The sequence below is a fragment of the Eretmochelys imbricata genome, chromosome 1 (assembly GCF_965152235.1).
Source record: "Eretmochelys imbricata isolate rEreImb1 chromosome 1, rEreImb1.hap1, whole genome shotgun sequence".
NCBI classification, from domain to species: Eukaryota; Metazoa; Chordata; order Testudines; family Cheloniidae; genus Eretmochelys; species Eretmochelys imbricata.
Window position 1 is genome coordinate 171,659,479 of NC_135572.1, and position 288,358 is coordinate 171,947,836.

Consider the following 288,358-nt stretch of genomic DNA (forward strand, 5'->3'; position numbering starts at 1 on the left):
TAATGCAGTGTGATTTGACCTGTTACATATACAACTAATGTATTATCATTGTTCACAGTGACTGAATTTCCTTCAAAATGGACAGTGATAAATAAGTATTGGAAATAACATGATTATGATTACATCTTACATTAGTCTTCTTTTTTTTTTAAAGGTCTGGTTCCTTCCTCTTTAAAATTTCAAGTTTTAAATTATTACTGCATAGGCTGAATCCTAATTTTCCATGTAAAGCATACAGCCATTTCCCCACTTGCAGTCACTTGAAAAATGCAGTTAACTTTATCAGCTGAAATGTCAGACATTTCCTGTCCTTTGTTCTCATATGCCGTCATGTTTTCCATCCTTTTAGTAAAGCTTGTGTCAAAGTAAATACATTTGAAGTATTAAGCACAAGAGATGGGGGCTGATCTGTCATTCACAATCAGCTATTCAGAAGCTTACTGAGTAAAATCAAGTCACATCCATCTAGTCCCTGACATATTAGACACTTTTGCTTTGATAACTTGGCCCTTTACAATTTTCTGTTATCGCTCAGTGCAGTAGGTTCACTGCTTTCTTTTTAAAGGGGGATAGAGGGTGAGTGAAGACACAATCTTCCAGGTAAATTGTAAAAAGGAGGTTTTGCCCACTTATGATCAAAAAAGGCCTGAACCAATATGGTACTGAGCACCCTCCAGTCCCATTCAAATACATGTTCCTAGTGATATGCTCTCTTAAGCTTGCAGGTGTTTATTAGGTGGGGAAAAGTTAAAGTTGGGTGGGAAAGTATAACTTACATCTGTGATACTAAATGACAGCATTGTCAACCCTAAGGTTTCAAAAATCATAGTCCAACCCCCGAAATCTTGAAACTGGTTTAAAAATCATGAGATTTTTAACAAAAATAATTATTATAAATGTATAGTTGTCAATGCTACCTTGTCTGTCCTATGTATATGTATTACAATACAGTCTATAATTACATGATCATGATATTTTTCATGGGACTCCTGCCTCTTTCAGGGCAAACATCGGATAAGTGAATAGAATGAAGGTTGCATAGGCAGCCATAAATCCGACATTTCCTAACTTTTGAGTATGTAACTTTGCAACCTAAACTTTATTTTAAATGCAGTTCTTTTGTATGTAATACCTATTATTTGAAAGTCTCTGGTTTAGTTAAGTGGTAAGAGATGATTTAGCAATAATTCCAAGGAGATAAAATGCCATAAAAAGGGTTAAATAGGATCAGAGTACATTTTACTATTTGTTTAAATTGAATCAGAGTTACGCTGGGTGAATTAAAAAAAAGTAGAGATGAGAGCCCAAACCTAAATCAGGAAACAAATATCGACAAATGTTGAGGAATATTGGGTCTAGTTCTGAACTTTATGCTTGGTTCCTGGTCTTCGAAATGTAGATCATAGAATCATAGAATATGAGGGTTGGAAGGGACCTCAGGAGGTCATCTAGTCCAACCCCCTGCTCAAAAGCAGGACCCATCCCCAATTAAATCATCCCAGCCAGGGCTTTGTCAAGCCTGACCTTAAAAACTTCTAAGGAAGGAGATTCCACCACCTCCCTAGGCAACTCATTCCAGTGTTTCACCACCCTCCTAGTGAAAAAGTTTTTCCTAATATCCAACCTAAACCTCCCCCACTGGTGGATCCTTATCCAGACATTTTGAGAATCATTGTGGTCTATTTAAAATATAGTCAATCCTTTCGGTAAAGATAAGTTTATTTAGAAAAGGAAACTGGAAAGGTTTGTTTGGCATTCTGGGTCAGCCATTATGTAGGAGAGAAGAAAGAGGAACTAATTTTTCACTTACGAAAGATCTTGACTCACATACACTAACCAATAGACATCCAATATAGCAGATGGAGTGGGGGGGGGGCACTGCTATCTTTCACAAGGAGAAATCCTTGAGCAAAGTTGTTGTAATGTTAGTGCCAATGGTCAAAGAAACATTTCAGAGGACCGAAGAACAATATATTTAGCAACTAGTGCATCAACCACATCACAGAGAGGCCTATAGAAACGTCTGAATTTAAAAGTAAAAGATCTAGTTCAGGTCAGTAGAAACAAACCTATTACCTTTTCATTTGCTAGGAACTGGACTCAGAAAAACTAATTCATTTCACTTATTAATAGACAGATGTTCACATCCCAAAAACAAACACAATGCCACCATAAATTATTGGAACGCTGTTTGGAAATCTCTACAGCCTGGACATGGAGACTGAACTGGCTGCTTATCCTTAATGGCAGTTCCCTCCAGGGCAGTGTGAGGAAATCTGCACTGCTACTATCTGTTCTGTACTTGTGCCAGTATTATGGTTAAATTCTCCAGAGCTGTCAATCTAGGAACATTTGCAAACACTTAAATTAATGGGTAAGAAAAGGACAAGATGAAAATGCAATGGTTTCTGCTCACACAATAGTGGACTCTGTAGTAACTGCATAATTTTGGAATTTGAGAATAACTTTCAAGTTTAAACTTCTTGAATACTAGAAATTGAAACAAACTATTCAGCTAAGAAAGCACTTGAAGGCCCTCATGCTTCACTGCTTATGTTCTCTCAGACACAACATGCAAGTAAAATGCATGGAGCAGTACAATTGTGTGACTAGAAAGGCAAAGCATCAGATCACAAAAGTTAGAGATAGGAAAAAGACTTTAGTCATATCTTCATTCAACATCAAACATTCTCCTTGATGTTGGTGAGAGTTTCGGGTATTCAAAGATCATAGTGCTGGCATGCTAAGAAGGTCTGTAAGTCTATTCCTGCTAGTGCAAAATATAGCCAAGCTGTTGATGTGAAAACTGAAGTTATTTGATACTTGCATGTGTGTCTGAGAGAACATAAGCAGTGAAGCATGAGGGCCTTCAAGTGCTTTCTTAGCTGAATAGTTTGTTTGTACTTGTATGTGTAGCTGAATAGTTTGTTTGTAGGTGTATGTAGTTATGTTGCTATCAGGCTCTTTTCTATATGCTCAGTCTTTGAGAAACTTCTTATACGTTCAGCCATTTCAGACTCTGTTACAGAGTGAGTCAAACATAACTGTGCCCTCTCATTGAGACTTCATATTAGTTTCTTTTCTGAACTCTAAAATAAGTAATCCTGACTTAAATTTTTTGCTCATGCCTCTAGAAAAATAGAGGAGCAGCATGATTTCAGGTTCATAAACAAATTGGCAAAAGTGGATGGATTTTTTTTTCTCTATCAGGATAGGTACAAATATTTGAAAGCTGATTTATTCAGGTGTCTCTTGCACTTCAGTAGGGTTGTTTGTAAAAAGTTATGATATAGTTCTTCTGGGTCTCTGCATAGTTGAGCCTACCACAATGTGATCAGAAGAGCCTAGTGTGTTACAACATATATGATCACGAGAGGAAAAAGAAAAGGAGTACTTGTGGCACCTTAGAGACTAACCAATTTATTTGAGCATAAGCTTTCGTGAGCTACATCAGATGAAGTGAGCTGTAGCTCACGAAAGCTTATGCTCAGATAAATTGGTTAGTCTAAGGTGCCACAAGTACTACTTTTCTTTTTGCAAATACAGACTAACACATCTGTTACTCTGAAACCGATCACGAGAGGCTGTATTTAGTTGGACTCAGGAATTCTAGTTTCTAAAAGCACAAAAATAATTATTTTTTATCATGAACGCTGCATATTTCTAGTTTGACAAGCATAGAGGTAAAGATGGAGATTAGGATTGTTGAAAATTTTGCTAGAGGCAAAGTATGTACAAAAATGAAATCATGTCCATATGGAAAGTACTGTTTCACAGGCCACAGTTCTCTAGCTGTTATGTTGTGCCTCCTACACATACACAAAAAGCCTAAAGACATTTCAGTTCCTTTATGTGTGGACTGGTTATTACTTATACCAAGTGCAATGTGTTTACCAACACACCATTTTCTTAGTTCCCACTTTCAAAGAAAGGTAACAGCCATATTGCCATCCCAAGTGTCCAAAAATCATGAGTCAGACCATTTAAAATCATGAGATTGGCTTAAAACAGATAATTTATTTATAAAATCTGGGGGTTTCATTTGCCTTCTGGTGTTCTGAGTCTTTCAATCTTTTCCTCCTAATAAGCATGGAAACTAGTACTGATCAAAAACTGAAATAATTGTTCCATGGATCATTGTGAAATTTAAACAAGATTTAAATCAGGATGAAAATTCAAAATAATAAAATTTTGATACAGCAAAAAGTTGCAGAAAATCTGACTGAGAAATGTCAAAATGTTTGGTTTCAGTTTAGTTCACATTAAACTGCATCTGGCTGAGTCACCACAGTGCCTCATGGGGATTGCCGTCTGAGTGCCTCATGCCCCCATTCACCTCTGTGGATCAGGCTTCCCAGCGATTTCTGATTAAAAACATGAAAGTTGGCAACTCTCTAATAGGCACATTCCATTGTGCAAAATTCCCTTACTGTGTTCCTCACAAAGATGCAGGATTTTCAATGAGTTGTAGAAACATATGGAAATGGTACTGTAAGGGCAGCAAAGCATCCTCCTCATCATTGTCCAACTCTCAAACAAGAAGTTCTGTCTTCAAGGTTGAGTCTAAGCAATTGGGGATTACAGCGTGGGTTCTGCACAGTTTACCTGAGATGATTCCAAAATCTATCAATCCTAAGGTGTAGGCCCACAGACATTGTCCTTTGGGTGAAGGAATTCATGTTCAAGTATGAACACACCTAAATGTGAGTTCCTCTGAACTCTAGGAAACAGATGTGGGGACCTGCATGAAAACCTCCTAAGCTTACTTTTACCAGCTTAGGTTAAAACTTCCTCAAGGTACAAATTAATTTTACCCTTTGCCCTTAGAATTTCCACTGCCACCACCAAACTTTAACTGGGTTTACTGGGAAACGTAGTTTGGACACATCTTTCCCCCCCAAATCCTCCCAACCCTTGCACCCCACTTCCTGGGGAAGTTTTGGTAAAAATCCTCACCAATTTGCATAGGTGACCACAGACCCAAACCCTTGGATCTTAGAACAATGAAAAAGCATTCAGTTTTCTTACAAGAAGACTTTTAATAGAAGTAAAGGAATCACTTCTGTAAAATCAGGATGGTAGATTCCTTACAGGGTAATTAGATTCAAAACATAGAGAATCCCTCTAGGCAAAACCTTAAGTTACAAAAAAGACACACAGACAGAAATAGTTATTCTATTCAGCACAGTTCTTTTCTCAGCCATTTAAAGAAATCATAATCTAACACATACCTAGCTAGATTACTTACTAAAAGTTCTAAGACTCCATTCCTGTTCTGTCCCTGGCAAAAGCAGCATACAGACAGACACAGACCCTTTGTTTCTCTCCCTCCTCCCAGTTTTTGAAAGTATCTTGTCTCCTCATTGGTCATTTTGGTCAGGTGCCAGCGAGGTTACCTTTAGCTTCTTAACCCTTCACAGGTGAGAGGATTTTTCCTCTGGCCAGGAGGGATTTTAAAGGGGTTTACCCTTCCCTTTATATTTATGACATGTTGTTTCATGTAAAAATTATCATAATTTTAAGGAAGCAAATTAAGCTCCAATTAGAATTGCATCTAATTCATCCTTGTTTCTGAGAAACCATGAGGCTGCATTATCTTCTTTATCTCCAGATTAATTAGGTTTGGTTCCATTCAAGTTCTAGTGTGAACAAACTCTATCTGTTCGGTAATAATGGCAAATATAGCAAATGTGTCATGCTTTTAATATTGCATGCTCTTATATTAAAATGAATTTCTGTAATATGGATGGTAGGTGATAAAAGGGTATGAGAGATGTTAGTCAAGAGATTATCTGAGATTAAAAAAAAACCACACAGGGGAACAAAAGGAGCCTTGCATCCATAATAGTTTGATATGACTAAATGTAGCAGTTTATTTAAGGGTTTCTTAAGACACCAAACAAGATATATGAAAAAAAAAATAAAAATGTCAGCACCTAGGAAAAGATACTTGATGAATGAACATTCATGAGAAAATGAATATTTTAAACACATATTTTTCTAAGATGAAAAGCTGTCTGAGAATCTCAAACATCAAAAGGGAAGGAAATCCTCAGAAACTAAAGATAATGGGGAGATAAAAAGAATTGAAAGCCCTAAACCGTCTTTTTGCTTTGTGGACTTTCTCTTTTAATGTATTTTGGCTCATGGCCTTCCTCCTTCCTAATTGTGGAGGCACAAGAATTAGATGTTCTTCAGGTGTATCCACTGAACTTCTCTGATCCACACACTCCATAATCAGCACATAATAATGAGTGGTTTCTTTTTCCTTCTCAGCAAAGTTTTAATAGCACAGACTGGGAGTGAGGTCTTATGTTTCTAGGCTTCATTACTTTTATGAGGTAAACTACAGTAAACTTACTAGGATGCTTATTACATTTATATCAGTTACAACTGAATTATAACTATGACAACAAAAGAACAAGTTTTTATGCTTGTGTGTGTGCATGTGTATTCACTTATGTGCTAAATGTATGTCCTGATCCTTCAAATGTGAGTTACTTAACACACTTCAGTAATTAATTGAATGGGACTGTTCGGATGAATGTTTGCAGGATGGATATCTTAATAATTTAGTGGGTCTCCCTGTCCATTAAAATGATCATGCTTTGACTAAAACAGTGGTTCCCAAACTTGTTCTGCCGCTTGTGCAGGGAAAGCCCCTGGTAGGCTGGTCTGGTTTGTTTACCTGTCGCGTCCGCAGGTTCAGCTAATCGCAGCTCCCAGTGGCCGCGGTTCACTGCTCCAGGCCAATGGGAGACGCTGGAAGCGGTGGCCAGTATGTCCCTCGGCTGGCACCGCTTCCAGCAGCTCTCATTGGCCTGGAGCAGTGAACCGCGGCCACTGGGAGCCACGATTGGCCAAACCTGTGGACGCGGCAGGTAAACAAACCGGCCCGGCCCATCAGGGGCTTTCCCTGCACAAGCGGCGGAACAAGTTTGGACTGGACTAAAAGAACGAGGAGTACTTGTGGCACCTTAGAGACTAACAAATTTATTGGAGCATAAGTTTTCGTGGGCTAAAACCCACTTCATTGGATGCATGCAGTGGAAAATACAGTAGGAAGAGCACTTAAAAATGGGTGTTGCCATACTAACTATAATGAGACTAATCAATTAAGGTGGGGTACTACCATCAGGAGAAAAAAAAAAACTTTTGTAGTGATAATCAGGATGACCCATTTCCAACAGTTGACAAGAAGTGTGAGTAACTGTAGGGGAAAAATTAGCTTGGGGAAATAGCTTTTACTTTGTGTAATGACCCACCCACTTCCACTCTTTATTCAAGCCTAATTTAATGGTGTCCAGTTTGCAAATTAATTAATCAGTTCTGCAGGGTCTCATTGGAGTCTGTTTTTGAAGTTTTTTTGTTGGAGTACTGCACCTTTTCGGCCTGTAATTGAGCCAGCAATGCCCCTCTTCCAAGTACATTGGACAAACCGGACAGTTTCTATGCAAAAGAATAAATAGACACAAATCAGACTTCAAGAATTATAACATTCAAAAACCAGTCGGAGAACACTTCAACCTCTCTGGTCACTGGAATTTGTGTTTGTGTTTCTTGACACTCATTCTTCACCATAACAGACTGAACACTTGAATCAGAGCCATTTGTTTTTCTGTTGTTCTTCAAGTGGAATATTTTTCTTTGTAACTGATTAGGAAGTTATCTTGGTTGGAATAAGATGCTCCTAAGGGAGAAAGTAAAAAGTTAGTTGCCCCATTGCATAACTGCTGTTGTTTTACATAAATTTCAGTGCCACTCCATAGATCTCAGTCTCTTAAGAGTCATTTATTTGTGATATATGGAAGAAGTCATATTCCAAAGGGAATAGTGCAAATACAACAAGTGCTCTTTTCTTTTGATAGACAGTGCACTAAATATGCAAAATATTATTATAATACTTGGAGTCATGGAGGATGAAAATATCATCATGATACTACCAGCTATTTGTTTCCTGGGTGCTACATGGTATATTAAGTCCTGTGAATGCTTTCCATTCACACACCTCTCATTTTCACTGGTGACTATTGTGGCAATTACCATCCACTTCCCTCCCACATGAAATTCTGACATTTCAATATTTGTTTTCATCCCAAATCAGGATGAAAAACTGAAATTTATCATGTAATGGAAATTCTGAGAACCTTAATTTGGAAATGTCAAACCAAACTGAATTGAAACAAAGCACTTTGACATTCTTGAAATCAAAATATTTTTTGTCTGGCTATACCAAAAGGAGGAGAGGAGACATTTGACATGGATTTAATCAGGCTGCAACTTTTGTTATTAGATGTCTGGAACTACCCAGCAGATAACAGTGTACAGTGCAGGTAACCCCATGTTTATTCTGGACTTACCCCGGGGGCTTTCACCAGCTCCTCCTCTTTTTCCATCCAGGTCCCTCCAGCACATCCATTACTGGGACCTCACCATCCCCCCACATCTTAGGAGGGTTAAGGTGGGGTATAAGAATGCAGGTTGGCTCCCTGCCATACCAACCATAGGAGTCCCCAACTTCCCCCCGTTTGCTCCTTTACTGAACACCTCTTTTTAAGTCCTTTTCCAAGCCATTTATCTGGTCACTGTATACCTTTCCTATGGAGTACGCCCTGGACATCTGCCCTACACTTAAATAATGAATTGAGACATATAGCCTACCACAGGGATCGGCAATGTTTGGCACGCAGCCCGCCCGGGTAAGCTCCCTGACAGGCCGGGCCGGTTTGTTTACCTGCCACGTCCACAGGTTCAGCTGATCGCGGCTCCCACTGGCTGCGGTTCACTGTTCCAGGCCAATGGGGGCTGCGAGAAGCGGCGCGGGCCGAAGGATATGCTGTCATCTTCTCATGACATAACCATTCTTCTGCCACTTTAGCTCCAGTTTTCATCTTCAGTATTGCTCCAATCTTCAGACCCTAAGTAAACATTTTCTAGTGCTTTCTTATCCACCTTTTAACTCTTTATATTACTGATAATTTGTAAAAGGCTCATAAAAAGTGCTCAGTTGATACCAGTGGAGACTGCAAGTCTTTTGGACCAAAAAATAGTTAGAGATCATGGATTAACAGTGCAAATTTCTTCATGCTGTCCTCATTGTTCTTCCACCTATGGAAGCTTTAGCATTTCACCTCTCTTGCATGACGTTTCGTACGCTGCAAGATGAATTCCTTTGCATAACATTAATTCCCATTAAAATGGTGTGCTGTTCCTGCAAGACAGGTGGGGTTTCAATGTTCCTGCATTGTAAAGGGGATAATTGTCTCCATATTCCTTCATTCCATGGTGACACTGCTGAGCCTGTCAACAAGGATACCAATTAGTGTCACTTGTTTTGGTTTATTATATGCCTGTAATGTTCTTAGCAGACTGTTGGATGCTATATAAATAATAAATGATAATGCACTATAATAATAATGAAGCATTTTAAAAGCCATTTAAACCTCTCTAAGGATATTTAGCTTTGTCAGTAATACACATTCTCCCTTTGCAACCTATAAATATTGAGAATATCCAAAGCATCATGCTATATAATAATATTAGCCTTCTAACATTCCATGGCCGCATGAACCATACTTTGCTCTTTATTTGAATGTTTTCCAGCAATCTGAGATGATGGCTGGAATTCCTGCCCAGATAATTTTTAGTCTATGTGGAACAATTTTCCAACCACATGTTTTTTTGTTTTTTTTTTCTGATAGTCCAAAATTTTTCACTAGATCTTTGTTTTGGGCCAAATAGGATTTCCACGGAGAAAATCATTGGAGAGTTGAAGCATATCAGTTTCACTGTATACAACCTACAACTGCTCATAGCCCATCTGCACTATATTTCATGTCTCGCCCACTTCAAGGGCTACAGTCAGGAAGGAACACCATTTGTTGGCTAATGCTCTTACACTGAACTGTGCTCTTATTAGAGTTGATGTCTGTGAACTAAATACAGCATCAGTTCCTGTCATTGTCTCATGGACAATGAGGTATTGCTCTGATTGATCTGCATAGTTGCCAACTGCTTAACACTTCTCAGCTTTTCCCTGTGCTTTGAATGAATTCAAGCCATCAATCAACACGGATGTGACAAACTCTTCATCTGGAAAGTCTGTGGTATTAATATCGCTGAGCCTATTGTGGACTGAGCCAACTGTGATGTCTTTGGTTCCAGTTTACTTCTCATTCAATTTGAAGGAGAGAGATTTGTGTTGCAAGCCTATATTTCACAATTTGTATCTGTCAGATAAACAGTTCGGTCAGGTGTTTCAGTTAATGGTGTAGGGATTGCTGAAAACACAAAATGGATAGAGATTAGCGTTATTTGTCACTGCCCTCTAATATGGAGTTTTATAGTGGGATGATGGTGTGTGATCCAAATAGAGCTGGGCTTTCTCCCCACACCTTATTTCTGTTTCGGCAAATAATTTATTTTCTAAAAAAATGCAATTTCAGTCAATCCCAATCTATTCATGGATTTGTGTGGAGTTTGCCTAATACTTTTGACCAAACCCAAAACATTGAAATGATTCAGAAATGCTGACATAAAACATTCCAGTTTGACCTGACTCACTTTTTTGACTTTTGGTTTTAGCCAAAAAAATCATTTTCAGTTTGACTTTTTTAATTATTTTTTGGAATGGTCAGTGAACTGAAAAAATCTATTTTCCACAAAACTCTAGATCCAAACCATAAGCAAATATTTTGAGAACTGTTCTTGGATAATTTAAAATTATCCAGGGCCTGATCCAGCACCTATCAACGTCAATGGGACTCGTTATTTAGAGGGGTTCTGGATCAAGCCAAAGATATTTTTTTAGGGTTTTTTTTGAGCAGCCATGACTTAGATTAAATGACATACACAGACATAGTTATATTACCTTTGAACCACAACCTTTTGCTGAGAACATCTTGATGTAAATGTGGGTAAAACTCAGCATCTGTACTTCACAGTATGTCACTTTCAATACTTTAAATCAGTTACTCCATTATCAAAGCCAAGTTTTTGTTTGACTAAAGCATATATTTCAGAAAGGCATCTCGTCTTGATCTGAAAACCTCAAGAGATGAGGAATCTACCACTTCCCTTGATAGTTAGCTCCAATGGTTAATCACCCTGTGCATAAAAAATAATAATAATTAAAAAAGGGATAGTCTCGTAATGGGTCTCTAGGCTGCCATGGTGGCTTCTTTTCTGATTTAGGAGAAACAATTTTGAATACTTTAGCTAGGGAGCAACATGTCACATTTGTTTTGTTTTGTTTTGTTTTGTATCCACTTACTGGAAATGAAAAAAGAACAAGTGTAGGAGGAACTTTATATGACCGGAAGGTATTGCTTTGTTTCAGATACTTCCCATTGTAACACAAAGATCAGCACTCCATTTCTCTATAGTTGATGACGATAAGTGAGGAGGCAAAACAGCTATTGTGTTGCAAATTAAGACAGAGTAAAATTTCCCCAAACCCATAAGGGATTTAGAAGCCTACATCTTATACTTTTCAAAAGTGGCATAGGCTCCAAGGTACCTAAATACTATTGACTTTTGGTGACAATTTGGCTCCCAAGCAATTTTGTGTCAATTTTGAAAATGGGACTTAGGCTCCCAAATCACTTAGGTGATTTGGAAATTTCCCCCAATACAGTTTCTCGACCTTGGGGTGGCAGTGGGGATTGGGGCGGGGGGAGTGCTGAGTGTACAGCAGTCTTGTGAGGAAGGATTGTCTTATATGTAAACTTATGGTTAGAGGCTAAAGAGATGAGGGTTCAATTCCTGGGTCTGCCACATCTAGTGTGACCTTGGACAAGTCCTTAATCCACCCTATGCCTCAGTTCCTCGTCTTTGAAATAAGTTAAATACTAACCTATTGTGTAGGGATGTTCAAAGATATATCCATTAGTGAATGTGTAATTCGCAGAAAAGCTGGTGATGGGAGAAAACATACTAAAAGATAAATGTGGGGCAGGAGGGGAAGAGGGACAAGGAATAGCCCCTTCAGGCAAAAGACTAGCAGGATGAAGGAGTTGCAGGCGTGACCCAATAAGTGGTTGAGGATGAATATGGCTTGGGGATGAATGAAGTTTTACAGCTATGTACCAGCCAGAAGCTCGGCCCAGGTTCATGATCCTTTCCTGAGGTTGAACTTCTGGGGAGTCCCAAGTGAAATAGAAGACTACGTGAGTTCTACCAATAAAATACACACGTTGAAAAAAATCCTTAAACATCATCTTTCTTGAAACCAAAGTATAGTATTTGTGATGAGAGTATTTGTGATGATGTAATTCTGACAACTTCAGAGCAGTAATTTCAAAATCTCGATTGAGGAGAGGGACAATATGTGGTATAGTGTAGGGTGAAATGAAGCACAAAGGCAAATACCACCCTACCTTTTTTAAGGACAAGTTTAATTTGCTAAAAATATTTAAGAGGCACTGACATGATACTAAACCTCTAGAGATAATTTGACTAATAAGGATGTTTATTACTAGTTTTAACCTAGCATATTAGGCCAGTATGAAAGGAGTCATTGGATGGGTAAAGCCCTGGTGTATGCTCAAACCTATATTGTAATGCTAAATAGTTATGTACCATATTTTACCTCTCTTACTTGCATTGAAAAGTTCCTTAGATAATGCCAGTGATTTTAATGAGGCTGATTGAAGGCTAAAGCACCCCTCTCCATGGGTTAGAGTGGTAGAATCTGGCCTTATGTGATTGGGGACACACAAGTGGACTTAAAGACTAGGGAAACTGGTGAAGGAGGAGACTTACGTGAAGGCAACACCTTCTCTGGGCCTCCATTTGTGTCTTGTCTTAGGTGTGTATGTCTGTTATGGCTTATACAATGTACAAAAAGGACATGTCCTGTTCCAAGGAGCTTACAACCTCAGTTTCCAATTTGTAATATATTCTGTATATTCAGACCTTAACTGAAAAATCATCCTTCCTTTCTAAATGTTTTGGGCCAGATTCAAGATTGTTAGGGACCAGGACATGGTGCTCCCACCTAGTAGTTGGGCAAGAGTCAGTGGGGAGGAATAGGAGCCCAGTGTGAAAGCTGAAGTCAAAGGTCAGATGCCAGATCCAAAAGTCAGAGCTTAAGTCAGAGCTCAGTGTCAAAATAGATTACCTTGGGCTAGGCTGTGCTGGGCTGGACACAAGATGGCACAGAAGCTATCTAAGCCAATGCTTTGAACAACCGGCAAACTGCTGCTGGACTTAAGAGCAAGCTGGCTAGCTTCCTCAATCTATCAGACAGGACACTCCATCAGGCAGTCTAGCTGTTGCAGCCCAGTGGTGCACATTAGGCTGTCAGGAGACTGAGCAGACGCAGCTGCAGGGCCTTATTTCTGATGAAAATATGACATACGCCATCTGCACCATGTCAACCGGGTTTCAGGAGATCATTAATTTCCGGCTCTGAAACCGTTCTTGAGTGACGTTGGGCAAATAACGTACAGTCTCTGTGGCAAGTTAACATACTAAGTCAGTTTCCCATCTGTAAAATGAGAAATTCTTTCTCCCACTGTTGGTTTGTTTCTTGTCCTTTTACATTGTAAGCTCCTTGAAGCAGGGAGTCTCTCTTACTATAGATTTGTTTTTCTGTACCTATCACAATGCATCTCCAATCTTGGTTGTGGTTTCTAGGCACTGCACAATACAAATAATAAAGTAATTTCATATACTGTACAATTTCTTTAACACAAAGGGTAAATTGTGAATATACTCCACAGTCTTAACATATACATTAATACATTGCTTTCACACAATAGGAAAAGCCATCAAATTTTAGAGGGGCGAACTCAACATACATTGTCTGTAAGAGATAATATATTCAAACAGAAGTTATAAAAATAGATGTAGAAATGTATTTAATCAGAATGAAACTTTTCCTCCTTACCTAAAACTACAAAATACTGTTTTTATCTACAATAGCCACAGTTCCTTCCAGTTAAATAAAACTACTTTTTCATTCGCTGAAGCTGTTTTATTGTATTGAAAAATGTTTTCACATTAAATAAATAACTACTTTACATTGTTTTGTAAAATACATTTTATGAAAGTTTCTTTCAACTTTCAGATTTGTGTAATTAGATTTGTCACTTAAACATATTTTTAGTATAAAGCTATATAGGAATTGTAGGGAAAAGATGGTGCATGTTTTAATTGTCTGCTTGGAATATAGTGTATGTATTCATTATGACGAAATTTTCATCAACATTTCATCTTTAGAATCTTTTAGACAATAGTCTCATTTTGACAGACTTTACCATAATTTTTACTGCAAACATTTGAAGTGGGGAATTTATCATTTCCTGTAATAAGAAATGTTTTAGAACCATTCCAGCATTTGTTTACAAAGCCCTGGTCTACACTAGGAGTTGAGGTCGAATTTAGCAGTGTTAAATCGATTTAACCCTGCACCCGTCCACACGACGAAGCCCTTTTTTCCAACTTAAAGGGCTCTTAAAATCGATTTCCCTACTCCACCCCTGACAATGGGATTAGCGCTGAAATTGGCCTTGCTGGGTCAAATTTGGGGTACTGTGGACACAATTAGATGGTATTGGCCTCCGTGAGCTATCCCAGAGTGCTCCATTGTGACCGCTCTGGACAGCACTCTCAACTCAGATGCACTGGCCAGGTAGACAGGAAAAGAACCGCAAACTTTTGAATCTCATTTCCTGTTTGACCAGCGTGGCAAGCTGCAGGTGACCATGCAGAGCTCATCAGCAGAGGTGACCATGATGGAGTCCCAGAATCGCAAAAGAGCTCCAGCATGGACTGAACGGGAGGTACGGGATCTGATCACTGTATGGGGAGAGGAATCCGTGCTATCAGAACTCCGTTCCAGTTTTCGAAATGCCAAAACATTTGTCAAAATCTCCCAGGGCATGAAGGACAGAGGCCATAACAGGGACCCGAAGCAGTGCTGTGTGAAACTTAAGGAGCTGAGGCAAGCCTACCAGAAAACCAGAGAGGCAAACGGCCGCTCTGGGTCAGAGCCCCAAACATGCCGCTTCTATGATGAGCTGCATGCCATTTTATGGGGTTCAGCCACCACTACCCCAGCCGTGTTGTTCAACTCCTTCAGTGGAGGTGGAGGCAGAGGCAACAGGGAAGCAGGTTTTGGGGACAAGGAAGATGATGATGATGATGAGGTTGTAGAAAGCTCACAGCAAGCAAGCGGAGAAACCGGTTTTCCCGACAGCCAGGAACAGTTTCTCACCCTGGACCTGGAGCCAGTACCCCCTGAACCCACCCCAGGCTGCCTCCTGGACCCGCCGGGGGAGAAGGGACCTCTGGTGAGTGTACCTTTTAAAATACTATACATGGTTTAAAAGCAAGCATGTTTAATGATTAATTTGCCCTGGCATTCCTGGCTCTCCTGGATGTACTCCCAAAGCCTTTGCAAAAGGTTTCTGGGGAGGGCGGCCTTACTCCGTCCACCATGGTAGGACACTTTACCACACCAGGCCAGTAGCACGTACTCGGGAATCATTGTAGAACAAAGCATTGCAGGGTATGTTTGGTGGCATTCAAACAACATCCGTTCTTTATCTCTCTGTGTTATCCTCCGGAGAGTGATATCATTCATGGTCACCTGGTTGAAATAGGGTGCTTTTCTTAAGGGGACATTCAGAGGTGCCCGTTCCTGCTGCACTGTTTGCCTGTGGCTGAACAGAAATGTTCCCCGCTGTTAGCCACGGGGAGGGGGGAGGGTTGAGGGGGTAGCCACGCGGTGGGGGAGGCAAAATGCGACCTTGTAACGAAAGCACATGTGCTATGTATGTAATGTTAACAGCAAGGTTTACCGTGAAAGAGTGTACCCATTGTTCTATAAAATGTGTCTTTTTAAATACCACTGTCCCCCTTTTTTTTCTCCACCAGCTGCATGTGTTTCAAGGATCACAGGATCTTCTCCTTCCCCGAGGCTAGCAAAGATCAGAAGGCGAAAAAAATGCACTCGCAATGAAATGTTCTCCGAGCTCATGCTGTCCTCCCACACTGACAGAGCACAGACAAATGCATGGAGGCAGACAATGTGAGAGTGCAGGAAAGCACAGAATGAACGGGAGGAGAGGTGGCGGGCTGAAGAGAGTAAGTGGTGGGCTGAAGCTGAAAGGTGGCGGCAGCGTGATGGGAGGAGGCAGGATTCAATGCTGAGGCTGCTGGATGATCAAACTAATGTGTTCCCAGCATATGGTTGAGCTGCAGGAAAGGCAGCTGGAGCACAGACTGCCAGTACAGCCCCTGTGTAACCAACTGCCCCTCCCCCCCCAAGTTCCATAGCCTCCTCACCCAGACGCCCAAGAATGTGGTGGTGGGGGGGCTCCGGCCACCCAGCCACTCCAACCCAGAGGATTGCCCAAGCAATAGAAGGTTGGCATTCAATAAGTTTTAAAGTTTAAAACTTTTAAAGTGCTGTGTGGCCTTGTCCTTCCCTCCTCCACCACCCCTCCTGGTGCTTCTCTCCTCCACCACCCCTCCTGGGTTACCTTGGTAGTTATCCCCATATTTGTGTGATGAATTAATAAAGAATGCATGAATGTGAAGCAACAATGACTTTATTGCTTCTGCAAGCAGTGATCGAAGGGAGGAGAGGAGGGTGGTTAGCTTACAGGGAAGTAGAGTGAACCAAGGGGCGGGGGGTTTCATCAAGGAGAAACAAACAGAATTTTCACACCGTAGCCTGGACAGTCATGAAACTGGTTTTCAAAGCTTCTCTGATGCGCACCGTGCCCTCCTGTGCTCTTCTAACTGCCCTGGTGTCTGGCTGTGCGTAACCAGCAGCCAGGCAATTTGCCTCAACCTCCCACCCCGCCGTATATGTCTCCCCCTTACTCTCACAGATATTGTGGAGCGCACAGCAAACAGTAATAACAGAATATTGGTTTTGCTGAGGTCTAACCGAGTCAGTAAACTGTGCCAGCGTGCTTTTAAACGTCCAAATGCACATTCTACCACCATTCTACACTTGCTCAGCCTGTAGTTGAACAGCTCCTGACTACTGTCCAGGCTGCCTGTGTACGGCTTCATGAGCCATGGCATTAAGGGGTAGGCTGGGTCCCCAAGGATAACTATAGGCATTTCAACATCCCCAATGGTTATTTTCTGGTTTGGGAATAAAGTCCCTTCTTGCAGCTTTTGAAACAGACCAGAGTTCCTGAAGATGCGAGCATCATGTATCTTTCCTGGCCATCCCACGTTGATGTTGGTGAAACGTCCCTTGTGGTCCACCAGTGCTTGCAGCACTATTGAAAAGTACCACTTGCAGTTTATGTACTCACAGGCTTGGTGCTCCAGTGCCAAGATAGGGATATGGGTTCTGTCTATGGCCCCACCACAGTTAGGGAATCCCATTGCAGCAAAGCCATCCACTATGACCTGCACATTCCCCGGGGTCACTACCCTTGCTATCAGCAGATCTTTGATTGCGTTGGCTATTTGCATCACAGCAGCCCCCACAGTAGATTTGCCCACTCCAAATTTATTCCTGACTGACTGGTAGCTGTCTGGCGTTGCAAGCTTCACAGGGCTATTGCCACTCGCTTCTCAAGGGCTGCTCTCATCTTGGTATTATTGCGCCTCAGGACAGGGGAAAGCAAGTCACAAAGTTCCATGAAAGTGCCCTTATGCATGCAAAAGTTTCGCAGCCACTGGGAGTCGTCCCAGACCTGCAACACTATGTGGTCCCACCAGTCTGTGCTTGTTTCCCGAGCCCAGAATTGGTGTTCCACCGCATAAACCTGCCCCATTAGCACCATGATGCCCACATTGCGAGGGCCCGTGCTTTGAGAGAAGTCTGTGTCCATGTCCTCATCACTCTCGTCACCGCGCTGACATCGCCTACTCGCCTGGTTTCTCTTTGCCAGTTTCTGGTGCTGCATATGGTGCTGGATAATGCATGTGGTGTTTAATGTGCTCCTAATTGCCAAACTGATCTGAGCGGGCTCCATGCTTGCCGTGGTGTGGCGTCTGCACAGAAAAAAGGTGCAGAACGATTGTCTGCCGTTGCCCTGACGGAGGGAGGGGCAACTGACGACATGGTTTACAGGATTGTCTTACAAGGAATTAAAATCAACAAAGGGAATGGCTTTGCAAGAAACTGAATGGCCACCTCAAGGATAGAACTCAAAACTGGGTTTAGCAGGTCGTTGATTTCACAGAGGGAGGGAGGAGAAAATGAATACAAAACAAATCTGGTCTATTTCTTGTTTTGAGCCACTTCATCTATCTTTATACATCTTGCTGGCAGCAGACTGTGCAGTATGACTGCTAGCCATTGTCATCTCCTGGGTGCTCAGCAGAAGATGGTGCAGTATGACTACTGGCCATCGTCTTTTGCTGGCTGCTGATTAAAAGACAGTGCACTGCCGGTAGGACTCAATCTCCATGAGATGAAACTTAAAAGGGAAATGACCTGGCTGAGTCACTCCCATGTTGGCCCAGGCGCCCCTGACCTCATCGAGGTCTGTTAAAAGAGCACCCAGGACTACGTCGATGACAGCTACCAGTCATACTGCACTGTCTGCTGCCAAAAGGCAATAAAGTGCTGCTGTGTAGCAATGCAGTACCGTGTCTGCCAGCACCCAGGAGACATACGGTGACGGTTAGCTGAGCAGGCTCCATGCTTGCCATGGTATGGCGTCTGCACAGGTAACTCAAGAAAAAAGGTGCGAAACAATTGTCTGCCCTTGCTTTCACGGAAGGTGGGAGGGAAGGGGGGCCTGATGATATGTACTCAGAACCACCCGCAACAATGTTTTAGCCCCATCAGGCACTGAGATTTCTACCCAGAATTCAAATGGGCGGTGGAGACTGTGGGATAGCTACCCACAGTGCAACGCTCTGGAAGTCGATGGTTGCCGCGGTACTGTGGACACACTCCGCCGACTACATGCACTTAAAGCATTTGTGTGGGGACACGCACAATCGACTGTATAAAAATGCTTTCCACAAAACCGACTTCTATAAATTCAACCTAATTTTGTAGCGTAGACATACCCTTAGACTTATACAAACACTAAAAAGAGGGCAATTAACCATATACTCTGGGTGACCTTCTGGGTAATCAGAATGAAAATCTTTCAGTGTTTCTTAAATAGGTTTTGGTGTCTCCATTGTCTCTGTTTGGTTTTAGTAATAAAACTAAGACAACTTCTTATGTTACCATGATAATCAACATCCTGGTTTAATTTAGTCAATGAACAATTAATTCTCATTCCTATTCACAATACTAAATATTTATTCTTTGTGTCACACTAACATTTGTGCTTAAAGTATCAAGTTAAGACACTTACTCTATTGCAGTAACATCCAGAAGACTCAATTATGAATTAGGGCTTTCTTGTGCTAGGCGCTGTATACACAAAAGCCCTTTACCAGAGAGTTTACAATCTCTACAATCAGAAGACAACAGATGGATACAACAAACAAATGAGCAAGAGGACCAGGTGCAAAGTGATTAGTTTAATAAGTAGAGGTGCTTTCAAACCCGTGTTTATATTAAGTGTGGAAGTGGTTTTACATTTCTATAAGGACAAGTCCATATGTTAAGTTTCATGTCAACTTATGTTCTTCCATTCATATAATACTGTACAACACACATGACACATTTGCTGTTTGACAGCTTAACCCGATGGGCATGGACATTATATATAAAACACTAAATCCTCCAGCTAGAGTTCTTGCTATACTCAGCATGTGTAAAGGAAAATTTTGCAGTTCTTAATGATTCAGTTTTACCCTCTCTTCTAAATTTGATGGCTTTGATCCAGCAAAGCACTTAAACGTGTTCTTGATTTAAGCATATGACTAGTCCCAAATGAGGAGCGTGCTTAAGTGCTTTCCTGGATTGGGCCCAATTTCATGGTCTTTATTTGGAGAAGACAAACTGTTTCCTAAACTCTTTCTATCTTGGTTCCTAAACTCTGAATCTTGGGAGAGTTTTCATGGTATTAGAAAGAGAGTCTAAATGGAATGCTACTAACAAAACTATTGCACTGGAACAGTTAAATTTATCACAGTGTGACTCTTTGACTGCCAACAATATGGTTACAGGTCACTGGACTCAGGAGATCTGTGTTCTGTTCTTGGCTCTGTCACTTAACTTCTCGGTGAACTTGGATATGTCACTTCACCTCCTTGGTGCCTCAGTACCGCAAAATGGGGATACTGATGCTGATCTCCTTTGTAAAGTGCTTGGAGATCTACTGATGAGAAGTGCTTTAAGAGAGATGGGTATTAGTATAGACACTTTAAGTAGAGTATGGGTGTTTGGTTTCTGTTTTTAAAGCTGAACTCAGGAGAACAAGCTGCACTGTAGATACCTGGAATTTTCTGTCAAAATGATTTTTTTTTAATAGAAAGTGCAGTTTCTGCAAAATTGAAATATGGGGAAAATGTGGGTTTTTTGCTGTATATTTTTTTTCAATTTTCAATCAGAATAAATAATGAAATATTTCATTTTGGGTTGGTTTGACCTGAATCCAAATATTCTTGACCTTTTGGACTGAACCAAATATTCTATCTTGAATCAGTGCAACATTAAACTGTATCTGCCTGTGTTGTGTTATGGGAGCTGTAGTTTGGCTGCCTCAAGTCCCCATTTTTCCCTATAGGTTGGGCTGCTTGGCCAGGTTCTTTGCCTGCATTAGGACTCTCATGGTGCACTGTGATCTCTCTCTCTGATCGAACCACATGATGTATTGTGACTGTTGGAACAGATTTGGTACCGTGGCGGGGTTCACTCATCACTATGGTGCCTCCTGCTGGCTGTCCCAGGGATTAGCTCTATTTGCCAGTGTGCCCTCCTCTGGTGGTGCCTCACCACCATCACTTTTGTTCCAGGACTCGCACCACTTCCAGGACTGCTGCATCCTCTTCAGTGACACTGCCCTCTGGCTGTGCCACACACTGTGTTCCCCCCTTCCGGGGACCTGCAATCTCTGTCCAGCCACTTCCCTCAGTGGTAACTGACATCCATTGTCCCAGGGCTGCTTCCCATGTGGCTCCAGCACCCTCTTCTGCCCTTACCTCAGGACCTCAGCCTGCATGCCCTAGCAGCCACCCAGGAGCTCTCTCTAGCTCCCCCAGTCCCTGCTTGCAGCACTGCTTTGCCTCAGGTGCTTGCACTCCTCCCCCTGCTCTTCTCCTCTCAAGATCCAGTCAGCTACTGCCCTTTGCTCTGCCCTTAAGCCCTTCTTATATAAGCCTGCTGGGACATGACTGGCTGCTCCTTTCAGCACCATTCTAATTGGCTACCTCCAGCACAGCCTCCCTAGGGCTGCTTTTAACTCCTTTTCTGCCACTGAGGGTCAGCTGCCCTATCACAGGGACAAAAACAAACATTGAAATATTGGAATTTCCTGAGGGATGGAAATTGAGATTTTTCACTCACACTGAGGTCAAGTGCCCTTCTTGATAAAATATGTTCAGCTATACAGATTGTTGTAAAGGGGTTATTTTTATTTACAGGTGTTATACACTCAGAGAAAGAATTCACAGTTCAACCACTGTCATTTGCAAGACATCTTTGTAAATATCTAAATATTTACATAACAGGTCAGCACCTGATTTTATTGAGGGTGGGAAAAGCATTGCGTGCTTAAAGATTTCAGTGACTCGTGTTCTGAAATATATCTTTTTTATTTCTGACAGAGCTGGCAGTGATCAATACAGCAATGAGTCAGTTCCATTGCAAAAATAACCCATTAAAGTGATCAGACAATAAATATGAATAATTTCAGAAGCATAAAATAATTACTATCTTGGCTACACTTTCTCTTGGCTACACAATCTAGTACCAGATTGAAATACTCCTTTATATTTCTGTGGCTGACCCAAAGATATGTTTGATAATTCATATTTTCCACCATACTTTTTGAGAGTTGCAAAATAACCATGACTAATGTTAATTATTCTTTAATCATAGACATCTCTGACAGCTGTGCATCACACCTGTTCTGAGAGTAAATTGACAGACACACTGTTTTTTGGGAGACTGTTAGAAAACTGACATTGGCAGTGACTTGAAGAGCTCCATTCAGATAATTTGAAGACTCCTGGAATTGTTTGTCTCATAGGTATGATTTATTTTTCCTCTTTTAAAGGCTTGAGTGTCTCTCATCATGAGTGGGTCAGAGGTATTCCTCTAAACCCCAGGAATTAGGATGACAGTATAGCTCTGATTTTATTGAGACACTGAAAGACATCTGAACCTTTTGTAAAATAGGGAAAATACGAATACCTAAATCAAAGGTTGTAGCCTTCATGAGCTGCCATTTTCTAGACAGGCCTTTCTCAAAATATTGAATTGCCTTAGAATCTGTTGGAAATACTCTTTTTTAGACTTTTTTTCTCCTCTTCTTTTGTCATTCTTTTGTCTTTTCAAGAGCAGTCCTTATCCTCCAGAAGTTGACAAGATCTTGTTGGTTTCATCTCCAAACCCTCTTAATTCTTTATCTATTTCCTTAGTTCAAGAGCTCTCAGCCATTCCATACTATGACCCTCTTTTCTATACCAGGAGCTCCCTCCCATCTAGCCAGTATCCCCCCTCTAATTTAGTAATATGGCAAAGGCAGGGTGGCCATAACCCTTCTGACACATGAACCTCTGTCTTTGTTGTACAAATGTAATGGTGGCTACTTCTTTTTCTATTCTTGTTGTTATGATTTCTTCAAAATCTATTGCCCTCAGTCTCACTTAATAGCACTTGATGAGTAGTCCAATAGGTGATAGTATTTTCAAATTAATTAGGTATTCATTGAGAATCAGATTGGCAGAATCACTCTTACTTAACTCAGCAGACTTGCCAGCCCAAGTAAGGATCATGCAATTGATCACTCAAAAGGCTTGTTGGGTACAATATTTGTATTTGTTTGCTTGCCTTTATTTTCATAGTTATGTACATTGCTTGAAGAACACCTAGTTGTCTGGTCCAAGAATATAAGAATTACTGCCCCATTGCAAACCCCTGTCATGGGGTGGCCCTCTGTGAGTCTCTCTCACCTTTGGTAGAGACCACATTCACTCCAGGCCACCGTCACCACCACCATACTTTATTAAACTATTCTAACAGGCCTTTGGCTGTAGTGCTATTTCCATATTTACAAGTCCCAGTCAGCTCCCCATCTTCCTTCAGGCTCTCCAGCACCCCACCAGGACATCCTTTCTCTTCATTTATCTGATTTCAGCTGCTGTGGTTGTGTCCCCCTCTAATTTGCCCTTCAGTTGCAGCTCCCCTTGTTAATCAGCCCTCCATTTAGATTCCAATTAACATATATTGGTGGAGATTAAAATGACAGGGTACTGTGTCTGTTCTTGATTCAGAACCCCTGTCACACACCCCTTAAGATATTGTTATTGTACAAATGAAATGTCCTGTAAATAGACACCCTTTTATGGTACTTATAGCTATAGTTGGCAGTATAAATCCTAAGTAAAATGTACTTGGGGGGGGTCTCATTCTGGTTTCTAGTGAATAATACCACCTATCATTATACTTTAAATCTTTAGGAATTACAGATGCATATTCTTTATTTGATGTTTTTATGCATAAACTTACTTTTTTCTAATTAAAATATTAAGAGCCAGAATCTCAGCTGCTGTAAACTTGTGAAGTGCCATTTACTTCACTGAAAGAGGGAAAGCAAGGGAAAAGACCAATGCACATTAAGAAATTTAGGGTCTTGGGTATAAACATTACTGGGCCATATTCATGCTTTTGAAACACACACATCTCTCAGCAACATAGAACAGCATTAAAAAGACAACTTTCTCCATCTCAGGTACCTGCAATAACAATAGGATCTTCTTCCACTTGGAATAGAAAATAACAGGGTACTACAAATACTTCAGACTTATGTTAAATTTAATTTTTAAGGGCACCTGTCACATAATATGCCTCTGTATTCACACCCTGCACACTAGTATAATAATCTTTGTACAAAGTATTCCTTGTAAGGTATAATTTGAAAACTCATAATTTTCTGGTCATTATTGTCCTAATAAAATATGAGTGGCAACATTGTAAGTAAAATTATAAGATTTCCTTGTATGATTTTTATTAACACGTTTCAAAACCCACAGCACTGCCCAAACTGAAGTTAGCAAACAGGTCTGGCCTAAATAAATATATAAAGGGGACTGAAAAGAGGGGCAAGCACCCCAAGAGAGCCCTCTGTCCCTCCCTGCCCCCATATTCACTGCACCTGAAGTAATGAAGAAAGTCTTCGTTGGACTCTGGGAGAAGGGGTCCTGACCTACAAGGTTTAGGCAGTAAGAAAGCTGAAAGCATATGGTGAGAAACTTTGCTTGGACCTGATAGTTTGTTAGGTATTAGTGAAAATCTTATTTTTGGTTTTCTTGCAACCATTTATGAATTTTATGCTTCATTACTTGTACTCACTTAAAATCTACCTCTTTGTTGGTAGTAAACTTGTTTTATCAAATCCACTGTGTTTAAATGAAGTATCTGGGAAACTCCATTTGGGGTGTCAAGGTGTGTGCATATTATCCTTTTAAAAGAAATAACTAACTTAATATTACTTTTATTGTCCAGGAGAGGGTTGGGCAATACAGAACACACATTTCTGGTGGAAAATCTAAGATTGGGAGTGTATTGGGGTCATCATGTAGTATAAACAAGTGAGAGCCAAAGTGTAATCCAAAAATGGCTGGCAGGCTGCAGTTACACACAGACACTCAGGGTATGGCTTACATGCTGGAAGGCTGTTTGTGAGTGGCCTTGGTGGGAGCAAAGCTTATAAGGCACCTAAGGTTGCAGGGAAGGGGTGATACAGCCCCCTCTTGGTAAGTATTGTACCCTGATATGTCACAGCGCCCACTGTATCTGAAGTTAACAAGTGATTCTCTGATTAAAAATAATTTTATTTTACAGTGCCTAGTATTGTGCTGCCTCATGGTACATCTATGGCCTTGTGCTATCAGAGTTTGCAATCCAAGGCCCTGATCTTGTAATCACTTATGACTGTACTTACCGTCATTCATGTGAGTAGACCCATTTTAGACTACATGGTACTGCACACATGCTTAAAGCTAAGCATGTATGCAAGTGCTTCCTGGATCAGAGTCTAACTTCAGAGCCTGATCCAGGACACACTTGCACACATGCTTAGCTTTACATGATAACATACCACTCGGGAAAATAATGAAATCAAATATTTGTTTATAAATATGGATTGTAATGTGCTAAATAAATATCTCACACAAGAAGAGTAGCAAACAATATTTTTTATCAGCAAACCTCTTCAGGGTGTTGGTCTTGATTTAGTTTTTATAGAGCAATAAGATAATAAGTAGGTCCTTTCCCTCCCCCCTTCCCCCCCCCCCCCCGATGTAGGTTTCCCTCAATATTAGGATCCATTAAATGCAGCATTAAAATATTCATGAAAGTGCCACCTTCTTGAAATAGGGTCAGTTACACAGTCTATTCATTTAAAAATACTTTTAATTTACATATAGGTGTCATCCATTAGAGAGGGAATTAACATTTTGACCAATGGCCTTTGTCAAGATGATTGTGAAGAGGTCTTCAAAAAAGCTATTGGTCAAAATGTCAATTACCTCACATACTGGGGGACACTGGTAAGTACAATAACCCTATTTTAAAATGAACACACTGTCTGTCTCAACAAGACAGCACTTTCATGAATATTTAATTTTCTAATTGCAGTAAATTATTTCATTATACAGTATATCTAAAGTGATCTTTTTGTGGTTCCCAGAAAATGGACAATGGGACAAATTGATTATACTGAAAAAGTTTAAGGGCTTTTATGCAACGAGGTTAAATAAATATAAGTAGTTTTATATATTCTTGTGGAAATTATAATAATTAGTTAATTCTGCCTTTCCAGTTTAAAAATAGGTTTAAAAGCAGCCACAGAGCCTTACTTCCTAGATGTTGTGACTAATAGTTGCTGGGATTGTGTGGTGCCTTCATGAACAACTGGTCCTGCAAATCTCTGCCACTTTTAAAATAATAGCTTTGTTTATGTGTATGTCCCAGCTCACTAAAACTGGAAAGAAACTCTTGTATCACTCCTTATTGCTTACCGTAAACTCTTTCAGTCATATACCATTAAACGTCAAACTGTCCCCAGAAGCTAGTAGGAAGGGAACATACTACAATTCTTCTAGTCAAAGAAACAAACTTCACTTTTGTTTATTGTTGGAGTTTTTGTGGCTGTTGGGAGCTGTAATAAATGTTTTCACTTGTCTGGGCACCCACTAAGGAGAGGTAGACTCCAGATAATGCAAGAATGGATAAATGCAAGATAGAAAAGAAGACCTGGCTTCCTAGTCTCTTAAAGGGAAGCACTGACTATATGAAGGAACAATGGGCTACTTTCTTCCTGGTAATAGCAAAAGTGTCCTCTTCCTTTCCTTCCACCATCTAGAACAGGTCTACAGTTTGACTGGTATTTTACAGATGATGTGTTAAATATAAGAAATCTCTTCTTTGGTTCCTGCACCAAGACTGCACGTGATATGAAAAATTCTGAAACAGTCAGTTGGGACAAGAGCAAGACTTTCCCCATGGCTTTCTATCCATCTATTTGATGTGTCTTAGGCCACATCTACCAAGATGATTTATGAAGATGAAGACAAGGAAGAGGGTAAATGGGAGCCAAGTATCAATAATCATAGACAAGAGTAGTAATGATACTATATCGCTATATATAATACATACATAAAAATGGATAATACTTGGCTGGAGAGGGGGCAGTCCTGCAATACAATTTGCTAGTTTTTTAAAGAGATGAGTTTATACTGTACTAACTTTCATGTTCTCACATCTTCAACATTCTCAGATGTATTTTCTGAAATTTTAATGGATAAGAATCAGAAGTTGAAACACCAATGCTGAAAAATTCATTTTCAGAAAGCAAAGTTAGGGGCAATATGAAATCACAAAAAGTGTTTTCTTCTTTTATAACGAATGTGAGGGTATGCTGTCTGAATTATTGATTCAGATTTGTGCCCTATGTGCTCATCTATCAGAGGGAAGCAGACAGTTTGAACAGACTTCCCCAGAGGCAGATACAGCTGGCTGAATGGGTCTATTTATCCAAACAATGGAGCAAATTCTATAGGGGACATTCTCCTAGATGGCCTGTTGGCAGACTGGGAAAAGTCAGTCTGAGGCAGAAGACTTCACACATGAGTCCTGTAAAAAAAGACCATTGAACAATATAGCAATTGGGCCTAGACACACACAGAGTGGGAGCTTTCAGAAAACTCAGCTTCCTGTACGGGAGAGGGGAACAGATTGGCTTAAAAACTGGTGCCAGCCTGGGTCTCAAATGCAACCTGGCTTTCTAAAAGAGCATACATTGGCTATGTTCTTGTAGTTTAAGAGGAAAGCCTGTCTTACTTAGTATATAGTGAAGTATAAAATTGGATGAAACTAAAGGTACATGTAGGCTGTCAGGTTTTAAATAATTTTTTCTTCAATGCTTTCTTCCAACTGCTAAATAAAAATATTTTGTTTGAGGAAGGTCACTGTATCAGTGGTCACAGATTCCTGAAGGGAGAAAACACAGGTACCTGAAAACCAGTCAGACCAGCTGTGTTCTAAGTGACTGATACACACACCGTACTGTAGTCAGATCTGGTCTAAGAGTGGAAGAGTAATGTGCTTCATCCCTGAGACAGGTAAAGGGCAAGAGGCCTCAGAGCACCTGAGCTGGGTGCAGTCAGAGACCAGAAAGCAGACAGAGCTATAGCTAGTCCTGCAACCATGACAAATAGCAAAGACTAGAGGGTCAGGTCATTAGCGTGGCAGCATTTATCTTTCTGAACTCTTGCATTAAAATATGAATTTGAACCATGGATAATAAAATGTGGCTTCTAAGATAAAAATTTTAAGAAAAAATGATCATTCTAAGTATTATATATCAGTTGCACTGTTAGGTGATTTATATTCATTAACAATTCCATCAGCTACTGACAAGTGTTAGAGGCACCACAATTAATAGTAATTTAATATACTGTTGTTTATGATCAAGTATCAGAGGGGTAGCCGTGGTAGTCTGGATCTGTAAAAGCGGCAAAGAGTCCTGTGGCACCTTGAAGACTAACAGACGTATCGGAGCATGAGCTTTCGTGGGTGAATACCCACTTCGTCGAATGCATGTAATTTCCAGAGGCAGGTATAACTATGCAAGCAAGAATCAGGCTAGGGATAACAAGGTTAGTTCAGTCAAGGAGGATGAGGCCCTCCTCTAGCAGTTGAGGTGTGAACGCCAAGGGAGGAGAAACTGCTTTTGTAGTTGGCTAGCCAATCACAGTCTTTGTTTAATCCTGAGCTGATGGTGTCAAATTTGCAAATGAACTGAAGCTCAGCAGTTTCTCTTTGAAGTCTGGTCCTGAATTTTTTTTGCTGCAGCATGGCTACCTTTAAATCTGCTATTGTGTGTCCAGGGAGGTAGAAGTGTTCTCCTATAGGTTTTTGTATATTGCCATTCCTAGTATCTGATTTGTGTCCATTTATCCTTTTACGTAGGGACTGTCCAGTTTGGCCGATGTACATAGCAGAGGGGCATTGCTGGCACATGATGGCATAAATTACATTGGTGGACATGCAAGTGAAGGAACTGGTGATGGTGTGACTGATCTGGTTTGGTCCTGTGATGGTGTCGCTGGTGTAGATATGTGGGCAGAGTTGGCATCGAGGATTGTTGCATGGATTGGTTCCTGAGTTACAGTTACTATGGTGCGGTGGTTAGCTGCTGGTGAGAATATGCTTCAGGTTGGCGGGTTGTATATGGGCGAGGACTGGCCTGCCTCCCGAGGCCTGTGAAAGCGAGGGATCGTTGTCCAAGATGGGACACACCGCACCATAGTAACTCTAACTCAGGAACCAGGATAAGTTTTGCATTTTTGTGAATGGGACAAAAGAGTATGGAGGTATATTTACATTTAAAGATGTACAAAATTTCAAAGATATTGGCTCATAAGATAACAAATACTGAAGTACTTGGGAATTTGTGGAAAATAGAGATTTAATTTTTTACAAATGGTAAAAGATTGTATGTCTGTTAGCTGAAGTGAGCTACATACTTAATGCAAAACCTGCATATTTTTAATGCACAATATGTTTATATGACTTTGTTAATTTACTTGTATTAAAGTAAAGTGTTCAGGGCACTGCAATCAAAGTCCACAAAGCATTAGATAAATAGAATCACACACATATACATACATACACAAACTGATATGGGGAGGAAACCCATCAATGGGTGCTCTGTGGACATATTGAATGTGGAAAAGTGCTCTTACAACATGAAGAAAAGGTGACAATAAGAAGGGGAGCAAGAGGCAGAGTTATGAAGAAGTGTGAAAAAGATAGGTAAAAAAAAACCTCTTGCATGTTTTAACTAGAGACACTGGATGCCCACGAATGGAAAATAAAACATATTGGCATAATTAATCCTATTTTTGTCAAGCAAATACATTATTGTTCTGATCTCGTATGACATATTTTTTCTTAACCAATCCTCTAGATAGAAGACCGGGGATGATTTGAACATCTACCAGCCCGAGGAAATAATATTGCCAGTTTTATATTGACCTTATTCCAATCATCTGCCTCAAGACAGCCCTGAAGAACTTCAGTAATACCAAGCACTATTTTCATTACTGATCTCCATTGGACATATGAAGACTTCTCAAGCTGAGTCAGGAGTAAAATCTGTTTCAGACGCTCTACTCCAGCAATTGTAATTTAGAATTCCCCAGTTTAAATAATCTCACTTAGTCAGATTAGTTGTGTATTTCACTTTGCAATGGACTTCTTTCATTTCAAGGAAATAACTACTCTGTCTGAACAAGAGTTTTGCTGCTGTTACTCAGCCTGAGTAGTACCATGCTCTTGTAGTCCCACTGAAGAAAAAAAGGTAACTCAGAGTACAGCTCAGCAAAAGTAAGGGTGTTAGAATGCTCCGTGAGTAAGCAATACATGTATTTTCATAAAAGAACATTTCTGCAAAGATGCTCTGTCATTTGAAGTCCTACCTCTTTCCCAAAAATCTTTTTTTCTTTTAATATATTTTAATTTTCTATAAAAAAGACAGACTTAATGGGCCACATTTAAATGTCTTGGATGCCTACTGAAGTTACACAGGAATACATTTGTTCCAAAGTGTTTACAAAATGCCATTTAACTCACGTTCAGGCAGAAGTAAATACATACTTATGCAATTTAACATAAACATTGTTGTATTTGAATAAAAATATAGATTTGACTTAGCAAGTCCCCTATATTCAAAGTTGTTTTGTCTGCTATTTCTATAGAAATTAATCCCCTAATAGTGATGCAATTAAAATTAATTAGGAGAGCACATACCCTAATATTGCTAGGTAGCATTCCCCAGGAAGCAACTTCTTTTCCTTCCCACCTGTTCCATAAACTAGAGTCTTCAACAATATTTCTGTGTAATGCTATCTTCTGTGGCTTTGCAATTATGACCAAATCCAACTGTATCTAAAGTGGGTGAGAAGCACTTCCAAAGTGAGAAAAGTATCAAATATTGAAGGCTACAAATTTTGTTTTGAGGTCCTCTTATACACAAAACAAGGCCTATGAATTAAATTATAGAACTTCTCTGAAAGGTGTTGAAGCAGCCTTTTCTTTCTCTTCCTCCCTCTCAGAGCAGTAGGATGTCTATAAGACAAACAGTTTCACACAAACATAATCAAGGAAAATACTGAAGACTACTATATTCAATAAGGTCCTGATCCAAACCCTGGTCTATTGACTTCACTGGGTGTGGACCATGTGCTAAATACACTGGGTGTACATCTGGAATACCCAAATCATTTCTTCTTTAATGTATTTTAATTTACTATAACAAACCCAGCCTCAGTAATCCACATTTAAATGAAATGTAAGCCTACTGAAGAATGACCAGATCCAAAAGTCCACTGAAGTCAAATGGATTGTATAGGTATCTGAAATATTTTTCTATATGGGATGGGACAAATGCTTAACAACAGTAAAACACCATGACTAGAGCTGTATTCCCAACATCCCAGATGAGAGTGCTAGCATTAATGCAATTAAGCAAGATGGACATGGGTATGTGTCCAGGCCTTTCACAAAATCCCCAGCCAAATTTCTAACACATCAGTAATTAAATAAGTCAGAGAGGGCCCCATATCAGTTTGTGCATGTTTCACCCTTCATGACTACAATCACTTGTGCAGATGCCACATAAAATTGGTTTGAATGAATGTGACAAGTAGGGTGACCAGACAGCAAATGTGAAAAATCGGGACCGGAGTGGAGGGTAATAGGAGTCTATATTAAAAAAAAGACCCAAAAATTGGGACTGTCCCTATAAAATCCCCAGTGATGAGAGAATTCAAAGAATCAGAAGTATAACTGTGTTTAAAAAAAGAGCAGGATAAGTTCATGGAGTATAGGCCCATCAATGGCTATTAGCCAAGATGGTCAGGGATTCAACCCCATTCTGATTTATTTACATACATATACAAATAGAAAATAGATCTGAAAAAGCTATCAATGTCTCCTCTTAACAAAGAAGTAAACATGATTAAGAATTAGAAGCAGCACAATGAGATGATCTAGTATGACATTAAAATAGAAAAAGGAAGAGTTCAAACTGTTATGGATTCAGATGGCTACCATAACTCAAAAGATTTTTCATTATTATCAAGGCAAAGGATTAATCAGGGAGGAAATTAAAACTCTGGAGGATGAAATGGGAGACGAGATGGCAGAGGATGGTAAAATTAATGAAGTATTAAATTAATACTTGCTTAATGTATTTACAAAGGATCAAACTAATGGTTCAGTGTCTGGCAATGGCTTCAAACTTGCTTTAGTAAATGTTGAGCCAGATTTTGATCTCAGCTACAAAAGCATAACTGGCTCACATTCTTCAAGACTTTATAACAGTAGGATCTCTTGAGGACTGTGATGCTTATTAAATGTGTGGGTTATTTCTATTTGAAATTTGGTAATCCAAATGCCAAGAAATAGATACTGTCACTTTCCATATACTGTAACTCATTTACTTCCTTACATGCAGTACAGTGATTAGTATATTTCAAAGCATCACAGTCTTTATATATCTCTATCATCATCATCATCATTTAACAGTCTGACTCTGACTGCTTTCAGTGGCCTTTGGTCAGACCCTAAAACGGGAGAGGTTTACAAAATGACTTCTACCTATTCCCTACTTAGCAAGAGAGAAATCAAAACATGTTTTCTGAAACACCTTTTCAAAAATATTTGTGGGGGAACAAAGTCACATTAAATAAAGTTTTAATTAAGCTGATATTTAAAGATTACAGCTCTTGTTTGGAATGATTACAGGTTTCAGAGTAGCACTCGTGTTAATCTGTATTCGCAAAAAGAAAATGAGTACTTGTGGCATCTTAGAGACTAACAAATGTATTTGAGCATAAGCTTTTGTGAGCTACAGCTCACTTCATCGGATGCATTCAGTGGAAAATACAGCAGAGAGATTTATATACACAGAGAACATGAAACAATGGGTGGTACCATACACACTGTAAGGAGAGTGATCACTTAAGGTGAGCTATTACCAGCAGGAGACCGGGGGTGGGGTGGGGGAGCCAAATTTGTTAGTCTCTAAGGTGCCACAAGTACTCCTTTTCTTTTTAATTAATTATATAGTTATTTAGATGGGAAACAATTATTTAAAGTATATCTGACAAAATTTATAACCCAATTTAATATGGCAATTATCAATTTCTCTAGTCTTCTCTACAGATTTTATTGTTTGTAGTGTACGTGGACAATAGGAAGGGCAGGTACAATCTTTGTATACCAGCTGAATAAAAAAGCAGATGCAAGTGAGTTAGGGTTTCAGTTTTCACAGCCTAGAATTTTAATCAGTTTAATATGTATGTATCTAAGGAACTGTTTTTTTTTTTTCAGATAGCTAATTTTAGAAATATATCTCCACTCTCATCAGTCAGATCAGATATTTAATCTTTAAACAGGCCAATCAAATTTTAATTAACCTTTTAGTTTAGTATTGGCCCAATATGCAGATCTGGCTGAGCTGCACTTGGCACAGGATCCTCCACATGAGGATCTGATCCTCTACTGGGAAAAGTAGAGACTCCCTCTCCAAGGCACCATCACACTCCTGAACCCCCCCTCTGAGGCATATTTACACGGAGATTGGAAAGGTCTGGCATGCACTGCAGGGGATACACTTTCTTTCCCTATCTGGCTCAACACAGTTTAGTCAAAACAAAAGATAAAACATCTCCAGGTTTTATTATCTCTTACATTAAGCCTCCTGTTATGATCTTGAGGGCAGCTACAATCAAGGAAAGCCCCCTGCCAGTGCCAATGGAGATACATTGTCAGGGAGCAGCAGGGGGTGCAAGGGACCAGATTCAATATGGAGGCACAGAGCCTTTGGGAGGATGGCCTCGTGCTGATCCTTGGGGATATTCAGAGTTTGAGATGGGACGAACTGCCTTTTGTGTCGGCAAACCTTCTGACAGGGGACTGGGTTGGTGTGGCAGGATGGAGATCTAGAAAAGGAGATGCTCATGGAGATTCCTTCTTCTTCTGTTGTGTGAGGGTGTGTATAGGGGGAGGGGTGTTTTATAAAGGCGGTAAACTTTTTCAATTAAAAAAAATCATTTATATTTTGAAAACAACTTTTATTTTTCCTTTTTGTCTGCCCAGCTCTAGAGAAAAATATGTTCTGGCTCAGTATTCAAACCCTTCAAATATTTGTAGACTGTTTATCATGTCCTACACTCCTTACTTGTCTCATTTTTAATATATTTCCCCATAAATTAATCTCTTCATTTCTGAAGTAAATGGGATGTTCTTCCTTGAACACTTCCACACAACATTTCAGCTATGGTAACATTAAAACTGGAAAGGGTGGTGTTATGCCCTGCTCCGTAATACAATGCGTCTGTGGAAGAAGTCCTAACTAGCACTGATCTTTGCTGTCATATTATACTGCTCATACCTACTCTCAGCCTAAGTCTCTTTAAAAAAAAATCACATTGTCCCTTTCATGAACAAAATGCCTTATCTAAATTTCTTAGGCAAAGACGAAGTTGTGACTATATGACAGTAGTCTAAAGAAGTCTTGGTACCTTCCTGTTAGTCACTAAATGAAACATACAGGAACCTGATTCCCCAGCATACTCCTTAGTCAGTGTGTCAAATCTAATCCCTGCCTTTTTGACACTGGAGGCCACATTCTCCACTATGCTCCACTTTCACTGTACACAGTTGAGCATGGAGCTGCAAAGCAGCTAGTTGTTGGTTCCCAGCCAGGGAACATTTCTAAGCCTCTCCAGGCCCCTTTGTACTTTATGGTGGCCTAGGTGCTGCTCCAACATTGGCTAGTTATGGTCCCTGAAGGGGCATCTGCCAGCCTGGGTGCTGCTGAGTGCAGTGCTTGGTGTTGTGGTGCTTACAATGCCCACTAAGAGCAACGAGACAATCTCTCCTATGCTCTTGACGCATCCTGGCTGGATTGGTGAGGAGCTGAGACTTTTGTGGGGGAGGAGATGAAAGGGAGACTGGCACACATAGCTAAGGAAGTGGGAGCGGGAAAGGAAAATGGATTGGAGGTTCGTGGGGACTGAGATGAGGAGTGCAGGGGGAGGGGCCAGACGGCACAAACCTGATCTATCCCCAGAGTATGTTCCAGTCGGTGCACTGAATGAGGCAGGGGTCCTGTGGAAACATAGTATGTTATCATGTAATTACTGACTGTATCATAATGCAAACACACGAGGAGGCCAATCTAAATTCTAGCATTTCCTAACTTTTGAGTGCCTGACTTTGCAACTTTAATAATTTTTAAATATATTTATGTATGTAATATAATAGTAAAATAATCCAACATGATGAGATAAATTGTTTATTTTATTTTTTTATTTTTATTTTTGGACTCACACACATTTTTAATCCTAAAAGACCCAATTTTAACTGGTGGGTGAATTTTACTTTGAGATTCCTGAAAGTGAATCTCTAAGAGATTGGTGGGAGAGGGGCAGAGTGAGAAAATAAACAGTAACATTCATGTTGCATTTCAAAATAACAATTTGTCTGCTAACTACACGGTGTCAAAAATATGAAACTTGTAGATGTATTGTTATCACATATCTTATCTGGACTAAAGCTTTCCATCGGATGGCGTTAACAGCCAATGTATACACATCTGGCCAAGTCATGAATTGTTATTTGGTGAACACTAAATGAAAATTAAAGGTGTTTTCAAATTTGATGGGAGGCTATCAGATGATTTTTGATGCTTTGGGCTAGATCCTCAGCTGGTGCAAACAGGTGTACCTCTACTGAGGCCTACAGTAAAATTTCCAAAAACTAGCCAATTGCACACTTCATTGGCTATCATGAGACACCTGACATTTTTGTTGCTGAGAACTGTAGGAGAAAGAGTTCAGTTGAGGTTCTGAGTAGAGCTGAATGAATACTTGATTTTTCAGTTGGGTAGGTGTACTGAAAAAAATAGAAAAAAATGCTTTGTTGAACTGACTTTTTTAATGCCAGTACAAAACAAAGTAAAATTATTCTAGTCAAACACAGTGAAACATTGATTTGAATCAACATGTTCCATTTTAACCATTTGCCAAATTTAACCAAAATCACAAATAGTTTGTCACCCCAAAACTGCATTCTTTGGTGAATTCACTGAAAAAAATTCACCCAGCTTTAGTTTTGAGGGCCAATAAAGAGTGAGGGAAGGTAGGTTTTGTGTGAAGGCTGCATGTAAGGAGCAGATTGGTGAAAATTCAACTTCATTTTGTAAGCATTGCATTTTGCCAGGATTTGCTTCAGGTTCACACACTCCAATTTTGTTAGACATGGCCCTGGCAAGCTTATGGGCTCAAAGAGAGCTATAATGTTATTCCTTACTCAAGTGAATAAAGGATCAGGATTCCTCAGGGTCTAGATGCCTGTGAATGCATGGGACACAGTAGCCAAATTTAATTCCAATGTACGTAATTGAAGTCAGTGCTTAGTGGATGGTGAATGGTTGAAAGTGTCAAACATTTTTCATAGAATCAAAGAACTGGAAGGGACTTTGAGAGGTCATCTAGTCCAGTCCTCTGCACTCGTGGCAGGACTAATTATCTAGACCATTCCTGACAGGTGTTTGTCTAACGTGCTCTTAAAAATCTCAAATGATGGAGATTCCACAACCTCCCTAAGCAATTTATTCCAGTGCTTAACCATCCTGACAGTTAGGACGTTTTTCCTAATGCCCAACCTTGCTGCAATTTAAGCCCATTACTTCTCCTATCTTCAGGTTAAGAAAAACAATTTTTCCCCCTCCTCCTTGTAACAACCTTTTACAGACTTGAAAACTGTTATCATGTATTTTAGACAGTTGATCATTTTTGTTGCTCTTCTCTGGACTCTCTCCAATTTCTTCACATTCTTCCTGAAATGTGGTGCCCAGAACTGGACGCAATACTCCAGTTGAGGCCTAATTAAAGCAGAGTAGAGTGGAAGAATTACTTCTCATGTCTTGCTTACAACACTCTTGCTAATACATCGCATAATGATGTTTGCTCTTTTTGCAACAGCATCACACTGTTGACTCATATTTAGCTTGTGGTCAACTATGACCCCCAGATCCCTTTCCGCAGTACTCCTTCCTAGGCAGTAATTTCCCATTTTGTATGTGTGCAACTGATTGTTCCTTCCTAAATGGAGTACTTTACATTTGTCCTTATTGAATTTCATCCTATTTACTTCATACCATTTCTCCAGTTTGTCCAGATCATTTTGAATTTTAATCCTATTCTCCAAAGCACTTACAACCCCTCCCAGCCTGATATTGTCCACAAACTTTATACGTGTACTCTGTATGCCATTATCTAAATCATTGATGAAGATATTGAACAGAACCAGACAAAGAACTGATCTCTGCAGGATCTCGCTTGTTATGCCCTTCCAGCTTGACTGTGAACTACTGATAACTACTTTCTGGGAATGGTTTTCCAACCAATTTTGTACCCACCTTATAGTAGCTCCATCTAGGTTGCATTTCCCTAGTTTGTTTATGAGACAGTCATGCAGGACAGTATTAAAAGCTTTACTAAAATCAAAATATGCCATGTCTACCACTTCACCCTTATCCACAAGGCTTGCTACCCTGTCAAAGAAAGCTATCAGGTTGGTTTGACATGATTTGTTTTTGATGAATCCATGCAGACTGTTACTTATCACCTTATTATATCCTAGATGTTTGCAAATTGATTGGTTAATTATTTGCTCCATTATCTTTCCGTGTATGGAAGTTAAGATACTGGTCTATAATTCCCTGTGTTATCTGTATTTCCAGGAAATACTTAGCACCTTGCAAGATCAGGCTCCCAAAACAATAGCTCAGCTCTGCTGCTCCCTGAAGTCTTTGATTTTAATAACTCAGGGCAAGTCTACACTTAAAATGCTGCATCTGTGCTGCTGTAGCACTTCAGTTAAGATGCTACTACACTGAGTGGAGATCTTTTCCCAACAGCATAGTTAATCAACCTCTGTGAGATGCAGTTGCTATGTTGATGGGAACCCTCCCGTCAACATAGCACTGTCTACATCAGGGGCTAGGTTGGTATAACTGCGTTACTTAGGGGAATGACGTAGTTATACTGATGTAAGTTTATAGTGTAGACCTAGCCTTGCTCTTAGGTATTACTAGTAGTATGGGTAAAGAAATACAGGCCAGATTCTCAGATGGTATAACTTGATGTACATCCATTGATTTTAATGGAGCGATGCCAACTTATACCAGCTGAAAATCTGGCCTTATGCTTTTCAGTAACATGACTTTAACCCAACAATATTTCCTAAGTAGTTTTAGAAGAATTCGTATTTGAAATTCTAAATATCTTATGTTAAGCATATCTTTTGAGCTTCATATTGCTACCGGGTCTAATCAGGATGACAAGCACTTTACTGGAAGAATTAAAGGGTTTTTTTATTCTTTCCATCCTCACCCCTATGAAAAAAGACCCTATCTTTTTTTTTTACTTCTAAACTAAACAGATCACCAGATTGTTAGCTGTTGGAATGGATTATATTTTTCTAATTTAAATCCACAGAATGGAGGAGTCTGTAATAAACCTCTTTGTCAAATCTTGAGCCATCTGATGTAACCACAGAATAGGTATCAGACTTATCTGCTACAGCCAATGTGATAGACAGATGCCTTTTTAAAACACATGTAGAGAAATGAGGGTGAATTTATGAAGTCTTTGTTTTAATAAAGAACCAAATTGAATGCTGCTGCTAAATGTCAGTTATAAAATATATTGAGTCGTCTCAAGTAAAAGTGTTTAATACTGACTTCTCATTTTCAGTACTTAGTGGAATGTGATTGATTACAGAACAGTGGTGGTTCTTGCAGATGTGGAATTATATATCAGAATAAACAACAGGTGTTCTGTATTTTTTTTCTTTATGAAATATATTTAGAAAGTGTGAGCCTGTGAGAGACATTAAAGAAAAATGATCAAGAACTGATTATATATGAATGAAATGAGGTAATGTAGATTACTATGTGGCATTTTAAATACTTTAAAAAAAAAAAAACTGTGGAAGGCTTAGAAACTATTCTTCCTGGGAAAGCAGTTAAATGGGAACTGTCTTTGAAATTTGCAACAGATTAAATTACTCAAAAGTAAGAGGGCTCCATTATAGTTTATAGTACCTGGTGTGTGAGCCATTAGCGTTTGCACATTTAAACATATGCATTGTTACAATTGTGAAGAGTTAGCAAATGCAGCTGCACAACATTAATCCATCCTATTCACAAATATTGTAATGGAAATAGTATATTTTAGGGGCAGATTATCCCCTCAGTGTGTGTGCTACATATAAAAGCAATTAATATTGATAGATATATGCACTGAGAGAAGCATATGTCCATAATCAGTTTAGTATTTAAGATTGTAATTTCAAATCTGTACCCAACCTAAAATTGTGACAATATGTATCATTGTCTTCCATTAATCTCAGAATGGGAAATGAAGACCTTTTTGTACTGTGTGTTCCATTACAGATGTGGATCTAATGTTCCAGAAAATGCATTTTTTCAAGGTGATATTACACATGAGGCTAGATCCACAGGATTTATACTCAGTGTAGCAATGTCTAAATTTTAGGTGGCCTCATAGACTTTAAGGTCAGAAGGGACCATTATGATCATCTAGCCTGACCTCCTGCACAACAAAGGCCACAGAATCTCACCCACCCAGTTCTGCAATAAACCTCTCACCTATGTCTGAGCTATTAAAGTCCTCAAATCATGGTTTAAAGACTTCAAGGTGCAGAGAATCCTCCAGCAAGAGGCCCATGCCCCACGCTGCAGAGGAAGGCAAAAACCCCCCAGGGCCTCTGCCAATCTGCCCTGGAGGAAAACTCCTTCCCGACCCCAAATTTGGTGATCAGCTGAACCCTGAGCATGTGGGCAAGACTCACCAGCCAGATACCCAGGAAAGAATTCTCTGTAGTAACTCAGATCCCACCCCATCTAACATCCCATCACAGGCCATTGGGCCTGTCATAAATATAAAGGAAAGGGTAACAACCTTCCTATATACAGTTGTCATAAATATAAAGGGAAGGGTAAACCCCTTTGAAATCCCTCCTGGCCAGGGGAAAGCTCCTCTCACCTGTAAAGGGTTAAGAAGCTAAAGGTAACCTCGCTGGCACCTGACCAAAATGACCAATGAGGAGACAAGATACTTTCAAAAGCTGGGAGGAGGGAGAGAAACAAAGGGTCTGTGTCAGTCTGTATGCTGGTCTTTGCCAGGGATAGACCAGGAATGGAGTCTTAGAACTTTTAGCAAGTAATCTAGCTAGGTATGTGTTAGATTATGATTTCTTTAAATGGCTGAGAAAAGAATTGTGCTGAATAGAATAACTATTTCTGTCTGTGTATCTTTTTTGTAACTTAAGGTTTTGCCTAGAGGGGTTCTCTATGTTTTTGAATCTAATTACCCTGTAAGATATCTACCATCCTGATTTTACAGGGGGGATTTCTTTATTTCTATTTACTTCTATTTTCTATTAAAAGTCTTCTTGTAAAAAACTGAATGCTTTTTCATTGTTCTCAGATCCAAGGGTTTGGGTCTGTGGTCACCTATGCAAATTGGTGAGGCTTTTTATCCAACATTTCCCAGGAAAGGTGGGGTGCAAGTGTTGGGAGGATTGTTCATTGTTCTTAAGATCCAAGGGTCTGGGTCTGTAGTCACCTAGGCAAATTGGTGAGGCTTTTTACCAAACCTTGTCCAGGAAGTGGGGTGCAGGGTTTTGGGAAGTATTTTGGGGGGAAGGACGCGTCCAAACAGCTCTTCCCCAGTAACCAGTATTAGTTTAGTGGTGGTAGCGGCCAGTCCAAGGACAACGGGGGAAATATTTTGTACCTTGGGGAAGTTTTTGACCTAAGCTGGTAAAGATAAGCTTAGGAGGTTTTTCATGCAGGTCCCCACATCTGTACCCTAGAGTTCAGAGTGGGGGAGGAACCTTGACAACAGTACTATAAAATCCCTCCTGGCCAGAAGCACAAAATCCTTTTACCTGTAAAGGGTTAAGAAGCTTAGGTAACCTGGCTGGCACGTGACCAAAAGAACCAATAAGGGGACAAGATTCTTGCAAATCTGGGGTTGGGGGATGGTTTTGGTCTGTCTGTTCTGTGTGCTTGTCGGACACCAATCAAGGAAGCAAGCAATCCAACTCCATTAGAATTAGTAAGTACTAGCAAGGGACTGTGTTACCTTATTTTTGTTTTAGCTTGTCATTTTCTCTGTGCTGAGAGGAAGGTGTATTCCTGATTTTCTTTTTGTAACTTTAAAGTTTGGCCCAGAGGGAAATCCTCTGTGTTTTTTAATCTGATTGCCCTGTAAGATTATCTGCCATTCTAATTTTGCAGAAGTGCTTCTTTTACCTTTTTTCTTTCTAATTAAGTTATGTTTCTTTTAGAATCTGAATGGGTTGTTTTCTTTTAGTGTCCTAAAAAACCCCAAGGTTGGTCTGTGCTCATCTTGTTTGTTCTCAAGCCTCCCCAGGAAAGGTGTGGGGACTTGGGGGAATACTAAGGAACTCCAAGTGGTCCTTTCCCTGAGTTTGTCCAAATCACTTGGTGGTGGCAGTGTTACTTAATCCAAGGTACAAGGGAGAATTTGTGCCTTGGGGAGTTTTTAACCGAAATTGGTAGAAATAAGCTTAGGGGGTCTTTCATGTGGGGCCCCACGTCTGTACCCTAGAGTTCAGAGGAAACCCTAACAGGGCCTATTTACCACTAATATTCAAAGCTCAATTAATTGCCAAAATCATGTTATCCCATCATACCATTTCCTCCATAAACTTATCAAGCTTAATCTTGAGGCCAGATAGGTCTTTTGGCCCCACTGCTTGCTTTGGAAGGCTATTCCAGAACTTCACTCCTCTGATGGTTAGAAACCTTCATCTAATTTCAAGTCTAAACTTCCTGGTGGCCGGTTTACATCCATTTGTTCTTGTGTCCACATTTGAGCTAAAATAATTCCTCTCCCTTCCTACCTTAACCTACTGGAACCTACAGCCCTGACTTAGGCTTCCTATACTGTGCACGGGGAGAATTAGGTGCCTAAGAAAGGGGTCCACAAAAGACATCATGATGAGTGAGGAGCTCCCAAAGGTAGCCAGTAGAAAATGCAGAGGAGAAAGATGTATCCTAAGCTCCACCCATCAAATGGACTTTGATGCCTAACTTATTTCCACTTGGGAGTCACAACAGTGAACTCTCTGCTGGAGTTAGGCACTAAGACAGGTCAGTCCTTTCTCCCAAAAAACCTTAGGAGGATATTCTCTTATTATAAGCCTTATCCCAGTGTTTAGCACATTTACCTATCATGTGGGAGAACCTAGTTCAGGGATCAGCAACCTTTGGCACGTGGCCCACCAGGGTAAGCCTTCTGGCGGGCCGGGGCGGTTTGTTTACCTGATGCGTTCATAGGTTCGGCCGATCACAGATCCCACTGGCCACAGTTTGCGGCTCCAGGCCAATGGGGGCTGTGGTAAGTGGCGTGGGCCGAGGGATGTGCTAGCCGCTGCTTCCCGCAGCCCCTGTTGGCCTGGAATGGCAAACCGTGGCCAGTGGGAGCTGATGCAGCAGGTAAGCAAACCAGCCTGGCCCGCCAGGGGGCTCAGCCTGGCCCGCCAGGGGGCTCAGCCTGGCCCGCCAGGGGGCTCAGCCTGGCCCGCCAGGGGGCCGCATGCCAAACGTTTCCGGTCCATGGCCTAGTTCAATCCCCACTCTGCCTAAATTTGAGGAGACACTCTAACCCAGTTCTCCCACCTCCTCTTACCATACCCTAACAACTAAGGTATGGGTTATTGTGGGGCAAGTTTCTCCTTTATAAAATAGTCTTAGGGCCGGAGAAAGAGTGTATGTGAGGATGGAGGGGAATGACTTTATAACCAGTGGTTAGGTCACTGACCTAGGATGTGAGAGACCCAAGTTCAAGTCCTGCCTGAAATCAGACAAAGTGAGAACTGAACCTGGATCTGCCCAATCCCATGTAAGTGTTCTAACTACTCGGCTAAAGTTTATAAGAGGGGCATCCTCCCAGTGTAGCTTTTTCTTGTAGGTGACCTCTGAGCAACCTGCCAAATCAGGCCTCACAGGCAAGATAGGTGGTGGAATGCCTACTCCAAGGATCCTCCTGTGAGTTAAGTGCTAGGTTTCAGGACTGAGGCAGCTGGGCACATGCCCAGCTGAAGATACTTAGGAACACTGGGGACTATACCAGTGGAAATTTAGGTGTCTAGGGACTTTAGGCACCTCCAGGGTTAGGCAGCAGCTAAGCAGGGGTTTTGAGGATCTAAATTTTGGATCCAAGTGCTCAAAGTGGCAGTTAGGCCAAATCTCTTTGTGGATCTAGTCTCTGTTGTTTTTAACTGTAGGGCAAGCTACTCAGCTTATGCACATTAGCATAGCCCTTTGAAGTCAGCGGAGCTGTGCCAATTACACAAACTGAGGATTTGGCCCATGTGTTTTAACTATTAAATATATTAGATAAAATTAATGCAGGTGTAGAAGGCTCGTGCAAGACTTCTATACCATTTAAGTGCTGTGATGCCCTGTGAACGGTTATACTTCTCGTAGAATGGCCATATAAGGAGGGCATAGGCTCATTCTCCCTCACAAGTACCCTGCCCTTTTCTCCTACAGGATCTATATTGTTCCCCAACCTTACTTGCTGCTTTCTTCTGAGGGCTTCACCACCTCCCTTCCTGATATCTTCTGGTGTGGGGGTAGGTGGCTAACTCATCACATTTTCTATCATCAGTGGGAATGGCAAAGATCAATTATCCCCTGAGACAGAGTTAACACAGCAGGTAGGAGATCCAAGCAAGCTGAGATGAGTTATATTACTTCATCAATTAGTCATGGTTTTCTAGCAGGTGTTTGTGATTGCCTGCTGTCACAGTGAGAGAACTTGTCAGACTGCATTTACTCAGACTTCACAAATTGTGTGGCCTCGTGAGAAAGATAGTTTGGGCACCATGTGAGGCAGAGCGAGAGCAGGAGGTAGGAATAGTTAATGTGTGACACCACCACTACCGGCACCACCTCCATTTTGTGCAGTGTCTGATCCAATGGGCAAGCTCTACAGCAGACTCAGACTCACTTGAGCTCCACAAGTGAGATAGGCAGCAGAACATCTAGTATGAGAATCCGTCCGTAGCTTAGGCATGAGCAAGGTGCCAGGCATCAGGATTCGGTGGCTGTACACTGATGCCTGATGGCTGTGATTTCCCACAAGCAGATTTTAGGTGCCTAAGGGACTTTATCTTTCGAAACTTAGGCACCTAGGGCATTTAGGCTTCTACAGGGAAGCTGAACAGGGATTTTGAGGACCTAAATTTTGGAATTTAGCCAACTAAATCTCTTTGGGGACTTAGCCCCTGGGGTGAAATCCTGACTTCACTCAAGTCAGTAACAGTTTTGTCATTGACTTCGAATGGGTCAGAATTTCAATAAAGGTCTTCAGGTGCTATTGCTAATATATTAATGTAAGCCAGTAGTTCCCAAACTTGTTCCGCTGCTTGTGCAGGGAAAGCCCCTGGTGGGCTGGGCTGGTTTGTTTACCTGCTGTGTCCACAGGTTCAGTCGATCGCGGCTCCCAGTGGCCACGGTTCATTGCTCCAGGCCAATGGGAGCTGCTGGAAGCAGCGCGGGCCTAGGGACGTACTGGCTGCTGCTTCCAGAAGCTCCCATTGGCCTGGAGCAATACACCACAGCCACTGAGAGCCACGATCAGCCGAACCTGTGGACGCAGCAGGTAAACAAACCAGGCTTTCCCTGCACAAGCGGCGGAACAAGTTTGGGAACCACTGATCTATGATATTGAAGGAATAGCATACATTACCTGTTCCTTTTTTTATGAAGATGCTTTCCAAATATACTTCTTTTGGTATGTTTTTTAGGGAAAGGATATTCTCCTTTTGATCTCTCATGCAGCTGTAGTAGAAATTCTTATAAGAGCATTTGTTTTGATTTAGATGTTCTTTCTGCTTGGGCCTCCTGTTTTCCCTCTATCACTTACTCTCCTGCCTCTTTTGTAGAATGCTACTTTATTACATACTAATCTGTTTGTATGGTTTTGAAATCTCAGGACAGATGACTTTTCATGAAATTTCATGAAGAGGGAAGTTAGCACACTTCGATAACTCCTATTTCGAACTAGGATGTAAAATATAAATTGTCAATGGAGAAGTAATTTTTTATTCATTGAGGATGAATGGAAGACAAGGCCTGGAAAGCCTGTAAGCTGCACATCATTCTTAACTCACAAATCTTAAGTGGGTTAAGAATTATGCAAAATGTAGTAATTGATCCTTACATAAAAGAAACATGTTCTAAATGTCTTATTAGAATGCATGCTACCCACAACAATATTCAAGTTCAATTTTAATGGTTTGAATTTTTCAGTGGATAAAAGAACTGTGAAGATGGATTAATAATTCCATTTTTAAGTACCATTTCCTAAACAACAGTGCAAGAATAATGTTTCCTAGCTGTTTTAAGAAAATCTTAAGGGGAATACAATATTTCCAATCCCAAACATTCAAATATCATGAGTCAGGACTAAAAAAAAAATAGCACTCTGATAATGGCTTAAAAATATGAGGTTTCAAACCAATGTTATAATACATTTTTTATTTTTTTATTAGCCTTCTGGTTTCTAAACCTTCAGGGTACACTCAGGTCAAATTTCAAACTCTTCTCCTCAACCACAAGGATAGAAGTGTATTTTCTTTTTAAAAAAACCCACACCTTCAAATCACAGGACTCACAAGGACTCACAGGACTTATGGGGCTTTATGAAAAAAAAAAACAACACTAGACTCAAGGTAAATTCACAAGAGTTAGCTACCATAATAATGTACCCGTGTAGGAATTCCTATATTGATGTACAACATAGATATTTAATAAATGTATGTTAGGGCAGTAGGGTTTCTGTTGATCCACCCATTAGCAAGTGGCAGAACCCTGCCTTAGAACTGTAATGTTACTAACTCATTATGACTGGTGTGGCTAATTAACTGTACCAGGACATAAGAGAGGTGAAAATGGTTTCGTAAGGATCTAGGCCAGAGGAGGTCCTCAGGGAAAATCACAGGCAAAGCAAAATCAGGGAGGGAATGTAACCTCTGATTTGTGGTGGGGTGATACTAGTAAAGTCACATCTCAGGAAGGTAGTGAGTTTGGATGCTAACTCAGGGTCTGTATGATGTTTTTTTAAGCAAGGGGCAGAGACTCAGTTTGTTCATAAGACCAAAGTAGCACTATCCATATAGGTACTTCCCTGCTCCCTCTGCACATTTGCATCTAAGGCTCTGATCTTCATATTACATGTGTTTAACTTTACATATGGAAGTAGTCCCTTTTGACTTCAACTGACAGCAGACCTAAATACTTCCCAATCCTAAATGTGCTCTTGCTCTCTCGCTCTCTCTCTCCTCCCCACACCTCACCCTATCAGCTTTAATAGGAATAGTCTGAACATAGTGCGGGTGTGAATACATTGCTTTCCACAGTGAAGAACTTAATGAGGGGGAACTAATTTTTTTTGCGCAGATATAGTGTCACATAACTTTTTCACAGCTAATTTATGAATAATATGTTCGAAGAGCCCTGTTTCCTTAAAATATTCATCCAGCTGCATTTGGAAATTAAAAGCACAGAAGCAACATTTTTTTTTTTTTAAGATGTAAGCTTTTAGGAAGATGATTTTATTTCAGTTCCATTATAATGTGAATGCATGAAAATAAGCCTTTCTGGATACTGAGTCCCCCCACCCTCATTGTTGCTGTTGAATAAGTACAGTACTCAGTGATTCTGAAGATTGTGCTGGTTTTGTACCCCTAATTTAACATCAAAGATTTCTAAAAGTTTAGAATATAGTATAAAAAAACCCTGCACAAATGACTGGACAGCCTATTGAACTGAATCCTGACATTCATCATTTAGGATTACAATGTAACTGAAGTTCTACACAAAGCCCTAATTGAAATGAGTTGGACAATCTGTGTTTTATTCTCTCTAGGCTATATGACATATCTCAAACCCACATTGTACAATTTGGTACAAATTGCAGTTTACTGGGACTATGATGGATGACAGAGTAAGTTGGAATAAGTTACATCTGGCATCTAAACATGATTGCTAGTCCAGGGTGATATAGTAGGAGTCTGAGATCCTAACTGCATCAGATCTGTCAAGTAGGCAAACACAGTTAGATTCCAGGATTATTTAACTGTTTCACGTGACAATTTTGACACCAAAACTTTGATAATTATTCATTCCATTGCTTTTGAAATACTTGGATATGGAGGTCTGACCCCAAAAAAGAGCAGGGAGCCAGGGATTCCTCAGTTCTCATTGTATCTTTGAAAGCAAGTCCTTTTGTAACCTTCAAGGGAAGTATTAAAAAGCTGGAAGGATGTTTTATGGGCATATTTGCCCTCGCATTTTTGCATCTTCAATAAAGTGTTCTACATGCAAATCTGAGTTTTTGCACTTCTATCTGATTTTCTCCAGCAGTCAATTAGTTAAAGGTGCAAGAATTCTGATTGTGTCTGAGACTGCCTGGAAGGCACAAAGTGTACCCATAAAGGGAGTCTACCCTTTTGAAAAATTAGCCCTTAATCTACATGACTTCATTTCACTATCCCTGGAATGGGAATAACAACTCCTATAGAGGTTGTGAGGATGAAGGCATAGGGTGTGTCTTGGTCTATCCAGCTGAGCAAGGGATTCACTGAGAGTAAGAACAGTCCTTACATGTCTAACAGGGTCACCTGGATCTTGCTACGTAAGAGTGAATGGTGCTACATATCTGCTTATTCTCCCAGAGTGGGCAGCTAGAGGTAGGGAATGAGCAGAGCAAAGGTTCTATTACCAGTTGTTGGTCAGAATATCTGAGTCAGTGAGTGTGGGGGGGCAGGAAGGGAGTATTTGCTCTAAAAGTGCCACAGAAATGCTCTGTATTATCTATGAACTTATATTTGGTCAGTAAGTAGGGCATTTGGTGATATACAGCCAGCCTTACAGGCACTGGAAGCCAACAGCTGTGTGAGGGACCATGTTGGAAATACACCAATATACAGCAGGTAGCGGTTTGTGCTACCTAAATACAATTAGTAAACATTTTGTGCAATTTAAAATAAATTAGTAAATAAAAAAAAAACACTACAGGTTCTGAACAGCAGATATTCATGGAAACCGATCCTGATAAAATTCAGAGACACAGAACAATGCTTTAGAGCAGTTGCTTTTGAATTTTTTAGGCTGCATAGCCCTTTCCACATAATGTAGCATACTACGTACTCCCATCTGAGATTGGGTCATAACATACCTCTGAAAACAAGATAAAAAGGTCTATAAGGGATAACATGATGCGTTGTCCACCATTACAGGATTGCTCTCGGTTACCCCCGATGAGCACTCACATACCCCAGTCTGAAAACCACGGCCTTATATCTTCTCAGCTGCACTTTCAAAAGGCAGTGACAATATAAAAATGTCAGGGAGGTACACTGATTGGGAGCCCAAGTAACTACTCCTGGGACACAAAAACCCTCGCTTGCCTCAGAGAGAGATTTTTAAACTATTATTCAAATAAAATATATTAAAAGTCTGCAGAGTGGTGTCAGGCTGATAAGTTACTTACTGCAGGTAATTTTCAGTGAAGTTTTCTCTGTATTTCACATATTCAATGTAGGTTAAGTATGTTTACTAAGGTTAAGTGGTCAGACACTTTGTTGGTGATCTTGAATAGCTTCCACAAATTAACAATAGGCCACATACATTTACTATTGTCTTGAGTTGAAACTAAAATGTATAAGTCCTTGGGAGTGAGGAAGGAAAAAAAGCAGAGCTCAATGAAATGGTATCTCCAGTTTAGCAGACTGTGCTGCAGATACATAATTTGTCAATACAGATGAAGGAGAAACGGCAGTCGTATAGAGAAGTGTTTAATGAATCACAAAATTGCAGTGAATTCTATAAGTTTATGTATTAATAGAAACCAACATACCATGCTCTGTGTATACTGCATAAATGTTTCTTTCTCTGTTATTAAAGGGGATTTTTATGACATTTGAATGTCTCCTTCCCCACCCCAGATATGCTAGAAACAGTGAATTAAAAAAATGTTATTTTAGATAAAGGTATTAAAAGGAATCATTTATCACAATTCCCAACAGAAGTAACTCTAAGTTATGGTATCCAGCTAATTTGAACAACCTTTGATGTACATGAAAGAGGTGATCAAGCTGTGGGGGAAAAAAATCAAATTCATGAAAAGTTTCCTTTAATGCATTCATATAATTCCATGAGAATTCAAGTTTGTACAATGGGATCTGTATTGCTTTAAAATAAAGAGGTTTACAAACTCCCTGAAAGTTTGAAGTAATTAGTAGGTGGAACAGAGTGATTTACTTTGTCCTTTGGAATATTTTTTTTTCTTTTTCTAGAAAACAAGGCAATCTGATCCTTAACCTTGAGCCAGAATTATAAACCATTCTTTTAAATTTTGCAGATAGAAATACTGTCTAGGCTATAATTTCATGCCTTGGTGGAGTACTTTTAAGCTACCTGAGAGCAGGGAAGACATTGACATTAATCTTAAATGTTACTGCAGCAATATTTTATAGGAAACCTTTTCTTAGGTTCTTAACTCTGGAACTAAACATACTGGATGCTATTATGAAATGGACTAGTAAATACTCTTTCTGTAGACTTAATTAACTTAGTTTAAATAGGTCTTTGAAAAACAGGCAGTCATTAGAGCCTAATTACTTAAATATTATACTTAATTTGTTTGAGTAAAAGAAATTTAAAAAAATCTGTTTAATATCCTTTCAGTTTAGTCATTTTGACTGGTAAGAAAAAAATCACTAGTCATGCATATTGCCTACAATTTAAAATATGACAAGTCTAACTGAGATTCCCATCAAGTGAAATTGTGCAGGAAGAAGAAATGGTAAATGTAAAAACTTCTTAACCTATTGGTAGAGTGCAAGAATATAGACTTAAATCTTCAAGATGTAAACTCCCTGTGTCTCAAGCTATGTTTCTCAGACACTGTCATCCACAGGAGAGTTAAGAGGATGGAATAGGCTTTGCTTGAACTTGAGCTGAAAACAGCGATGACTATGCTCTTTGCAGGAAGGATTTTATAATTCTGTTTTTGCCTTAGCTGACCCTAGAATTATGAAGAAAGCTACTAAGAAAAAAAGTAAACAATTTATTACATTTGTTATAGCATTGAATATTCTCTCTGTATACCCATGCAACAAGCCGAGTTAAGAAACATCATGTAGGAAAAAATGTCTGACCTTCACATCATCCTCTGACCCACCCTATTTTCAGATGTGAAGATCCTGAACTTCCCAACGCAGTTTGTAGAAGAGTTGGTAATCCTTCCATTACTGTATAGAGCTGGACAAAATATTTTTTGACAAACAGTTTATTCTTCAAAAAAAAAAAATGCAGTTTTGGGTTGACCAATACTATTTGTGAATTCAACACCAATTCACTGAATAGTTTCTTGGAGAGAAAACTGGAGATAGATTCACAACAGGTCTTAGGTGCTTTTCACAAATCTCATGGTACTGCCCCCTCTTTATACCCAAAACTCTAGTGGTTAGGGCTGTGCCCTGGGATGTAGGAGACCCAGGCTCAAACACCTGATCTATAGCAGGGACTTAAACATGGTTTCCCCACTCCTAGGTGAGTGCCCTAGTCACCAGGGTATTGGCTATTCTGGGATGGGTCTCTCTCATTCTCTCCTGCTGAAGTTGTTCCACTTTGTATAAATAATAACTGAGGCAGGGACGGGAACCCCCCGACCCTGGGTGAGTGCCTCACCACTGGATACAGAGCCATTCTCATGCTTTCTATGGCCCAATAATTATTTTCAAGTATTCTCTACAAAGCAGAACAGCTTCAAAAGGAAAGTCTGAGAAAGACCCACCCTGGAACAGCCAATGGCCTGGTGGTTAGGGCACTCAGCTGGGAGGATGGAGACACCTGCCTTGAAGTTCCTGCTCCTGAGCAGGGATTTGAACCTCCACATTCCAGGTAAGTCCTAACCACCAGGCTTTGGGATGTAAGGGGGGAGGCACACCATCTCACTTTGTGAAGCTAGCCTTTTATTTCCAAAGGTTTAAAATGTCAAGTCAAACTAAACATTTCATTTGGGAAACAATGACAAAACCAAAAGAAAAAGTGGGGAGGAGGGAAGAATCTGATTCTTTTGATAAACTTAAAAAAATATATCTGATTTTGGGTCCATCTGAACTGAGTTTTTGTTTTTCAATTTTTTTTTCAGCTCCACCAACGAACCAAAAATTCAGTTATAAATGCTGTGCAAATAACTCTAGAGTTCCAGCCAAAAAATACTGTCGTTGTGCATGGCATATTTATCAGAGGGGTGGCCGTGTTAGTCTGGATCTGTAAGAGCGGCAAAGAGTCCTGTGGCACCTTATAGACTAACAGACGTATTGGAGCATAAACTTTCCTCTTTGCCGCTATGGCATATTTAGTTAGTCTAGAAGGTAAAGAGCCACAAAGCCTGATTCTGATCTTGCACCAGTATAAATCTGGAGCAAAATAACTTGAGTCAATGTAATTGACACAGTTGTAAAAACAGGGTAGATTAGTTCAGAATCAGGCAGGAGAGAATTATAGAATCCTGCATGCATTCAATGTCTTCAGTAAAGAATAGGTCAGATTTTCAAAAGCAGCTAAATAATTTCAGCACCCAAGTCCCATTGATTTTTAATTTGGACTCATGCTTCTAAATTGCTTACGGTATGTCTACACTGCAATTAAAAACCCATGGCTGGCTTGTGCCAGCTGACTCGGGCTAAGGAGCTAGGGCTAAGGGGCTGTAGATATTTGGGTTCAGGTTTGTGCTAGAGCCTACGCTATAGGATGTGGGAGGGTCCCAGAGCTCAGGCTGCAGACTAAGCCGGAATATCTACATCACAATTAAACAGCCTCTCAGGTGATTTCAATTCAGCTGGCACAGGCCAGCTATGGGTTTTTAACTGCAGAGTAGCCATACTCTTAGGCACTTTGGAAAAATCCCACCCAGCACCTATCATATTTGGTAGTCCTGAGTCCTGCATCTCTTCCACCAGGAGTGACTCTACACAGTGTAGCATATTCTTAGTTTTGCACTTAAATTCCTTCAGTGTGAAGTATTATCTGGAAGAAAAAAAAACAGACATTCTTCTGTCTCTTTTAAATGAATGACATATAAATGCAGAATCGAAGCAGCTTTGTATTCCTTCCTTGTGCCCTCCAAAAACAAGTTGTTTTTTTTTAACTTCTCCTGGAGCTCTTATCAAGTTTTTTATCCACTACTATCGCTTCATGTCCTACATTACAACTGGAGATGAGTCAAGATTGGGAGTGGAATCTGAACTTTCCCAAAGTTCAGAGGTTTTTGGATCTGTTTTAGTTAAGCTGAAAAATTCTGATTAAGGTAAGAATTTCCCCAAATATTGGAAGCTGGAAGTAGGCTTTATTGGTCTGACCCTTCTCTCATCATAACTGAGTGAACTAGTACTATCACTGAAACGCTCCTGTACATGAGAGGAAATGTGATTCTCAGAGCTAACACCATGAATTTGTCCAGTATATTACAACCAGGGAAAAAAGCACATGTGAAATAATGTGTGCTCACCCACTATGAAAATTTGGTGAATGCAATATCTGTCTCAATTTCTCAATGATGCCTGGGTTTTGGCATACAATAAAGAATGAAGTGTGTGGTAAAGCGAGATGAAAGATTAATATCTTGTATCATATTTTCAGGTTCTTCCTCAGTTATTGAGAGGGAAAAAACCTGTCATTCACAATATAGTGTTATTTTTCTTGTGCTTGTTTCTCACAGAAATAGATCTTTTAGGACTGCAAGTCATTACATTCTCATAAGAAACAGAAAAGTTACATAAATAACAGAGTAGAGCAAAGTTGATAAGAAAAAAAGTGCATTGTTGAAATACTATCCACATAAAAGCACTCAAATGAAGTTGAAGATGAGATATTTTAAATAACCAGTATAGAATGATTTTACACCTTCTGTTTCAAACATGCATGACCCCCATGGACATTCTAAATTGTATTATTAACTCAGGGTAACCCCTATAAAATAACAAGAACAAAATCAGCTATAATAGATTTCTCAGAAATTTGTCCAGCATTATGTGTCACTCAGGAACTCAAAGGTGTCTTTCTGTGTGGAATTGCAGAAAAAAATTGACTCATCTTGACTCATCTTCTTTTTCTGCAGGATGGAAGAGCTTCTTATCAGTCACTATTATCTTTCCATTTTTTTTAAATGAAGCCGTGACTGTGTTTAGTTGAAAATGCAAAGCTTTAGGAATCACAGTGTGCTGCTGCTGCCTTAGCTACTTTTGTTTTTATCTTCAGATCTATTTTAAGTTGCTACCAGATATTGTAGCTTTATTACTTTAGAAAAAGCCGTTGACAAAATATAAATGATCTAAATAGTTAGATGAAAACTGTTTCTGAATATTTATAAAAGGTTTCTCTGACTGAAATATAAACAGCTTTTGCCTAATTGTCTTCCTTGCCAAAAACAAAAGGATCAACAGAAGAGGTTAGCCCAGAAACTACTAACATTTACGCCAATGTTCAAGATCTGTTTTTTATCCTTCCAAATTAAGAGCCTAGTCCTGTAATCCTTTAACTCAAAAACTCTTAAAGTATTTGTACACTGCAATTAGACTCCCACAGCTGGCCCATGCCAGCTGATTCAGGCTTGTGGGTTTAGGGCTAAGGGGCTGTTTAATTGCTGTGAAGGTGTTCGGGCTCAGGCTGGGGCTGGAGCCCAAGCTCTATAACGCTTACATTGCAGGGTCCTGGAGCCTGGCCTCCAGTTTGACCCCAAAAGTCAACACCACAATTAAACAGGCCCTTATCCTGAGCCCCATAAAACTAATTCAGCTGTCATAGGCCAGCCACAGTTTTTAATTGGAATATAGACATAGCCTCAGTAACTAAGGGAGAGTTGCATTAAATACTGAAGCATTGGGGCCTTTCCGTTTTAAACAATGTGTGTGTGTATACTGTATTACATACAACAGATATTAAAAGAATGTTTAAATGTGCAAAGGCAAGCACTCAGATTATAATGCTTTATGCATATATATTGATACATTAGTGATTATGAGATCATATTATTTCACAGACCCCTGCCTCAATCATTGCAGAGTAATATCACTGCAAAACTATCCCAATGCCAAATTTCAAGTTCCAACTCTAAGCCATAAAGACATACTTCAGCTGTCAATGAAACAATCAAAAGAATGGATTAATTCAGTTAAATTTCCTAATCTTCCCCTAATCTTCATCCCAAAACCAGCAGAACCATTTTTTCTGAAGTGTTTTAAAAAATCAGCATGAGGTAGAGAGTAAACATGGAAAATTTCAGTCCAAATGGATTGCCAGGCAAATTATAAGTGATTAAAACAGATGCTTATATTGAAAAGTGATGGCAACCTTTAAGTACATGTCACCCATGCATACCCTATAATGTACTCTTATAATAGGAACTTGACTTATTCCTTTGAAAGACCATGGGAGAGAAAAAAGGAGGGTTATATGTTCAATTACTTCATAAATTAAAGAAGCCTTTTAGATCTAGAATGGGACAAAGGTCCTTCTCACTGTCTGTCAAAGAAAGGGGAAGGTTGGGAGAGGGTTTTGATGGAGGACCTGGGAGATTGGATGAAGAAAGAAGAAAAAAGCATTCCTGCTCTTCCTCTTCTGACCAGCCTCTCTCTCCAGGAATGAAAGCTTGGGATATTTCTAGAGCTGTTTGGAAGATGGAATTCCATCCAGTGGAAAATTCAGATATTTGGACACTTGTCTCCATCACAAAATGGGACAAAATATGAAAATATCAATTTTGACAGAATAAAAAGTTCTGAAAACTTAGAAATGTCAAAATAAAAATAACATTTTTAATCAAAGCACAACATTTAATTTGTAAGTGCCCCCCCCTATATTCTGTCCCCCTGATTCTTCCCTCCATTTCCCCAAATCTGTGACTTCTATCCTTGTGCCTGAGGGAAGTGGCCCCATCCCACAATAGCTGTCATCATCTATTATTCCACTGAGAAGATGCAGTAGGAATAACAAAGTAGAAGTCTCCCCGCCAGTCTGCCTCCATGGTAACAGGTGAATTTTGTGATATGGAAACCTGCCTTCTGGCAATTGCATGAACTTCTTTTATATAGGCCACCCAACCCAACACCTCTTATCAGATAGTAACAACTTTTGGTTATTAATGCCATGGCCTGGATTTGAACTGGTGACCTAGAGCACAAAAGCCTGTATTGCCTTTTACAAATCACCTGAGAGAGATTTAGCTTCTAAAAATGGGATTCACAAAAGCCAGCATGCTGACTGAGGAGCCACGTAAGCAAGCCAATAGAAAATTTTAAGGAGAGAGGTGTGCCCTAAGCCCTGCTCCTCAAAGGGATTTTAGATGCCCAGCAGGGGGCTTTTCCCTCCTTCCCTTAACAACTGTGAACCCTCTTATGGAGTTAGGCACCTAAGTCGTGTCGTGTTGTGTCGTGTCAGCCCTTTTTGTACCCACCCTCCACCAAAAAATGGGGAGAGAAAGGGCGGGGGGAAATGATGAAATATTTAAATATTCATTAAGACAAAGAGACAGTTAGAGACTTGGCCACATACTGTGTTTGTCTGCATCAGAGGGAAGTAAATTTTAGTGGGCACCAGAATGTTTTACACTATCCCATATGGACCCTGCTGGCATGCACTAAAAGTTCCCTGGAATGTATTACTATTGTTTGAAATGGAACTAACAGGCACTCGGGAACTTTTCGTGCATACCAGCAGAGTCCACACAGGCCAGTTAGTGTGTGACACATTAGTGTGCATGAAATTACATCTCTTGGTGAAGCATGTGGACAAGCCCTAACACTGACTCAATACTCTAGTGTTTTGCTCTAGGGAGATCCAGGTTCTAGTCCCTACTCCAATTAATTTTTAAGTATTTTATACAAAGTAGAACAAGTTAAACAAGAGAGACTCTCTCCAGGATGCTCTATAGCTCAGTGATTATGACACTCACCTGGGTAGTCAGAGACCTGAATTGAAGCCCTTGCTCCAAATCAGGATTTGAACCTGGGTCTCCCACATCCATGATGAGTGCACCAAGCGTAGGGCTGTTGATGTTCAGGGGTGATAGTCCTAGCACAGCATGTTTTGGACAGAGCCCAATCTGGTCAGTGTATTCTAAGTTGAACTCTGAGCACATCTACTAGATCAGGCCTCATATGCCAGATAGATGGGGGCGGGGAACTTGGTTTAAAGATCCCACTCAGGCTTAGGCTGGAGCTAGGTACCAAGAAGCTCAGTGCCAACAGGTCTTAGGGGTCCTTGTGTGTGCATACCAGCAGAAATGTAGACGTCATGAGGACTTTACTGGAGGAAACTTAGGTGCCTACAGGGTTAAGCAGCAGCTGAGCAGGGGGATTGAATATCTCAATTTTGGACTTAGGTGCCTACATCCCTTTGGTTTAGCTCATGCTTTATACATCCGAGTCATAAATATAAAGGGAAGGATAAACACCTTTAAAATCCCTCCTGGCCAGAGGAAAAACCCTTTCACCTGTAAAGGGTTAAGAAGCTAGGATAATCTCGCTGGCACCTGACCAAAATGACCAGCGAGGAGACAAGATACTTTCAAAAGCAGGGGGAGAGAGAAACAAAGCCTCTCTCTCTGTCTGTGTGATGCTTTTGCCGGGGACAGAACAGGAATGGAGTCTTAGAATTTAGTAATCTAGTTTGATATGCATTAGATTATGATTTCTTTAAATGGCTGAGAAATTAAGCTGTGCTGAATAGAATGGATATTCCTGTTTGTGTGTCTTTTTGTAACTTAAGGTTTTGCCTAGAGGGATTCTCTATGTTTTGAATCTAATTACCCTGTAAGGTATTTACCATCCTGATTTTACAGAGGTGATTCTTTTTACTTTTTCTTCTATTAAAATTCTTCTTTTAAGAAACTGAACGCTTTTTCATTGTTCTTAAGATCCAAGGGTTTGGGTCTCTGGTCACCTATGCAAATTGGTGAGGATTTTTATCAAACCTTCCCCAGAAAGGGGGGGGGTAACATTTGGGAGGATTTTTTCGGGGGGAAGATGTTTCCAAATGGACTCTTTCCGAATAACAATAATACTGGTTAGACGTTTGGTGGTGGCAGCAAAAGTCCAAGGACAAAAGGTAAAATCGTTTGTACCTTGGGGAAGTTTTAACCTAAGCTGGTAAAAGTAAGCTCAGGAGGTTTTCATGCAGGTCCCCACATCTATACCCTAGAGTTCAGAGTGGGGAAGGAACCTTGACAACCCCAATGTCATTTGTTTATGTCTGTGTGTTTATGAATGAAAGTCTGGTAAGGTTATACTATATTTGAAGACAGCAATGAATTTTTATTCAATTTAGCATTCATTGTATATGTGCTAGTGAGCACTTAGTAGAGTTTAATAAGCAAATGATAGATTAATCTAATTGCTCTGCCCTTAACTCAGTTTTATATACTAAATGCAGATTTAAATTCCTATGAGCACATTAAATTGTTAGTGAATGGTTCAGGCACTTAATTAGTGTGTGTGTATATATATATATATATATATATATATATATATATATATATATATATATCAAGAAAGGTAGAGTAATTATTAGATAATTATTGCTACATATTTTTAAAGTGTGCAGTTGTCTACCTTGTAATCTTACTTTTATGCCAGTACCTACTCTCTTTCTCTGTGTAATAATTCTATTTGTAAAATTATTATCCTTTCAAATACATTTTGTAAAATAAAAATGTGGCACATTAATCAGAATACTATTGCATATTTATAGTTGACTAGATCAAGCATTTAAGTGAAATTATTTTGCTAAAAGCATAAAGCCAAAAAGTAATTAATCATGTAGTATCATGAGCGGGCCCTCTGTGAGTGATGTATTTCCTGTGTCTTTTGTTGAACCTTTCCTTGCTTTCTCTCTTTTGTTTTTAACATATTGTACGTACAAAGCACTCAGGGCAGAACACCCATAACACACAAGATATGGGTCTGCCTCTGTCCACATCTGGACATGGAGCACTGTTCAACATTGTAGAACTTCTAAAAATGGCCTCCCCTACAGGAAATAGGAATGGATAATACGACTGAGAATGTTGCACTGAGCTTGAGTTCAAGAAAATTGCCACCCTTCAGTGAGTGCTTTGAATCCCAGGAACAACAAGGACAGAACAGTACCTATTCAAAGAAGGTACATCTACATTTGAGTTGGGAGATGTGACTCCCAGCTCCTGTAGACGTACCCATGCTAACATTGTTTGAGCTAGTGTATACATATAGCAGGGTGTTTACAGCAGCATGGGCATCCAGTCTGTCCTCAGTACAATCCCGCTTGACCCCCTGGGTACATACGTGGGTTCCAAGCCTGAGCCACCGCCTGTGCTGTTGCAAACACTATTTTTAGGTGCTCGCTTGAGCACATGTACACGAGCTGGGGTCCGCACCACCCAGCTCAAATGTCGATGTACCCACTGACTATTGTTATGATCCTCCCTTTGGAGGGATGCAAGGTGGCGGCTCCTTGCTTGCCTCCTGCCATCTCCTGTGCATCCATGTAAGGGCAGATCATGGCAGTTGAGTTGGTATGAGCCCTGGTGACTGAGCCCTGAGGATGCCCTAAATGTGTAGCACACTATAGTTTATTTAAAACATAAGGACATTGTGATATTTATTATTAAATATTGGTTATTTGTATTATGGTAGCGCTTGGAAAACCAAGTCAAGATCAGGGCCCCATTGTGCTAGGCTGTGGGCAAACACATAGGAAGAGACAGACCCTGCCATACGTAGCTCATAGTCTAACTAGAAAACAAAGGCAGAAGGTGGAAGAGGAAAGAGAAGCCCACAAATGGAAGTGACTTGCTCAGCATTACACAAAACATAAGTGGGAAATAGGATCAAGGTCTCTTGAGTCCCAGTGCCATGGGGTATCCACTGGACCATACCCCCTCTTTTGGCTCTCAGATAACTTCCTAGGTAATGTTTTGGCTTGAGTGTCTACAAAGAAAGTTTTAAGTCATTTGAGCAAATAGAGCTGAACCAGCTTTAATACACTAAATGTATTTCTGAGCATGTGGATTCCTGCCAATCCTGTACATAGAAGGTTGTGATATTTTCTTTCGATAAAACAAATGGGGTATTGAATGCTTGACCTTGCTTGTGTCTATTTTGTTAGCAATTCCTGATTTCAAAACATCAACAACAAAGATCTGTCCAAAGCCAAACTAAGCAGTACTTCTTCAAGCAACATTTTTTCTGTGACTATTGTTGTAGAAAATATTCTCAGTCTAATGCATCATTTTTATTGCTCTGAAGAGTTAAGCATTAACATCAGTTAAAGCAAAATAAAGAGTGTATATTTTAAACAGGGAAATTCAAGGACTCTTATTTTTAAAAGATGTCACTTTCAAATGGGAATATATTCTGGTTGTCCTCTGCCCCCGCATAAATCTTTGTTCGCAGAATTTTTCTGGATATGTGGTTGGCATATACTCAATTTGACATATTTCGTCCTAGATTAATGTAAAACACCTCTATACCATAATATGGAAAGTAATGCATGAATAGCAATTAGGTTTCTGTGATTTGGGGCTCTGGAATAGTATGTGTTAACAGGTTTTCACTTTACCCATATTTATCATTTGTGTCTTTAGTTCCCTGGTATGCAAGTGATTTCCAAATGATAGTTTGTCATTTTCATTAATTCCACCACAAAGAGTTGAATAAGGCTCCCACAGACACCACTTCAGGCTCCCAGCATCGGAAGTTCCTGCTTTGGACCTTGTTCAGGTTTCTAAACACGGAGAAATGCATTTAGGCACTGATCAAGCATGAGTTCAGTGTAGATGGATCCCTGCAAATTTAGTGCTTGTGAACCATATTGGAATGATATCTCTAGATATTAAGGGTAAATTTTTCAAAAGCTAAGTCCCTTTTACAAAAGCACCAAGTCCCATAACTTTTAATGGACTTAGGCTCCTAACTGAATTAAGTGCTTCTGAAAATTTTACCCTGAATCCTCCATTTTATCAACAGAATATACAAGCATAGACAGCAGATATACAGAATACTGCATCCTTCCCAATAATGTACACCAACCTTGATCTGGAGGAAGCATGAATTGAGTAGAAAATATCCAGTGGTTTCTATGCCTCAGTAGTGAGTGTTTTACGGTAGCAATGTGTTCTCTCATTTAAAAATACAATTTTACATAGGACAACAAACAGTCATTAGATGGCTTGAGTAAACGGTAAACTGGTAATCTGGAGGAGACAGGCCCCAGACTCAATAATTAATACTATATTCATATATTTAAAAAAGCTTCACATAAAGGTTAATATTTCCTTTTCATAGTGGTTACCTTAAAATAGAATCAGAATACTTCTTCATATGGCTCTTTTTATAGATTTTTTTATGTTCATTTACAATTAATATAATTCTTTCTTAGACTTGTTTAAACATACTGTGTTCTTAAACAATCAACTGAAGACGAAATAATCTTATTCTAATCAGTACAATCTCCTTCACTACTGTTAGTTCATGAAATTTTCATTGACTTTGACAAAACAAAATTGTATGCAGTGTTGTAGCTGTGTCAGTCCCAGGATATTAGAGAGACAAGGTGGGTGAGGTAATATCTTTTATTGGACCAATTTCTGTTGGCAAGAGAGAAAGCTTGACTCTTTCACCAACAGAAGTTGGTCCAATAAAAGATATTACCTCACCCACCTCTTCTCTCTACTTAAGATTGTAAGTTCCACTTTTATTTATTGTTCCGTTTCATTTCTGATTCTTCTGAACGAGCACAAAACTTATGCTTTTGGTTTCCAGAGCTACTAGGGAATATTTCAGTTACAACTATTTTTAATTTATTTAAATTTTGAAAAATGACAACATGCACGGTAGATTTTTTGTAAATTTCTTTACCACTTAACCTATTTACACACCTATCATTTCAGTCTCTTTTTCCGTGTTTTAATAAAAACTATATTTTGCGGGGAGGAAGGAGCTAACACAGTTTAACAGTATGCCTATAACAGAGCATAAAGTGATGCCTAGATGAGATCTGGAAGAGGTTTGGAGTGTGTTTTCAATCCTGTTTGTAGACTGAGATTATGAATTCTGTTATCTATCTTATTATCCAAGATGTCATTTTCTCTTTTAATCATATTGTTTCCACTATGTCTAGGTATATTTTATTGTCAGAAGCACCATGTAGAGCAGTCACAGATCACAATAATAATAAAATTAAGAAGACACCTTTAAGGCAATTCGTTTGAGATATTTTTTAATTTAGCTATTATGAACAAAGAAAAAGTTATCACCGACTCAGCTGGTAATTATTTTGGGAATTTGATTCTTAATATTGCAACTGCTGAATAAGAGATTGGAATTCTAATTACCTACAGATTTAATAAATTATTCTATCATTAAATATCCCACTGAAATATATCAAAAGATTGAGTTTCAACAGGAAACAAAAAATAGGTATGTAAATACATCTGAGTTATGAAAAAAATCAATTTTTCCCCAAATGATGCAAACTTTATAATCCCACTTACATGAACACCTGTTCTGGCTGTTGTTTCCAGTTTAATGAGTTTGGGCAGGTTTATTTCTCTGAAGTGAGAGTAGCTCTATCATTTTGACATTTAATTCTGTTTCTCTTTTATAAATGTCTTATAAAAAGAGAATCATTTCGCATCTGTTATGCTATCTACAAACATCTGTCTCAGTTAGCCATTGTTAAAAAAGACACCATTTGCTAAAATTCAGTTGACTTTTTTCCTCGACTGAAATCGCAAATTGATTTAATTATTGATGTAGAGTTTCTGCCATAGCAACAGTTTATTGGAGATTTAATGAGTTCACCCACTTACACTGGATTTACCAATGGATTTTCTTTTCCCTACTACCAATATAAGTGAACAAATAAAAACATAGAGTCTGCGTTTTGGTTCCATGCCTATTCCTAACACTTTTCTTTTTCAACATTTCCACATTATCATTTGGGAGGTGGGAAAGAGATAAAGAGGTGGCATTTTAATATTGTTCCATATTACAAATATTGTAAGGGGAAAACAAGGGGATTTGTGCTCTTACAAATCTTGAGGAGAATCTCTTAAGGTAAGTGTGTAGTTTCCTTTCTCAGCGTTAAACTATAGAAAGCCACTAAATCTATGCTCTAATCTGAGCAATTTTATGATGAAATAATTACACACCTGAATGAGACATGTTGAACTCAAGGGGGCAGATCCTCAGTGGATGTAAGTTGTCATAGCTCCACTGATGTCAATTAGGCCAAGGTTTCACCGAAGATACCTAACTGATTCAGCAGAAAAAATATTCATATACATGTATCTTCTGTAATGTTGCCATTAGAAAAACTTTGCAATGGCTTTATACAGATATATATCAATTTTCATACACTTTCATTTCAGAGCATTGAAGTGAGTTTTGTGATCCAACTTAATCAGAATAATCAAATTTGGAAAAAAAAAGAAGAATATTTGGAGGATTGAGTGTTGATCATATGTTTCATATTAGGTCAATCCTCTGCCAAAGTAAGCTTGCTATATATAGAAAGCCATTGTAGAATTACCTTCTCCCAAATGTGGTAGAAAGAAACTGCAGTGTTGGAAACAACTGATTAGCTGGTACTGGGAAGGCATGTGTGTGTGGAATTTCCAAGTACTTCAGAGTGACATTTTGGAGTATCTGGAGATAAGCTATTTGGTGATAGCTGTTTGATCTCATTTGTATAACTGATACTTATGTTGTTACATAATTATCTTAACTACTCTATATAGCGTCATTCATCCACAGGTGTATTACTATTTATATAGAACAAATGCCATGCACAGTGCTTTACAAATAGAGCTATGCAAATTATTCACAGTTAACAATTTAATTACTGAATTTAGGCCTTTATTCTGAACAGACTTTGATTTTTATGCATGGTTCATTATACAAAATTATATGACAAATGATTTGTATGAGAATATTTCAGCCACTGGATTGCTTGCAAATTATGTTTTAACCAAGATTTGTACTCCCCCATCTGTCCAAAACTCTCCCAGTCAAAGCTACTGAATCGATGCTCTATAAATCTTGCCTTTAAAAGCTTCACTTTTTTTCTCGAATCTATCTTTCCCCTCACTCTGTTTATCTTCCTTTCTATTAATCTCACTATTGTTTTTTCTTATTTTCTAGTATAAATAAATGACAGTATTATTGTACTCCAGGAATAGATTTAACTAAGTATAAACAGTGCATTGTTCTGAGTGCCTTGCTTCTCAGTTTGCAAAGGACACAGAGTATTGCCATGTTTATCACTATGTTGTCATGTAACAGTGGATTACTGTAATATTGTTCATTCAGAAGGAAAATTACACATATTACACTTTTCAGGGAGTATAGCACAAGTATGTAGTCAGCCATTAGGAATTTTATGGATGAGCTTGAATGAGGAAGACAAATCGAATGATAGCTATATATCATGTGCTGCACGCTGTCCATTCAGGCTCAGTGCACAACTCTCAATGATCCCTGTTTTCTAATGACTGAAAGGTCTGCTGCAGATCACATCAGTGACACTTCTCTGCGTTTGCAGTTTTGTTATTGTCAGATAGTCTTAATTCCAAAAATGTATTGGGTGGTTTTTGAAAGAACAGAATTAATTGTAATGGTAATTTGGTTCATGCACTGCCCCTTTCCTTGAACTGATCCAAAGGAAAAGCTAGTGGCAGTGTATTTGATTTCACAAGCTAATCGAAGTTGTACAATAAGTAACTCTGATTTCATAGGACACAAAGGTTAATGGAGTATGCTTTCCTGCAGTTGTACCATGTGAAAGATTTTTCATTTCAGAAATCAGTTAGACTACTCCTACTTGTTTGCATGCATAGTCATCTTATTCAAATACCTGCAGCACTTGGGAGACCATTTTTGTTAAGGTGATCATGAGATCAGAGAGTTGTTATGGAATATGTGGTTAAGAAAGAGTACAACAATATGGTCTTGTTCAGTTAAAGAATGTCACTGTTTCATTAAAATGCAGTTGTTTGTTTTGAATTAGTAAAAGCCTGCGCTAGCATTCTCTAGCTATTTGTTTTGCCCACAGTTGAACAAAATAATGATTTTAATATAATATAGTTGCCCTAGATTGAAAATTAGATCTTTTAATATTTTTCTTTTGCATTTTAAGGTAAAAAATGATATTCAGAGATCATTTTATCTTGTGATAAGCTGAAATCAAACACATTAAAATTTATATGGGTTCTAAAAAATTGAAGGACATTTTAGAATTGACCAAGCTGCACTTTATATTATTTGTAACAACTGTAATATGAAAATGTGTCTATTTGAAACTAGCATGACCCCATTAATTCTGCCAGCCATAAATAATGACTTATTTTCATTACTAATATTTTGAACGGGTGACCAAGAAGTTAAAGGCTTTTTTAACAGACTGTTAATTAAGTATTAATTATTATTATTAGTAGTAGTACAATATTTTAGATCTATGCTGTCAACCTTGTACAGATGCTTTAAATATAGATGTGAAGATAAGACCTTAGTCCTATATGTGCTTATGATCAACACAGATAACATAGTAATAAAATATATGAATTTTTTTGTGATTTGACATCACAATATTTGTAATTGTTCCTGCTGATATGTGACTTTATTATGACATCTGTACAATAATTGCAGGCTAATATTAGAAAATGAGGTGCTTGTAGTATAAATAAGGCTTTCTTGATCTATATTGATTTCATGTTTGGGCTAGTGGATTTCTGCCAAACATGGACATTTCATGGCTATTAGCTACCCATGTTCTTCTTTAGAAACATAAATTTCTACAGCAAAATAGTCAGAGTACTCAATAAACTTAAATCAAACATTTTTTTTTTACATAAATGGTACCCAGGAGAGAAACTTAGTGAAAAACAGAGGGACAAGAATGGGATATAAGATCAGAGGAAAGATAAAAGCTGTAAGAATCTGTTTCAAGTAAACAAGATCCTTAACCCTCACAAAACTATAACTTTTCCCCAGGAGAATGTCATCTGGAAAGTGGCTGATTCTCTCATTTTATGGGGAGACACTGTGCTAGAGAGGAGATGGGACAGGAGGAAAAGACTAAGAATGCATGGAATGAGTCACATATGGTCCAGCCTTCATCTTTCCAGGATTTTCTCTTATTCCACCAGCCAGCAATCCTGACTTGTTATATGCCCTCTTGCTGATGGTTCTTGACCCCTGTTGGTCCACTGCTGGGATCAGTAGTCCATGGCAGCAGCAAGAAAAAACTGGCATGGAACTGGGCTCTCAGAAGGCTGGAGGGTAAGGCCATCAGCACTGAAGTAGGTGGCAAATTTTGAAACACTTAGGCTGCTTGGAACAGATTGTTGCAGTGATGAATGGGAGCATGGGGTATGTAGAAGATAAAGGTACAGGGGAGGAGCCTAATTCCTGTGGGAGAGAAAACAAGCCTTCTTTGGTGTCAGGAAATTAGAAAGTCTTAGATGCTGAGAACAACTGTACAATACTCCTCTCTGGTACCTTGGGACAGAACACTGAGAATGAGTTTTCATCCCCAGTAATCAAAGGGTTAATTTAGATTTTCAAAGAATTGGCCTACAGGCCAGTCATGATGGCAATATTGTCCTTCTGAAGGAAACAAGTACCATTACCCTTCTTTGGCAAACTAGACATTTTCCTGTTAACTGGGAGCCATTTTAGAAATTCCAAATGCTCAAATATATCTTTCTTTATAAAGTGGGGTTTCAGGATACCCATGTCTACTAATGAAAACTGCAAAAAGGGTGAGAAAAAAGGTTGATCTATATGCAGATGGTTGTCATTACACCTGTGGTTACTTTCAGCTTCAGATAGCTCCTCTGTGGTTTCCTCAGCTCAGGTGGTTAACACTGATAGTCTCTAGCTAGCCGGCAAGTCTACTAACTTGTAGGTTTCAAATCTTAGATTTTTTGGCACAATGCTGAATTACTACCCCTTCATGTCCAGCTGAGAGGATGGAGAAAGCACAGGAGGCCTTTCTAAGTTGCACTGAGGGCCAAACCAGCCTTTGACAGCCCCAAGATCAAGGGTCCACAAAGGAGGTATAAACCTACCATTGCTCCACAGCTTTGGTTTAGAACTGGGGTCTTTGTGTTCAAAATATGGAAGCTGATTCAAGCCCTGATTTTGCTCTCAGTTACTCTGATTTTATGCTTGTGTAACTCCACTTACTCTAATGGAGTTATTCCAGATTTACACTAGTGAAAGAAAGTCAGGCCCACAATTTGTGTCTCATGAAAGTAAGGTTATTACAGCAACCAGACATTCTTGAATAATCCTGAAGGAAATGAATGGCAGTAAAATTCCATGTAACTTAGTTCTTAATTAAGAGCTTCCCAGAAAACCTTAATTTGTGCAATTTCTTCAACTCTACCATAATTTTATTCCTCAGTGAATAGATATATTACAACTGGGTGCTCTCTTTCTCATTTCAGTGTCTGTCTTCATTTTATTTAAATTTGTATTTCTTTATCCCTTATATATGTAACATGAGATGACTACTTGCAGATAAGAGGAAATGACCTTAATGAAATCACAATATGAAATTCTTGCCAAAGATGGAAGTAAGCCTTCTCCACATACTTTTAAAATATTTAGTCCTTTTATTACAGTATCTGTTATGTGTAAACTCATTGAAACTTCCTTGCAAATGTATGGGGAGACTGGTAAATAATGAATTAGGAAAGCTACTCTATACATTAGGCAATATTCTGTGCCTACCATTTTCTGCAGGGTGAGATTTTCAGAAGCATCTAAGGGCTTGTCTACACTTACAGCACTACAGCAGCACAGCTACACCACTAAGTGCCGACTGGAGTAGGTCCCCTATTGGCGTAAGTACTCCAATAGGCGAGGTGGCTATGTTGACCGGAGAAGCCTTCCCCTCAACACAATGCTGTCTACACTGGGAGTTAGATCAGTATAATTATGTGGCTCAGGGGTGAGGAAAATCCAAAGTTCTGAGCAATGCAGTTATACCAACATAATTTGGTAAAGTTAGTCTTGGTAACTTCGGAGCACAATTTCTACAGATTTTCATTGAGAATTTTGCTCCTAAGTCACTTAGGCACCTCCCTCTGTTACCACTGCCAGTGCCAGGCAAGATTCAAATTCATAAAACTTTGAAATAGTGACTGGGAAGTAATTTACTCTTAAAATATCTTTTGTAAATGTATGTAACCAAATATTTGCAGGCTCAATCATCAACAGACACAATGAAGCATAAGAACATTTTATAAAAACAGATCCTGGTAAGGTACTTGACATATAACATAGAGATTAATGCATTTTCCTTCTTAAGCACAGGGACAAAAGGATGTTTGTCATTCTTCTGGACTCTTAAAAGTCTTGGGGCTCTGAAAAATACTATACCTCCCTTTGAAAATAGCTTGACTAGAAAAAGCATTGTTATTTTTCCCTTTAGTTTCATAACCAATCACTAAATGTAACAGTACTCTCTCCTCAAAGTAGCAATAGCCCATCAAATTAGACAGAATACAGAAATCTATTTTTGTATGTTTAGGTACTCCTGAAATGATGTTTTAATGAGAAATAGGCTTTGTAAGTTTACATTCTGGTTTTGTATTTTCATGCTTATGGAGAAGCCTGTCTGTTTTCCCACTGTACATTTGATTTGCGTGCAACCCTAAAAGAGCCCAATGGGAGTGACATGCTTCAATGACCCAAATATCAATGGGTGTTGTGAAGCCCAAGACCATAACAGGGTTCATAAAAGAACTAGATAAGTTCATGGAGAGTAGGTTCATCAATGGCAATTAGCAAGGATGGACAGAAATAGTGTCCCTAGCCTCTGTTTGCCAGAAGCTGGGAATGAGCGACAGGGGATGGATCACTTGATTACCTGTTCTGTTCATTCCCTCTGGGGCACTGGGCACTTGCGACTGTCAGAAGACAGGATACTAGGCTAGATGGACCCTTGATCTGACCCAGTAGGGCCGTTCTTATGTTCTTATGTGCAATGAAAAAATAGCCCCCAGAAACTCCTGATAATTGATATTTGAATGCAAGAGATAGAAGAATAGATAAAAGGATATATGGACTATATGAAAGTGTGTAATTTAGGCCCTGGAGCCACAAACACTAGCATTTCAATACCCACTTTACTACCCACTTCATGTATAATTTTGGTAAGGCATTTAAACACTCTGGGTGGAATCCTAGCCCTGCTGAAGTCAACAGCAAAATTCCCATTGACTTCTACAGGGGCAATATTTCATCCTCTGCTTTAGTTTCCTTTGCTACAAATGAGGAAAATAATGCATACATAATGGGGTTCATAATTGCCTCACAAAGGTGATGAGGGTTAATACTTGGACAATGTTTTGGCAATATATAGGCCTACATCATAGAGGCAATCTGCTCCTGTGTTGCTAAGGAGGCAGCGATTTGCTGAAGTATTTTTGCCTTTTTTCATTAAGTGATGCTTTCAGTTTATGCCTTAACTATGAGTATGGCTTTTGGGTCTAAAATCTAGATTCCAAATTATTTCATTTGAGGACAGCTATAGTAAGTGGCCCTGATCCACCAGTCTTTACACATGTGTTTATCCCTTCTTCACTGTAGATCCCTGAAATCCAGAGCACAACATCCTGCAGAATTAATCTGGGTTTCTGGAAGTCAAACACTGGGATCATCTTATCTATGTTTTGGACTTGGGAAACCCAGAAAAAAAATTCACCAGAGGAAGCTAGAAATGAGTTGAATAGATTCTTTTTCTCCTAATGAACTATGACTTTGCTTTCCAACATTTTGTAGACATGTATAAATCATTGTCTGTACTCCAGCTTAGAAGTACTTTGAAGCAGTTTACTGTAGTAGTCTCCCTTAAGCTTTGTATTAATATTTCTTATTCAGGAAGCACCCTGTTAGTGTGAAGCTCTTAACGTGGAGGTGGGTTCAGTGATGAGCTGCCAAAATCTTAACAAAGGGTTTCCTCCTCACCCCACGAGGGGGTCGTTGCCCACCCCCGCCCCCCAGGACTCCTGCCCCATCCAACCCCCCAGCGTTCCGTGATGCCCCCCCCAGGACCCCTGCACCATCCACCCCCCTCCCCTGTCCCCTGACTGCCCCCAGAACCGGGCAGGAGGGTCTTGTAGGCCATCATAGTGGGTGCCCACCTCACCCCTAAGAGCCAGAGGTACCTGCCGGGGGGTGAGGTGAGGAGTCCCGGAGGTGCTTACCTGGGGCAGCTCCCAGGAAGCATCCAGCAGGTCCCTCTGGCTCCTAGGGGCAGGGGAGCATAGCTGGGGGGGTAACAGGGGGAGCGGCCAGTCCCCCACTGATCACATCAAAAGTGGTGCCTTAGGCGCCAACTCCCTGGGTGCTCTGGGGCTGGAGCACCTGCGGGGAAAATTGGTGGGTGCAGAGCATCCACCAGCAGCTCCCTACCCTGCACCTGGCCCCAGATCACCTCCGCTCTGCCTCCTCCCCTGAAAGCACCGCCCCACTCTGCTTCTCCACACCCCCCAACCCCTGGCTTCCCACGAATCAGCTGTTCGGCGGGAAGCCGGGGCAGGCTGAGAAGCAGGCAGCGGCTTCCCGCTCAGGCTCAGGGAGGCGGAGAGGAGCTGGGGTGGGGAGTGGTTCCCCTGCACGCCCCCCCCCCCGGTTACCTGCTGCAGCACACCCTTCCCGCCCCAGCTCACCTCCGCCTCCGTGGACCTGAGCGGTAAGCCACTGCCTGCTTCTCAGCCTGCCCCAGCTTCCTGCGCAAACAGCTGATTTGCGGGAAGTCTGGGGGGCAGAGAAGCAGAGCAGGGAGGCGCATTCAGGGGAGGAGGTGGAGGTGGAGCGGAGGTGAGCTGGGGCTGGGGGCGGGGCGGGGAGCTGCACCCACCAAATTTTCCCCTTGGGTGCTCCAGGGCTGGAGCACCCATGGAGTCGGTGCCTAAGGCGCCACTTTTGGCCGCTTAAATTTAGAAGCCCTTTTAGAACCGGTTGTCCCTGGCGGAACAACTGGTTCTAAAAGGAATTCTAAATTTAACAACCGGTTCTAGCGAACCGGTGCGAACCGGCTCCAGCTCACCACTGGGTGGGTTTATGGTGAAGTTTTGGCTAATGAGAAATCACACCAAAGACAAATGCTTCAGGTAAGAGTCTCAGAACTTGCCTGCTACTGTAGGGGGGAAATAAATAAACAGAAAAGAAGCCAGTATGTTAATTTTTTTTTTAAGTATTTATTGACTTCTTCTCCTCTGTTGTATTGTTCAGCATGCGATAAACATTTGACTAATGAGAGTTAAGTATTTTCTAATCATTTTGTGTCCCTGCAACATATTATAATACTCTTGTAATTGTTTATTAAAACTTTCCTCTATTAACAAGTTTCAATGTACCCTTACTTCAAAGTGCTATAACTTAAAGTTGCAAAATGAATACATTAGGATTCATATTATGATTGACTTTATGCCTCTTAACTGCACTAATGGAAAGACATTAATAATTGTCTTCTGCATGAATGAGATACATAGTTATTACCCTTGCATAAATTCACCCCTTTATTGTAAGACATTTGTAAATAATTTGCACAGGAAGTCCAAACCAATATGTTTGTCTAGCTATTTTCTGAATATAAATGAATATTAAAATTTGCTCTTAAAATTGTTCTATTTTTTAATCAATCTTAATGGTCAGAATTTTATAAGGAAAGCTGATACTGACCCCTATATTCAGATTGCCTAATATTTTCAATTACGAAGGATTGTTGTGACCTTATCTTTGAGAAATATTAACACCTCCATTGTTTGCCTTTGGTATTCAGAAGGGAGAAACTTCTCAAGCTATAAAGGTGCCTTTTCTTTTTCCCATGAAATTCCACTCAGATTTAGCTGAATTTTAAAGTGTTAAAAATTACCATTTCTCATACTTTGCTTTGTTCCTATGAAAAAACACTGAATGGTCTAAAGAGCCTACCCTTTGCCACTCCCAACACATCTTGGAGGTGCCAGCACACCCACAGTGTGTGTGTATGTGGGGGGTGGGAGGGGGCAGAGAACAAAGCTGTGCTTCCCCTGACAAATCCTATCTGCCTGCTAGGACCCAACACATGGTCCTAGTGTCCCAGCATCCTTCAGGAACACCCTCTGGGAAAGGGGCTTCTGTTCCTCCCACAATAGAGAAGAGAGAAATCTAACATGGGCCCACTGATTGCGCTTTGGATCCTGGCACATGGCACCAGCAACCCCCACCCCCAGGGATAACAACCTTCTCCCTCTGGTAAGCAATAGAGTTGGTCCTATAACTCACGTGTTAGACATTTGTACTGCAATAGCCTTGTGTCTTTAGAGGAACCTACAAATCTTATTGTTTCTCTATATTGTCCAGGAGAGGGCCGGACAGTGCAGACCACATGGTTTTGGGAAAATTTGGGACTGAGAATGTGTTGGGGTCACCTTTCTGGTTGTAACCAAGGCTGATGGAAACCAGAGTATGATTGTAAAGAGGCTGCTGGTGTCAGAGCTGCTGACCTAGGGCTCTCTAGTACACAAACACTTCAGGGTGTGACCTGTATGCTTGTTGGCTAGTTGTGAGCATTGCAGGCTGGAAGCTATAGCACAGTTACAGGGAAAATGGTGACACAATCCATCACAGGTCTGGATTGCACCCTGAATCTAATAACAGGGTCACCTTAATTGTTTTCACCTGTTTGGGAGGCTACCACCAGCCCTTTCCCTTTTCAACCTGGTCCCAGACAGCCCATTGCTGCCTTCCCCTTGAATAAGAGTAAAAGGGGCTGAAAAGGAAGGGGGATTGGCCCCTGCTGTACCACATGTTAGGAGCCTGTTACCCAGCTTTTTTCTAAATCCTCTTCCAATCCATTTCATCCAATCACTGTATCCATTCCATAATGAGTACCTGCACTGGGCATCTACCACAAGGCGGCTCCAGTAATTAGCTTAGCTGCCTCCCTCCCACCTGCTCTGGGTTCCCATATGTTTGCCAATTCCTTCCTTAATATTGGACAAAAATATATGTGCGCACCTGTCGGACAGGTGTACCCTGACCTCCCGGAATAACTTGGTTGTCCAATAATTAGTCTCTAAGGTGCCTCAAGTACTCCTTTTCTTTTTGTCCAGGTGAGTAATTACCAATCCCCTGATTATTTGGTTTGAAATGTTGCGATGGAGCATATGTGGGGAGCTGGAAAAGCCTGTATGGATTGATAAGGCTAGAGGTGGCTAAATATTTATACTACCAGCACATATTGTTGTTTCCAAAACCCCAACAGTTCCCTCCTTAAAAAAAGATTCAAAAGTTAATCAGTGGTTTTGCATGGTGACTTAATCAAGTGGAAAAACTGCTCTGAGCATTCCTGAATTTTGTGAAGCTGAATTTGCCTTTTTACACACTATATTTTCAATTCATAAAGCTGTAAAAATGATTGGGAATAAGAGAGAGCCATTCAGCATGTTGAAGTTTATCCATTTTAATACATCATTTCCTTCTAATTGCTTCTTGATTGCATCCCTGTGTTTGCCTCAACAAGCTTGCCCATTAGGCCATTCCAAAAGAGTATTAGCTGACTGTGTTTAAAAGTGCTTCTTGACATCTGCTCTACATTTGTTCTTTTTGTACCTTGTATTTCTGTCACTCATGCTGTCTGAGATCTGTGCCTGATTTCAAACTGTGCTGTTTAGGATTTTATACATTTCTAATTTACCATCTCCATCAACCTACATTTTAAGTGTATTGTAAATTAGAATTCTAATATTCTTGCTTTGCCAACTAGATCAGAAATTACTTTGCTTGATCTGAGTTCTTGCACCTTTCATTGTTTTTTCTATTTACCTCATTTAAATGTTTGGTCCTGGTCCTATTGTATTCAGTGGGGCTTTGTTTTGTTTTATTGTTTTGAGTGTTTTTTTGCTATGAGCAAGCCATGAGTGTGAAAACAACAAAGAGGAAAGTGTTCAATCGGGGTCCACATACTAACTGGGATTTTTCAAAGGAGCCTAAATTCCATGGGATTTGGTAGCTTAGCTCACCTAGGATGCTTTGAAAATCTGTGATGATGTAGGAAGACAAGAAAAATGAGATAGAGTGCCCTAGTGTCTAGCACACTGCACTGGGACTCAGGAGACCAGGCTCTGCTCTAAATGATATTTGTAAATATGTGGCTATATGCATAAACTATTCTCCATCTTTAATTGTTTTATTTCCCTACCAATTCATTAGGTATAAAGTTTATCCTCAGTCATCTAGAATCCAAGTTCCAAGTCCTCATTTTTTCCGCTTTTAAAAATAGCTGCTCTGAGATAGTTTCCTATTCATCCACACCCAAAAATGCCATTGAATGCTATTATCAGACTTGTATGTGTTTAACAATGAAAGGATTGGGCCTATACTATGCTATATTTCTCCCTGTCTGTGGAGACCCCAATCATTATGCAAGGTGGAGTTCTAAAAATACCTGGAAAATTTCAAAGCAAATTTCATCTTTCCTTGTTGATTTTGGAATGCATTCACATTATCTGTGAATTCCTTAACCGAACCCCGAGATTATATCACCTGACCCCACGGGATTAAGTCATGTGTCTTTTTCTTCAATAACTATTACAGCCTGAAACATCCTGTGACTTACTATCAATTTTTAGTGACATGAAAGCACGGTAGTTAAGTGTTTGGGTCTCCTCTTGCTTCTTATTTCTTGCCCCTCCATACTAAATAGAGGACCTTTACTTTCCGTGGTTATTGTCTTGCATCTCATGTACTTATAGATTCAGCAAATACACTACATCATTTCTTTACTGATACTTTTTTAGCTCAGAGTGTACATGTTTGCATCTGAGTTGGCCCCTAAAATGATGACTCACAATACAAGTGGTAAGACAACACTGCACAATGTGGATTTTGTGCTCTCAGAGCTCTGAATGTATGAATCTATGTATTGTGTAGCTAATCCCAGATATATCGTCTTCTTAAAGGGTTTGACAAATAACAGCCTCATTTCATTTGATAGTTCCTACCTATATTGTGACTGGCTGCATATCTTCTGATGGGATTTCTGCCAGGTTTGTAAGGTTAGGTCAGTGTGTACAGTATTTGATGTGTTTTTACTGTTTCAATTTGTTCTTGATGTACACTGTTATAACCTTTTGTATACTGGTCTGAGAGGAACTTCACAATTCCATGAAGTATCTTGATACCTTATTCCATAACCTAATGTACAGTTGAGCCATTTTCCATAACTCCTGGTGACATTTACTATTTTCAGAAAACCTTTGCATTCAAAACATAATGAAAGTGACCCTTCTGATAGACAAAATTAGATGCTGTAGGCATCGGGATTGTAGTATTTGAATTTGATCACAGTTTATCATTTATGCCTCATTGTATTACCCAGCTATGGATAGATGATTTTCTTGCTGTCTTATATTTTTAATAATTTATTTTATGCATTCGGGATATTGGTTCTGTTTACTATCACCAATATCATTCTTCTTTGCCTGGGGTTATAATTAACATAGTGATCCTATGTTATCACAGTGTTTTAACTTTTTAACATTCATACAGTATCATTATTTTTCCTCAAAGTCTGTTGTTAAATGCAAATGCATGTGCACATAGAAAAAATATTTATTACGATAACCAGAGAGTAATCTGGGATATCATTTGATGTGTGAAAGTTTATGTTAATGTCAGGTCTGATATGTCATAGTGATTTGGTGATGTTGAACATTTTTTCATAAGAAACACTGTGCATTATATACCTTGTTTGTTGAAGTGGATTTTGTGACCTGCATATGCATCTTATGTTGCGTTGTGCGCCCGGTGAGGTTGTAAGAGACCGTTAGGGGTGTTGCACCTGCAGTTCCCTCTTACCACTGTATGGTCAGAGTCTTCTCTCCCTTTGCTTGTAGCTTCTATGAGAGCAATTGTCCATTGCATATAGCAGGGATCACAACCTTTGGCACGCAGCCTGCCAGTGTAGCACCCTGGGGGCCAGGGTGGGTTTCTTTACCTGCTGCATCCACAGCTTCGGCCAATCGCAGCTCCCACTGGCCGCAGTTTGCCACTCCAGGCCAATGGGGACTGCGGGAAGCGGCGGCCAGCACATCCCTTGGCCTGCACCACTTCCTGCAGCACCCATTGGCCTGGAGCCGTGAATCATGGCCAGTGGGAGCCGCGATCGGCCGAACCTGCAGATGTGGCAGGTAAATAAACCGGTCCCACTCCCCAGGGGGCTTACCCTGGTGGGCCGCATGCCAAAAGTTGCCAATCCTTGGTATATAGTTTAGTTAAATTATCTTCTTAGTTGTGGACTAGCTGGGCGCACCCTGACTTTATCAGGGGACTATGACCCATGTCCCAGGGTTTAAGAATGGTGTTTCGTGCCCTCATTTGCTCTTGATGAGCGATGAGCACAGCCACTGCCTCTACTGCTTGGGGGAAACACATCTAGCAGTATATTGTGATAGCTGCAGGTCCTTTTCATTACCGACCTGTGAGGCTTGTCTCCTGCCCCTCTGCAAATTCCTCATGGAGGAAGCACTCCGGCACTGTAAGGCATTTGATCCTGGACCCACGGAACTAGTGGTGCACTGCCCTTCACTGGTGGTGAGTGCCCCACCCTCTACCTCCCACCAGGATCCGCCACAGCACAAGGGCACGGAGAGCTGCAAGCACTCCCCTCTGATGATCACTGGACTACATGCACCAATGGCCCTGCTGATGCCGGAAGCCTCTTCAGACACGGCAGGCTTTTCCGCGGAAGAGCTGTCATTCTCCCCAGGGTCCCAGAGCAGCCGGGACTTCTGGGTCTATCAGCCGCACTAGGGGGGGCTACCCCAATTTCCGCTGCAGTGGTACCCTTATTCCTGGGATGGGGTCTGTCCCACTGCTCATACCCGCCTCCGCCAGCCTTGCACCACTCCATCCATGCCCCTTTGCTGGAACTCTCCAGCTCGGACCCAGAGTTAGATCCAATGGCATCATCCTCTCCAGATGAAACACTGATTTCCTCCAAGCCTCTCATCTCCTGATGATCATCACTGGAAAGGTATGGTGCAGCACTCCTGTCCCTTTGGCTACCCTTACCACAGATGCCTCCCTAGCTGGATGGGATGCACACCTAGATGGCCATGCTGTGCAAACGATGTGGACTCCACCTGAGGCACACATGCACATCAACATTTTGGAGCTGCTTGCAGTCTGCCTGGCTTGCCATGTGTTCCTGCCTCTTTGCGATCAACACACCTAGACAATCTTGGACAATACTGCAGGAGACCAACTGCCTCTGGAACTGGTGTCTGTGCCACATCATGCTCCATACGCGTAACTTCCAGGGATGCAGACCTTCCTGGCGGATGCACTCAGCCAGACCTGGTACCTCAGTCATGAGTGGGAGTTCCACGGCCCAACTGTTACCAGGGGTTTTCAGAACCCCCAACAGTGGCAACTTAACTATTTCACTCCAGATGGTTTAAGGAATAAATTAACAGGAACACAGCAGTTTTGTCTGATAAGATTCATGCAAGTAAACGTGCTCTATCTAAAACTGCAATTTATTAGATTTAAGCACACACAAACATGAGCAATAGGCTTAGAACATCCCAGATATTTACCTAACACCTGGAACGGTATTGAATAATTGTCATAAATATAAAGGGAAGGGTAAACCCCTTTGAAATCCCTCCTGGCCAGGGGAAAGCTCCTCTCACCTGTAAAGGGTTAAGAAGCTAAAGGTAACCTCGCTGGCACCTGACCAAAATGACCAATGAGGAGACAAGATACTTTCAAACGCTGGGAGGAGGGAGAGAAACAAAGGGTCTGTGTGTCTGTCTATATTCTGTCTTTGCCGGGGATAGACCAGGAATGGAGTCTTAGAACTTTTAATAAGTAATCTAGCTAGGTACGTGTTAGATTATGATTTCTTTAAATGGCTGAAAAAAGAACTGTGCTGAATAGAATACCTATTTCTGTCTGTGTATCTTTTTTGTAACTTAAGGTTTTGCCTAGAGGGGTTCTCTGTTTTTGAATCTAATTACCCTGTAAGGTATCTACCATCCTGATTTTACAGGGGGGATTTCTTTATTTCTATTTACTACTATTTTTATTAAAATTCTTCTTGTAAGAAAATTGAATGCTTTTTTCATTGTTCTCAGATCCAAGGGTTTGGGTCTGTGGTCACCTTTGCAAATTGGTGAGGCTTTTTATCCAACATTTCCCAGAAAAGTGGGGGTGCAAGAGTTGGGAGGATTGTTCATTGTTCTTAAGATCCAAGGGTCTGGGTGTGTAGTCACCTAGGCAAATTGGTGAGGCTTTTTACCAAACCTTGTCCAGGAAGTGAGGTGCAAGGTTTTGGGAAGTATTTTGGGGGGAAAGACGCGTCCAAGCAGCTCTTCCCCAGTAACCAGTATTAGTTTGGTGGTGGTAGCGGCCAATCCAAGGACAAAGGGTGGAATATTTTGTACCTTGGGGAAGTTTTGACCTAAACTGTTAAAGATAAGCTTAGGAGGTTTTTCATGCAGGTCCCCACATCTGTACCCTAGAGTTCAGAGTGGGGGAGGAACCTTGACATGGTGGCATAGTGGTGGGATTAACCTGAAATCATTTTGAGATCCAGTTGAGATTTTTTGAACTAGAAATACAGATTTTTAAAAAGGAATTTTTTTTTCCTTTTGAGCTGCTGGAAAAGCAGCTTGTTTTCTCTCTGCTTTGGAGCCAGAGCTGAGACAAAAGGGGATTATCTTTGTGAATTGCAGGTTTTCTTTGCCTGGAGGCAGGGTACTTAACTCCTGCAGGGAAATTCATAGTCTTCCAACCCAGAGGTTTTTTTTTTTTCCTTTTTTCCCTAAAAATAAATAGGGAGGGGGGTGTTCTACCCATTTGCCTGGAGACAAAAGTGGCAGGGTTTTTTTTTAGGATTTTGATTTTTTTTTTTTACAAGGAGCACAGGTTTGAAAAGGGTTTTTTTTTTTTCCGTTGGGCTGCTGGTAAGCAAGTTCCCAAGTAGTTGGAGGTTTTTTGCTTTGATTTGGGCCCAGAGCAGAGACAAGGGAATTGTCTTTTTCTGTAGGCTGACAATCACTATCAGAGAATAGGTATTCTATTCCAGCACAGCAAAATTTTATAGCCAAGTTTTGTTTATTTCTAACCCTTGGGTGTAAAGTTAGTTAAAACAGAGAGGTTAGAATGACAAAATCCACGGCTTGACACAAGCTGGAATTAGCCAGATTTCAGGCGGCGGAAAGACAAAGGGAACATGAAGGACAGATAGAACTCATGCTGCTGAAGAAGGAACAAGCGAGAGAGGCAGAACAACACCAAGCGGCTGCTCACAGGAGAGCTATGGAAGCAAGGGACAAAGAACTGGAGGAGAAGGAAAAAGAGAGGAAGTATGTGGAGGAGATGGAGAAGATAAAGGCTCAGCAGAATATCCCAACAAACCCTTGTAATCCTTCTCCAAGTGCCACTTCCCATCCCAGAAAGTTCCCCACCTACAAGGCAGGCGATGATACTGAGGCCTTCCTAGAAAACTTCGAAAGGGCCTGCCTTGGGTACAACATCTCTACTGACCAATACATGGTAGAGCTGAGGCCGCAGCTCAGTGGACCCTTAGCTGAGGTGGCAGCTGAAATGCATAAAGAACACATGAACAAGTATGAACAGTTTAAATCCAAGGCGAGAGTCAGAATGGGGATAACACCCGAGCAGTCTTGTCAGAGGTTCAGAGCCCTAAGGTGGAAACCAGACGTGTCATTTACCCGACATGCCTACCACATTGTGAAACATTGGGATGCCTGCATATCAGGAGCTAGTGTTGAATTTCCAGTAAATCAGTTGAATCTCTGGGCATGTAGGAATGAAATTAGGAGGGCCAAATCACACCTGGAGCTGCAGCTAGCGAGAGATGTTAAGAGTAACAAGAAGGGTTTCTTCAGGTATGTTGGCAACAAGAAGAAAGCCAAGGAAAGTGTGGGCCCCTTAATGAATGAGGGAGGCAACCTAGTGACGGAGGATGTGGAAAAAGCTACTGTACTCAATGCTTTTTTTGCCTCTGTCTTCACGAACAAGGTCAGCTCCCAGACTGCTGCTCTGGGCATCACAACATGGGGAATAGATGGCCAGCCCTCTGTGGAGAAAGAGATGGTTAGGGACTATTTAGAAAAACTGGACGTGCACAAGTCCATGGGGCCGGATGAGTTGCATCCGAGAGTGCTAAAGGAACTGGCGGCTGTGATTGCAGAGCCATTGGCCATTATCTTTGAAAACTCGTGGTGAACGGGGGAAGTCCCGGATGACTGGAAAAAGGCTAATGTAGTGCCAATCTTTAAAAAAGGGAAGAAGGAGGATCCTGGGAACTACAGGCCAGTAAGCCTCACTTCAGTCTCTGGAAAAATCATGGAGCAGGTCCTCAAAGAATCAATCCTGAAGCACTTACATGAGAGGAAAGTGATCAGGAACAGTCAGCATGGATTCACCAAGGGAAGGTCATGCCTGACTAATCTAATCACCTTCTATGATGAGATTACTGGTTCTGTGGATGAAGGAAAAGCAGTGGATGTATTGTATCTTGACTTTAGCAAAGCTTTTGACACGGTCTCCCACAGTATTCTTGTCAGCAAGTTAAGGAAGTATGGGCTGGATGAATGCACTATAAGGTGGGTAGAAAGTTGGCTAGATTGTCGGGCTCAACGGGCAGTGATCAATGGCTCCATGTCTAGTTGGCAGCCGGTGTCAAGTGGAGTGCCCCAGGGGTCGGTCCTGGGGCCAGTTTTGTTCAATATCTTCATAAATGATCTGGAGGATGGTGTGGATTGCACTCTCAGCAAATTTGCGGATGATACTAAACTGGGAGGAGTGGTAGATACTATCTGCTGGAGGGCAGGGATAGGATACAGAGGGACCTAGACAAATTGGAGGATTGGGCCAAAAGAAATCTGATGAGGTTCAATAAGGATAAGTGCAGGGTCCTGCACTTAGGACGGAAGAACCCAATGCACAGCTACAGACTAGGGACCGAATGGCTAGGCAGCAGTTCTGTGGAAAAGGACCTAGGGGTGACAGTGGACGAAAAGCTGGATATGAGCCAGCAGTGTGCCCTTGTTGCCAAGAAGGCCAATGGCATTTTGGGATGTATAAGTAGGGGCATAGCCAGCAGATCGAGGGACGTGATCGTCCCCCTCTATTTGACATTGGTGAGGCCTCATCTGGAGTACCGTGTCCAGTTTTGGGCCCCACACTACAAGAAGGATGTGGATAAATTGGAGAGCGTCCAGCGAAGGGCAACAAAAATGATTAGGGGTCTGGAACACATGAGGTATGAGGAGAGGCTGAGGGAACTGGGATTGTTTAGTCTGCAGAAGAGAAGAATGAGGGGGGATTTGATAGCTGCTTTCAACTACCTGAGAGGTAGTTCCAGAGAGGATGGTTCTAGACTATTCTCAGTGGTGGAAGAGGACAGGACAAGGAGTAATGGTCTCAAGTTGCAGTTGGGGAGGTTTAGGTTGGATATTAGGAAAAACTTTTTCACTAGGAGGGTGGTGAAACACTGGAATGTATTGCCTAGGGAGGTGGTGGAATCTCCTTCCTTAGAAGTTTTTAAGGTCAGGCTTGACAAAGCCCTGGCTGGGATGATTTAATTGGGTATGGGTCCTGCTTTTGAGCAGGGGGTTGGATTAGATGACCTCCTGAGGTCCCTTCCAACCCTGATATTCTATGATTCTATGATTCTAAATTTGCCCTTCCTAATGCAAATGGAACAATTCTTAGAGGAAATAGAAAGATACATTCTAGATGGGAAACCCAAAACTGTAATCGAGGCAGGAGAGATTGGAGCCAGATGGGTGGAGGTGGCAGAGAAGAAGAAAACTGGTCGCAGTTGGAGCGGAGACCAGAAGGGACCACCCCAGAACACACCCTATTACCGGGGGCCGCCCAAGGCCCCACCTACCTCCCAAAGAACCGTCCAGACCCCTTATCATCCCACCACCCCACTCTCCAGCAACCCACCTCGCCCCAGTGACCTGTCAGCTGGACGATGTTTTAAATGTAACAACCTGGGGCATGTAAAGGCCAACTGCCCCAAGAACCCCAACAGATTACATTTCATTGCACCGGAATCACACCAGAGGTCCACAGGCCCAGATACCTCCCAGATACCCTTGGAGCGGAGGGAAACTGTGAGTGTGGGCGGGAAGAAGGTCACCTCATGGAGGGACACTGGAGCACAAGTGTCAGCTATCCATGCTTCCTTAGTGGACCCCAATTTAATTAACCCAGAGATCCAAGTGACGATTCAACCCTTCAAGTCCAACTCTTTCAATTTGCCTACAGCCAAGTTGCCTGTCCAGTACAAGGGCTGGTCAGGAATGTGGACTTTTGCAGTCTATGATGATTATCCCATCCCCATGCTGTTGGGGGAAGACTTGGCCAATCACGTGGAGCAGGCCAAGAGGGTGGGAACGGTCACCCGCAGCCAGGCTAAACAAGCCGTGAGGCCTAGCCCTGTTCTGGAAACTTCTAGCAGGACCCGGTCAGGGGTGATGGACCCGGACCCCAGGCCAATGTCTGCAACAGCAGTAGTGGATCCCGTCCCAGAGACCCAGACGGAACGAGTCCCAGAACCAGAACCAGCCGAACCACCAACACCAGACTCAGTGTCAGCACTGAATCCAGTACTTGCAACCTCAACACCAGAGGGCCCCACCAAACCTGAACTGGCAGCAGCCGATAACCCGACACAAGAGGCTCAGCCGGAGCCTGAATCCCAACATAGTGCACCAGCGGAGAGCGGTTCACAGTCAACAGAAACAGCTCCATCCCCTATATTGCTTCCAGAGGGACCAAGCCTAGGTCCACAATCCCATGAGGAACTGATGTCTCCAACATCAAGGGAACAGTTCCAGATGGAACAGGAAGCAGATGAAAGCCTCCAGAGAGCCCACCGCCTCTCAGCTCTTCTAATCGATCCAGGTTTGTTGTAGAAAGAGGACTTTTATACAAGGAAACTCTTTCTGGGGGACACCAGGAAGACTGGCATCCTCAGAGACAGTTGGTAGTTCCAGCTAAATACCGGGCCAAGCCCTTGAGCTTAGCCCATGATCACCCTAGTGGCCATGCTGGGGTGAACAGGACCAAAGACCGTTTGGGGGGTCATTCCACTGGGAGGGAATGGGCAAGGATGTTTCTACCTATGTCCAGTCTTGTGAGGTGTGCCAAAGAGTGGGAAAACCCCAAGACCAGGTCAAAGCCCCTCTCCAGCCACTCCCCATCATTGAAGTTCCATTTCAGCGAGTAGCTGTGGATATTCTGGGTCCTTTTCCAAAAAAGACACCAGGAGGAAAGCAGCACATACCGACTTTCATGGATTTTACCACCCGATGGCCGGAAGCAGTAGCTCTAAGCAACACCAGGGCTAAAAGTGTGTGCCAGGCACTAGCAGACATTTTTGCCAGGGTAGGTTGGCCCTCCGACATCCTCACAGATGCAGGGACTAATTTCCTGGCAGGAACTATGGAAAACCTTTGGGAAGCTCATGGGGTAAATCACTTGGTTGCCACTCCTTACCACCATCAAACAAATGGCATGGTGGAGAAGTTTAATGGAACTTTGGGGGCCATGATACGTAAATTCGTAAATGAGCACTCAAATGATTGGGACCTAGTGTTGCAGCAGTTGCTCTTTGCCTACAGAGCTGTACCACACCCCAGTTTAGAACATTTGAACTTGTATATGGCCGTGAGGTTAAGGGGCCATTGCAGTTGGTGAAGCAGCAATGGGAGGGATTTACACCTTCTCCAGGAACTAACATTCTGGACTTTGTAACCAACTTACAAAACACCCTCCGAACCTCTTTAGCCCTTGCTAAAGAAAACTTACAGGATGCTCAAAAAGAGCAAAAAGCCTGGTATGATAAACATGCCAGAGAGCGTTCCTTCAAAGTAGGGGACCAGGTCATGGTCTTAAAGGCGCTCCAGACCCATAAAATGGAAGCATCGTGGGAAGGGCCATTCACGGTCCAGGAGCGCCTGGGAGCTGCTAATTATCTCATAGCATTCCCCACCTCCAACCGAAAGCCTAAGGTGTACCATATTAATTCTCTAAAGCCCTTTTATTCCAGAGAATTAAAGGTTTGTCAGTTTACAGCCCAGGGAGAAGACGATGCTGAGTGGCCTGAAGATGTCTACTACGAAGGGAAACGTGCTGGTGGTGTGGAAGAGGTGAACCTCGCCATGACCCTTGGGCGTATGCAGCGACAGCAGATCCAGGAGCTGTCCACTAGCTACGCGCTAACGTTCTCAGCCACCCCAGGACTGACTGAACGGGCATACAACTCCATTGACACAGGTAATGCTCACCCAATTAGAGTCCAACCTTACCGGGTGTCTCCTCAAGCTAAAACTGCTATAGAACGGGAGATCCAGGATATGTTACAGATGGGTGTAATCCGCCCCTCTGAAAGTGCATGGGCATCTCCAGTGGTTCTAGTTCCCAAACCAGATGGGGAAATACGTTTTTGCGTGGACTACCATAAGCTAAATGCTGTAACTCGACCAGACAACTATCCAATGCCACGCACAGATGAACTATTAGAGAAACTGGGACGGGCCCAGTTCATCTCTACCTTGGACTTGACCAAGGGGTACTGGCAGGTACCGCTAGATGAATCTGCCAAGGAAAGGTCAGCCTTCACCACACATGTCGGGCTGTATGAATTTAATGTACTCCCTTTCGGGCTGCGAAATGCACCCGCCACTTTCCAAAGACTTGTAGATGGTCTCCTAGCAGGATTAGGAGAATATGCAGTCACCTACCTTGACGGTGTGGCCATATTTTCGGATTCCTGGGCAGACCACCTGGAACATCTGCAAAAAGTCCTTGAGCGCATAAGGGATGCAGAACTAACTGTTAAGGCTAAGAAGTGTCAAATAGGCCTAAACAGAGTGACTTACCTTGGACACCAGGTGGGTCAAGGAACTATCAGCCCCCTACAGGCCAAAGTGGATGCTATCCAAAAGTGGCCTGTCCCAAAGTCAAAGAAACAGGTTCAATCCTTCTTAGGCTTGGCCAGTTATTACAGACGATTTGTACGGCACTACAGCCAAATCGCCGCCCCACTGACAGACCTAACCAAAAAGAAACAGCCAAATGCTGTTCAGCGGACCGAAAAGTGTCAGAAGGCCTTTAACAAGCTTAAAGCGACACTCATGTCTGACCCTGTACTAAGGGCCCCAGACTTTGACAAACCGTTCCTAGTAACCACAGATGCGTCCGAGCATGGTGTGGGAGCAGTTTTAATGCAGAAAGGACCTGATCAAGAATTCCACCCTGTAGTGTTTCTCAGCAAAAAAACTGTCTGAGAGGGAAAGCAACTGGTCAGTCACTGAAAAAGAATGTTATGCCATTATCTACGCTCTGGAAAAGCTACGCCCATATGTTTGGGGACGGCGTTTCCACCTGCAAACCGACCATGCTGCACTGAAGTGGCTTCACACAGTCAAAGAAACTAACAAAAAACTTCTTCGGTGGAGTTTAGCTCTCCAAGATTTTGATTTTGACATCCAACACATCTCAGGAGCTTCTAACAAAGTGGCTGATGCACTCTCCCATGAAAGTTTCCCAGAATCAACTGGTTAAAATCGTCCTTGAGATGTAGAAAATATTGTTAGTCTTTATGTACTTGGTAGTATATTTAGAGATGCATGTGTCTTATTAACTCTGTTTTTCCTAGAGCTCCAGGAAGAAATCCCAGCCAGTGTTTCACCCTAGCTGAGATTTGGGGGGCGTGTTATAAATATAAAGGGAAGGGTAAACCCCTTTGAAATCCCTCCTGGCCAGGGGAAAGCTCCTCTCACCTGTAAAGGGTTAAGAAGCTAAAGGTAACCTCGCTGGCACCTGACCAAAATGACCAATGAGGAGACAAGATACTTTCAAACGCTGGGAGGAGGGAGAGAAACAAAGGGTCTGTGTGTCTGTCTATATTCTGTCTTTGCCGGGGATAGACCAGGAATGGAGTCTTAGAACTTTTAGTAAGTAATCTAGCTAGGTACGTGTTAGATTATGATTTCTTTAAATGGCTGAGAAAAGAACTGTGCTGAATAGAATACCTATTTCTGTCTGTGTATCTTTTTTGTAACTTAAGGTTTTGCCTAGAGGGGTTCTCTATGTTTTTGAATCTAATTACCCTGTAAGGTATCTAGCATCCTGATTTTACAGAGGGGATTTCTTTATTTCTATTTACTACTATTTTTATTAAAAGTCTTCTTGTAAGAAAACTGAATGCTTTTTTCATTGTTCTCAGATCCAAGGGTTTGGGTCTGTGGTCATCTATGCAAATTGGTGAGGCTTTTTATCCAACATTTCCCAGAAAAGTGGGGGTGCAAGTGTTGGGAGGATTGTTCATTGTTCTTAAGATCCAAGGGTCTGGGTGTGTAGTCACCTAGGCAAATTGATGAGGTTTTTTACCAAACCTTGTCCAGGAAGTGGGGTGCAAGGTTTTGGGAAGTATTTTGGGGGGAAAGACGCGTCCAAACAGCTCTTCCCCAGTAACCAGTATTAGTTTGGTGGTGGTAGCGGCCAATCCAAGGACAAAGGGTGGAATATTTTGTACCTTGGAGAAGTTTTGACCTAAGCTGGTAAAGATAAGCTTAGGAGTTTTTTCATGCAGGTCCCCACATCTGTACCCTAGAGTTCAGAGTGGGGGAGGAACCTTGACAATAATTAACAGCAGGTTTGCAGTGGCCAGTTGCTCACCCACCGGGGATAAAAGGTGTCAGGAAAAACGTCTCTCAAGATGGCTTCAAAGGACTACTCCCAAGTACACTCTGTTGTCAGACTCCACTGATGTGGTATTCTGCTCTATCCAATGTTGATAACAGTTGGCTGCGTACATGTGTTCCCTCTGTGTGCTGCCCCAGCTCTGCACAGACAGCTGACACAGCAGACCCCGAGAGAACCCCCAATGACCACAGACTCCGATAAGGTACGAAGGCACCCAGCCATGTTTATTGCAAAATGAAACACAGTCTCTAGCTCCCCAGATCAGACATCTACAGTTCTGCAAGTACATATGTGCTCCCTGACACAGCTCAGTCAGTGGCAGGACACTCCACTGCCCCCTAGGCTGAACAGAGACACCACCCCAGAGATGTACTCTTATACACAGGTACAAACAAGTTACATAACACTCCTGACATATTGAGGTGCAACCCCTTAATGTAACAATGTACCACCCTTCTACGCAGTAAGGTGCCGCCTCTCACCTTGTACATGGTGGTTCGAACAAAATAACTCTATCCATCATACTAGCCTTTTGCCCCTGTCCTTGTTATCTATGTGGATGGTATAAGAATGTTCTTGTACCATTTATGTACGACTCTGGTATCCAATACACTTTAGATATATGTTTATGCAACAGCATATATTTATGCAACATTAGCCCTTTCCTTGTCAGCTTCTGTGAGCAGGGCCTGCCTCTGGCTTGCAGCTTAACTTTGCTTTATATTAGCAAAGTCTTGGCCGTTACTTTAGCTCAGGCCTTAGGTCTCATACCAGGCCTCTGATACCAAGGATTTATGTTTCAGGGCCTCATCTTACTACACACTCTATTAACTAATCTTTTATAAGTAAGTTCTACAAAACACATAGATCATTAATGACTCCAACTGTATCATCACTTTTCTAACTTTCAATAAACTTTTAATATCAGAGGTGTCTAGACTCAAGATTTTCCAACCACCAAGGTTTTCAGTCTCAGTTGTTTACTTGTTTGTCCCCTCCTCCCATTCTGATTAGCAGAAACTGTAGCTAGTTTTGACCTTGTTTCTAAAGGCCTGTCTCCAAATTAACCCTTAACTATGTGGTGTTCTATTTCATTACATCAGGGTGGCTGAATACGCATACTATGGTTGCAATTAGCTTGATCACATTCTGCGGTATACACCAACCCCAAAATCCAGGGCAACACCACTATCTGCTTCATCTGCTGTGCTTGGGGCACCCCACATTGGGACCTCTTTACCAAGAACTGCAAATTCCCCCTCTACTGCTCATGGAGGGCGAGGGGTCGAGATTCCAAGAGTGATGCCTTCTCCTTTTATGGTCCAGAAGCCTCCAATATGCCTTTCCCCCCATTTCTCTCCTCCCCCAAGTTCTGTGCAAGATCCACTGAGACTGGGCCAGGATCATTCTGGTAGCCCCATGCTGGGCCCCAACAGTTCTGGTTTCCCAATCTACTCAGACTGTCTGCAACGTCCTAACTCAACACAGCAGGGTTTGACACCCCAACATGGGCCCTCCTCCGCTGACGGCCTGGTTTTTGAATGGGGCTTCCATGTAGAAAATGCATGTTTGACACCCATTCACTGTATGCTTATGCACAGCTGATGGGACTCCACACGGGCATGTTATGCCGTGAAGTGGAAGTACTTCACCTCCTGGGCACAATGCCATCTCCTTCCCCTTCAGGACATCTCTATGTTCATCATTCTAGACTACTTCTTGGAGTTAAGAACTCAGGGCTCACACTTAGCTCGATCTGTGTTCATCTTATCGCACTCAGCACCTTCCTCCCTCCACTGGATGGACACTCAGTGTTTACCCACCCTACCACTACTCAGTTTCTGAAAGGCATGATGAACTGCTTCCTGCCAGTCCTTACATCTGCCCCCTGGGGCCTTAATCTTATGCTTTCTGCCCTCACCAGACCTCCCTTCGAACTACTGACCACATGCTCCTTCTCACACCTATCCATGAAGGTTCTCTTCCTCATGGCCATCACTTCTGCTCAGTGGGTCAGCGAATTGGCAGCCACGATGGCTGTACCCCCATATGCATCTTCCATAAGGACAAAGTTTCCCTGCACTTTCACCCTAAGTTCCTCCCAAAAGTCGTCTCCAAATTCCACCTCAACCAGTCGATCCATCTCCCGATCTTCCATCCTAAACTGGATGCCACTCCCTGGATATTGGACCAGCACTGGCCTTCTATTTTGATAGGTCTCATGCCTTCTGCACCTCCCCACACCTCTTTTGTGGCCATTGCAGAATGATCAAAGCGGTAGGCCCTCTCCTCACACAGCGTATCCAGATGGATCTTTAAATGCACTGTGGAATGCTGTGCATGGTCCAAAGCTGCACTACCCACAGGATTACAGCCCACTCCATAAGTGTGCACATAACACCTCTACCTCCCCAGTGGATGTTCTCAGGCACGATAGCTGCCTTGCGTTGGTCTGGTGCTCCATCCACACCTTCCCAGAGCACTACACCATTGATCAATGGGCAGCCATGGAAACGACCATCGGATGTGCCATCCTGCAGCATGCGTTACCCATCACGTTCTCGCACCCATCTCCAAGTTGATCACTGCTCCATACTCACCCACGTTTGGAATACACATAGGGACCATCACTCGAAGAGGAAGCTACTTACCTGTAACTGTAGATTCTTCAAGATGTGTGGTCCCTATTTGTATTCCAATGCCTGCCCACTGTCCCTTCTGCTGCGGACTGTCTATTCAGTGGTAAGAGGGTGACTGAAGGCACATAGCCCCACATGGCCTCTTATAACCTTGCCTGAAGAATAAGTCAATGTAAGGCACATGTGCAGATCAACAGACACTGCTCCTGAAAATTACCAGCTCTGGCACATGGTGTGCATGTGCACCCACATTTCTAATACAAATAGAGACCATACATCTCAAAGAACCACCAGTTACAGGTAAGTAACCGCCTCTTCATGACCCCTAATATAGCAGTCAGTTAGACCCTGAGCACGTGGGCAAAACCCACTAGGAAGACACCTGGGAAAGAATTCTTCCCATCAGAGCCCTCCCTGTCTAGTGTCCCATCACCAGCCATTGGAGATATTTGCTGCTAGCAGTTGCAGATCAGCTACATGCCATTTTAGGCAGCCTTATCATACCATCCCCTCCATAAACTTATCAACTGCCAACAAGGATGCTATTTGGGGCTGTGATTTTTGCAGTATAGAACTTGCAACAGAGACACCAGGGACTGAGATTTTCAATTAGCTCTACATGACCCACTGAATAGCCTTCAGCTGATAAAGACCTTAAGTCGCTGTGTGCCAGGGCTGGTCTTTAACTAGTGACTAAGAGATTGACCCTGCAAGAGAATGAGCATCTTAGTACTGAGCACTCTCTAGTCCCATTGGGCCAGAATGTAATATTACCCTTACATTGAACAGTACCTTACACTACACATAGTCCTTTTGATTTCAGTGGGACTACTTGTGGAGAAAGGTTCTACTCAGAGATGCAGCATGGCTTAGTGGTTGGTTCATTAGTCTAGGACTTGAGAGACTGGGCTTCAAGTTCCTGTTCTGCTACAACCTTCTTGTGTGACGTTGGGAAATCATTTAGCTTCTCTGGTTGAATTCCCTATCTGTAAAATGGGTATAATAATACTTTCCTAGCTCACTGGTGTGTTGCGAGGGTAAATACATTAAAGATTATGAGGTACTCAGATAATAGGGTGATGGAGGCAACATAATTACCTTACACAGTGTGCCTAAAGGTATCAAAATTTAGTCAACGGGATACAGAGGCTACTCAACAACCTTCCATTATAATTTTAACTACATGAGTTTATGGGGAAAATATTAATCTTGAGACTTCCCAAGACAGGTTTTTGCAAATTCATTTAGAGCAAAAGATTTCTGAAACTGCCAGTTTACTCCTGCTCAAGTTGGTTATATTTTCTATATCGTTGTTTAACTTAACCTAACAGGCTTGAAGCAAATTGATACTGATGAACTGGCTCTTTGTAATGTATCTATTAAACAACATTCTGCATTTTCGATACAAGATAAATGTTGATGAAATAAATAGTACTTTGTTTTCTACTATGTTCAGATTTCTCTGAAATTTTAATGGTGTATGGAAGCAACAAAATAGTCAATGGTCTCAGTGTAACTATATCTCCTAATGTTGTAAATGTCTTGAAATGATAAAGGAAAACAAATATCTTTTTTCTGGTATCTTTAATTTGAAGGATAAACAGGCAGGGAAAAAAATGATTTTTTGTGTAGAGAGAAACTAAAACCACAATGTGAGTGCTTTCTACTCAGTCACCAGGAGAAATTTTCATATAGGGCCTGATTCTCCATCCCTTACTCAGCCAAAAGGAGTTTGACAACTAATGATTATCCAAAGAAGCAGTGTTAATTCAAATTTAGATTTTTTTAAAACAAGCTGGTATGGAATTTAAGGTCAAGAGAAATGTTTCCTTAATTTCTGTTTTAAATAAATAAATGCAGCTACTTTTAAATGGACAAGCAATTCCGCTGCAGCATAAGAAGCTCAGACATTGCAGTGCTAAGAACATGACAATGAAACTATCTGAGGTCCTGGTTTTGCAAACACTTCCTCACATAAGTGGATAGCGTTTTCATGTATGTCATTGGGAATATTCATATGCTTAAAATTAAGTATGTTAGTGTTTGCAGGATCAGGGTCCTAGTTTATTGTATTGCTCTCATTATCAATGCACAAACTGATTGTACGCAAAAGTAAAATTGATTTGATAACTTTTCATTATTCAAGCTAAGAGAAATGCAAAAGGTAAAATAGAGTTCTAAAATTTTCAGACTCAGTAATTAAAGCTTCTATTACTAACACATTAAAGACATGTTGGGTTAGAAGATTATTTTTTAGTTAAAAATGAAAGGCAAGTCAAACTAAAACTGAAGATTCCTTATGTTTAGAATTCCTTAATTAGATAAATTTTCTAAAACAATTGGAATATGAAAAGTGCTAAGTATTGTTGTTTTATCAATATTTTCAAGCAATGACTTTTAAACAAGCCTTTAGAAAAGGCTGCATTTTTTCCTGTTATTAGCAAAGAAACAATTTGAAAGAAAAATAAACTGACAGCGACTGCTCTCACATCAATAATTAAATAACTTGATTTGGCAATTGCAAGTCAGTTTTAATGGCTACACTCTCATTTTATTGCCATTTCACTTAATACGGTGATAGACTTGTCTCTTGACACTATGGTATTTACTTTGATTACTGACTGAAGGCAACCTTTAGTGTGTTTTCTTAACAATTTTGATTTAGTAAACTTTCTTCCTGAATCAGTTTTACAAAGAATATTCCTTGAAGCCTGTAGTTAAGATTTCTTTTTAGCAATAGAATTTTTAAAGAATATTTTTGACATGGACAGTCCCATGATACAAATAGTGATTCTTATTTTCTATTGTTTTGTTGTGAACACCACCTGTATCCTATTTCAATCTCCTTCACTTTCAAGCTGTAGATACATATACAATCTACCCTAAGTTTGTCTTTCCTCCAGCTGCATTACTGTTGTTTTCCCCCCAGTCATTCTTCATTTTAGAGCCTATGTCAAAAGATGGTAGAGTTCAATTCAGAAATATCCTGGCTATCATATCTCACATCTGTCACTAGATCAGTATAATTCTATTCTAGGGACAAAGCTGGAATCTATAGATGTGTTCTTCCAATTGCTAACATAAATGTTCTTAAGGTCAGGTAGGGAGAATAATTCGTCAGTCATGTGCCTCTAGGACTTCTAAGACTAGTTTACATTTATAAAAGCTGTTATGCTGTTTGTGACATTTGCGTAGCCTTTGCTTTTTTAGCTTTTCCTTTCTATAGTACATGATATTCTACCACTGAGCAATACATCAGTCTGTTTCAATCAGTGGACAGGAACAGGTGAACAGAATGCAATCAAGAGGGTTAACTCCAGATTCTAGTCTCTCCAGTAGGTGCTGTGACTCATTCTTGTATTTATATGCTATTAGTTCAGTTGCTACTATTTCCTTATATAATTTGCTATAGTACAGAATATAAAATGACTCACTTTTCCATTACCAATTTGTCTTTATGTCCAAATCTTAGCTCCAGGAGAACCTTTAATTGACTGGTACTCTTTAGTTTGTTAGGATTGTGTAATACAAGTTATATGACATCCTGGCCTCCTCAGGTTCTGTGATTCACCCTCAGTAGTTTTTGGTATTATCAATATTAACTCTCTGCTGTTTTTGCTAGCTACTTGGTTTATTGAATCATTAGAAAGTTGGGACATGCCTGACACATGGTAGCACAGTGGGCACACTCTCTCAGTGAACACACGAATGATAGAATGCATAAAACTTTTGTTATTGCTAACTTTCCTGCTGTCTAATACAGTAAGTATGAACGTATGAATTTTCATGTGTGAACTTACAGGGAGAGTGAAAGGTTTCATATAGGAAGCACATGGATAAAGTAATACAGTTCTCTAATATGAAACATTTAAACTGCAAAACAATTCTCTGTGAACACAAACTTTCACCTACCAGTGACAGTCGCCATTTCTTAGTGTCTCTCATGCAAAAGTAGACAGCTGTTCATCTGTGATTAAATGTATAAAATATATTTGAGGGTTCCCTTCCCCTCAATTTAAAATGTATTCAGGAGTGATTTAGTACAAGGATTCATATTTGAGAAAAACCTTCTTAACAAACAGGGTCCAGGTAGCTATTTACTTAAAAGAAAGCTCTCTTGATATGGCAAAAGAGAAAAGAAAAATTAAAAGATCCACTAAAAAGTCTTCATATGAGGTCAGCTGTGTCCATTTCTTGGGGTACTGGGCCTTTCAGACCTGATAGGCTTTCGTAACTTTATTTGTGACTGAACAGTTTGTTTGGCAGTAATTGTTCACTGCAGACACTACTGTGATTCTGGAAAGCCTTACAAATGTAACTTTGACAAAGATACTTGTCATTACTTTAGGTTATTTGGGATCTTGAATGGACTGTGGTAGTAAGCTTTTGGCTGGATACCTCTATTGTGTGGGCTCAAACAAAGTATCTGCCAAATATATTATCTTAACAGTATTCTATAATCCAAGTACATCCAGCATGATTTCATTGCATTGTATGCTCCCACATTCACTGATTAAAAAAAGCCATACTTCTAAAGTTGCATCCCCCCATTTAACAGAGAGAGGATGGGGAAAAGTAAATGTATGGGTTTTTTTTCATGCTTTTTTTGAAGGCTGTTGATTGGGAACTTGAGCCAGTAGGCTGCAAATGAAACAGTATGAATGAAAACAGTAGGTGGCTAACCTATTTGTACTTAGAGTATTGACTAGATGACAAGGCCATCAACAGGAACAAAGAATTACATTGAAAAAGGATGTGTGATAACTTGAATCATGAGATAGAAAGTAACTGCATCAAGTTTTTTTTCCCCTCGTTATTGGATAGAAATGGCAACTGAAATACGTTCTTTTGTGGGAATGGAGGGATTTTTAACATAATTATTGTTGTCATTTGAATTATGCTTCCAAATCTTCATTTTAGAAGTTTGTTTCTAGTGCCTGGCAGGGATATTTGTATTTGTGGGTCTGAAATTTGGATTTAATTTTGTTGGCTATATGTATTGATGTTTGGAGATGTAATCTTAAAAACAGCACAAAATCCATGTAAATTAATGATGACAGATATTCCCAGGCTAGTGTAATGAAAGTAAAACTAACTCAGAAGTGTGAAATATCCTTTTCTACCAACTATACCAAGGTTGTGCCTGAGGTTTGGCCACAGATGAATGCAGATAGTGGGTTGACAGCACACTAGCATATCTGTGTGCCCCGTGCTCATCCAGTGCCCCTTTCTTCCTCTCTCTCCAACAAAACTCAACTGAGTGCAAGTGGGAGTCTGCAGATTATTCCTGTGTAATGATCTTATACCCTCCCGTGTGTTCAGAATGCCTTGGACTCTTCTTTTTCTTCACAGAATTAACACTATGGGCCTGATCCACCTCCCATTTAAGTCAGTATTAAGATTCCCATTAGCTCAAATGGGAGGTAGATAAGGCCCACATAAGTTAAAAGGAATTGGATCAGGTCTTGGATGATCGTTCCATTCTACCCACTGTTGGTCAGCAAGAACTTTTTCTCCCACTCCAGGGTCATTCATATTCACCCAGCCCTGGTCTTCACTATGAGATTAGGTCAAATTTAGCAGCGTTAGATTGATTTAACCCTACACCCGTCCACCTGTCCAAATTTACTTCGCCTTAAAGGGCTCTTAAAATTGATTTCTGTATTCCTCCCCCAACGAGGGGATTAGCTCTGAAATCGACCTTGCCGGGTCGAATTTGGAGTAGTGTGATTGCAATTCGAAGGTATTGGCCTCCGGGAGCTATCCCGGAGTGCTCCATTGTGACCGCTCTGGACAGAGCTCTCAACTCAGATGCACTGACCAGATAGATAGGAAAAGGCCTGTGAACTTTTGAATCTCATTTCCTGTTTGGCCAGTGTGGCAAGCTGGGGATGAGTGCAGATCTCATCAGCAGAGGTGATCATGATGGAGTCCCAGAATTGAAAAAGAGCTCCAGCATGGACCAAACGGGAGGTACAGGATCTGATTGCTGTACAGGGAGATGGATACGTGCTATGAGAACTCCCTTCCAAAAGACGAAATGCCCAAACATTTGAAAAAATCTCCAAGGGCATGAAGGACAGAGGCTATAACAGGGACCCACAGCAGAGTCACATAAATCTTAAGGAGCTCAGACAAGCCTACCAAAAAACCAGAGAGGCAAACGGCCACTCGGGATCAGAGCCCCAGACATGCCATCTATGATGAGCTGCATGCCATTCTAGGGGGTGCAGCCACCACTACCCCACCCCTGTGCTTTGACTCTGTCAATGGATTATCACGCAACAGGGATGCACATTTTGGGAACGAGGAAGATGAGGAGGAGGAGGAGGAGGTTGAAGATAGTGCACAGCAAGCAAGCAGAGAAACCGTTTTCCCCGAGAGCCAGGAACTGTTTCTCACCCTGAACCTGGAGGCAGTACCCCCCGAACCCTCCCAAGGCGGGCTCCCAGACCCGCCAGGTGGAGAAGGGACCTCTGGTGAGTATACCTTTATAAATATAATACATGGTTTAAAAGCAAGCGTGTTTAATGGTTAATTTGCGGCCAGTACAACTATTGGAAAAGTCTGTTAATGTGTCTGGGGATGGAGCGGAAATTCTCCAGGGACATCTCCATAGTAGGACACTTTACCAAGCCAGGCAAATAGCACTTAGTCTGGAGTCATTGCATAACAAAGCATGGCAGCGTATGGTCCCGGTGTTTGCTGGCATTCAAGCAACATCTGTTCTTTATCTTTCTGTTTTATCCTCAGGAGAGTGATATCATTCATGGTCAACTGGATGAATAGGGTAATTTTATTAAGGGGACGTTCAGAGGTGGCCGTTACTGCTGGGCTGTTTGCCTGTGGCTGAACAGAAATCTTCCCCGCTGTTAGCCATGCTGTGGGGGGACAGATGAAGCCATCATCCCAGAGAATTGGGTGTGTGTGTGTGGGGGAGGTTTAGTTCTGTTTGTGCTGCACATTAACCCAAAAACTGCAGCCCCTCCTTTTAAATTGCCAACCCATTTTAAATGGCCAACCCAACGGCTGTTTGGTATGGGAAATGAGGGTGCTGCTGTTTGAAACCATTCCCACATGTTATGAAAGTTAAAGAAGCCAAAAGACTATGGCTTACTATGGCTGCCTGCAAGCCGAATTCTGTTGCCCGCCAGCCCTGTGTGTGTGATCTCTCACACCAAACCACCAGACGCTAAATATAAGAGGCAAAATGTGACCTTGTACAGAATGCACACGTGCTATGTAATGTTAACAGCTTGGTTCACCCTGAAAGAGTCTACCCATTGTTCTCTAAAATGTGTCTTTTTAACTATTACTCTCCCTTTTTTTTCCTCCCGCAGCTGCAACTGTTTCAACGCTCACACTATCATCTCCTTCGCAGAGGCTAGCAAAGATTAGAAGGTGAAAAAACCACACTCGCGATGAAATGTTCTCTGAGCTCATGCAGTCCTCCCACACTGAAAGAGCCCAGCAGAATGCATGGAGGCAGACAATGTCGGAGTCCAGGAAAGCAAAATATGAATGCGAGGACAGGTGGCAGGTTGAAGATAATAAGTGGTGGGTTGAAGATGATAGGTGGCATCAGCTTGCTGACAGAAGGCAGGAGTCAATGCTGAGGCTACTGGAGGATCAAACTGATATGCTCTGGTGTTTGGTTGAGGTGCAGAAAAGACAGCATCAGCACAGACTGCTGCTACATCCCCTGTGTAACCAACTGCCCTCCTCCCCAAGTTCCATAGCCTCCTCACCCAGACGCCCAAGAACACAGTGGGGGCCTCCGGGCACTCAACCACTCCACCCCAGAGGACTGCCCAAGCAACAGAAAGCTGGCAATAAATAAGTTTTAAAGTGCAGTGTGGCCTTGTCCTTCCCTCGTCCCCCACCTCTACCAGGCTACCTTGGCAGTTATCCCCCTATTTGCGTGATGAATAAATAAAGAATGCCTGAATTTGAAGCAACAATGACTTTATTGCCTCTGCAAGCAGTGATCAAAGAGAGGAGGGGAGGGTGGTTAGCTTACAGGGAAGTAGAGTGAACCAAGGGGTGGGGGTTTTCATCAAGGAGAAACAAACAGAACTTTCACACTGTAGCCTGGCCAGTCATGAAACTGGTTTTCAAAGCTTCTCTGATGCGCACCATGCCCTCCTGTACTCTTCTTATCGCCTTGGTGTCTGGCTGCGAATAATCAGCGGCCAGGCAATTTGCTTCAACCTCCCACCCCACCATAAACATCTCCCCCTTACTCTCACAGATATTGTGGAGCACACAGCAAGCAGTAATAACAATGGGAATATTGGTTTCGCTGAGGTCTAACCGAGTCAGTAAACTGCGCCAGCGCACTTTTAAACATCTGAATGCACATTCTACCACCATTCTGCACTTGCTCAGCCTATAGTTGAACAGCTCCTGACTACTGTCCAGGCTGCCTGTGTATGGCTTCATGAGCCATGGCATTAAGGGGTAGGCTGGGTCCCCAAAGGCAACTATAGGCATTTCAACATCCCCAATGGTTATTTTCTGGTCTGGGAAGAAAGTCCCTTGCTGCAGCTGTTGAAACAGACCAGAGTTCCTGAAGATGCGAGCGTCATGTACCTTTCCCGGCCATCCTACGTTGATGTTCGTGAAACGTCCCTTGTGATCCACCAGTGCTTGCAGCACCATTAAAAAGAACCCCTTTTGGTTTATGTACTCGCTGCCTTTGTGCTCCAGTGCCAAGATAGGGATATGGGTTCCATCTATTACCCCACCACAGTTAGGGAATCCCATTGCAGCAAAGGCATCCACTATGACCTGCACATTTCCCAGAGTCAGTACCCTTTGTAGCAGCAGCTCTGTGATTGTGTTGGCTATTTGGATCACAGCAGCCCCACAGTATATTTGCCCACTCCAAATTGATTCCCGACTGACTGGTAGCTGTCTGGCATTGTAAGCTTCCACAGGGCTATTGCCATTCACTTGTGAACTGTGAGGGCTGCTCTCATCTTGGTATTGTGGTGCTTCAGGGCAGGGGAAAGCAAGTCACAAAGTTCCACGGAAGTGCCCTTACGCATGCAAAAGTTTTGCAGCCATTGGGAATCGTCCCAGACCTGCAACACTATGTGGTCCCACCAGTCTTTGTGCTTGTTTCCTGGGCCCAGAATTGGCGTTCCACAGCACGAACCTGCCCCATTACCCTATGATGTCCACAGTGCCGGGGCCCGTACTTTGAGAGAAGTCTGTGTCCATGTTCTCATCACTCTCCTGACCACGCTGACGTCACCTACTCACCTGCTTTTGCAGGTTCTGCATATGCTGCTGGATAATATGCATGGTGTTTAGAACGGTCATAACTGCTGTGGTGATCTGAGTGGGCTTCATGCTTGCCATGGTGTGGCGTCTGCACGGTTAACCCAGGTAACCTATCCTGAAGGACGACCCATCACTCTCACAGATCTTGGGAGACAGACCAGTCCTTGCTTACAGACAGCCCCCCAACTTGAAGAAAATACTCACTAGCAACCACACACCACACAACAGAACCACTAACCCAGGAACCTATCCTTGCAACAAAGCCCGTTGCCAACTGCTTCCACATATCTATTCAGGGGACACCATATCACATCAGCCACATTATCAGAGGCTCGTTCACCTGCACATCTACCAATGTGATATATGCCATCATGTGCCAGCAATGCCCCTCTGCCATGTACATTGGTCAAACTGGACAGTCTCTACATAAAAGAATAAATGGACACAAATCAGATGTCAAGAATTATAACATTCAAAAACCAGTCAGAGAACTCTTCGATCTCTTTTGTCACTTGCTTACAGACCTAAAAGTGGCAATTCTTCAACAAAAAAACTTGAAAAACAGACTCCAACGAGAGACTGCTGAATTGGAATTAATTTGCAAACTGGATACAATTAACTTAGGCTTGAATAAAGACTGGGAGTGGATAGGTCACTACACAAAGTAAAACTATTTCCCCATGTTTATTCCCCCTCCCCACCCCCCACTGTTCCTCAGATGTTCTTATCAACTGCTGAAAATGGCCCACCTTGATTATCACTACAAAAGGTTTTCTTCTCTTCCCCCCCACCCCAGCTCTCCTGCTGGTATTAGATCATCTTAAGTGATCACTCTCTTTACAGTGTGTATGATAACACCCATTGTTTCATGTTCTCTGTGTATATAAATCTCCCCACTGCATTTTCCACTGAATGCATCCGATGAAATGAGCTGTAGCTCACAAAAGCTTATGCTCAAATAAATTTGTTAGTCTCTAAGGTGCCACAAGTCCTCCTTTTCTTTTTGCGGATACAGACTAACACAGCTGCTACTCTGAAACCAGGAAAAAAGGTGTTGCTTTCACGGAGGGAAGAAGGGAGGGAGGGACGGGGGGGCCTGACTAGATGTACCCAGAACCACCTGGGGCAATGTTTTTTGCCCCATCAGGCACTGGGATCTCAACCCAGAATTCCAATGGGCGGCGGAGTCTGTGGGAACTGTGGGATAGCTACCCGCAGTGCAATGTTCTGGAAGTTGACACTAGTCTCGGTAGTATGGACACACTCTGCCGACTTAATGGTCTTAAGTTGGGACACACTCAGTCAACTGTATAAAATCGATTTCTAAAAAATTGACTTCTATAAATTCGTCCTAATTTCATAGTGTAGACATGGCCTGAGTCTCACTTTAGTATACTTTGACCTTGACCATGAAATAGAATCCACAGTTTACTGAAGTTAAGGAGTCTACATGGGGTCAGTAGTGGTCTGCTGTGGACAGAGGCATGGTCATTTTTAGGGCTGCCCGTGCCTGTGTCAGGGACTGAGCTGGCACAAACTACCTCTCTTTTGTCCCTGTACTAGTGCAGCGGGCCCATTGTATTTCCTTTCACTGTATTCTCAGTCATTCCCACTGGAGATGAATCTGTCCCTTTTAACATAGTGAGCTGCTTCTAAGTTTTCATACAGTGAATTCTTGGTTTCCAGTACTGAAGCATTCATGGCACCCTTTGTGTTTATATCTACTGTTGTTATTCAGATGCTTTTCCATATAGCTATGACATTTTTGCTGACCCTTCTTTTCTTTCTTCTCTCTCGCACTGAGTTGTTGAAATAATAGTAAAAGCAGTAAATGGCAAGTTTTTAAAATATGTCTGCTGTACTTGGTTTTTCTTCAGCTACATAATTAGCAATCACTTCATTCTCCAGTTTCTTTAGACAGGTTTCAAGGTCATCTTTGTTTTCTTCAGACTCTGTAATTCTGCCTATATGGAACATTTTGTTGTTCTTTTTTTTCAGCATCAATGTAGAAGATTGCTGCCTTAGATATTACTACTACAACTCGTTGATACAAATTCACCCTGCATTATACACATACAAACTGATTCCGCAGTGTGCTACTCTTGGTTTCAATAGAAATCAATATCATCCCAGTGTATAAAACATGAATGAGGTAGTGAAACAGGTCCTTTACTTACCTAAAGTAAGACTGGGTCTACATAAGAAAATTGTACTGATTTAAGTCAATTTAGAATCCAACGCCCCTATCCTATAATTACAGCTCAGTCTTACTACCATCAGTAGCTTCATTTATTTCAGTAGGGCTCCCTACTGAAATGCATGGATGTAAGTATTTGCAGAATTGGAGCCTTATTTAATTAAACCAGTGCAACCCCTTTGAGTGGAAACTCTTAAATCAACTTAAAAGCACCTTGCATCTATTTTAGCTAAACTCAGTCCCTTTTTGGCTTAAGCTAAATGTGTATATAGAAATATAAAACTGATTTAAGAGTGTCCACTCAAGAGTGTGCACTGATTTCATGCTATCAGTTTCGATACCAATGTAGTTAAAAACAGTATAACATTTGAGTGTAGACAAAATCCCAGAGAATTTGATTCTGAGTCTCCACTGTCTTGGACCTTGTATAGTTGTTTACATCTGTGCAAAGTGTATGTAATATGCCACCATTATGACTTTGGTAGAATTTTACACCTACTTGACACTCACTTTGAACATGTATAAATGACTACATAAGGTCCAAGGTAGTGGAGAATCAGGCCCCTTGATTTTGCTGCTAACAAGCCACATATTTCCAAACACATATACCAGCCTCTTTTTAGGAATTCTGGGTAGAGTGGTCCAACAGTTAATATCAATACTAAATACTACTGTATGCTATATTTAAAACTATCTCACTTATGTTACTCTTTATACGCACACATGTTTAAGTGAAAGCACACTCAAGCCTTATATGTGCACTTATTAATAAATGATGTAATATGACCCCTAATCCTGGGCTGTGTCCAAACAGTGCTGAGATAAATTTGTGGGGTAGGGTGCAGGTAAAAAAATGGCTTTACAGCACACTGACATGACCTCCATCCTGGGGCAAGCTGGGGAATGCAGCTAAGTTCCAGTACAAATTAGAGCAGGACTTCTTCTAATCTACACCAGGTTGTCTATATGGACAAAAGTCCATTCTCACAACTAGGCATTATGGAGACCAGAGATGTCCACTTTCCCAAGACAGATTCCATTGGTTAGGATGAGGGCAGACTAGTCGCTGCTATAGTAGTTTCCACACAACCCAAGGAGTCTTCCTATGATGGGGAAAATGCTCACCAGCTACTTAGACCAATAACTTTTTTGGGTGGTAGAGCAGATCTGGCTCTCTGTGTTGTGTGGTCTATTCACCCTTCATAAACTGAATTTATTTGTATATGTGGTGCACTGCTGTAGCTTACTAACAATGGATTTATTTATATTATAGCAGGCCCCTAGATTCCAAGTTTGCCTTGTAAGACTTGTTATGACATCGCTGTATAATACACAATTTTTAATAAATACAAATTATATAGAAATATAAATTGTCTGATTATAGAGAAGCAAAAAAATAACAAATTTGAGGAAAAGTACAAAACTCTAGCCAATAATTAATCTTAGCTGATTTATTCTACTGTACTGAAGTGGTAAATAATTATAAGTAAGGAAGTTCCCTTCAAACATAAGTTTCCATAGTAACGTATTTTTAAAATCCTAGCAACATTCATAACTGATGTTTATCAACCTATTCTCATAGTCACTACATACTTTCTTTCTTGGATATGGAATCTACATCAAATGGAGACTTTTTATTTTATTTTGCTACATATGTAAGCTTTGCATTGGAATGTTTAGCACCTAATGAACTATGGACTTGAACTTCAAAGTGTTGAGCACATCAGTTCCATTTTCCAACAAAACACTTAAGTATAAACTTAAATGTAATCATGTGATGAGTCTCATCGAAGCCAGTGGGATTACTCACAGAAAGAAGCACTATACCCAGAACTAAGTTCAGCAGGGTACCCAAAGCCAGCACTGGATGACCTCAACAAAAGGTTCTGACACAAATCTACTATACGCAGGAGATTCATAGTTACCAAACTAGCCACAAGCCCAGATTCAGTAAGGTTCACGTTCGTTGGGGAGTTAATTCTTCACTTTAAGAATCTTTGATTTGGTGGAGACCATCTCATAACTTCAACACCCTTCTAAGGTAATTTGTATTCTGCAGATTTCCTTAGTGATTTTTTGTATATTAGAAAAGTCCCTTTTTGTGCATTTTCATAATCCATGAAATTATCTGTAATTGTGTAATTAGTGTAAATACATGCAAACACATTTACACCATATAATTACAAAGTTCAATGGCATAATTGTGATGGGTAATGTCATAAAGAAAAATCTATTAAATTTTATGAAATGATAGTCTGTGCATATACAGGTGCCTATATGTAAAGCTGAATACTTGTGATGTCTATTAAGTTGTTTATAAAATTTTCCCCAAAATAACACCAAAAATAGTTATTCCCCATTCAGAAATTGATTTTTTTTTAATTGTGAGTGTTAGAAGCAAAATTACTTGTACCTGAATTTGTTCTGAAATGTTTTTGTTAAAGTGATACTTTCATTTAACTGTTAAACAGGTGTTAATTTACAGACTGCCAGCCAAATAGGTGATTAGAAGCACATACAGTCAGTGAGTAATTCTTTCTGTCCCTACCCTACAATTCTGGAAGTTCATTTTATCTTTGAAATCTTTACTTTCTCTAAAACTAGAATGAACTTTTTAGGTGTGCCAACTGTAGGAGTATAAGACAGCTTTTGAATCATAGAAATGTAGGGTTGGAAGGAACCTTGAGAAGTCATAAAGTACTTCACTGCGCCTGTACTGAGGTAGGGCTCAGTAAAATGAGACCATCCCTCATAGGTGCTCATCTAACCTGTTCTTAAATCAACAGGTTGATACATCAACAAGAACATGGAATAGGGTGGAGTAAACACAGAAAGTATTCTTTTCTTAAATAAATTAGTCATTGTACGATGCTCACAATTTCCTTCCATCCTCATACTGTATTCCTCAAAGTCAAAGATCATTTATTCTCAAATTGCCATCCTGTATCTGATGATACTTTGAGTATCTATCAAATATATAAACAGTACAGTCTGCATCATTTAGAAAAAATCAGCTTTTAAATGTTTTAGCCAGTGTTAACTTCAGTCACTTTACAGTATTGAATTTTAAGCTTATCCTAAATACTTGAAGTGGGAAGTCTGAGTAGAGCATATGGAACCAGTTTAATAAAGATGGTCACAACAGCCTCCTCATTAATTTCTATTAATTTTTCTATTCAAATTACATTACTTGAGTTTATAAACTGGTCTCTGTCAGTGTCACTTTGTTTAGAACAGAAGGCCCACGAAAAATAATTGTACATTGTTTATTTTTCAGGTGAAGCTGGACCATGGAATGTGACTATGATGAGCTTCTGAGGAAGATATTCCTGAACTTTATCGAATCGGAGAATATCAGGGTTGGAAGTGACCTCAGGAGGTCATCTAGTCTAAACCCCTGCTTAAAGCAGGACTAATCCCCAATTTTTGCCCCAGATCCCTAAATGGCCCTTAAAGGATTGAACTCACAACCCTGGGTTTAGCAGGCCAATGCTCAAACCACTGAGCGATCCCTCCCCCCATGTTGTGCATTGTTTAACTGATTGGAATTCTTTTGCAATGATTTTTTATTTCACTCAGGTAAATTTTGTAAATAAAGCACCTGAGGCCAAATTCTGTTCACAGTGGAACAAAAAAAAAAAAAAAGTGTGGAACACAAATAGACTCAAGTCAGAAGTCAGATATTTACCCCAAACTAAACTCCCTGATAAATGAAAGAGAATTAATGGGATTTAATAATCAGTACAAAATATTCTGAACCTTTAAAAATCACGCAAGACCATTGTCTGACCATACTAAAAGAAGGACAGATGACACTTGATATGGATTTTCATCAGGCTGCAACTTCATTATATGGATAGCTGGGACTGCCTGGAGGATAAAGTGTACAGTGTAGGCAAATCCATGTTTATTCAAATCATTACGCAGGGCTTCCACCAGCCCCCCTTCATTTTCCATCCAGGTCCCCCCAGCCAACCCATGGCTTGGACCTTACCATCCCCCACCCTCCCCTTGTAGGAGGGTTAAGGTGGGCCATAAGAATGGGGAGGGAGTGGCTCCCTCCCATACCAATCCATAGGAGTCCCCAACTCCCTTCCCCCATTCTGTTCCTTTATCTGGCACCTCCTTTTAAGTCCTTTACCAGGCCATCCATCTGATCACTGGATGCCTTCCCTGATCCCTGATCCATCTGATCACTGGATGCCTGCACTGGACATCCACCCCACACTTACAAAATAAGTTGCGACATATAGCCTACCCCTTTTTCTTCTTACCAAAAAAAGGTCCTCCCTAACTCCTGCTGTGGGGAAGGTGAAAAAAGCTCACTCCACTGAAGCCAATCTGGTGGTGTGGAAAAAATTCCTTCCCTGCCCCCCTAAAGAGGAACAACAATGCCCACAGCAGGTCCTAACCCAACCTGATATTCACCACCTCTAGGGGAAGAAGAGTGGGTGCTGCCTTGCCTGCTGTGTGGAAAAGGGGGCTTTAAACTCCCAGGGCTTGCACCTTTATAGCCATCTGACCTCACATTCCCGGGGCGTGAGTCAGTGCCACAAAACTGACCACCATTCACCTTTTGTAGTAATTTCTGGCCTCCTCTCCCCCCACCATAAAGCATTTCTGCCTTCCCTCAGAAAGCCAGACAGCGATCTCCCCACTTTAGGTGCAGTACAGTAAAACCAAATATTATTTTATTTCAATCCTCCTACTCCATTCCTTCCATCCCTTCTGAGTGTTGTCATTTTTAATCCATGCTTAGGTCTCAGTCCAGCAATGAAATCCGTTTGGACAGAACTTTCCAACCCAATAGAAGAAATCCAACAGCATGAACAAGTCTAAAAGGAAGTTCTAGAGGATCGCGTTGAAGGGAGTAGGATCTGGATAGATGGAAGGATTTTATATGTAAGTATGTCACTGAATTGTTGACTTGACTGCTTTCCCTGATTTACTTTAGACATAATCCTAAACAGGTTTTGGCCCTTTAACTAATGAGAAGTCTGAAAAAATGAATAGCTCTTCTCATTCTCTAATTTCTATGTTAATGACATCTAATTCAGGGAGGAAAAATAACTCACAAGTTAAATCCAAGCTGCTCTTTTAATTATTGTGTTAGATTTCTATTCCAAGCATGAACTGTCCTACATTATTCTCAGTTACAGCTACACACCCAGACATATTAACCCTCAAATAATTCTGACAAATAAGGGAGTTACATGTCAGTCCTCATGGTAGCTATCAGCTTTTAGTTATAAGCAGGAAGAATTTGGAACAATCCGTGTTTGGAATAGAAATATAGTACAGAAACTGAAAGGGTATTTTGAATTTAATTTGAGTATTGCTTTTCCTCTGTGTATAAGATTTATCTGGCAAAGACCTAGTAGGTCTCACAGAGTGAATGCATTCTTTAAACTAATGGCAAGCATTAAAAGAAAAGACAACAGAATGAAACACATTCTTTACTCAATATATTATGTTTTTCCCCCATCAGAAAAATGGCCATTCATATTTGGAAGTCAAATGACATATAACTCAGTCTGTCATAAACGGTTATTTCATACATTGCTTTGATATGGTACTTTGAATTGTATTATGGTTTTATAGTCTTTCTCTTAAAAGCATTCTTTTACCTGTCCCCTCATCTGCAGAATTAGGGAACTTTGCTCAGACAAATAAGCCCATTGCTCATTAAGAGCATTATTACACAAATAACTTAAGTATTTGCTTAATTTTAAGCACAAGTAATCTTGTTGAAGCAAATGAGACTTATGAGTTTAAAGTTAAGCACCATGCTCAAGTATCTTGCTGAACTCATATCTGAGGGCTTGTCTTACTGCATACAAAGTCACTCTTAGTGTGCAGTACTAGTGTCACACCGAGAGTTAGTGTGGAATAGTTAGTATGCACTAGCTGTTGCAAGCTTTTTCCCCCATATAGAGAATCCATAGAAACAACGATCATGTATTGGATGAAATCCTGACTCTGCTGAAATCAACTGGAGTTTTGGCTTTAACTTCAAAGTGGCCAGGACTTCACCCACTGTGTTTTCACCAACATCCAGAGTGATGGCAATAATATACAGTTTAAAGTGGTTGGGCCAGCATTGTGAACCCTCTTACAAATTGCACTTCCAAAAGTTGAAGAGGATCGCATACAAATAGGAAACTTCCATGGGAAGCCCTTCTCTTGTATTTGCTTAGTAGCACTATAATATCAAGGCAAGTCCTGTACTTGATCAGTATGTAACATTGCTTTTATTATACTTTGTTTTTTTAAAAGTTATTTATAATCTGATTTACATTTTCCACATTAGACACTAACTTAGTATGTCACACTGGCATAAGATGACAGAGCTGAAACAAATTATATATATTTGACTTCTGCTTTTCTTGACAGTAATAAGCAGCATTTCAACTAGATGTAGCCTAAGCACCAGGGGCATATTACTCTAAAAGAAGTATGATTGGCTTAGTACTGGGAAAAAAATATTAATATGTCTTCCTAGTCTTAAAATAAGCACTGAAACCACTTGACAGTTAATATTGAGTACATAATTTGTTAGGAATGCTTATCTTGAAAAGTATGTGCACTGTAAAATCTTTATACAATCAAATGTGTATGTATGTATGTGTGTGTGTGTATATATATATATATATATATATATATATATATGTATATATATATATATTCCTTCACTAGAGTGTGCTAGAATTGGACTCCCTCTTTTGCATAAAATACTATTTCTGAGGGGGTGGGAAATTATAAGGCTTTCAGAATCAAAGGAGGTGTAAAGGGAAACTGACATTTCATCAGGTTCTGCTATGTGACTATGGAAACTATGGACAAAAGTCATTCCAATGTTGGGGCTTGACATTCAGCAAGAAAGACAAGATGCAAGGAATAAGATAATTAGATCACAAACTTATTAACTTAGCTCACCTGGGAACTATACATCAACAACTTATATAGTGCAAGTCATGATTCCTTCTTTAATCATTTCCATGCAGTAGAGGACTGCTGTCAACCCCTCCACAAATGATTCCCAATCTGTATCTATATTGGACACCTGCCACAAGGAGGCACCAGCAATTAACTTGGCTTCCTCCCCCTTCCTCCCAACTCTGAACCAGGTTCTCAGATAATTAACATTTCCCTCCCTAACTTTAGCCAAAAACATATCTGTTCCCTTGTCTGAGAGGTGTAACCCATTGTTTCTGAATAACCAAATATGTTGTTTATGATGGGTAGTTGCTGAGCTTTCTCATTCCAGATGTTTCATACATCTTCTGGTGTTGTCAACCAATGGAGGCCTCACAACTTCCTGCTTTATTCTCCACTGTAGCATTTCAGATCAGTTTACTGTCACCCCCAAGGAAAGGTACTGGGTATGTCTTACATGTCTTAAACCTCTGTGCCCTGATGACTAAGTCAACAGCCTTACAAAATCCCAAATCATTTTCACACAGGTATACAATAATAAGTTTCCTGCATGTGAAAAAGTCTAAGAGAGGGCATCAGCTGGTCCCACAGCATACCCTCCTGCCCTGCCAACTCAGATTCACCCTGGTACTGAGGCCGAGGTGAAAGGCGGTTCAGGCTAGAGGAACAGGGTTGGTATACCTTTCCCCACGTGTTCATGGCTTACCTGACCCCACCAGCCTGCCCAGCTCAGGTGATTGTTTCCCCTGCACTCCAAACCACCCCTCGGAACTTCTGAGGGAGGAGAAGGTCTTAAAAGTCACTATCTTTTTTCCCATCTTGAGATTTCATTTTTTCCAGCAAAAGAAATACAAAATAATTAATTAAAAATAAATATGGCAAAGAAAGATACAACTATTTAGAATAGACACTATTTATTTCTTTTCTACTCTGTTTTCAACTTGACCCCAATCCTACAAGAAATGGCGGAAAGTCAGACCCTGTGCCCATGCGGAGCCCCAATAACTTCTCTCAGTGCACATCAAGATCAAGGTATGATTGGCATGGCAAAAAGTGACCAAAAAAACTCCTCAAGTGCGAATATTGTAAGAAGTACAATGTGTTTTTGCACTCCACCTGTTCATCTTTCTAAATTTCTTGCATATAATCTTGACATCATGCAGCCACAATTATGGATTTTAGATTCTCTTGTAATCCAAAGATTTGTTTTTCTTGTTTTGGGATAACTTTGTAGTCTTCCTTTTTCTGCAAAAGAGAAGTAGTCTTTAAGAGATTCAAATTAACATCCTGAGCTGATGATATCAATGGTGTCCACTACCATTCCACTTCCAATCATGTATGCTTATTAATAACATCATTGAAAACTTGACTTTCAAGCAGCAAGTTCATAAGTGATGAACCGGAATAATGCCACAAATGAAGTCACACTAAATGCTGCAGTTCTCAGCCGTGAGCAGCTTGTTTAATTGGAGATTTAATTAGGGATTTGTTATTTCAGAGAAATGCCAATTCTGACTGAATCTTAAACAATTGTTTACAACTACAAAACAGAGCTTAAGAGAAAAAATTGTGAGAAGAGTATAGAAGTCAAAATGATTCTTAATGTATTTCAGAAGGATTATGAGGAAAGAAAAAATATACACACCTTTTTAATTTTAATTTAAGATATGTGTAAATGTGTAAAGAGGTTATCTACATGGGGAATTCACAGGGAAGTTAGTGCAACATAGCTAGGTTGCGATTTTAAAGTGCCATAGCTAATCTGCACTAATTGCCCATGTGGACACTGTAATTCCACACAACATGGGATAAGGCTGATGTGCTTTAACATAGTGCTGTTTGAAACAGTACTATGTTAAAGTGCACTTGGGAACCTTTAGTGCACATCAGCAGGGTGTATGCAGACCAATTAATGTGCATATTCATGTGCTTTAGGACTCTCACCCACACAGGGTGCATTGCCCTACTGTATGGACAAGCCCTTTGTGAGATTTAACATAAACCACACAAAGACACTTTTATTGCAGAGTAAAAGCGGTAACACAAGGAGTTGGTGCAGAGTAGCGATTCAGTAATAGATATTCTGCACTAGCTATTCTGGGCTTTTTCACCATGTAGACTTTATATATTTGAACTTTTCACATATGTGATTATTCAGGATAAATATAATGACTAATTTTAAATTCCACATACATAAAGCATTGGAAAAGGATGGTTTTGAGTATATCAGGCAATAAAGTAGGATTGCTCACAAAGCAAATCATTAATTTGTTTTTTCAGATGAGGTAAATCAGCATAGCTCCCTTGAATTGAGCTACTCCTATTAACACCAGCTCAGGATCTGTCCCTAAACTATAACGAGTCCTAAAATGGTGACTGGGGCCTCAAATAATAAAATAAGCAAAAACACTTCATGTGAGGAGGCTCAGAAAGAGTTCTGAAAGATTCATCATATTCATAAGTTGCAGGGAGAGGGGATTGAAGAGAGAGAAAATTATATAAGAAGCAGATTTTAAAGAGTGTTGATGAATTTCTAAGAGCTCACAGAAGAAAGTATTGGGGAAAAATTATATTCCAAACTGCTGCTCGAAAAGAAGAGAAGAACGAGGTGAGCTTTGAATATGACATTGCAGCCAATGATATAGCCAACAGGTGTGTATCAGATAATGTACTTCTCATACTTATTTCACAAGAAACTCATTTCATTAGATGCATCTAAAATTTTCAAATACACCTAAAAAGAAACTTAACCTTATATATATGTGAAGATGCCATTGAAATTTATAGCTCTATATCTAGTAAGCAGCAACTAGAAATATATATTTTAATGTTTTCAATAATGTTTGTACTCAATATCATATAATTACCATTTTAAAGGCACACAGTTGACTATGAGGAAAATATAATTGATTTCCACTAGGCAATGATGAATGTTTACAGTTAACCTTCTTAAACATTAGGATTATGCCAATATTCAAATAGATAGCATTTTATTTGTAGAGCATATTAAGAACACTAATACAAAAAGGATGATGGCGATTATTTACCAGACTTATAATGAATTTGAAAGATATTACATTAACAGTAGTGTGACTGAACTAACCTTTTTATTATGAAGGTGGGTAAGGTCTCCAGAGTGCAAGTAGCAATCTAATATAAGATCTGTGTAGAAACACATCACTAATTTTGCCTTGGAGATTTGATGTGGCCTAAATATTGCTAACTATACTGTGAAGGCAAAAGAGAATGTTTCTGCAAAGTTTCAAAAGGATTCTGTTACATGTATAAATTTCAATTAATAATGAAAAAATAAAAAGTAATCTGGGTCAGAGGTAATGTTGCTGTGATGAAACATACATTTTTTTTTTTTTTTAATATTTGGTAAGAGTAATAGATGAGAATCTTAGCTATTCGAAATTTATATCATCTGAGGATCTGGTCTGTTATAGTTTTTTCATTTATGTGGGCAATATAAGATTTATTTTATATCCTTAACAAATCATTTGCTCCCTTTAAAGTGCCCAAGTTCCTTAAAAGTTATGTTTGGTAAGTACACTGTAATCACATAGGAACCTCTGTTTGTTTTTTATTATTGACTAAAATTTTACTTTTGAAACTCCATATAGATGTTCCTTTAAAAGATTTTTGAAACCTGCTGACAGATAAATTCAGTGAAGCACGTGTTATCATTGTCTATGTTCCACCTGCAGATAAATAGAGAACTCCAATCTCTAGTAAATAAGTCTGACATATTTTATGAAAACCAAATTCCTTTATGACACTGCTGCAAATGTGTCATTGAAATTCTGAAAGGCTTTGTTTAAAGTAAGTTCAGCTCCCAAAATACAGTGCAGATAGAGTTTCTACGGAGTTCAGAAGGACAGTAACAGTTTATAATTGCATTACCTCATTTTAAAGACCAGGAATCTCTCAAACCTACAGTGTCTTTGAAAATGGGAGACACTTTCTAAGTGAGAACATGGTATGTATTTTCTGATTTTTTTTTCCTTTCCATGGGGCTTCAACAAGTGCAAAAAGGTGGATGTTATAAAGGAGAGAGACCAAATAAATTCAGGTATTATTATTATTATTATTTATTTATTTATTTATTTATTTGTATTGTGGTAGCATCTAGGAGCCCAAGTCACAGAGCAAGACCATACTGTTCTAGGCACTGTACTTCCTTACATTTAATTTTACATACCACAGTGTAAAACCTTGACAAAAAAAATCTCCAGCATATAAAAGCAACAGAGGACATTATTTTAGGAAAAAAAAGAGAAAAAAATCCATATGAATCAACCTCTACCATATAGTGATATCTGAGATACATTACACAAGTACTTAGAACAGAAAATAATGTTGATATCTCAGATACCAATGTGAAGTAATTGTTGGGGAAGATTGAGTTTTTCATGGTGATCGCTGTAGGTATTTTGACCAAGATAGACTTGCTTCACATTTGTATTCCTCTAAGATAGTATCCCTGAGACCTATAGATGATGATGGCATATGTTTGGCCTGACACACCACTTCTGTTGAGCTCTAAATGCAGAGTCTTTGATCCCCAACTAAATTCCCATTATTCATGGCCTTCAAACTACCTTAACATATTTAATAAAGATACTAACACTTTATCCAGCACATTGCAAACACAGCTGTTCTGTGTATCTATGTGTAAGCAAGTAGATGATAATCTATGTTGCAGGAAATATTTCAAGATAATGCCAGGTCCCATTTTGAGATAGTTCTTTTTTCTCTCTCCTTTTCAGGGTTCTGTAGCTAAACAAATATTAAATTAGTACTGAAGTTGAATATTTTTCATATTTTTTTTAAATATCCCTCTTCTTTAGGCAAGTATCCCAGTTTCTAAAAGGTATAGAAAATATGACTGATTCTAATGGAAAAAAAATCTTATTTTCTTAATCATATAGTTCATTCATACAAGTGAGTTTTCAGCAAGCTTTTCCTTAAACACCAGAATAATTCTTATTTATAATCCCAGAAATAGTATTAATTTTTAAAATTAATTTTAGAGTGGTAAGGCAATTTTACAATATATCCACAGGTTGGTAAAAATGGACACTTCCCGAGATATTGTCACTAAAGTATGATATGGAGCACTTAGGTGTAGTTATTATTAGAAAAGTGGCTGTATAGATAGCATGTTCTTAGTCAATAAGTCAGTTCACTTTGTATATTCTGAGTTGTATCCTGTTACATTACTGATTACTTGTCAACATGATGGCAGATGAAATTTAGTGTGGTCAAGTACAAGGAGATCCACATTGGAACAGAGAATTTCAATGACTCATACTAAATGATAAATTGTAAATTACTGTAACAACCCAGGGAAAAGGGGCCTACATGGCTTTATAGACTGTTCAATAAAAATAACATTACAAAAAACCCCAACCCTGTTCAATGGACATTTTATGGTAAAAAAAGCAAACAATATGCCAGGTTCTATCTAGAAAAACAACAACAACACATAGAATCATACTAAAATATTATGATGTCTCAATCTAAAACCCTAAACCAAAAGTGCTTTCTGGTGACTCCAAATATCCCCTTTAGAAAGTTTCTAGTGCACAGAGACTTGATCTGTCAATATTGCTATTGAAAACAGATAGCCCTTCTTTCTTGTCATTATTGTTCTGAAATGATGAAACACAGACAACCACTAAGCAAAGTTATCTCCACACATTTCGACAGAGAACATGTAAAAGATGGACACTGACATTCAAAGGCCTATCTCTGAAAATATTGACATCTCCTTATCCCTACCCCTTGGTGGTGGTTAAACATTTTGAATGAAGTAGCTTGTTTACAGAAACTTTGGGGAACACTAGACAACATGTTAATTAAAGCTATAAAGTAATGGATCAATGATCTGCATTGTTTGAACCCTGCAGTGGTATTCATGTGGTTCGTGTGCAAAACTTTTTAAGGACTGTGACAGGGCAAGGCCAGATGGCTATAGAAAAGTAGTGGGAGATAGATATATTAGCTCCAGGCTAAACAAATCCCTGGTACCAGGATAAGTGAAATGGTAGCTGCTCCAGGTCAATTAAGACACCTGGGGCCAATTAAGAACTTTCCAGAAGGCAGGGAGAAGGCTAGGTTGATTGGGACACCTGAAGCCAATCAGGGGCTGGCTGAAACTAGTTAAAAGCCTCCCAGTTAGTCAGGTGGGTGTGCATGTCAGGAGCTGTGGGAGGAAGTTGTGCTGTTGGAGAGGCTGAGTAGTACACACCACATCAGGCACAAGGAAGGAGTCCCTGAGGTAAGGGTGAAGTGGAGCTTGAGGAATTGAGGGCTGCTGTGGGGGAAGTAGCCCAGGGAATTGTATATGTCATGTTTCTAAAAGGTTAGTTACCATGGCTGATACTATTAGGGTCCCTGGGCTGGAGCCTGGAGTAAAGGGTGGGCCCGGGCTCCCCCCCACCTTTGCCCCCTGATTAATCACTGAGACTGGGAGACAACAGAGACTGTGCAAGGAAGGATAACTTCTCCTCACCTCCCTCGCTGGCTTATGATGAAAATGGCTCAGTAGACTGTGACCCTTGTCTGTAGAGAGAGAAGGGTTACGTGCAGGGTCACGATGAGTCTCTGAGGCTAGCGAAATCTGCCAGGAAATGTGGGACCCACGGAGGCAAGGACAGAGCTTTGTCACAGGACTAATGAACCTTTGCAATGGAGAGCACATTGCTTTGGGAGCTGGTATGACTGGTGAATATTATAAGATGAATCATCCAAGAGTTTGTGACTTCAAGTTTTATTAAATCCCTCCGAGTTGTTGTGCATTTGAAATTTTAGTGCCTAATTCATATCTCATTTATGTGTCTGTAAATCAGTCCGTTTTTATACCTGTGTGCATGAGGTCAGAATTTGGCCATTTTCTTGTCTTCTTGAAAATATTTGATCTCTTAGCACTCAAAGACATATTTTTTTTTACTGATTTTCACAAACTTGTTTGCATTTAAGAGACTTCTGATGTCCTGGCCTGACTCATAGGCTTGGGGAAGGAAAGTGGTTGCTGCTCACACCTGCTGAGAATTATCTCATTCTACTGCTGGGACAATATGCAAGAAAGATATTGTAACAGTTTTATTGAAAGACAGACATATAGCAAATCCTACACATGCCCCTGTAAGGGACAGGGAAAAGTTTCAGGCATAAAGGTGTGAATCATTTGATAATAGAGGGTCTCTGATGTTTTTGCTACATCCTGTAATAATCTGCAAATTGTTAGATTACAGTGCATTTAAAAACTTGTTTCTATCCTATTCTTTAGTGCAAATGCAATACAACTCTCACAGTATAAACATATTTGCTGCTTCCATTGCTCCTCTATCTGTTATTGCAGGAAGCATCAGTGAACTGTTGCACCAGATTGTACTCTGATATACACTATGTTGAGTCGGAAGTAACTCTGAGAGTAAATTGGCCCATGGACTTCAAAACCTAATTGGGACCTTAGAAGCTAACAAAATGTTAGATATTAACAATAGTCTGGCCTCTGGTTGCTATTGTAATATCAATGTGAAATGAATGGTAATGTAATTGTCATTGATGTACACCATAACATTAAGAATAATGTTGTTGGAATTGGCTCTTTAACTTTTACTTCTTCTGATTTTTGTGTCTGTGTGTGTGACTGTGTAATTGTACAATTGCACAATCTTAGGCCCTGATTTTGTAATGGATTCAGTGTAGGCACAGTAATATGCTTTGAATGGGTCATCTGCAGAATCAGGACCATAATATCGCATTGACTCGGTACCTTGCATTTAATACTGCTACACCTGCTCTTTTTGACTGTTGTTTATAAAGCATTCATAAAGATACTCTTCCTAACTTTTTTTTTAATTACTATCTAACTAGTCACTTGATAGACATATAAGGGGTCTAGTAAAAAGGGAAGTATTACGAGAAAGTGGATCAAAATATATTGGAAAAATCTGAAAATTACAATCTTGCATAATACATACAGAAAGAGAGATGTCAAAGATGAATCCTTGTAAGGTCAAATTGTAAGGTGTGTGGCAAGCAATGAGGCAAGGGACTGCAAGAAGAGAAAAGAAAGTCTCATTGGCTAAGGCAACTAAATAAAGAACTGGATTCTATCCCTGCTTCTGCCACACTGTTCTCTTGGGGGGTGTCATGGTCCCCAGAGGTTATCAGGATTGTGGGGCATCTTGCTGCCATCTGCCCTTAGCCTAAGGGAACCTTGTCTGTGCCTATGAGAGTTTAGCTCTGTAACAACCCTGCTGACTCAGGCTCACAAGGTTCAATGTAAGAGGCTGTTTAATTGTGGTGTAGATGTTCAGGCTCAGCCTGTAGCCCAAGCTCTGGGACTGTTCCACCTCACAGAGTCCTATAGCCCAGGCTCCAGCCCAAGCCCAAACTGATTCAGAAGTTTTTTCAGCTGCTCTCTGTGTGCTGAAAACGCTTTTCAGCACCAGGTGCTGTCCAGCATCAATGGTGCTGATCTGTCACCGTTATCTGAAGGAGGGAGAGATCGAGATTTGGGCTTATATGCATTAGTGAAATTGGATGGTTGACAGTGAAACACAATGATGTGGTGTATAGAAATGTGTCATTTGTTTGGTAATTATAAGAATTTAAATAGTTAAAGAGGTCACAGTGAAGGAAAATAAAATGGTGGCTGCAAGGAATCTGAGATGTGAAAACCACAATGTCAGCCTTAGAATGTTACACCAATGGTGAGCAGGCAGACTGGTGTGAAATAAAGGTCACTCCAAACATCTGAAGGGAGGGGACAGTCAGGTACAACACAAATCTTCAAACATGTCCAGCTCTAAATGTGCAGGTTTTCAATGAAGTCCACATTCAAAGCTGATTGATGGATGCAAATCGTATGATATAAGACAACCAATCAGAATAGGTGTATATAAGGTGGAGACCTGACAGGCTTTACTCAGTCCATCAGCGTGAGTGGAAGGCACCAGTGTACGTGGAAGAAGCAGCAGAAGAGAAGATCAAGACTGAGGAAAATCACAAGAAGATCAGAAGAAGGCAGAGTAGTGAGGGTGAAGGAGCAACATCAGGACAGAGTAGAAGGACCATAACAGAAGGAGTGAAGACATCAGAGAAATTAAGGATGATGATTTTCCAAATGAAATGTGTATCTGTATGCTTGAGTTAATAAAGCTGTGTGTCTGTGTATTCATGTGTTTTTCTTGATCTCTCACTTTGGAGATTCATGTCCCACATACACGTGGGTATCCAGTACCCATGAAGGGTGACAAGGGGTACTTATGTAGCAATCAAGAAAGCTTTCTGCTCCCTGCAGTGGTTAAAAAGTCTCAGCTGCTGGAACCGAGCTCCCTGCCAGTCTTGCTCCACACCCTGCACAGAGTAAGCAAAGGAGGTTATGCTGAAGGGCTGGGGTCAGGAGGGGAGCAGAAATACAGATTTTTGTGTTTGTTTTTTCTTCCCACTTTCTTTCCCTTTTCTAATCTTCCCTCCCCCAATGCACCTTTTACAGTCGAAGAAAATGGATGGGTTGAGCAAGAAATTCCCCCAAATCTTCAAAACCAAAACAATATGTTTGTATGTTTTCAAAATTGTAAATGAAATAATAAATTCAATTATAACCAAAACAAATTTTAATGTAAAAAATATGGGGGGAGGACATTTTCTCAAGTGTTGGGTTTTTTTACATTAACCCCACCCCCACACACCTTTTTCAGTATGAAAATTCAAGCAGCTCTGTTATTTAGCATCTCCTAATTCATATGGAGTGTATGGGAAGTTTATAAACTATTTCTATGGCAATTTTTTTCATCCTCTTTTTTCCAGTAGTGCTCAGTACTTTGCAGCATCAAGTTTAAATCACATACAGTGCAGTGCGGTGAAACTTCAATGGTAAGTATGCATAAAAATGCATCTGTCAGATTCAATGCACTATTGAATTATTTTACAGAAAATATCCTCTAAGTTAAGAACAGATTATCATATTTTATGATTGCAAACATTATCTTTTTCATTTAAGAATGCATATATTTTCTTTTTAAAAATAAAAAAAAATGTATAGAGAGGATATGTATAAACTTAGTCAAGCTGCTTGCCTGCTGACCTCCCTCAATCCCAGGGGAGAAAGGAGTAAGGTCGTGAGACCTGGTCTCCAAGGGGTTATTTATATTGCAACTAAAAACCTGCGGCTGTCCCATGCTAGCTGACTCAGGTTCACAAGGTTCAGTCAAGCTGCAAACATAATGTGGGCAGATTACAAGTATCTGGGTTGTTTGGGTTTTTTTTGTTTTTGTTTTGTATAGCTATTATGGGATATTCCTTGTATTATAATTGTGATAAATGATTATTTTCCAGTCAGTAACACAGCTTTTTTTAAATTCCTTGACCATATAGGTAGCTGAGATGGTTACTGCATGGAAATTACCTATTTGTAAACATTGCATTTAAGACCCATTGTGGTCATGACTTTCAATAAATATTTACACTGCATCTAACCAAAAATATTTTCATCAACTAAGGAAAATATAAAGTGTCTTTGGATAATCAAACAGTTGAGAATAAATTACATTTAGTCAAACTGTATCAGGAAAGAAATCACATTGGGTAAGCTAAAAGCAAGATCTTCTGCTAATATTTTTAAAGTTCAAATTTAGCAACAAACTTTGCCTGAAGACCCTTGGGGCACCTACTTTTGGTGCCAATTACAACTTTGTCAGTGTTTCCCCTTTTTCAATATATTCATTTTTTCTTAAATTTAATTTAGGAAAGTTGTGCTTGGTTAGGAAGCTCTCCAGTTCTTCCATTAGAATCAGACATGATTTTTGATAAAAGCTCATTCTTTTTCTTTTTTTTTAATTTCCTCCCCACTATAAACCATACCTCCATTTTGGGTTTTAACATTTAGAGTGAATTTTCTCTACTGATGTGCTTCAAATTCTCCAGACAAATAATCTATCCACCTTGTTCATGATCATAAACCAACACCTCTTAGATTATATCTGCAAATGAATTTTGTATGTACTAAGAATAATATTGATAATAAAGGGATTAAAATGAAGTTCCAACAAAGCATCTTAAAACACTCAACAAATCTAAATAAATCCCTTTAGGCTACAAAAACAAGATGAAATTAGACAATGCCAATTAGAGAAAAATAGCCTGTAGAAAGAATACTTTTAAAGAGGAAGGATTTCAAAGGCACAAAGGCCAGTTGAGGGACTAATTCCCAATTGGTACTTCACTCTCATTTCTGCCTTTGAAAATTTTCTGCAAAAGACTGAAGTATAGACCTCTGGTACTGCTAGGCAACAGCTCCCACTATTTCATCCCTATCCCTTCCACCACATACGTTAGTGCTTATCAGAAATGACAAAACATTTGAAAAGGGGTCTATATCCTCTTTCAAAAAGAGAAAGTTGAACAGAAGCTGTCGTGTCAAAATATCTAATTCACTAAGTTACCTCATTCTCTAAACATTCTGATCATATATGTGGCATTGTTCATTCTAAAATACACAGGAAAAAATATGAATAATCTCTTTTTGACTTACAATAAATTTTGAGAAATTATTTCAAGGGTAGCATGACCATCAGTTTCTGGAAATCAGGACTCTTTAAGGAGGCTCACACATTAGGCATTCAAAAAATTAAGGTAACCAAAATTACTAGTCATCTTTGAAAATCTTGGTCAAAGCTGTTAAAGGACTCCTGAGATCCTTATATCAATAACTATGGCTTTATACTTAATGTCAAAATCAACCTGCCAACCAAAAATAAATAAAAAAAAAAACTATCAAAGGTGCAAGTATTGGCACATAACTATTAGTGCACATCTATACAATTAGCCTGCTAGCCAAGAGGAAGTGACAAATCTTTTTAATCTTACTAACAGTACATAATATAGTACTTTGTATTTCAAATATTGTGAAGCATTCCTACAACTCTGAACTAGAAAATTAATGGAATCAGAACCTGGAAGAACAGTAAAGACCAACTTGCCTAACTTTGTCACCTGAGAGGAGAAAGACATTTCCCTTTGTACTTCTTAGAGCTGAAGAATTTTTTTCTATTGGAAGATTTCAAACTATTTATGGACAATGTAAACTCCTTGAAAACTTTACTGGTACCAAGTGGGAATTCTGACATGTATTTTGGCAAGTTAATCTCTGTTACCATTCTATTACTGAGAAGTGCTAAGATTTTTCAGGTTATATAACAATAATACTAATAAAAATATTAATCTTGCCTCCTTTAGAATTATTCTTTATTCAGAAAATTGAGTATTTTTTGTTACAATTAAGGGTCTTGGCATGTCATCTTTAGTCTTTGGTCAGAGACCATAATTGGCTCTATGTATGTAATGTTACAATAGCATGTAATATGTTTAGTGTACTTGTATCCTGTATTTAGCAGATTCACCTAAGAGTGATTCAGCCAGAGAGACACTCAGGTAATGATCCAAGTTTATTGGTGATATGCCCAAATTTAAAGAGAATTATATTACAAATAACAATAAGCATTTCTCTAAGATGTAACTGTTCAAATAGAAATTATAAGACAGTTACACTTCCATCTGGTGGCTCCCAAAATAATATGAATATAAATATATAGTATTAAAACCTCCATGGTCTGCTGCTTAAACCCATCCCTGTGTCTGACTTTCATTCATCTGCATGTCCTGATCAATGATCTGTCAGTCTATTTATACACTAAGTAGGAACAGCATGTGCAATTCTAAGCTAGAGCTGGTCAAGAATTTCCCATTGGAATAATTTTCTGATGGAAAATGCAGTGTCCACAAATTCACAATTTTCTACAGGAAACTTCAATTTTGCCAACATTTTTTATTGTTCCATCAGGAAAATTAAAAAATATTTTGTATTGGATTATCATAGCAAATCCCAAAGGAATGAAGCTTCCTTGCAGATTGAGCACCACCTGAAATGGTGCTAGCTAGGTTTTTAAGGTGGTCTGGCTTGGATGTTCAGTTTATGTCCATTATAAGAGTTCATGGCCTTCCCTCCCTGTCAATCTAATAGGGAGGCCATGCCCCTAAAGATGATTTTCCTAAAAATGCAATGGTCAATAGGGGAATTAGTAGTTCAAGGGGCTCTGGCCCTCAGTTTAGAGGTCCTGATCCTTGGGCAGGGCAGAACACTAGTGCATGCAGTCCACCCAGCCTAAGGTGGGGAGTCTGCCACCCCGGAGGTGGGTCTGGCAGCAGGCAGCAGAGGGACCTGGGCCCACCCTACTTCACCAAGTCCCAGCCCAGGGCCCTTACAGTGGTGGAGGGTTCTACCACTGTGTCAACAGAGATCCCACCAAATCACACTGAGCTAGACTCTGGCAACACAACCAGACTAATATCTGCAATCCCTTCTGAGTGTACCTCCATCTGCTCTGATTCCTCTATCTCCTCAGGGTACATGGCCAGTGGCAATTCCAGTAGCTCCTCTGGGTACTGGTCAGTCAGCAGTCCTGACACTTGATCTGGGTCCTTAGAACTGTAGAGCTTTATCTTGGGCACAGGGCAAGAGACACCTGATTTCTTCCCCATCTCTCACAACTGCGCTGCAGGGCCCACATTTTGAATTTCCTGTCCTGCCCCTGTGCTTCCAGCAGGGGGAGGGAGTGTGGTTTGTCTAGCTTGACCCACCAGAGGGTGGAGAGTGGTTTCTTCCCATCAGTCTTGGAGGGCAACCATGCCCCCTCATTACATCCATCACTATCAATCTTATCATGCAATGCAAGCTTCTAGTGACTATGTGATAGCTGTCCATGTTGCAGGATTCTTTGGTAACACACTTTGTAACTCATTCATCTTACATTCTAATAGCATGTCCATAACAAGAAAGCCACAGAAATCAAACCAGAGCTGATGGAGGGAGTTGGTGGGTTCAGCTACACATATCTTAATTTCTGTTCTTGTCCTGTCACTTAAAATGGAGCAACTGACATAGAAGATGAGAATCAGAAATGCCAATCTGCTGCTCTTCAGCCTTCCTCAGCCCCCATGTTTCACTGCCACACAACAGAGTTGTTATAACTGTGAGTCTATAGAGCTACAACTTTGTAGAAAGCCTGATGTAATGACATCCCAACCAAAGCCTCTGACGGATCGCAAATTTGGCAGCAGGGGATGCTGCATGCGTGTTCACATCTTTTGAGTATCCTCCAGAACTATGACTCTTCCCAAGTATTTGACTGTTGTAATCTGGAGCTGGAGGCTGCTTGATGGTAATGGCCAGGGACGGAGTTTTATCTGGATTCATATCCAGACCAATGTGTGCTGCTTCTTTCCCAACCAGATTGGCCATCAGTTGCAGAGATCAGGAAAGTGAGCTAAAAAACCTGTCATTAATGTATTCAAGATCTCAAAGCAGAATGGTGTTCAGCTGAATGTCACCAACAGTTTTTCCTCAAGTTTACCCAGCAACCAATCAATGCCAGTACTGAACAGAATGCAGCCTTGCCAGACTCCTGTGAAACTAAGAAACCATGTTGTATATCTGCCATTGTCTCAAGCATAGCTTTTGGTTCCATTATAGACCTTTTCTATTTTGTTTTTGGTCGGTATACCCAAATCAGAATATTTTGTTTTACTGATTTGACTTGAAACATTTGGTTTTGAATTAATTAAAAAAAATTAAACTGCATTCTCCTAGCATATTGCTTAATGGTAGTTGTAGTTTATAGCCCTGTTGTCTTCTATGGACTGGGCTATGTGGAGGACTACAGCTTCCACAATGCACTATAGACCCAGATAACTGAGTTGTGTGGTGCATCAAGGAAGACACAGCGCAGCCAGGGATCCATTGTCACCTATGGGCCAGGCTCCCCAGCTGGGGTGCAGTGTCACAGTGACTAAAACATTGATTTGTGAAGTCATTAATCTCTTGAAGAGAGGGCTCTTTCAATATAGTTTTGCAACTTTGTAAGGAAAGGTAGCATAAATTCTGACGTGAGTATCTCTGCATAGCTGGATTACTGGCTGCTTAGATCTGCAGGACCTCAACTGAAAAGCTTATGTAGCAACTGACTAGAGAGATAGTTGGTTATATTTCTTCTTCTACTTGCCATTGAGAGCAGTAGTATATACTGCAATAACTATTGCTGTAACTAATGATCTATTTCTACATGGTTGTTTCATATTATGTAGAAGAAAACAAATAAAGCTACTCTCTTTAAAGAGTTCTTTTCTGTCTGTGCAAAATGGTTCTTTTCAAGTTAGGCATCTACTTGTTATATTTTGAGATAAGTATATATGCATGAAAGAGTGTGTTATGTCATGTTTTCGGGGGGCAGAGGGGAGGGAGAGGTGGTAAGGCAAGACACAGCTTTAGCAGTCATATGTGATGCACCCATACATATTTACATTTTTAAGGTAAAGTCATATTGGTCTTATTTAAAATGTGCTAATGCTGTATTGTAAATACTAGTCCTCAGAAAGCATTACTTTTTAAACATTTAATTTGAAGACAGCTGATACTAGAGGTGAATGGCATGAATCTGTATGAATTCTATTATAGCAATGTTTGGACAGTATAAATGACTATTTAGTTTAGAAATTGTGTTTTCAAAAATAATTAATTTCTTTGCTAACTATAAAATAATCCTTTAAGAGAAACTTGAGGCTGAAATTATATAATTGTCTATGTGTACATGGGGAGGCCCAATACTGCAAACACTAAAAACAAGGCAAAGTACTTTCTGCCAGACGACAGTGATATCTTCAAGATAATGGCTCAGATTATTACTGCAGTTGGGATGATTTTGTCTGGTCCTTTCCTATGAGTCGTCCTTCCATGGTGACTGCTAGAATATTTGGGGTCCTATTGAAGTCAATGATAAAATTCCCATTTGCTTCTCAGGGCCCAGGATTTCACCCTGACTTTTTCCAGTGATCAGGTGGAAACATGCTCTGTAAACTTTTTATCACTGTTGCAGAAAGTTTACCTGGAGTACTTGCAAGAGATCCTTTGGAATAATGCACATGTTTTAGTCTTTTATACTGTCAGAAAGAAGACTAGGTTCCTCTTAGAAAATAAGGAATCTGAGTGCTATTACAACTATGAAAGCAAGCTTAATGCATCTGTCAAGGTTCCTTCCCCACTCTGAACTCTAGGGTACAGATGTGGGGACCTGCATGAAAACCTCCTAAGCTTACTTTTACCAGCTTAGGTTAAAACTTTGTCAAGGTACAAACTTTTTTACCCTTGGACTTCCACTGCCACCACCAAACTTTATCGGGTTCCTGAGAAAACGTAGTTTGGACACGTCTTTCCCCCCAAAATCCTCCCAACCCTTGTACCCCACTTCCTAGGGAAGGTTTGGTAAAAATCCTCACCAATTTGCATAGGTGACCACAGACTCAAACCCTTGGATCTGAGAACAATGAAAAAGCATTCAGTTTCCTTACAAGAAGACTTTTAATAGAAGTAAAAAAAGAATCATCTCTGTAAAATCAGGATGGTGAATACCTTACAGGGTAATTAGATTCAAAACCTAGAAACCTTAAGTTACAAAAAAGACACACAGACAGGAATATTCATTCTATTCAGCACAGCTATTTTCTCAGCCATTTAAAGAAATCATAATCTAAGGGTATGTCTACACTACGAAATTAGGTCATATTTATAGAAGTCGTTTTTTTTAGAAATCGGTTTTATATATTCGAGTGTGTGTGTCCCCACAGAAAATGCTCTAAGTGCATTAAGTGCATTAACTCGGTGGAGTGCTTCCACAGTACCGAGGCAAGCGTCGACTTCCAGAGTGTTGCACTGTGGGTAGCTATCCCACAGTTCCCGCAGTCTCCACTGCCCATTGGAATTCTGGGTTGAGATCCCAATGCCTGACAGGGCTAAAACATTGTCATGGGTGGTTCTGGGTACATATCGTCAGGCCCCTGTTCCCTCCCTCCCTCCGTGAAAGCAAGGGCAGACAATTGTTTCGCGCCTTTTTTCCTGAGTTACCTGTGCAGACGCCATACCATGGCAAGCATGGAGCCCGCTCAGGTAACCATCACCGTATGTCTCCTGGGTGCTGGTAGACGTGGTACTGCATTGCTACACAGCAGCAGCAACCCATTGTGGCAGCAGACGATACAGTACGACTAGTAGCCGTCATCGTCATGTCTGAGGTGCTCCTGGCCACCTCGGCCAGGAGCGCCTGGGCAGACATGTGCGCAGGGACTAAATTTGGAGTGACTTGTCCAGGTCATTCTCTTTAGTCCTGCAGTCAGTCCTATTGAACCATCTTATAGTGAGCAGGCAGGCAATATGGATTGCTAGCAGTCCTACTGTACCATCTTCTGCCAGGCAGGCAAGAGATGAGGATGGCTAGCAGTCCTACTGCACCGTCTGCAGCCGAGCAGCCATGAGATGTGGATGGCTTGCAGTCCTTCTGCACCGTCTGCTGCCAGCCAAAGATGTAAAAGATAGATGGAGTGGATCAAAACAAGAAATAGACCAGATTTGTTTTGTACTCCTTTGCTTCCCCCCCTCCCCCGTCTAGGGGATTCATTCCTCTAGGTCACACTGCAGTCACTCACAGAGAAGGGGCAGTGAGGTAAATCTAGCCATGTATCAATCAGAGGCCAGACCAACCTGCTTGTTCCAATAAGAACAATTACTTAGGTGCACCATTTCTTATTGGAACCCTCCGTGAAGTCCTGCCTGAAATACTCATTGATGTAAAGCCACCCCCTTTGTTGATTTTAATTCCCTATAAGCCAACCCTGTAAGCCATGTCATCAGTAACCCCTCCCTCCGTCAGAGCAATGGCAGACAATCGTTCCGCGCCTTTTTTCTGTGCGGACGCCATACCAAGGCAAGCATGGAGGCCGCTCAGCTCACTTTGGCAATTAGGAGCACAATAAACACCACACGCATTATCCAGCGGTATATGCAGCACCAGAACCTGGCAGAGTGATACCGGGCAAGGAGGCGACGTCAGCGCGGTCACATGAGTGATCAGGGCATGGACGCAGATTTCTCTGAAAGCATGGGCCCTGCCAATGCATGCATCATGGTGCTAATGGGGCAGGTTCATGCTGTGGAACGACAATTCTGGGCTCGGGAAACAAGCACAGACTGGTGGGATCGCATAGTGTTGCAGGTCTGGGACGATTCCCAGTAGCTGCGAAACTTTCGCATACGTAAGGGCACTTTCATGGAACTTGTGACTTGCTTTCCCCTGTCCTGAGGCGCATGAATACCAAGATGAGAGCAGCCCTCACAGTTGAGAAGCGAGTGGCGATAGCCCTGTGGAAGCTTGCAACTCCAGACAGCTACCGGTCAGTTCGGAATCAATTTGCAGTGGCCAAATCTACTGTGGGGGCTGCTGTGATGCAAGTAGCCCACTCAATCAAAGATCTGCTGATATCAAGGGTAGTGACCCTGGGAAATGTGCAGGTCATAGTGGATGGCTTTGCTGCAATGGGATTCCCTAACTGTGGTGGGGCCATAGACAGAACCCATATCCCTATCTTGGCACTGGAGCACCAAGCCGGCGAGTCCATAAAGCGCAAGGGGTACTTTTCAATAGTGCTGCAAGCTCTGGTGGATCACAAGGGACGTTTCACCAACATCAACGTGGGATGGCCGGGAAAGGTGCATGACGCTCACATCTTCAGGAACTCTGGTCTGTTTCAAAAGCTGCAGGAAGAGACTTTATTCCCAGACCAGAAAATAACTGTTGGGGATGTTGAAATGCCTATAGTTATCCTTGGAAACCCAGCCTACCCCTTAATGCCATGGCTCATGAAGCCGTACACAGGCAGCCTGGACAGTAGTCAGGAGCTGTTCAACTACAGGCTGAGCAAGTGCAGAATGGTGGTAGAATGTGCATTTGGACGTTTAAAGGCGCGCTGGCGCAGTTTACTGACTCGCTTAGACCTCAGCGAAACCAATATTCCCACTGTTATTACTGCTTGCTGTGTGCTCCACAATATCTGTGAGAATAAGGGGGAGACGTTTATGGCGGGGTGGGAAGTTGAGGCAAATTGCCTGGCTTCTGGTTATGCGCAGCCAGACACCAGGGCGGTTAGAAGAGCACAGAAGGGTGCGGTATGCATCAGAGAAGCTTTGAAAACCAGTTTAATGACTGGCCAGGCTACGGTGTGAAAGTTCTGTTTGTTTCTCCTTGATGAAACCCCCCGTCCCTTGGTTCACTCTACTTCCCTGTAAGCTAATCACCCGCCCCTCCTCCCTTTGATCACCGCTTGCAGAGGCAATAAAGTCATTGTTGCTTCACATTCATGCATTCTTTAGTCATTCATCACACAAATAGGGGGATGACTACCAAGGTAGCCCAGGAGGGGTGGTGGAGGAGGGAAGAAAAATGCTACACAGCACTTTAAAAGTTTACAACTTTAAAATTTATTGAATGCCAGCCTTCTTTTTTTTTTGGGCAATCCTCTGTGGCTGAGTGGCCTCAACCCTCCCCCCTCCCCGTGGCTAACAGCGGGGAACATTTCTGTTCAGCCGCAGGCAAACAGCCCAGCAAGAATGGGCACCTCTGAGTGTCCCCTGAAGAAAAGCACCCTATTTCAACCAGGTGACCATGAATTATATCTCACTCTCCTGAGGATAACACAGAGAGATAAACAACGTATGTTGTTTGAACACCAGCAAACATACACTGCAATGCTTTGTTCTACAATGATTCCTGAGTACGTGTTACTGGCCTGGAGTGGTAAAGTGTCTACCATGGAGGACGCAATAAGGCTGCCCTCCCCAGAAACCTTTTGCAAAGGCTTTGGGAGTACATCCAGGAGAGCCGCGAATGCCAGGGCAAATTAATCCTTTCACATGCTTGCTTTTAAACCATGTATAGTATTTTAAAAGGTACACTCACCAGAGGTCCCTTCTCCGCCTGCCGGGTCCAAGAGGCGGCCTTGGGTGGGTTCGGGGGGTACTGGCTCCAGGTCCAGGGTGAGAAACAGTTCCTGGCTGTCGGGAAAACCGGTTTCTCCGCTTGCTTTCTGTGAGCTATCTACAACCTCATCATCATCATCATCTTCTTCGTCCCCAAAACCTGCTTCTGTGTTGCCTCCATCTCCATTGAAGGAGTCAAACAACACGGCTGGGGTAGTGGTGGCTGAACCCCCTAAAATGGCATGCAGCTCATCATAGAAGTGGCATGTTTGGGGCTCTGACCCGGAGCGGCTGTTCGCCTCTCTGGTTTTCTGGTAGGCTTGCCTCAGTCCTTAAGTTTCACGCAGCACTGCTTCAGGTCCCTGTTATGGCCTCTGTCCTTCATGCCCTGGGAGATTTTGACAAAGGTTTTGGCATTTCGAAAACTGGAACGGAGTTCTGATAGCACGGATTCCTCTCCCCAAACAGCGATCAGATCCCGTACCTCCCGTTCAGTCCATGCTGGAGCTCTTTCGCGATTCTGGGACTCCATCATGGTCACCTCTGCTGATGAGCTCTGCATGGTCACCTGCAGCTTGCCACGCTGGTCAAACAGGAAATGAGATTCAAAAGTTTGCGGTTCTTTTCCTGTCTACCTGGCCAGTGCATCTGAGTTGAGAGTGCTGTCCAGAGCAGTCACAATGGAGCACTCTGGGATAGCTCCCAGAGGCCAATACCATCAAATTGTGTCCACAGTACCCCAAATTCGACCCAGCAAGGCTGATTGAAGCGCTAATCCACTTGTCAGGGGTGGAGTAAGGAAATCGATTTTAAGAGCCCTTTAAGTCGAAATAAAGGGCTTCATCGTGTGGACGGCTGCAGGTATACATTGATTTAATGCTGCTAAATTCGACCTAAAGCCCTAGTGTAGACCAGGGCTAACACCTACCTAGCTAGATTATTTACTAAGTTCTAAGACTCCATTCCTGTTCTGTCTCCGGCAAAAGCATCACACAGACAGACACAGACCCTTTGTTTTTTTCCCTCCTCCCAGCTTTTGAAAGTATCTTGTCTCCTCATTGGTCATATTGGTCAGGTGCCAGCGAGGTTACCTTTAGCTTCTTAACCCTTTACAGGTAAGAGGATTTTTCCTCTGGCCAGGAGGGATTTTAAAGGGGTTTACACTTCCCTTTATATTTATGACACGCCCCCCAAATCTCAGCTAGGGTGAAACGCTGGCTGGGATTTCTTCCTGGAGCTCTAGGAAAAAACAAAGTTAATAAGACACATACACCTCTAAATATACTACCAAGTACATAAAGATTAACAATATTTTTCACATCTCAAGGACGATTTTAACCAGTTGATTCTGGGAAACTTTCACTGGAGAGTGCATCAGCCACTTTGTTAGAAGCTCCTGAGACATGTTGGATGTTGAAATCGAAATCTTGGAGAGCTAAACACCACCGAAGAAGTTTTTTTGTTATTTCCCATGGCGGTATGAAGCCATTGTAGCGCAGTGGTCAGTTTGCAGGTGGAAACACGTCCCCAAACATATGGGCGTAGCTTTTCCAGGGCGTAGACAATGGCATAACATTCTTTTTCACTGACTGACCAGTTGCTTTCCCTCTTAGACAGTTTTTTGCTACACTACAGGGTGGAATTCTTGATCCAGTCCTTTCTGCATTAAAACTGCTCCCACACCATGCTCGGACGCATCTGTGGTTACTAGGAACGTTTTGGTCAAAGTCTAGAGCCCTTAGTACAGGGTCAGACATGAGTGTCGCTTTAAGCTGGTTAAAGGCCTTCTGACACACTTCGGTCCATTGAACAGCATTTGGCTATTTCTTTTTGGTTAGGTCTGTCAGTGGGGCGGCAATTTGGCTGTATTGCGGTACAAATCATCTGTAATAATCGGCCAAGCCTAAGAAGGATTGAACCTGTTTCTTTGACTTTGGGGCAGGCCATTTTTGGATAGCATCCACATTGGCCTGTAGGGGGCTGATAGTTCCTTGACCCACCTGGTGTCCAAGGTAAGTCACTCTGTTTAGGCCTATTTGGCACTTCTTAGCCTTAACAGTTAGTCCTTCCTCCCTTATGTGCTCAAAGACTTTTTGTAGATGTTCTAGGTGTTCTGCCCAGGAATCCGAAAATATGGTCACATTGTCAAGGTAGGCGACTGCATATTCTCTTAATCCCACTAGGAAACCATCTACAAGTCTTTGGAAGGTGGCGGGTGCATTTCGCAGCCCAAAATGGAGTACATTAAATTCATACAGCCCGAGATGTGTGGTGAAGGCTGACCTTTCCTTGGCAGATTCATCTAGCGGTACCTGCCAGTACCCCTTGGTTAAGTCCAAGGTAGAGATGAACTGAGCCCGTCCATCTGTGCGTGGCATTGGATAGTTGTCTGGGCGAATTACAGCATTTAGCTTACGGTAGTCCATGAAAAAATGTATCTCCCATCTGGTTTGGGAACTAGACCCACTGGAGATGCCCATGCACTTCCAGAGGGGGGGATTACACCCATCTGTAACATATCCTGGATCTCCCGTTCTATAGCAGTTTTAGCTTGAGGAGACACTCGGTAAGGTTGGACCCTAATTGGGTGAGCATTACCTGTGTCAATGGAGTGGTATGCTCATTTAGTCTGTCCTGGGGTGGCTGAGAACGTCGGCACGTAGCTAGTGCATAGCTCCTGGATCTGCTGTCGCTGCATACTCCCAAAGATCATGGAGAGGTTCACCTCTTCCACACCACCAGCACTTTTCCCTTCATAGTAGACACCTTTAGGCCACTCAGCATCGTCTCCTCCCTGGGCTGTAAACTGACAAACCTTTAATTCTCTGGAATAAAAGGGCTTTAGAGAATTAATAGGGTACACCTTAGGCTTTCGGTTGGAGGTGGGGAATGCTATGAGATAATTAACAGCTCCCAGGCGCTCCTGGACCGTGAATGGCCCTTCCCACGATGCTTCCATTTTATGGGTCTGGAGCGCCTTTAAGACCATGACCTGGTCCCCTCCTTTGAAGGAACGCTCTCTGGCATGTTTATCATACCAGGCTTTTTGCTCTTTTTGAGCATCCTGTAAGTTATCTTTAGCAAGGGCTAGAGAGGTTCGGAGGGTGTTTTGTAGGTTGGTTACAAAGTCCAGAATGTTAGCTCCTGGAGAAGGTGTAAATCCCTCCCATTGCTGCTTCACCAACTGTAATGGCCCCTTAACCTATACATATACAAGTTCAAATGGGGAAAACCCTAAGCTGGGGTGTGGTACATCTCTGTAGGCAAAGAGCAACTGCTGCAACACTAGGTCCCAGTCATTGGAGTGCTCATTTACGAATTTACGTATCATGGCCCCCAAAGTTCCATTAAACGTCTGCACCATGCCATTTGTTTGATGGTGCTAGGGAGTGGCAACCAACTGAGCTTCCCAAAGTTCCCATAGTTCCTGCCAGGAAATTAGTCCGTGCACCTGTGAGGATGTCGGAGGGCCAACCTACCCTGGCAAAAATGTCTGCTAGTGCCTGGCACACACTTTTAGCCCTGGTGTTGCTTAGAGCTACTGCTTCTGGCCATCGGGTGGCAAAATCCATGAAAGTCGGTATGTACTGCTTTCTTCTGGGTGTCTTTTTCGGAAAAGGACCCAGAATATCCACAGCTACTCACTGAAATGGAACTTCAATAATGGGGAGTGGCTGGAGAGGGGCTTTGACCTGGTCTTGGGGTTTTCCCACTCTTTGGCATACTTCACAAGACCGGACATAGGTAGAAACATCCTTGCCCCTTCCCTCCCAGTGGAATGACCCCCACAGATGGTCTTTGGTCCTGTTCACCCCAACATGGCCACTAGGATGATCATGGGTTAAGCACAAGAGCTTGTCCCAGTATTTAGTTGGAACTACCAACTCTCTCTGAGGATGCCAGTCTTCCTGGTGTCCATCAGAAAGAGTTTCCTTGTATAAAAGTCCTCTTTCTACAACAAACCTGGATCGATTAGAAGATCTGAGAGGTGGTGGGTTGCTCCGTACCGTCGTCCAAGCTCTCTGGAGGCTTTCATCTGCTTCCTGTTCTATCTGGAACTGTTCTCTTGATGCTGGAGACATCAGTTCCGCCTTGGATTGTGTACTTATGCTTGGTCCCTCTGGAAGTGATGTAGGGGATGGAGCTGTTTCCATTGACTGTGAACCGCTTTCCGCTGGTGCACTATGTTGGGATTCAGGCTCTGGCTGAGCCTCTTGTGTAGGGTTATGGGCTGTTGCTGGTTCAGGTTCGGTGGGGCCCTCTGGTGTTGAGGTTGCAAGTACTGGATTCAGTGCTGGCAAATGGTCTGGTGCTGGTTGTTCTGCTGGTTGCGGTTCCGGGACTGGTTCCATCTGGGTCCCTGGGACTGGATCCACTACTGCTGTTGCAGACATTAGCCTGGGGTCCAGGTCCATCACCTCTGACCGGGTCCTGATAGAAGTTTCCGGAACAGAGCTAGGCCTCACGGCTTGTTTAGCCTGGCTGCGGGTGACCATTCCCACCCTCTTGGCCCGCTTCACATGATTGGCCAAGTCTTCCCCCAACAGCATGGGGATGGGATAAGCATCGTAGACTGCAAAAGTGCACGTTCCTGACCAGCCCTGGTACTGGACAGGCAACTTGGCTGTAGGCAAATCAAAAGAGTTGGACTTGAAGGGTTGAATCGTCACTTGGATCTCTGGGTTGATTAAATTGGGGTCCACTAAGGAAGCATGGATAGCTGACACTTGTGCTCTGGTGTCCCTCCATGTGGTGACCTTCTTCCCACCCACACTCACAGTTTCCCTTCACTCCAAGGGTATCTGGGAGGTATCTGGGCCTGCGGATCTCTGGTGTGATTCCAGTGCACTGAACTGTAATCTATTGGGGTTCTTGGGGCAGTTGGCCTTTACATGCCCCAGCTCATTACATTTAAAACATCGTCCAGCTGACGGGTCACTGGGGCGAGGCAGGCTGCTGGAGAACGGGGTGGTGGGACGATAAGGTGTCTGGAGGGTTCTTCGGGAGGTAGGTGGGGCTTTGGGCAGCCCCCGGTAATAGGGTGTGGTGTCCCTTCTGGTCTCCGCTCCAACTGCGACCAGGTTTCTTCTTCTCTGCCACCTCCACTCATCTGGCTCCAATCTCTCCTGCCTCGATTACAGTTTTGGGCTTCCCATCTAGGATGTATCTTTCTATTTCCTCAGGAACACCCTCTAAGAATTGTTCCATTTGGATTAGGAAGTTACTGGAGATTCAACACTTGCTCCTGATATCCAGGCACCCCAATGTTTCACAATGTGGTAGGCATGTCGGGTAAATGACACGTCTGGTTTCCACCTTAGGGCTCTGAACCTCCGACGAGACTGCTCGGGTGTTATCCCCATTCTGACTCTCGCCTTGGATTTAAACAGTTCATACTTGTTCATGTGTTCTTTAGGCATTTCAGCCGCCACCTCAGCTAAGGGTCCACTGAGCTGTGGCCTCAGCTCTACCATGTATTGGTCGGTAGAGATGCTGTACCCAAGGCAGGCCCTTTCGAAGTTTTCTAAGATAGTGATTGTCAGCCTACAAAAAAATCCCCCCCCAAAAAATACCCTAACACCCCCCTATTTACTTTTAGGGGGAAAAAAACCTCAGGTTTGTGAAGACTGTTAATTTCCCTGCAGGAGGTTAACTACTGTGCCTCCAGGCAAAGAAAACCTGCAATTCACAAAGATAATCCCCTTTTGTCTCTGCTCTGGCCCCAAAGCAGAGAAAAAACTAGCTGCTTTCAGTTGGACCTCCTTTCCAGCAGCCCCAAAGGAAAAAAAAATATTTCTTTTTTAAAATCTGTTTTTATGGTTCAAAAAATCTCAAATTGATCTCAAAAGGATTTCAGGTTAATCCCACCACTCTGCCACCATGTCAAGGTTCCTTCCCCACTCTGAACTCTAGGGTACAGATGTGGGGACCTGCATGAAAACCTCCTAAGCTTACTTTTACCAGCTTAGGTTAAAACTTTGTCAAGGTACAAACTATTTTACCCTTGGACTTCCACTGCCACCACCAAACTTTATTGGGTTCCTGAGAAAACGTAGTTTTCCCCAAAAATCCTCCCAACCCTTGTACCCCACTTCCTGGGGAAGGTTTGGTAAAAATCCTCACCAATTTGCATAGGTGACCACAGATCCAAACCCTTGGATCTGAGAACAAGGAAAAAGCATTCCGTTTCCTTACAAGAAGACTTTTAATAGAAGTAAAAAAATAATCACCTCTGTAAAATCAGGATGGTGAATACCTTACAGGGTAATTAGATTCAAAACATAGAGAATCCCTCTAGGCAAAACCTTAAGTTACAAAAAAGACACACAGACAGGAATATTCATTCTATTCAGCACAGCTATTTTCTCAGCCATTTAAAGAAATCATAATCTAACACATACCTAGCTAGATTACTTACTAAGTTCTAAGACTCCATTCCTGTTCTGTCTCCGGCAAAAGCATCACACAGACAGACACAGACCCTTTGTTTTTTTCCCTCCTCCCAGCTTTTGAAAGTATCTTGTCTCCTCATTGGTCATTTTGGTCAGGTGCCAGCGAGGTTACCTTTAGCTTCTTAACCCTTTACAGGTGAGAGGATTTTTCCTCTGGCCAGGAGGGATTTTAAAGGGGTTTACCCTTCCCTTTATATTTCTGACAGCATGTTACATATCTTGCCTGAAATACTGCATCTTAAGACCGTATGGATTTTCTGTTAATCAGAACAAAAGCTTCAACAGTCTGATGTGATATTATTATAGGGCACAAGCAGAATTCTAGGGGGTAAATCCTCTGCTGGTGTAAATGGCTGGCATTTATTGGACTAGAATGGAGCAGCACCCATTAACAACAGCAGAGAAGTTCATTCCAGAACAGGAAACTGTTACCATATGGAACTGGATGTCACTGAGAGGATCACAGGATAACATGCAAAAAAAAAAGAGAAGTAGATTCTTTGAGCTTTTAAGGAGTTTATGTATTCTCCCCTCCCCACCCCAACCCTGGGAGGAGGACAGTGTGCTTGTATTAAGCAGGATGATCATTATTATTATAGTGTTCCCATTATTGTATGCGGTGTTGTTGTAGACATTAGTCAGTTATGTGTAACAGTCCCCAGATAATTTTATTATAACAAAGATTTTTCCCCACACCAAATTCCTATGTTCCCTTTGATGTACAGTGCGGCTGTGTTGGTATCCTGGCTGGTCACTTACGGTCACCGGGAGGAAACTCCTTACTCACTTTCTACATTGCCTCTCTTCTCAATAGAAATAAAAGTGAAAAATTTAGTATTGATGCTTAGAACTGTTATTCACAGATGGTTGAGGTTAGGATGGCACTGGCGACTCAGCTGAGAATAGTTATTGTAAACAGAGTGTATGATTTGTACTGACACAAATCTGAACCTATTAACTTTCAGTCCTATGACTATTGTTGTAACCAGCCTTTATCATCTTATTGCTTCATTACAAATCATATATAGCTAAATAAACACATATATTGTTTAGATGTCATCAGTAAGTGAGTGAATACATCAAAGGAAATATTAGTTCAGATTACAAGTAGAAATAAAGGTGATCTCTAAATACAAGTGGATCCTGAAACTGGAGTTCTAACAACTTTTCATAACTAAACCTATAATAAGGTAAAACTTGACTAGCTCTATTTCTGCGTAGAAACCTTACATTCTCGATGTTGAAGATTCACAGGTCTGCCTGTCCACATTTGTCCTGTCTCCCTCCATCTCACCCTGTCTGTAAGGCAGCTCCTTCTAGATGTTCTGCCTTCAGCTTAATCCTAACATAGCCAAAAATAACCCCATGAAGTATCCTCCCAAACTCTCTTCACTCAAAACACCACATTTCTAAAAGTATGTGTTTTCATTGGAAAGAAATTAGGGATATCAACGGGAGTTAGGCACATAAATACCTTTTAGTATATGGTCCTAAATCTAAAAATAGAGTTACTTCACCAAGTATTTGTAGAATGTGTTGGACTGAATGGATAGTCAGCTTCTTGATAATCACATTGGTAGTCATGATTTTTTTCCACAGAAGAAAAGAAATTGATTAAACTTTTTTTTGTTTGTTTTTATAGACATTTTTTCTACAATTTTTGGGCAAAAAAACTGAAAACCAAAAAATTTCTAGAAACAAAAATTTTAAACCAAGTAGGGAAAACATGTACAGTTTTATCCAAAAAATTTGCTCAACTGCCCCCCCCCACACACACACACTTTTCAGTTTTAGGTTCCCATCACCAAAACATTTTTTTTTTCAGTTTTGAGTAGTTTTGTTTTTTGGTTAAACTCACCCCTCAGCCCCCAAAATCAAAATTGGAAATTCTTCATGGAAATTTCCATTGTGATGAAGCAATTTTTAATCTAATTGAAAAGACTGCAACCAGCTGTAATTTAAATATGTTTGTGACATTGAACATTATGAGTGGCCCACATTGTAATCCTGACCTGAAAAATGTGATTGAAGTGACTAGTTGAAGGTGCACCATCAAAAGTCTGTTCAACAATTTAATATATATGTGATATATAAATATTACAGCTAAAGGTTTTTTTTTTGTTATGGGTTCTTTTTAGGATTGGTCAATCCTTTATTATGGAATATAATTTGAGTCCCAGAATGAGGGAATTTAAATCCATGTTCTCTGCGTCCATCAACAATTTGAATTCCTACCTTAATGCAATCTTGGTGCATGACTATTAAGATGTTTTTCCTATGTCTTTCATTTTTCTTTGCTGATAGCAGGGAACATATATTTCCTCTGTAAGTTCAAAAACATAACCTATCCTTCATATTACTTTGTATCTGCACCAGATTGATATGTGTTATATCTGAATTCTGCCTTGTTTTTGTGGAGTGTTGGAAACAAAAAATCAGAATCCAGTGCCAGAGGAAAAAAGGTGTTTTCCAACTCCCAAATCCTCTACCTTCTACATTCTCCCCCCTTTCCCCAACCCTCCAAACACATCATGTCAAAGAAATTAGAAGTGTCAGTTTTTGAGGTAGTACGAGAATGTGGAAGCAAAGTTATCAAGTGTGAAAATGAAATCATATATTCCACTGTTGCAGTTTATGATGGTGGCCTTGCCAGAGTGCTTTAATGGAGCTAGTGTCTCTGGTCAACCTTCTTGTATAATGCAGAGAGGACTGAAATAGGAGGGAAGAAGAGGAACTATTTTTCACCATGTAGGAACGGGAGGGCTTCAACTTCAGAATTGTTTTGGATTTTTTCTCTGCAAAGGAGCAACCTGTTCTCATTGTTCTGAGTTCTGAAGAGGTCAGTGCAATCAGTATCTCAGTCTGAAGTATGTGATCTACTGGTTTACTGGACTTGTTAAAGGTGTGAAGAGGTCAAACTGAATATTACAAAAGGAATTGTGTGATGATGATGTGTAAATAGTTCAGTTATTTTATTTCTGTGTATGTGCATGAAATTATCAACTGTAATGTATTGGTAGAAAAACTAGCTTTTTCAAAAAGGAAAAAAAAACAAAAAACATAAGAATGAGAGTTTTGTTTGGAGAAAGAGGAAATGCAGGCAGTAATAATGTGTTTAAACTGAATTCTTGTATACCAGCTCAAGGGGAGGAACATCCTTTCTTGTAGCTGAAAAGCATAAACTTTCTACCTCTGCTAAATTCAGCTTACACCAGGGCTAGCAATGTCCAGAGCCTGACAGTACACAGCTCTCTGAATCTGTTGGCAGTTGGCAGCACCATTTTGATTAGATATTCTGTGAGCTTCTCTAAAATCGACATGACACTGAAAATGGCTACTGGAACTAGCAAGGCCCAGTCCAGCAAAGTACTTAAGCAGGTGCCTAAAATTAAGCACATGCTTTGCTGAAGAAAGGCCGAAGGGTTCCAACATTACTAGGGTGCTCAGACAGCAAGTGTGAAAAATCGGGGTTGGGAGTGGTGGGTAATAGGCGCCTATATAAGACAAAGCCCCAAATATCAGGACTGTATCTATAAAATCAGGACATCTGGTCACCCTAAACATCACTAACAGTGGTGTGGCTGAACTAGCGTTAGCCACAGTGCGAATATTGTGGTATTTCAGCTAATGTAGATGAGGCTTAGGTTTGAGTCTACACTTGCATTTCCTGGGAAATCTCCCACTGTCTGACTTCCACCTAGATTTTTTACCATTGTACATATAACCTCCTGCTCAGAGCAGGCTTAGGGTATGTCTACACTGCAATTAAACACCCACTGCTGATCCATGCCAGCTCACTAGGGTGTGCAAGACTCAGGTTGCAGAGCTGTTTGATTGCAGTGTAGATGTTCGGGCACTAGGACCCCTGGCTCTAGGACCCTGCAAGGTTGGAGGATCCCAGAGCTCAGACTGCAGCCCTATACATCTATCTACACTTCAATTAAACCTCCCCTTAGCTCAAGCCTCCTGATCCTGAGTCAGCCAGCACAGTCCAGCCTTGGGAGTCTAGCAGTGTAGACCTAGCTTTCGGTGACTTGATAGTAAAAATACCTGAGCCCTGTCTACATTAGTGCTCCCTCTGTTACCACTAGAGCTGCACTAATTTTAGTACAATAGTGGGAGAATTCCTGAAAGATTCTAGTGTACACAATGTTTTAGTCTCCACTAGGTACTGCTTTGTGAAACTACATATATTACTTTGCTTTTCTAGTCTTGTTTCCTGACTATTACTATATTTATTTGTATTATGGTCGTAATCTATCCAGCTCCATTTTGCTAGATACTGTACAGATATATAGCAAGAAGGTGTGTGGATTTTTTGCAGAATCTACCTGAACTACTATACTATTGTCTTGTACTTCTTTATCCACAGACACATCTTCATTAGGTTTAATTGTTACACAGCATTTCTCTTTTAGAGTATTATTTTATTACTTTTAAACTATATACTTCTTATTGCTTGGCTGATTAACCCATTATGTTGCAGTTTAGAGAGTTATTATCTAATTCCAGGGGGCTGACATCTACTGTGTTTTTAACAGATGGGAGACAATAGGATGTAGAAAACAAATATAGACGCACTACATGATAGTCTCTTTATCACTTTTTAAATCTGGCTGCTCCTACTTCAAAGGACAAATTGGAAGCTAGTCCAGCTAGTCTTCCCATGGTGAACACTTAATGAAGCACTCTTGAGATGAAAAGAAGCAGCACTCCTAGCATGATATTTCCTTTTCAATTTGAAAGAAAAGTCTTCATTTTAATCAAAATATTCAGTGCAATTGTAACAGTAATTATAATTTGTCTGTTTTCTTTATTCTTTGGAGAATAATAAACCAAAGTCAGTTTTTCATCACCCCTTGATACTTTAACAATTTTCTTCCAGAGTAGCAATCAGGGTCTGATCCCAGTGAAACCTGTGTAAACATGGAGTGGATATCATTGGGTTTACTCCAAATCTAGACATGTGTCTGAGATCAGAATCTGGTCCTATGTGTTTTCAGTGATTGGAGAAAATAGGGTAAAGCTATAAACCCAAATATTGTCATAGTTTGTGCAGATTAAAAATAACAATCACAGTATCTATGTGTCAGTGAATACTCACCAACTCAGTCTTGTCCATGCAGAGATCTGCATCAAATGCACCAAATATTCACAAACAGCCTTACGTAAAGTTGGGAAGAGAGCCTATTGACAGACAGGAATCAAGTCTTTACATGTTACACAGGGGAAAGCTTGTCAGATATCAAGATCAGAATATCTTAAATCTCTACATTTGCATATTGTACATAAAAACAGATTAGGCATCTAAAAACCTAATTTTTAAGACCAAATGCCCATTCTCACACAAATATGGATGCTTATAAAATTTTGAGGGTACATTCTTAGAACCCATTTTGAAATTTTAGTTCTTTGTCCCTAGCAGCCTTAAGGCTCTACAGCTTTTTGGGGTTTTGTTTTGTTTTTTTGCCTCTGTTTTCTACCTAACAGACACATTTCTTCACCTGGCAAATCTGGCAAGGTGTCCTTTCAAATATGTTAGTGTGGCCACATCCTGGATTTTCCTAATGGAGCCTCTCTTTGACCATACCCAACCAATCAATAATTAGTAACTGGAAAAAAATATTTTTTGTTCACAATGTTAAATTTATAAGGAAAGGTTCATACTACATTGAATGCTGTGCAGCAATCTAATTACTATGTATTATGGGAGTTTTCTGTTATTTTTGAATAATTAAGATTCATTTTAAGAACTAATCTCTGCATTGTTTAGGAATTTATTTTTGAAATCATAGTGCTTCATCAGAATAATTATTAATGTCCCTTTACCATGAACAGTTCTAGTTTGAATGCATTAAAATTGGTCTTTTTTCTGTATAATTTCTCTGAAAAGCTTTTATATATTGGTTTTGCCTCTTCTGGAAAATATGTTGAATGTTTTTTTTACGAAACATTAGAGAATTTAAAGTTTCCAAATTAACAGGCTAAATGAAGATTATGAAGGAAGAATGTGTTAAACATGGTGAACTAAATCACCCCTCATGATTCTCATTTAATCAGCATTGTTTCATTATTTAAATGTCTAAACTGGTTTAAAATTAATGTACAGAAGAAGTCAAATCCATTTAGTCTAAATCCTTGCACTGTGTGATCTGAATTCTAAGAAGCAGCAAAGAGGAATGAGACCAGATATTCAAATTCAAGGTCTGCATGCTGATTTTACAGTTATGTTTAAGTTAACAAAACAATGAACACAACATAGGTTAAGTTAAATCATAATAGTGTACCTAATTATTACATTAGAAGTAAATGTGTGAAAGTTTTCATTGCAGCATGAGGTAATCTCGCCAATGTGAGCAGAAAACAAATATGTGTTTAAAATATTAACTTGGCTACATTTTGGAACACATGAATCATCATCCCAAAGTGTTTAAAATGTGACATATGCTAGAAAGTAATAAAATTGTATCGGCTTGAAATTATTAAAGGACTTAATTCAATTGTTAATAGTTGATAAAGTTAGGTCAGCCAGGTAAAATATAATTAACCTTCAAGTTTTGCCTTGTTTAACTTTTGACTCATACTTAGCGCTGCAAAACTTTGGAATAAAGTTGATTGCTAATTATGCTCTTAATAATAGTAATAATAATTAATAGATTGATACAAATTTTAAACATTTAGAAGCTTTCGCGTAAATTAAATTACGTATTTTCATTTCATCTATGTCTATTGATACCCAGTCTGATGTTGCTTCAAATGGAATCCCAGCATGCTTTGCCAAAATTTTAAGAGTTTCCTTTTCTAATGATGTGTTCAAACAATAATGGGAGTAGGCACAGGAAAGCGGCATTTTCTCTGCTGCTTCTGCTCAGAATATCCACCATGTTTGACTTTGATTTATGTAGTTAAACTTATTGATCTAGGCTGGAAATGGATCTATTCCCATGTGTAAAATTAAGCACATGCAGGATTGGGGTCTTATTTTGCCTTCTTCCCTCCTTGTTGCAAAATTGAATCCCCTTCCTCTTTGGGCTCAGTTCAGAGAAGAGGAGAAAGAAAGACTTACATACCTGGCTGCCACCCTAGACACTCACTTCAAAAGCTGTTTCATCCCCTACCTCTTCTTCTCAGTCAAGTGCTGCTCTTTCATATAGATTTCAGTTGACTGCTCAAGTGCAGTGTACTCATTGATGAATGACAACAGCAGCAGCAGCAAGAGTTTGTGCTAGATATGAATTTAATAGATGCCAGGTTGAGTCCCCTTTGAAATTGTGGCCTTTTATCTCCTAGAGAATGCAGAGAAAATGATGCAGAATTCTATAGGATGGTTAACATTTAAAATAGCCTATAGTAAGGATTTCATTCTTTATTAAATTAGATAACTTTTCAGACTAATTCTATATAACTTTTTAATGTCTACATAACCCTATTGGTTTCATCCTTATTCATTTCTACAGGACATTTTCATAAGAGCTTCTGATTTTTTTTTCCCAAAAACCAAAAAGAAAGTATTTCCTTTATTTCTCATTGATTTGTTCTTTTTTCTCTTGGGCTTCTCCAATATTGCATCCCTGTACTTTTCTGCCTCGCTTAATTCACAGTCTCTTTTGTTACAGGCAAGAATTGATGGCAAAATTCAAGAGAGGATCTTTTTTTTTTTTCAAGGATGGTTTCTTGTTTTACTTTCTGTTGACAGGACCTCAAAATGTCTCAGTGACAGGCTGTTTTTTACATATACCTCATTTGAGCATGTAAAAACTGTCAAAAGGAAGGGGTTAAATAACTTAATAATGATTTTTTAGCAATTTGTGATTTGATTTCCCATAAACCATCTGGCCATAAAGTTTCCAGTTGTAACCTGTATAGACAAACATGCATATGGCCAGCTTTACGCAAGCAAGTAACCCCACTGAAGTAAAAAAGACTACTCATATGAGTGAAGTTTCTTATGTGTGCAAGTGTTTATTGGATCAGGTCCAGATATACAGTCGCATTCTATGAATATTGTTTTTTTAATTATTCATTGAATATTAGATGTTGCACTTTATCTTTTTCAGACACATTTTTTTAAAATTCTCTTTATGAAACATCTGGCAATATGCTATCAATTCTACTAGTAAGATAACAACATTTTACTATGTCTGCTTTTAGTGTTTGGCTGCAGGTCTGCAACGCTACTGTTCCTACTTTTCTAGTAGACTTTAGCAGTGGCCTAATCCTCACACCTCAGAGGGAGTTTGGTGACTATCTCTGACTGGGACTTAGGCACCTATGTTCGCTAGGATTCACAGCTGTGAGCCCGCTCCTGGAGTTAGGTGTCTATGCCCTTTTTAGCAAAAAATTGTGATAGTGGTTCCACCATTACCCCCTAAACCTTTAGTCCAGTGGCTAGTGCATTTACCCATAAGGTGGGAGACCTGGGTGCAAATCCCTCTTCTTCTGCTTGAGGTGGATCAGAGATTTGAACATACATTTCATTCTCTAAGGCAGTAGTACGCAGACTAAGGCTCACGAGCAGCAAGTGGCTCTTCGATGTGTCTCCTGCCGCTCTTGGCAGCCCATGATATTAAAACACTGTGTGATGTGATTATTAATTAACCAATTGGATGTTTTTACTATGTTATTAACCAACTGTAGTGTAGTTGTTAATTGTTGGTTAGACATATTTTAATTATACATATGTGCATACCCCGCACTGGACAAGAGAGGGTTAACCCCACACTATGGATGGTAGAAGTCCCACCCCTTTGACCATTCTGGGCATGGTCCAACTGCTGCCTCAGTATAGAAGGGAGCAACCCAGCCTCATTCTAGGCTGGCCACCAGAGGGGAAGGACCTTTGGTGGAGGCTCCAGCCAAAGAGCCTTTTCCTGTGGGAGCTGGAGACCCTGAGAGCTGGACTGGAGTTCTGCAGCAAACAGCGTCTCAGGGAATCACCCGTGCTGAAGAGCCCAGAGATCCCAATGCCCCATGGACAGCAGCTCCTAGAAGCATGGTAGGAAATGACCAAGGAAGGGTGCGTGAGTGGTACCTACCACCCAAGTGAGGTCAGTGCGTTTTGGTGGTATTCCCTGCTGACCCAGTGGCGGACCACTCCGCCACTGTGAAGGCCCAGGGTCAGGGCCTGGTGGAGGCGAGTGGGCCTGGACCCCCTACCCAGGCCACCACCCCCCGGAAGTGGCCCCTTCCTCCCTCCCCGCACCAAGGAACTGGCCATTCGGCTGCACTGCTCTGTCTCTAGGGGATGCTATATGGACTCTAGCCATTGGGTTACACTGTCCCTGTACCCTGGGGCCATAATACTGATTCTGGCCATTAGGCCACACTGCCCTTCCCCTAAGGGTGTTTATACCGACCCTGGCCACTAGGCCATACTACCCTGCACCTGAGGACAATTATACCAACTCTTTCCACTAGATCATACTGCCCTGTACCTGAGGGCAGTTATAACTGGCCACTAGGCCATGATACCTTGGACTCAAGGGCCACTGTAACTGCACTCTACCCTGAATGCAAGAGTCACTATACTTGACTGTAGCCATTGGGCTGCATCACCCTGACCTCAAGGGCCATTATACCGTCTTTGGCCTTTGGGCCATACCACTTTCAGCCTAAAGACTGTCAAGGAGACTGTAACTGTGGTGGTATCACAATCTTGGCCATCCTGCAAATGGGGACAAGGTGTGCATACCCTGTGACAACTTATAAATAAAAACTACATGTTTCCCCTGTCATTCTGTTTAAATATGAATAGTACTATAGTAAATGAACAGATAATGTATTCACACTACTGTGGCTCTTTTGGGTAATGCTGATTGCTATTTGGCTCCTGAACCACTGTGGTTTGAGTATCACTGCTCTAAGGAGAGTGCCCTTCCCATGAGGCCTTCCAGGATTGATCTTTGTCAGTATCTCCTGTTGAAGCTGCTCCACTTAAATAAATATTCATTGGAACAGGGATTTGAACTTGGGTCTCCCAACCTCCAGGTGAGTGCCCTAACTACTGGACAGTAGGATCATTTTCACTTTTTTGACCCAATTAATTATTATTTATACAAAGTGGAACAGCTTCAAAAAGATATATGTGAGAGCTCTGCTCCACAATTCCCCAGTGGTTTGGGCACTATCCTGAGCAGTGGGAGATATGATTTAAAATCCCTGCTCCACATCATGCAGAAGATGGGATTTGAACCCACATGCAAAAGTGGATGGGAATTTGGGAGGCAGTGACCATGAGTTGGTTGAGTTCAGGATCCTGACACAGGGAAGAAAGGTAAGCAGCAGGATACGGACCCTGGACTTCAGGAAAGCAGACTTCGACTCCTTCAGGGAATGGATGGGTAGGATCCCCTGGGGGACTAACATGAAGGGCAAAGGAGTTCAGGAGAGCTGGCTGTATTTCAAGGAATCCCTGTTGAGGTTACAGGGACAAACTATCCCGATGTGTCGAAAGAATAGTAAATATGGCAGGCGACCAGCTTGGCTTAACGGTGAAATCCTAGCGGATCTTAAACATAAAAAAGAAGCTTACAAGAAGTGGAAGGTTGGACGTATGACCAGGGAAGAGTATAAAAATATTGCTCGGGCATGTAGGAATGAAATCACGAGGACCAAATAGCACCTGGAGCTGCAGCTAGGAAGAGATGTCAAGAGTAACAAGAAGGGTTTCTTCAGGTATGTTGGCAACAAGAAGAAAGCCAAGGAAAGTGTGGGCCCCTTACTGAATGAGGGAGGCAACCTAGTGACAGAGGATGTGGAAAAAGCTAATGTATTCAATGCTTTTTTTGCCTCTGTCTTCACGAACAAGGTCAGCTCCCAGACTGCTGCGCTGGGCATTACAGCATGGGAAGTAGATGGCCAGCCCTCTGTGGAGAAAGAGGTGGTTAGGGACTATTTAGAAAAGCTGGATGTGCACAAGTCCATGGGGCTGGACAAGTTGCAACTGAGAGTGCTAAAGCAATTGGCGGCTGTGATTGCAGAGCCATTGGCCATTATCTTTGAAAACTCGTGGCGAACGGGGGAAGTCCCAGATGACTGGAAAAAGGCTAATGTAGTGCCAATCTTTAAAAAAGGGAAGAAGGAGGATCCTGGGAACTACAGGCCAGTCAGCCTCACCTCAGTCCCCGGAAAAATCATGGAGCAGATCCTCAAAGAATCAATCCTGAAGCACTTACATGAGAGGAAAGTGATCAGGAACAGTCAGCATGGATTCACCAAGGGAAGGTCATGCCTGACTAATCTAATCGCCTTCTATGATGAGATTACTGGTTCTGTGGATGAAGCGAAAGCAGTGGATGTATTGTTTCTTGACTTTAGCAAAGCTTTTGACACGGTCTCCCACAGTATTCTTGTCAGCAAGTTAAAGAAGTATGGGCTGGATGAATGCACTATAAGGTGGGTAGAAAGTTGGCTAGATTGTCGGGCTCAACGGGTAGTGATCAATGGCTCCATGTCTAGTTGGCAGCCGGTGTGAAGTGGAGTGCCCCAGGGGTCGGTCCTGGGGCCGGTTTTGTTCGATATCTTCATAAATGATCTGGAGGATGGTGTGGATTGCACTCTCAGCAAATTTGCGGATGATACTAAAGTGGGAGGAGTGGTAGATATGCTGGAGGGTAGGGATAGGATACAGAGGGACCTAGACAAATTGGAGGATTGGGCCAAATGAAATCTGATGAGGTTTAATAAGGATAAGTGCAGGGTCCTGCACTTAGGACAGAAGAACCCAATGCACAGCTACAGACTAGGGACCGAATGGCTAGGCAGCAGTTCTGCGGAAAAGGACCTAGGGGTGACAGTGGACGAGAAGCTGGATATGAGTCAGCAGTGTGCCCTTGTTGCCAAGAAAGCCAATGGCATTTTGGGATGTATAAGTAGGGGCATAGCGAGCAGATCGAGGGACGTGATCATCCCCCTCTATTCGACATTGGTGAGGCCTCATCTGGAGTACTGTGTCCAGTTTTGGGCCCCACACTACAAGAAGGATGTGGATAAATTGGAGAGAGTCCAGTGAAGGGCAACAAAAATGATTAGGGGTCTGGAACACATGACTTATGAGGAGAGGCTGATGGAACTGGGATTGTTTAGTCTGCAGAAGAAAAGAATGAGGGGGGATTTGATAGCTGCTTTCAACTACCTGAGAGGTGGTTCCAGAGAGGATGGTTCTAGACTATTCTCAGTGGTAGAAGAGGACAGGACAAGGATTAATGGTCTCAAGTTGCAGTGGGGGAGGTTTAGGTTGGATATTAGGAAAAACTTTTTCACTAGGAGGGTGGTGAAACACTGGAATGTGTTACCTAGGGTTGTGGTAGAATCTCCTTCCTTAGAAGTGTTTAAGGTCAGGCTTGACAAAGCCCTGGCTGGGATGATTTAATTGGGGATTGGCCCTACTTTGAGCAGGGGGTTGGACTAGATGACCTCCTGAGGTCCCTTCCTGATATTCTAGGATTCCATGATTCTATGTGAATGAGTGCTCTAGCCACTGGGTTAAAGAGTATTCAACAGGAAAAAAACACTCTATTTGTGCAAAGTTAAGGTTGCTTGATGCTCAGTTGTCCCCTTGCAGAACACAGAGTTGCCCATACAACCTAAACTGTGCTCTTTTTCAGCAATGCCCAATATATTCGGTTAACACATAGTTGCTGAAATGTAGAAGTTCTTCACCTCCTTTTACAATCCATTACCTCTCACCCACAGAGCTGTGGGGATGCACTGGTAATTGGGGGCTGCAGAGTTGGTTGGGGGTACTAGCAGAGGTTGGGTGCAGTGCGGTTGGGGTCCATTGGCAGAACTGAAGGTTCATGGGGGTTGGGGTGCAGGGTTGGGGTGCACTAGCAGAGCTGGGAGTGCAGGGGACTGTGGTGCAAAAAGGTTTGGGTGCACAGGCAGAGCTGTGAGAGCAAGGGGGTTTTGGGGTACACAGGCAGTATGTGTGTGTGTGGGGAGGGGTTTGTCATGCATTGCTCATCTGATCTCCAAGCCTCTTGCCTTTCTTACCATCCATTCCATGTCTCCACCTCCCCTTGCTGCAGCCACAGACCCTTTTCCCCTACTACTCTACCCCTTAACAGCCTCCTCCTTCCAGCAAGGATTCACATGTCTATTTCCCCCCCAAAGACTTTGAATACATTCCCCCCAAAATAAAATGACCACCCATGACTCACAAATTGTAGCAACTCCCTGGCAATCAGTCAGAAGGTTGTGAGAGGGTTGTAATTAACATTTTTAGTTAATTGAAAGATGAGTTCACAGTCCTCAACAGGTCTATGATTCATCCAGTCATTAGTACCTCTGAGTTTAACAATACAATCCAGCAAAATAAACCATTTGGGGGAAGGAGGGATGTAGTTTGGGATCCCCAAATTAATCTAAATTTGTATCACTAATGGTCAAATTAATCTAAATTTGTATCACTAATGCTATCCCATGCCCTATGAGGCAGACCAGATTTCAAAGCAATCTGATTACCCATTTGAATTTGAGAACACTTGCAAAAATAAGCTTTAAAACATGACAAGAATGGAAAACTTTTAGATATTTTTCTGTACTGGCACATGCCAAGTGTTAAAATGTACGTTTTCTTAAATACTATTATCAATAGATTTAGTGGATGACATATACTTCTATGGGAAAAACTTAACTGATTTTTAATAAATCTGTAAACTCAGGCGTCTTACCACATGACTAGAGGATTGCTAATGTAGTAACTATTTTTAAGAAAGGGGGAAAAACATAATACGGGAAAGTACAGGAATGTTAGTTTAACCTCAGTTGTATTAAAAGTTTTGGAACAAATTCTGAAAGAGAAAGTAATTAAGGACATAGAGGTAAATGGTAATTGGGATAAAATACAACATGGTTTTACAAAATGTAGATTACAAAAGGCTTACCCTGGTGGGCCACGGGCTAAAGGTTGCTGATCCCTGGTCTACATCCTGCAACCAACTCTGTTCCTGCTCTGATCCTGGCTCCTACCTTATGCTCACATTTGCTCCTGTTCCCACTGTGCTTCTTCCTTGCATCTCCTCCTGCCCTTACACCTCACCTCCAATTCTTAGTGACCAGTCCTGCTCTCTGACTCTGGCTTGACCCTTCTCTGTGGAATTTGGCATCTACCCTTGGCTCTGATTCCTCAGCTTCAATTCCTGGTTCTGCCAGTGATCAGTTGACTCTGGTGCTGATCTCTGGCTTCATTCCCCAACCTGTACACCTGCACTCCCCAATAGATCTGACTGCCTACATCCTGCTCCATAACACTGAGAAAGTTTGATCTTTAAACAAATGTTATAATGCAACCTTAACTATAGTAGCACTTCTACAACACTATAACAAATGGGTGCCACCTTCTCCTCTGGCTATGTTTTGTATGGCTCTTGATCTGTTATGCCACCTCTGAAAATAGATCTTGGATCAGGTCCTACAGGTGGGGGCGGCGGGTTGGGGGCCATGGAGGGATGCCAGTCTGAGGATCCTGTTGGGACATAGGCACTGTGTGTATGTTTACTGCCAGATTTTTAGGCACTTAGGAGAGTTTATCAATGAAAATTTGGGCATCTAGGAAATTTAGGCACCTATAGGGTTGGGCAGCAGATAAGTGAGTGTTTCAGGGTCTACATTTTTTACTTAAGTGCTTAAAGTGGCAGTTAGGTGCATACATCATTTTGTGGATTTAGCCCATTCTCTCCCATAAAAGGAGGTGGGAGTCGCTCTCTGGGATGAACAGTACCAAGGAAGAAATCCTAGTAACAGTAAATTCTGTGAAGAAGGCTTGGGCTGGAATTGGTCACACTATTAGTTTCTTTGTAAATTAAAACAAACCTCAGTATGGAGATGGATTTTGACTCTACACAACATATGTGGACTATCTTTTGGAGTAAGTTAGTGTGAGGAGGTGACTTTCCTATCTTCAGTGAGCTTGGTCAATATCAAAGATCCTAGTTCAGCAGTAGCAGCAGAAAATATTAAGTGCTATAACCTCACACAGCACTGCAGGGATTTTACCAGTTCAATAAGTGAATAAATAAATAAATAATTAACCCACAAGCAGGGAGGGATGAAGAGAATAATAATGAGGCTACAGGGTTTCCGAGAGATCTGGAGAGGTCTGGGCTGATATACTTTCCCAATGACACTTTATGGAGTAGTGCAGTTATCTGATTCGTAAAGAGGCATGGAGTCTCAATGTATGCACTGAGACGTATCGTGGCTTTGGAAAAAAACCCTCTTTAACAAATCAAATCACTGTTTTTATTCAAGCCCTTCAGGTCTGCTCATTGTGTTTTTAATGCTGCCGTTGATGCTGGTCTCTTTTGGCTCTTATAACTTTTACCTTCCATAAATTCTATTAAATGTTCATAGTTTAGTACTTGCTTTAACTCATTCCAGTTGCCAGATTCCTAGGGAGGGATCTATTTGCTCACATGTACTTGGCATTTGCAAATTGAGCCATAATTCATTGTTTCTCACTAAGTTTTAAATGTCATGTTTTGTGCTGCTGTGGTAGAAAGAAAAATGTAGTTTTCTTCTCCCTCCTCCTGGCTGTTGTCTCACTTATTAAGTGTGACAAAAAATTCAATCAGATTGTTGTATAAGGCCCATTAAAGTTGGTCTCAACTTCTACAGACTATGGCAAGTTCACAGAAGAGGTATGTGGGAAATGGGCTGGGATATTTGGGTAATGGAGAAGAAGGCCTTTATCCTCTTTAAGATCTTAGGCAATTCTGAAAATTTGGAGCTAAGCGGCTTAGGCATCTAAAATCTCCTTTAAAAGTAAGTAGGACTTAGGCTTTCAAGTCACTTACATTTTTTTTTAAATCTTGGGGGGGAGGGTGGGGGAAGATATTATACAACACTTCAAGTGTTTTCATACCTAATAATTTTTGCCCTCTAAAAATTGCTAGGCAAATAAAACTACTCTCACACTGACTTTCTTGGACTGCATGAAGGCTGTTCTGTACCTTTGAGATACCTTAATCATTATCAATGTGTGTTTTTGCAGGCTGCTAAGCAGAAACATTTCAAAACATTCAAAGTGACATTTACTGCTATTACGACTGGGCTGCAGTAACTTACATGTGGTTTGAAACTTCTTACACATCTAAATATTTCATTGATGAAGTACTGTCTGTAGCAAGACAGCAATCGTTTTTTCCCACTTTCAGAACATAAACTAAGGGCACTTAAGTTGAATAACAGCCTTCATCTTTTCAGAGTAATTGCAAAAATTACTTTGCCCTGATAATCATATTTCCACTGTGAGAGATTTGCAGTGACACAGCCAGAAGGATGTGAATTCCTCCCCTACTTTCTCTGTGCTTTAACTCTCTCTAGGTTACATGTCACAACAACCATTCAACCAGCCAGGGAGTTCAAGGAAAGGTTTCCTTCTGAATTTATCAATGCTGCAAATTTGTCAGAGAGTCACTGTTTAATGACCAAGGCAATCCATCTATCTCCCTCTCCATGACATAGAAACTTCTTTCACCAAAGTTTTGAATAATCTTTCTAACCAAGTCTCAAAGTTTATACTCCATTTTCATTTTCTCTACTGTCTGGAATACTATCAGTTGTTCCCCCCACTCCTCTACATCCATTTTTCTTTTGGCTTTCATCACACTGTCCTTTTCTGGTTCTCTTCTCATCTCTCCACATATTGGTTCAGTGTCTCCTTAGTCAGCTCCTTTCATCTATTGGAATTCCTTGGCTGGCTCCTCTTCTCTGTCTACAAGTTCTCAGTGGGTGACTTAATTAAACCCACTTGAGCTAATTATCAGTTCTACCCCTATGACTCTCAAACTTCCTTCTCTTATTTTTGTGGTTCAGTATGATATCTCATATCATATTGTTGTAAGTTATCTCTGCTCCTGTGGCCTGCTGCTAAGGACAACATGGCCCAAAACAGACTTCCTACTCTTTCCTGTGAACCCTTCTCAACTATTTCTGTTCTCAGCTATGGTGGAAACCACCACCCATCTTCCTGTCTCTCAGAAATGAAATATAGGGGTTATTTTCTACTCCTCTCTCCTTTCCCCACCATATTGCCCCTTCCTTTTTCTCTTGAAGACCAAATATCTTATCCATGCTGTAGTCTCCTATTGGGTCACTTTGACATTAGCCTCAGCCCGCTCCAGCCCACTAAAATATTTGCTGCCCCATCTGTATTTTTCACCCACCACTTTGACCATGTCACTCCTCTCTTTGATTTACTTCACTGTCTCCCCTATTGCTCTACCACTCACATTCAATTTTTTTGTCCTCATCTTCAAGGGCTTACGTCACAGCCTTCCTGCCTATGTATCTGACCGGTTCTCTTTTTACATGCCCTTCCACCATCCATCTATATTCCACCAGTGATGTATGCCAGCATCTTAAAGGGCTGCCAGAGAAAGTCGTTAGAAAAAGTTCTATTGGTCCTACAAAACCTAAGAGCTATGCTACATATTCTTGATCATTATGTCCTGGCACCTTATCTATTAACTAGCGCTACACACACAGATTTACAAATCTCTCATAAGTTTCCATATGCTCTTTATGTGTGATTTCTCTCTTTCTCACATGCAGCACCCTTCCATCCCTTACCATTCACCTAGGTGTCCATTTTCAAAATCCTTCCTGAAATCTTACATATGCAGTCCTGCCTATGAGAAAGGGAATGAAAGGTAGTGCATGTTTACACACACACCCAGCAACAACCAGGTAACATCTTCACCTAGCTTTACTGAGGCTAACTATGCTATCTTATTCTTCCTACTGTATTTTTATATATTCTTCTTACTGTAGTTTTCACTCCATGTATCTGATGAAGTGGGTTTTAGCCCATGAAAGCTTATGCCCAAACAAATGTGTTAATCTCTAAGGTGCCAGAAGGACTCCTTGTTGTTTACGCTATCTTATTGTCTCTCTTGTCTGTTTATGACTCTTACTTGTATCATATTGGATTAGTTTGCACTTTTTGGAGCATAGGCTATGTCTCTGCTTATTCTGTGTTGATTTGGAAATAAATCAATAAGAATATTAACTTTTAAAGTCATTCTCTTTACTTTTGTAATTCTGCTGAAGATTCCTGGTAAACCCAGGCATAAGGGGGCACTTGGAGCGTGGCTGAATGTGCTAGATATGTTCTAATATTGCTTGGAACATTTAAAATGAATATCAGTGTAATGCAACAGTGTGCCCAGCAATTGTGGAAAAAGACCCAGTAGAAAAGAGATTAATCTACGGTAGCTGTGAGTTGGAGCATAAGGGAAACCATATCCCTTAATCTTATGTGTTGAAGTGCTAGACGGACTGCCGTTCTGACCTTCTTGGCTGGGGAGCCGGCTATCTTCAACACCCACAACTGATGTACATACATGATCACTTGGCCATCAGCAGGCATCATAACCATCTGTTAGGATGGCATCATTCCTGCTCACAAGCTGATATGCCTGTTTAATTAAACCACAGGTGCCAACTGAGTCACTTGGCAGCCTTTGACTTCACAAGTGCCTTTTCTTCTGCAGGAAGCAATACCACATTAACCACCACCTCCCCATGGCTCGTTACCTCAGTCACACCTGTTCATGCTTGAGTGCCAAAAAATGTACAAGGAAAAGCCCACTAGTGAGCACTTGAGTAACCAATAATGAGCACGTGCAGGGTGTCAAAATGAATAATATATTACATAAGACAGCTGCTTAAATGCACTTTGTGAGAGAAAACTCGTGACAAAGAGGGATGCCAGAAGACAAGATTAAGTCAATGGAGTCAAGACCATGGAGTGTGAAATAGAATTTAATTTGTGCACTTGCCTTGAAATGTGAGGAAACAACAGTCCTGGATGACTTGCCCTGCCATTGGACCAATATGTGATTTAACCAATGTGTGATCAGCTTCTTATACTGATTTTGCCCCCCAAATTATGTCTGTTTTGGGGATATTTTGTCTCTGCAACCCTTTTTATATATTTTTCATTGTGACAGATGGAAGGACTTTCCTTACAGATTTTAAGAAAACAAAATACTTTCTCTTTGGAAAAGAGAAATACCTGAACCGCACATCGGCAAGTACCCTGAACTTTGGGGGAAATTCACATCCTAGTCTAGATTTTCAGTCCATCTCTGGTGTACATTTTCACCAGCTGAGGAAATGGCCTCTGGACTGGAACTGTGCAGCCAGTCTCGATCTTTATAATGAGTTAAATTAAAACCCCAGATGTGAGCACTGGTCCAGATGTGAAGAGGTTTGGATGGGTATCCGAATGGTGTGGCTTAGGCTCATTTTTTAGTTTTGAATGTTTTGGCTACACATACATTCAGTACCAGGCCCACACTTTTGTATTTAACCAAAAAACACTAAAATCAAACAGGACGATTTGGTTACAGAATTTGAAAATGCAATCAAATTCTAATTGGTCCAAATTAACTTAAAAGTTATGGGAAACTTGAAAGAAAGGAGATAAATAGCTCAATGCAAGAATTAAATGCAAATGACCTATGGTAACAGACTGTAGTTTTATTTATGCTTTTATATACACTAGTTCAATGCCCTTAGTCCGTTAAGGCGTTGACACTGTGACCTGATCTTGGGAAGTACTTAAAGCATATGATTAAGTGAATCAGGCCACAGTGCTCAGCACCTTGCAGGATCAGACCCAGTGAGTGTAGGTGCAGCAGCCCACCCCTGACATGCTCTGCTCTCCCTCAGTGGGAGCCGTTTCCACTGAAGCCTGTTTTGGCTGTCCCAAGGCATACAGTTGCTTAACAAGTGCTTCTGCATATTAGTTCCATTCATGTGTCCCCCTTTACAGGAAGGCACAAGCAAGGTTGAAGCTGTACAAAATCTTTGCTTGAAGGTACATTTCATCCTTAATGAGTGCTTTAAACAATCAAAAGGAAGATGAATATAAAACAGAGCTTGAATTTGCTATGTCTCATTAATGCTTTGTGGAATTTCCTTTTGTATTTGGTTGCAACAGTAAACTGAAAATGTGAATTCCATATACAATGTGTACTGTAGATATCTAGGTAACTTTATACTTGACTTCTCTATTGTATGTTCAGTCAAGAGTAAAATGATCATGCATATTGGGTTACAATACCTCTCCACACACACACACACACAAAGTGAAACTGCACATATAATTATTGTACTTTCTTTAGTAAAATAACTACTATATTGGATTAGATCTTCAGCTATAACCCAAAGCACAAGTTGCGGAGAAAGGAGAAAAAAATGGTTTAAAGCTCGGCATTACACTCTCAGATGTTGGGCTTATTGTGTAGTGTCAAGTCCCCAGGGAAAATTACAGCCAATCTGGATGTTAAAATTGCTCAAGCCATTTTCCTTGTTTTTTGGTTTTGTTTTTTACTGAGGGTGCGGATAGGAGAAACATCAACTTTAAGTTAATGACTTTTTATTGCATGAGTGTATGTATGGAGAGCTGAAAATATTTGCTAAAGTTCTTCCTTGTTGCCAGAAGGTGCTGTGCAAGATGCAGAACAATTTTATTTTCTGATATTTAATTATTATGATTTGATTTTGCCCTCTGTTTTAAAAATGGTACTGATTTCTAGTTATGATAGTGGGCCTTGGCTTCTAAGGACTGGTAAAGAACTGTCAAGCATCACTAGTATGCCTACTCTTCTGTTCATTGCATTTATGATGTCAGAAAAAGCACCAGCAAATCAGATTTATGACCCTGTACCAATGTTTGTCAGCACTTTTTATGCTCAATGGATAATCCCTCTTGGGCCTGAAACTCTGTCTTGTTTTCTAGAGAAGGAGAAATCCCTATTGTACTTGTGGAAGATTTTGGAATTTGTGTAGGCTGATAACTGTATTCTAAAATATGATCTTCTGCTCTGAGGGAAACTGAAAGCTTAACAATGTGTCATAGTCAGGAGCCAGATACTGCAGCCTGGTTAGGGATCACTAGCAGTGGGACTACTGAGAAATGTGTTGAGGAAGCAATTACTATCAACAGCTAGTTTACAGATGTGTTTCTCAACCTTTTCAGGTTGGCAACCCCTTATTCAATGTAAAAAAAAAATGATCCGCTTATATTTACTTTTAAAAAGTTGTATATTAATAATAATAATAATAATAATAATAATAATAAGCCTATATAATTTGTGTGTATATTTTGAGACACTGACAGAGAATACTTGACCTTGAAAGGGAAGGGTGTCCAGGAAGTGGAGAGTACGATTTTCTTTGTTTTAAGATTGTGATAACATTTTCCATTCTTCATGACCCCCTCTGATTGCCTTTCATGTCACCCCTCCTCTTCTCCCCCACTTCCCGGGGACTGTTACCTACTGAATGAGAAATATGACTGATGTAAGACAGCTGAATGTCATTATTGACTCAGGTAGTCATGCCAGGTGATCTTATTACCTGGAAAAAGCAGGTTAAGCTACACTGTTAAAAAGAAACTTGTCTCCAAACAGTAAGGGAAAGAGAATGAGATGTTGAGTGCCCACAACTCTAACTGATGTCAATGGTACCAGGTTCAGCACCTTTGAAAATCAGGCCTACAAAGGCTTGGTTGTGGACTTGCCTAGACAATAGAAGCTGAGTGAGTAGGAAAGTTTTTCTCCAAGCTGTTTGTTTCTTTTACCTGCTTGAAGATTGCAAATTGAGACAGTGATCACCAAAAATGTTTTCTTGCGGCCCTAAAATCAAACCAAATTCAAACTCTCTCAAGAGTGTTCCTTTTAAACCACTGTGAAGCTATGGGTGTTCAGCAGCACTGAGCCCTGGGTCCTCCACAGCTGCAGAGTTATATGTGTGTGTGTGTGTAACAGATCCATTATTGCCATGTTCACTGGGTATATAAGAAATCACAAATGAAATGCTCTCTCTTATGGCAGGAAAAAGAAGACAAACTAAGAGGTTCTCTTTAATAGATGTCTTAAATTACTTTGGACTCCAGTATCTGCTACACTATGCAGATGCTTTTGCATCCACTTAGATACTGACTGCCACCATCAACATTCATAGAATAATTTTATAGCCCGCCCCCTATGGGAAGACAACTGGTGTTGAAACAAATGGAATCATGATTCAGAACACAATGTAATACAATAATGCAATATACTCTAAACTTTAAGCAGCAATCACACATCACAAGTAAACTATCTCTGTGAATCTGTTAAATTAGATAAACACTTTATTAAGAATGTTAACAGAGCATAATTAGTTTTCGGATTTGGATACGGACTAACCAATTCAGATTTTATGTCCAAGCTACAGTAACAAGATTCATGTAATTGAGGCTTGCTGTTCACCTCGTACTTTTAAAATGAATTTTGGCACCCTCTATAGAATATGCATATATGCATTGCTGACTTTGTCATTTTACTCTGAAATAGCCCTTTCCCATAAATCAAGTTCAGGCTCTCCACAGGGCCCATATCTGAGATATATGACATCATACAAATTTTGCACAATTGCAACTGAAGCAAATTGGCATCCAGAAGATGAAGCGGCCCAGTGAGTCAATTGGCAGCTTGTGACTGATCCATCAAGCCAAATGCTTATGGAAATTAGACACAAAGCACCTATTGTGTCATACTGAAATAATATCTAACATTGCTTAGCACCCAGGCCTATGATTAAGTGCATTGTGTATGTATGCATTGACTATTACATGTGGAGAGAATGTGGTGCATGTTCTTTATTACTAGAACATTTAAAAAAAACTGTATTCTTGAGGGGAAAAAAATGAAATTTAAAAATAAAACCACCCTTTAGTAGGCCAACTCTCAACCTGGGCTCAGCCATAGTCTCTTTGAGTCTCTTGCCCTGGGTCCCCTGGGTAATTATTGGGATTACTGGGTAATCTCTCTGTTCCTGGCAGGAATTCAGCTCACTTCTGAGGTCCTTTCTCAGTCCAATTATGTCTAGTCCCTGGTGACATTCCCTTGGTCCTGCCACAGGTTGCTGGCTGGAAGCAACCCACCAATGCCCCTCACGTATAACAGGCTTACCATGCCAGTCTGTCCCTAAACATGGTAGGAGGAAAGGAATGGCTAGCCACTGCCTCAGGCTGGGCTCCCCTTGCTAATGGAGCTCATTAGCATTCCTCAGCAGCATCTCCTCCTGGGCAAATTTTCTCCTTTCTCTGTTGGAAGTTTCACCTTTTTTAAGCTCCCATTTTCAAGGTGACACATGTTCTGTAGTTGTGCCTAATTAGTGCTTCCTGAGTGCAGGAATGTTCATTAGTCTTTCTATCAGAGGGATGGTAGCAGGTCCCATGACACACCCCCATATTATCACTTTGTGTTGGGGGTATAAGCTTTCATCTGCTACTTAAATGAGGCTTAACTTTGAATTAATTGGGCTAACTTCCTGTGCCGTGTTTTATGCTCCTTTTAAAGATAGGCTGTTTGTCATATGTTCAGATAGTTGGTCTATTCTCCTAAAATGAATTCTATTTGAGCTTTTAGAGTGTGGTTATGGAAACTATATATATTTCTCTTGAATCTGCTGAGTCCTTAGGGTTTGTCTAGCTGGGGACACTCTGGCAAGTTAAAACAAATGAACTAAAGGTGCAAAGTCAAAGTGCATAAGTTAAAACATGTTAGCCACCATATGGATGCTCTCATTCAGGAGTAAAGTGGTCTTAATTTCCTGTAACTTAATCCTCCTTGGAATGTCTCCAGGTAGATATAGCCTCAGTAATCTTTTCAAGTGTCTTTAGGACAATGTGATTGTGAGGATCATTTGGCTTTATTTTGAACCATAAGAGTGATATTACTTCACCCACCTGAATGTAGAGCAATCAAGGTTTACCCAGGTGAAGTTGAGGTGGTGGGTAGGTGAAATCTAGAGGTAGGGGCTTAGGACTGAAGAACAGCTCTGAGCACCCACTTCTCCAGTTTATAGGTTGGGATAGTGGCCACAATTCTTTCATTCCTCTTGTACATTGCACTATGGCTATCACAATTATTTAGATATGAATCCTATGGCTTCTTCCCAACCTATCATCCTATTCACCATACTATGCAGGGCTGGTACACCAAACCCCTTTCCCATAACATTCAAGGATCTGGGGCAGAGGCCAGGCTAGCGTGCAGACCAAGTATCTGCTTAAGAGATGCAGAAGACCTTGCACCAGCCCTTCCAAGTTGGGTGACTTTTCACCTTTATGGCATTTATCCCAAGGTACTCCTAGGCAACTGTTAGGTTGTAAATTGACAATAATTGGGTTGCTTTCAATTTTGACCTGCAATTTTTGTATTAAGTATGTTTGGATCTTTGTGCATATCTAACTATGCAAGGTTAAAAAGTAAATTTAAAAAGGTTATAAAATTGAAACACATTTGTCCTTGGAAAAGCTGTGTATTTGTAGCTTTTTTGAAAGTCTGCCGTTTTAGGACGGATCTATGTAGTTTCTTGCTGTGCTATGCTAATTATATTGCTGAAGAAGTCAAGAGCCAGTCATCAAGAAGATGAGCTTGGACCCAGATCCACAGAGATTTCGGTGGCTAAACCCAAGACCCTATTTGGATCTGGATCTTACAACCTTTGCTTAGAATTTACACTAATAATTTCACTAGTAGAGGATGAAGTGGGGCTTGCAGGAGAGATGCAGTGCGTAGGATGGCTTAAATGGGAACAAATGTCAGATAAAAGGTATTTCTGTGGCAGCAAGGATAAATTATGTGCTGGATTCTGTAACTGTAGAAAGGCAGTAAATACTGGTAAGATGAATTGTTATAGTTACCCCTGTTTGGCTTCAATGAAGGAAGGGTAAAATAACTGTCTGTACCTTTTAGTTCCCAGAATAGCTACAGCACATTAAATAACTGTGGAATGATGAAAAGCAGCAGGGTGAGCTGAGAGGGAAAGAACTAATTGTTTTGTTGATTTTTTGAGAGATAAATGCCTCTCTTAGGGGATACCAGCTGATAATGAGTCAGTATAATTTCACTCAAACCAAGCTATGGTTGGTTGATGACTGGGCGTCACAGTTTTAGCAGTGGAATTTTCCATCAGCTTGAGTAAGCTGCTCAGACTGGGGTAACCTTTGGGGTACCCTTTGTGATATGCTGAAGCATTTTCATTGGAGATAGCCTTCCCAGGTGACCTTTAGGTATCTTTTAGAAATCCAGGCATATTGTCAATACTTGTGTATCACCGTGTCACTGTCAGTCTCCTTGAGTTTGTGTCACCAATAAATTTAACCTTTTTGTACAAAGATATCCACATCTGACATTTTCTTTTTACTTTGGCCAAGAATGTCTACGCTGTCACAGATTTCAGAGTAGCAGCTTTGTTAGTCTGTATTCACAAAAAGAAAAGGAGTACATGTGGCACCTTACAGACTAACAAATTTATTTGAGCTTAAGCTTTCGTGAGCTACAGCTCACTTCATCGGATGCATTCAGTGGAAAATACAGTGGGGAGATTTATATACATAGAGAACATGAAACAATGGATGTTACCACACAGACTGTAAGGAGAGTGATCACTTAAGGTGAGCTATTACCAGCAGGAGAGCAGGGGGTGTGAGGAGGGAAACCTTTTGTAGTGATAATCACGGTGGGCCATTTCCAGCAGTTGACAAGAATGTCTGAGGAATGGTGGGGGGAATAAACATGGGGAAATAGTTTTACTTTGTGTAATGACCCATCCACTCCCAGTCTTTATTCAAGCCTAAGTTAATTGTATCCAGTTTGCAAATTAATTCCAATTCAGCAGTCTCATGTTGGAGTCTGTTTCTGAAGTTTTTTTGTCAAAGAATTGCAACTTTTAGGTCTGTAATCGAGTGACCAAAGAGATTGAAGTGTTCTCCGACTGGTTTTTGAATGTTATAGTTCTTGGTGTCTGATTTGTGTCCATTTATTCTTTTACGTAGAGACTGTCCAGTTTGACCAATGTACATGGCAGAGGGGCATTGCCGGCACATGATGGCATATATCACATTGGTCGATGTGCAGGTGAACGAGCCTCTGATAGAGTGGCTGATGTGATTAGACCCTATGATAGTGTCCCCTGAATAGATACGGGGACACAGCTGGCAACGGGCTTTGTTGCAAGGATAGGTTCCTGGGTTAGTGGTTCTGTTGTGTAGTGTGTGGTTGCTGGTGAGTATTTGCTTCAGTTTGGGGGGCTGTCTGTAAGCAAGGACTGGCCTGTCTCCAAGATCTGTGAGAGTGATGGGTCATCCTTCAGGATAGGTTGTAGATCTTTGATGATACGTTGGAGAAGTTTTAGTTGGGGGCTGAAGGTGATGGCTAGTGGTGGACTGTTATTTTCTTTGTTGTGCCTGTCCTGTAGTAGGTGACTTCTGGGTACTCTTCTGGCTCTGTCAATCTGTTTCTTCACTTCAGCAGGTGGGTATTGTAGTTGTAAGAATGCTTGATATATGCCATCATGTGCCAGCAATGCCCCTCTGCCATGTACATCGGTCAAATTGGACAGTCTCTACGTAAAAGAATAAATGGACACAAGTCAGACACCAAGAACTATAACATTCAAAAACCAGTTGGAGAACACTTCAATCTCTTCGGTCACTCAATTACAGACCTAAAAGTTGCAATTCTTCAACAAAAAACCTTCAAAAACAGTCTCCAACTTGAGACTGCTGAATTGGAATTAATTTGCAAACTGGATACAATTAACTTAGGCTTGAATAAAGACTGGGAGTGGATGGGTCATTACACAAAGTAAAACTATTTCCCCATGTTTATTCCCTCCACCCCGCACTGATCCACAGACATTGTTGTCAACTGCTGGAAATGGCCCACCTTGATTATCACTACAAAAGGCTTCCCTCCCCGCACCCCCCGCTCTCCTGCTGGTAATAGCTCACCTTAAGTGATCACTCTGGTTACAGTGTGTTTGGTAACACCCATTGTTTCATGTTCTCTGTGTATATAAATCTCCCCACTGTATATTCCACTGAATGCATCCGATGAAGTGAGCTGTAGCTCACGAAAGCTTATGCTCAAATTTGTTAGTCTCTAAGGTGCCACATGTACTACTTTTCTTACTGTCACAGGTGTACATAAATGTATTAGGAGCCTTTAAAAAATCTCTATTGGTTGTTATTTTTAAATACAATAAAAAGGAATACAGCCAGGAATACATATGTGATGTTTAAGCTTTCTGATCATCTAAGTTAAAGCAATAGATTATTGTTGTAATATTCATTAGTTTCCATGTGTGATCCATATACACAGTAAATCCCGAAACTACTTGTACTCAGGAAATCTGGGTGGAGCATGAGAAAGGAACCTTTTGATAAATAATGTCATAATTTCATTCTATTCACTGACACGCCACAATACAACCAATTATCCCTCTCGTGGGCCAGACTTAATTATGAGTCCTGCAAAATTTACTAATTATTCTATCTAGCATCCTGGCTTGAAACCAACACTGCATTTCATCTACCCTCTACTGATCTTTGCCATTGTAATCCATCTTCAGCATGGGGATACATACCAAACCTTAACTTTTTATAGCATGTGCACCTACTTCCACTTAGCTTTCCACATTAAGTCCTGATAAGAGATTTCTGTATACTTTCTAGCAATGTTGATTTGAGAATAAGCAGGTCATGAATGCAACTGGCTTTTTTTTTTTAAAGACTTCCACCAGTCTCCAATTGTATGCCCCCCCCAAAATTTGCAATTAAAAAGGATGTCACTTAATTTGTATTTTCAATAAGGCAGACATAGTAAATGCTGTCTTTTCTGCACACTGTATTGCTGGTACAAAATTTGGAGGTGCTTTTAAAATATTTGACTTCAAAACTTGAATATATGACTTGGAAATGTTTGAGTCTGTGCCAGTACTCAAGAAAGAGAACAGCATCAATACCCTTTCATTTCTTACTCATTTACTGGGCCTCAGTGTCACAATATAGTGCCCCCCGCCGGGAGTCTCCTGGGTAAATACCAGCCTCATAAGTTGCTAATGCTTTTGTATGTATTAGAAAGAATGTCGGGAAAGGTTAAAGGTATGAATGCTTAATGAAAGGTTTCTTTACAGGGGGTGAAAGGAGGAGGAAAGAAGAAAAGAATGAGTTAACTTGATGTTCCAGCTAAACCCGAAGATAAGGAGCTGACACCAGCCCAAGGACACTGCCCACACTCACTCTGCTACCTGCCAAGACAGAAGGGAGAGGAAATCCACCCCACCCTCCGACCAGCCATGAGAAAGGAGAATTGTTGAACGAAATGCAGGGCCACAAAAAGGAGCAAGATGGTGAAGGCCAACAAGGGGAAAACATAACTGTTTACGTCCCTGAAACTGGTGTGTTTTGGGAAAGCTGAAGAAGCCACGGAAGGCCAGTTTGGACTGGTACACAGAGCATGGGGAACAAAGGTCTCTGAGGAAGACGTCCCCAAAAGACCCCAGGATTTAAAACCCTCCTGGGAGCTGAGGCAAATCAGAGATCAACAGTGGACCCTTGACAACCCATGCACGGGACAAGAACTCCCGTCCACCCCTCCCCCTCTTCTTCTTATGTTACGTCCAGGCTTGGCCAGCCTCGGGTAGTGCGGGTGTGAGTATGAAAGTGAGTTAGGGCTTGGGACACTAACACTTTCTTCCTTCCTCTGAGTAAAATGTGGGGAACCCCTCCCCCCCCCAGCACTCTCCACTGTTATTTTATTATTTTATCAATAAAGCTTTAAAACTCAGTTACTTGGTGTGTTCTGTCATCTCCTCCCCAAACAATCCTGCGGCCTCAGCCTGATCACCTGATGCCTCAGGCAGATTAGTAACAGAAATCTGTCACATTGAGAGCTTTGGGCTGAGTTCCTGGCTCTGCCACAGATTTCTTCTGTGACCTTGGGCAAGTCACATAATCTATGTGCTTCAGTTTCCCCGTCTGTAAAATGTGGATAAGATACTTACTTTGTTCACCATTTTTCTATTTTATTTATTTAGACTACACTCTTCAGAGCAGAGACTATATCTTGTTATGTAAAATGGAGCCCTGGTCACAACTGGGGTCTCTGGATGCTATGGGAATATAAAAAAATGGATAACAAATAAGGTGTTCCTGGAGCATCATTCCTTGAAGGAATTGCTTGAGTGTAATAGTCATACTTTGGAGATACTGAAATATATTTTATGCACCAAATAAAAATGACGAAAGTGATTCCCAGATTGATAATAAGTAAAGGAAATAGGCCTAATGAGGTACACAATCTAACAAATTTAATACCCATCTCTGTCTTCTACATGACCTTGCATGTCACATCCATTCTGGTCAGCTGTAAAAATTCTTTCTGTTTTTGTAATAAATGTATTAACGCACTGTGCCTCAAAGTGAAAACATAAACATGGATTATGCTAATCTTAATCTAAAATTGACAGGAACCCATATCCAGACCTGCATATTTTTTTAATCTGTAAAACTGTTAGGATGATAATTGTTGCTTCTTACCATGGAATAGATCAACTAATTTAATCAAATACTTCTTTTTCTAAAAAAAGATTTGACTTCTTTAAATGTTGCTCCTCCCATGAATTGATGAAGATGGCACAAATTTATACTTACATTTTATTGTTTGAATTTTTGTTCTAGTAACCAACCACTCATACATAAAAACAATTTGGCAACTGGCTCCATAAGATGTGATCCTACACAGAGAAGTCTGTGGTTGGACATATTTGCCTACATGTTGGCACTGGGGCTCCAGGCAGGTACAGGAATGTGCCAACAAGCTTCTCAATGCAAGGGCCTTCAATAGTAGTCAAGCTCTATTTATGTGGATTCAAAACAAAATCTTTTTGGTAGTGGTTGTTACTCTACATAAATTAGTAAATTTAAGAAACCATACCTCAAGCTTCTCTAACTAACACATTGCTGCCAGTGGTCCTCAGGAATTGCCATAATAGCCAGGATTAGCCAAATTCTAAAAAAGGAATAAAAACTCATTATTCTGAATTGCTGCTGTTCTTCCTTTGAACTCTGACCAAACCCATATGCTGAGAGCTGGGACTGGAAAGTGGTGTAGAACCACTGGCCCATGTGATAAGGTGTTCTAGCTTTAGGGCCTCTTTGCACCAGTGGAGCATCTCCAAAAAGCTGTAGCAGTCACAACAATCATACCCAAAACTCCACTGAAAACATGGTTGGTTGAGGATATTTCAGGTTTCCTAATTTTGGTAGTGGCTTTAATGTACCCCTTTTTTTAGAGACTAGATAACTGTAGTTTTGTTCTTTTCGCTAGAGGAATGAATTTACCCTGCCCTTTTTCCTTTTCCATGCTTTCCTTCTCCAAAAGAAGAAGATGAAAAATTATTTCCCATTGATCTCTGGCAAAGCACAGGAAATATCTTTTTAAAACCTCTTTTGCCAGTGTAATAACACAGAGACACAAGCACTACAACAGTTTAACCGGACTATCAAGGGGAAACTTCCTGACAGAGAGATCTGTTAGGCTTTGAGATTGGGGAAGTAATGGAAGCTTCATGACTGAGATGTCTTAAAACTAAATTGGACAAGGCATGAGAGAATATACTACAGGAATGATCCTGTAGTGTCAGGAACAGGGATTGGGACTGGTTGACCTACTGGATATTTTTGATCCTTAAGATTTTAGACAGATGAATTAAGTTTCTCTGACAGGCTTTTATACAGAAATGACCATGCATTCTTTCTCTTTTTACATCTTTCAGGAAGTAAGGTCAAGGTGGGTTAGTTATCTAGAAAATATTGAAGCAACATTTCAGATTGCTCCAGAATATTCTGGAGGATAGTTTCAATAACTGAAATTAAGAAAAGGGGAGATAGAGAATATAAGTAGGCTGTAGATTTGTTTACAATTAAAAAGAAATTCTAAAACTACTAGGTGTTGATCTACTATTAAGAGCCAGCGTTATATGCTACACTCTCTATTTGAGTATCCAATAAACAAAGAAAGCATCACACATTTATTTGTAAAAAAGATGAATAGCAAGCTAAATTGCATCTGTATCTTAACAGCTTTAAAGAGTACCAACTGGTTGGGTTCAATTGTCAGGACTGATTTCTTTTTTCCTCCAGCTCTCTCATGTTTTGAATTTTTATTTCTTAGTATTAAAGATACATTGATGTATTGATCTACTTGCTCCATCTCCCAAAGCCATTGAAAAGGAGAGAATATCAGCCAAAAGTTTCAGATTCAGGAAAGGTACTCCAGACAACTAAATTTAAACAAGCTGGTGAGAGCTGGTTGGATCAAAGATTTTGTTTTATTTTTCTGAAGGTTGCAAATATTTATTGAATTGTATTCAGGAAAAAAGAGACTTTGTGCAGAATTCATGTCTTTATTATTTGTGTTATATCTTCTTATTGTAGTGATAAAATTATTTTAGGTTTTGAAAGGAGAACATACCAAGAGTTGCTGATCCACAATGATCTAGCACCCTGATTAGGACAAGTAATGACTGTACCTGATAAGGCTGTCTTTTTCAGAAAAGTTTAGATACACCCAAAAATATATTGGTAACTATCTGAACCTTCTGAGTTTTTCCCTCCAACTTACAATACCTGAATCCACAATTGTTTGTACAGCGTCAGGAAATCAGTAGGCTCCAAGCATGGTTGCCTGGCAACCTGATGAGTTCAGCTGGGCACAATAAGCTCTAAGCAACTGTGCTCCTTGATTAGACAGAAAAGTCAGCAGATCATGTGGTCTATGCAAACAGTTATGGCAGACACTTTTTATCCCAGTTCTGTCTTCATCTTGCACTTGTTCCTGCTTCAGCCCTAGTGTCTAGCTTCCTCCAAACCTCCTGGCTCTGACCATCAGCATGTCTCCTGACTATGACTCCAATTCCACCTTCCAGCTATTCTATGACCACTAGGTATGACTTCTGGTCTGACCACGAGATTGCACCACCTACACACCAGTAAGTGAAAGTTTGAGCAGCCCACTAAAAGATAAGAAGGGACATTGGCCCAAGGCTTGAAGATCTTCAGATGGGCCCAAGAGGAAGCCCAACTCAGTTTATTGGATGTTGTTGGGGGTCCTGCAGGAGCTGCAGGCTTAGATCATGACACTGCATGACCAGAATTTGGTCCTTCAAGTCTAGGGAGTGGCTCCTATTCTACTAACTCTCACATCAATATTCCACGACCCCAAGATGCCATGGGTTCCTTAATCAATTATGTCTCTTTTGTATTACAGCCACAGATGTACCCTATGGGTCAGTCCCAAATGACAGTAGTAATTAGTCTGCTCACTGGAGAGGCCCTGAAATGGACATTTCCACTTCTGGAGGGATCCAGTCCTCTCCTCGACATTTCAAAAACTTTGACAGGGAATGACAAGGATCTTTGATGGCCCTAATTGAGAATGTATCAAAGAAGCCGCTCTCCACTCCAAGCCCTTCAGCATGCTCTCTGGTTCATCGTTGGGTACCCAGAAGAATGTTGATGTCTGGCCTCAAATACAGTCTGGAATGAAGTCGTACAGTGACTTTATCACCAGTGAACTAGCATAGTTGGAACTTCCACCTGTTCTGGAAGCTTTAATTGATCTTTGCATTAGGACTGATGGCCAGCTAATGGAGTAGGCCCAAGAAAGACATTAATTACCCTACCCTTGTCAGTCAGAATTCTTCCAACTCCTCCAGTCCCAGTTGCCCTACCAGACCCCAAACCAATGCAAACTAACCAAGTCCACTCCCACCTCTTTGCCAAGTAAGAGCCATCCTTAGGCATTAGGGTTATGCATGAGTTGTGAAATGCCTGGACATGTTACACGACAGTGACCAGCTAAGGGCTGGAATAACCCTGGGTTTGGAAACACCAAGTATGGGGGGCTTGGGTTGGGGCCATGTCGTACTCCCGCTCACAATAAATCATGCTGCCACATATTTGCCAAAATCCTGGAAGCTTCTATTCCACACACTGCCCCTCTTGGTCTCCTTGTTTGTCTCTGGCATTCTGCTGTATCCAACATCCACTGAAAAGTATTGGTCAACTTTGGTGCCTCCAATTTAATCCACCAAAACTTTAAGGGGCATTGGATCCCTATCCTCCACAGGGACTTCCATGAGCTTGTTGAAGCTATTGACAGGTAACCCATTTCTTCAGGCCCCCTCACACATCAAAAAGCCCCCTGGAGGTCATTATCCTTAGCAGATAATCTTACAATTTGGGGTTATCCATGCTCCTTGTTCACTGGTTGTTCTTGGAGATCCCTGGCTTATCACTCATGGCCACCAAATCCATTGGTGATTATGGTCTTTAATCTTCTGTTCCACATGGTGCCAATGAGCATGCCTTCCCAACTCCAGTCAAGGACCAATGTAGCTCTGCAGGGTGCTACATCCTTGAAGGAATCCAGAATTGCAAAACACAGGTTAATGAGCAGTGACTGAAATTCTGGTCAAATACCAGCAATATGCCAAGGCATTAGACAAAGAGAAGGCAGTAATTCTGCCACCTTATTGCCTCACGATTGCCTCCAGCTGGGAACAAAAGTTCCTTTCAGGTGCATTTACACCCTATCTGAACCTGAGCTGCAGGCCCTCTGGGAGTATCATAAAGAAAATTTGAGGAAGGGGTTCTTCTACCCTTTGACTTCCCCAGGGGCACTTCTCATCTTTGTGGCTAAGAAAGATGGCTCCCTCTGACCTTATGTTGATTACTGAGACCTAAACATGATAGCTATCTGTAATAGCTACTCACTTCACTCAAACTCCTGGAAAGACTCCATTCAATCTGGGTCTTCATGAAGCTAGACTTACATAGATCATACAGCATGGTCAGAATCTGGCAAGGGGATGAATGGAAGATGACATTTTGAACCCAGTATGGCCATTTTGAATACTTGGTCAAACTGTTTGGCTTATACAATGCTCCACTACCTTCCAACATTTTATGAACTCCATATTCAGACATATCCTCAACCAATTTGTGATCATCTACTTTGAAAAAAATGAGACTATTGTATGAGAATCCAGCTCCATGACCACCATGTGTGCACTTCTCTTGATCGGATTTGCCAGAATCACCTGTACACAAAACCTGAGAAACATGAATTTGATATGGCTCCCTTGGAGTTTCTGAAATATGTCATCTCCTTGGTGGCACTTGCTATGGAGCCCTACAAGGTTGCCACTATTACCCAGTGGTAGGCACCCTCAAATGTACACAGGATACAGAAGTTCCTCAGGTTTGCAAATTTTTACTGGAGATTCATCAAAGTCTTCTCCAACCTGGTTGCTCCTCTAATGATGCTCTTCAAAAAGGGGACTAAGTTCATCTAGTCCACTGACATGTAGGCGGCATTTGACCTTTGGCATTTGAAAAAGGCATTCATTTCAGTCCCCACTTTGACCCATCCGAACCACAAAAAAGACATTTATAGTCAAGATCAACATGCTAAACTTTGCAATAGGTGTAGTCCTCTCACAATCCACATGTCCCCACCAGCTGCTCCATCCCTGAGCCTTCTTCTCTCAGAAACTGACCGATACAGAGAAAAAAATATGATGTATGGAACTGTCATGGAGCAAGTGCACCCTGTCCCCTGTTTGGGCAGGATGAAGGCAATTTTTTCCCCATAGCCACATCTTTACGACTACCCGTAAAGATGAGGCTTTTACCACTAGGCCTTGGGGTAGCATGGCCTATTGGTAAAAGTCAATATGGCCGCTCTCTCTCAGGGTTGTGTGGCCCGATGGCCATGGTCAGGGTGGTGGCATCTCTGGGCTCCTATGTCTGTGTGGCTCCCAGAAGCTCCATAACTCTTTGGGCGTCTGCAGAAGCTGGGACGTTTGCCTGGGTCTCAGTGTCTCTGGCTTCCGCCATTTGCAGCTTGCAGCATATGTTCTTCCTCTTCAGCAGTCAGCCCTGAATGAGCCGAGCTGTTCCCTTTTATATTTGGTCTCTAGCCAGAGCATGCCCAACATGGGGCATGACCTCATCAGCCCAGAGAGTAGAATTAACCCTCGCAGTACCAGTGCAGGGCAAGCGTGCCCTGTCATAGGGACACAGAGCTCCTTGCCATCAGGGCCACTTTCAAGGAATGGTGTCACCTTCTTGACAGGGCCCATGCCCCTGGCCAAGTCTGGACAGATAACAAGAATTTGGAACATCAATAGACAACACAATCACTCAACCAATGTCTGATTCATTGGACCATTTTCCTCTCTATTTGACTTTTTATAATTACATCCCATCCAGGAACTAAGAACAGGAAGCAGAAGACTTGTCCTGAAAGAAGTACTGTGAATTAAAGCAGGAAGTTCTCACCACCAACCTTAAACCTTCCCACTTTGTCTACAGAACCATCCGTGGTCATCTGACTGCCCCATCCATTCTTTGCTCCCAGGTGATCCATTTGCAGCCACAATCTGCAGGTCTCTAGGAATCACTAGTATTCACCAGATCCAATCCTCCTTCACAGGGATTGTTTCTACATTCCAAAGGGAAGCTCTTGGCTTCAGGTGATAAGGTTGCACCATGACTCACCCATGGCAGGAGATTTTGGCCATTTTATAACATGGAAACTGATTGCTAGGTAATTCTGGTGGTCAACCCTATGAAATGATGTTAAAAACTGTTAGGCTGTGCAACCTCTGTGTCTTCATGAAGAAACTACAAGCCAAACAGGTGGGACTCCTTCAGCCCCTCCCCACACCTCCACATCTGTGGTACACACTCTGCATAGACCTCACTGTGAATTTATCATGATTTGGAAGGGCATTCCATTATCCTCATGTGGTGGACCTTCTGACAAAGATGGTTTATTTTATTCCCTGCTGCATCATTGCCTCTGCGCTAGAAATCACACAAGTCTTCTTGGAGTGTGTCTTCAGGAAACAAGGTATGCTGACATACATAATTTTAGACAGTTGTTCCCAAATTGTTTCTTGGTTCTGGCAGGAATTTTTCCACCTTTTTGGTACCAAGCCCCTCCCCTCGACAACCCACCATCCAGACAAATGACCAAACTGAAAGAGTTAATCAGATCTTGGAGCAGTACTGCTATTGTTTTCTGAATTTCCATCAGGATGATTGGCTTCCACTGTTGTGTTTGGCCGAGTTCACATACAACAACTTGACCCATGTTTCAACTCAACTGACTCCATTTTTTGCAAATTTCAGTTTTCACCCCCGGTTTCATCAGGACCTACCAAAAGGCTCTGTTGTCCTGGCAGCCCACAGATCCAGTTTTGCACCTTCAACAAATACACCAGGAACAAAAAGAGCACTTACTTGTCGCTAAAGAGTCTTATAAGCATTATACCAAACAAAAGCGACAAGCAGCCTCTTCCTTTATCATAGGAATAAAGTTTGGATCTTGACCCAGAATTTGAGAATGGACCACCCTCCACCAACCTTGACCACCAATATCTGGGTCCTTTTTGGATCATCATACAGATATACCCAATGGCCTTCAAGCTTCAACATCTACAATCCCTCAAGATTCACCCATCTTTCATGTTTCCCTGCTTAAGCCATTTATCTACAACCCTTTGTCTTACTGAGTAGACCCACCTTTACCTCCCTCCCCCCCGCAAGCCCATAGTAATAGTCCAGGGAGAGGAGAAATATGAAGTCCACCAAGTCCTCAATTCCTGACGGTTCAGGGAAAGCTCCAGTATCTGACAGACTGGAAGGGGTATGGGCCAGAGGAGCAATACTGGGAACCAGAAGAGAATGTTCATGCTCCCAGCTTCCTGTGGAGTTTTCACCAAAATATCTTGACAATCCTGAGCTGGAGGCTCCTGGGAGGAGCCCACAAGGGGACAGTATTGTCAGGAATTCAGCTAGTTTTCGTCTCACTTACCTGGCAAACAAATAAGCTTTCACTAAGTGACTGTGCTCCTTCACTGGACAGAACAGCATTTATGTCTTGTAGCAACAGTAGCACAGGGACCACTCAATATTTTCTATGCCCACAGCTGCGCCAGACCTGCTTCTTGTACCTGTCCTTGCTCCACCTCATGCCTGTTCCTGCTCCAGCTCTAGTATCTACCTTCCTCCAAACCCGCTAATTCTTGACTCTCTGGCCATTGGCTTATCTCCTGACCACAGCTCCAGTTTTGCCTTCTGGCTTTGCTCTGACCACTAGGCCTGACTCCTGTGCTGACCACTAGGTTGCACCACCTACACACTAGTGTGTGACATATAGCACCTAGGGTAGTGGGGTCCTGGTCCATGATGGGGACTCATATTGCTATACAAATAATGAATAATAACCAATTCCTTCTCCATAATCTGAGATCCCCTCTTTTCCAAGACTGATTCATTACATGAGTTGAGTGAATAATGGATTTTTCAGTTCACTTATATTCAAAATGTTACAGTATAAGATTATTTTCCTTCCATACTTAACCTACCTAAGGAAATAAAAAATTCCAGATCTGAAAGAGATGATATGGCATGATGTCAGTCATTGGTCAAAATATAGAACTTCACCAGGTAATTTCAGCTGATGTAATTTGTTTCTTGTTTAGTTGGCTATTAGGCAAGTGTTAAAGAAGAAAATTCATCAGTCTGTGATTTCTTACTGAAGAATCAAGAATTTGTGTTTAAAAACTTCTTTAATATTGGAGAAATTTAGCAAAACAAACTATAATTACAACCATGAAGAATTCCGTAAATGACATCTACAGGGTGAATTCAGCAGAATCTAAAGGTAGTACAAACTACATTTTAATTTCTTTAAACCTTACCAGTGATGCATTTGATCTTCATTCTATTAATATACACAAAAATAATTCTTAAGTCTCACTCATTGGCAGCGGTGCTGGAACAATTTGTACAGTGGAGGTGCTGAGAGCCATTGAACCAAACAGTATACCTGGTCTGTGATGGAAACCACTTCAAACTAGGGGGTCTGGCAGCACCTATGCTCTAGTTCCAGCACCTATATTCATAATTTGTAACAATTTCAAACTCAAAGAGGAACAATATGTTCATCCTAATCCTGAACTACATTTCCCAGGATACCATAGGGCTAGAGTTGAGATTCACATCCTCTTCCAAGCAATAAAATCTCCACCTTCTAGGCGTGTTTTTCTCTAACAGACAGGTATTTCCTGCTGTATGGAGGACACCCAGTGAGGGCAAAACCTCCCAATGGCAATCCTGTGGCATAATCCAATCATAGACTCAGCTTTAATGCCACCATCATAAGTTATTGTTTTGACAGTAAATTGGATTCTCCCATAACATTTCTCACAATATTTAATTTTTGCAGAGATGCATTTATTTGTAACTCCCTTAGTAATCAACTACAAAATTGTAAGTTTTCTTTTTAAACACTTCTCCTTCCCAGTATGCTGTCTGTGTTAGGGTCAAAATCTGCCTGTTTTGGCTAATCCTGGGTCACAAGAAAAGGAGAAAAATATATTATAGTGTGCGTGTATGCACACAGACATTCTACCTCACAACCCAGTACTAACATAGCTTGTGTTTCCTGTACAGTTTAGCTCTGACCCAGTCCAGGCAACAATTGGAAACTTTCAATATAAAGAGCTAAATTGTGACTTGTAGGCACACACTAATATTGGAAGCAATGTGGAACTATATCATTCTAGTGGGAGCATTGGAGGTATTCTGCCTACAAGAGCATGGCTCATTCTTTAAACACTGTACATTTTACTCCAGCTGTGGGGGTAATGGAGGTGGGAAGGGAACCTAAACATTTTAATTGTCTTTATGTCATAGGGTTTTAATTTTATATTCCATGTTTTTAATACTTCAATATGTATTTTTTAAAATTACTTACTTTTGAAACTAGAAAAGGAGTACTTGTGGCACCTTAGAGACTAACCAATTTATTTGAGCATAAGCTTTCGTGAGCTACAGCTCACTTCATTGGATGCATACTGTGGAAAACACAGAAGATGTTTTTATACACACAGACCATGAAAAAATGGGTGTTTATCACTTTTGAAACTGTACGTTCCTCAACACATTGATGTGTCTCCTGGGCATTACAACCTGGAATGATTACTTGTGAAAATGAAAATGGAGGGGGGCGGGGAGAGGGAAGATTTCCATAACATAATGTCATACTGTTTTTTTATAAAAACTTTTGACATGATATCTGACACTTCTGGTGAGTAATCCAGCCTGTAAATAACAGTGGGCCATTGAACACTATGAAGAGGGTAATCTGTTCATGAATTCAAGGTGATCCTGCATTGTTTCTTTGACAGTGAAGGACAAATGGTTAACTTCTGTCTCTCTCTTTCTCTTTTTTTATAGTTATTAGTGGCCACAATAGCGTTAGCGTTCACTGATGAGGCTGAAAGGTTAATGCAGTCACATCTGAAAAAATAGGCTTAGTGTAAACTGAGCATGAAAAATATTTCTGCAGTGAACTGATTCCACAAACTCCTTTCATAAAACCATACATCAGAATGTAGACATTAACTTCTATACCAAATTAGCATGAACCATGTTCTACACAAACTAATTGATAAATTTTACTTTAATTGACATCCAGATAACAGAGAGAGCATTGCTGGAAATTGTTGGCAGACTCCTATCCAAATGACCTTCAGTGTAAGACAGAGGGACTCCAAATATGATGTGAATTTATTACTGTCTTCAGCACTTATTCAAAGAGACATAGTGAACAATGAAGTCAAAAGAAATAACACTATCCATCATCCCCACATGGCAGGTGGGGAAATGACTGATGTTCTAACCGTACTTCAGTGGTTCTATATTCTGCAAATAGGTAAATGTGGAGATGATACAAAATTAAAAGAATGGGTTATTGGGTTAAAAAACAGGCAAGTGACTGATTTTTTTTCTTCAAGATTCATAATCATATTCCAATGTATGTCTTCCAATTATGGGACCTGATCCTGCTAATACTTATGCATATGCTTAGCTTTACCCATAAGTTGACCCACTGAGTTAAATTGGAAGATTCAAGTGTGCAAAGCTAAGCATGTGTAGCAGTGTTCATTGAATCTGGACCTTAGTCTGCAGGCAGAAATGTTCCAGTGGCTGTCTGTGCCACACAAATTAGAGCAGTAGGAAAGCACAGTGAATGAGTAAAGCATGTTCCTTCTTAGCCATGAAAATTGATTCAGGTTGTGCCATTTTCAGTTCTTGTTACAAACTTTGCCATGAAAAGAGAGCATTGGGATTAAAATAAAGGCTTTGCTGAGGTAGCGAAGTATAGAATCAGAATGTTTCACCTTCTTAAATATTCTAGAGTTCTCAGACTCTCCTTTTTCCTCAACTGAGTCTGCTTATCTTAAAGGGGTTGAGCTTTATCCAACTTTTGTCCATACTCTTCTTTCAGAGTAGTTTCACTTTTGACTAACCGAGCATTCTCTGGCTCACTTGCTGACTGCTGCTAAATTTTCATCAGCAGCTCATGTGGGGAATTTTCCTAAAGTTTTGAAAGAATTCATTGCTTAGCTATGCATGTGTTTTCATTTTAAGAGGATTATACAAGGAGCCTAAGAAAATTCATGCACTAGTTAACATTGCTTATCACAAGTGGGTAGCAAGTCAGCATCAATTTATTCATATTTACAACTCAGTCAACCATCTGCTGGAAAGGCCTATGCAGGAAATTTCTGCTTCATCTTAAAGGGTACATCCTGAATTCAGAAGCAAGTACCCAATTTCATCTGAATCTCTCTGGTCCATCTCTCCTCATCACTACTACTATTATAATTCTTTGTATGTACTTTTCTCTCTTCACTCTTTAAAGTCTATTTGGCAGTACATTGTTTATTGTGTTGGGGCAGATTCTGCAATCATTATTTATTTGAAGTAAGTCTCACATTGGTAGTACCTTTTTACTTCTAGGGCCTTTTCAGTAAGTACCACTCAACATGAGTAAGAGTTGCAGAATCTGGCTCATAGCTAATAAACAAAATCAACTAACCAGAACCAAAAATGTGTTTTTTTCTAAGGAGTTTGTATTCTACTATTAAAATTGTGCTTATTTATTATGGCAATTGATGATAAATAAACACTGAACATAGAGAAAAGGTAAATATTTACTTATATCAGTAAAAGTCTAAACATGGGCCTATTCTGTTGATATTAAAAAATAGGAAAATAATATTGCAAATATTATTAACAAGCTGGTTTGACTTGCAGTAATTTAAATACCTCTAATTTAAATACCAGTAATTTAAATTCCTCTAGAGAATGTCAGATCACCTACCTGTACTGTTAGTTACCTGAATGAGACTCTCCATGTGTATTGAGCAATAGTTGGTTAAACTATAGAAACTCTAATTAGTCTGATGTAGTTTGGGCAACAATCAAATGTCAGACTTCTACCACTGCATTCTCTTTAACATGGTTTAAGGAGTTTCTGGCTATCGTTAAATAGCAGGTATCTTCTTTCTGACTCATCTCTAGATAAAAGAGCTTTCTTTAAAACCTCTTAAATACAAACATTCTCTTTAAATATAGACATCTGGTAGAAGCATATGAATATGAAAGATACAGAGCAGACAAGCCTGAATGTTGCCTCAGAGCTCTTTAGTCACATATTAGGGTGTGACTTTCAAAAGCACTTCAGGAAGTTAAACTCTCAAATCCCACCGCATTTAAGGAGTGGGGTACCTCGCTCCTTTAAACCCCTTTGAAAATCATAGCATTAATGTGGCATAATGGCAAAATCTTAACATGATTCAAATATGAAAGTCTGTGCTCTGTTAACACTTCCTCCCTGGGTTAGTAGGAACCATGTAGTTGGTTCTCTTCTCATGTTCACATGTAGATGAAGGCTCTTCCTGGAAATAGCAGGCACTCTTGTCTGAACCTGGTCAAGAACAGCTTGGGGTCTGTACTGCCAGGAAGTGGCATCTTTCATATGAAATAGTGCAGTCCTGGAGTCATGTAATTAAAGTTCTCCTGGCATTTTTCATAAGAATGGGTGTGCCCCGGCCAAATTCCAACTTATGTTACAGTATTATCCCTTCTTAAAATTCCTCTGCATTTTCAATGGAATAATGTATTCTGCTTCACTTAATATCATTTCTGCCTTATTATAGAGCAGCTCGGGGCTATTAATCTGATGCCATGCTGCTTTACTTATATGTCTGAATTTCAGTGATGGGTGAAATGATTGCTGTATAATATGTAGAAGCCATTTCATGGACAAGTAATTTAGGTTATTTGAACCTCTTTTGCTTTCAGAAGTACTTACTGGCCCTTCTGTGGCACTGCACTGGTGGGAAAATTTCAGCATTCCACATACCCTTGACTTTCAGACCAGCTCCTGATGCTCACTTTTTTCTGGAGAGGACAGAGACCCATTTCCTTCCAGATCACCAGTGATAATGTCTCCAGCTTAAGCTTTGAAAATCCAATAATTCTTAGATTAAATAAAACCTATATTTATTTGGATAATAAAGACGAGAAGACCAAAAAAAAAAAAAAAAACCCCAAACCCTACACCTTTTAAACTCACAAGCTTAACATGGCATTTATGATAAAATCCTGAAAGCTGGCACTTAAAAATAAGTTGTATAGAAAAGTAGACTTAAAAAAAAAAAGTCTTTTTTTTCCCAGCTACCATAATGGACAACTCTTCCCTCTATTTGTCTTTGCAACGTTTGGAAAATGACATTTCTCAGAGTACAGCCCAGTTCATTGCATAGCTCCCTAGCTTCTGAAGTAAACGTTTCTCAGATTAATGTGCATGCATTATTTGGCGGACCCCATGTGTCCTTCACTTGCCAGTTTGCCCAAATACTCCACTCTGATCACAGAGTCCCATGGTAGGCAGCATAGTCGAGTGGATAGAGTCTTGGACTAGGAGTTGAGTGATATGGGGCTCTATGCCTGGCTTTGCAGCTGACCAGTTGTGTGACCTCGGTTAAATCACTTCATCTTTCTGTTTCCTTTCTCACCCTTTGTGCGTCTTGTCTATTTAGACTATAAGCTGGTTGGGACGGGGACTGTGTCTATGCATTTATACAATGCCCTGATATCAGTTGCAATTTCTAGGTCCTACCTTAATCCAAGTAACAAAGAAGAACAACAACAAAGTGACCAATAATAGCACTTTACTGTTGCGAACAATTTGAACCCATAGCAAGAATTTTAATGTTGCAATACAACTTTTCTTTCCATAAATGCATATACTTTGAGTGCTTCCCAAAAATTGATACCTAAGCACAACTGGTAGCTCTGCCATGGTTTAGAGAGGACTTGTGTGCTACATCCTCCAAAAACAAGATGGCAAATTTGAAAAAAAATTGTTGTGTATATTAATACACACTTTGAGTAAGCCAGTCTAATACTATTCTGTGCACATTCAAATATAGCATAATTGAGATCACCTAATTGATCATAACGGTCTTTGTTATTTGGTTCAGAACAGCAGCAAATGCCTTCCTATTGTTAGCCCTTGTTCTAATTTTTTAAAGTACTATGGTACCCAAGCTTATCATTAGAATTGGGAACCCCACCTGAGTGACTAACATTGTGATCTCCAAGATTTGCTCAGTCGGTTCACTCTGCATCCTAGCTTCAATAGATTTCTGAGCAAATGCTTTAAAGGGACAGACAACACATCTAAAATATTACAGGTTATCTCTTAGAACAAGTTGTATAGGTTTGGAAAAGATCATAAATCTACAAGCAAGAAATATAGGAGCCTAAGTCCAACATGTTAGTGCCACTGAGATCCTGAAAACTCCTGCTTAGCTGTCACATAGCTCTGTCAATGCTTAAAATTCTGAGGTGCCTAAATTTCTGCCAGTATGCATGAATAATGCTGCCTCAGTCTAGGTGCCCAGGCACTTATCTCACACCTAAGCCCCAGCAGGATCCTCAAAATAGGCATCCCCCTGCCTGTCTCACCTGCAGGGTATGATCTGGCAGGCATGAACAGTGCACACCTAACTCCACACAAAACAGCCGGAGGAGGAAGTGGCGGTATTGTGGGCCACTTTCAGTTTCTTGTGTTGAAGCTGTTCCACTGTGCCAAATAATTACATATGCATTGGGCCAGAGACCATGTGAGAATGACTCTGTAGCCCAGTGGCTAGGGCACACCCCTGGGAGGTAAGAGACCTAGATTCCCTACTCCAATAACTCTTTATTCATACACAGTGGAACAGTTGCCTCAGAATATCCCAAAGTGGCTAGGTCACTCTCATGGGAGGAGGGGGAGATGTGAATTCAAATCACTCCACATCAGGCAGAGGAGGGAATTTAAACAGGTCTCCCACATCCCAGGTGAGTGCTCTAAACACTGGGCTAAAAGTTATAAGGAGAGCTTATAATGCCACCTTCTTGTTTTTTGTTTGTTTTTGTGCAAGAAAGGACTTAGGTGCCTAACACCAAGAGAGGCTGTGAATCCTGAGTAGAGATAGGTGCCTCTCTCCTGCCCAGACTTAGATGGATTATTCCCTTTGAACAGTGGGGTTTAGGCCTACTGGCCAGGTTAGGCAGCTCCTTGCTTCTCATGCTGGCTGTGGTGAATCCCCTTCTTAGGTGCCTAACTCTCTCTATGCATTGTATGGGGACCCTAACTCAGGACTGTGGATTCCCCTGGGTGAAAAGGTGCCTTAATATTGGGTGCTGCAATGCTGAGTTTTGCAATGCCTAAATTCCTTTGTGGCTATAGTCCAAGAGACATGAAAGTACTGTTTCAGTGATAACATATTTGATTATTTTAGCATATCTAGCCAAGATTTTAATAAAACATTTGCATGATTGGGGCTTAAAGATTTACAAATATTCAGTCTAATTCTTGATATTCTGATCTTATTGACTAGTACAGGTTTTAGACTTGGGCCCTCGGGCACATCTGTTTTCCTGTAGACATTTCCATTGGATTTGTTTGATAAATACTCTGGACCCTTTAAAGATGTCATGTATAAAGGTGAGCTCAAAAATGTAGACCATGTATATATTCAAAATTGAACTTTAAATTGTATAAACACTGATTTAGTTAAATTATCAACGCTATGTCTTTCATCAATCTTAATTCAGTTTAGACCTTTTCATATCAATTTAGCTTGCCACTTTTTTTTAATGTGGCTTGCACTGGCTTAACTAAATTGGCTTCAAATCATACCTTTAGTTAAACTTCTGCAACTTTGGTTAGAGAGGCCTGAGTCAGAATTTTGCCAAGTGGCTTGCCTTCTCTGTTGTGAATATACATTTGGATCATTTGCTTTTTCTTATGAATGTCATGAATTATTTTAACTGCTGTTTCTCTGGCAGGATCATTTTAAATGAGACAGCAAGCTTAATATGAGTGTAACTGAGACACAGTTTATAAAGTAAAAGATAATTGAAAGCTTTCAGAAACACCTCTTCTGTCTTCACTTGATATACCGTGGCTATTGGAGGTAAAATTGTGTTTTATTAACTTTCATAGCATGATTATGTTATCTAAGCTAGCTCTACAGTTGACAAACTGGAAGTGATACAATTTTGATAAATATACAGTTCATTTTTCAAATACTGTGACCTGGCAACTTTCCAAATAAGTACATTGATTTTTGAAAAATCACATCCTTCGCTTGAAAGAAACATTGGTATGTTTTGAAGCACTGAGGTGGGGATTTCAAACTGTTGTCATCTATACATCCAATGTCCATCTCAAACCCCAAGATTACTACTGCAGCTTAATGGATTCCATGCCTGCTACACACACATCCAGCAGAACGTTTCATGATAGGGGAAAGCAGAGAAAACCCATTCTTTCCTTGGAGCACCCCCCTTTATTGCTAGCCAAAGATACAAGATACAATTTCTCCAGAGTGCCAGTCTGATTTCACTTCAGCCATCAATTTGGTGAAATGAAACAGATAAATTCAACGTCAAGGTGATTCAGATATATAAGGTATGATTTTTGAAAGTGTCTAAGTCACAATCAATATCAGTAGGACTTAGGCCATATCTACACTACAAACTTTGGTCAATACAAGTTATGTCTGTGTGAAGTCGCCACAGTTAATATATTGCTCAGATGCATGTTTACTTAGTTGCTTGCATCAGTGCTGCACATACTCATCACAACTGTTTGTGTCAATGCAAAGGGCAGAGCATCATATGTAGGTATCCCAGTATGCCACACGTGCCATCCAAAGCAATGCCTTTTGGGAAATTTTCTCAGTGTGTTCTGGAATAGAAATGACTTGCCCAGGGATCTCTCGGTGTACAGGGTCAAGTTACCAGCATGCAGTTTTCTCCATCCCATAATGACACCTATATCCCATAATTTTCACACCTGTTTTTAAAAAAGTCCACAAACCCACCTGGCACATTTCAATGTCCACCATCTCTGACAGAAACACAGATCCTCCATAACTCTGTGCTATTCTCATGAATGTTACAAATACAGGATGCATGATTCTCCTGTATTTGCAGGACCACAGGAAGTACAGCAATAATAGGGTATCTGACAGTGTCTGCAAGGACAGTTCGCTGAAGGACATAGTGGGAAAAAAAAACAATTCAAGGGTGTCAGTGGTGTTCACATAGGAGCTGCAGATGATGGAGCACCACTTCTGGGCCTGAGAAAAATGCACTGACTGATGGGTCGCATAGTAATACAGGCTTGGGATGATGAGCAGTGTCTCCATAACATCCATATGTGAAAAGCCACCATGTTCCTGGATCTGTGTGCTGAGTTCGCCACAGCCCTCCACTTTGGGACTCCAGACTGAGAGGTGCATTGACAGTGGAGAAGTGAGTGGCGATCTCACTCTGAAAGCTTGCAACGCCAGATTGTTTCTGGTAGTGGGAAATAATTTTGGTATTGGAAAATCCACAGTTGAGGTTGTTGCCATGCAGGGTCATAAATCACCACTTGCTATACGGTGATTCTCTGCCCTATGTAGTATATAGTGGATTGATTTGCATCAATGAGGTTCCCAAACTTCAGTGGGACAATAAACAGCATGTATATCCCTATTTTGGCACCAGCCCACCTTGCCATGGAGTATATCAACAGAAAGGGCTAATTATTTATGATTATGCAAGCACAGGTGGATCACAGGGTCTGTTCACTGACATTAATGTGGGCTAGTCAGGCAAGGTTCCATCTTTAAAAACACAAGACTGTTCAGAAAGCTTCAAGCAGGGACATTCTTTCCTGACTGGTGATATTGAAATGTCACTAGTTTAGGGATCCAGCTATCCCTTGGTCCCCTGGCTCATGAAACTGTACACTGGCCATCTCAAAGCACCAAGGAAGGATTCAGCTGCTGACTTGGGAAGTGCAGAAAGATTGTTGATTGCATGTTCGGTAGACTGAAGGGAAGCTGGCACTGATTACTTACTAGATTGGAACTCAGTAAGAAAAATATGCTTATAGTTATAGCTACCTGTTGTATATGGTAAAATATCTGTGAGGCAAAGGGGTAAAAAAAAAAAGCTATCACCAGGGTGAAGGTGGAACAGCTCTCGGTTGACTCTAAACAGCAGACACAAAGTCCAGTGTAAGAGCTCTATCTGGAGCTATGTGGCTGAGGGAACCTTTGCAAGAACAATGTAATAATCATACAAAGTAATGTTTTTTGCTTGTCTGTTCTCTGGACATGGTGCTTTGGGTGCTGCTAGGAATTGTGTAGTGCTATCTGTACATTTATAAGTATAACTAGGTGGTTTTCTTTGAAGCTATGAATTATGTAGTGCTTGCTGTATATTCACAAGTACCAAGTGTGAACCAATAAATGTAATTTTATTCTCCAAAAAATAGAAATATATGGAATGGCAACAACAGTGCAGAAAAACAATGTGGAAAGAAACATAGGCAATGTAATACAAAATTTAATCTAAATTAAAGGAGTGTGACTTTGAGACTCGAAAGGCAGCAAACATTTCTGTAGTTCATTGTGACTACACATAAACCACCAATGACTCTCACAGGTCAGTGTATGTGAAGCTGTGGTTTTCCTTGCTGTCCCTTGGCATGGAGTGGTAGGCGTAAGGATGCAGCCCATGGTGCCATGTGGTATGTTGGGCAGCTATGGGGAGCAGTGACAGTGGAATTCTTCAAGGACTACAAAGGGAGGGTTGCCTGGGATTTTTGGACTTCTAGGTCAACCAGAGTCAGCAGCATTGTGTTTTTCTGTCTGAGAAGACCGATTATGTCCTGGTGCATCTCCCGCTCCTTGTCCTTCTGTGACTCCTGAACCTTTTTCCTGTCTTCTCTTTCTTTCTCCATGTTATTGGTCATATTGGCCCTTTGTTCACATTGATGCAGCACTGACTTTCAGGATCTTTCTGAACATGTCCTCCATCATCCTCTTCTTTCTCCTCATCATCATACCCTACCCCACACACACACCTAACCAAACAGGGTAATGAAAAGCAGGTGCCAACTCTCCCTCGAGTTGTAGTACATTTTCCTCTTTCGTGTGAGTAAAACAATGAAAAGTCCATGTACATTGGTCAAACTGGACAGTCTCTACGTAAAAGAATAAATGGACACAAATCAGATGTCAAGAATTATAACATTCATAAACCAGTCGGAGAACACTTCAATCTCTCTGGTCACGCAATTACAGACATGAAGGTCGCTATCTTCCAACAAAAAAAACTTCAAATCCAGACTCCAGCGAGAAACTGCTGAATTGGAATTCATTTGCAAATTGGATACTATTAATTTAGGCTTAAATAGAGACTGGGAGTGGCTAAGTCATTATGCATGGTAGCCTATTTCCCCTTGTTTTTTCCTACCCCCGCCCCCAGACGTTCTGGTTAAACTTGGATTTATGCTCGAAATGGCCCACCTTGATTATCATGCACATTGTAAGGAGAGTGATCAGTTTGGATGAGCTATTACCAGCAGGAGAGTGAGTTTGTGTGTGTGTTTGGGCGGGGGTGTGTGAGAAGACCTGGATTTGTGCTGGAAATGGCCCACCTTGATTATCGTGCACATTGTGGGGAGAGTGGTCGCTTTGGATAAGCTATTAACAGCAGGAGAGTGAGTTTTTGTGTGTGGTTTTTGGAAAAAAAAGAGGGGGGGTGAGAAAACCTGGATTTGTGCTGGAAATGGCCCACCTTGATTATCATACACATTGTAAAGAGAGTGGTCACTTTGGATGGGCTATTACCAGCAGGAGAGTGAGTTTGTGTGTGGGGGGACAGAGCGTGAGAAAACCTGGATTTGTGCTGGAAATGGCCCAACTTGATTATCATACACATTGTAAGGAGAGTGATCACTTTAGATAAGCTATTACCAGCAGGAGAGTGGGGTGGGAGGTGGTATTGTTTCATGGTATCTGTGTATATAATGTCTTCTGCAGTTTCCACAGTATGCATCCCATGAAATGAGCTGTAGCTCACGAAAGCTTATGCTCAAAAAATTGGTTAGTCTCTAAGGTGCCACAAGTACTCCTTTTCTTTTTGCGAATACAGACTAACACGGCTGTTACTCTGAAACAAATGAAAAGTTTGTACCTGTGTTTTGTTAACTTGAAGATGAGACCGGCACCATTTTTTAAATGTAAATGTTCTAAGGAAAAATATATCCACACGCTTACCCAGAGTCCCTTCCCCTTCATTGGGCTCATCCATCCTCATCTGGTAGGACTGGCTAGACTGTGGCAGATAGGTCCAATAGGTCCTGGCTCCCCCTCCCCCTGCATTCTCCTTCTCCTCCTTGTTTTTGTCATTCTCCTTGCTGTTCATGGCAGGGGTCTCTTTGTCTTGGGCTCCTCTGAGGTATCCAGATTGGTCTGCAGGGTACTGGAGGAGTTTCCATGAAGTGGTTCCATTGTTGGCCTCCCTAACCTAGTGGTATGTCTTGCAAATTTCCTTCATTCTCAATGGGCACTGCTGCTGATCCCTGTTGCCTACAACCCCCACGAAAGCTGCTCATAGATGTCCACATTTCTACAGCTACTCCATAGTTATGCTTGCATAGCCTCTTCTCCCCACAGGCTGTGGAGATCCAATACTTCCTATCTACTCCAGGCTGGAGTTTGTCTAGTGCATGGAGCCAGCATGGGTGTATGGGCAGTTGCACACAACAATGATGAGCTCCTCGGTGTGCATGCCAAGGGGGGCAAACAGGAAAAGGCGTTGCAAAAACACGCAGTGAGTTTTAATTTGGGAGGTGGCTTCCAGTATTTGTGCCCTCTGGGCAGTGGAGTTTAAAATTGTAACCAGAGCAATCATTGTCACAGGAAATGAGTCATTGTGGGATAGTTGCTGGAGGACTGTTAGGTTTGACACAGGTTATGCACTTGCCATGCATCGACCTCAGTAGGTTGACCATGGCTTCACACCATTTGAGGAAGTGGTTTTACTGTTTCACTATTAACAGGTCATTTACGTCAGCTGGAGACAAATAGGTTGATGAAATGGGACTTATGGTGACCTAACTTTGTCATTTGAACCAGGTGTTGGTCTTCTTATACAATTATGACCTGTTCTGAAAATGTTACCCATGTTCTCAATTCAGCATGGTATTTAAGTTATGCCTAATCCCCATGAGGAACATAGAAACATAAGAACTGCATCAGACCCACGATCCCTCTAACCCAGTATCTGACAGGGGCTGTGCCAGATGATTCAGAGAAATATGTAAGAACCCCACAGTAAACAGATGTGGGTAATCACACCACCCCTCTTCAGTTCTCTTGCTGATCTTTGAGAGTTAGAGATTTGAGAGTTAGAGATTGGCTTACATCCTGAAATCAATGGACTACTTCTGCTCAGATTTGTGTGTGTGTTTACGTAACCTGCTAAACTACGGGCTGCATAACCCTGTTTTACCTTAGACTAATGAACCACAAATTGACTAGTGGGTTGCTCCTGCTTTACCCTTACACCCAATGTTGTTGCTTCAATACGTGCAAGCAGATCAGTAGAAAAAAACCCCAACAAACCTAAACATCATTATTTAATATGTCAGAATACAACATGTTTCTATCAGAATACAGAGCCAGCTTCTCAGCTTGGGTAGATCAGCATTGCTCCATTGAAGTATGGAGCAGCGCTCTTTATACGAGCTGAGGATTGGCCCCATCACTTCTATACAGTTGTTGACTTTAAAAAAGAAACATTTATCTTATGGTAATATAAATATTTTGCCACACCATTCATTAAAAGAATAGGAAAGATCATGCTAAAAAATAAGTATTGCAGGAGAATGATGGCTTTCTTTTTGCAGTTATTAACAGTGGTGTTTTTAAATCCAGTTTGATAAAAGGGAATGTGAATAGTTGAAATCTAACCAAAACTTTGAAAAACATTGAATCAGACACAAATGCAGCACATCATATCCCATGCACCATTAACATGCAGCAAATACTGGTGTTTTATAGCCTGTGCATTTGCATATGACCGTTGAACTCTAGCATGCCAAGAGTCTGTCTTATGATATTTAGAATCTTGACTTTAGCATTACAGTACATTAAACAAACACTAGCAGAAAAATGATAGCTGTTATAAAGCTTTTGATCAACTGTGCAGCTTTATGTTCTTGGGACACTTACGGAAAATTGCTTCTAATCTCCCTCTCACGGAAGAAAAAAAAACCTTCAGAGATATGGAAACACATCAGCATTATTCTGTTTTCTGTGCTTGGACAAAAAAAATAGAAAAAAAATAGTTTAATTGAAAAGCAGTGATCTGTTTTACCATTTTTTTTAAATGAACATGATCTGCATGAGTCTTATGACTAGGAATAAAATGTTTGCTTTCATGTGTTGTCCCTATTTGACCTCATTTAAATAACTTGAAATGCTTCTAGGCTAATAAAAAACTGTGTGTGTGTGCGGGGAGAGGGAGAGAGTTGTTTAGATAATTTTTGGCATGTTTCATCATGGGGGATGTAATGACTGAAATATAGACTGATATATTGACAATGTGTTAGAAATAATTTTAAAAATCAAGTCAAGGTCTGAATATTTTTTTAGCCCAACTCTAAGCATCATCTATTTAATAACAGCTTTTGTCTTTTTGTTCTAACACTTACAGAAATTAAAAGTGGAGAAAGTTTGGATGTATAACTTGTATTTCTGTCGGTCATTTTACTTAAATAGTCTGAGTAAATCTGGTGTGTTTGTTAGGTACAAAAGATATGGCTGAATCTAATATATTAAATGAATCCAAGGTTTTTAAAAGAAAAAACTTAATTCAGTAATAAGAAGCCTCTTTGTCATAGACAAAGATAGCACTCTGGGAGCCTTAAGTATCTTCCACTAAATTATTGAATCACATCTAAACTGTCGTTTTTGTCTTACATTTGTAATATAATTGTCGTCTTCTAATTGCTATCTATAATGTAATTGATTGATGGTTTACAAGGGTTTACAAGGTACACTGTGGCTTACAGACCACGATTTCCGTAGTGCACAAATAAATCTTTATTTTTCTTCCTTTGCTGAAAAGCTCAAGCCTGAAAATCAAGATGAGATGTAAATGCTTTAATTAAAATTCTCCAAGTATGCCATAATGAAAGCTTACTGAAGACAAAACTGAAAACAATGGACAAACTGATCTATTAAAAGGATTGTCAGAGAAACATGTCAGCTAAAGGCTTTTTAAGAAATGTGTAATCCTTTTGAAAACAGCTGTTTTGCTGAACTGTTATATGATGCTAGGACTTCCATTTTATTCAAGTTCATTAAAATGCAAATATTTTTTCCAATAAAATGAGGTAGTGTATGACCAATGTAATGGAAGGCCAGTGAGTGAAGGCCAAGTTGTAAAATGGTATTGCTGAAACGGTGATTGCAGAGAGAATGGGCTGACCCGGTTTGAAAATGCTGACATTAGATCAAATTTTGATGAACCTGGAGGGGTAGTAATTTACTGGTAGTTTTTTTTTGTTGTTGTTCCATTTGTTTTTACTTTTTGCAGCCAATAAGCTTCATAGCACAGCTCATTTACTGAAGCAAATATGTACATTACTATCATGAAAATGAAGGGACTGTACATCCCAAGTAGAGTTAAAAATGCTGCACCCAGTCCATTCATATACCTGCTTCACTGGTCATAGCTTACATTTATTTAAGGATGCTTTACCACAACCTCAAATATGTCAGTACACAGTCTTTCTTAACTTTTATCATTGTATGATGAAAACACACTCATTTTTATTTCAAATCTCCAGTGTTACAAATAAAACAAAAGGGGTAAAATTCTGGCCCTATTGAAACCAAGGGCTAAATTCTCCATGACTTTAGTGAAGCCAGGATTTCACTCCAGAATTATAGCATAAATTACTTCATAAAAGATACCTCCAAACATGGAAGTACAACACACACATTGTTTGTGTATTTTCCTAATCCACAAACTTCAGTCCTGAATAAGGAAAGCATCCCTATTCAGGACAGCACTTAAGCACATGCTTAGCTTTAACCAGATGCTTAATCCTTATGGGCCTGAGGCATTCCCTTACATTTAAGTATGTACTTAAGAGTTTTGCTGAATTGAGGCCTAAATATGCAATTTCTTGTAATGAAGGGCTAGCATGTACTGTCAGTCCATATCTGCTCTAATTGAGTAGTCTGGGAAACCCTAGCTTTTCCCTTCCAACTGGAATTTTTAAGATGGAATCTGACAGACAATAATTTGCAATCTAGAAATACACCCCCATGCAGAGGGTAGGGTTGCCAACCCCCTAGAATGGGCCTGGAGTCTCCAGGAATTAAAGATTAATCTTTAATTAAAGATTATGTCATGCAAATAAACCTCCAGGAATACATCCAACCAAAATTGGCAACCCTAGCAGAGGGTCACCACAAAGATTTAAGTGGGACTGAAGAAATGTATAGGCCTGGTGCTGGCATGAATGAATGGGATGAATTCCACTTATAAAATATTCCTAGTACATTTAAAAATAAAATGAACAGTTTTGCATGTGTGTTTAAATATTTATTTTAAAGTTCTGTGCTATAACACCACAGCAAAAAGCTTTTTTACTGCAAAAAATGGTGTAATTTCTCTATGAAAACGATGAAATTTCACCTGGGATAAGAGTATTAAGACATTGTCTGCTATGAATATCTATATTCCCTGGTGGAAATGGTACAATATGTCTACTTTGAACAAATTCATGTCAAAAATTGTGAAGCTGAAATAGTTAATTAAGCTCTAATGCTTTCATTACTTACACCCATGAATAACCAATCAGTTTTACACACATTTGACCATGCCACTTTATATCTGAATAGCTGCAATCAAAGTGTGTATATACTATATCTTTTTCTGGGGGGAAAAATCTAAAATAAATCTTTTCATGTTGCAGTCAACGTGGTAAATTACAACTAGATGATAGATTTTTAGGTTCCTGAATCACAAAAGTATTTGAACCTTGAAAGGAAATAATACGAGTCAACAACTTTGCTTTATATGTATTTGAGAGGAACAGACCTAGGGATATTGGACAAAATCCTAGCCCCACTGAAGTTGGTGATAAATCTCATATTGACTACATTGAATTAGGGAGTTTGCATATTGACTAGCAAATGTATATTCTCTTTGGAGAGGTCCTGGTTTGAGGAATGAAATGGAACTTCAGGCCCCCTCGCTGCTAGGCTTGCCAACTTTCTGACTGCAGAAAATTGAACACTCTTGCCCTGCCTCTTTTCCAGGTCCCCACACATGCTCACACCATCCCCCCTCCCTCCCTCCCTTGCTCTCCCCCACTCTCGCTCACTCACTCATTTTCACCGGGCTGGAGAAAGGGGTTGTGGTGTAGAAGGGGGTGAGGGCTCCGGCTGGGCTCTGGGGTGTGGCCGGGGATGTGGGATGCAGGAGGGGGCTCCGGGCTGGGGACAAGGGGTTCAGAGTGTGGGAGGGGGCTTTGCATTGGGGCAGGGAGTTGGGTTGCGGGAGAGGGTGAGGGCTCCAACTGGGAGTGTGGGCTGTGGGATGGGGCCGGGGATGAGGGGCTTGGGGTGTAGGAGGGAGCTCCGGGCTGGGTCAGGGGGTTGAGGCGTGGGAGGGGTGCAGGCTCTGGGAGGGGTCTCAGGAGTGGGGAAGGGGGTTGGGGTGCAGGAAGGTGTGAGGGCTCTGGCTAGTGGTACGGGCTCTGGGTACGCAGAAACACCTGACTGCGCCTCCACCTAGGGCCGCAGGGACATGTCTGTTGCTTCCGGGAGCCTGCCTGCCTTAGCCCCGCTGACCGGACTTTTAACAATCTGGTCAGCCATGCTGACTGGAGCCTCTAGGGTCCCTTTTCAGCCAAGCATTCCTGTCGAAAACCGGATGCCTGGCAACCCTACTTCCTTCCTATCTGCACAAGAATGGATTTTACCCAAACTGCTCAAGACCTCATTCCTTCCGCACTGTAAGGAAAGATATGTTTAATACATCAGGATCTAAATTCTGGTGCCTTCACTCAGTTTTCAATCAAGTCAATGGCAGCTATGCTGAGTAAAGATTGACTAAAAATTAAGAAATACTATAGAAGGTTATCTTTTATATTGTGATAACACTTAGAAATTCCAATCAGTATTATTGTCCCATAGTGCTTGTTGTTATACAAACATATATTCCTTGACTGCGTGTGTTTTATTGTTCCTTATTTAACATTTGAACAATTCTATTTAGCTGCTTATTTCACATACTGTATTTTTTATCTTTGAGCTATACCACCCTGCTTTTTATTCTCTCTTTGGAATATACTTGTACTTACTCTGAAATGGCATGTCAGCCATTTATACTCTTAGTTTTCTTTCTAAATCCCTTAACATTGGTACATGGAAGTCACTGGGACTATTTCAAAACACAGGCCCTTATGGTATCTTACAGTGACATCACTGGCAGGGTCCATAGGATGAAGAATTGACCTTTGATCATACACTAAATTAGTAAACAAGTCTTTCCTGTTGCAGAGCAAAGTCATAATCCAAATACATATAGAATCACAGAGAAGGGGCTGGAAACAATGGATGCTTCTTTTGTTAATGAAGTTTAACCTCAAAGAGATTGGGGTTAGAATCCCCATAGAAAGATCAATGTTATGCAGAAAGGAAAGGCAGGGGTGGCTGTTTGTTACAACTCTCTTATCTGTATGTTTGTATCTTTCCCTGCTTCTTACATCCCTCTGTGCTTATTCTTATCCATTTTACTATAATTTAATAGAAGTGAAAAGTGATTAATCCTGAATTAATATTAAGCCACTGGTCAGATCGTGTTACTGTCCCCCTGCATTTGATCCACAGAAGGCTGGAGTCTTCTATAGTGCTACTTAGCCCGCTATAGCTGAAACTGTAGCCCCTTCATGCTTCTAAATCTCAGGGCCCTGGTTTAATCCCTGGTGTGTCAGCCAAAATGGTAGCCCTCACAAATACTTAATTTCACTCTGATCAGTAATTGCTCTAGACTTAATGAGCAAAACCCTGTTTTCTGCTCTGTCCTACTCAGGACATCTGACATAGGAAGCCCTGAGCAATAGCAGGACTGGAGTCAAGAGAGCATTAGGTTTGAGGACCAGCTAATATTCTGGCTACCATGCTATAAAGATAAAATAGAATATGATAGATCAAGATAAGCATGTGGACAAGTACTTGCAGAGATGCAGCCTTAATCTGTAAAAGAGAATGAAGTTCCATGTGCAGATGCAGGGTGAGGGGAAGCAAAGAGGAAGGTGAAGGCAATAAACCAGCAGTTTTAAATTTTCCACTCCCATTAATGTGCTGTGCTGGTGAGTGTGACTCTTTCAACCACTTTTAAGTGATTTTCTAAGGTAAAAGCTGAACTGGAAAACCATATTCCAAATTATTTTCTTCTTTATAAAAAAGTGATTTAATATTGCTTGCTGGTGACAAACTTCTGCTGAAATGGCATCAGGGTTACAGAGAGGGAAAGATCCTTATAGTCCAGATAATGTGATAAAAAGTATCAACATATCTCCTACAAATAGAAGTTAGTCATAATACTTTCCCCATTTTCTCATTATTCCTATAGGAAGTTGTCATAAATATAAAGGGAAGGGTAACCACCTTTCTGTATACAGTGCTATAAAATCCCTCCTGGCCAGAGGAAACATCCTGTTACCTGTAAAGGGTTAAGAAGCTCAGCTAACCTGGCTGGCACCTGACCCAAACGAACAATAAGGGAACAAGATACTTTCAAATCTTGGGGTGGGGTGGGGTTTGTTTGTTTACGTGTTTGTTCTCGCTTAGGACTGAGAGAGGCCAGACAGAAATCCATCTTCTCCAACCCATCTGAATCCAAGTCTCCAATATTGCAACCAGTATAGGTAAGCCAGGCGGATTAGTTTATTTTTTTGTTTTATGTGAATTTTCCCTGTGTTAAGAGGGAGGTTTATTCCTGTTTTCTGTAACTTTAAGGTTTAAGGGGGATCCTCTGTGTTTTGAAGCTGAATACCCTGTAAAGTATTTTCCATCCTGATTTTACAGAGGTGATTCTTTTACCTTTTCTTTAAATAAAATTCTTCTTTTAAGAACCTGATTGATTTTTCATTGTTCTTAAGATCCAATGGTTTGGGTCTGTGTTCACCTGTACAAATTGGTAAGGATTATTATCAAGCCTTCTCCAGGAAAGGGGGTGTAGGGTTTGGGGGGATATTTTGGGGAAAGACATCTCCAAGTGGTCTCTTTCCCTGTTCTTTGTTTAAAACACTTGGTGGTGGCACTATACTGTTCAGGGACAAGGCAAAGTTTGTACTTGGGGAAGTTTTTAACCTAAGCTGGTAAGAATAACCTTAGGGGATCTTTCATGCGGGTCCCCAAATCTGTACCCTAGAGTTCAGTGTGGGGAAGGAACCTTGACAGAAGTACTTCTCACAGTAGAAGGACACATTACATACACTCCCCTAAACTGCTTTTTATAAAGCTTATAAAAATGCAGTGTAAAACTACTGAGCCATCTTTTAATAGCTTGAAGACCTTAATAGGGTGAGTATTAGTAAGATATTGGTGAACTTCTTGAGTCGTTGAAGGCTCTCTGCCTAATGCATTGAAAGTTTGAGTCAATAGCCTGCTAATGCACACCCTGTTTGATATCTTCTTGCCTATCATCCCTGCCCCACTGATTATTCTAGAATGAACAGTCTAGTTTCAAATAACTCATGTGGAAACTTCTGTCCCTTTCCTTCTGAAGCTCTTCTGCTGTCCTACTAACCTCACTGTTAGGATTTTTTTTCTTATTGTACAACCTAAATCAGTCCTTGCCTTTCTTGTAACGGAACTACTCCGTTCATGTCATGATACTGCATCTAATACAGCCCTTCTTAAGAAACTTTTCACCCTTCTTATATCTGATGCTCGGTATCTCTGCTATGTCTAAATCAAGTCAAACAGAAATTACATCTGAGTTCCGATCAGAGAGATCTGGCAATTTTGCTACTCTTCCCTGTCAGATATCTATTAAATTGTATGCAGCTTAAAAACTCCCTCTTTGACCAACAGTGCCTGGTTTTCTACTTGGTTGACATTGTTCAAGCACCAGGTGCAGATGTTTGATAAGTGTCATACTGTAAGCCTATATAATCATCACTCTCTTGTAAAGTGATGATCCCAGACAGCTGGAGGAGGGAATTAAAAAAAAATAAACTAAAAGATTGTGTTAGAGTAGAATAGAGGAACAAATAATCTTAATTACCTTTTACTTAGCAGTACTTCATAAAACATTTGATTCTCTTCTAGAAAGCATATATAGGCAAAGACTTTAAAAAATGGACCTTAAAGTTACCTGGTACCGAAAAGGTAATGATATTTTCAATGCTAAGCATCCATTGAAATCAATATGAATTTAGATGTCTAACTTTAGGCACCCATTTTAAAAAAAATATTGTGGTATTTAGACCTAAACTAAATGACCCACAGTCACAACTCAAAATGGAGATTTTCTCATGATTTTTTACAAAAAGTATGACTCCAAAATATTAATGTTTTTGTCAGCCAAAATAGTGCAACTTCATGTTCTGTGCTTACCTGGCAGGGTAAAAAAAACACTTTTTCTACCCACGCTAAGGTTGAATAATACCTTGCTCTGTGAATACATAATAATCTTATTTTCATCAATGGAAGTACTTGTGGGAACAGTTACTACTCAATATGAGTAAGAATATGAGAATCTGGATCAGAATTTGTTAAGTCCTAGCCAATGATCTTAGAAAAGTTGTGTAATGTTGTTTACCTCAAAGAACAGTGGAGTCAATAGTAGCCATACCATAGTGTTATAATTGGAGCACTAGTGATAAGTTATAGTTAAAGCACTTCCATTACAGCCTTGTGTTTTCCATCACTCATAACTTTCTGAATGTTTCACCTATTTGGTTGAAATTTCCCAGGTAAATTGCATATTTATGTATGTGTAAGATTTTGAGAAAATGAGTTTCAGCCATTTTTGAATAAAAAATTGAAAATGTACTATCCTCCTAGTTTAAAAAGAAAAGAAAATCTTGCATTCATTTTGAACAGTTCTCATGCCCACCCAACAAATTGCATAAAATAGCAAATAATCCCTTCCCCCGAAGTCAGCATTGTAGTCCAAGGTAAATTATATCAGAAACATTGAACGTTCATGTGTAACTAGTAATACCTTGATTAAATTGCAGCCACTATATTAAACTACTATTATTATTATTATTATTTATTATGTATTACTCTGTTTGCAGTACATTAAAAAGATGCATCTCCTGTAAAAACCTTTCTCTTAGGAGATTACAATTTAAAAACCATTACACAGAAAGGCAGGTGGGTGCTTCCTGAGAGAGGATTTTTGTAACACAGGAAGAGCTTTTGCATATTGCTGTGGGACAAGGATGAATGGATAATGAAAAATATTGGTAATTTTGTTAGGAATTATTGTCTTGTGTATATAAAGGAGTTACCACTGAACAGTCAATGTCTGTGCAATGGAAATGTATTCCAAATAAAAGATTCCATATATGATTAATCTAAGTAGAGAAAATAGCACTGGTACAAAGCACAATATGTTTGTGTATTGCTTTTCAGTAGTTTATTGAATACTGTCACTGCTTACCACAATATTTTTACCCAGAAACTAAAGAATGAATTGTCTCTGAATTTATGGTATTTGTGTTAAATATAAAGCCAGGTTTTTGGATGGAAGTGTTTGGGGGACAGAAAGTGGATGGTACACAGCTGTAATTAGTTTGCACGAGTGCTTAATTGGTCTGGAGACAGAGTTCAGAAGAACTGTGCAGAAGAACAGCTTCAGAACTGCCAGTTGTGCTGAAGGAGGCACCTTTTGACCTGGTTAGGTCATAGTTCAGAAAGCATAAAGTCTACAATGCTTAGACAATTTTTTCTCGTTGCTTAATAAAAATTCAGAATTTTCTGTAGGCAGTCCAGGATGGTGCTTTGTAATTTTTCAATAGACTGCACAAGAACCTGTAGTGGATATACTTTTCACTCAGGGTAAAATTCACCCATGTGCTGATGGCCAGCACAACATCTATGTCCCATTGAAGCATTCAAGCTTAAGTGGCACGCTAGACCTCGTCCTGGTCATCTGGGTATAGGGTTGAATTTCACCTTGCTGAGTCCTCATGCACATAACTATTATTTTGAAAGCCTAACAGTAATTAACTTCTTTTTCCAAACACCACAATGAAAGCAGCTTTTCCAGAGGCTGATGCACTGAATGCATGTGTTTCTGCATTCTGAAAATTTAGCATCGATATTTTAAATTATATCCGTTTACTATGGATATTACAGTATGCTATTTTCCCATAGAGGATACTTAAAAAGAAATGGTGCATAAATGGTTTGCCTTGTAGCTTCAGAGATTATTTATTAATGACCCATTTATCTTCTAATGTTCTTCTTATGGTAAAGAGCTCCAATATGTTCAGAATCAAAACTTGTAAATTCAAAACCAAGTTATTAGAGATATAGAACTATTTTTTGAAAATGATACTCTTAAGTTTCCTTAAGTTTCTTTGTTGTCCTCATGCAATACTATGGACAATGTATGTATTAAACTGATGCTGTCCTCATCAGTCACCATACAAAGAACATAATATTCATATAATTTAAAATATCTATGCTAAACTTTCAGAATGCAGAAACACATGCATTCAGCATATGAGCTTCATGTGCCAGAACTTTTTGCCTTGAATTCAATCAGCTGGCCTTCAGGTGGGAAACTGGGAACAAAGAACTCAAGAACTATTACAAGAGAAGCCCTGAGAAATAGAGGAGTAGTATGATCTCTAGAGAGGCAGTGTGTATAATTTGATTCCCAGAGAATGGGCAGTACAAGGGCTGAGTTTGGGCCTACCTGAGTGTTGAAAGAAATGCTAAGCTTAGGTAAGATTATATGCATGCAGATGTTTTGTGGTTTTAACCCTTTTTGCTCTGATGGCAATATTTCTATGGATAAATAAATAATACTTTGTTTTGCAGAAACTGGTCAGTGTCATTGCTTTTACCCACTACTTACAGATCTCAAAGGAAGTATATAGAAGGGCCCAAAGACAGTTGGACCTGATGAGGAACCCTGACTGGTAAACAGTGGTGCTGTACAGGAGACTCAGTATGGTAAGTCATGGGATTCAACTTTGAAAGAAATGCAGAAGTTTTCTAATGCAGGACTGTCACTTATCAGGGTGCTCATGTAGAGATTGAGAGAGCAAAGGTATATCTAACCTTGGAACTCTGTGATGTTTTACATCCATTCTGCACTCACTTTCCACAGCTCAAATGATTACAGAGAGGAGAATTAGACCGTTTATGTTTGGTGTGAGGTATATATTTTTGATGGAAGTGTCTAACTTCCATCAACAGCTCCCCTTTAAAAATAAATATATTGAAAAGTGCTTGTTTTAACAATATGTTCATGAAATTGTTGGGCTTAATCCATCATTATTCTGATTGAATTATATTTGTTATTTCAGGTCATGTTTTTCCTCTCCTACCACTGTAACCTAAACAGTTTACCATGTTTTCAGATTGCCTTTTTCAATGCCACTGTAGTGGTATCTCTCTGCCCCTACAGACGAGAGCTCTGTTTCCTCTGTTTACTACTGTTTGACCTTCATATAATATAGTTCAATACAGATTAGAATTGGCCTGGGGACTTTATTTTACTTCTACTCAGTTTCCTTTGTAAAATAATTTTGGTGTGGTTGGGAGAGTAAATCTCTTGGAATTGATTTGTATCACAGTTAACTTTTTGTTCAAGATAGCAAGACTCACTCACCTTGCAGGATACTGTAGCAAGACATAGGATTCAAATGTCCTCCTGCCGTATTTATTCACTTATAGTTGAAATTCATCTTGCTGGAAAGGACTAACACAAGGCCTATGCACCAGTAAAATCCCTTTTAATCCCTCAAAATAGATCTCAAGCAGGACTTAAGTGGTACATAGATTTTGTGTTAGCCCTATGCACCAAAGTGAATTTTATCCATAAATGAATAAACATGGCAAGAGTTTTAGCACTGTAATATGTACAAGAAGCTACATATCAACCCCAAGACAAAGTACCTTGATGTTTAATGTATATTTTTGATACAAGGCCAGTTCTTATAAATAATTATTTAAAAGAGTATGCAATGGGCTTGACATAATCCATCATATCTTTTCAGCCTGCAGTCATATTGCCTTGGGCTGTGATCTTGATATGTCTCTCTGCTGGAGAGTAAAGCTACAGTACCCTTTGTGTGAGCCTCATCTATTCCCAGCCTCACATCACAGTGCATGATTTCCAGGGAAAGGAAGACAGCACTTGCTGTTCCTGGCACACCCAGTAGATCAATGGCTGACAGTTTTTCCATTTAGTTCAAAAAGAATTTATTGGCAGCACAAGCGATATAAATTTGCCAAAGTACAAGAGAAAGACAGACCACTCAGACCTGTCAGAGGCAGGTATGACCCACCAAGGATAAGTTTCCATACCGTGTTTGGGTTTGATCTCCTGAGGTCCTGTCTCGTTATTGACCATTCACAATCCAGTGGAAGGTTGCTACTTAATGTAAAGTTCTTGTGCACAAGATGTACACATCGACTTCCCAAATTTACACACACAAACCAGCTCTCCAATTATTTGATGTGTGTACTTCCTCAGCCTCTCTGCTTCTGCTACTATCAGATGGCTTTAAAGAATACATCCTCCACAACCTTAAAGGTGTGGCATGTTTGTTTGTGCAGGCAGGATAAAGGAGTAATGTCTCCTTTAAGAATATTATAGGCCCTTTCAATATTTGGTGTGAGTGAAAAGCATCACCTGTGCAGGTGGGCTTGCCAGTGGGAGTCAGGTAAACTATTGGCCCTTGTGCAGCTAGGGAAGTGTGGCAGGGCCCTGGTTGCTCCTGCCTCTGCTCAAGTCTACAAGCAGCCCAGAGACCTTTATGCTGTAAACCACCCTGGGCAGTTTATTTACAATGTTGGTTCCCTCCACTCTTGTATACTATACAGCCTTACTCCTATGTTCTTAGGGAGCCCTCAGCTCCTGAAGCAAGCAGGGAAGAGCAATCGATCTGCTTCCTTCCTCTTCCTCTTTGTGTTCTCTGCTTAATGGCTTAATTAACCTTCCAACTTTCCTTCATCCATCAGTTAAACACAGCTCTTCTTCATAAGGTCTGTTCTGCAGTAATTAATTGGAGCTGCAGTGACCAGAGTGCTGGCCTTGCTGCTATTGTCCAGCACTGTGTTACAGGAAGGTAGTGTTTATGCTAAGAAGTACCGCTGATTGCTTGGATCAGAGATCTCATTGAGATTGGATGTGAATAAACCCTTCAGTTAACGTATCAGTCAGGATAAATTAGTCACAAGCCCCCACCTTGGGTACATAGCCTGTTTTTGTCTTAAACCTAGAAGTTTTGAACTGAGTGTGAAGAGGGGTTTTGCTGTGTATTGTTTCTGTTAGGGAGAGGTAAGAGGAGGAGGCAGAACACACAGAGACAGAGAGAGAGGAAGAGGCAAAAAGTAAGAAAGCCAAGCAGTGCACTGTGCTCAGTGTGACCCCAGAAAAAGCTAGGGAGGGAAATTTTGGGTCTGGTGGTTGCTAAAGAGGCTTGGGGATATGATATTGCTCCTTTTGTTCTTGGTTCCTCTTGCATTCAGAGAAGCAGGACTTTGTTCATTTCTTGTACATAAACAAGACTGAATGAAAGAAAAAATAGAGTCCATCAATTTATGCTCCCAGTCTTTTAGCCTTCAGATGAGAAGAGGGTGGTGGAATCTCAGCAATGAGACACGTACCAGCTGTGTAGGGGAGGGGACTGATGGCAGCCCTCAACTTGGTGGAAATGATTAATGAAGGATCATGATCTTCACTGTACAAGTTATTGCTGGATAATTCCTAGATGACTTAAGTTACTACAGTTGCAGCCTAATTAAACTACATACCTTGCATCTTGTCTGCTTTCCTGAGTGTCGAGGATAATGGACCTTTGCCCTATTTCCCGCCACCAACCATCCCACTGGTTTTTTTCTTAGGATTCCTCCCTCAATTTCATCTTCATGTATCTGTTGTTGCTGGCCCTCCCCCTCTTGTTGCTCATAGAACAGAAATTTCCCATCAAAGTTTGGAGGATTCTCCTTAAAAAAAAAAAAAAAAAAAAAAAGCTATCCAGATCTTCCCCTCCCCCACCAATAGCTATATGAAAAATTAGGGTTGTTGTCTTTCTTTCTCACCTTGACTCTCACTCCTGTACAAAATAAATCAGAAAAAAATTATTTCAGCTGCACTGTAATGTGATAGTGATTCAGAGACTGAAGATTTGCAAAAATGAATGTAAAGGTTTTAAAGTTCCTACAAAGTGTATATATCTACTTCCTTGCATAATCTCATTATAATGATACGTACTTTACAATTTTCTCTGCTTTATCAGTCAAATTGTGAGAGTATGAAGAATTAGCCTATATTTTTGACAACACATCTTTCCATAAGTAGAGCTTGCTGTTAAAGCAAAGGGTATGATGTGCTTTATATTGTCAAGGCATTAATTCAGACTCCCGATCAAGACCAGTTCTTTGCAGATAATCATGCTTGTGCTTTTTTTGTTCCAATTTGGCTTCAGATTTCTTTGTGACACTCGGATTTGTACCTGTCAACCTTGATGTGGTCCTTTAAAATGATGTATGATAACATTGTAAGTAAAGAGCATTTGCATGGTATTTGTCCTTAAAAAAATTAGTTTGAGAGATAACTTCTTAGTTCAATAGAATTAATAAATTAGACAGATTACTTACTAGTATCCATGGCATTCTTGAATCAGTAGCTGATAAATCTTTCTCTCAATTATATTTTCACCAGGAAGATGCCTAAAAGTGAATCTTTTACATACACACACACACACACACACACACACACACAATCAGATTACATTAGCTTGAATGCATAGGGATGATATGAAGTTCCTGCTCATTTTCAGCAATGCCTAATAAATTTTTATAACAGATGCATGGACAGTAAAATCCTTGAAGGTGTTCAATGACATCTGAGTTATTCCACTGTCTTACAAGGAGGTCCACTCCTAGTTTTGTCGGACTACAAACAGCAATACAAGTCAATGTCCAAATTTTCCAGGGATAGGAAAAGAGTCAGGAAGAGTCAAGAGTCTGGACTGTTGGTTTATCCATTCTGTATATAAATCATCTTGAGATACAGTTAATATGACAGATTCTCTCTGGTCACAATTTTGCTTCTGTGGCTGTGGAACTAGTAAAATATCTGAGAGCAGTTATGTACAGTGGACTTCCTTCTTACGCTGTTACCCAAGCCTGGTTCTTTCCCAGGACATCTAGTCTGACTCTGCCTTGCCTACAATGAAACAGAGGAAGCCTGTGAGTATGAACAGTTACCTTTTTCAATGTTCTAGGTCAGGTGCTTGACTGAATAACTCCTGTTCATCAGGGGAGACAATTAAATGGGCTGTGCAGTCAGGACAATATTATTTTGGGGCCTCCTCCAGTGATATTCTTAGTAGTTAAATTGCCACATATAGTAATAAGGCTCTCTGGAGTCAGATTCCATCCCTGGGGAAAGGTGAAGCCGCTGTTATATAATGCTACAAATTAGTAGTGGGAAATGATCTAGGCATCATTTAAGGCATCATCACTTACAGCTTCAAGGAAAGACTTATGTGAGACTTATATAGCACACAGACTTTATGTGTAGGGCTGGCTGGAATACAATTCTGTTTCACAAAAAAAAACAACAAGGTTTTGAAATGTGTTTTCATTTTGATACGGAACAAAAATGTGACCTTTCAGAAGGTCACATGAAATACAAGAAAAAGAGAGCCCTGCCTCAGAATAGTCAATAGCCTGTGGGTTGGGCCACAAGTGTGTGGTTTGGGAAACTAGGGTTCAAGTCCCTGAGCTGACTCAGGTATCTCAGAGCATAGACTTGAGCCTTGTTTCCCACATTGCAGCTCAGTGTATCAACCTCTTGGATCCCCAACAGCCAGGCCAGTCCCCTTGTCACCAGACTATTGGCTATTCAGAGTGGGGTGTTCCTGTCACAGAAATTCCATTTTGGACCTGAGATAATTTTCATCAAAATTGATACATTTTCAAAACACAATTTGGTTTTCATGGAAAAAGTTTCATCAAAAATTCTTTGATCAGCTCTTCTTGTGTATGGGGCTGTACAAACACCGAACAAAAAGTTGGTCCTTGCCCCAAAGTGATTATAATCTGTACAATAGTGATTTGCAGTATTTATTAAATAATCAAGCACATAATAGCCATTCACTCGCTTTTTTGCTTTAAAAAATCAGGCAACAATGACATTATTTACTGTTACTGGTCATGGTCTGACTGGTATATGATATAAGCTTGAGTATATCCACAAGAAGTGGAAGATTGAACAAATGACCAGGGAGGAGTATAAAACTATTGCTCAGGCATGCAGGAGTGAAATCAGGAAAGCCAAATCACACTTGGAGTTTTAGCTAGCAAGAGATGTTAAGAGTAACAAGAAGGGTTTCTTCAGGTATGTTAGCAACAAGAAGAAGGTCAAGGAAAGCGTTGGCCCCTTTCCAAATGAGGGAGACAACCGAGTCACAGAGGATGTGGAAAAAGCTAATGTACTCAATGCTTTTTTTGCCTCTGTCTTCATGAACAAGGTCCCGCAGCACACTATGGGGAGGAGGTGACCAGCCCTCTGTGGAAAAAGAAATGGTTCAGGACTATTTAGAAAAGCTGGAAGAGCACAGGTTCTTGGGGCCGGATGTGCTGCATCCGAGGGTGCTAAAGGAGTTGGCTGATGTGATTGCAGAGCCATTGGCCATTATCTTTGAAAACTCATGGTGATTGGGGGAGGTCCCGGATGACAGGAAAAAGGCTAATGTAGTGCTTATCTTTTAAAAAGGGAAGAAGGAGGATCTGGGGAACTACAGGCCAGTCAGCCTCACCTCAATCCTTGGAAAAATCATGGAGCAAGTCCTCAAGGAATTAATTCTGAAGCACTTAGAAGAGAGGAAAGTGATCAGGAACAGTCAGCATGGATTCACCAAGGGCAAGTCATGCCTGACTAACCTAATTACCTTCTAGGATGAAATAGCTGGCTCTGTGGATGAGGGAAAAGCAGAGTATGTGTTATTTCTGGACTTACTAAAGCTTTTGATATGGTCTCCCACAGTATTCTTGCCAGGAAGTTAAAGAAGTATGGGCTGGATGAATGGACTATAAGGTGGATAGAAAGCTGGCTAGATCATTGGGCTCAACGGATAATGATCAATGACTCCATGGCTTCAGTTGGTAGCCAGTATCATGTGGAGTGCCCCAAGGGTCGGTCCTGGGGCCAGTTTTGTTCAATATCTTCATTAATGATCTGGAGGATGGTGTGGATTGCACCCTCAGTTAGTTTGCAGATGACACTAAACTGGGATGAGTAGTAGATAAGCTGGAAGGTAGGGATAAGATACAGAGGGACCTAGCCAAATTAGAGGATTGGGCCAAAAGAAATCTGATGAGGTTCAAGAAGGACAAGTGCAGAGTACTGCACTTAGGACGGAAGAATCCAATGCACCGCTACAGACTAGGGACCGAATGGCTAGGCAGCAGTTCTGCAGAAAAGGACCTAGGGGTTACAATGGATGAGAAGCTGGATATGAGTCAACAGTGTGCCCTTGTTGCCAAGAAGGCTAATGGCATTTTGGGCTGTATAAGTAGGAGCACTGCCAGCAGATCAATGGGACGTGATCATTCCCCTCTATTCCACATCGATGAGGCCTCATCTGGAGTACTGTGTCCAGTTTTGGGCCCCACACTACAGAAGGATGTGGAAAAATTGGAACGAGTCCAGCAAAGGGCAAGAAAAATGATTAGGGGGTTGGAGCACATGACTTATGGGGAGAGGCTGAGGGAACTGGAATTATTTTGTCTGCAGGAGAGAAGAATGAGGGGGGATTTGATAGCTGCTTTCAACTACCTGAAAGGGGGTTCCAAAGAGGATGGATCTAGGCTGTTCCCAGTGGCAGCAGATGACAGAACAAGGAGTAATGGTGTCAAGTTGCAGTGGGGGAGGTTTAGGTTGGATATTAGGAAAACGTTTTCACTAGAAGGGTGGTGAAACACTGGAATGGGTTACCTAGGGAAGTTGTGGAATCTCCTTCGATATTTTTAAGGTCAGGCTTGACAAAGCCCTGGCTGGGATGATTTAGTTGGGGATTGGTCCTGCTTTGAGCAGGTGGTTAGACTAGATGACCTCCTGAGGTCCCTTCCAACCCTGATATTCTATGATTCTATGATATCTAACAAACATAGCAATGCTGTGTGTCAGGTAAGCAAAAGGGTTGAACCATGGAATAATGATTTCAAAAATGTCATTCATTATCTTTGCCAGCAGTGTCACTAGTGCTTTTTTCACCTTCCATGGTGGATCAGTGATTTTACTGATGTCCCTAAATGGTAAAGTTAGCTACATCTGCATATACTTTTGTGCCATAATTGGAGAGGGTGTGCCAAGCATAAACTTTTCTGTCAGGCTACTAGGAGAATAATGGAAATATTTGCCTAATAGGGCTACAGGAAGCTATGAGAAAATAACTGTAGAATCAGTGAAGCATGAATATATACTAATTAACACAATTGGAACTATTCAAGTTCTAAGTACATATTTAGGCACTTAAATGTAATATTTTCAAAACCACGTAACTAACTTCAGTGCTCCTAAATCACGTAGGCGCTTGTGAAAATGTGATCTTCATGCTCCAAGCACAAATTTTTGAAAAAAAAAAAAAGGTCCCTGTTTGGCTTTTTTCAGGATGAAAATAATTGTCATAATCAGAATTTGATACGCCACTAATATCACTGTAGACCAATAACACATAACTCTACCACTTAGCCTGATTTCTCTTTTTTCAGAATTTTCAGCTGTAGTAACACCACTGGCTACAACCATGTTTTTTTTCTACACAGCATAAATATAGTTGTGTACACCAGCGATTACGTGTATCACCGGCTCCTCTTAATATAACAGTTCTTCTTGTTTCAAATGAGTGGTATTGATACCATTAGGTAGTTGGTTGGAATTCCTAGAGGCTAGTTCTGCATGCACTTATACTTTCATGTTGTCCGGTTGACTCTTATGGTACTATGCATAGGACTAAATATACACAAGTGAAGAAGAGTCTTCCAGGATATAGTCTAAAATATAAAAAACCTGATAAGAAGAGAGTTCCTAAAATCAGACATTGCTTTCATAATGGGGATATTGCAAGCAGAGCAGCCTTGTATGCTGTAGTAGCATGGAGACAGCAAGTGGACAACAGTATCTGCAATTTTCAAACAACAAACACAGCAATTCTGTGACCATAGCAGCATGTAAAAAGTAAATGAAATAAGAAAGATGAAATGAGAGCATGAGTGCAGCAGTTCCAATTTTGTTAATTAGTCTGTATTCATGCTTCAGTGATGCTGCAATTATGCTACCTCATCCTCCTGTATCCCTATTGTGCAAATGCTGCCATTACGCTCCTAGTAGCACATAAAATGGTGCATGATATGAGCTACCTACAGAGATGTCATTACAATTGTGTCAATTTAACAGTATGCTTTTTAAAATTTATAATTATTTGCCTGCACTGAGAAGCTATTTGTGAACCTATTACCAGTCTTTTTGAAGTTAACTTGGTGATTTCCTTTGTATTATTTTTAACACCTGCCACTAAAGTTCATATTATTGCAAACATCTAGTTATAATGCTTTATTATAACAAACACAGCCTCTCTGTTCATTTAATAATATAACTTTTAATATAGATTTTAATTTTAGTTATGGTATTTTTAATGCTTTCCAATTAAATCATATTGAAGTAGAACTCTGAAAACAACAAAAGAACCAGGAAGCATCAGAAAATATACAGCCCTGTGCAGTGCAAAGTAGTAAGACATGTTATGCATTTTGATCTTACTGCATTAAGGCACCAATGCTCTTTTTACGGCAATGACAAAGCTTGCATTGACTCCAGTGGTTAAGAATCATGCCCTAAATGCTTTAAGCCAGTGTTCTTAAACTAGGGCCACCGCTTGTTCAGGGAAAGCCCCTGGCAGGCCGGGCCATTTTGTTTACTTGCTGCATCCGCAGGTTTCGCTGATTGCGGCTCCCACTGGCTGTGGTTCGGCACTCCAGGCCAATGGGGGCCGCGGGAAGCAGTGCGGGCCACTTCCCGCAACTGGAGTTGTTCCTAAGTTGGCACTCCAAGGAAGAAGTCAGAGAAAGGAAGATAAATTCCATAAATTCAGACTGTTCACCTGTGCTGAAAGTGAACCATGATGAGGGTACGTGACTCTGGAGAAAGAAACAAAGAAAAATGTCAGTCATGATAAACAGGAAGAGGGGACCCAATCAACATTATATAATGGCCTATTGGACTGAAAAAGGAAAGGAGAGCAAAATGGAAAGGAAAGGAGGAAGAGTCTGGAAGTGATCAAAATGACTGTAGGAGTATCCAGCACCATCAGCTTGGCTCCCAGTTATATGAAGAAAATAAGGGACGAGTCTCCAAAGGAGTATGTATATATTCATCAGGAGAGAGGCATGTTTCAAAGGAAGATGGGGGACAGTGCATGAAATGAAAAGATCATTGATCAAGGTACATTTCTTGGAGATAAACTGGGAATTCTAGAGAGAAGAGGAGAAAAGAAGAAGGAAAGGATGCAAGGGCTGGGGGGAGAATGGCAGAAGGACACTGCAACAGATAGATCAATATATTTGGGAAGAGGAGTGTACTGTGAGAGGAGAAGAGTGCTGGTATGAAGAATGTGCAGATTTGGGAAATATATTGTCAAAGACAAGAGCAAAGCAGCAGAGTTAGAACTGAGCTAAGGCCATATGAGAATGCGGAGGAAAAGAAAATCTGATACTGCATTCTTTTCTCCTGTCTTTCTCAGAGTGACTGGAAAAAGCACAGAAAGGAGCTTGAATAGAAAACAAAATAGTTCTTGCTTTGCTTTAGGAAGAAGAGGTATGCAGTGACAGATGTCTTATCCAAAGTTCCAACACCTGTGTTTTGATTTATTTTGGATTATACAAGCATCATCAATGTAGAGATATTTCTGATAAATTAAGTCGTGTGTGAACAGAAGCTGTTTCTTGTGATGGACTAGCACTTAATTTAGGTAGCCTGGGTACAGAAGGTTCAGTCTCATCAGCATTTAGGTGCATTTATTTAATGTGAAGAAGAATTGTGTATGAACTATTTTTCCTGTCTCAGCTGAATCCTGTTTCCAAACCATGCCAAAATATGAGACTTTTATTTTGCATCAGATAACTGATTATAAGTAAAACATACCTAACTGCACACAGGTGTTTCAGTTTGTAATTATTAGCTAGCCAGAGAAAGCGGAGTCAACCATGGAAGCCCCAGAAAGATTGGTCCATCCACTGCAAGTATATTTAGTCATAGTGACTGCTTTGCATGTTACATTTTAGAGAGTATAATCTGTCAACATCATTCAGACTCACTGTTATAAATGAGACATTCAGCACTATCTGCACTAAGCAAGTCTTTTTTTCTGTAATAATGCTTCCAGTGCTGAAGATGCACTCAAAGTAAATGCCAGATGGTCAATAAGTCAGGTTGAGAAGTGTAATTTTTGTCAGACCTGTCAACAGCTGGCATCAGTGAAGGATCTTCCTTGATACCCACAGAAATTTCATCGTGGAAATATCTTTCCACTGATCTCAAAGCAGACTAAGACAGTGTGAATTCCAACCCAAAATAGAATTTGTTTAGAAATAGCATAGACATATATTATTTTGGGGCTATCAAGCTCATTCTGCTAAATAGTTTAGAACACTCTGAAGAGAATACCCCTTTTCACTCCTTTACATAACAAGTAAATAGTCATCAAAACACAAAGGTGGGAAGTTATGAGTAAAAGTCATGACAGCAGAGCATTGTATCAAAATATCACCTTCAATGAGCAGGAGAGATTTGGGTTAGGAAACTCAAAAATTAACACAATCTTCCAAATTAAAAGGTCTACAGCCCTGACCTAAACTAGCATATTAAAGAATCACCGCTTTCTACAAGGCAGATGATGTAAGCTTGAGTATCTATGTGAGTCCTTGAGTGCATAGCAAGGATCAGGGATACAACAATGTTCCCCATTTTTTGTGAAAAAAATATTGGAAAAATGTCCCTTTTTTCATCAAAAATTTTGAAATGCAATATTTTTCAACCAGCTGTAGATCTAGTAGTATTTACATTTTGGGGTGAATGATCCATATCATTAGATACTGATCCCTTTGGCCTACTTATCACTTTTTCTAGACACTCCAAAAAGAGCGGTAACATGCTGTCATAAATATAAAGGGAAAGGTAAACATCTCTGAATCCCTCCTGGCCAGAGGAAAAACCCTTTCACCTGTAAAGGGTTAAGAAGCTAAGACAATCTCGCTAGCACTTGACCCAAATGACCAATGAGGACACAAGATACTTTCAAAGCTGGAGGGGGGGAAACAAAAGGTTCTCTCTGTCTGTGTTGTTTTTTTGCCGGGACCAGAGCAGGAATGCAGGTCAGCACTCCTGTAAAGGGTTAATAAGCAATCTAGTTAGATATGTGTTAGATTCTGTTTTGTTTCAATGGCTGATAAAATAAGTTATGCTGAATGGAATGTATATTCCTGTCTTTGTGTCTTTTTGTAACTTAAGGTTTTGTCTAGAGAGATTCTCTGTGTTTTGAATCTGATTACCCTGTAAGGTATTTACCATCTTGATTTTACAGAGGTGATCCTTTTACTTTTTCTTTAATTAAAATTCTTCTTTTAAGAACCTGATTGCTTTTTCATTGTTCTTAAGATCCAAGGGTTTGGGTCTGTGTTCACCTATGCAAATTGGTGAGGATTTTTATCAAGCCTTCCCCAGGAAAGGGGGTGTAGGGCTTGGGGGGATTTTGGGGGTAAAGACGTTTTCAAGTGGGCTCTTTCCCTGTTATATTTGTTAGACGCTTGGTGGTGGCAGCAAAAAAGTCCAGGGACAAAAGGAAAAATAGTTTGTACCTTGGGGAAGTTTTAACCTAAGCTGATAAGAATAAGCTTAGGGGGTCTTTCATGTAGGTCCCCACATCTGTACTTTAGAGATCAGAGTGGGGAAGGAACCTGGACATGTGCCTACACTCAAATGGAGCATATTGGCAAAGAAAAAAATCTAGGAAATCTGACCAAAAAAGTTCAAAAAGTCTTATTACATTTTAAGGCATTCTCATTTAAAAATTAGAAATATGTAGACTTCATGAACTATTTTTCACCTCAAATATAAACATGTGCGGTGAGACGCTGGTGGATAAATTATTGAAACAAATAGGTGTATAATCCAAAAAAGAAACATTTAAAAACGTAACTCATATATATATATTCAGATGAACGACCTGTTCAATACTTTAATTTTATCCAGACAAATATCCAATAACACAGTTCTGACTCATACTAAGTTTGTGTTTTGTTGGTTGAATATGATAATATTTCCTATAATACTTGTTTCTACAATTTTTCAGAACTACCATAAAAAGGTCAGTCCCCAGGAACAGGAAATTTATTGCTAAAATTAAAGTTCCAGGTTTGAAGGAATCAGGATTCATCTCTTTGCATAGCAATATCAATAAATTAATAGTGTTCTAAGTGAAAAAAGCACGTTCAAATGGATTTATGGTTTCATTACTGCAGCAATTTTCATTGATCTTTCTTAAAAAGGTAGTTGACATCGTATATAATGAGAATTATGTGCTATCCAAAGTATAGAGTTTTGACTTTGTGTTGATCTTAGCGCTATAACTTTGTCTTCAAGGCCGAAAAAAAAGAGCAATAATTAAAGGAAAGCACACATTTTCATCCATTTGTACTAGAAAAGGGCAGCTGCCAATCATTAGAAAATCATAGAAGTTTGTAGGACTGATCCTTGAGTTCAGCATCTCTAAGGATTAGATCTCACCTGACTTTGATACCATCAATGCCACGGATCTGGTTTTTGCACTCAGTTTTTGAAAATAGGATGGTTCGGTGCCCTTCATGCATGTGTGTATTTGGCTCAAATCAGCAAAGAATTGTAAAAAATCACTTGCGGATGGAGACATCCCCAGCTGGATGGATTGTTCTCACTGATCCATAAAGAGGTTTTTATTCCACATGTGTAGAGTCTGGAAAAATTTCCAGATTTGTTTGAAAAACTGTCAGGTGCTCATCAACATCAGCTCTAGTCAATATTCAAAAATACAAGCACAGTCCCAATAGCTTTCCCCCTGTAGCAACTGTGCTAGCAGCATGTCTGAACTGGAAGTAACTATTGTGTGCATTTGCAGATAGGCAGGGATAGTGTGTGTATTTGTGTAAGTGTAAGTAACTTGCACTGTTGTCTTTTCATACTATAAATTAGGTTTTGTATGAATAAAACTCTCAAAACAGTGAAGATAATGATTCCTAACATCCCGTTTGCTTTTTTGACTGCCACTGCACACTGCATGGACGTCTTTAGAGAACTATCTAAGATGACTCCAAAATCTTTCTCCTGATTAGTTGTAGCTAAATTATCCCCCATCAAATTGTATGGATAGTTGGGATTATTGTTTCCAATATGCATTACTTTATATTTATCCACATTAAATTAAATTTGCCATATTGTTGCCCAATCACTTAGTTTTGTGAGACCTTTTTTAAGTTCTTCACAATCTGCTTTGGTCTTAACTATCTTGAGCAGTTTAGTATCATCTGCAAACTTTGCCACCTCAGTGTTTACCCCTTTCTCCAGATCATTTATGAATAAGTTGAATAGGATTGGTCCTAGGACTGACCCTTGGGGAACACCACTAGTTACCCCCCTCCATTCTGAAAATTTACCATTTATTTCTACCCTTTTGTTCCCTGTCTTTTAACTAGTTCTCAATCCATGAAAGGATCTTCCATCCTATCCCATGACAGCTTAATTTACGTAAGAGCCTTTGGTGAGGGACCTTGTCAAAAGCTTTCTGGAAATCTAAGTACACTATGTCCACTGGATCCCCCTTGTCCACCTGTTTTTTTTACCTCTACAAAGAACTCTAATAGATTAGTAAGACATGATTTCCCTTTGCAGAAACCATGCTGACTTTTGCCTAACAATTTATGTTCTTCTATGTGTCTGACAATTTTCTTCTTTACTGTTGTTTCAACTAATTTGCTCGGTACTGACATTAGACTTACTGGTCTGTTATTGCCGGGATCACCTCTAGAGCCCTTTTTAAATATTGGCATTACATTTGCTATCTTCCAGTCATGTTATGCTAGCCCCAGGAGAATAATAGTGTTTGGGGAGTCACAACTCATTCTCTGTTGATTTTGAACATTTCAGATCACCATTGTACTGCCCTATGCCAGCTCAGCTCTGCTGGCTGGCACATTGGGAATGGAACCAAATTCCCATCTATTCCCTATCTTTCTGTCTCCATCCCCTGTTCAGTTGTGCAGGGGAAAATAGTCCTAGGCATACACCCAAAGGCACTGCATACACCAAGGCATACACCAAGAGGCAGGGAGTGGGAAGGTGGTTTGTGATCCCTTATTTCCCAGGATGACTGAATAGGGTTGGCCCATTGTTCTCCCTAATTTTAATACACTAATTTTAATACACTAATTGAATGTGTTTAAGATTATTTAAGAAATATTGAGAGAGCAATTTTAATGTTGAAAAGTTGAAGTTAGTTAAATCTAGAAACACCAGAATTTAGCTGAAGCCCAGAAAGGTTGTTTCAACTCATTTTCCCCAAGAATGATACATAGAGTCTTAAACTGAATAAGCTAGAAGTAGCTAGCTAGAATCCACCAGAGAGTTTGTGGATAAAAAAATATTTAGCATTTTATAGTGCTTTATATGCCCATATCACTATACAGACTCTAATTAAAAAGGTATTTTCTTGTGCAGTTAAGGGAAGAGATGTATGTAATTAAAATAACTAACTAAAATTACTTATATTAAATGATAGTCCAGTGTATTAAAAATAAAGAGTACAAATTAACACATATTGCTTGTAAATTAAAATTTACTAAATAAGGCAAAGGCAAATTTGATTATCTGAGTACTGATTCTTCCTAGAAAAGTTTTATTAGAGTAAATGCTATCCACATTGTTATTCTACTCTGTCTGAAGCATTTAAAGAATTACCTCTAGTCTTTACAAAGCTTTATATAACAATTTCATATCTAATTATCAAAATCGATTACATAAAGGAGAGCTAATTAAGTTAATTTCAATACAGAATTACTAACTAGAGATAATTTTGAGCAGAGAGACTAAAATATGTTTAGTTTTTATTTTAAAAATGATACACACTAAAAGCATCTTTCTGACATTCTCGGTGATTTTGACATAAATTAAAAAAACATATAATCAGAGTAATCAGATTAAGCCCAGTCCACCAACACACCAACAATTCCCAACAAATCCATTACTCGGGTATATTTTGTTATACTTCTGTTTCACTACATAATAACAAAGAATAATGATGCCTTGAAAATGCTCTACTGTCTGGGGCAGTGACCCAGACTGCTCACAATATCAGGCAATGTTCTGAGTGTCTTTATGAGGAGCTCATAGAAGATATTTTTTTTCACCCAGATTACAGAGTTGCTCTGTACAGACTACTTAACCCCAAGGCTGAAATAGTTTCCCAGACACCAGCGTACCCTTGCTGCCTGGAGTAGGACCAAAAGACCTTGTGGTAGCCCCATACAGATGACATCTGTTTTTAATGTGTTCACTGAGCATGGCTTGTCTGATATATCTTAGCAAATCTGCCTTTTTTTAACAGTCTAAGAGATGTCAGTTCTAGAGGGAATATATCAGAGTTGGGCGGTCCACAGTTGCTTGCTCATATATAAAAAATCCCCAGAATGCGGTGTTTCATTGCAGCATAAAAAGATGCAATTGACTGTATGAAGGTCCTTGTTCGGCGGTTGGTTGGTAGGGTAACATCACCTAGTGATGAGTCTTAGGTCCATGACTTGCAGAGTGTTGTTGGTAGGGAAGCCCGGGGTCTCCCAGTCCATCGGGCTCCAACCCAGGGCCCTCTGATGGCTCTCAGTGATTTGACAGCCAGGGCTGCTTAAGGCTGCCCTCCCTGGTCCATTTCCTATCTCCCTCACCCCGTGATTGTTCCAAAGTCACTGTATGGGTGAATGGTGCCCACTCACCATAAGGCACATGCTGGTGGCTGTGTATAGCATGGCAGCTCTCTTCCTCTTTTGAGCAGCAGCTGCCTCCTCCTACGGTATGGCCCACGCAGTCCTGGTGCATTCCCCTGCTGGAGTAGTCCAGACAAAACCAAGGGGATTAACCAAGTCCAGGGCTTGTATGAGGGGGAGAGGGGAATGTTTCCCTCTCAGGCTTTCCCTGTAGTAGGTCCTCCCCTCCCTTATGGAGGAACCTTTTGGCAGTCATTGTGGGGAGAAATTCTGCCTTTCTCTTTGCTGGTGCTGCAGGTAGCAGATCTGCTCTTTTCCCTGGTCTGCCACCAAAGGAGCTGCTTCCCTGCCCTTTAACTCTCCCTTCAGTTGGTGCATTTTCTACAGGTATGGTGGGGCGGGGCTGGCTGAGCCCAGCATAGTTTCTTAACTTCTTGTTGCCCAGTGTGGGATTTGTACACGCTGTCACAGACTGCAATGGAATTCATTTTTAGACTAACTGTACTGCTTGCATGAACTCGCTATACCTGGTTGTTTTGAAATGAAACCTCTGCCTTATTTACTGAAGTCCCATAGAGATGATCTCTCTTCTTGACCCGATGTGCCAGAACCTTCATCCTCTTTTCTTTCATATCCCTCCCTATGAGAAATGATTTCAATCAAGCCTATAAAGCTCAGATTTCCCTTCAGTGAAAAAGTATTACAAACCAAGGAAGAACTTTGTGCAACTTTCATGATGTGTGCCTTGTTATGCAAAATAACCTTCATTCCCAACAGTGGTTACCATTACTCATCATATGTGCCTTAATTCTGATCTCCTTCTGTTTTAAACGAAGAGAAACTCCACTGAAATTAGTGTAAAATGGTGAATGGAAGAAGAATTGGGCACTTGTGTTCTTAATTCAGGGCAGAGCCTTCACACCCTTCATTGTGTGAATGTTCTTTACTAGAGCGGGCTGAAACTTGGAATTTTCAGTTCATTGGAATTTTTGGCTGTCATAAGATATACAAACCCCACACTGGGCCCAAAGGGATTAAAAGGCAATGTTGGGACCAGGTAGCTCTGCCCCTGCTAATCTGCCATGCATGCTCCTACTGTAAGAACTGATTAAATGGAGCTTGGAAGCCCAGGCAAAGGGTGGACGGGCTGCAGGAGAGGTGATTTCTTCCCAGGAGGTTATACGGAGGGTTGAGTCTCAGAGGGGAGCAGAGCAGTTAAGGCTCCTAGGCAGAGCCTTCTCTAACTGTCACTCCCTTTGAGAACCTGCAGGGGGTGCTTTTTATTAAGTGAGTGACTGGTTGGACGATAGGGGTTATGACCCAAACTGAAGTGATCTATAGATAAGAAGTGGCCCAGGGCAGCAGACTTGGATTAGCTGCAGGGAAGACCCTGCCAGTGTTGTTCCCCACAGAATGATGGGCTGGAATCAAGTGCAGAGGGAGGCCCTGGTTCTCCTTACCCAAACCCCCTTCAGGGCCGAGGCCTTCCGAGCACCCTATCACATTGACATTTCAAAATTTGGTTTCATTCAGATATGGAACAAAACCAAGAATTAAAAACAAAAGGAAAATTGGAAACCCAACATGAAATATAGTTCCCAGGACCATAGTGACTTCTGAGTGAAATTGTCATGATTCTAGTTATTTCCAGTGCTGCTCGTCAGTGAATAGCAGTCCACAATGTGAGGCTCACCCAACATCAGGGACACTGGAAGCCATAGGGTCACTGTCCCCAGGGCAATCTACATAGTAGCACTGACCTAGACCTGCTGTCCCTGGAAGTCCAGGCTCCCCATCAGCCCACTGGGTAAACTGGCAGAAAACTTTAAAGCAATATTTCTGATGGGACCCTGTCTATGGTTCAGTGAAAGTTTGGCAAATCCAATACATTGTGTGAAATGTTCTGGGTTTCACAAACGGACATTTTCTTGATTAAACCCTATTTTGTCAGAAAATTCCCAACCAGATCTACTCCTTATTCATAGAGTAGAGCCTCAAACAATACAAACATCAGAGCTACAGACTGACTCATCAACCGGACACCATGCGAAACTGGAAGTAACCAATCAGGCAGCAGCAGAGACCGGGGGGGAAAAAATATTGTACTGTGCCTTGCAACTTAAAAGTAGGCACATCTGGGCTGCCTGTTCCCACCCCACCCCCACTTACAGCAAAACACTGCCCAACAAAGCTGGAATCAGCAGACCAGGAGCAGCACTGGGATCTGCGCTGCTCTCCCACAGCCAGGAGGGAGTTTGAACTGCACTTTTTCAGTGTTATGAACATTTCAGAGTTACGGACTATCTTCATTTCCAAGGTGTCCATAACTCTGAGGTTCTACTGTATAACTAGTTTCTTGCCTTCAGTGGAACTTCTCATGTAGGTAAGGATTCCTCTTGCAAGTAAAAGACGCAGGGTCATGCTCTCCTATCATAAGGTCTTCTGACCCTGTGATTTATTTATCTATCTACCAACACTTATGGAAAACTATTTTTTCCTATTAGCACATAGTAATGTTTCAGGACTAAGTGTAATGTATGTCTAGTGTTCAATAGAGTCACATTAGGAGGTCTTTGCTGATAAAATAAACTATTGTATACTGAATTAATGGCACCAGCCTGTCTACTGTTTGTGACTGCCACCCAAGTTTTTCTAAAGTGCAGATTGTTAACCATGAGAATTGTAATCTAACAGTTAAGACTTCTAGGTTTACAAAGTCTCTTAGCATTATTTTTGTCCAACTATCTCATTATTGTTGAAATTAACTGTATTATTACTGTGACTACAGTTCAAGCCCACCTTCTTCAGTGTTAAATTATACTGTTTCATGTATTATTATTTAATTAAAACACACTCAGTGTAAACTATAGCCGTTCTTAAAGAATTTATACTCTGTCTTTGAATATGAGAAGCTCAGAAGACAGTTCTGAATCCACTTTTTTTCTCACAGATAATATTTATTTGGTACTCTTTTGAATGCTATAGTATATTTGTCTTTCATCCACCTACCTTAGAATGTCTTTTTCATATAAAATTTTATTTCATTTTGTGGGAAACTGGAATAGTTTTTCTTAGAATCTGACATGGTTTGATGTATGGTAACTTGATATAAGGAGCTATTGCAACTTAACAACATTAGGCTGTATTGCAATTGTTCTTCCTAAGTGTCGTCATGCTCTACTCCATAAATCAGCCCCATTTAAATTCTGTGAAGAAGCAGTAATTTGTCTTGCTGAAAAATGATCTCACATTGGCTTATATTTTCCGGCATTAGCCATACATTCATCTGATGCATGTCAAAACCGGTCCCTAAGTGTTTTGCAAACTATCTACAATAGTTAAGATGCGAAATCACAGCACTGGATGAAAAATCTTTGAATGACAATGGAGTAGCCCCTAGGGAAATCAGCATTAAAATATATTTTAAACTACTTTATGATACTAATATTGGAACTGCATATTCTTATTCACAATTCTTCTAAAAAGAGTGATTGTTGTAAGCAACCTACAGTAAATAACTATTTGAAAAAGTAGACATGAAAATAAAATCCTACCAGTTACTGAATCTGCAGGTGCAAGCATCTGATTTAGGAGTATTCCTTTAGATTAAGCCATAGGTATTCTGAAATTTTCCTCTTAAATGCAATTTACCTCGCCAAAGAACCATTATTTCCTATATGTTTGATCAAATAGATTGCATGTTATGTATATGTGACACCAAACACGCTCCACTGCTCACTGTAAGGAGTTTGCTGCATTCTTGCTTTTGAACTTTGTAAAGATACAACTAGCATACCTTGGATGCAGCTGTAATTTAACACTGTCTCATACACATCTTATTCTCCACCTCAGCCACTGACTATCTCTCTCAGTCATGTACATACCACTTCTCTTAACTGATATTTCTAAAGTAAAATACAAGGAGAAAAATCCAGAAAAAATAATAAAACCCAATTTTAAAAAGCCTTTGAAGGTCATTTTTAAGCAACTAATATGAAAGAGAATTTAAAGCAGCTCCCCAACATACCTGCATCTTGGCAGGTAAGTTACCTTTGTTTTGCACACTGACTGAATGTCTTCAATAGAGTGGTCCACTTAAACCAGTGGATTTTGCAGCCTGTGTTTTCACTCTTCTTTTCCCCCCACACAGTGCCCTTTGAAAACTTTCCATAGTCCCTACTAATACCAGACGTCCAACATTCAAATCTGTGATGTTTGAGTTTGAAATTAGGCAAAACAAGATCACTCATCTGTACCACAATATAAATGTTCATCACAATTTGATTTGCAATGGATCTGAGCTGCCAAGATTAGACCAGGATCCAAATCTTGAACACCCAAAAGTTTGGAAGTGTTTTAGAACTTTAATCTTTCCCATTGTAGGGATAGATGCCAAGTGCAAGATTCATCTGTAGGTTCAGATTCTATATTCTCTAAAACTCAGTTGTGTACAGATTTGCAATTTTGTTCTGGACCCACCCATCTCAAAGTCTGATTCTTCTTATTTGAATTTAATTTATCTCTTATGTTGTGATTTATCATTAATGTCTCACAGTAAAAACATTTCAAAAGCATGATTATAACTATAGATCCACAGAAAATAAGGAGAGATGAGCCAAAGGGTGCATTGTGGGTGTGAGATACCTCCATATGATTGTGGGCAAGTTTGTGCTTCCCTGGTATAGTTTCTGGATGACACAAAGCCATCAAGTGCATTGAAGTCAGGTAAAAGAATACTATGCGGTTACATCTGTAAAATTACCTTTCTGAATAAGGTTGTAAATGTATTTACTTTATATATTTAATTAGATTTATAAAAGATTAACACAAAAGGCACTTATTCAAATTGTAGACACCTCAACCAAAGGCTACAAAGGACAAATAGTAAAGATGGCAGCTGACAACTAACCCCACCTGCCACCAGGAATCATCCTGCCACCAACAAAGATCCCTCCCCCTGCAATACTTTCTACCCTGATACAAGGCAAGAATCAACCTACATCACGTAAGTTGATAGTCTTTCCAGCATGCCCAGAGGTAAAGTAATATTACATACTGTCCCTTCTTTTTAAAACTTCTGATCGTGCACAGTTGTGAATGTGATGATATTCCTTACTGCCTCAGAACAAATGTAAACAGTTGGGGATTTATTTAGTAAAGATATTTTTTTTTAAAAGGAAATGCTTTTTAAAAAGTGGCAATAGACAGTTTCTTGACTTAAAGCAAACTTTGAAATGATTTTTATTCACTGAAGGTTATAAAAACACTTCCATAACAGATGAAGGAACAGTAATGTTCTGCATGTGTCAGTAAATATCTTGTGAATTGACTGGAATTAAAGATAGACACACTGATTATAAACAAAAAGAAAAGGAGTACTTGTGGCACCTTAGAGACTAACCAATTTATTTGAGCATAAGCTTTCGTGAGCTACAGCTCACTTCATCGGATGAAGTGAGCTGTTGCTCACGAAAGCTTATGCTCAAATAAATTGGTTTGTCTCTAAGGTGCCACAAGTACTCCTTTTCTTTCAGACTAACACGGCTGTTACTCTGAAACCTGATTATAAACAGTGTAAGTCCTAAATGTACCAAATAATGTATATTGTCAGCTGTTTCAGGACTTCTTTCACCATCCTATTCCGAACCATGAAGTAACTGTTTGGGTAAAGAGTAACTTCTGTTTACAGTTATCCATTAGACACAATATGAGGGAAAACAGTACAATAGAGTGACTATAACTATTTTGCACTGTATCCAGAATATAAAGTAGCTAAAGATAATACAATTTAATAGGAAACAAATGTACAGATTGTTTATAAACTGTGTTAAATTCCTTCTATCGTAAGCTTATGTGAATTTATTACAAACATTAGAGGGAGCAGTTTCCAAAGAAAAAGCCTTCTGAAAGAGTCTATAAAATCTCTGTAGAATGGATATAGATTGGAGCAGTGTCTGTGGAAGAACAATGCTTACAAGATCTAGGTTTCCAGTCCTGCAAAAAGAATGACTGCAGCGTTCCTGAAGTGGGGGGAATGTTGACTGGGCTTGCCGAAAGAAGTCAGCAGTGCTTTATGATGAGTGGGTGGGGGGGAAAGACACAAGATCAGAAACTGCTGCAAAAGGTGTGCAGTGGTCAGCTTTGTGGCACGGACTCACTCCCAAGGAATGTGAGGTCAGAAGGTTATAAAGGAGCAAGTCCTGGGCCAGGGATCAGCAACCTTTGGCATGTGGCCCACCAGGGTAAGCCCTCTGGTGGGCCGGGCTGGTTTCTTTACCAGCAGCATCTGCAGGTTTGGCCGATCGCAGCTTCCACTGGCCGCAGTTCGCCGCTCCAGGCCAATGGGGGCTGCGGGAAATGGCACGGGCCACAGGACATGGTTGCCATAACTTCCCGCAGCCCCATTGGCCTGGAGCAGCGAATTGCGGCCAGTGAGAGCTGCAATCAGCTGAACCTGCGGATGCGGCAGGTAAACAAACTGGCCTGGCCCACCAAGGGGCTTACCCTGGCGGGCCGCATGCCAAAGGTTGCTGATCTCAGCCCTAGGCATTGGTAGCCCTTTCTCCGCGCAGCAGGGAAGGCACCCAGTGACCAGATAAATGTCATGGTAAATGACTTAAAAGGAGGTGCTGGATAAAGGAACAGAAAGGGGGAGAGATGTTGGTGTGGCAGGGAGCCAACTCCCTCTGCCCCCCCCTCGTCCTTATAGCCCACCTTAACCCTCCTATGAGGAGGGTGGATGGAAAGGCCCAAGCCATGGGTTGGCTGGGGGACCTACATGGATTTGCCTGCACTGTACACTTTATCTGCTGGGTAGTCCCAGACATCTACAGCCTGATTAAAATCCATATCAAGTGTCTCTTGTCCTTCTTTCGGTGTAGCCACACAAAGGCATAAGTGGACCCCTCCATGCACACGGTTTTCTCTGAAGGATAAGAGCTTAAACAGGGATTTAAATCTGATCCACCACTGGAATAATGCAGTGATGAACGAGGGCCTTAGGGTTTGGTTTTCTTCTCATGTTAGTTTTGCTTTACTTGCTCCATTGACTTCATTGAAGTTGCTCCTGATTTACAGCAGTGTAAATGAGAGGAGAACCAGGCCCTAAGGGTATGTCTACAATGCAATTAAACACCCACAGCTGGCCTGTGTCAGTTGATTCAGGCTAAGGGACCCAGGCTAATTAGCTGTTTAATTCTGGTGTAGACGTTTGGGCTGGAGGCTGAGCTCTGGGACCCTTCCCCCGGTGGAGTGTCCATGAACTCAGGCTCCAGCCTGATCCCAAAAGTCTATACCACAATTAAATAGCCCCACAAGCCCTGTGAGCATAATTCAGCTGACACAAGCCAGCCACAGATTTTCAATTCCAGTGTAGATATAGATTCTTTAGCACTTTATACAGATTCTATAGAATCATGTTTCCTTTTGGCAAGGACATCCTTTCCCAGACTCATTTTCTTCAATAGGGATCTTTTGATCCATTCTTTGTTTGCTTTATTCTAGGCATGTTCTTCTAAAATGGGGTATGTCTATACTACAGTGGCTACAGCAACATAACTACAGCACTGCAGATGTGCGACAGTATAGACATTTCCTACCTTGACAAAAGTTTTTTTTCTTGTTATTGTAGGTAATCCACCTCTCCAAGGTGCATCTTCAGTGGGGGTTAGGTTTACCTATCTACATCGCACAGAGTGCAAAATGTTTCACAGCCCTAAGTGATGTAGCTAGGTTGACCTAAATTTTACGTGTAGACCAGGCCATAGTAAGCAATGAGTCCCTCTGGAGATGTGAAACAAGAATCTGTTAATATATACATCGGATAGTAGGTATAAGTTCAGTTTTTGAAAAATAAGTGAACTGAGTATGGAAGAAAAAGATTAATGTTGTTGTTCTTTAAATAGAAAATGTATTTTGTGTTCCAAGTAAATGCTCTATTATGGATATTGTTAATGACTAGTTATCAATTGATATTTACTGAAAAGTGAAGAAATGTAACAGTTATGTCTTTCTCAACAGGAGTCCAAGGTTATGTCTTAGCTTTAATGGGTGTGACTTTAGGGGAAGTTAAATAAATATTGTATTATTCTGGTGAAGTCAAAAACATTTTGCAATAAAAAAATGAAAGTCCCTAACCTAATACAGAAATTGAATAAGAACTATCTGGACTCTGAAGGACAATAAAAGTCAGAACATTTCTATCTGACTGATTTCACTTGACTGTTTGTTTTGCTTATTACCAGGCAATTAGTTAAGATTATAAATTGATAACTGGAGTTCGTGTTTGTCACTATTCTCTCTTTCATCATCTTTAGATTTGATTACTGTTTAGCATGAAAGACATTCTTCTTCTTATAATACTTATCTTTTAATAGCAATTTCTACTTGAAGATCTCCAGTGCTTTACAAAGAAAATATGTATCTTTGCCTTCATTTTACAGGGGTTTTTTTCCACGCACCTTTCTATTTTTAAAAGTTGCTTAAAGCACAGTTTAAAGATTTCTTTCTAGAAGGATGACAGTAAGGAAGAGGAGCAGAAGGGTGAACAGACTGCCAGCCAGAGATGGAATTCATTTCAATAAAACGTGCAAAACCTCATAGGACCCATATATAGTTAAGGAGGGGAAAATCCAAATAATTATTATAATTTATATTCTAGGAGATATAAACTGAAAACATTTCTTGAGGAAACAAATACATTGAGACCAGATACATGGATGGGGATAGGTAAATTCAGCTAATTAATCTTGTTACACAAAACCAAAATCATTAGAAGAAGCTTTCAGTCTGATCTCTGTGATCTTTAGCTAGAGTAAATCCTTTATAAATATGTGGACTCATGCCTAAGCAAATATATGTATTGTAATCCTCAACAAAGTGATATCCCATCTTTCTCACCTTGTTTTCCTATATCCTCTTTTGAAATGGGCAGAAAGAATATCATCTCGAAGGATTTTTCATCACACTATAAAATGAGACACCGTAAACATAACAAATCTTGCCATTTGATACTCATTAAATGTTAATAATAGTCTAATTTGTTTAAAGCACAGGTCTAAAAGGAAATAATAATTTGCCAAGGAGATGAAAGTTGTTGTTTTGTCTAGTGAACCTCTATATCCACAAATCTATCCATGAGAAATGGAGAGGAAAATACTCTTTCAGACTGGCACATCCTCTCAGGGGACTTCAGTTAAGAAAAGTGTGGCCTTTCATGCGGTTTTGAGAGTTAATTCTTTGGTTCCTATTGCTTAGGCCATATGCTTTACTGCCAGCTCGGTCCAGTCTATCACTAGAGTGACCCAGCAGCATAAGTAGTCCACAGGGAATCCAAATGGCAGCAGTGTTGGCATGAGGAAGTTTTGTATTCTGTAAATACCATTTCTGCAAAGGATAGGAAAGAGGTGAGTGGAAAGAGAAAGGGTCATTGGGTTAGAGTCATAAAAGGACTTAGGTGCTGTATGCCATGTTTGGTGCCTAAATCCTAGAATCAGGCCCCACTGGGATTCATAAAATCCCGCTCAGCTGCCCTTGAATCCTGTAGGTGCCTACATTTGCTCAGCTCCTATTGTTAAGCAGGTTTCAGTAAGAGTTCCCTAAATACTTATGTTTCTCCCTCTGATCGTGTGCACTGCAGCCCCATGTCAGGCATCCAGACACCTAAGTCCCAGTGTGATGAATGAACCAGGAAAAGGAAGATGTTTATCTGACTAACTTGCCTATGGGGCCCAATCTGGTAAGCATAGTCAGACCTCGCTTATTAGATAAGTCACCTGTAGGCAAGCTTACACAAAACTGCCAGAACAGGACTACCTCCCTCCTAACTTTTAGCCCAATGGTTAGGGTATTCACCTAGGACATCGGAGAGACACGGTTAAAATCCCCCCTCCAGCTGAGGGGAAGAAGGTATTTGAAGAAGGATCTGGCACATCTCAAACATGGGCCCTAGCCGCTAGGCTATGGGATATTCTGATGTGGGGCTTCCTCAGTATTTTCTGCTGAAGCTGTATAAATAACTTTAAAGAGCTATTAGAACAGGGGAGTCGGGTCCTGGAGCTGCAACCTCCCAGGTGGGTGTCAAAACCAGACTACAAATTCATTCTCACATGTGCTCTCTTTCTCTCTGTTCCTGGGGGGGAATTCTGTGTTAGCTAGTGATTGTAAAGAAGGGACAATACACAGTATAAGGCTTTTTTCAGGCAGGTTTTGGAATAGTTGATGGAAACCAGGCTGTAAAAGCCAATTAGATACCAATACATCTCAAAGTACATTTTATGTGATCCTGATGGGTCGTTAAGTGGGCTGGTGCATTTTCACTTGTTCAGGTGTGTTCACAAACTCCCACTAGATAGTAGTTAATTGAATCCTGTGCTAGTACTCCTTGGCAGCTTAGCACACTAGGTCATACAATATTTGAGCAGAAACAGTGGATCTCCAAAATTAAAACCTCTCTACTTTGGGATTTAAAAGAGAGTACTGGCCATACGATCTGGATCAACCCACACCTCCTCCATCCAGAGGGAGAGGAACTACCACAACCCTCTTAAAAGGGCATATCCTTTTCTCCACTCTTCAAACTGCCCTGTTTGATGGCTGACATAGGGCCACGTCTTGCCTTCTCCCCCGTTCTTTTGGGTAGGTAGCAATACAAGCCTTGTGCAGTCCTTGTACTCAGTCTCTGAACAGAGACTTCTAAAATGTAGCAGGTGTCAGGGAGAGTCCCTGTGTCTTTCCTTCATTGTACACCTGTAAAAGGGTTGTGTAAAATCTGGAACTTAAATTAAGACCCTAATATCCTTCCAAAGAACCAATGGCAATGTACTCCCTTCCTCGGTTAACCTACTCTTGTTTTTACTTTTGGGTCCCAAGGGACAAAGCAACAAAGAGGGGAATGGTCTACTCCCAGAATCTACATTCTAGAATCTTGCAGACTATATTCAGTAGAGATATTATCTGGCACAAGCTAGCATTTGCAGCAGGATGATCTCTCTGTTGGACAACTGTTAGAGATTGCTTTGGGTACAAAGTATACAGACAACAAGAGAACAAAGTTCTCTGTCTCCCCTTGAAGACCTTCTGGGAGTATGACAGAGGAAAGAGAGATTGATTGATAGAGGGAGGGAACTTTCATCCTGCAAATACTAAGAAATGGATTTCTCTGCTGAGTGCTTCAGCTTTCTTAATTACTTGAGTGCTACTCTACACTTTGTAGATGAAGGAAAATGAACGTCCAATGCTGCCTCTTGATTCAGGCATGTCCTCAGTTAAGCACCAACAATCCAGGGGAATGGTGAGACACATAACTTTGTCTGAAGGAAACTGAAGGCGACATGGAGTCCCACAGAGAAAAAAGTTAACATTCTGCACTCCAGGAGAGAAATCCTGGCCCCATTGAAGTCAATGAGAGTTTTGCCATTGACTTCAATGGAACCAGGATTTCACCCAAGGAGTTTATCCCCCAACCACTCATGCATTTTTGAAGAAATACATAAAGTAACTTTTGTGATTAAATGCAGAATTTCCTCTTGTTGAACAAGCTGAATAATGTTTGCTAATGAAAAAATATAATAGTAATATTTCCAAAAATAAATGAAGTAAACATAACCTTGAATAATGACTTTTGAAATTATGTTTACTAACCTTCAAGGCTTATGGGAGAAGCTCTCAAAGGACTGACACTACGGATACACAACACTCATTTGTCAGACAAGAAGAAAAAAAGGACATGAAATTCAGTAGTTTAAACTATAAAATACATATAAAACTATAAAATACATTACAAAAGGCTTCATTTTCCAGCATTATATGGTATGTCTTCAGTGCCCTTTTTTAAATTTAATTTTAAATTTTCAAGGGGTTGTATCTAAGAACAATTATTTTAAAAAATGAGAGATCTGAAAGCTCACAATGTTTGTCTGGTTTTGACATCAAAAGTCATGCTCTCACAACGCTACTCAAAGTCCAGAAAAAAATTTCCATAGGAAAAGGATGTTGATATGGGGCATTTCAGAATCCCTTTTTTAGCCAATATACTGTATTGTACACAGAAGATAGCAGATGTACAAATGCAAGTGGAGAAGGGGATTCTTATGAGAGGGAAGGCACAATCCCAGAAAGGAAACTAAAGCATAAAAACCAAATTACAGCAGACTACATATGACAAAAACTAGACATCAGACAACCACATTGCACTGCCATACAGTGACAGAAGTGGCAATACATTGGAGTTGCACAGAGAAAATGAAGATTTGTGTTTGTTTTAAAGAAGTGGGAAAATAATGTTAATCAGAACGTTTCTTGATTTCATATGAATACTTTCTAAAACATGTTTTTTTCTTCTTCCTGTATGAAGAAAAATGAGCTAATGAGTGCAATAATAATAATTAACTACCCTTTCTTCAGTGCTACTCAGCAAGGGCTTCATTCTGCCACCGTGATTCATGCTGCACAGTACCATACTCCAGTAGTCCTATTTGTGGAATAAATTACATTGGATTAATTAAAAGGTATTTTCCTTTTTATGACTAGCTGTGTATTAATTAGCACTGTAGCACAATATTACAGTGCAATAGAAAAGGAGTGGTAAAAGCTACAGCTTACTTAGACTGTAAATTGTTTGAAGCGGGGACTATCTTTTTGTTCTGTTTTTGTGTAGCTCCTATAGGATGTTTTGTATAGCACTGATACAATGGGCCCTTGGTCTATGTGTGAAATTCCTATAGGCTACTGCAAACCAAAATATTATTAATAATAATGTTCATACTTTTTTAATGAAAGCTTAATTATAAAGTGGCCTCTTATAACAATTCAAATGGTCATGCAACCAATTAGTATTTTTTGTTTGTTTTTAAATAAAATGAAAACATAAATATTAACTGTTGTATTTTTTCATCTTGGTCTTTCTTTTTAAACTTGTCATCCTTATTTTTTTCAGATTTTGGCTCCTCCATCCTTTTTTATGGTTGCTCTTTAGGTTTGGTCATTGTCATTTTCCTTGATCTTCATATAGGTTTACTGATTCAGTCATCATTATTCTCCTCTAATTCAGATTTTATCATCATCAGCTGTCTTTTACTTCTTAATATTTTGTTGTGTATTGTAATTTTATTTCTCTATGTTCTGTTTCATCTTCCATCATGATTTTTCTTTGGTCACTGTCATCATTGTCCTCCTTCTCTGTGTCCAGTCATCATCTTCTTTATGCCCACTCATCGTCCTCCTTCCATTTTTTTCATGGTCTGTACTGTCCCTGAATAGAAGAGGCATGAGCCACCACCAATATGTCTTTGTGCCAATGATAGAATCAAAACCATGGGGTCAATAAATCATTTCTTCCTCTACTTTTGCTTTGAGTGTTCTAATCTTTCAGAAGTAGCGTTCCCTGCTCATAACTGGATATGCTATTCTCTGGCAGTGTTGACTATCTCAAGGTACAGAAGAGAGATCTTTCCAAATGCATGATAATTCTGTTTTTCATCTAGTTGAGATTTCTTTCTAATTACCACCAAACTTAGTTACCTTTCTTTGATTTATAGATCAAAAGGAGCCTGGAAATGGAAAATTATCATAAGTGGTATCCAGACCAAAAAAGGCATATTTGAATAAAAATCCCTAAACCTCTTGCAGAGGCCCCAATCATGATACCAAACCAGGGAGCTGTTCTCCCATTGGCAGGGTTCCCCCCGCCCCATTTCTGTAAAACAGGATCAACTCACCCAATTCTCCCCATGGTCAATTAATTTGGGCTTTTTTTTATAGCAGTGAATGGCTTCCTGGCACCAGAAACCACTACCAGGTAGCACTCTGAATCCCTGGAGATGATGTTGAAACACTCTACCATCTGCGTGAAGAGATCAGAACAAGAGATCATCCTGATCAGCTGCTGAGGGGTCACTTGCTAGGGGAATGGTTACTACTGCGATCTTAAAGTATATTAAAAAGCCCACCTCTCCCACCCAGATGTCCCACCCCTAATTCTAGTAAGATTCCTACCACCTCTCTAGGATGAATGGGGGAGTTCAGAATCAGATCCATCTGATGAGGCTACTCACAAGGAGGTAAGTCGTTTTGATCCGGACACCAGCCCTGCCAGGGACCAGGCCAAGACCCAACCAACTAAATCCAGTAGTTCTAGACTGATTCCCTGCCATCTGGACCACAGAGCAGGACAAGGATCTTAAGGGGGTGAAGAGGGTAGTCTCAGTGGTGATGGATAGCACAACATGAAAGCAAGGAAATTTTAACAACATTTATGATTTAACTCTACGAGTGTCTGAGCTCAGGGACAGGCTAGAAATGGGAGAGGACATAGAAGTGTCCCAGTTCAGGATGGGGATGGGAGAAAGTCAGTGATGCCGGTTAAGAATATCCTATTGGCACCATCCAATATACCCACTGTGGGGACTTCAGAAACCCATGCTGCTTCAGGAGAGGGCTTTAGAGGCCAGCTGTGGCAAAAGCAGAAAACCAGGAATATCAAGAAAAGCCAACATGTCCATTTAGCATCAGCTTTATCCCTGTACAGTCTCTGTGAGAAAGATATGGCAATTTCCTGCAGTATCCTTGAAAAAAAACCTCATTGATTTAAGTGTATCTTTGGGGGGTATTAAATACATTTTTAAAGTATAATTAAAAGAGAAATATTAACCTGTCGGGTTTTTTTGTCTGGGCTTCTTCTTGGGTATTTTTTTTAAACTTTTCATCCTCATTTTTGGTTTTTGGCTCCTTGTGATGGATGGACAGGCCTCAAAGGGGTTAAGGCCTAAGAGGCCAATGATGGTACCTAGCTTCACCTGGAGGGAGAGCCAAGCTTAACTGATCATGAAGCCCAACTGGGCAGGAGCAGACTTGCTAGTATAAAGCCACGAAGTTGAGAGCAGGAGGCTGTAGGGAGGGAATCTTCAGTCACTGCCTGGGAGCAAACAGGTGGTAATGCAGGGAGGAGACTAAACCTTGAAGCCCTGTCCCTGAATGAAGGGTTAACCCAGATAAGTTATGGGGAAGAAAGCATGAGAGAGGCTGGGTAGGAAGAAGACTAGGGAAATAGCAGCAAGGAGTGGGGCTGTGCAGACTGTGGCTGCTAGTTGTAGTGTCCCTGGGCTGGAACCCAGCATAGGAGGGCCTGAGTTCCCCGACCAGCCACTGTGAAAGTGTAACAGGACCTGGAGATGTGGAACAGAAGATCATCTGAGGTGGCACCTGGACAGTTTTCTGGTGGGATTTTGTTACCTTGGAAGAGGAGGTCTATCCGGTGACCTGGTCTGAGGGCTGAGTCACAAATAGGAAGTACCTAGAGTCACTAGGGGAAAGAGGTGCCACAGCAGAAACAACTGATGGAAGGGGTACCAGACAAAGTGAAAGCTAATACTCAGACCCAGTCACAAGGAGGTGCAGCTGCTGTGAGTGGACCCTTTTATTCTCTGTCATGTGTTTTTATGCTTGCCAATTGCACTGGACACTGCACAGACACGAAGTGAGAAACAGTCCCCCGCACAAAAGAGTTTCTAACCTAACTAGACTACAGGAGGTTATCCCTGTTTTACAGATGGGAGAATTGAGGCCCAGGTGGATGAAGTAATTTACCCAATGCTACAAAAGGAGTTTGTGGCAGAGCTAGCAATTGAAACCAACTCTACTGAGTTTCAGTCCCTTGAGCACAAACCCATCCTTTCACCTGGCCAGTTCAGAAAGTTCCATCCCAGCCATTTCAATATATCAGCTGCAGCTTCTTTCCCTAAAGCTCCCTCCCATGACAAGCTCCCTCTACAGTATGCTGCCCTGTCCTGATTCTGTGCATCTTTGGTTCTGGTCCCATTGGGGCAGGAACTTGTTTGAACTTTGATCCAGGTCACCTCCCCTATGGTACGATGTGTACTGTGATCCCACAAGAACAGACAGAAACTGGAATCTTCCCTCTCCTTGCTTGTTTCCTGTTGTCTAGGTATACTTAATCCTGCCTTGGGTAGGGGGAGGGATGGGCTAGAGTACCTTTTGGGATTCCTCCCAGCCCTATACTTCTGTGATTCTATAATTCTAATATATTGACTCGGCATGCCTACCCTACCTTGATACTTCAGTTTATAAAACCTGAACTAGGAAATAAATGTCTCATGAACAGCCACAAATTCAAAGAAGTCTATTTATACATCTTTATGTACAAGAACATTAGTCTTTTTGCAGTGTTTCCAAAAGTGTATGTTGCTATGGAAAATGGAATGTAAAAGCAAGATATGGTGATGCTTTTAAATGAGATGTACTGAAGTGTTCTTTGCTATTGAAACTATGCATTTGCTATTGAAATATTTGCTGTTGAAAATATGCATTTCATCTGTTGTGAAGTTACAATTAATTGTAAACATCTTTTAAAATATTTCAGCCTAGTCATATACCTGTTTCTAGATCACTATAATCCTAAAGTAACTTATGTGTTATTCAATTTCATATTTGAGGAAACTACATAACGTTAATAGATCTTGTGCACAAAAGTATTGCATACACCATCGTAAAAATGTACAGCATTTTAAAGAACACCAAACACCTATTCAGGTTTCAGACCCAGGGATACTAAGTTTTGTAGCTCATTATTTATTGTATATTCAATGCTAGGAGAAAGAGCATGATGTTGTCATGTTTAAGCATGCTCTTTCTGTATTGGAGGGGATACCTAGTATTATATTTTCAGGTGCCTCAAAGGAAAAAGATGCTGCTGCATTTAACGTATTGCCAGGAGGTGAAGTTATGTAAGTAGGCTACAGGTATGTTCATATAGCATAGTGAAAATCACCAATAAAAGACTTGTCACAATCTGGAATGATGATCAGGCCAATTATTAGAATCCTTGTACGGGTGAGTTTTGGCTTTCATAAAAAAGGCTACAGTATTTAAAGTTAAATAATTTGTGTACACTTTATGTAGTGGGCAAAACTGAAAGTGAAGGAAGATGGCTCCTCAGTGCTGCAGGCAGTTCTATACCATTCCACTCCATGAAGGCTGCTCTAATCTGTTCCATCTGGCTGGGACCCCAAGGCCACAGTACACCAGCTGGAGTTCACTGAAACACAGCAGACTCTAGCCAGGCCATCAATGCAATTAGGTCTGTGCAAATAACTGATTTTTCAATTCACTGACCAAACCAATTTTTTAAAATCATTTAGAGTAGAATACATTTAGTTTGCCCTGAAATAAAATATTTTGGTTTGGTTTTAGAGGGCTTTTTAACCTTTTAAAAATAAAATTGAAGCCAAATTAGAAATGAAAAGTCATTTCAAATTCGAAAAATTCAAATTTCTTCCAAAAAATGTCAAAACAAAAGGTTTCATTTTTTTAATATTTTTTTTCTTTTTGACCAAAGCAAACTGGTGAAATCAACTTAAATTTGTGAAATATGGTCTGAAAAAATTTGTTTAGGTTGAAATGCACTCTATTCTGGGATTTGGAAAGATGCAGCACAGGATCTGACTATACTGGCTATACATATCTCAGGAATTCCCCCAAATCAGGGGAGTCCTAAGGCATCTAAGTCAGCTTTTTGGACATTGGTGGCGCTGGACCATGTACTGAAGATCAGGCCATTTATTTTCAAATCTGTTTGCCAGTTTGTTGGGAAGCAGTATTTACCTTTGAACATTCCCATTGGTGAACAAAACTAATGAATCTTCAAATTAAAATATAGAGAGGAAATCCAGAAATCTATGAAAACACTAAGGAGGGAACCGAAAACACTGAACTGTTAATATATTTAAAGATTCACTCTGATGGTCAAAAAGAGAGAGAAAGGAACAGTCAGTCACTGAGATGTGAGTAAAACATTACCAACCCCCCTGCCTTGTTGCCTCATGTATACTTTGCTGGATCTGTGGGCTAAAACATATCCACTCAACATTATTAATAAAACGCTGCAGTTTGTTGATATGGTTCCTTTTGAAGTTTAAACGTTTTAATTTTTACACTTTGCTGTTCCAGCCTAGTCCTCTGTGAGAGAGACAGAGAGAGAAAGAGAGTCCAATCGTATTGCCTTGCAAGTCAATGGATATTCAGCATGTGCAGGCATAGAATTAAAGGAAGTCAGATGTGTAGGAAATTGAATAATAGAATCATAGAATCATAGAATATCAGGGTTGGAAGGGACCTCAGGAAGTCATCTAGTCCAACCCCTGCTCAAAAGCAGGACCCATCCCCAATTAAATCATCCCAGCCAGGGCTTTGTCAAGCCTGACCTTAAAAACTTCTAAGGAAGGAGATTCCACTACCTCCCTAGGCAACGCATTCCAGTGTTTCACCACCCTCCTAGTGAAAAAGTTTTTCCTAATATCCAACCTAAACCTCCCCCACTGCAACTTGAGACCATTACTCCTTGTCCTGTCCTCTTCCACCACTGAGAATAGTCTAGAGCCATCCTCTCTGGAACCACCTCTCAGGTAGTTGAAAGCAGCTATCAAATCCCCCCTCATTCTTCTCTTCCACAGACTAAACAATCCCAGTTCCCTCAGCCTCTCCTCATAACTCATGTGTTCCAGACCCCTAATCATTTTTGTTGCCCTTCGCTGGACTCTTTCCAATTTATCCACATCCTTCTTGTAGTGTGGGGCCCAAAACTGGACACAGTACTCCAGATGAGGCCTCACCAATGTCGAATAGAGGGGGATGATCACGTCCCTCGATCTGTTCTCTATGCCCTTACTAATACATCCCAAAATGCCATTGGCCTTCTTGGCAACAAGGGCACACTGCTGACTCATATCCAGCTTCTCGTCCACTGTCACCCCTAGGTCCTTTTCTGCAGAACTGCTGCCTAGCCATTCGGTCCCTAGTCTGTAGCTGTGCATTGGGTTCTTCCGTCCTAAGTGCAGGACCCTTCACTTATCCTTATTGAACCTCATCAGATTTCTTTTGGCCCAATCCTCCAATTTGTCTAGCTCCCTCTGTATCCTATCCCTGCCCTCCAGCATATCTACCACTCCTCCCAGTTTAGTATCATCTGCAAATTTGCTGAGAGTGCAATCCACACCATCCTCCAGATCATTTATGAAGATATTGAACAAAACCGGCCCCAGGACCGACCCCTGGGGCACTCCACTTGACACCGGCTGCCAACTAGACATGGAGCCATTGATCACTACCCGTTGAGCCCGACAATCTAGCCAACTTTCTACCCACCTTATAGTGCATTCATCCAGCCCATACTTCTTTAACTTGCTGACAAGAATACTGTGGGAGACGGTGTCAAAAGCTTTGCTAAAGTCAAGATACAATACATCCACTGCTTTCCCTTCATCCACAGAACCAGTAATCTCATCATAGAAGGTGATTAGATTAGTCAGGCATGACCTTCCCTTGGTGAATCCATGCTGACTCTTCCTGATCACTTTCCTCTCATGTAAGTGCTTCAGGATTGATTCTTTGAGGACCTGCTCCATGATTTTTCCGGGGACTGAAGTGAGGCTGACTGGCCTGTAGTTCTCAGGATCCTCCTTCTTCCCTTTTTTAAAGATTGGCACTACATTAGCCTTTTTCCAGTCATCCGGGACTTCCCCCGTTCGCCACGAGTTTTCAAAGATAATGGCCAATGGCTCTGCAATCACAGCCGCCAGTTCCTTTAGCACTCTCGGATGCAACTCGTCCGGCCCCATGGACTTGTGCACATCCAGCTTTTCTAAATAGTCCCTAACCACCTCTTTCTCCACAGAGGGCTGGCCATCTATTCCCCATGTTGTGATGCCCAGCGCAGCAGTCTGGGAGCTGACCTTGTTCGTGAAGACAGAGGCAAAAAAAGCATTGAGTACATTAGCTTTTTCCACATCCTCTGTCACTAGGTTGCCTCCCTCATTCATTAAGGGGCCCACACTTTCCTTGGCTTTCTTCTTGTTGCCAACATACCTGAAGAAACCCTTCTTGTTACTCTTAACATCTCTTGCTAGCTGCAACTACAGGTGCGATTTGGCCTTCCTAATTTCATTCCTACATGCCCCAGCAATATTTTTGTACTCTTCCCTGGTCATATGTCCAACCTTCCACTTCTTGTAAGCTTCTTTTTTATGCTTAAGATCCACTAGGATTTCACTGTTAAGCCAAGCTGGTCGCCTGCCATATTTACTATTCTTTCGACACATCGGGATGGTTTGTCCCTGTAACCTCAACAGGGATTCCTTGAAATACAGCCAGCTCTCCTGGACTCCTTTCCCCTTCATGTTAGTCCCCAGGGGATACTACCCATCCGTTCCCTGAGGGAGTCGAAGTCTGCTTTCCTGAAGTCCAGAGTCCGTATCCTGCTGCTTACCTTTCTTCCCTGTGTCAGGATCCTGAACTCAACCAACTCATGGTCACTGCCTCCCAGATTCCCATCCACTTTTGCTTCCCCTACTAATTCTTCCTGGTTTGTGAGCAGCAGGTCAAGAAAAGCTCCCCCCTAGTTGACTCCTCTAGCACTTGCACCAGGAAATTGTCCCCTACACTTTCCAAAAACTTCCTGGATTGTTTATGCACCGCTGTATTGCTCTCCCAGCAGATATCAGGAAAATTAAAGTCACCTATGAGAACCAGGGCATGCGATCTAGTAGCTTCCGCGAGCTGCCGGAAGAAAACCTCATCCACCTCATCCCCCTGGTCCGGTGGTCTATAGCAGACTCCCACCACTACATCACTCCCGTTGCTCAAACTTCTAAACTTAATCCAGAGACACTCAGGTTTTTCTGCAGTTTCACACCGGAGCTCTGAGCAATCATACTGCTCCTTTACATACAGTGCTACTCCCCCACCTTTTTGCCCTGCCTGTCCTTCCTGAACAGTTTATAACCATCCATGACAGTACTCCAGTCATGTGAGTTATCCCACCAAGTCTCTGTTATTCCAATCACGTCATAATTCCTTGACATCACCAGGACCTCCAGTTCTCCCTGCTTGTTTCCAAGGCTTTGTGCATTCGTATATAAGCATTTGAGATAACCTGCTGATCGCCCCTCATTCTCAGTATGAGGCAGGAGCCCTCGCCTCACAGACATTCCTGCCTGTGCTTCCTCCTGGTATCCCGCTTTCCCACTTACCTCAGGGCTTTGGTCTCCTTCCCCCGGTGAACCTAGTTTAAAGCCCTCCTCACTAGGTTAGCCAGCCTGCTCGCAAAGATGCTCTTCCCTCTCTTCGTAAGGTGGAGACCGTCTCTGCCCAGCACTCCTCCTTCATGGAACACCATCCCATGGTCAAAGAATCCAAAGCCTTCTCTCCGACACCACCTGCATAGCCATTCGTTGACTTCCACGATTCGACGGTCCCTACCCAGGCCTTTTCCTTCCACGGGGAGGATGGACGAGAACACCACTTGCGCCTCAAACTCCTTTGTCCTTCTTCCCAGAGCCACGTAGTCCGCAGTGATCCGCTCAAGGTCATTCTTGGCAGTATCATTGGTGCCCACGTGGAGAAGCAGGAAGGGGTAGTGATCTGAGGGCTTGATGAGTCTTGGCAGTCTCTCCGTCACATCGCGAATCTTAGCCCCCGGCAAGCAGCAGACTTCTCGGTTTTCCCGGTCAGGGCGGCAGATAGATGACTCAGTCCCCCGGAGTAGAGAGTCCCCGACCACCACCACCCGCCTCCTTCTCTTGGGAATGGTGGTCGTGGAACCCCCCATCTCAGGACAGCGCATCTCATGCCTTCCAACCAGCGGAGTCTCCTTCTGCTTTCTCCCCCCAGACATATCATCTGATCCACTCTCCACAATGGTACCTGTGGAGAGAACATGAAAGCGGTTAGTTACCTGTGTCTGCGTTGCTGGAACCCGGACATTCCCCCTTCTTCTTCTGGAGGTCACATGTTGCCAAGCGTCTTCACTGGCCTCTTGGCTCCACTGTGCAACCTGCTCTAAACCTTTAGAGCTTTGTGCCCGTAGAAGCATATCCTGACTTTTGTCCAGAAAATCCTCCGTTTCTCGTATGCAACGCAGGGTCGTTATCTGTTGCTCCAGACCTTCAATCTTCTCTTCCAGTATGGAGACCAGCTTGCACTTTGTACACACAAAGACACTTCTGTCCTGTGGAAGAAAGACAAACATGCACGTCCAGTGCAGGTCACAACAGCTGAACCCCCCCCCTTCCATATCACCTTCTTACTATGAGCTTCCTTAGAGAAGTTGGCAAGATGTAAGCCTCACTGGGCTCACTCCAGGTGAACTCCCAGGCAAACTCCTGCTGGCCTGTAGTTGAATGATGATTTCTCTTAAAGATGGCAGTCATTTCTAGATGTCTATCAGGAGTATTTGTTTTTTAAAAACTATAATGGCAAATCGAACACATCTGACAGGAATTTGTTGCAGCGGATAATATAGAATACAAGAAGTTCTACAGCTCTCCGAGAATGGAGCTATGGGCTGGTCTCCCCTACAGGTGAGATCGACGCTGCTGCAGGGATTGATTTAGCAGGTCTAGTGAAGAACCACCAAATAGATGGCAGAGCACTCTCCGGTCAACCCCACTACTCCAATTCGCTGAGAAGAGTAAGGGAAATTGATTGGAGAGAGTCTCCCGTCAACGCAGTGCAGTGAAGACACAGGGGTTATTCATGTAACTGGAGTAGCATAACTTAGGTCTACTTACCCCCGTAGTGAAAACAAGCCCTATGTCTCATTGGTAGGATTCTGCATATGATATGGCTTTGGTTTAAAATGTTTGTTTTAGACAATTTCAGTTGCTTGGGATCCAGCCATTTGAATGCATATCACATCTGAAATATCAGGTCAATTTTAAATCAGGATGCTAAGGAATTCAGAGAATTTCTATTAAATCCAATTATCCATGAGTATAGTCTAAAGCAGCAGCCATGCTGGTAAGATCAGACAAAATTATATTCAGTGTAATTCTCCGATCCAGATCCTATATCTAATTGATTTAGAAATATTGTGCTCTTAGTTTCTAAAGACTGAGGGTAACCTTGAATTTAGGTGGTATGCCCAGGGCAATTATAAGGAATGAATACTTTTTTTATAAAAATCCCCTTGAAACATTCACGAGAGAGAATATCTGTAAGTGCAGATTGTATTTAAATATACTTTCTGCTCCTTGATTAAATTCTAGACTTACTTTTATAACACTGATTGTTTTAGAATCATGTTGTGTGTCCACTAATAAGACCCTCCCAAAATGAATCTGTTCCTAAGGTCACCATATGACATAATATAATGTCAGGATTGTGTAAACACACACTTCTACTGACAGTTGTTCAGACTTATCTTCCCTTGGCAAGGGGGAAATATTTAGTTTCACTATGCATAAAATAGCACAGTATTTTAATAGACTCAATACCACTTCAGCACGTGCATTTAAAATAAATATCTGTGTAATTGTCATATTAAATGTTACTATAATTACAAAGAATTATCCTTGAACAATTTTTAGCACTCAGGAAAATATACAAACGAGAGAGGATTTAGATATAACAACAATTTTTATTTCCTAGTTACGTTCTAGAGAATTTTCAAGGTGATGTGCAAACTTTTTCTTACACTTAAACTCAAATTTATTAACACAATAAATTATTAATAAATAATGTTATTATAAATAAATAAATAAATATATTAATACAGTAGATTGTCTCTATATCATTGAGTCCCTTCTGCGGTGCTGCCACTAGTGAATCCTGTTTATTTGCAAAGAAAATCCCTGTTGTTCCCTTGTCCAGATTTCTGTCTACTTTTGCCCTTTCTTTACAACCTTACCCAGTGAGCCCCATGGAGCAGGATAAATTCCTTCTTGAATAGCCAGGAAAAAAATATCACTTTGACAGCTACTGTGTTAATAATAATAAAAAAAATTAGAAGTGGCAACAACATGTTGTAATTTCTAAAGTACAGCAGTTACAATGTTTGAAAATCATCATTTCCTCACTGTTAGCAGGATTGTGTGCTTTTAACAGAATTGCAACAAAGCACTGAAAATTCATGAGCTAAGCCCCACAAGATAAGATTTGCTTAAAAACCTTAAGGTTTAAAAATATTTTTTTTTTAAATTGCCTTCTGCGTTGAGCATTTAGTGTTCATATTTTCAAGCTTTTTTCCGTAACCATCACACTAAATCTGAAAATCTCACATTACTACGTGGTTTCAGGAACTGGGAGTTTAAGAAAAACAAAAAATATCACAAAACCAGTAATAAAACTGCCAGAATTGGCAACACGGTTAATTGTGTACACCAAACTCCTGTTGAATTCAGTGGTACAATGAGGCCTGGCAAACAAAATTATTTCATTATGAATCATGAAACCATTCAGAATTCATCTGCTTTTAGGTTTCAGTATTATCTCAAAACTGTATTCAGGTTAGCTGAAAGTAGAGATAGGCCTAAAGAAATACTTTGCATATGAATACTCTCTTGAGCTTTGTAAAGTTGGGCGGGGTTCAGAATCCAATTGGAGATTAAAATATCATGGTAGGTATCCATCTCTAAATAATAGACTTAACACAGACCTTTGATCCAAAAGGATCCAGATGTTATGGCTGCTGTCCATATCCCTCAAACGTTCACACATCTTTGAAACGAGGATTGGAAACCAATTTGATAACTGGAAGGTGGGGATTTGAATAGGTCTCCTGGTTAGCATCTCAAGTTTCTTGGGATGACATTAAGGCATTGTTCTTTGTAAGGAATACTGGTTCAGCAGTTATAGCTTGCTGGGCCAAAGCACAGACTTGTGTGATGCTATTGGCATAGTGTTTCTAATTTGCTAGTCTGATGTTAAAGAACTAGCCTCTGTGAGATAATTGGGTCAGCACTTCTGGATTTCAGGTGCCATGTGAAGGCTAGACTTCCATGAAGTCTCTTTCTCGATGTCACTAGTTAATGAGATGTAAGGTTTATTATTATTTATTATTTTTATTTGTTACAGGGCTAATTTCTAGGGACTAGCTTTTGTGAGGATACTGACTAAATGCCTCCACTTTCTGGCTTAATATCAAGGTGTACGTGTTTGGAAGTCACTGTCTCAGCACCAGCAGTTAAGGTAGGGGGAGCTTGCCAACCCTGGTGATTATCATGGTTGATGACATCATGTGTTGAAGTGACATTGCATCATTTTCTGTGATGGGACATGTTAAGATAATAGTGACACAGAAATAAATGTGTCTGGTATGTGTCCATTGTGCCAGGTTCAAACATATAGGATCTGACTGTTCCAGCCCCAAGGGGATTTCAGTCTACACATCAGACAAAGAGGGTGGAAGAAAAAGGTATTATCTGTTTTACATGTGGGGATTTGAAGAAGAGAGAAATTTAATGACTTGCCCAAGTTCACATATGAAGCCTGTGCAAAGCCAAGAACTGAACAAAGAGCTCAAGTCCCTGTTCCATATCCACAAGACTAACCTTCCCCTTTTATTATAACACACTGATATTAAACTAGATTTGTCAAACATGCAAAATGCCTTATCTTTACCTCTTTATAGGGCTTGTTTGCTTAGACACTAATTCACAAAACTTGGTAATTCACAATGACCTCCTAGTCATTAGTGTGAATTTGTGAAGTTGTAGACTATAAAAACACTCTCCCTAAACAACTTAAGCTGCTGCAAATAATACTTTGATAATATAAAATCATCCAAGTAAAAGTAAACATATTTGAAAACTTTTAGAATTTTTTTCTTTTGGTACATCATTACATTAAAATAATCTTCCTTTGTTGTATCTTAGTTGCATAAAATAAATATAAATACAGCAATTCTGAAAAAGATTCATGCAAACACGCTGGATAAGATGACAGCAAATTTAAAAGTAACATTTCATTGAATTCTCATGTAATCCTTTCATTATTGCTACCCCATATTAGCAGCTATCATATTACTAGCGTTCCACTGAAATCAATGGTCTGAGATTCATTCATATTGTCAGTCAGCAGAGTGGCAAGTGCATTCTCTTGAGCACAAATGGAATGTTTGTTTGCAGTGAGAGTTGGTCTCCCACATATAGACACTATCCAAACATTCTATAATTAATATTCTTTGTCTGTTGTGTAAAAAAAAATATTTTCCCAACTTTCAAATAATTAAAAATAGCATATTTATCATGGATGTTATCTTTCCTTGTATTCATTCTTCCTCATTCCTTGGCTGAAGCAAGGTTTGTCTGAGTTCTGTGAGTTTCAGCAAGAGGGGATTGTAATTCTTCTCCTGCCCGTCTACATCCTGTTTGTATTTTACCCCTTACTCCTTGTCTACAGCTGATCAAAAAAATCTGAATTTCTACCCATGGAAAATTCTGTTTTTATCTTTTTTTCCCTGCAGAAATAGGGTGTAGAGTCTAAATATCAACATTTTTCACAGAACTACATCCTGAACAATTTTGATTCAGAAAAATTGTTGACTTAAAAAGAGGGAAGAATTGGAAGGGGAAGTAGAAGTGGGTGGCAACCTGGGTAGCAGTGACCATGAGATGGTCGACTTCAGAATCCTGACAAAAGGAAGAAAGGAGAGCAGCAGAATATGGACCCTGGACTTCAGAAAAGCAGATTTTGACTCCCTCAGGGAACTGATATGCAGGATCCCATAGGAGGCTAATATGAGGGGGAAAGGAATCCAGGAGAGCTGGCTGTATTTTAAAGAAGCCTTATTGAGAGCGCAGGAAAAAAACACCTGGAGTGCAGAAAGAATAGCAAATAGGCAGGCAATCAGGTTGGCTAAACAGAGAAATCTTCGGTGAGCTTAAACACAAAAAGGAAGTTTACAAGAATTGGAAACTTGGACAGATGACTAGGGTGTATAAAAATATTGCTCGAGCAGGGGTGTAATCAGGAAGGCCAAAGGACAACTGGAGTTGCAGTAGCAAGGGACATGAAGGGTAACAAGAAGGGTTTCTACAGGAACAAGAAAAAGGTCAGGGAAAGTATGGAACCCTTACCGAATGGGGAAGACAACCTAATGAGAGATGTGGAAAAAGCTGAAGTACCTAATTTGTTTTTTGCCTTGGTCTTCACAGACAAGGTCAGCTCCCAGACTGCTGAACTGGGCAGCACAGTATGGGAAGGAAGTAAGGAGCCCTCAGTGGTGAAAGAATAGGTTAAGGACTCTTTTAAAAATCTGAACATGCACAAGTCCATTGGACCAGACATAATGCATCCGAGGGTGTTGAGGAAGTTGGCTGATGTGATTGTAGAGCCATTATCTTTAAAAACTCATGGTGATTGGTGAAGGTCCTGAATGATTGGAAAAAGGCAAATATAGTGCCCAGACTTCAAAAAGGAATGAAAGGGGAACTACATTTCAGTCAGCCTCACTTCAGTCCCTCGAAAAAATCATGGAGCAGGTCCTCAAGGGATCCATTTTGAAGCATTTGGAGGAGAGGAAGTTGATCAGGAACAGTCAAGATGGATTCACCAAGGGCAAATGATGCCTGAGCAACCTGATTGCCTTCTGTGATGAGATAACTGGCTACGGGGAAAGCAGTAGATGTGATGTACCTGGACTTTAGCAAAGCTTTTGATACTGTCTCCCACACTGTTCTTGCCAGCAAGTTTAAAAAGTATGGATTGGGTGAAGGGGCTATGAGGTAGAAATAATCTGGCTAGATCATTGGGCAGTGATTAATGGCTCGATATCTAGTTGGCAGGCGGTATCAAGCCAAGTGCCCCAGTGGTCTGTCTTGTGGCCAGTTTTGTTCAGCATCTTCATTAATGATCCAGATGATGGGATGGTTTGCACTCTCAGCAAGTTCATGGGTTTGCTGGCGGGAAGGACAGGGTCCAGAGTGACCTAGACAAATTGGTGGATTGGTCCAAAAGAAATCTGATGAGGTTCAACAAGGACAAGTGCAGAGTCCTGCACTTAGGACGGAAGAATCCCATGCACCGCTACAGACTAAGGACCGAATGGCTAGGCAGCAGTTCTGCAGAAAAGGACCTAGGGGTTACAGTGGACGAGAAGCTGGATATGAGTCAACAGTGTGCCCTTGTTGCCACGAAGGCCAATGGCATTTGGGGATGTATTAGTAGGGGCATTGCCAGCAGATCGAGGGACGTGATCGTTCCCCTCTATTCGACACTGGTGAGGCCTCATCTGGAGTACTGTGTCCAGTTTTGGGCCCCACACTACAAGAAGGATGTGGAAAAATTGGAAAGAGTCCAGCGGAGGGCAACAAAAATGATTAGGGGACTGGAACACATGACTTATGAGGAGAGCCTGAGGGAACTAGGGATGTTTAGTCTACGGAAGAGAAGAATGAGGGGGGATTTGATAGCTGCTTTCAACTACCTGAAAGGGGGTTCCAAAGAGGATGTCTCTAGACTGTTCTCAGTGGTAGCAGATGACAGAACAAGGAGTAATGGTCTCAGGTTGCAGTGGGGGAGATTTAGGTAGGATATTAGGAAAAAAAAATTCACTAAGAGGGTGGTGAAACACTGGAATGTGTTACCTAGGGAGGTGGTGGAATCTCCTTCCTTAGAAGTTTTTAAGATCAGGCTTGACAAAGCCCTGGCTGGGATGATTTAATTGGGGATCAGTCCTGCTTTGAGCAGGAGGTTGGACTAGATGACCTCCTGAGGTCCCTTCCAACCCTGATATTCTATGATTCTATGATCTGTATCCAATGTAGAATAAAGCTGGTTGTTAATTTTTCAACAAACTATTTTTTGTCAAAAAATGTCTGTTTGTCAATACTGAAACTGTTCACAAAACAGGATCAGATTTGATGAATTTCCTGACTCAAAATGAGTTGGGGAATAAAGTTCTGAAATTGTCACTGTTTCATTTCAATATTTTCAAAATGAAAAAATTCAGTTTCCCAGTTTCATGCAACTTTTCATTTTGAAATTTAAACTAACCAGACTGGAAAGGAAGGTAAAAAAGAAAGTCAGGATTGAAACATTTCAAAATTATCAAAGCATTTCTATTGACCCAAAATGGAAAAAAATGTTTTTTTTGGTTCACACATATTTTTGAGATTTTAACTTTTCATCCTGATCTGAGATGGGGGGTGGGTGAGGAATCTCAAATAGTTTCAAGACAGGAAAACGGTTGCTTGCCTAGCTCTAGTATAAAGCTGTATATTTAATGAGGAAGTGGCATACAAAGAAGTTAGAAAACTGAAGAGAGAATGCTTCAGTTATAAAGATAGGAGAAGAGGTTAAAGAAAGTAGAGAAGGGACTTTTCAAAAGATGTGAATACTTTCTTGCATTTGAGGCAAAATATAATCAGAAATCTCTGTGGGTTATTCAGAGCCACAGGAATCCTGCAGATTTAAAAGTTAGAGTTCTTAAAGGGATTAAATAAATTGTGTGAAATTGAAGAGCTCAAAGATCATTCTTCACCTCCCCAAGAAAAAAGCAATCAAGATTGTCCATAAGTCAGATACTTGTAAGCTACTGGATTCCATAAAAAAAGTGTACTAGTTAATTTGTCCTTGGGTTCTGACCAGCCACCGCCTGTTCATCATCATGTTTGGCTAACTGAACAAGAAGAGTGGGATTTTTGCATATACAAAACACTGAATTTTCAGTGGAATTCTGCATTATTTCAGTCTGGAATGTGAATGGAGAGTGACTTTTCCCTGCAAAATTAAGTCTACATCTTTACATTTCAGGAGCGAGCAATTGTTTAGTAAATACGAATCTGCTTATAATATTCAATTCCATACTGAAACAATGGTTTGTGCCCAAATGACAAAACACTGACACCTTGATGACATTATGCTGGCATCTTGCCATTATGTATTCTCATGGCAACTTTCCTAATGGAAGTAGGGCAGGGGATTGACATTTCATTAGTGATGAAAGGAACAAGTGTTCATGAACTACCGCCAATTTGAACAGTCAGTTTCTAATTCACTGCCTTCCCACTAAGAATCTCAAGGGGATACAAACAAAAATGTACCTGAAGTTAGTCCAAGGGAGTTAAATTTCTAATTGTAATATTCTCTAAATATATATCTGTTCAGAGTAGACCATCAGAACCTCTTTATACAAATAACAGCACACATATAATCAATTAAATATGAAATGAAATCACGGGTGAGACTGAAATCCACTTATCCAGCTACTTTAGAAGTGCCTTACCAATATATTCTACTGCACTGAAGATGTTTATATTAAATTAAGCAGACATGGACTATCATATTGTGCCTAACCTTTGAGCTTCTCATAATTAAGTTAGATTTGGCCTTGAGAAGATCATTAACCAAACACATACCACAATTGTCAACTATGATATTTTCTACATAAAATGGAGACGTACAACAGTTTAAATGAACAGCTCTACAGAAATGGCCCAATTTTGCTCCTATGGAAGTCCATGGCAAAACTTTCACTGACATCAGGGGGAGCAAACCTGGACCATATGTTCAGTTTCTGATGCTACTAGCATTCCAGTGGCTCAATGCAACCCTTAAAGCTAACAGTGTCGTCAGCAGGATTCGCATCAGCAAACGAGGCTCCTGGGGTAGTGATGAGCTGGTTTAGTGGTTGCTAAACTTGTGTCCTTGCAGCCAGCATAGGAGATGTGCACAGGGTTTCACTGAACCCCTTTAATTCCCTCAGTAGGCACAACCTTAGTCTTCAAGACCAGATTGGCATGGTGGCCACTGGAAGCAAAAATGTGGCTCCTTAGCCACAATACAAGATTAGGACATCAGTCTCTAATTTCCAGTTTTAGTACTTTGAAATTATTGATAAACAATTACACCAACTTGATATGAGTTGCAGAGGGTGCCTTAAACCCAAGTAAGTGAGGCTTAAATAGCAGTATGGCAATAGTTTATCTTTATTATAATGTTAATAAATAAGAGGCATTCTTATTCGTTGTATGCCTACTTTTAAACTTGAAGGAATTGTTCTAGTGATAAATATGGAACTTCTGCTATAAATACTATTCATGGCAAGTTCTCAAATATCAAAACATGACATTGAAGACAGGAGCAGCAAAATAGTGGTGGTGAGGAAGGGGGGGGAGGCCTAGCCGACACACCAAGAGAAGCATGATGTTAGCACATTCCTCCACAATCTCATATTACAATTTCCCGCAATATTCTTGGGAGACCGTACTGAATTAAGTTTAAGTATATCTGGGGTCAATTATGTTAAAATGCAAAGTTTAAGCATTATTGTGGGCTGCTCAGGAGGGAGAGAGAGATTCATGTCTGTGCCCAAGAGAGCTGACAGCTGAGAGGCAGAAACCTTTTAGTAGGTGTCCTCAGGGGCCCAAAGGGGAATGCAGGTGCAGGTACCCTGGAATTGTAACATGCATGATAAATGATTTCAAGCCAGTAATGGTGAATGGGTTTAATTGCCAAACAGTGGAGCAACCACAACAGGGTCATCTTGTGTGGCCTGACTGGTCAAATTGGAAAAGCCAGTCTCAGGCAAAAGGAAGACTTTATACCTATGTCCTGTAACAAAAAAAAAAGCAACACCCAAGGAGTAATATGGTAATTGGAATACACAAGAAAGATGGGACTTTGAGAAAAAGCTAAAGGAGTCACTCTCTGGAAGGTAAAAAGGAGACCAGGCTGGGTCCTAAGAGCTCCTTGGCTACCTAAAATAATACAAATGGGGTCTTTTCTGTTCCTGTACTTCAAGAAGGAAGTCCCTCTAGTGTAGCGTGTAGTGAAGCATCAAATCAGTGTGGCTAAATGTGCTGTTTGTTCTGAAATAATTTTGTCTAATGCTTTGTTCCATGTACTAATAGGCTTGCCTGTTTTAAGAGGGCTGTTGGGTAGAACAGCCTGGAAAATGGAATTTCCTTCTGCAGAAATCTTCAGGTTTTTTGGAAAAGAAATTCATTCTGAATTTGGACAAAAAATCAGAATGGAAATTTTTCACAGGAGGAAAAATTCATTTTAGGAGAACTGAAACAGAATGTTTTGGACTGTTCCTGGCTGCCTGACTTCCAGGGCCACCTGACTCCCTCTGCAGTCAAAGGAGTCATCAAATGAAATTAATAGGCAGCAAATTTAAAATGAACAAAAGGAAGTATTTCTTCACACAACACATAGTCAACCTGTGAAACTCTTTGCCATAGGATGTTATGAAGGCCAAGAATATAACAGGGTTCAAAAAAAAACTAGATAAGTTAATGGATGATAGGTCCATCAGTGACTATTAGCCAGGATTGGCTGGCACGCAAAACCATGCTCTGAAGTGTCCCTAGCCTCTGTTTACCAGAATCTGGGAGTGGATGACAGGGGATGGATCACTTGATGATTACCTGATCAGTTCATTCCCTCTGAAGCACCTGTAATTGGCCACTGTCAGAAGATAGGATACTGGGCTAGACAGAAAATTGGTTCGACCCAATATGGCCATTCTTTTGTTCAGTCAACTCCACGGGAGCTGGACAGCACACGGAGGCAGCTGCTCAAGTGGTCAGGGACACCATTTTCTTATGAGCTGCCTCCCCAGGTTGCCCAACAACCTGAATGAACAAGCTTTAGGCAGGGGATGTTTTTCAGTTTGCAAAGGGGTAAACAGAATTGCAGGGAATGGGCTGCAGAAGTTGCAGCAACGGCAGTCAGGGGGAGTGGGTAGTGGAGCTGGTTGATAAATGAGAACCTGTTTCTGTGGAGAATGTCAAAGTTATTTTCATTTCAAAGTGTTCAAAATAGCTTCCAGTTTTTGTTTTCAGAATTGTTATTCTGTATCTCAGTAAAAGATCTTTTAATGTATAATAAACAGAAAAAGTACATAATATCAACTAATTAATTCTTAGGCATAAACTTTAACAATATGCCCAAAACAAAATGAGAAATATGTAGAAGAAATAGATAGTAGATTACACTCAGAATCTCTAAGCAGATTGTATTCACACTGTAAGTGGTCTCTAAATAAAGTAGTAACATGCTCTTGTGAAAAACATTTTCCCTTTTTTGTGTAAAGGAAAATATATTCTGCAGCTCTTCGGAGAAGGGAAACATGACTTTGTGTTGGTACAACACAATCTCTGATCCTGATTATTGCCTGTGGATTTTATGGTAATACACATTTTAAATAACAATAAATCATTAATCATTAATAATTAAAAAATACCAGAATATATTTCCTAGGAGTGATGACTTCGAGACTGTGCAACATCTCCATATGGAAAAACAACACTTTGCACATATATTTATCTCTCTGCACATTACACCCATATGAGAGAGGTAAGTGGTATTGCCCATCTATCAGAGGTAACTGGAATTATTGGAGCTGCAGGCCTTGGCTGAGTTGATAGGACTGCCTGTGGGGCCTGACTTTACAGGCGTGGCAAGAGGTTACTTCACTTATCTCCCTGTGTTGTGATGTGGGAGTGTCAGTGATCCAGGAGACCTGTAACCTGGGGTTCTAGATGTGCACCCTTAGATCCTCACACTGTACATGTTACACATGCAAATTACTGATCACATTTGTCATTGGAAGATGTCTTGTAGAGACAGCTGCTGTTTTTCACACAGATGTGGTCTTATGGAGTGTGTCAAGTAAGGAATAATATGCGCTATAATGGACATATATTATGAGATGTTAGCACTCTTCAAGTGATCAGTGTCATGGTATGCTATCATCTTACAATATGCCCCAGGATGTGTATGCTACACTGCAGGTCAGTAGAGGAGTTCAAGAAGTGGTATGAACAACATGGTGAAGAAGGTTAGCAGTAAGACTTTGATGTGTGCTTAAACACTAGCCAATGCTTTGGTGGATTGAGGTCTATCTAAGCTGTGTCATGAATTCAAATGAGAGACTGGTCAGAAAGTTTCTATTATTTCTCCTATTTACCCAAGAGTCTAATGTCTCAGACTTGATATTATTTAATCTGAGAAATTCTATAATATATTCTACCCTATCATACAAATTGTTCAGGCTGTGTCTCTCCCTCCCATTGTTTAGAAACAATTTCTAGTGCTTGTTTCTTAATAATTGTAATGGCTTAAAGATTACTTTCTGCTCTGCAATGCTTTTCAGTGATGTTGCAATATGTATTTTTGCTTTTTTTCCCTCCATCTGAATGTTATTTGCTTATTACTTTGATGAAATAACTTTTTCCTACATTTTTTCCTGCTTTGGTATATTTTTGTGTAGCTGTATTATTGTTTTTCTCCATCTCAAGAGATGGAGTTTTAATAACTTTTGTTGTAACTCTTTTGATGCAGTGTTATTCTCCTTTATTCTTTATAGGAAGACAAATATTTTCATATATTATAGAGGTAGCTGTGACTGATTTTAATTTTTTATAAATGTGTTCCCAATATAAGATATATCTCTGCACAGCCTTAAGTTTGGTAGATTGGATTCCTCACCTCCCTTCCCGCAGTAGTTACTTCCGTGTTCATGTTGTTTGGGTTTTTTAAAAACAATTTCTCTGTATTTGGACTTTGCATCTTACAGTGGGTGCCTCTGAAAATGTCAGAGTGGCACCTACAGTTAGTAAAGCCAAAAAGCTAATTTTTATTTAACAGGTTTTTAAAAAAATAATTCAAGAACAAACTTTCATCTTTATTCTGGGTTCCCACAACACTGAGAGGAAGAATTTGAAAGGCTTACTCATTAAAATGTAGTTAATCATGGAGGTTTTCCCCATTTCTTTACATGAAAGGAGTAAAACATTCTGTGTGATTCATAATGTCTTTTGAGATGTGTATAATGGGACCCCTGTTTTTCACAGCATGCAGGACAAAAGTAGATAAAGACAGAGGAAATGGTTTTAGACAAAAAAAGTGGGAAATGCATGTTTCTATGCAGTATATCAGCTTTGTTTGAGGAATGAATAATAAGAGATCTGGGTTTATAAATCATTTCCATCCTGTGGACCAAATCTGAGCTCACTTATATGGATGCAGTAGAACAAATGTAATCTAAACAAAAGTGATTTTGTGCTCCCAGCGATGAAGATCCTTACAAACATCAAAGATGGGGGGAAATGTAGCTGTGGCTATTGCAAAATGGCAGCTTCTGTGCATGCATATTGACATTTTTTACACACCGTTGGGCTATCTCTGTCTGCAAATGATGGATTTTGCATGTGCAAATGAAAGCAAATATGTAAGAGGCAAATCTTAACACTCTTTCCCATCATCTTGTCAGAGTGGGCTTCACACCCCCCCCCTCGAATTGGTGAAGTTTTGATAGGCAGGGAGAAGCCATGTTGCTGTGAGTCCATCTCCACAGAGATTCCTTTTGTAAAAGGAAGTTTTTGTTTTGAGGGAGAGAGCCAGGGCAATTAAGGAAGCTAGCTGAAAATGTAGCTTCAAGAGCAAGATCTTTTTTGCTGTATCTAATCTCAGATAGGCCACAACTAAAGGGACTGTGATAACTTAAATTATAATTCTGTCTGAATTATTTAATATTTCCTCTTGTTACTAATGATATCTAATATTACTATAAATGAAAGAAACTAAGAGACAATATTTCCCGCTTCTCATTTTGATTAGAATGTTATATTCTTGGTATGTATGCATACATTTGACAGGGTGTGTGAATATATAATATTCATTATTTTTCATTCTCTTATTAGTTTTAGCATCAAAATTAATGTATTTGAAATTGTCTGCTTGAGCTGCATATACAGAATTACAACAAAGTTCCTATCTTTATAAAAGCAATAAATATTTCTGAGTATGAAATTTGTAGAGTCAGGGAGGTTACAGTCAACATATCACTATAAGAAGTGTCATGCCTAGACACTTTCATTATTCATAATTCCTACAATCTCTGCCTTGGTCCATATCTCCAGCACTAGCAGTCAATGCTACATTTCTCAAAAACTCCCTGCCTCCTCATAGTCGTGCTCCATAGAGCAGCATAACAGAGTTCAAGCAAAGTGAAAAGTCTCTCTATCTTAGTGTGCCTGGCTGATTTTTTTTTCACCCTTAAATGGAGTGCTATTCCACTCTCCCAAAGCTATGCTTTGAGAAATGGTAACAAAAAATTGACTAGGGGGGTGCATAGGGGCTAAGCAGAAACTTATTTAATCAGGAAATGCAGCTACTTTTATACAAACAGAAGTAATAGAGAGTTCCACTGGTGTTTTATTACAGTGAGCTAGCTACTTGTCTAAACATCTGAGCAAATGGATAGTCATAAAAATTATGAATGAAGGAGCCTGTTTGAATTTTGGGGGATCAGACTGTGAAATCTTGGTTTTATACACCTTGCAAATAGCATTAGGGCCTATGTGGTACGGGTAAAGGAAGGTTTAATTCTCACTGCAGAAAGAAGATAAGTGATTAATGAAAGATCTAATATTTTTGCCCTGTTTTGGATTCAGAAGTTTCCCAGACTGGCTCAGTTCCTTTTCAGATACTTTTAGGGGAGAAAATTATGTTGAAAATCTCTGTGGAACGCTCATAAATAATGTAATAGAGGTGACTTGGATTATCACTGAATTCTATGCAATATTTCAATGCATTTTCATAACTGTAAATAGTGCTTATAAAAATAGTGATATGTTTATTGTTGTATATTAGGAATATTAAATATTCTTTTTTTTATAAATTACCTTTAGAGAGCAGCTTATCAGCAGAGGTCCAGATTCTCTACCCTAATACATCCCTTTACCACAATTCCATACAGCAGGGTCCTGCCTGGGAGTTGGAGGGAGAGTAATTGGAGTTCCTTGTGCGTGGCGTAATGTGGCAATTCCTAGTTGCATAAAGGTCTCTAAGGAGTTGTTAGCAGCAGGAATGAGAGAGATCCTGAGGCTGATCTAATTTATAACTGGGGCTGATCTAGCCTGTGTCTGTGTCCTGGGTTGGGGGAACACAATGGTGCTTTAAATAATCTTTGCTTCTCTACTCTACCGCCCTGGCTCCTAAACCAGGAGCAGCTCGGCCAGATGTGAGGTTTGCAGCCAGTCATTTTCTAGAGTACAATATTGTGTCAGAGAAGTAATTAAGTTTTTTTTACTTGTCATTTTTTACATAAAGAAGTGGAAAATGCTAATTCTAACAGGAAACAGGGTTGCTAGTGATTTTAAATGTGATTATTTGATTGTGTGAAAATGTTGGAAAATATTGGGGGGAAATTGGCAATTCTTCTCCACTGCAAAATTGCACAACTCAAGAACGTTGCTCATCACATTTTCATTAAGTCACTTGTTTTGATCAAAAGATACTGCATTTCAAATGTTTTGTGTGTTTCCTTCCAAATATTGCTCTCTGTAGCAATGTAATTTCCAAGGGCACAATTTGAAAAATATTTCAGATCTTTCTCAGAAATGGGGCATTGCAAAAATTGTCCTGTTTTAGATTTAAAAACCATGAAGTTGTTGTTCATGAATTTTCAACAAATCTCTACTTTCAATATTTCTCCCAGGTAGAGAAAATTCTGCTAACATTCTTGTCACTTCCTAAATTTAATTTACTTAGGCCATGTCTGTGCCTCTTTGTCATGCTTTAAAAAAATAAAAATAAAATAAAATTTAATGCAACTAAGCTTATCAACTAAAACATTCATGGAAAGCTAATGTATTTGAAATTGTCTGCTTGAGCTGCATATACTCTCAAATTAAATACCAAAGAAAGCAAATTTAAGTACACTTTTCATAGGCGTTAGAAAAATAAATCTGATTACAAGAGTTATGGTTATACAGTCCTAGAATAGAAATAATACAATTGTTGATTTTGTAGTGCCTAGGAGCTGTACAAACACAGAACAAAAAAAGATGATCTCCGCCCCTAAAAGCTTACAACCTTGTGACTTACATTTCTAGTCACAAGCCACACAGTTCACATTTCAGATTTCAAAGTTCCAAATCTCATCTTTGGGATGGGGCACATAACTCGCTTATTAATGGAGCCAACCCAAATGCATGCCAATGAGATGTGTCACAACACACCATCATATATTTCATATTTATGTTTATTGAGAACTCTCATTCAATTTTTGGAAATCTTACTTTATTTCTTTCTGATAACTTCCTGCTGCTGCAGGATTTGCAGATGGCTAATGCAAGCATTTATTTCTTAATTCCATTTCAACACTGTCAAGAAAGTGATCTTTAAATGATCCTTCGTTTTTATTCTAATTTTACCAAGACAAGTATCTAAACATGTTTCTGTTTCAGTAAAAGTGAAACCTAGAAAAGTATCAGGTTTCAGAGTAGCAGCTGTGTTAGTCTGTATCAGCAAAAAGAAAAGGAGGACTTGTGGCACCTTAGAGATTAACAAATTTATTTGAGCATAAGCTTTTGTGGGCTAAAACCCACTTCATTGGATGCATGCAATGGAAATACAGTAGGAAGAGAGATACACACACAGAACATGAATGTTGCCATACCCACTATAATGAGAGTGGTCAGTTAAGGTGAGCTGTTATCAGCAGGAGAAAAAACAAAACAAAACAAAAAAAACCCACCTTTTGTAGTGACAGGGCCGGCTCCAGGCACCAGCGTTCCAAGCAGGTGCTTGGGGCGGCAGTCAGAAAGGGGCAGCGGAGTTTCTGCGGCAGTGGCAATTTGGTGGCAGCTTCTCCATTCTGCTGGCCACGGCAGCAATTCAGTGGCAGCTTCTCTCTCTCCTGCCGTCCTCAGCAGCAATTCGGCGGTGACAGGTTTTTTCACTGTTTGTGGGGGGCAAAAACGGTAGACCAGGCCCTGTGTAGTGATAATCAGGATGGCCCATTTCCAACAGCTGACAAGAAGGTGTGATTAACAGTAGGGAGAAAAAATAAGCATAGGGAAATAGTTTTACTTTGTGTAATGACCCATCCACTCGCAGTCTTTATTCAAGCATAAGTTAATTGTATCCAGTTTGCAAATTAATTCCAATTCAGCAGTCTCTCGTTGGAGTCTGTTTTTGAAGTTTTTTTGTTGAAGAATTGCCACTTTTAGGTCTGTAATCGAGTGACCAGAGAGATTGAAGTGTTCTCCAACTGGTTTTTGAATGTTATAATTCTTGACATCTGATTTGTGTCCATTTATTCTTTTACATAGAGAGAGTCCAGTTTGGCCACTGTTGAATTGGAATTAATTTGCAAACTGGACACCATTAACTTAGGCTTGAATAAAGACTGTGAGTGTGTCATTACACAAAGTAGAACTATTTCCCATGTTTATTTCCCTCCACCCCCCACTGTTCCTCACACGTTCTTGTCAACTGCTGGAAATGCCCACCTTGATTATCACTACAAAAGGTTTTCTTTTTCTCTCCTGCTGACAAGAGCTCACCTTACCTGAGCACTCTCATTACAATGTGTATGGTAACACCCATTGTTTCATGTTCTCTATGTATATAAAATCTCCCCACTGTATTTTCTTCTGCATGCATCCGATGAAGTGAGCTGTAGCTCATGAAAGCTTATGCTCAGATAAATTTGTTAGTCTCTAAAGGTGCCACAAGTACTCCTTTTCTTTTCACAGTCTGTGATGCGATTTTCATGGCTGCAAGTTTCATAGACCCCTACAAATAATATGCTTACACTGCCTTCTTTTAATAAGAATCAATTCACCATCAAACAATGTATGCCACCAAAGATTACACACAATGAATTTGTCTTCTTAATACATGGAATGCATCTCTATAATGTCTGATACATGCTAGGTACATTGGGTGAAATCCTGGCCCTAATGAAGTGTTTAGGTGTTTTGTAATTGACTTCAACAGGGATGGGATTTCATCCATTCATTTTTTAAAAAAAATCATAACAAATGGCAGAAGTGATACAACACTTAGCGAGATTGTAGTAATTTAGCTCTTAGTACATTTTGTTCAACATAATGTCTGCCACTGTATTTCCTGTGGAGAGCAAGTAAGTAATAATGAAAAGTTAATTGCAACTGAGAATAAGACATCAAAAAGTTTTCAAAAAAGCAATCTTTGCTGTATTATTTCTTAGAATGAATACAAAAATCAGATAATTCCAACAAAGATAAGATGGTATTCATTCTCCTATAACATTCTCACACTGGTACTCTCCACTTGTATAAATGTCATCTGGCTAACATTTAAATTTTGAGTGAATGTCTCCAAATGATGCAAAGAAATTTTAGCAATCTTTGCATTTCAGTGCGCCTAAGCGTTCCAAATAAGCCATGTGAGATTGAAAGCTATTCCAAAGTGGCTTTCCTGTGTGACAATGAAAAGCACATTTTTTTCCTTCTTCAGTTTATTAGAGATTCATTATCTTTTCCCCCTACGCACACCACATTGTCAATGGCTTTTGAAGTGTCCTAAAAGGAGCATTGACTAGAAATGTTGCAGGTTCAGGGAAATGTAAGTGGAAGGATCTCCCTGGCTCATCACTAAAGATGAGATAGTTTATGAAACTTTGTATATTTTTTTTTTGCAGTTGCTAGAAATGTTATATAGTTAGTGTCTGTGTGTAATTGTAAATTTTGTTACCACAACAAAAGTGTGGACTCTCTGAGGAGGAAGGAAAAGACTAAGATCCTTTTATGAAGGTTCTAGTCACATTGATATATACAAACAATGCGGAAGGGCACAGTATAAGAAGGTGAATTAAAATGAATAGATTAGAGAATTGGTCTGTCATCTTCTCCCTAACTAAAAGCTGACCTCGGGAACTAGTAAAGGAAAATAAGTGGGGGTCTGCTGGGTTCAGGATGACTCCTCCCAAAACAAACAAAAAGGTGACTAATGGGAATTAGGACAGAGGGCTCGATTTCAGTACCTCTTTCCCTGTGGACAGGCCAGTTGAAGGTCCGACATCTCTCCCTTCAATGTTGGGGGTCTTTCTTTTAAGTTGTTGTAAGTCTGGACTGTAGGAAAATCCATTGTGATGTTTTAGCAGTATTGAGAGGGACAGGTATTGAACAGGGAGCTGTAAGTCATGGGAACCTGCATGAGCTTTCCCTTCTAGCTGTTTAAATCTCTGGAATGTAAGATTTCTGTTTGTTTTTTGTTCTGGCCTTTTGCATGATGTGAAGTTTGCATTTACTTTGGACTGCATCACTCCATAGGTTTCATTTAAAAATAGAATCACTATTTTATATAGTTTGCTTTGTTCCATTGTTAACACAAACTAATACAAAATGGAGCCAACAACTAAACTAAGACCACATCCACACTACAGGCTAAGGGTGCGATTCCCAGCTTGCATAGATAGTCTTACACTACCTCTCATCTGAGCTAACATGCAAATAAATAAATAAAATAAAATAAATAATAGCCATGGTAGCTTGAGAAGTGGCAGAGCTAGCAGCCAGAAGTACAAAACCACCTGAACCCTATGGATATAAATGTAGGGTGACTAGCCTGTGCTGCTACTTTCCAAGGTACCATGGCTACACCACTATTTTTTCAAATGCTAGCTTAGATGAGAGCTAATGCAAGTATGTGTACATGAGTTATGAATCGCACTCCAGCTCCAAGTGTGTACCTTAAACAGTAAACCACCAAATAAGTAGGAGGATGCCAAATGGATCAAAGAACAAGTGCAAATAAAAATGATGATACACTTGTTCACGAAAAGGGGGAGAAATAGAAGAGATCAGATAAGTGGAGTATCAGCAACCCATGGAAGACTGTAGGGTTATGCTGGATGCAGCTTTGAAAGTTATTGGACATTGTCAGAGAATGGGCAGTACAATGACAGATGGCATACTTTGGGCTGTGGGAAGGATGGGGGAGGATACTTAAAGTTAGAAGTGTAGTGGCTTCATAACAAGATAATGGCATTAGTTACCCTCTTGCTTGCATATGTCTAAGGACTATTGTTGACAATGGAAGAAAAAGAAAACACAGCTATGTAAACTGGCATAAACTCTGTTTATAGTCCTGCTAGCAAGATTTCTATCAAGTGTGATTATACTGAGAAAAGTAAATGTATAGGATGGGACTGAAATTATTATTAATTCTAGTACAGTTGAGATTATAGCCCCATTGTACTAGCTGCTGTACAAGCACATGTACCCTGAAGAGTTTACAATATACATCGACAAGACATACAAAGCAAGGGAGAAAGATGTTATCACCACCAAATTATATTAAGTTACTTAACCAAGGTTACATAGTAAATCTGATAAAGCACTCGGAATTTAATGAAGCTCTCCTGAGTCACAGGCCAGTATTTTAATCCCCAAACCTGCCTACTTCTCTAAATTACAGTTTATATCTGTGATGGGGTTTTTACCCCACACTTGAACATAAGAATGGCCACACTGGGTCAGACCAAAGGTCCATCTATCCCAGTATCCTGTCTTCTGACAGTGGCCAATGCCAGGTGCCCCAGAGGGAATGAACAGGTAATCATCAAGTGATCCATCCCCTGTCATCAGTTCCCAGCTTTTGACAAACAAAGGCTAGGGACACCATCCCTGCCCATCCTGGCTAGTAGCAATTGATGGACCTATCCTCCATGAATTTATCTAGTTCTTTTTTGAACTGTGTTATAGTCTTGGCCTTCACTTGCCCAGAAAGATTTAACGTTGACTAAGAAGGGGGACAATTAACCAGACAAGCTGGGAGAATCAGGTAGCTTAAGTAGTCCCCTGACTGAATGAGGGAGCCTATCTGAGGAGCAATGAGCTGAGCTGGGTTTATAAAGGCAGGAAGCTGATAGCAATGAGGGGACTGCAGGGAAGTAGGCTGCAATCACTTCCTAACAGAAAGGAGATGCATCCAGGGCTACAGAGGTAAGTAGCCTACAGTTACTCCCAGCAGGAGGGAGTTGTGAGACTGATAGGCCCAAAGAGTGAGGGAGAGCTAGAAGATAAGGTAAGGGAAAAGGCTAGGGAAAGGCAGTATGGTCCTGGAGGGAACAGGCTTTAGCTGCTGGTTAGAGGGAGCCCTGAGCTGGAACCCAGAGTAGAGGGTGGGCCTGGGTTCCTCTGCTAGTCCCTGGAGGAGAGGCACCATAGGGCAGTAAATGGGAAGACTGATAGCAAGGCAACACTTTGATACCCTGGAAGGGGAAAATACATACAGTGACCTGGCTGGACGGCCAAGTCATGAAGAAGAAGCACCTGGAGTCACAGAGATGGAGAGCACCAGCTGGGCATGCAGCAAGCTGCCGAATGTGGCCCTGGACCTGGAAGGAGCTAATCCCCAGCATGGCCAGGAGGACCAAAACCAACACTTTTTCTAGGAGAAATTGCAAAGGATTTATTTGACATTCACTAGAATGATTTTCTGAGGTACTTTCACTCTTCTCCCTGCTGAACAATTTTGATTCCACCAGATTTGAAATGTGACTAAATGATATATTTGCATAACAGCTTACAGTGTATACTGTAAGTCAAATGTGTTTGTCTGTCTTTAGAGTTCTTCCTTCCATAAATGTAAGGCCTAAGTGAAATATGTGAGTTTGGGACTATAATTCAGAGTGTGATAGAAGCATTGACACTGTGTTAAATACTTTCAGATAGTACATGAGATTCATCATTTTGGGTTGAAACTACTTACAATTCAGCAGAAATTAAAACCATTCTGTTTCCACATCTGCTTTAAATGAGAATCATATTGTTCCTTATTTGAAAAGTACATTTGTGATTCAAGCATCTCACATCACACTTCCTGCCTGGAATATCTTTCCCTGATCTCACTCTCCTTCTCCAAATATTTCCTCAACACACACTGCTTTCAGTCAGCCCAGTGGTGGGCAACCTGCGGCCCATGGGCCACACGCTGTCCATCAGGATAATCCGCTGGTGGGCTGCAAGACAGTTTGTTTACATTGACTGTCCACACGCACGGCTGCCCGCAGCTCCCAGTGGCCGCGGTTTGCCGTTCCCTGCCAATGGGAGCTGCAGGCAGCCGTGCCTGCAGACAGTCAATGTAAACAAACCATCTCACAGCCTGCCAGCGAATTACCCTGATGGGCTGAATGTTGCCTGCCACTGAGTCAGCTTCCCATTATTAACCCTCATCCCAGCCTTCATTTTAGTGTTCCATAGGATGATGTTGAAATAATAAATAATAACAATAATAATAATAATAAACAAGATTCAAATAGGGCTTAGATATTTATATGGATAACAGAAGTATGCAGAGTCATAATATTTAATGCTACCAAATATTTTGAAAGAGTTGTATAAAACCTCCTGCTTCTGCATTCAATCAAATCTGAAATTACTAGTGTATGCGGAAGTTTATCCCACATCTTTATAATGTGAGGTTGCTTGCACCTTCTTCTGTAGCTTCTGGTGCTGACCACTGCTAGAGACAGGATGCCAGACTCGACTGAAAACAGGACTGATCCATTATGGCAGTTGCTGTGTTTCCTATCTTTCTAGCTCACAGTACTGAATTTAATTTTCAGAAGCCAAACCAGAATAGTAAATATGGCAGGTGATCAGTGAGTTTAAACACAAAAAGGAAGCTTACATGAAGTGGAAACTTGGAAAGATGACTAGGGGGGAGTATAAAATATTGCTTGAACATGCAGGGGTGTAATGAGGGAAGCTAAAGCACAATTGGAGTTGCAGCTACCAAGGGATGCAAAGGGTAACAAGAAGGGTTTCTACAGGTATCCTAGCAACAAGAAGGTGGTCAGGGAAAGTGTGGGACCCTTGCTGAATGGGGGAGGCAACCTAGTCACAGATAATGTGGAAAAAGTATTGAATGCTTATTTACCTTGGTCTTCACAGATAAGGTCAGCTCCCAGAATGCTGCACTGGGCAGCACAGTATGGGGAGGAGGTGAAGAGCCCTCAGTGGTGAAAGAACAGGTTAAGGACTATTTAGAAAATCTGGACATGCACAAGTCCATGGGGTTGGATCTAATACATCCGAGGGTGCTGAGGGAATTGGCTGTTGTGATTGCAGAGCCATTGACCATTGTCTTTGAAAAATTATGGCAATCGGGGGCAGTCACAGATGACTGGAAAAAGCTAATGTAGTCCCCATCTTTAAAAAAGAAAGAAGGATGATCCAGGGAACTACAGACCAGTCAGTGTCACCTCAGTCCCTTTAAAAATCATGGAGTGGATCCTCAAGGAATCCATTTTGAAGCACTTGGAGGAGAGGAAGGTGATCAGGAACAGACAATATGGATTCAGCCAAGGACAAGTCATGTTTAACCAACCTGATTGCCTTCTATGATGAGATAACTGGCTCTGTGGATACAGGGAAAGCAGTGGACGTGTTATACCTTGACTTTAACAAAGCTTTTCATATGGTCTCCCACAGTATTCTTGCCAGCAAGTAAAAGTATGGATTGAATGAATGGACTATAAGGTGGATAGAAAGCTGGCTAGATCATCGGGTTCAATGGGTAATGATCAATGGCTTGATGTCGAGTTGACAGCCAATTTCAAGCAGAGTGCCCCAGGGAGTCTGTCCTGGGGCCAGTTTTGTTGAACATCTTCATTAATGATCTGGATGATGGCATGGATTGCACCCTCAGCAAGTTCGCGGATGACACTAAGATGGGGGGGAGAGGTAGATATACTGGAGGGTAGGGATAGGGTCCAGAGTGACCTAGACAAATTAGAGGACTGGGCTAAAAGAAATCTGATGAGGTTCAACAATGACAAGCGCAGAGTCCTGCACTTAGGACGGAAGAATCTCTTGCACAGCTACAGGCTGGGGACCAACTGGCTAAGCGCAGTTCTGAAGAAAAGGACCTGAGTATTACAGTGAACGAGAAGCTGGATATAAGTCAGCAGTGTGCCCTTGTTGTCAAGAAGGCTAATGGCATATTGGGCTGCATTAGTAGGAGCATTGCCAGCAGATCAAGGGAGTGATTATTCCCCTCTATTCGGCACTGGTGAGGCTACATCTGGAGTATTGCATGCAGTTTGGGGCCCCCACTACAGAAAGGTTTTGGACATTGGAGAGAGTCCAGCAGGGGGCAATAAAATGATTAGGGGGCTGACGCACATGACTTATGAGGAGAGGCCGAGGGAACTGGGATTGTTTAGTCTGCAGAAGAGAAGAGTGAGGGGGGATTTGATAGCTGCCTTCAACTACCTGAAGGTGCAGGGAGTTCCAAAGAGGATGGAGCTAGGCTGTTCTCAGTGGTGGCAGATGACAGAACAAGGAGCAATGGTCTCAAGTTGCAGTGGGGGAGATCTAGGTTGGATACGAGGAAAAACTATTGCACTAGGAGGGTGGTGAAGTACTGGAATGGGTTACCTAGGGAGGTGGTGGAATCTCCATTCTTAGAGGTTTTTAAGGCCCAGCTTGATAAAGCCCTGGCTGGGATGATTTAGTTGGGGTTGGTCCTGCTTTGATCACAGGGTTGGACTACATGACCTCTTGATGGCTCTTCCATCCCTAATCTTCTATGATAAGAAGAGTAAGAGACAGTCAGAAAACTGAGAGAAACAATTCCAAAGTTGAAAGTTGTTTTGTTTCAGAGGGTTTTCTTTTCTTTTTTCCCCTCCAAGTGTTTTAATTTAAATATTTTTATTTGAATATATTTTACAATTGTTGTGAAAGTTTTTTTAACTGAAACCTTAGTTTTCATTAAACAAATTTTGATCACCATTTTGATAACAATTTTAATAACGTACAAAGAAAATTTACAACCACTCCATGGAAAACGTTTCTAAAAAAAAATTAAAAATTGATGGGTGGAGGGAGACAAAGCAAACCAAAAAACTTCATAAAATATTGATTAACTATATTTCATATAAATAGCTCATGGTGCTAGACTGTGCTGACCAAAGGAATAATGGGGTATGTCTACTCACAACCTAAACTTGTGCCTGGAGTCCGGGCACACTGGAGTAAGCAGGCACTGAATGACTACTTGCTTCCTCCCTAAATCATGTGGATCAGACTTTCTGGTGCTGGGGAAGAATTATTTTGTGACTGTCTACCTTTAGCTAATCCGAACAAGATAGAGGTACAGCTAGGGATAGCCAGTACCTGACAATTTCCCCAAACTTATAAAGGACCCTTTTCACAGGGTCAGCAGTTCCTGGAGATGCATTGTTGAGCTAACCAATCAGAGTTCAATGATTTCCTCCTATTCTTTCAGTGTTTCTCCCATGCGGCCATCCCTATAAGCAAGTCTGACTTTTTCTGAAGTAAATTACATGTAGTGCAATGTTACCTTGTGGATCCTGCAGGATCTAACAAGAAGTAGGATAGAGAGAGATATGGAGAATCATTGATTTTAGGGGTTGTCTGAGTAAGATACTGAATCTAGTTTAATCTATGATATGGTTCATGTACCTGTTAAATAAAAGCATTTAGATGAAATCCAAGATCCCTGCTTCTTCAATAACATAGCTGGATGAAAAAAATGCAGATTTGGGTTATCCAAAGTATTTCACGAATTTGTGTCAAATTCATGGGGTTTTTCAGGTTTTTTAAATACTTCATTTTGACATTTGCGGAATTAAATGTTCTGATATTTAATTTAAAAATTACTTATTTTGAAATTTCTTTCCATGTTTTATTTAAAAATAAATACTCCAAATGCTCCACATTAAAACAACGCTTTTCTATTTAAATGATTTTTTTCAGCTTTTTATACATTGAAAGTTTTTTGTACTTGTATTTTTTTTTTTTGTTTGCTGACAGTTGGGGGAAAAAACCAAAAACTAGTTATTATAGACTCAAACTTTAAGGCCATAAGGGACCATCATGATAATCTAATCTGACCTCTGTAAAACCACAGAACCATTTCCCATCAACTCCTATAATCTCTGGCTGAGTTACTGAAGTGCTCAAATGTTGATATAAAGACTTCATGTTACAGAGAATCCATGACTTACTCTAGCTTAAACCAGGAAGTGACCCATGCTACAGAGGAGAGCCAAAAAACCCCAAAACGAAAACAAAAATACCCAACAACAACAAAACAGGGTCTTAGCCTGGGCAAAAGTTTCCTCCTGATCCCAAATATGGCAATTAGTTAGATGCTGAGCCTGGAGGTGAGACCCACTAGCCAGACACTGGGGAAAGAGTTCTCTGTAGTAACTCAGAGCCCTCCTCATCTAGTGTCCTGTCTCCAGCTATTAGAGATTTGCTAATAACAGATGTGGATGGATGTTGTGCCTTTGTAGGCAACCTCATCATACCATCCCCTCCATAAACTTTTCAGGCTCAGTCTTGAAACAAGTTGTTTTTTGCCCCCACTGTCACACACACAGCTCTTCTCAAGAATATGACCCTGCTCACTGCTTTCAAATTCACTGTTTGGGCAATTTTGTATCCTAACTATTCAGGACGAATCTTCAATTTCGGGCCTGGCTTGTCATAAGTAATTGGACATGGTGAGGCTTTATTTTTTGGGACACAGGATGACAAAAAGTGCATACACATTTTCTAATATAAGAATATTTCATATCACTTCCAGTGGCTAAGACTTTTTATCATCGCTCTGAAAGTGAGGACATCATTGTAAAATAAGGTGGCAGAATGGTTTGGATTTCACCCAAGCCAATATATTTTAAAAGTGGTGTCACCCATTCTAGCAATACAAGTCAAATCTATTTCAAGTCTGCATCAGATTTGAAATACTAATTTGTCTTTTTATGAACATTCACTGAATAGATGACTTCTTCAAACATGGTACCAATAATTGATGTATCTTATATATTACGTGATTCCAAGTAGAAATGTTGCAGATGGATAAAGGATGCAGATGTGTAAAGGGGTATTTTCTTTTCTTCAGGCATGCCTAGAGAAAATGTAGGTTTCTATATTTTAATGCTAGATCCAAGACCCTGTATGCTAAAACAGACAAATTCCACACATCAGTATTGTGTGGTTCACTTGAGTTTACACATTTGGACAAAATACTGATATATTAGTACAAATATATTACACAAAACTACATTTAAATGGTAAACTCTTTGGGAGAAGGATTATCTCTTCTGTATGCACAAGACGTAGCACTTTGGGACTCCATCTCATCTGGCCCATCTAGCTACTTCTGTAGTAAAAAATTGTAACATTTCATATTTGTCCAGCCCTCAAATGTCCTTTAGGCTACATATTTTACTTTTGAAGAAAAGTGTTTCTACAGGAAAGGGTAGTTAGATCCTTAGTTGATGGAAACTGGTGTGGCTAAGTTGACAGCTATTCTAACTTATACTGGCTGAAGATCTGGCCCAGCTTGTTTATCAAAATAAGAGATAAAAATACACATATCATTAGATGAACTACATGGACAGATTTAAAAAAAAAATCTATTGTGACATTCATATTTACATAGTTACAATGCTTAGCTATAAGCAGTATAATAACTGACAAAATAATCTTGTGTATAAATATCTGTGAATGCTGGCCAGAATTATCTTTTGTAACAAATGTTTTATTTGAACTGTCAGTTATATTGCATTTGCAATATTTGGAGAGTTCATTTTAACAATATAAAGTTGCAAAGTGACTAGATGGCTTTAGTGAGGGGTAATTACATAAGGGGCCTTTCATTCATAGGTCACTAGTTACAATCTACCCTGTGTGAGTAATGATGAAAAGTTACCATCTGAGGGCCAGATCCTGCAGTGGAATCCACCCAGAGACACACTGAAATCAGTGAGATTCCCCACTGCAGTGCAATCTCTACCCCCATTAGCTCCTCAGATAGTAACTTAAGATACGGGGTAGTGATCTACTTTAATGGATACATTTGTGAGCTTGGAGCCAGTCTGTTCAGAAGCGTAGAGCATATGAGATGAGTGATCTCCATCCTGTTCCTAATTTATACATGCCCATGTCTCACAACTTGGCACTAGTTTGTTTCTTTCCTGGCAGCCTTTGCAAAGATGTCAAAGATTACATAAGTATTAAAGCTGAACTACCTTAATTGATGGTGGTCTTTCCAGAACTGGGTTGTATCATGTTGGCAAGATAATGTAGGGAAGCTTGAACTGCTTATGTCTTTTCTTTATCTGATCTACCTACAGAGCTAAGTGTCTTAATCTACCATTTCTTACAAACACTAAACATATTTTCGTCTCTTCTTGGGTCCATCCTAAAAGAATGAATAAAATGGCATCATATTAGACATGGACAAATACTGAGATTCCACAGAGATCCTCTGCCCCTCCTCCCTCCCCCCCGCAACTGTACACAGGTGGTTTTAAGATAAATAAAGGGAGGGAAACAAGTGTGCACATTTGAGTACTTTCTGCTTATCTAGGAGATTTATCCTAAGACTTCAATTAATCTCTCTATTGCCATGCCAGACTGGAGATTTCATGTAAAGAAAAAGTTTGCTCACTGAGCAAATTGCCCTAATTACATTGAGTGCTGCATAAATGTATTTTTAAAAACCCATGCTTGTTCTTTAGAATTTTTGTGGCGCAGGGGGAGAGATGTTCCAACATCATGTTTTCTGGTATCTGTTCCTCAGAACTGATGTTGTAGTGGGAAATATGAGGAGTTCAGATTTTTCTGAAAACCAGAAAACTGAACTGTGAGTAACTTTGTTTCCAAGTATGCAACAAAACCAGGAGATATTCTGTATTTATGTTGTGTTTTTTTCCTCTTTTGGTATCAGTGTGGATTCAGATCAAAACACCTCTGAATCACTAATACTCCATTTTTATAGTGAGAATAAAGCAACTGGATCATCACTAAACAAACAACAAATAAAAGCTTTGCTCCATCGTGGCATTCCAAAGCATTTATGAATTTGGCAAAAAATGATTAGATAATTTCAGTAGTGTTTTCTGGACATGTATATTTGCTATTTTTACCCTAAAATTGTGTATGTCCCATTGGGAAGGTGTAAATACTTGCCTTTCCCTTTTTGCACAATGGTGTCTGATTTTTTCATAATCCATTATTCTGGGAAACACTAGACCATTCCCCTTGGAAAAAAGTGCCACTTGAAGATTTCTCTAATCTGATTCAAACCATTTCATGGATGGAGAATATCTCAGGAAAGAGGAGTTAAAAATGGAAATAGGGGATGACTTGGCCCCATTAGTAGAGCTCATGGGCCTCATTCTCATGTACTCTGCCATTTGAGGGGGAAAGAGCAGAGGTAGCTTTAAGCCTCTTTATGCTCCCTAGAAGATTAAAAGGAATGTAAAGATAATATTTTAGCCACTAGAGAGCTAAATCAAAGATGATCTTATTTGTGTTCTGCCATATCAAGTGACAAAATCAAATTAAGGAACAGCTGGGACTTTAAAAAATATTTCCTTAACAGTTATATTTCATTAAAAGAGAACATATCTGAATCTTTGGCAACTCCTAAATAGATGAAAACAACTGACATACCTACTCTATTTTGAGTTTCAGGTCAGGTCTTTATATACAGAATTCTCTTTCTAAATGAGAAAGAAAATCTTGGAAATCAGAGCAAAATCCCGCTTATTTAACTAGTGTGAATAATCTTAATTACTTCAGCAGAACTCCAGGCGTGTTTAATACTAATAGGATTTGGCTCAAAAGTGGCTAAAGACTTCAGAAACCATTAGAGTCCCCACATGATATCACTAACGCACTAGATAAATTGATGACTGCATTGTTCAGATATGACTGAGTTGATAAAGCAGTGCTAATGTAATAAACTTTTGCATTTCTATGTAGTAATTTCCACCTGAAGGTCTTAAAGTACTTGATGACTTAGCCAGGGCTGTAAATTATTCATAGATTCAAAGGCCAGGCGGGACCATTGTAGTGATCTAGTCTGATGTCCTGTGTAACTCAGGCCACAGAACTATAGTTCGTAGAGCATATTTTTTTAGGGAAAAAAACTCATCTAATCTTGATTTTAAAATGGTCAGTGAAGGAGAATCCACCACAACCCCGGTAAAGGATTCCAATTGTTAATGACTGTCATTGTTAAAAATTTACCTTCCATTTCCATTCTGAATTTGTCTAGCTTCAGCTTCCAGCCATTGGATCACATTACACCTTCCTCTGCTAGAATGAAGAGCCCACTATCAAATACTTATTCCTAATGTAGTTACTTATAGACTAATCAAGCCACCCTTAACCTTCTCTTTGGTAAGCTAAAACAGATTGACCTTTTTCATTCTATCACTATAGGACAGGTTTTCTAATTTTGTAATAATTCTTGTGGCTCTACTTTGAGCCCCTACAGCCCCAGAACTTGAAGTTACTGCATATAACCCCATAATTTGACATTACTGCAGTCAGCCATTTTGTTTGTCCAGCTACTACTAGCTGAAAACCAAATACCACATAGCTAAAAATAATCTTGGACTCAGAGAGGCACGGCCAAACAACTGCATGTTTGCAATTTGCTTATCAGCATAGGAGGCTGGGACAGAGTTAATGTACCATAAGAACAGAAGGAATGTTCGGACAGGTGACCTCAGTTTTAAGTGCCCCTGATATATGGCTTTGGTTTTTTTATTGTTATGATTAGCAATGCTTTGATAAGAGATAGTGAGTAGTTTGTTGAAACTGGGAGCCCCCTCCAATTTATCAAAACAGCCCCCTCCAATTTATCAATGTCCTTCTTGAATTGTTGGCATCAGAAATGCACACAGTATTTTCAGTGGTTGCATCAGTGCCAAATACAAAGATAAAGTAACCTCTCTACTTCTATTCAAGAGTCCCCTGTTTATTCATCTAACATTGCATTAGCCCATTCGGCCATAGTATTATGCTTGCAACTCATGTTCAGTTGATTATTCACTATGACCCTCTAATCTTTTCCAGAGTTACTGCTTCCCTACATTCTTGTTCCTAGATGTATACATTTAGCTGTATTAAAATGCAAATAGTTTGCTTGCACCCAGTTTACCAAGCAATCCAGATTGCTCTGTATTAGTGACCTGTCCCCTTCATTATTTATTCCCCCAATTTGTGTCCAGACTTTAAGTAAGGTTTTTATCCAGGTCAGTGATTTTTTTATTTTTTTTTAAAGAAGGTTGAATAGTATAGGGCCAAGAACAGATCTCTGTAATACGCTTCTAGAAACACACCTTCTTGGTGGGGATTCCCTGTTTACAATTATGTTTTGAGACCTGACAGTTAGCCAGCTTGTAATCTGTTTAAAGTGTGCCATGTTACTTCAATATTCTAGGTTTTTTTAATCAAAATTTCATGTGGTACCAAGTCAAATGCCTACTGAAGTCTAAGTGTTTTAGATCAATGTTACTTTTATCAACCAAACTTGTTATCTCACTTTAAAAAAATCTTTATTCTGACAGTATCTATTTTCTATAAATCCATGTTGATTAGCATCAATTATATTATCCTCTAATTCTTAATCAAGTTCTGGATCAGTTTCTCCACTACATTACCCAGGATAGATATCAGACTGACAGACCTATAATTACCTGGGTCATCTCATGTATCCCTTCTAAAAATTGGCACAACATTATCTTTCTTTCAGTGTTGTAGTACTTCCTCAGTGCCCAAGAATTAGAGAAGATTGATCCCTCTACTGGTTTCCTCTCTTCTCCTGTACTAACTTCTTGTCCTTGACTTCAAGGATCTGTATAACTCTGCTCCACTTTACTTACCCACCTTTGTTTCTTCTCTCCATTGCCTTCATGCCCTTTGTCCCACCAGTGAGTCCAGCTTTATATATCATTTGTTCCTTTTCCAACAATATCTCTAGGGTGTGATTGCAGCTCAAGCCAATTTACCTGAGCTAGCTTTAATCTAGCTAACTGAGGTACTGGAGCAGTGAAGTCCTGGAAGCATGCATTTCAGTATGGGCTAGTTCTGTGACTAGTTACCTAGGGTCCTGGGTAGATATGTACAGCCCATGATGAGCGCACGCACTCCTATGGCTACACTGTTCCAGTACCTCAGTTAGCTAGATTAAAGCTATCTGGTCTATGTCTACTGAAGCTGCAGTCATATCCTCTGACTGAAGCATAGATATACCCTATGCTTTCCTCTTCACTGCTCCTTTCACTTGCAGTGCCCTTCTTGTCCCTAGTCCACATGGCCATTGCCCTCTCTCCATTCAAGTTGATCTTGAAGACTGACATCTACCATGAGGAAATGTGATGACTAATGACTGCAAAAATGAGAGGCCTCTGGAGATAATGTCTATATTTAACATTATTTCAAACAACAATGGTGAAAGTGCTTTAACAAAATATGACCAACTATTACCCAAATATGATTGAATAGCCCTTTCTCGTACATGCTATGTTGTTTGCTTTAGATTGTAAAGTCTTTTGAGCAGGAACTAGTATCTTTCTTGTTTGTTCAGTTCCTAACACATTGGGTCAAATAAACAAACAATGTTAAAAAATGTCCTGAATTTAAATATTTTTTCATAAATAGGAGCTGCATCAAAACTCTGATTTGATAGGTATATGATTTGTAAAAGAAAACACAACACACACACACAGTAGGATAACTACTCTGGGAGCATTGGAATATTAGATTCCCTGTCAATATTGGTCACTTATACAGAGTGACAGCAGTGCTCTTTTTTTCAAACTTCATGAGCATTGCTATCCTAATTCCTGATTTCAAAGCTCCAAATAATTTATGAAATAGATCATGTTTAGCTGACTAGATTTAAATATTCATTGATACTGGGAAAAGCGGTCTTTCTTAATGAAGTTACTGTTCAGTGCCCCATACTCATCCTATTTCTTGCACCTTACATTCAGTTTATTTTTTATGATATTTTGTGGGTTTGGCATGTCTCAAAACCCACAAGGCAATGAAACATGATCTGAACACTGATGCTATTGTATATAAAACAGTGCAATAATTAAACTTGAATATAAACACAGAAGCTTTACAGACAATGTCATGTGAAATACTGAGGCTTGGTCTACAGCTAAAACTTAGGTCAATTTACCTCCATTGATCAGGGCTGTGAAAAATGTCCTGCCCGATAAGAAGTAGCTAAGTCAACCTAACCCCCACTGTAGATGCAGCTAGGCTTACAGAAGAATTCTTCTGTCGACCTAGCTACCACATCTCGAGGAGGTGGATTGACTCTAGTGGCAGAAAACCTCTTTGTGTCTGTAGCAATTCTCTACACTACAGCAGCGTAGCTTGCAACACAACAGCTGTGCCGATGTAGCGCTTGCAGTGTAGACATACGCTCTGCTATGCATTTGAAATGATAAAAAATAATCCTTTTTAGGCATAAAAAGGACTGGCTAGAATCAATACTCAAATAGAATTAATAATATGGCACTTAAATAGTACTTTGCAAATATTAATTAATCCTATCAACATTTAACTTAATCTCAGTTACTGCTACAGCAAAGCTTTCATTTCCCTTTGAACTCATGGGAAATGTTGATTGATTGTCACTGGTCTTAAATTGTGTGCCAATTACCATGGCAAATGTCAGGCAGCATTACAAGTAGGGGCTGGTGAAGGTAATGATTAGTGAGAATATATCATCTTTCTATCATGAAACTGTGCATAGAATGGTCATCTGTAAAATCTTCTCAATTGCCTAAAGGCCAGATTTTGACACCCTTACTGATCCTAGTGGAATAATTAATAGAATAAGGTATCAGAACATAAGTAAGGCTGTCAGTAACTAGCCCTTGGATAATTAAATAATGCTACTCAGCACTTTTGTGGGGAATAGTGCAAATCCTGAGGGTATATTATTGATTTATATGAGGAAAATTGGTTAGGAAAGTGACCTTGACACAACTGTGACTTTTACAAGTTTATGGGGATGTGACGGGGTCGGGACTTAGCACCACTAGCACCTACCGCTGGATGCTCCAGGAATTAGCTAGTCAGCTGTGGAGCACCCTCTATAAGTGGTGTCTCACCCACTGTCTGCTCTGATCGTTTGGGACCTGCATTGCCCCCTACTCTATTCTCACCCCCTTCTGGGGTGGTGGAAGGGGGTTAACAGCAGTCCTTTGACTTGCACCCACCTCAGTGGCCAACCACAACCCCAAAGTCTAGCCCCTTACCTCAGGGGCAAGTTGAATTCTGTCTCAGCCACACTCCTCTGTGGCCAGGTGCAGTGTAAGGGAGAAAGTGGGGGGAACCAAGGCCTACCCACTACTCTGGGTCCCAGCCTAGAGACTCTAGTGGCAGCCTCTCTCTGCCCTCCTTTGCTCCCCTTTTGTCCATCTATCTTGCCTGGGTCACTTCCCATTTGGCCCCATGCACCTTCTCGATCCTTTTTAGCAGGGACCTCACCTCACCTCACCTCACCTCACCTCACCTCACCTCACCTCACCTCACCTCACCTCACCTCACCTCACCTCACCTCACCTCACCTCACCTCACCTCACCTCACCTCACCTCACCTCACCTCACCTCACCTCACCTCACCTCACCTCACCTCACCTCCTCCCTTGCTAGCCAGGGAGAGATTACCTCCCCCTTTGCTAGGCAGACTTTATATAGGACCTAGGCTGGCCCTGATTGGCTGCCTCTTCCTTGGCCCTGATTGGCTCTCGACAGGCCTTTGGTGATTGGCTGCTGGTCTGTGCAGCCTCTCTGGCCTGTTCCAGCCCTTTTTCTCATGGAGTGGGGCAGCCACCCCACTACAGGGGAGTAACTATTTAGGAAAATAATGCACATTTTGTTATCCCTTTGGCAGATTGATTGAAACACTGGTAAGACCACTTTCTGTATTGTCTACCACTAGACTAGAGTAAAAAGATACAAGGAGAGGCAGAGTTTTAAGCTGCTAGTTGCCTCGAAGATGTTTCTGCCAAGGGGAGCATTGGTGCATATGAAAAGAATAGAAAGTAGAAGAGGGATGGATAATTCACATGGGCAAACAATGATAAAAAGTGTGACTGAGCCAAATTTGCCATAACTCGTTGGTGGTTTAACATGATAAAACCATTGTCCTAGAATCTTTGCAGATGATATCTACAAATATGTTTGGTAATTTACTTGATGTGTTTTGTGAGAGTCCTAAGTTCAAAGCTGCATTCTTTATCACATAAGGTTTAATAATTATGGTTTTTCCCAATGTACTCTTAGTACACTTTAACATACTCTGGTTTCTGCACATTATCATCATAAGAACCTATGATGTAGAGAGCGACAGAAAGAGCATAGCTCAGAAGTGAGTTTAGAATCCCCATAAGCCAGAGGTGGTCCACAGTTTTGGTTCAGGATTGTCACTTTAAATAATAATTTGATATTTTAAAATAAGAAAATAAATGCAAATACTATCCAAAAATATATTCATTCGTAAGTAAAGACACATAGGTATGTAGCTAGCTGTGTTGAGAAAAATCAACTTTTAAAACAGATTGAACAGCTTCCCAATCGCTTTGTGTAGCAAGTCAATTTTCAACTACCTCTCTATAGGTAAGAAATGAGAAATTTTGAGGCCAATTGAACACTAAATTCTCCAAATATATCACAATTATAGAAACATCTGTGCTAAATCTACCACGAACATTCATAGTGTTAAACAGGCCTCAAAATTTCTCATTTCTCTCTGAATGGCTATGTTTAAGATGTATAAAATATATAGTGCATTAAAAACACTTCATATGTAAAGGCCCTAAAGGAGCTACTCTAATCTCTTTTATAAATAATATGCGTTTAACTTTTTGAAGGCTCTTGCATTAGGCTTCTGGGAAACAGATGTACATCAAAACAGCCCTGTGGAGCAGTTGATTTAAACCATTATTATCTACAGATATTTCTGTTTAAGCCTGGATTTTGAGTAATGATACTATATTAAGTAAATGAGACAACTTTACAATGCAATGTTATCAGACATTGGAACTGTATACATTTCTGTAACCATTTGGCTTTCTGCCTGTTTTGCCTCAGAACTAAGCATTATGCTCTGTTCCCCAATTGTGGAAAACATAATCATAGCGTCTTAACAATAGTCTCAATATGTGAAGAGTAAGAGAAGGAAGACATAGATTTATATCCTTGGCTCATGTAAATAGTCATAGTTCCATTGAATTAAAGAGAATTATGCCTATTTACACCATTGACTTCAGTGAGAACTGCATCTATGGCTTTGAAGGCAGATTTGGTCCCAGTTTCTTGAAATTAGAAAATACCAGAAATGTTTTCAGGAACATAAAGTTTACAGTTTTCTCTGTGCAAATATCATTAAGATGAGGGGAGTAAAATATATTAGTCAATTTAAAATCAAGTGAATATAGGACCTGATGTGTTGTTACTATTGGGACTATTGTGCCTATAAATGTGTGAGGGCGGTCTTAAAGTAAAATATAATTGTTTTGAAATCTGACTGCAAACTCTAAATGCATGTTACCAGATCTTTGCATAATCACTTACACTAGGGCAAAATGAGTACAGAACAGGAGTGTTATGATTTATACCAACTTTGCCCTGATGTAAATGAACACACTCGGTTCAGGGCACTGGAGAAGCAGGCCTGAATGCTTGTTTTATAGGGCTCATTGTTAGAGTTGATCAAAAAAATAATAGATGGAACAATATACTATTGGGAAATTCTGTTTTACTAAAATCCAAACATTTCAAAGATGCATATCCATTTCAACAAAATCCGGGGGGGCGGGGGGAATGTTAAAATGATTTGAAATCAAAATGGAGTGTTTCATTCTGACTTTGTTTCATTTCATTCCAATTTTAATGTTTCATTTTTACTTTTAATTATTTTTAAAATGTGTAAACATGTAATTTGTTAATAATATACAGAATATTTAATATTTATATTGTAATGTTTTGACATTGCCAGCATGAAATGTTTTGTTAACATCATTTTAATGTTTCTGAATTGAAATATTTTGTTATTTCTGTTTTGAAAAATATTTCAAAATGTTAATTTTTGCTACTGATTTATATGTAGCTCTCCTCGTGGCAGGAGGTGGGGGAAGGTTAGCTTTTATTCTAAAGATGACTGCAAGAGCCGTTTGGTTTAGACACTTTTTAAAGAAGACTGCAGTTGAGATTCATTTATGGAATATAATGGATGCTTCCATCTTCATCAACTGAGCTCCAGAGAAGCCTTGGCTTTTTCAATCTAAAGATTCCGCACTGGCCAAAAAAAAAGAAAAAAAAAAGGCTCTATTAGAGGTTACAGATTGGCAAGTAAATAACTGGAAAATGCTCCTGCTCTTCCATATTTTTCTTACCAGACCTAATAGCATTATATGTAAGAGGATGGGAAGACTGGGTTAGATGACAGAAAGTAGTAGATATTTCATAAAAAGGTGGAAATAAAAGTCCATGTCTGTTAGTAATATGATTTTTGCAATGTATTGTAAATATGTGTATGAATGGTGTCAAGTTTCCTTCCCCACTCTGTACTCTAGGGTACAGATGTGAGGACCTGCATGAAAGACCCCCAAAGCTTATTCTTACCAGCTTAGGTTAAAAACTTCCCCAAGGTACAATCTTTGCCTTGTCCTTGAACCGTACGCTGCCACCACCAAGCGTTTTAAACAAAGAACAGGGAAAGAGACCACTTGGAGACGTCTTCCCCCAAAATATCCCCCCCCAAAGCCCTACACCCCCTTTCCTGGGGAAGGCTTGATAAGAATCCTCACCAATTGGTACAGGTGAACTCAGACCCAAACCCTTCGATCTTAAGAACAATGAAAAAGCAATCAGGTTCTTAAAAGAAGAATTTTAATTAAAGAAAAGGTAAAAGAATCACCTCTGTAAAATCAGGATGGTTAATACCTTACAGGTAATCAGATTAAAAAAATAGAGAATCCCTCTAGGCAAAACCTTAAGTTACAAAAAGACACAAAATCAGAAATATACATTCCCTCCAGCAGAGCTTATTTTACCAGCCATTAAACGAAAGAAAATCTAACACGTTTTCTAGTTAGATTATTTACTAACTTAACAGGAGTTGGAAGGCTTGCATTTCTGATCTGTTCCCAGCAAAAGCATCAACACAGACAGACAGAACCCTTTGTTCCCCCCCACTCCAGATTTGAAGGTAACTTGTCCCTCCATTGGTTATTTTGGGTCAGATGCCAGCAGGGTTACCTTAGCTTCTTAACCCTTTACAGGTGAAAGGGTCTTTCCTCTGGCCAGGAGGAATTTTATAGCACTGTATACAGAAAGGTGGTTACCCTTCCCTTTATATTTATGACAAATGGTTATTCTCATTCCTAAATGTATATGCTTTCTCTATTTGGCAGCAAAATGGACAGGATTTAGCAGATTGTAGTTCAGTGTGGCTTTCAGACAGAAGCAGAAGGAACAGTGTGGGCAAGTAGATAGGACACTGGAGTGGGAATTAGGAGCTTGTCTACATGAGGAAATCCAGGAAAATTAACACGAGTTAACTAAATATGTAATTTGAAGTGGATAAATTAAACTGCATTAAATCCCTGAGTAAATACTGTTGTTCGGAATTAAAGTGGCCTGACATTGGTTCAGTTTAATTCACTTTGAAAGGGAATTAAACTAGACTGAATAAAGGCCACTTTAATTCTAAATGAGGGTTTAATAGGTGAGGGGGGTGAGACTTCAGGAGCAAACTGTATTTATGTGAACACACCTACTTTGCTTAGATATCCAGCAGATAGAATGGTGTTGCTGAAAGTAATCAATTTTGGCTGGTGTTGGGTTACAAATCACTTTAGTATTAAATGCAGCAGTATTGAAGCACTGTTATCAATGTGTTGCCATTATTGTATGAATGAAGGGGAGCAGATTTGTGATTAACTGGTCCCAAATGAGAGGGTTACCCTCAGCTGAAAGGACCTTGTTAAGCCCAGGGCTCGAATACCAGACCCCTGTGAAAGTAAGAGGAGTGGGGACAGGTGTCCCAGCCAGGAGATATGGACTCTCCCTAGGAGTCCCTGGTCTGGTTTAACCTATTCCTTCCCACTGTTCATAGAAAGAGCTAAATAGGCTGCATTAGGACCTTCTTTGTTGTTTTAAATGTTTAATCAGAGCTGAAATTACTTGAGATGGGGCAGTGTTTCTGCCTAGTCTCCAAAGAGCTGAAAATTAAGAGACTGATGTACAGAGGTCACAGCAGAGAGGCAGGTGGCAGCAGAAGGTGACTGACAGTCAGCTGGCAAACGAATGGATGGTGAGTCAGTGAGCAGAACGAGCGGCTGGTGAGGCCAGGAGCAGTGGGGCGGCCAGATGGTGAGGAGCAGCGGCTGGCTGGGTGGCCAGCCAAAGCAAGTGCTCAGATGATGGAGCAAGCAAGGTGCTTTCTTCCCTGGGTGGGAGGTGAACCCACATAGATGCGCCTCTGAACCCTGGTCCTCTCTAACCAAGAACAACCACTGTGTGTGGGCTATAGTGAGGGAGCAGAGAGGGGCACTGAAAATGAACTGTTGGTTATAGAACTCAAGAACATGAGGCGGAAGGCACTGCTCCACACACTCTGGGGTGGGTGTCCTGCTCAGTTTTATGATTATGAATCCTGCTTGTGGCATTTTCCCTAATTAATGTCAGGTGACTTCCCTCCTTTCATTAAAAGTTTATTTTTTACACTCCAACTCTGCGCTTGTGACTGGGGAAGTTTTGCCTCTCAGAAGTGCCCACGGGTGGTGAGTAATTTTTGCAGGTTACTGGGTGGGGGGTTGAGCCAATTCTGTGCCATATTGATGGAAAGGAACCCCTAGATATTGAACCCGGCCCTGGTAGCTGCTGGCTGCAGCTGGCAGAAGGGTTACACACTGATCAGTGTTCCAGTCTGTTAAATCTGCACAAATGTAATTAGAAAAATATAAAAATACAAACAGTGTATAACAACATGGGAACTGCTTTTTACCTGGGAAATAATCCTACATACATTATATTGAAGTCCACCACGTAAATGTAAATGTGGTCTCTCAAACACCCTGGGCTCTATCCAGTACCTAGAAATCTGGGCTTCTGCAGGTGTTACTCATAGTGTAGGGTCTCTCATGGGAGTATCCCAGGAAGCTTCCACCAATGCAGGGTATATGGACACTTAGCTGTAAATTAAAGCTTTCCTTCCCTGTTTCACCCAGGAATAGGAAAACTGCAAACACAACCTGTTTTTCTCAGAGAGTGAATAGCCTGTCTTCAGGGGAGTGGTGAAATTTGCACCTTATTGCACCAGCAGGGGGTTAATGAAGCCCTCTGAATTTTGTATGGCAGCTTTCAGAAAATCTCAAAGACCTAGGTTTACGCCTGGCTTGACATGAGTAATTGGACACAGATAAAGCTTTATTCTGGGAGAAACCATAGTCTTGTGTTTAAGGTACTGGACTAGGATTCAGAGTCACTTGCTTCAGCTCCTGCTTCTGACACAGATTACCTCTGTGATTCTTAGTAAGTCAGGTAATCAGCTCTCTGTCTGTAAAATGGGGCTGGTGATAATAATAATAATGCTTCCCCGCTTCTACCTTTGTGTCTCTTCTGAATGATAGCACTTCATCTCAGGGACTCTCTCTTGCCAGGTGTTTTTTATGGTCCCCAGAACCATGGGATCCTAATCTCAGTTGGGGCCTCTAGGCACTACCTCTATTACAAATAATAAATATTAATATAAAATTCCCCACAATATTTTTTGTAAAGATGCCATTTCTTACCTGTCTTAGGTTGTGCAGTGGTCCCATGTATTAATACTGTATAATGGAAGTGTAGATTCCCTGATTGAACAATGTATAATGGTTGGAGGTGGTTTAAACTCTACTTTATGGGTAGCTATGTTTCACGGGTTTTTAGTGTTTATACATGGCACTTTCAAAATAGAACCAAAAAAAAAGTTATATATTTTGTGTGAGATTTGTGAAGCCAACGAGGAAAGAGAGCCTTATAGCTCACAATTGAAATTAAGAGGAGTTGTGTGGGTACATAATCTAGTCAGTTTTGAAAATCTCAACCCCTGGAGTTCACTAATTCTCACATTGCTAATACAAAAGTCTACTTCTCATCAAATATTTAAGGATAACATAAGGATTTAATATCAGAGATATGTTAAGATTTCATAGGATACTAATAAATTACAGAGACATGATTTTTGAAAGACATGAAGTATTATGAAAGAGTGACACGAATGATCAAAGTATCTTTTAGCATAAGGTATTCTAGAAATTGTAAAATCTTGTTTGTACACTCATAAACTCAGAGAATTCAGTAATCTGCAATGGGGCTCCAAGTAATTAGTGTCTATTAGCAAGGTTATGTTGTATATGCAAGTGAACTAAAGAATTATCAGTCCGTTGTATCCTCTCGCCCAAAGGTTAAGAAAGCAATTCTCACAGGGTTTTTGATATAGCCCTGGCACACTATATAGAATATTCACTTGCAGAGTGCAATTTTTTTTAAACCAGCCACCATACATCTTGAGAAACCATTTGGAAGCAAGAGATTAAATTAAGAATGGTCTAATTTTAATTTTTATTATTTTTATGGATTCAGTCTTAAGAACGATTTAGAAAATAATGAAAAGTAAGTTGAGTATATGAAGGGTAACTGAAAAGGAAGGTATCTAAAAAGGCTGGAGATAGGGTGACCAGATGTCTCGATTTTTATAGCGACAGTCCTGATATTCGGGGCTTTGCTTATATAGGCACCTATTACCCACTACCCTCTTTCCTGATTTTTCACACTTGCTATCAGGTCACCCCAGCTGGAGAAGTCATGCTAGTCTGAGAAAATCAGAAAGAGCTAAAGATCTCTGCGAGCTTTTGCTGTGAGGGTTGGATTCAGCCCCACTGAAATCAGTGAGAGTTCTCAATTTCTATTGAATTCAATGGGAACAAGTTAGTTCCTAAATAAGGAAGCATTATAACACAGAAAGAGGCTTGTGGTGGGGGGAGAGCGGGAGTGGCAGGGGGGCGGGGCTTGGGATTGGGCTACAGGGCTGTAAAATTGTAGGAATTTGAGCTCTGGCTGCAGTTTTACAGTGCTGCAGCCCAAGCCCCGTGAGCTTGAGTCAGCTGATCTGGGTCTGCTGCAGGTGTGCAATTGAAGTGTCTTCATATACTTGGAGGTATTGAAAATATCCATACTAAAAATCAATTAAACTTCCTCAGGGTAAAAAACCTGGCCCACTAATTCTGGGCACCTTGTCTCTGGGCACCTGAGACTTGTCTCAGGAACATTTTTATTAAATGCTGGCCATTATGACAGTGTCTGAAGTGTATGAATTTAGATGGAATGTATGGAATAAAGAAGCAAAAGTGTAAATATGACCGTGTCACTGTCCAATATTAAACAGTTTTAGACCAGGCTCAGTGTTTGGTGTACAAAGGCCTCATCTTGCTTAGTATCATGGCAAACACACCATTAACATTCATTTAAACTTTCATTAAATATACAGAAAAAAAGGGAAAATAGTTAAAGCACTTTAAATGCAAAGTACTAAGTGGGGATTTTTATTTTAACAACATCCCTTGTTCCCTTTCCTTTTAGATAAAGATTAGGGGGGAAAAACAGTTTGTTGTATGACAGTCTTTCAGATGGTATTAAAGATGGTAATTGTCCTTTTGGGGAAAAGAGAAAAAGCTAGTTGAGATGAGCAGGAGATGTTGATATTATTGTAGTTCAAATACAATTTCCTAAAAGAGTAAACAAGAGAAACACACACACGACAAAAGGAAAAAAGGATCAGCAACTTCTGTGTCTGGTGTTGACTCTCACTTACAACCTCACTGTTGGAAAAACACAGGTGTGGAACACACCCTTACCAGCCACTTTCAGACCTGGCAAACTTGTACCATCATAGGGTTGCTTAGGGAATTGCTTTTAGCTGCTTTTATGGCCACAGGCTCACAGCACTGTGGTAAAATATACTGTCCTAGGCAACTAATCGAGACTCTCATTCAACAAAAGGAGAGAGAGAGAGAAGTCTTATGATGAAAATTCTAGATATTTGTGATCAAATGTTGAGAACTTTGGACCCACAAGCCTCTCATTAAAGGAACACTCAGATCATGATCCTTCTGCCATTGTCTCAAATAGCCAAGCTCCCTGGCTGCAGTAGGAGCAGGAGCACTCTCCTCTTGTAGTAATTAGGATTTCAGTGGGAATTCCTCAGATGAAGGGCTTTCTGGAACAGCCCTTTAACTCTTCATATTATTATGCTGTTCCTCAGACAAAAAATTGAAAGCAGTCAATTCTCCTGACCTTGAAGCTGCAACTATAAACAAAACTATCTTTCAATTCTTTTAAAATATTGGGACATAAAATAACCCGACTCAGTGTCCAAGAAAATAGATTTCATTTGCCCAGAGAAGTTACAAAGGCACGCACCAGGAGATTTTCTCTTATGGAATTTGCATCTTGCTGAAGGAACAAAATTATTAAGCCATGTTTCTCCAGGTAAAATTGTTCCCTTGGGAAAACACAGTACATAAATCGTAGACTGATATTTTGAGTGAAAGAGTATTAATTAAAGGTCAAGTGCTACCAGGAAAATAAGATTTAAACTTTTCAAATCATTAAGCATTATGTTTGGCAGCAGCAATAGTATTCTTTACAATGAGTAGGAAGAGAATATCCCATGTAAGTAGATCTAATGTGACTTTTAAAGAACGGTTCGGTCTCTAACTACAACTGTATAGCATATCAAGAGTTTAATAAGTCAGTTCATATTAGCTATGCCTGTTATCAACCATATGATATTTCTGGGGGTTCGTTCTTTGATTTCATCAAATGTCTTTTGCTGCTGATGGTAAAATGTCAACATTTCACATGGTTTCTTTACAAAGATACTTCAAAGGGGCAAGTCCTGCCCACCCCTCAATGGAAAAAGCGAGGTGTTCTCTGTAAACAATTATTCTGGCAGGGCTCCTCATCAGGAACTTGATCACAGCTGTTTTCAAAACTGAAAAATGAAGTGTGGGGGATCTTAGTGGTACACCTCAAGATCTTTTCGTACATACAAACTGTCACAGCCCATGGGCTGGCTGCCCTTTGAAACTCATTTTTGGTCCTCTAGTGCATCCCCTTCAAGTGGCAGGCTTGTGCCCTTATTTCCCTTTTCGGGTGGCATCCTGCAATCCAACCACTTTCTGATGGGTGTCCGGGTTACCCCTCCTGGATGTACACCATGCTACCTAGCAGGTTCATCTGGGCTTGGAGTCAGAATTCTCCTTTGGGAGCTTGTGGTGAGTAATAGTCTGCAGTGACCCAAAAGAAGTTTCTGCAAAACAAGGTATGATTGGAAAAACAACGAGGAGTCCGAGGAGTCCTTGTGGCACCTTAGAGACTAACAACTTTATTTGGACATAATTTTTAGTGGTCTATAACCCATGAAATAAATAAATAAATTGTATTATGTTATTGTTTAACAGTGTGATTAATCACACAACAGCCCTACTAAAATCCTATCATTATAATAAATTCGGATTTCTATGTGCCAATGAGTATAAAACCCCAAGGCAGGAAGAAAGCAAGACTAGGAGGTTAGCCAGGGATCAGATTACTTGTGCAAGAAAGATACATGGCAGGATAGTGTATCCATTCCTTTTTCAAGCTGCCATCTTTTGCTCCAGAATCTAATCTTTCTTTAAAAACAGAAAGCAAAAAACTCCCTGACTCTTAAGGTTATAAAGAAACCTTCAAAATGTGACCCAATTGTAATGCAGTAATGTCTGTTCGAGGCCAGTTCTACATTACAGACATATGTCGCTTACGGAGTGTGAAAAAGGTCTCCCGTCAGCATAGGAGCATCTTCACAAAAGTGAAGCAACTAAAGTTTGCTTCATCTCAGTGAGTTGTTATTTTATATGGCCAATTTAAATGTCAACATTGCTTACTGTTTTACTGATGACCAAAGCATAAAATAAAGGCTGGGGAGGATCAAATTATTAACATCTTCACAATCCACTGTGAATGGCAACTAATTCTGGTGTCTCAGAGAGGTGGAGCTTGTTAAGATATCACTCCCCGCCTCCGATACCACCCTCTAAGGACAGTGTCCATTTTAAGATGTTCATAGATATAAACAATCGGAGTCAGGTCAGGCCGCTCTCCCCTAGTGTTCTGTGTGACCATATTTCTATCCTCTTCTCGCTTACATGTAAATAAACATGTTTAATTAATTAATTCTTCCCTGTGTGCTAAGTTGCACTTGCTAGAAGGCTGGCACTCCATATGATATTGTGTCAGTTGGTGGGATCTAAGTATATAGTAATTTTACAAAGAGTGAGTCTGCGGCAAGGACTTAGTCACCCGTGTCTGATTTTTTTATTTTAATTTATTGTTGTTATATATATTTAGATATAGTTCTGTGACTTCTTAATGTGTCATGGTGCTTTTCAGTATGGATGCAGCATTCTAGTTCCTCTTTACTTATGATGTCCCAGGGAGTGTGTTGTTTTCTTTGCCCAGGGAAGTGTTATTCTAGCATCTAAAGTTGCTCAAGTTTTAATTGTCACATCCAAGGAGAATTTCAGAGTGAGAAGAGAGATGAAAATAGTGACATGCTTTGTTCTCTGCTTGTTGTCTGTGAAGGAGGAGAGAAGAATTATACAATTGAAAAACCCCAGTGTTGGAGGAATATGGCTGAACCTGTAGTGACTTAGGAGCTGTCAAGAAGTCCAAATGTTTGTATCCAGATACTGGACTGAAAAGAGAGAGAACAAAGTACAGTATTACTTCCTGGAAACTGTTGTGTGTAATTTTTGTCATATTCATCTATTATTACCAAGTATTAAACAAATACTTATGGTTAAAGTTATAGAAGGAAGGAACCTGGTGGTCCGGAAGTGCTTTAGAATACAGAAAATTCTATTCTATAAGTTCTGCTACCACCCTCATCTTTATAGTATTAGAGCATCTTCCTGTCATGCATTAAGCAATGAGATTAATATCTGTCATGGGTACATCATTTTCTCTCTTTCCTTCTCCCAAGGAGAATCTTGTGTACAGTGTAACGTTGTTTTAGTAGGGTTTCATTGTAGGGGATTTTATTGATTTTCTTTTTTTAATGTACCCACTGCTACGTGTTTATGTGAGAAAAGGCAGGTCAAAGAATTGAACTTTGCCCTTGGCACACTAGGTGGTTTATGATGGTCCTTAGTTCCTTTGGAAGTTCATTCCAGTCCCCAAGAAAGTGCTGTTTTCTGTACAGATGAGCTCTACCCTTATAATTTTTTTTAATGTTCAAATGATGTTATATTGTATTTGCCTATCTATCCAACATGGCCCAATTCCCATAGTGCCATCAGGAAGAAAGAAACCGCAAACACAAAAACAGAGATCTCTCTTTCCCTTTCCTACCAGTAAGAAGCAGACTTCAGTTTTCGCTCTGTGTGTGTGTGTGAAGTTATCAGATGATAGATATTGTAACAAAGGTCAATTGTGGGAAAATGTTTAATTGTATATAATGTGTATCTATAAAATAACAAAATGCTTCCTTAATTAACAGTTGTTAATTTCCCAAGTAAGAATGAGACAATAATGGATTAGGTTTATTTTTTGTCACCTATTCTTCATCACCAGCTATTTTCATTCAGTAGCTTTAGAAGTATGCAAGATGCCACAACTCAACATTTTTCAAAAATGTAAAAATGTAGCGTAACTTCCTCTCTCCCAGCAAACTTACAGTGTGACCAGATCATACTCCCATGGGCTGTGTGGGAAACAGAAATCCTCCCCAGACAGACCCCACTGCTTGCATGTGGAAGGTGGGCTCAATTACCTCCACAGCACCATCTCTCCTCGCCAACCGCCAATCTGGAAATGAGGGTGTGAATACCGTGTGTCCAAGATCCATGCTGGGAGAGTGCAGGGAGATAAATGAGAGGGGAAGAGTCTAAGAGCCACATATGGGGGGCAAGTCCCAGAGTTCCTAGTTCCCACACCCAAAAACCACAACCCTTCTCACAGCTCTTACCATGGGATAATGTGTCTTGGTGTCAATGGAGTGGCAGTTGGGGTTTTTTCTTTCTTTTACTGCCCAATAATTGAAAAGCAAAACAGTACAATAATGAAACAGCCTATTCCTCACAGAATGAAATAAATTACAATACCTATTTCTTATATAATACTTTTCATCAACAGATTTCAAAGTGCTTCACAATCCTTAATGTATTTATCCTCACAACACACCTGTGGGGTAGGGAAGCTTTATTATCCCCATTTTTCTGATGGGAAACTAAGGCATAGAAAGGACAAGTGACTTGCCCTGGGTCACACACAGGACGTCCATGGGAGAAGAGGGAATTGAAGTTGGGTCTCTTACATGCTCAGCCACTATGCTGCTGGACCATCCTTCCTCATAGAAATGCCACCCTGAGCATTGACACTGAAAAGCTTAGCTATGCTCGAGTTGTATGCAGAAAGAAAGGTTTAAAAATTTATTCAGCATGAGAAATGTTTGTATTTTATTTTTTACATCTGTATAATTCAGAAGTAGCTAAAGATTTATTTTTCTCAGACTTAATTTAAAAAAAAAATCACCAAAAGGCAAAGATCAGGCCTGGAAACGTTTAGACCACAAATAATTGCTGAGAAAGTTATGAAGATGTGAAAATAGAAGCTCATAATGAAAGTCTCTATCTAACCATTAATACAGTTTCTGTTATTATTGTACTGGGATTATACTGCAACAATATTTAATGATGTGTTCAATCCAGAACACCAGATCTGAACCCTTTCAAACACTGAGAAGTAATTTGGGCTTCTTCCCATCTCTAAAAATATGTATGTATAATGTTTGTTTATTACTAGCTTGTTTGATCTTATAAAGGTCTGTGTTTAATTGTTCCTAGATGCCAAGGAATAATGCCATTTGCATACGTTTCGGCTATCCCCAGCTTTTGTAAAATAATTTATTTTATTTACTCTCACTTCTAAAGCTTTCAATGTTCAGGGTATTTACAATTATACTGAAGGTACTGCACAGATAGGTATGGTTTCCATCCTGTATTTGAATGTTAGGATAATTTTAACTAGAGAATTTAAATTTTACATATATATATATATATATATATATATATATATGTAAAAATAACTATTACAAAGATTTCCAGGTCTCTCATACTTCATTGTTAACCACTGGATGGCAATGCATACTGTTCATTCTCCTTGAAAGGCAATCATTGTTAAAGTCACGCTTCAATATGTATCTAAATATTTAGAGCTGCCTGTTTCTATGAAGCATAGTGGCAATCCTGCAATGAGCTCCAGACTGGTGGACCCCTTCCCTTACATGAGGTAACGTCTTCTAATGCAGATTTTATTACAAGATCAAGCCGTAGGGGATCCCCAGCACATTTTGTGACAGATATTTGTTGACGCCTGTGTGCTCATTTTGCTTCTGAATGTGAAAAGAGATTTTCCAAATGAAGTTTTAATAATGAAATACACTATTTAATTTCTTTGATAATGTAAGATGTAATGGGTAACTATGTGAGGAACAGGTAATATAACTATAAACAATATTTAGGAAAGGAATCAACACTGTAAGAGAAAAATGATAATTCCACTAAAGGCCCAGGATACGACCACACAGATTTTACAAGTACAAGGTTTAGTTGGTTTTAAATTTTTTTATTCAAGTTACAGTTCACATTATGATTACCCATGCATATAGAAATTTTATAAAGACCTATGCACAAGTTACAAATATAGTAATACTTACATTTTAATGATATTTTAAAGGTCTGATGGCTGTCTTGCCAATTGATTATTAGTAGAGGAATGGGTCCTGCTGGAGTTTCCCATAGGGAGCTCAATTTTTTCACTTTGGATACCCTTTTTTTATAATGTGATTCTTACTATACCTTATTAGCATTTGTTTACATAGTGCACTTTAGGTAGGGCATGTGTTAGAAAAATGTGACTACCGGATATCTTGTAAGCCAAAAATTACTCTTACTATTAATTTTTCACAATATCACCCATTGGTATATGTTCTCCTGTAATCTTGTGGTATAAGGTCATTTTTTGGTCACTTACTTATGTCAAGCATTTCTTAAGCCTATCGTCTAGTATGGCTCGGCTAAAATCTTACAGGCCTCAGTCTGTAGGCCAGTGGTGGGCAACCTGTGGCCCCGGGCCACATGTGGCCCATTAGGGTAATCCGCTGGTGGGCCACAAGACAGTTTGTTTACATTGACCATCCACAGGCTCGACCGCCCACAGCTCCCAGTGGCCGCAGTTCACTGTTCCTGGCCAAAGGGAGTTGTAGGAAGCGGGATGGGCTGCAGGGACGTGCTGGCCCCTGCTTCCCGCAGCTCCCATTTTCTGGGAATGGTGAACCATGGCCACTGGGAGCTGCGGGAGGCCGTGCCTGCAGACGGTCAATGTAAACAAACTGTCCTGTGGCCCACTAGTGGATTACCCTGACGGGCTGCAGGTTGCCCACCCATGCTGTAGGCCTTGCATTTCAGCCCTACTTACTTAGATACATAACACATAATTTTCCCTTCTAACTACTGATCATCTTATACTTTTATAATCCTACATCTTAACTCTATTTAGCATAACATCACAATAAATGAACAATAAACTAAAATAATTGGCTCTACTTTTGACCTTAAGGATACAGTGGCACTGCAATAAAAGACCTGCAGCATGGCTGTGACTGGCCAGGGTAGCTGACTTGGGCTCACAAGGTTCAGGCTGTGGGGCTAAAAATAGCAGTATATATGTTCAGGCTTAGGCTGTGAGGGAGTGGGTCTCAGAGCCTGGGATCTGAGCAGGAATGTTGACACTGCTTTTAGTCCCTGAGCTCAAGCCCATTAACCTGGTCTCTAAGACTAGGTGCTGTAATTTCTGGACCATGTGAAATCCAGCTAAAACTAGCTGTTAAGAACCAGAGTAAGAAGAGATTATACTTTATAATGAATAATATAACTCTAATGGCTTATAGAGGACTTCATGGAAATTTCTTGGTCAGCTACTCAGAAAAAAAGAAGGAAGTCAACATCAAAGAAGTTAATGTCATTTTCTTCAATAAATGGTATACAAGAAGGAAATCTGGGTTTGCTGACAACAGAAAAATGAAAGGACGAAGACAAGTGGAATTCACAATGGATTTGGATGTCTCTGTGGTATTTTTGTCAAGATGCAGTGGCAATCACAGAAGAGACCTGAAGAAGGGCACTGCAAAACAACATCCTGATTCTTAGAAGTGCTAAGGAAATTCTATAATATTTTATTAGTTATTGCTAAAATTTGTGTTCCACAAATTATGTATATTAAATTAGAATAAATCAATTAGATTTGTGTTCTCAAATTGGCAAATTGACACCTACTTAAAACAGATGAATGTGCACAAAATTATCTTTAGAGGGTGATCTCCTGTTGCTTAGATATTCATGTCTGTTGTAAAATTATTCTGGCAATGTTGGCTGTGGGGATAAACAATGCCAATAGTCATTCCAATGTCTGCTTCATATTTGTATGTTTGGCAGTTCCCAGAAAAATTACCTGGTTATCAATAGGCTAAATATGTTGAATATTCCAGGTCTGGATGACTAAAGCTAGCCTTCAAAGTTCCTATTTAGGCATTTAAATTGCCTCTGGTTTTCAAAAGTGCTGGTTTCTTGGTGGTTCCCTTTGATTTCAAAGGGTACCTATGATCGTAAAGGCTAACCTTCAGAGGAAGGATGGCCTAACGGATGGAGCACTAGTCTAGGACTTAGAAGAACTGAATTCAATTTCCAGTTCTGCCACAGCTGTCCTCCATGTTTGGACAAATCACTTATACTTTCTGAATTTCAGTTCCCCTTCTATGAAAGTGGATAACAATTCTTCCATATCTGACATAGATGCTTTGAGGATGAATACTTTAAAGATTGTGAGGTGCTCAGGGAGGGAGGCCACAAAAGTAACTAAAAGAGAGACATAATTTTAGACAACCATTTTTTTGAAAAATGTGGCCCGTGTTTTCATTTAACTTCTATTATAGTTATACTACTGGTTTGTATTCTTTTCACCAGAAATGATGAATGCATCCAAGAACCAACATCCGCTTTAGAGCATGAACACAGGAAAAAGAGGTCTCATTTCAATCCAAGGGAAAAATTTGGCCTGACTTGTTTTCAGGGACAAAATGCTGTGCAATAATGCCCAGAGTTTAATTTTTGTTTTTTAATTATTCCAGGCTAAAACTCTTTTTTATAAAAAATGGTATTCTCTCTCCATAGCAAATCACAAATAGGATTCTACTACAGCCAGGCTCAGTGGGAAGCTGCCAACTTCACTTTATGCCCTAGAGAGTTGAAAGAGCAAGAAAATGAAGTTGCTCCAGGCAGATTTGAAGATGAGCTATTTATTTTACAAAACTAATAAGCATTGAAACCCAATTTTCAAGAAAGGACCATGTGAATGAAGCCAGAGATAAGTGGTACAGCAGCATTTTTAAATCCTAGTGTTCCCCAAATTCAAGGCATTCATTTTGAATGGACTTCCTATGAGATGCATTATGAGCAACATGCAACCAGTTCCTGGATGCTGACAAAGGTTAAAAGAAGGAGAGATACTGAGGAGTCTGAAAATGTTGCATATGAAGTATGATAGAAGCAATTAAATACAAAACTTTTCAGCCCTTATGCTTAGGATCACTAATCATGGGGAACTAGTTCCGCACTGAATAGTATCTAGTTTAAAGTCTCCATCCTGACATTCAGGGAATGTCTATACAGCAATAAGAAAAGGAGTCCTTGTGGCACCTTAGAGACTAACCAATTTATTTGAGCATGAGCTTTCGTGAGCTACAGCTCACTTCATCAGATGCATACCGTGGAAACTGATGAAGTGAGCTGTAGCTCACGAAAGCTCATGCTCAAATAAATTGGTTAGTCTCTAAGGTGCCACAAGGACTCCTTTTCTTTTTGCGAATACAGACTAACATGGCTGTTACTCTGAAACCTGTCATTATACACAGCAATGTAAGCCTAGGGTTAGTGGGACTTGAGTCAGGTGACTCGTGTTAGGGAACTCCGGGCTTGAGCATCTACATTGCATTTTAACCCGAGGTTAAGGGTTTTCTGACCTGCGCACAAACCTAGGGCTCTGGCATCCACGCTACAGTGCACAGACGCAAGTCAAAGTAATCCTGTCCCAAAGTGCCTAGCATGGCCCTGTGAATGTGTTGCACTGTGGGAAAACTCTACTATCCACCCTGTTTCCTAATTATGATGGTGCTATTGATGGCACTCAGGTGCCCATAAGGAGCACATGAGAACATAAACTGCATAATTAGCTCCTTTGGAGGCTGTCCCAGTAGAATGACTGCAGTGTCAGAAGGCTTTATCCTGAACTACCATCTAATCTGCAAATTGGGCTCTCAACCTCTAGTCTGAGTTACATTGGCAGGAAAATTTCCACGTGCACCAGTTCTGAGGCTAATTAGGACATCAGTCTCCAGGGCTGTCAAACTATTACAATGAAACTTTGCAATTCTTAATTTTTAAACATAGGATGTTCAATGAAGGTGGGCTGTTGGTTTGTTTATTTTTGTCTGTTTATTTTGAAGTTTGACATAAAATTTAGTTTTCAGAGGGGAAAAAACACACCCCCCCACCCCCGGCCTGGCTCCTGCCGGCTGCAGACCAGTGAAGAGCATCCCCAGGGTTTGGGGTTCAGTGTGCTCCAGCATCACCTGAGGATGCCTTATCTTGTTATAGGGCCAAAGGCTGGAGTCCTGGTTTCAGTCCTAGCCCAGATATGTCTTATTTCCTTTGCCACTCACATGAATAAGGCAAGCAGGATTTGATCCTGTCTATTATCTTTATGGGGTTGAGAACCACTTTTGCTAGCTCACTCCCCTGGGCTAAAGAAAACCTTGCATTGTTCTAAATAGTATTATTACTTTACTGTTTGCTGTCCAATATTCTTACTTCTTAGTATTTGACCAAAGTGTTTGGGGATAGGGGGAGGGTTGGTTCAAATGTATTAAATAGAAATTTAGCATGGATATAAAAAATAGTATTTTTTTTAATGAGGTATCGAACCTACAGTTACCCAAATGGGAATGGAAAAGTTATGTAACAGAGTCACTCAGCCCCCACTTCCTAGTCCTCCTTCTATCTGCTTCACACGTGCCAACATCCTCGCTTGGTGTGAATAATGTCAACTGTATTTTAAACCTGAAAATTAATCCAGCTCTGAGCAGGATTAGCTTCCACTGAAGCATCAGAATGGCAACCAGATGTTGCTACCCAGCTGTCAAAATGTCATCAACTTCTTTTAAATTCCTTTTTCTCAGTTAAGCTGGGTTCCTTTTTTGCTTCAGTCCTGAGGATCCCTTATCCCTGCCCCTGCTGCACCCAGGGAGGCAGGGACAGGGATAAGGTAGCCCTAAGAGGCTGAGGGGAGGTTTTCAGGCTGGCTCCCACTCACCACCCTGATGGTGCACACAGCCTGGGTGCCCCTGCACATGCTACCTCATGGAGGGCAGGGAGGGCCAGAGAGCAGAGCAGGGACCAAGTGGCTGCCCTGCAGGGATGGGGAGCAGCTGATCTGGGAACACTGCCTCCCTCCCAGTTGTGCTGATCTGGGAACTCTGCCTCTCCCCCTCCTGCCAGGCAGCTGCTTGATCCCTGCTCTAATTTCTGGCCCTTGCTCCCAATCCCCCCTCCCCAAGGATGCATGTGAAGGGGTGCCCAGGCTGCATGCACAGTGGGGAGAGGGGGAGCAAGTGGGAGTCAGCCCAAAAACTTCCCTGCAGCAAAGAGGAGCCGGAGTCACTGCCACAGGAGGCTGTGGGGAAATCTGCGGGGCTGGCTTCCCCTTGCTGCCCTGACAGTGCACGCAGCCTGGGTGCTTCTGCACATGCAGCCCAAGGGAGGGCGAAGGAGGGGCCTGGGAGCAAGGGCCAGAGAGAAGAGTGGAGCCCAAGCATCTGCATTGCAGGAAGGAGGAATGGCAGGGCTCCCAGTTCAGCATGGCCAGTGGAGAGAAGACCCCCAACATCCCAGTGGCTGGGAGCCACTTCCCCTGGCAACTTTGCTCCCTGTTGCAGGCAAGCTCTGCACAGCAATGAGGAGGAAGAGGAGCTGAAGCTGCCACAGGAGGAGCAGGAAGGGGGAGCATACCTGATCAGGCAGTAATGGTGCTTCCGAATGGTGCGTTGGCTGCCTGCAGCACTGCTCCTCTGGGACAGGAATTCTGTGATACATCCAGAGGACTTCTGGGACCTGAGTCAAGCCTGGGCAGGAAAGCAATAGATCCCAGCATAACAAGGGCTCAGACCCTCCAGAGTCCTGGGGCTCTATGTCAGAGTCCTAGGTTAGCACATTTGGTGTGTTGATGCAAGGGTGGTAAAGCTCAAGCTGGGCTTTGAATTAACCAGGAGGATGTCTTTAGGGGCTTTGATGAGGGCAGCTTAGGTTGAATGAACATGATGGAAACTGTGCTGGAAGAAATATGGCTGGAAGAGAGGATGTCCAGTTAACAGGAAGAGGACAACAAGATTGAGGATCTTAGAAGGGATGGAGTTAGGCTGATGCTTTGAAAGGCAGGTGGTTTTGACAAAAAGGTTTTTTTCTGAATGGAAGGGATAAAGGAATATACTTGTAGATGGATGGAAAGGAGTCAGAGGACAAAGATGGCAAAGGTAAAGAAGTAGTAAAGGATAAGAGAAAGAGTGAGGGAGGCAGGAGCACATGAGGGTGAGCATACTCTTAACCAATTTTTAGTACTTATACAGTACACTGTGCAGCTCATAAGTCTCAGCCTTCTGTAGATTTATGGGGAACAGAACAAAACCGAAAACAATTCCACAGAGAACAGTGTCATGAGCCCGAGACCATCTTGAGGTGTGAATGAGGGCAAGAAATGCAGAAGAGAACTGAACCTGATTGCTTCTCTCCTATGCTCTTTGGAGATAAAGGGAAACGGCTTGAGAAAAAACAAATATATTTGTGTATAACACTGTCCCTTGAAATTCCTTGGGGAGCTAGAAAAATCAATGATCAGGGTTATTTGATTTTTCAGAATCCTGGTGTGATCAACTCACAAGCAACCTATGGTACATACACATTATACATCTGAGTAAGTAAACTGAAGGCATGATGGCTACAGGATTGCATGCTGCCTGTGAGAAGACCAATTCCTCTGAGTGCTATAATGCGACCTTTGTCAAGATGTACTCTCTCATTGTGGCTACTCTAACCATTATTCACAGTGAAAGTCTATACACAACAAAGTGAACTGCTCACAAGCCTATCAATCAAACTATTTAAGATAGGACTGGAGTCTGATGTGTACCACACCTCTGGAAAAGTGAAAAACAGGAGGTGGTCAGCCAGAAACGTTGACCTTTTGGACACTCGGGTTTGGTCTACACTACCACTTAAGTCAATGTAACTTATGCCGCTCAGGGGTATGAAAACGGCAGTTCCCTGAGCAACGTAAGTTACAGCGACTTAAAGCGGTGTCCACAACACGCTATGTTGGCAGGAGGCACACTCCCTCTGACAAAACTTCCGCCTCTCATGGAGGTGGACAAATTATGCTAATGGGAGAGCACTCCTCTGTCAGCATAGCTCGTCTTCACCAGACGTGCTACAACTGTACCGTGGTAGTGTAGACTTGCCCCCAGTCTAATTCTAGGTTCAGGGGGGAAGGGGAAAATCTGGTGAATGCCTCCATCCACCACTTTTCAAGCTTCTGGGTTTGGAATTCAGGACAGAAAAGAGGTCTGGCTTCCAGACAGAAGGTGTATATACCTTGGTTTGTATAAAGGGCTCACTCATGTCTTCCAAGCTTGCTAGGTGAATTCTGTGATGATGCATAGGTACAAAATTGCCTGCCCATTGGTAATTTGCACTCTGGGAATTATAAACTATTATAAATCCAACATGAGGCTGCAGTTTTCACCAGCGTTATATCAGAGGGTAGATTCCATTGATTCTTCGCCTATTTGCATGTACAGTGTAAGTTAATTTTGGATAGAATAGTAAAAACATCAAAGGCAGAGATAAAACTGCTTTGTCTTACTTTTTAAAAAAAATGTTAACAATGAAAACTTTAAAAGAATGAACAATTATAATGAGAACAGACACCAGTGAAAATACTAGCCTTCAGATTTCTAAGCTTTTGATCCTCCTCAAATTCTGTACTCAGCTCTCCTTAGTTCTGTTATTTTAAGTAGGGAAAATAAGCTTGACTATACTCGGGATATAAAAAGTAGCAAGGAATTAAGACAGTCTTGTAAATGATTCAAAGATATTGTGTTGAGTATAACCTTTATTTCAAATGCAACAGTGACCTTCACTTCACTTTTCTCAATAGTTAACGGATATGATAATGGCTCTACTGAAGGACAGGATATCATTCTGGGGCTGCACTTTGAACACTTCAGGGATTCGTTTATTTTAGTGTGTGGGGGTCAACGATATGTAAAACCACTTTGAGTGTCATCCCTGGCTAGATAATCTTAATGAGTGTGTGTCCGACTGCTGGACTCCTCCCTTATTAAGTCAACTAATTTCTTATCTAT